The following is a 288,358-nucleotide window of genomic DNA, read 5'->3' as shown; positions in this document are numbered from 1 at the left end:
CATTAAAACACTGCAAGACAATCATATCCAAAGAAATTTTAAAATCACTTACTGTATCAAACCCAATCATCCCAAGATTGTACTGTCTTCCAAAAACACACAAACCTGGTAATAAAATGAGGCCCATAGTTTCGTGCATAAATTCTCCTTCTTATAAGATATCAAAATGGTTAGTGCAGGAGTTTCAAAAATTTCAATTTCCTCCCACTTTCTCCATTAAAGATAGGTATGATTTTATAAACTCCACACAAGATTTAAAGATCGAAGAAGATGAATATCTTGTATCATTTGATATTGAATCACTTTATCCAAACGTACCAATTAAAGATACTATCAAAATCATAGAGGACTGGCTGATTTCCTTAAATTTAGAAACAAGAAATCTGACAAACCTCAAACAAATACTGGATGCTCAAACTTGGGAAATTGTATTTCAAGCTGTTCATGCCCAAACTGCATATAAATACTTTAGCGAAATATTAGCAGATGCTTTAAATATAGCCTGTCCTCCTGTATCATCACGCAACAGACCTTTAAGAACTCCTAAACCAGAGAGGCACAATCTTGAAGCTGAAGAATTAAGAAAACAGTTTATTGAAGCTCAAGAACTGTATGTTTTAAATGGGAATGAGGCTGATCGGCTTGAGATGATACAACGAAAGAAGACCTATGACTTGAAACTTCGCAGCTTAAGAAGGCAAGCTAATGAGTATTTTGTAGCACAATCAACGAACAAAACCAAAGCTATATGGAAAGTTGTGAACAGTGAGAGAGTGTCAAGAAAAGATATTGGTGAAATGAAGTGGAAGATAAATACTGAAGGAGGGACAACTGAAGAGCCTAGAAAAGTGGCTGAGCTCTTTAATGAATATTTTACAAGTATAGCTGGAGACCTTAAAAGTGAATTGTCTTCATCAGTCTTCCTCTTATGCTCTACATCTAGCTCAACCTGACCACCCTCTTTCAACGTTTCAGCCTACTACTGGGGAAGAAATTCTCAAGATAATCAACTCAATGAAGACCTCATCTGCAGCTGGAATTGATGACATCACTTCACAACTTTTCAAATTCTGTGCTTCTGAATTAACTCATCCTCTAACAGACGTTGTAAATAAATCTCTATCTCAAGGAATTTTCCCAGACAAGCTCAAATTTTTCCAAAACATATCCACTACACAAACAAGGAAAGAAACATGAAATGAAAAACTTCAGGCCAATTTCCTTATTACCTACAGCCTCAAAAGTTATTGAGAAAGTTGTATTAATACGACTTTTTCATCACCTACAACTGAATAATCTTTTACCTGCTGGACAGCATGGCTTTTTACCAGAAAAATCAACATTGACTGCTCTTACAGAACTTGTAGAAAAAATTATTGACTGCATCGAAGCTGGAAACACAGTTAATAGCACATTTTTGGATCTTAGCAAAGCATTTGATTGCCTTGACCACAGTTTAATTTTAACAAAACTTGACAGGCTAGGAATCAAAGACACTGCACTTCAATGGTTTCACAGCTATCTAAGTGAACGAAGACAAATAGTAGAACTGAAACAGACTATTAATGGAAGAACAGTACATATAAAATCTGCTTCACGAGAAGTAAAATGAGGAGTCCCCCAAGGGTCTGTGTTGGGACCAGTCTTGTTCGTTCTGTTCACTTGCGACCTCTCCACATTCATGGAACCTTACAGTCAGACAATCATGTATGCTGATGACACTGTGCTGCTATCCAACAACAAATCAGCTGAGGCTTTAGAAATAGCCTCATACATATCTGTCAGCATGGCTCATGATTACTGTAGAGCAAACGACTTGGTCTTTAACGAAGAGAAGACAACACAGATGATTTTGGGTAAGCACAAGAACAAAGTCTCTGGAACACCCAAGATCGCAACTGTTGAACAAACGAAGCACCTTGGAATGATTCTTGACGACAAACTTTCATGAGACAGCCACATTGATTCTCTTTGCTTAAAACTCAACACCGCTTTGTATCTACTGAGAAGAACCACGGCAGTGAGTACAGAATTGACTACAAAGACAGTCTATCACTCGCTCTTTGAGTCTCATGTTAGATATGGAGTGATTCTATGGGGCAGCTTGTCCTCAAAGAACCTTCAGCAGATCCTACTCATTCAAAAGTGAGCAGTAAGAATCATGGCTTCCCTCCAACATCAAGATAGTTGTAGAGAGGTATTTAAAACACTAAGAATATTGACAGTTGTGGCTATTTATATAATTGAAGTCATTGTACATGCCTCCAAACAAGGACTTACTAGAAATGGTGATCTTCATGGCCTGCAAACAAGACATGCTCAAGACTTCAGCCTAACAATACACAGGAAATCTCTATTTTCCAAAAAACCATCATATGCAGGAGCGAAACTCTATAATCTACTCCCACCTAAGCTGAAAGAAGATAATCCTGAAATTCTAAAACGAAGCCTGAAGACCTGGTTGCTGAGAGAATCAATCTACAGCCTGGAAGAATTTGTGACATGCTGTAGAACATCCCAAGGAGAGACATGACCTTATGAATTACTTAGATTTAATTTTTTTATTTGTTTTATCGATTGTTGATCCTTATTCTGTACTTGATGTTCACGAATAAAGCCTACTGATTGATTGATTGATTCCTGTTGGTATTTTAAACATGCCCTATGTTCCTTAGCTCTCTGTTTTAACTTTCTTTTCGTTTGGCCAATGTATTTTAAATCACAATTGTCACAATTAATTTGATAAATTCTAGATTTGTCTTCTTCATTAATTTTATTCTTGGGATTTCCTAATATATTCTTTAATTTAATTTTGGAATTTGTAGATACATTAATATTGGCATGTTTCTTAAAACTTTTAGTAATATCTGTAGATAGATTGTTATAGGAAACAGATATCCATTTTTCAGGTTCTTTACTTTTGATTTGATATAAAGTTGTTCTAGAATTTCTTTCAATAATTTTTTTTTTCTTGTTTATCATATTGTCAATCATGTTACTTTTGTAGCCATTAAATAAAGCAGTTTCCTTTATTTTCTTAACTTCTTTTTTATAATTTTCTGTTGATAATGGAGTATGTAAAAGCCGATGGATAAAATTGTGAAAAGCTGCTCTTTTTTGTGAAGGGGGATGAAATGAATCAACTGGGATGAATCTGTCATTTTGTGTTGGTTTTCTGTATATATCGAATTCAAAATGGCCAGTCGTAATTTTTATAATTATTAAATCGAGAAATGGGAGTTGATTGTAATTTTCTATTTCACAAGTGAATTTGATAGAAGGATAAAAGGAGTTGAGAGAATCGATAAAATTTTGAAGATTTTGTTTCTTGTCGAAAACAGCAAAAACATCGTCAACATATCGCTTCCAGATTCTGGGAAAATAATCCATTGTTTCCTTTGCATGAGTTTCAAATTTACTTAAAAATATGTTTGCAATGAAACACGAAAGTGGATTTGCCATGGCAGTACCACAGTACCATCAAACTGTTTGTAATATTTTTCTTGAAATTGAAACACATTTTGGGACATACTAAGATTTACTAAATTAATGTATTCGTTAACAATAGTTGTTTCTAAATTTAAGGAAATCAGCCAGTCCTCTATGATTTTGATAGTATCTTTAATTGGTACGTTTGGATAAAGTGATTCAATATCAAACGATACAAGATATTCATCTTCTTCGATCTTTAAATCTCGTGTGGAGTTTATAAAATCATACCTATCTTTAATGGAGAAAGTGGGAGGAAATTGAAATTGTTGAAACTCCTGCACTAACCATTTTGATATCTTATAAGAAGGAGAATTTATGCACGAAACTATGGGCCTCATTTTATTACCAGGTTTGTGTGTTTTTGGAAGACAGTACAATCTTGGGATGATTGGGTTTGATACAGTAAGTGATTTTAAAATTTCTTTGGATATGATTGTCTTGCAGTGTTTTAATGAGGCTGTAACTGATGCAATATATTGATTTAAAGGATTCTTTTTGAATTCTTCATAAGGGCCGTCTTTAAGCATGTTTTGAACTCTTGAGTAATATTCACTTTTATCTAAGATAACGATTGTGTTACTTTTATCTGCTTTTAAGTAGAAAACTTCTTTGCTTTTTAATGATTTTATTATATTATTTTTATTTCTAAATGATTCTTGAGGTAGTTTTGAAATATTTTTTGTACATTGTTTCGTTTTAACTTTAATTCCTTGGTGCATATGAAACAATTTTTATAAAAAAGAACCAAAATAATCTGGTAAACAACGAACCTGGGCCTTTTCAAAATTTACTGTTACTTTATTTGATTTAACTAAATATAAACTTTATTTTTATATATACATATCACATACTGTGCTGTCATAGAATATTACCTCTTTGTATTTTTAATGACATATGTTTTTATTTAGTACAAAATTTGGGTTAATGAAACCCTATTTAAGATAAATTGTTATTTCACTCCGTTATGCCTCAAATGCAATGCAGGTTCCATAGAAAGTCTTCAACATTTAATCTTTGATTGTGTGCAATATAACGACTTCAGACATGAATTGCTCACTAAACTGAAAGCGAAGAAAATAGATCCACCTTATATATTGAAAGATCTTTTAACAAGCTTTGACATGGAAAAATAATACTGGAAATTGTAAGTTTTCTTAAATCTATAAATAAGGTAATATAAAAAATAAAAAAAAAAACATACTAACATAACTTAAGTCTTGAAAGTGACGTTACATACAAGAATGTTTATCGAGGTTCCATGCTCAAAGTAAGCAGAACCTGCTGAAATTCAGCAAACAAGAAGAAAGAAAGTTTATGTTACTATTGTTATTATTACTTTTATTCAGTTGTGTGAGTCCGAAGATGTACTCAATGAGTACGAAAGGCCTCACAAAAAAATAAAAACTTTATATTATTGGAGAGTTTGTTTAAATTAATATATGAAATAACTGTTTTTTTTTTTTTTTTTTTTTTTTTTTTTTTTTTTTTTTTTTTTACTAAAAGCTAATGTATGTTATTCTCTTTGTCTCAGTAAACTAGAAGTACAGCTACAAAATTTTAAGGGTCACTCAGAAACACAAGCTGCTAAATTCTGAATTGCAGCAATCATAAGTTGAGATTAAAAATTAAAATACATTTTTTTAAGAAGATTTTATTTCTTAACATTTAATATGGTTAAAAAAATGGTTTCTGGCATAAACACAGTTTATTATAATTTTTATATTACTGTTATTACTCAGCACAATAAAGGAATATTCTTATTTTTAATTAATCCTGGGGATAAAGGTACGGAAATTGGAAAGTACAAAGCTAAAGTAAAAGATATTAAAATGTATCAAATACATTTTTTTTTAATTTTTGTTTCATTGCAATGTTTGGTTACAAATTGGATTTTCCTTGACAAAACTACATTTCTGTAACAAAAATCTTAATTTCAGCCCGACAGTCTCTTTGTTATATACTAACCATACTAGATTTCAATTTTGAGTTTAGCTCCAATCTATCTTCAAAGCAGCGTCTGGATCTGATACAGTCCTGGAATCGAGTCATGTTCGTTTAAGGAGATCCAATAAAAGTCAGTGATGAAGAAACTTTTTATCTCGTTTTGACATCAGATACTGCAATATATAAATATAGGTAAATAGATATTCTCATTGCCACATCAGGCAAAAATCAGATTCCAAATGCTGCATTATGAGGAAGGTGAATTGGAGCTAAACTCAAAAATCCCATTGAATCAATCCTTCCCACCCATGTTTATAGCTACATTATATGGGTAGAAGACTTGGTTGTTCTACTGTCCTTAGAGATTGTGTCAGAAACATTGTAGTGTTATCAGTTGTGCACCTGATGAGACAATGAAAGTATCTATTCACCTAGATTACACGTTATTTTTAAATGTTGTAATCTAGGGGTCTCTAAACTCAAAGAGTTCATTTGAGCTTCTTCGTCACCAACCTTTTTCAATCTCTTCAGACAAACATGACTCCATATTCCAGGAATCAAGTCTCAGACAGCGTCAGATTCCAGGTGCTGCACTAAGAGGAAGGTGAACTGGAGCTAAACTCAAAATTCACATTGAATCAACCCTTCCCACCATAGCTACGTTATACTAGAGTTGACAAATTAACTGAAATACAATTTTAGGCATTGGTAAGATATGGTTTACCAGCATAGCGTAGCTTGTAAAGCACTTATATTCCCAAACTCGTTTTTTTTGTCAAAACCGAGTAATCCCATTACATGGTAGGATGTCTTATGTATTGTTGCCTGAGAAGTTGATTCCCTGAATACAGAAAAAGTAGGAAAGGTGTTTCTTATCACTCCTTTTGAAATTAAAAACATCTAAAGTAGGCAAATTAGGCCATTTTGTAATCAGGTCCAAATAAAAACTGCTGAAGATTAAAATGTGAAATTTTAACACACTACAGATTTTTAGCTTCAGGAAGTAACATGTATTTTATTTATTTTTGACTTTGAGAAATCTTTTTTTAATTTTTAGTTAAATATAATTTAAGAACATGCCATAGTTATATATTTTATCTTAACAAAATTAATGTTTATATAAAAAAAATCTTGTCACTGTTGTTATTGTTTTTATTATTTCCTTATCTTGTTATATCATCTACCCCAGATATTTTTTCTATGTCTTTGCAACAAACTGGTGTAACCTTTTCTGTGAGAAGAAATATATTCATATACAATACGAAAGCAAAGTTTACCAACACATAATGTAATCACATCATTGTACTGAAAAACTTGCTGGTTGCTTGGGACTTGGACAAAACTGTTCTATTACTAAGAAATCAGTCATCTTGGTCTCGCAGCTGACTTTACTCTAACAGCTGATACTCTATTTGTATTTAATAATCTGTGGCTAACTTAAACACTCCAGTATGCATTCTGTCTAAAGGAATTTAATTACCTGCCTTACCTTACTCTTATTCCCACAATAGTTAATTCAGTTGATATTTAACTATACAAACTTGCCCCCCAACTTGCCTGGTCCTCTGCATCTTCTTTAGCAGCTCCAGTTGTCTCCACACCAGCTTTTATCTAACTCCATCCCCTCTATCTCAGCCATCTCAACATTCTTATTCAACCAATATCCCTCTCTTCTCCTTAATATTTTCCATTATTAACATTTTGGCTCTCAAGGAGCACATTGTTTACTATTGAACTTACACTTGGTCACCTTCTGTAAGCTCTTAAAAGTGTTGTGTTTGAGATAAACAAGAAAAAGGAAAAACTAGTAGAGAAAGGGAACAATGGGACGGCTCTGAAAACCCATGGTTCCTAAAGTCCTTGCCAACTCACTTACAGCCTCAATGATTGGGGTGCCCTGGTTAATACCTTTACTACAACATACAAATCATGTTCTGACTTTGGACAGTCAGGGTAGTCGTGAAGTGTATCCACCACAGTCAATGTGTTAAACTATGATACATCTCTAGCAACAGAATACATAGTTAACATCTTCACTGTGACACAAGTCATATACCCACTTTGGACAGTCGGGGTAGTCGTGAAGTGTATCTACCACAGTCAATGTGTTACTATGATACATCTCTAGCTACAGAATACATAGTTAACATCTTCACTGTGACACAAGTCATATACCCACTTTGGACAGTCGGGGTAGTCGTGAAGTGTATCCACCACAGTCAATGTGTTAAACTATGATACATCTCTAGCAACAGAATACATAGTTAACATCTTCACTGTGACACAAGTCATATACCCACTTTGGACAGTCGGGGTAGTCGTGAAGTGTATCTACCACAGTCAATGTGTTACTATGATACATCTCTAGCAACAGAATACATAGTTAACATCTTCACTGTGACACAAGTCATATACCCACTTTGGACAGTCGGGGTAGTCGTGAAGTGTATCTACCACAGTCAATGTGTTACTATGATACATCTCTAGCTACAGAATACATAGTTAACATCTTCACTGTGACACAAGTCATATACCCACTTTGGACAGTCGGGGTAGTCGTGAAGTGTATCCACCACAGTCAATGTGTTACTATGATACATCTCTAGCTACAGAATACATAGTTAACATCTTCACTGTGACACAAGTCATATACCCACTTTGGACAGTCGGGGTAGTCGTGAAGTGTATCCACCACAGTCAATGTGTTAAACTATGATACATCTCTAGCTACAGAATACATAGTTAACATCTTCACTGTGACACAAGTCATATACCCACTTTGGACAGTCGGGGTAGTCGTGAAGTACCACCACTTTGTTACTATGATACAGTCGGCGTAGTCGTGAAGTGTATCCACCACAGTCAATGTGTTACTATGATACATCTTTAGCTACAGAATACATAGTTAACATCTTCACTGTGACACAAGTCATATACCCACTTTGGACAGTCGGGGTAGTCGTGAAGTGTATCCACCACAGTCAATGTGTTACTATGATACATCTCTAGCTACAGAATACATAGTTAACATCTTCACTGTGACACAAGTCATATACCCACTTTGGACAGTCGGGGTAGTCGTGAAGTGTATCCACCACAGTCAATGTATTACTATGATACATCTCTAGCTACAGAATACATAGTTAACATCTTCACTGTGACACAAGTCATATACCCACTTTGGACAGTCTGGGTAATCGTGAGGTGTGTCCACCACAGTCACTGTGTTCCATCAGCTCTGTTCCAAAGTGCATTGATTAGTTTTATTCATTTTCATTATAATCTTTTAATTTTATTATATATGTAATCTTCGTAAGAAATGAAATCCAAATATTGTTTATTAAGGAAATAGTGACATTTTAATTGTATTAGGACTCTTAATATTTCATTTATCATTTCACTATTAATGTGCCACACCATGTTTGGGCTCATTTTCTTTATTTTGTCATAGAAACCTATTTTATAATATTATTTCAATATATCAGCAAGTTGTGTGAGTTTAGTGGGAAAGGGTCTATACTCATGTGTGGACAATGAAGCTTTCAACAGTGTATCACAAGTACATAAATACAGTATTATGAATGGTAGTTAAGATATGGCAAATTTAAAACCAATGAATACCTTATGAACCCTTCAAGTAATAAATGCAGACTGCATGATCCCTGCTATTTATAATAGTCTAGGAGCCGAAAGCCAATTTTAATTATATAGGAAACAGGATTTTCCGGACATTTGCCATCGTTCAGTGAAACAAGAAATCAGTTCACACCATGTTTCGAGATCTGCAATCTGATCTCTTCTTCAGATAAATTTTTCAGATCTCGAAACGTAGTGTTACTGATTTCTTGTTTCACTGAACGATGACAAATGTCCGGAAAAATCCTGTTTCCTTCACAATCCTTCCATCGTCAAAAATAACCTTCAAACAAAGAATTGAATCGTATATGCATTCAACTTGGTTTTTCTTGAAATCAATAGGAATATTTCCTATGAAAGAACGTAATCATCAGCTATACTAGCATTGGTGGTCAAAATGGGAAAGTATAAAAAGGATTAATAACATTAAACAGTACTTTTTCTAGATCAAATTTTTTGAGCTTTATACACTTGCTCACTTTATAAACTGACTACCAGACACATCATCATAAAGAGTCTAAAAATCATTACTTTCAGGGTGTTTATGAGTAACTGGCGCTGATTTTACATTTATGTACATGTCTGATGGTCAAAATCCATGTTAGTTTTGGAGATCAAATAGGAGGTTATAAAAAGGGTTAAAAGTATGAAACGGTAATTTATTCTCTGATTATATTTTTCCCAGCTTGTTACACTTAAAAACTGACCACCAGACACATAAATAAAGTTCTATCATCGTCAGAAAACTTGATGAAATCAACATTTCCAGGGTTTGTATATGATTAAATGATGCTGATTTAACATTATTTACATGTCTAATGGTTGGTTTTAAGTGTGAAGCTAGGAAAAATATGAACTGAGACAAAAGTATCGTTTCATATTTTAAACTTTTTTGACAACTTACATTTTGACTTCCACCAAAAATTGGTTGACTGACAATCAATGTCTTTCTTAGAGGAAACTCCTCTATTGATTTCAAGAAAAACAAAGGTGTGTGCTTATACAATGCACATTGGTTTTCAGTTCCTGGACCATAAGAGAAATTTATCAAAATTAATACCCACCATTTCACCAGACAGATTCTCAGTGTACTCCAATACTGAAGAGGAAGTACGCAGCAAGGAACTGCCAACTCCTGGAGCAACTAACAGCTGGTAAACTATCAGGAATGTACAAAGTAGTAAAACAATCAATTTCTCAAAATTAGTGATATCCATATCAAGTAATCTTTAAAAATTCTTACTTCTTTTTCCTCTTACATCTATATATATAAATGCGAATGTTTGTTTGTATGTTCCGTTATAACTCTGGAACCAATGCACGAAACATCATGAAATTTTGTACAGTGATTCTACACGTTCCTGGAAGTAACATAGGCATACATACTAGAGTAAATTTGGTCCAATTTAAATAGTTTATTTAATTAATTTTTTAATTATAAATCATTGTTGATGTTAGAGTGTTTTATATTGGATCCGACAGACTGCGCTACGACACATAATACAAAGCGAACTGATACTTAACAGCTGTTAATACTTTCAGCTGAAGTTCATCAAAGAGGCAGAAACATTTGTTTACATTTAAAATTTAGAAAATTTTTATTGTAAAGTGCTTGATCAGTAGTGTAATGCAGGTTGCATAGAAGACGTCATTGCTTAATTTTAAATTCAGATTGCACCAATGATCAATAATAATATATATAAATGAATGTTTGTGTGTTTGTCCTTTATAGACTCAGAAAATATTGGACCGATCACTATGAAAATTTTTTTATGTGTTTCTGAAGCGTTAATCCGTTATCGCCACTCTATCTTTTATGCAGTATACAATCCTCACTCTAATATAATTAACCTATTCGTTAAACTTTTCCAAAGCTGTAACAACCTTCGTATCTGAAAAATCTATTTATTCCCAATTGTAAAGATGCACAATTTGAACACGATTAAAAGTTTGTTGTTCTTTACAGTGATTGTAAAGTTCAATTTAATCATGTTTGCTAATTTCACAGCGCTCTCATGATTGAATATGCATTTTCTTAGACTTATAAATGAAGCATGTAGTCAAACTATGTTTGTAAACTGAAATTGGCTGCAATTTAACTATACCTGGTTTTCTGTTGTTTATATTTGGGGTGCTGAGAAACATAGTGGTGTAAGTCAAGATTTTGTCCCATTTGAGTTCATGACATATTCTGTTTCAAAAATGTACTATTTATTTAGGATCATAGTGAATCAAGTCATAACTCCTATAATTGCTACTAGGTGACAGCACCTACTGGTAGTATTTAACAAATATTGGAAACTGTTTAGAAACATAGTAAAGTAAGTTTGACTTACACCACTATGTTTTTAACAGCTGATTAATTTTGTTGTTGTGAGTAAAGATTGTTTAGTCAAATAAGATGAATAATAACAAAGAATTATTAGATTTGCTGAATGTTAGCGATGATAGTGATAACGATAAGGATTATGTTCCTTCCGAAGAGGAAGATAGCTCATCAGGTGAGTTAATTAATATAGCAATAAAATAATAATATTAGCAGTAGATATTGTATAAGTATAAGATATGTTTTTATAAGAGATTCGCTTGAATATAGTGAACTAGACCTAAGCAAATTTAATCTAGAGCAAAATTTAGAAATTTCAGGAATAAAATTGGCCAATTTAGAAGTAGCAATAGTTTCTCTGTATAGATCACCTTGTGGTAATATGGACTTATTTTTTGATAACTTTTAACAAGCTATTAAAAAGGTTTTGCAACATACCTCTAAGTTAGTCATTGGAGGTGACTTCAACATACCATTCCATAAAACCACTGACACAGTGACAACCACCTTTGTAAACATCTTACGCTCTCTTAACTTGGTAGCTATAAATAAGGCTCCTACAAGAAATGATTCGTGTCTCGATAACATCCTCGTAAATTTTTCAAGGGATTGTTATGAATTAAAAGTTTTGAATGACTGCATTTCCGATCATAATCCTCTTCTATTAAATCTAAAACTTGATAGATCATGTAGACCAAATGAGACAGTCACATCCTCAAAAAAATGTATGCGTAAGCAAAATGAGACACAAATTAAATTGTTTGCAGAAAGTTTGGAGAGTGAAAGGTGGGAAATAATTGATACCTATAAAAGAAAAGAGATTGACATTGAAACTTTATTTAACAGTTTTCTAAAAACATATAACAATATTTGGTATCTATCATCTCCATTAGTTAAAATTGGTGTTAAAAGCAAGCAGACAAAGAAACTTTTGTGGTACAATGAAGATTTAAAAAGAGGTAGAGAAATAATGCTAGGTTATTTTGATGTTTTTAAGAATCTTAGAAAAACTGGGTCTCAGCATATGGAAGCCGCACATAACCTTTATAAATTCTTCAAAAAAGAGTATAGAAAAAAGCTCAACCTAGCAAAAAGGGCTTGTTTTGAAAATCATATAGAGGGAGCTAGTAATAAATGTAAGGCTGCCTGGGAGGTAATTTCCTCAGAAACACAAAACAACACAGGTGTGACACCAACAACACTTGATCCACACCTAACTAACCAGTATTTCATACAGTCGGTGGCAGACATTCAAACTAACATTGATAACACTGACATATTGGCAACCAACCTACTGGCTAACACTTTAACTAACTGTGTACCTCAATTTACTTGGTCATTAATCACCCCAACTGATGTAACTAAGGTAGCTGCTAAATTGTCAAACTCTAAAACTTCCGACTTTTATGGTATATCTAATTATATTGTCAAGAACACAATAAAACACATCAGTTCACCATTAGCTTTCATCTTCAATCAATGCTTATTACATGGATATTTTCCTGATCTTCTAAAAATTTCCAAGGTATTGCCAGTCTACAAAAAAGGGGACAGATCTCTGCCCCAAAGCTATCGCCCAATTTCTATAGTCCCCATCTTATCAAAAGTTTTTGAATCTATAATGTATCATCAACTTAATCAACATTTTGAGTCCAATAATATAATCAGTAATAACCAACATGGCTTTCGTACCAATAAATCTACAACTTCTGCCGTTACAGAAATAGTCGTTAAAGCACTTCATGCTTTTGAACAAAAGGAGTCAGTTGCTTTAACACTCATTGATTTAAGTAAGGCGTTCGATTGCGTGAATCATGGCATCCTCCTCGACAAACTTAAGATCTATGGTATATCAGAAAATTCCATTAATATATTGCAGTCATATCTATCGAATAGAGTACAATATGTTTCTGTTCAAGCTCAGCAGTCTACCACTCTCTCTGTGGCCACAGGTGTACCACAGGGTTCAGTTTTAGGACCATTCTTATTCATCATTTTTATAAATGATCTGCCCTCTAATGTGTTGTCTAACATTGTTATTTATGCTGATGACACCACTCTTTTTTCATCTAATAAGCAGTTGAATACTCTGAAAGAAAACATGGATGCATCTCACAGCTTGGCTTTAAATTGGTTCACTTCTAATAGACTGATATGTAATCAGGAGAAAACGCAAAATCTGCTTCTCAGCTTATCTGAAAATTATGAAGATCAATCTGTAAAATTGTTGGGTTTTCATCTTGACAGCAAGCTTAATTGGAAATCACACATTGACCATGTATGTAGAAAAATATCTAGAGTCTTGTATCTAATGTGGAAACTGAGGGATTTTGTTAGCTGTGAATATTTGAGAGTGGCATATTTTGCCTTTTTTCAATCACACATTTCCTATGGCATTGTTTTGTGGGGTCACTCCAATGCTGTGAATGATATTCTTCTCATTCAAAAAAAAGTAGTTAGAACCATCAGTGGAAGCAGCTCTCTAGAACATTGCAAACCACTTTTTATCAATCTCAAATTCATGACAGTTATTAACCTTTACATTTTTCATATACTAGTCTATACAAAATTACAAATTACAGATTTCAATACCAGACAAGATTTTCATCAACACAATACCAGGGGTAAAAACAAATTAGATCTCCCTCAGCACAGGCTAGTCAAAACCGGCAACTCTTTTAAATTCAATTGCATAACTTTTTATAATAAGCTGCCTGCATCTGCTACAATGACTCCTTTCAATATTTTTAAACTAAAGATAAGTAACTGGCTCATATGCAATCCATTCTACTCTTTAAAAGAATTTTTAGATTCTGACATAAATATCATTTTTTGATTAGTTTGATTTGTAGATTTCTGATTTTTCTATACTGTATTAGCTATAACGTAATTAACAAACCATGTGCACACTCTTCATAGATTATATTAAACCTGTTACTTGGTCATAAAATTAGTATAATTATAGTACAATATTGTAATAACTAATTTTGTTGTTGTAAATATCAGTGCTGTATACTTTGACGATGCCTATTTCATATTGTTGTGACCAATGGCTAATAAACTTCTTGATAAACTCTCTCTTCTTCTTCTTGTAACAAAAAGTTAGGTTAGGTTTTATTTGGATAATGATATTAGTAATAAAACTTAAATGTTTGGTAAATAAATAAAAGTTAATCTTATTTTTGTCAATTATAATCTTTATAAAGAATTTTGTAGTGAAAAACAACTGGACCCTGTAAAAGAACACGTTTACTGCTATATTTTTAATAATAACTTCAATTTGCAATTCCATCCTCCTCGCAAGGACACTTGCAAAAATTGTGATAAATACAAACAGTTAATCAACGTGGAAAGTGATTCTGATAAAAAGGCTCAATTGGAAAGAGACCACATATTGCATCTGGCAAAAGCAGATAAAGCTCGTGATTCTTTGAAGGCTGATGGTGAATTGGCAAAAAAAAATGATAATGTATACACTATAACGGAAGATTTACAGAAATAACTTCCATTTCCAGTACTAACCGTCAGCGAAGCATATTACAGGAGAAACATGTACTGCTATTATTTAAGAGTACATGATGTAGCAAAAAATGTGGGGTATATGTATGTATGGGATGAGACCATTGTGTCTAGAGGTTCGCAAGAAATTTCTTCCTGTCTAGTAAAGCCCATTAAGCAGAAGCTCCACAAACATGTGATTGTATATAGCGACACATGTACAGGACAGAATAGAAATATGAAGATGTCTTTGTCATTGTTGAAACTAACTCAAGGAACGAGTGTAGAGATCATAGACCAAAAGTTTATGATTTCAGGATTCCTACCTCCCCAATGACTCTGACTTTGGTTTAATAGAACAAGCAGCTCGTAACAAAATTATTTACACACCTGATGATTGGTATAATGTGATTAAGTCATCAAGAAAGCAAAACAAATTTATGGTAGTTAAGATGCATGAAGAAGATTTCTTGAGTGTTCATGGTCTTGAAAAGGCAACCATTAAACACAAAAATGGATGTGGACGGTGAACCAGTAAACTGGTTGAAAGTACAATGGTTTAGATACGAAAAGGGTAAACCCTATTCTATCTTACACAAGTACACTTTGAATGAGAACATTCCATTTAATGTGATCAATGTTAAGCCAATAAGAACAGGAAGCCCTCTTGACTTGAGAGCTATTAATCAAGAAAAACTCTACAATGGGCCACGTGTTATAAATTATTTAAAGAAAAGGGATATGTTTGTTGTTTCTCCTTAAATACATTCCACCTGTACACCACAACTTCTTCAGAGGTATCACAGGCTCCCAGGATGTTGAAGACGTGGGCCCTCACAACCCTAGCGAAGAAGATGAAATGGATGCTGATGAAGTGGAGGAAGAAGAGAGTTGAAAAGTATGATACTGAGTGGATAAAAACAGTAGACTGACATGAAAAGAATTTTCTGAGAGTTTTATTTTAATCTGTTATGTCTTTTTTGGAAATAAAAGTATATTACTATTAATATAATAATTGTTTTATTACAAACAGTGAATACATTTTGAAACATAGTGGTGTAAGTCAGTTAGTTAAAAATAAAAACCTCATAAGAGGTGATTTTTCTAGACTATACTTGCAAACTTCTTATCTATAATAAATATAAAGTATTTCTGATGCTACAAATTTACTAGAAAAGTTATACTTAAATTACTGAATTTTTAATAGCTTCAAACGTAGAACTATGTGTCCTGAAAAATATCATTAGACTGACATACACCACTATGTTTCTCAGCACCCCATTTGTTTGTTACTATTAGTGATTATATCAGTTGGTAATCAAATCAATAAAACATCTTGAATATATATTTCCATGTTTCCATGCTGCAAAACAACGTACAGATTGGTAACGCCTTGAGTCAGCGCACACAACCTTCTCAACAGTAAAAAACATGGTAATTTACATCTCTACTGCATAATCTATATCACAATAATAAATAAATCACACTGCTGTTAAAAATCGTTAACATTTGAACATCTTAGGATAATCTTGGACAATGAGCTACCTCGGGGTTACCACATCAACTATTTGTTGGTAGACTCAGCGTAACTAATTAAGGATACCTTTTTGACTTTTTATCGTGGTCATTTTTGTGGTATAGGAGCTGTTAAATAGTAGAATATGTAAGGAAGCCTTCAGACTACGGACATGTACTTGCAGGACTATTTGGTAGGAAGGAGGAGGTAGGATGGAGTATCTCTTTCATGAATATATAAACATGGCAGGTGGTAGAACTTCATCAAGAACACTATGGCTCATAGCAAGGCACAAAAAAAGAAACAACATTGCTACCAATAGTCATGGCATAAAAACTTACACAACTAACTCTTCTTCTATAATATTTGGTATAGATAAACCGCTTACAAAAAGTTACTGGGAATTTTAGTTCACGCAGGGTGGGGTAACTACCCCTCCACTGCTGTGACGCCACCCTCTCCCAGTATCCCCACCACTGCTCAGCACTCGCCCGCTTGCTCTATCCCCTGACCTGGCCACTGCCACTTAGTGGCTATTCTCACACCAAAACGCAAGCTCCCTGGATACGTCTATGACTAAATTAGACTGTTCAATTAATATTTTATTGTTGTACATTCCTACACACAAAAATACAATATATTTATAGAATAGGTAAGTAGCTGCAGTGTAAATAAAATGGCACGAGCTAAATATGAACCACACAGCTGATAATACAGACGAGAAGATGCTTGTCCCACCACTGGAGGGGGCCCCTCCTGCGCGAGGTTGCTCAGACATTTGCTTCTTCACAGATTTCTTTGCAAGCGGTTTATCTGTAGTAAATGTTCTAAATTGGTTTTTCCATGATCTCCAAAAGGAGAAGGTGTTTACTGTAAATAAACGCAGGAGTTTCTTATAAATGTTTATATTATTTTATCTTCCTTGAGAGTAAAATTAAATCTAGTCTACATATAAAAGTTTGTTTTATAATCAACTTTTTTGTTTGAAATATGTGTTCAACTTTTTTACTGTAGCTCTACATAGAACGAAAAAGAGATTGATTAATTATTTAGATCAAAGTCTAATTTAAACGTGTAATTTAACATGTGCTGTTATAAAAATCTTGTATCACAAAGTGTACCTGGTAGACCTTGTTAATATGTATGAAAACAGATTTTTTTATTATACAGTAATTTATTATATTTTATAGTGTTATATATAACTTCCACAGATTTGGTTTCTTCGTCAAGTTAATTTTACATTCAGCCTTTAAAATTAATAGGCTATCCACTATAATAACATATCCACTGCTAACATCTCACGATTGGAGACACCCCAAACACTCTGGGTGCTGCCGTCCACGATTGGAGACCTTCGGCCGTTGTTACAATATACACTTAGTACGCCTCCAACACTGGAACGTTGACCTTTTCGTAACATGTTTTTAGTAACCTAATATTTTGATATATCAATCAAGAGCTAAATAGCTTCATTAATATATAGCTTAAGTATTTTCAGTACATTTGTTTTGTGAAACATTATACTATGTACGTTCCGTGTGGTTTGCGGTGGCGGATACAATTTCGTATAACATGGCCCTTTATTTGTCAGTGATTATAGGCTATATATGTATATGTGTGTGTGTGTGTGTGTGTGTGTCTGCACGCGCGTGTGCGTGTGTAGTGTTTTAACTCTTTAGAAAGGAACCATTCCAACATTAAAGAGTGCATAAAGATTTCATTTTGTCTTTCTCTTACATATATAGCAGTATCACAATTTTAAAGAACTATTTAAAAATTAATATATGTATTATTCTAAATTGATATTTGAATAGAATTTTGAGTTTTATTTTCAATAAAAAGATTATATCCCTAAGATTAATAGATTCGCTGCTAAAAAAAAAATATTAAAAGTCAATAAAATTGAAATTTTAACATTGGACATATTAAAATTTTCAGACACCAAATTTCTCAGAAATGTCATGTTATTGGTTGTATCTCCGATCAGAGAAGGCAGCATATTGTGGTAGAAATAGATTTGAAACAGCCACAAAGTTTTTACTACCCTAAAAGTCCCATTTTACTACATTAAATCTTCACAGAATTTTCATTTACACTTTTTACAACTAAATCCCACTACCCCTTGAATTTTCATATGGGCATGCCACTTGTCAAAGTAGGCAAGTGTACACTTGTATCACTCGGTTATAATCACTGGCAAATAAAAGACCATGTAATTAGTTAAACGAAATTTTATCCGCCACCGCAAACCACACGGAACATACACAGTATAATGTTTCACACAACAAATGCACTTAAAATACTTAAAGTTACTGAAAATGAAGCTATTTAGCTCCTGATTGATATATCAAGATATTAGGTTACTAAAAACACGTTAAGAAAAGGTCAACATTCCAGCGTTGGAGGCATACTAAGTGTATATTGTAACAACGGCCAAAGGTCTCCAATCGTCAACGGCAGCACCCAGAATATTTCCCGTGTTTCCAATCGGAGATGTTAGCAGTGGATATGTTAATAAATGGATTTTATGGTAATCATATAGACAAAAAATATATAAAAAAACATACCAAAACTCTTTAAAAACCTATTTAAGTAAAAAATATGTCACAAATTATTTAATTGCTTTTTATATCTGAAATATAAAAATATTTGTCCAATAACTTGCTTATTCGTATCTGTATTGAGAATTTTAATTTCCAACTACATGAAAACAAATCAAATTTACTGTATAAAATGGGTTAGTCACTCTTAAGGGGAGCGGGAAGGCCCTATCCCGACAATGTTAAATTACCAATTTTCAGGTACATTTTTCTCAAGAACTAATTGGACTACGTACATGAAATTTTTACACCGTATTATATACACTATATTGAGTAAACACATGCTGTTTTAACATTTCTTAACAAAGTTTACTATAGTTTTTGAATTTTTGAAAAATATGATTTTAAAAGTTTTAATTTTCACATTACTTAATTTTTTTATAAAGGGTTAATGTAATGTTAAGACCTTGATTTAGCATGTATTTGTTGAATATAGCCATCTTCAAAAGCACAAAAAATTTCAACTCTCTACCTCCAATAGTTTTTGAGAAAAATGTACCTAAGTATTAAAATATTAAAGTTACGGAGAATGAGCATTAAAGTCAAAACTCACCAATAAGCTCAAAACATCCCTCCACCATAGGCTGGATCATCTGCTTTCTCTTCTTCCTCTTCCAACTCAATTTTTCTTTTTCTTCTGTTAATTCTAGCTTCCTTTGTCATATTTTCAGCCGCTTTGTCCGCTTTTTTCATATACTATATGAATGTAAGCTTAGTTCATAAGCGCCCACCCACTCGCAAAGGGTAAAAAATCTGACGTGACATGGCTTACAAAAATATTTATAGTAAGCTAAATAATCATCCCACGACATTGAACCTTATATTTTCTTAAAGAAGACATTCCAAGGAACAATAAAAAAAATTAAAGTGAATTTGTAAAAATAAAAAAAAAATGGCCTTCCCGCTCCCCGACTCTTGTACTATATTGATTATTAAGTGTTTGAATTAAATATAACTCCTTTGGTAAACATTAGCTTTCAAGTTTTCCGTTCCGATAATATTGGTAAGGCTTTACTGGAAAATCATTACACTACAAAGTACATTTGACATGATGAGTTTATTTACATTTTACACCATTCCAACAATAACTACAAGATGTTTGTTATATTCTCAATGAAAATATATTAATACTTTGACTAACTATTGTTATAATGAATTGTTAACACTGATAAATCTAATTAATAAACTAGGCCTATGTACATTTATAACTTTACAGTAAATCTCTTGACTGCCTACGACATGTAAGCCCTATACAGAAATACAGTAGCAAAAAACCACATAATCAAAAACTTTCTTTGATATATGTACGTCTTTTACATTTATTTACATTTAACCTGTATAAATTCTTGAATTTTAACAGAAAAAAGGTTATTGCCTAAATATTAGCACTTCAAATCTCTAATTCAGACATAAATAAACAATGTATGATCATATTCCCAGACTATTTAAATGTAATAATAAATTCAGATGAAATGCTAACATTTCTTCAGAATAATATTAAACATTGTCCCTAAACTAGTGAATAATTATAATAATTTATAATAACAGAACTGTGCCAATTAAGAATATTATTTCAACTTTCAATATATTATTATGGAATAAATTTCGCATTTGGTTAAAATATTGTAAATCCAATATATTAGTTAAACTAACTCTTTAGACAAAATATTAGATATGTTCCACTGAAAGTCTATAAATTTTGGAAGTTGTACCAAATTGTAAAACAAAAGTCCGGTAAATTTTAAGTAGTTTGAAAAGTTATATTATTTATTGACAGTTTAGCAAAACATATTTTTTACAATTCATAATATTCTTATAATACATGTATGTTCGTTTAAACAGTCTTTGACTTTTACTCCAAATATGCGTCGTAAAATGTTTTAGTCCACGGCACTCCCATCCAATCCTGAATTGATACCTAGTTTTAGCAATGATTTGAGGTCAATCCCTCATTTGGCATTATTTTGCTCATCATTAGCCAAAGGCCTGTGAGGATTTAATCAAAAAGCATAAGGACTAAAATTATTTATATTACTCAAATTCAAAGTTCGACGCCTTAGATTGTGAAGCGACTAGCTCTCCTGTTAATAACAATATAATTTAATAAATAAAATTAGAGTGACAAGAAAAGGTAACATAACAATCTTTTTATAGATTTTAATTTGGACTGAAAGTATATATATATATATGAAAACTGGTAAATGTTGCTCATTTTAATTTAACAAATTCCAGGATCACAATCCTGCTCCCTTTTAACTAAGTTTCCACGTTAAACAGAAACTAATCTCATTTTTTCCTACATAAACAAACAGTATTGGCCAGCATCTCCAAATCATCTCTTAACAAACAAACGGCCTTGATCTGTGACCCATGCCACTCCAAAATTTATAAACGAATATAACTATTAAATTGTTACCACTGATTTATACCTAAACAACAAACTAGTGCTATGTACACTGTGTTAACTTTACATTTATCTCACAATAGCCTATACCATGTAAGCCATAGGCTGAATATAATATAAAACCATAAACAACAATCACCTTGCAATATAAACATTTTAACATTGGTTACATTAGAGGGGCTTGTATTACGAACATTCTTAACCTGATGACGAGTGTAGACGGGATATGCTGTGCATTAAGGCAGCTACACGCAAGTAACAGATTTACGGGGAGTCAAAACAAGTCAGGCTTTGTACAGCAACACTATAGGAATAACTGGAAACGTTATTAAAACAACCTCTGCTAGATAAAACAATACATCAGCAAAGTAGTTCTCAGTATTCACTCTGGTAAAATTGTAATGCCTCCTCACATTGCTATGTACATTTATTTCTGCTGTCTTTCAGTACACTCGTAAAAAGGTTAATTATGTTTTGTCTTCCAAAAAGGTGTTGCTCACTTTTTAATAATGTTAACCTTCACCTAAATTTATTTGTGCACAAATACTACTTAAAATAAATATAAATTAAATTTAATGGAATGTTCAAATAAATTAGATGGTGATAATCATACTTTTAACAAAACAATTATCTTTACTCAATGAATTTTGTGGTGTTTAAAGCATTTGTTTATTTTCACGCCAATGGACGAGTGTATTTCATTTTTTAAACACAATAAAGTTCGTAGAAACATATACCGTACTGTATTTTTCTTCTAATTTTCTGAGTGAACTCGAAAACCATAACATTATCATACACTGGTCAAAAAATATTTCCTAATGGTCATCTTATACTTACAAATCTTACTAAAACCCATGATTGTATTAGTTACAAAAGAGGTAACTCATTCAATACTATAAAATGAGGCATATGAAAAGTGGGCACTCAAATTGCCATCTGTAGGGTGAATCTCAAGTACCTCAGGTAGAAAAAATATTTGAACGGTACTAATCAAAGTTATGTAGCGCAGCCACAGATGTAACTGTAATAATCCCTTAGGCTTTAGTACACCTTATGTGTATGAATGATTCGTCTCCCGAGTAACTAATACAATCAAAGCTAAAACTCTTATTAGATTTTCTTTTTCCTGAGAGGTTTAAACCAATAAAACATAGGTTCAAAAATGTATTACAATAACTATGTATTTTTATACTTGAGGCTGTCATCTTGGTAAGTATTAGTATAATACCTTACTAAAGGATTTTTAGGACTAACTGCCAAATGTTTCAAAGTGTTTGGTTCCCATGTAGATTAAAAATGATATTTTGCTGTGGTCAACACGTTTAGAACCTAGACAACTCTTACAAAAACTTTGCAAACACAGTAATGGTCCACGAATTCTAGAGTAAATTATAACAAGTTCACTAACTCTCTATAATCTTAGACGTGAGCCTCTATTTTAGATTATTTATAAAATTTCTACTTAGAATGTGACATGAATTTATGGGTTTTTTTAACTTCAGCAGTGGAGACTGGTGTATTTGTATCAATGACATAAACTAAGAAGCAAGTTGGAATAAGGCATAAGTTGGAAAAATATGATGAAAACATGCTCGAGTGGACAAACATAATGTTTGATCAACTTTAGCACATCTTCTTAACCTAAAAATTACACAACACTTCTGTACTTGTCCTCATTCCTTTCTAATTAAAGTTAGTTTCCACAACTATGTTACATTTAGCCTGTGTTTCTTATATTTACAAGCTACTAGATATTTTATTCATAACATTTTAGGAAATTTAATTTTGGTGGTAGAAGTAATTATCCTATTTTATACTTATATTTGTTTTAATCAACAAGTATCTAATCATATCATGACAATTGTGCCTAATGTCATCAACTTATGTTGTGAGTCACTGAAAAACAGTCATTCCATAATACCTTTTATTTTTACTTAGTAAGCTGTACGATGTTTTATAAAATTTAATTAAACAAGACAAACATATAATCAAACCGTTGACAGCCTTATCAGCAAACCAAGTGAATTATGAATGTTGTTTGTTTCAATTAACAACATCTGAACACTTGTCATACGTTTTGGTACCAGCCTACATTGATTTATTTCACTTTAGGCCGCTTTAGATTTAACATTTATCAGGCTAATTGTACATGTTATAACACTCTAAGAATGTTTTTGATCATTAGACCTATACATGCATTTTAAGGAGATGCTACAGTATAAAAAGCTGCCACCACGTCAATCGAATCAATATTCATGATTATCAAATTCTCAATATTCATAACTATCTTAAAACTACTGAAACCAAAATGTCAAACCAAATTACGTAATAGGTATTTCAAATTACAATATAGTTTGACTGTTTTTATATCTTAAAAAGTAATAATTCAATGATGAATAAAAAATGATCGAAGACTATAAATATTTAGAAAATGTAACAAACAAAAGTGTAATATTTAGTTACTTTTTATTAATTTGAAGGATAAACTTGTCCGCCACCTTATGACACAAATAACAAATGCACATCGCTATTGTACTTGCGGCCATTATTCAAATACCATACACATAATTTTACTTTGTTTGAATTAATTTGGAACAGTAATGTCAAACTGAATTACGTTATAGACTTTTATGATTGTATTATAGTGAAGCTATATTTTTATATGTCAAAGAAATATAGGTATTTAAGATAATAGAAAATAATAATACTTAAGTTACTTTTTTATAATTCCATACAAAACAAACCTCTCTACAAAATGATAACCTATCTGAAACGGTATTTTTGCACATACTGCTGACATTAAAACAATGTTCATTTATTAGAAAGTCATAGTTGGTTTGGTTCCATAAAAATTAGTACACGATTATATATTCATTAAACCAAATTTATAGTGATAAGTCTTCTAATGTGCGTTTTTATGTACAGTAATCGATCTAATTTTATGTAATACAGTTATTCTGTCAAATAAAAACAGCTGGGAATTATTAATTATGAATATCTATTGGTTAAATGTTGTTATATTCGATAGTTTCAATATTTCTAATCGATAGTGATTCGATTGTACTGGTGGCCACTTATTATACTGCAGCCATCTAGATAACACCTATTAATTGACTTGATCCAAATAATAACTATTAATTATTAGCTCTAAACATGAGTAATGCATGAGTAATGTAAATACTCAGCTTGTTAGGAGAAAGAACAGGATCACATTGTGGCCCACTCGAGCTCAAAACACTGTGCTGCCAATACTAGTATATAGCCTAAACTGACAAATCACAGATGTGGCATTTTAAGAATTAAGTTTACAACATTTGAATTTTTCCAACATGCTAGTTTAAGATGCATGTAAGTAAGTTTAATTATGATATAAGTTCCTACAATAGACAAAGTATTGTACCAGAAAATTGTTCATATCTCTGATAAAAGGGGATGGCAATAAAAAAACAAAACTTAACTCTTTTAAACATACTTCTTTTTATTTTCCGTTACTATTTATTCTTAATTTGAACAACTTAAGAGTCCAGATGGGGTAAAATAATTACTTTATATTACTGTATGGATTGGCTCACACGCAAGTTCTCAAATAACTTATTACACAACAATTTGATTCATTGTCCATACTGCACCAGTTAGCCCTGATCAGTACGGTAGGCTACTTAATTGGGTAGGCTTAGTTGATCTATTACTTTTATTCCAAAAGCCAACTTCATAAAATATATTTGAAAATCACAACTTAGGCTAAATAATATTACTATATATATATTTAATGCACTTGTACGCTGAGAACCCAACTGTATCCGTCTTTACAGTTAGTAATACAATAGAACTTGTAAATCATTTAAAAAATGTCAATACTGTACAATTTGTTTTGGAAGAAATGGTAGGTATTGCATTAATTTTTGAATACAAGCACACCAGAGCACTGCGCATTACCGATTGTACACTAGTACTACTTACAACTTGGGTCTTTAAAATGTTTAAGATTTGTCTCCCATTTTGGCTTTTGAAACCATGTAGATACCAACGATGAGGCCAAACAAACCAATAGCACTTCCGAAGATCTCGATGATTAAAATCTTCACAAATAAAGCAGAATTTGCAGCATCGGCAAGTGCGGCTCCGGAACCAACAACTCCTACAGCCATTCCACAGAATAGATTTACCAGGCCGACGCTAACTCCAGCACCAAATAATATGTGTCCAGCCATCCAATTCATAGCCTTCAGTTCGGGATTCATTTCTGCATTGGCATAAGAAAATTCTTCAATGAGACCAGAGAGAACAATGGCAGTGATGAGCCCATAGATAGCTACAGCTTCACAGAAAATAACAGAAATTAAATTCTTGGTCTTGATTCTTGGAGCCTTTACACCTCCACCAATAATACTCACTCCAGTCGTGTGAATTCCAAGAGCAGCTCCAACAACAGACAATGATACTGCCAAACCAACTCCTAAGCTAGCCCACATAAATGGGGAAGTTGAAGTGAGGAACCACCCAATACTGAGTCTTTCACCTTTTCCAGTGAGTACGTAGAAAAGTATTATCCCAGTGACGAGTAGAGATAGCCCTCCGGTGAGAATGTATCCTAAAGTGTATCGTAAACTGTATGCCATGATTTTACACTGTATTTACAAAAATTTATATAACTAACTACACTCACTAAACCAGCAGACGGCAACAAAGTTGTACGTAAAGAGCAGGTGATCGATCTGTCATGTGATGTTGAGCAGGTTATCAGGGTGTCCACCCTCAATAGTTATCGTAACTACATAATAAAGTTGTATGTATAATATAACATTCTGTAAAAAAGATTGGTAACTACTCAATATTGATATTTAATTGTAACATTAAAGTATTAGGTTTTAGGTTGCATTATAATTATAAAAACTAAAGTGTAATTATATGTAAATATAAAATATAAGAATGTTATTTTTATACTTTGTCGGTGTCAGAGCAATAAAATATTATGATATAGACAAATTTAAGCACACATAATAATTAGATTCCTGATAGTGAGATAATAAAAATTGTATACTTATTAGTATACTAACCTCCATTTGTTTAAATCAATACATTTGTCTGTAATCACCAAAGATCTATCAATAATTAGTACGCCTGAAAATATTTCAGTAAATTTGTGTATGTTAAAAGTCCCATGATTTAAAACACCAATTTCACTAAATGAATGTGATAACATGAATTTTATTAGAAAATTGGAACGCCTGAAAACAAAAACCCTAGTTGTTTTTAGAACTTTTATTTCACTTAATCATTTACAAATTTTTGTTTATTGAAGATGCCAATTTAAATTGACCTTTAATTATGGCTATAAAATTTAACTTAAATTCAAACTGTTTGCTTATTTTATTTAGTGGGATTTTAGGAAAAGCCTTTTCACCTTTTGGGAATTTGTTCTATGCGTAAAATCATCTAACAATGTAGTTTAATTAACTGTAAATCGATACAAATTATTTTACTGTCTGTATATACTACTACCTAAACAAATATGTAATTCGCAAATGTTTAAGTTGCCGTATGGTGTTATTTTGCACAACTATTGGTCAAATAAAAACTAACGTAGAACTTAAGAATTTTTATGATAGTTGACGTAAAACTTGTAATATTAAAATATTACTTAAAAAATTTAAGAGCTTAGTGTCTGTTAGGGAAGATGTTTTAGTGATTAAGTTACTTGAAACAAATTTAGATTAAATTTAAATCGGATTTACTACGAGTGTGTTTGTACTTAAACATTGAAAATATATTGTCTCTTCTATTTTTCGAGTACCTAATTCTAATTAACTATGTATAAAATATTTTGTATTCTTAATTTTATGATTTTAACTTTGTAATCTCATTTCCGTCAAATTTTACATTACAAACTGGAAGGAACCACAATTTGGAACCAGAAGGAATAACATATCCCATACAGTTATATATATATACTTTGCGTCCGGCGGAGCAAGTTTTTTTGTGATTCAATATTAAATTGAGATTTATATATATATATATATATATATATATATATATATATATATATATATATATATATATATATATATATATATATATATATTGTGTAACTGACTGACTCACTCACTCACTGATATATAGATACAAATTCTAACATACTTCTGGAAGTGCTGGAAACTTGGAATTTGGTATGCGGGTTCCTTTTGCAAATATGACCCACAAGAAAAGTCTGAACAGGGAATTTTGACTTTACAATTCCTCAAAAAATTCGTGAAAGTTTGCGCATTTTTCTACCTTGCAGGTCTTTTTTGTAAGCCGGATAGCAGGCGAATTGTTGGAGCTACCTCGAATCTGACGGAAAGTTGTTAGTTTTTGCCCTATCTCCATCGGTTTGGCCACAACACGTGATTATGTGCAAATTATTAGTAATTTTCTTGTGAGAATGTAGGTTCCGAGCCCGATAGCGGCGAAAATATTTGCCGTAGTTCAAAAAATATTGCATACAGGATTTAAGAAATAAAGTGGTCTACAACACAGTCTCGTAACGTTTTGCCCTATCAACAATGGTTCACCGTAAACCGCGTTTAAATTAGATTTTTACGTGAAAATCTTGTTTCTGGGATCGATAACGACCGAACCGTCGATCGTAGCCTAAATATTAAATTTGTATTAACTAGATAAATTATGAGATCTAAAAATATATAGTTGCTTTTTTATGCATATCCTTCCGTAAGCCTGAAAGACCCTCTAATTGGTAAAATCTTTGCTTTGAATTGGTAATTTTTTTAGTTTTAAAAATTTTCGACTACAATTTGTGTAATTCGATCCATCTCAGTTATTAGGCTATGTCTGCCGCCATCTTGAAATCTTAAAAAAGTAAAGAATTAAAGTTTTTTATAACTACTTCATATTTCCAGATAAATGGTTATTTTTGTTCTATATTGGGAAATACCTGAGTTAAAACTTTGCACAAATGCTTCAATCTTCAAATGCTTTATTGGATGCGCTGATTAACCAACATATCCAAGGTATGTGCAAATACCGTCACTGTAAAACGTTTAGTCTGGATGTAGTATTACGGCAATTATCGTGCTAAAGAGCCTGTTTTACATTGCATAAGTTCATTCGTACATATAGTATACATATACGTTTTAGTATGATTGTAGTTTTGGGTTCTAGAGATCATGATTGGATAAAATTAAAACAATATCCTGAACATTGCCGTCATTCCTGTGATTTACATATGTACATTGAAATTAAATTTGTCTAGAATTATAAGTATAATTTGTAATTAAAAATTTACTAGGGTGGTGAAATTATATTTTTATTATGATAACAACCTAACTTTGTTATTCAGCCAGACATATTTCCTACATATAAAAGTGTTTAAGATTAGGTTAGTTTGGATTATAATAAACTTCAGTACTCGATATTGCCATAATTTACGGTACTGACAAGATACTTATTTTCTTTATTTTTCATATATACATTTTTGTTCATTCAATTATGTTTCATGACATCGTGTTTAAATAATAGTTCTGGTGAGCTGGGTAGGGGACTTGTCATCGATTTTAACAGTACAATATTGCCATCGACTTTAACATTAACTTTCCACTCTTTCTTTTCATGCTATGAATAAAGTCACATGTTGCAATCTCGTGTGTAGTTCAATCGAACGTTATAAATAACGGTGGTCCACATTTTAGGTTATCAAAAGGTTCAAAATATCAAATTATGCATTTTAAGTCTTACGTTTTATACACGATTATTTGTTCTACTATTCTCTCGTTGTCATCGTGGTTACCCATAAGACAATTGTAAATTTATTTGCTATCGCTTAGCCACATGCTACAGAGTGACATGCAATATTAACGAACTCGGTGTTACCTTTATAGAAATGAAGCTTCATGCAAAATTTCAAGTCTGCAGTTCTCATGAGTGCTGAGGATTTGGTGGCCTGAGGACACAACAACACAGCCCGGTCTACAGTACCTGCTGTCACTTTTGTTTCGATGACGCACATACTAGGCTTTAGTCTGCAAACTGTTAATTTTCATTTTTAAAGTTATAATTCTTGTACGGTTTTAATTCTTAATTGTATTTAATAAAACTAGAATCCAAACACAAAATGACTACGAAATTCCTAACATATCTTAGAAGTAAATTGATCATTAACTTTATATCTCTAAAATACGCCATTGATGTCGTAGTTATTTTGTGTTTGGACACTATTAATATGAAAACATTTAAGTGGAGATTTCAACTAAAATATTAACCTAACATAAAAATGATAAACAATAGCAGTTTTACAAAGTAAGGCCTACTAAATGAGTCATCGGTACAAAGACGGAGGAAGGCCGGGCTGCGCGTGTGACAGTGTATGCGCGTTCGGGTGCAAGGGTCCCGCTGTAATTTTCTGCGGTTCTTTAAATATCGGATAAACTATAAAGGACCGTTTGTTTGCGAGATCGTACGGAAAGAGAGATGGATAGACAGCCAGACATGGTATTTTTCGAGGCCCTCGAATGACAGGCTTCGCTAACGTTCAGCCAAGTATAATTACTGTATTAAGGTAAACGGTAGTGAAGAAACATTTTTATTTAATCAGTAAAATAATTTAAATTCGTGATGTGGTGAAGAACGTGTTTAAAATGTGAAAAATCATATCTTTAAGAATTGGTGGTCTCTGGAATACCGCACAGAATCAATTATAGTGTGTATAATAAAGTTGTTCTGAAGAAAACGGCTGATTTAAATAAATATTATTAATTTTAATATATAAAAATAAAATAGTTAGTCTCACTAAACCTCGAGAATGGTTGGAGTCATTTGGCTAATTTTGGTTTTGAAATATTTGTGTAAGTCGAAGGACTTTCTTCTTCTTCTTCTTCTTCTTCTTCTTCTCTAATTGTTAGCTCTAGGCTAGTAGGCTTCGGAAAATCCCATGCCGCCTCAATGTACTATTTGTTTCTTGACGTAGGATTCTTGTAAGGATCTAGATTATCTTCTCGCTAAGGGTCCATCAGGATTCCTAGGTTGAAGCACCTTATCCAGGTTACATTTAAGTTACCAATATGCAGATAGTTACTTTGTTTTAAATAAATTTCTTAATTGAGTTCAGAAATTGAAGTAATTCTTTAAAAATCTCTAAATCGTTTGACTGGAGAATTTTAGTTAAGTTTTGAACATTCATCCCATACTTATTCTTTATTAATTTTAAACCTTGGCTTCTAGCATGGTCATATGCAGGGCACGTAAAAAAGATATTTATGTTCCAAAGTTTCACTATGACCTAAAGTACATCTCAGACATAGTGGAGTGAAATACTGACCAATAGGTTAACTGACAAAGATAACTGACACTAAACAGCTGTTAACACTGACTAACAGCTGAATTTCACCGAAGTGGCAGAAACAATTGTTTACATTTAAAGTTTAGAAAATACTGATTAATTATACAGTGATTGATCAGTACTGCTATGTAGATTGCACAAAGAAAAAGTTAATATCTAACTAGTATTTTAGGTTGTACCATTGACGAATAAACTATCTAATGCATTGAAAAAAAAATATTTAAGCGGTGTTCTAAAACCCACCAAGGGATGCAAAGGGATGACACACACACTTTCCCTTATATCAGAAGCAGAATACAAGCGACGGATGTAAATTCATTTTGATTAAAGTAGTCTTTTTAAGTTTACGTATGAACATTCTTGATAGGGGTGAAAATCAATATTTCTTATAGCACCAGAAACATCAGAGACCGCAAATATACTGTTTAGTCTAAGTTGGATTCAACCTACATTTACCTTCATTTGTGTTTATTTTTTATGAGTGCAACTACATAAACTCCACTGTGGAATCGTAAATAAATTGGAGCGTAAGATAATTAAATCGGTCGTCTTTTGGACTGTAGTAACTTTTCAGTCGTTATATTACATAACGTAGTACGTGAGTAATATATTTTCTTTATCCAGACAAAAAAGCAAACTATCACTAAGGTACTTGAAAAATCATAGAAAATAAATAAAAAGAGTCGAAAGTATACGTTTTTTTAATCGCATTTGCTTTTTGTTGGTATTTATTTTCTTGATCGGAGCACAAATCAAACTCAACCATAGCTCTTGAAATACCTTAGACGGAAAATTAATCTTAACAGACGGAAGTTGACGATTTTTGTCCAAATTAAGTTTTTGAGGCTTACGTAAATATATTTCTTATGCAAAACCTAAAAAAGCAAGATATTATTTATGTAATATTTCGAATCCCTCAAACATGGATACTGAAATAATATGACCTGATATTTCTACTTTATATGTTTCAAAACAAATTGTAGGTCTCCATCATATTACATCATAAATGCTTTCACTAAGAAAGCTATGGCCTTAAATTTTGAAAAAATGCGGATGAAGCCGCGGGTAACTGCAAGCGTTATCTAAATTGTACTTCGCATAATGCAACTTGAATACATAATTGAAAGTACATTTCGAATTAATATGAAAGAAATAATATCAATCACAATGTTTCAAATTGTTTAACATAGGCTACAGTTAAAAGACAATTAATTTAATACGATTTAAAATTTGGAAAGATATATACCAACATTCTTATTTAAAACTCTTAGACTGATTAATGTTCTTTAGAACACCATAAAAATGCATAATTAAGTTCACATCACAATGAAAATTAAATACAAATATTATGTAGATGCAATGCCGAAAATATTCATTGTATTTCTACACATTTGAAAACATATTCAACCAAACATTTATAAACAAAATTTGTTCAATTAATAAGTATGATAGTAAATTTAAATTATTTATTATTTTAAAATTGATTATGTTAATACAAAACTAACATTTTCAAACAAAAAAAAATAAAAAATAATTGGCCAAAATAATTTATAATCCTTAAATGAATACGGAAGAACAAATACTAAACAAACAAATCCACTCATGACCTATCCTTCATTGCGTTTGTGAAGGGAATAGCCTACATCTATTATGTGCAAATCCTTAAAATTATAAAATAAAATGTTTGATAAGTCTAATGAAGACGAGCTTAAACAAAATTATAAATAACAGTGGTTGATTTTTTTCTACATAATTGAAATCATAACGGATTAATTGAAAACGTACAAAGGATTGAATGGCATAAATTTCAGAATTTTGCAAAACTAATTTTTATGGCCATGCATTTTTATGTTAATATTGTATAATACATACCATTATTAAACAAATATACGATATAATTACAAAATAAATTCGCAAACACGATTGTAAGAGAATGAACGTGATCGTGAGAGAATTACCCATTATTTAAATTGTTCCTGTAACAACAACAGTACGTAATTACAGTACTCTATTGTGGTACGTAATTACGTATTACAATAAAAAGGTTTCTTTAACTATTCGTCATGCTTAAAACTACAATAGAAGTTCCAAGTTTTGTAGTGCCCCAAAATAATTATATATTTTCTTTAATTACAATAGTGTTATTTATTGGCATTATTAATATTTAATTACAACTTAATTTCTGAGCATGATGTTCTGTAAATGAGTTTCGGAAACTCCGAATAAAAACACTGAGTTTTATGTTCTGTTTTGAACTTAATCTCGTTGGAAAATTACGTATAGGCTAATAAAATTATATTGCTTATTGAGGCAAACAAAACAATGCCAAATGATTTCTCATTGAGACAATACTTCTTTGGTTGGGTGAAAATGAAAATGTTGAACATGTTATAACACTTTTCCTCTCCACAAAAGAGATAAGTCGAAGAACATTAACTATGAGCCTGTTGTATTGAAACCACCTTGACTTTTGCTCCATGAAAACAATTTTAAATCTAATATGACTTTATGCCCTTTTCGGGAGAGTCTCATTTTAAAGATACAAATTGTTATCAAAATGTATTTGAGTTTTTCTTGTAAAGTTTATATTTTTTATAACAGTCTAGCGATTCAATTAGTACGTGTTATAATTAATTATCATAGAGAAATAAGTTGAGTTGATTACTGAATTAAGAACTCTTCCTGAGAAACTCGTATGCTTTAGTAATCAGCTGTTTGAAACTACTAAACAAAAACACTCTCATAAGACTTTGGAAGCTCGTGGGACAGATCCCTGCGGTCGGTTGAATTTAAAATTAACTAAAGGCACATCTTGAATGTTAAAAGACCTTTGGAATGATAACAAACTTGTATATAAAATAATATTTTTAAAGCGGAACCAAAAATCGCCCTGCAAAAATAATTACATTATTTTTACAATTTAAATAAATAAAACAAAATCATGAATATGTTTTCTGAATAACAATAGTTTTACAAATCCAAAACGCGTTTTAATTTACAAATATTACAAAATATTAACAACACCTTTAAAATTACAACTCTTTGATTTTACCAACTGGATATAATAAGTGCGTAAAAAGGTTTGAAATTTTAAATTGCAGGTCTGAAGCTAAAATCAAGATGGCAACCAGAACAGCCGGTTCGGAAACTGTTCCATTATTTGGCTCATATAATAGGCTACCCTTATTTTGTCTCGCTTGCTCCAAATTCTCAGACAATTCTGATATAAATGAATGGCTTTGCGGTAATGTAGATAAAATATTAGTGAGAAGTAGGAACACCCTTATTTTTTAAGTAAATTTACCACATAATTATAACACCGACATTAATTGGAGTATCATTGGGAAAATTAAAGACTAAGATGAAAATTAAATTTGGAACCTAATTTGTTTAGTATAATGTATTATTTAGACTATTTCGAGTAAGGACGAGGGTTCAAACTTTAGATAAGGGTTTCTACATCTGCCTCCTAACCTCAAATAATTCGTTAATGTACAATTAAATTAAGACATTGTGAAATTATAAATCAGTATTACACTTCGTACGTTACTCCATGTATTTATCACATGTGCATTTGTCATATCAAATCTAAAAAAGAAGTTCTACTACTCAGAACTAACTCTGTATTCTTATGTGGATAGATAACTAAATACTTTACTGAATCACTCAACACTCCGCTCCCAACCGTTGTCAGTTTTACGTGAATGAAAAATTGCTGATCTTCTTAACATCATCAGCTGTTACCGTAAACATATATACGTACATGTGATTATATTCATTCACTTTGCAGACAACATGTAAATCAAGACGGCATAAATGGTAACAGCCAAGTTTGACAGTGTGGTTATCATCAGCGATATGGCAACTCCGCCTAAACTGTCATCGTTTGGTGCGGGTTGATTTAGCAATTGTTAAACCAGCTGTTACCATAAACAAATATAATATGTACATATGATTATATTCCTTCACTTTGCAGACAACATGTAAATCAAGACGGCATGTGGTAACAGCCAAGTTTGACAGTGTGGTTATCATCAGTAATATGGCAACTCCGCCTCAACTATCATCATTTGGTGCGGGTTGATTTAGCAATTGTTAAACCAGCTGTTACCATAAACAAATATACGTACATGTGATTATATTCATTCACTTTGCAGACAACATGTAAATCAAGACGGCATATGGTAACAGCCAAGTTTGACAAAGCTGGTTATCATCAGCGATATGGCAACTCCGCCTAAACTGTCATCTTTTGGTATCGCTGTTGTAACAGCTGACGTTAAAGAAACACATGACAACATAAACCAACAAATCTTATCACACCATTGCTTTAGACGTTTGTATCTAATTACTGGAACCTATGTGAAACTGCTAATTGATTTCTTATTGAACACCACATACGATTAGTATATGCAATAAATGAAAGTCTGTAAGGTTTAAGATGGTGTAATAGTTAGTTGGGTTAATATTCTTAAAATTCCAAAGTGAGTATTTTAAAATTATTTCCCTGAAGACAAAAAAATAGATACAGTTTATATCACTCCATAAAAAAGTATAAACCTTTCAAATAAGGAATTTGGGCAATTTTTTAATTAGGCCGAAATAAAAACTACTGAAGATAACATTGTCACTTTTTACTTACAGTATGTAAGTAATTGCTCAGTGATTGCCATATTTTAGGTAGATTTATGGAATTATTTAAAAAATTATATTTTTCCTGTCGCCAAAATAATTTTAAATTAAAAGGATGTGACTTAAAACTGTTAAAAATATAAAAATAAACAAATACTGCCCAAACTGAACACTTTCCTGTTTTACCTCAAAAATCTATTTATTTTACGAATTAAGTAATTAATATTGTTTCTATTTTTACTTCTACAGATAGTTAAGAAATTACGTTTATCATTGAAATAACGATGCTAATTATTACTATAAACGTGGTTTATTGAAATTTGTTATAATCTACTTTGTACAATTGTTTCAAATTTATTTACACTGAAAAATTACAAGCGATGAATTTACATTTTATTTCCCATTTTTGCCTTGGCAGCCATGTAAATTCCCACGATTAGTCCGAACAGACCGATGGCACTTCCAAAGATTTCGATGATCAAAATCTTCACAAACAGCATCGAGTTGGCAGCATCCGCCAGGGCCGCCCCAGAGCCGACGACTCCGACAGCGATCCCACAGAACAGGTTTACCAACCCCACAGCCAGTCCGGAGCTAAAAAGTAGATGTCCGCCTCCTATGTTCATCTTTCTCAGGTTTTCATCGTTCAGCACCGAGACCGAAACGTCCTCCATCGTGCCGCAGAATACTATGGCCGTGATGAGTCCGTAGATGGCCACAGCTTCGCAGAAAATGACAGAAATCAAGTTCTTCGTTCTGATTCTCGGCGCTTTCACTCCACCGCCGACGATACTTACCCCGACAGTGGCGATCCCCATGGCAGCGCCCACGACTGACAAGGAGACCGCTAGGCCGATCCCGATGTTGGCCCAGAGGAACGGGGAAGTCTCCGCGAGGAACCACCCCACGCTGAGCTGCGTCCCTCGGCCCGTCAAGGTGTAGAAGAGTGCTACACAAGTCACAATGAAACTGATCATTCCTGCGAATGTGTAATAGACGACATAACGCACCTGAGACGACATGATGTTACACAACTACCACTACACCACGGACAGTATGTAAGAGAAGGTAAGAACACCAGCGACTAGCAGGTGACACGTCTTGTTATCAGACCCACTCGATGTCTCAAGTGCCGTCATGTGACGTTTGGCGATAAAGGTGACAGATAGTATAATTATCACTCATTGCTAGGTTGGTCCATTACTCAATCGCTACTTCGTTTACGGTTTCTTTCGTCAGTCTAAAATCACGTTGTTATATAAACTTACCTTAATCACATCACCGCTCTTCTGTGGCACTAGAAACATGCTACTTGAATGCGCTACTGACCAATGCTACGGGTTTTTATCATTCTCAGTTTTAATAAAACATATTGAGTACGTTCCTGGGTTTTTACTAGGCCTCAATACATAGAAATTATGTTTTATAGAATGACTTATGGTCATATCTCAGAAGCGTTGACTGATTGGAGCGGATTCAAAAAAGATGTATGCTTTACTAAACCCGAGTGCAGAGAAGAAGTGAGGACGTGGCCGGCAACTTGGCCACTGCCAACCAGATATGCTGCGTTGCCTAAACTATACACTCGCCGAAATCTAGCATAACTATGAGACGTTATAGCCTGAAAAACTACGTTTTGGTTTATAAATAAGTTTCCCTATCCCGACGTAATTGACCACTTTATATGTTTACATATTTACGTGTTCGTCTTTTCTCTCTGTAACATTTTTCATTTCGTATTACCAGATTAGAATCGTAAAAAAATGAAAGTTTCATATTTGTTGTTCATTCATAATATCATCGGAAACCCGCGGATAAATGTTTAACTGAATTAAAACAACCACGAGAGCGATCATGCTATCCGCCAACCTTCTTTGCAGCACTCGGGTGTAATCTTTACTATATCTTGTATTTCTCTTCAATATAGGCAGTCTCCTTTTAAATGGCACCTCAAGCATTCCAGAGATAAGATAAACTGAAAAGCTTTTGGGCAGAGCCCTGAAGTTAAGTTATGAAATAAGCTAAGTAAAACAATGACATATGGATTTAAATACCAAGCAAGGGATGTTAATGACTTTCTAAGCAGTGTTTACTTTCAATTTTCAACCCCTTGCCAGAATTATTTACTTTTATTTTGGAAACTGTGCAATTTCTGATCTTCTTGCAACACGCCAAGATCATTCCATATTTAGGAAGATAGGTGATTCCAAATCCTTAAACAACTACAGACAAGCATATTGCGTGTTGCTCTCCCAACAATCAGTAAAGTATTTGAGAAGTAGTTTCTCTCCACAAAGGTTTCCTTTTTGGATGAACATTATATCCTTTGTAAATAATAGTTTGAATTTCGATGATTATGAACCTTAAATGCAGTCACCCAACTTATCGACATCGTGATGGGCGGTCTTAACGATCAAACGTCTTCCTTTAGCATGTTTGTTGACATGTCAAAGACGTTCGAATGTTTCAATCACGCATTCTCGTTTAAAAACTGCATTACAGTGAGGTATGAGTCATGGCTGTATAACACACCATTTGCGACGGTCAGGATTTAATTAGGGTAGTTTTATTGCCGACCAAACCAATACAGGAATGAGCACCGATGGCCAGTTTCTACTGTCGTCATAATATACTCAGGACCCGCTTCTCCCGAACTGGTCATGACACGCCAGGGTAGATACAGCTCTGAGAAAATATTATTATTGAAACTTTTTAGACCTCTTTAGTTTGTTTTAATTGATAAATCTTATGGGCGTAAATCAAAGGCTGCCCCGCAAGTGAAACTCATACTCTATAATAAGGTTCTAAAAATATATAAACGGGAAAGTATTAAAGCCAGTAAATTTTCCTGTGCAACGTTATATTTAGGGACGTCAAATTTTAAAGTTTTTAACATAAAGTTGTATATTTTCTATTACATTTAGTTTTTACTAATATTAAGTTTGGCATCTGCTCACCTTAGATTGTATTAAGGACAAACATGTTTGGATGGGGTGAGCTGAACGACTTTTGCCAAATTCAACATGGAATGACTCTCAACTGTTTGTAGTCCGACCAGAAGATAAGTCAAATTACGCCATAAGTTGGGAAGAAAACAGCGATCAGGCTCCATGTAGTTTTCAACAATGTAGTCCGCAAAGACCAATACTGTAGGTGGCAACTTACAAGGTTAGGTAATAGTAAATAAATGCGATGGGAAACGGACGAAGTAGACTTCGGTTTTGGGTAGCAAAAAGGTCGGAATGAAAAGTGATCACAGGCGCTCATTTACTTATCTGTGAAAAGTGACAATCTGCGCAATTTGAACGTTATTAGGCAAGGGGCTCTGACCATAGGCGCACATTGACTATTCCCGCAAGGCACACCACTCTTGTGACTGGAATCGTACCTCAGCAGCCTCTTACAAGATTGCCTAAATGGCGCATTATCGAGTAACGCATAGGTAAAATATGGAGTGCCACAGGGATCAACTCTTGGCCCGCGTCTTTTTTAATTTACGTCAATAACTGGCCGAACGACGAGTAACTTAGTAGTTCTTCGATCGACGATCTCTAGGAGAGCTAACATAAGATCAAGAGTAGAAACTTATTTTGCACACAACAAAAAACAATCATGCATAAACGAAAATTCAATGTATTTTTAACTACAATTTTTATGGAAAACTTACAACTAAAACAACCAAGGAAATCAAGTTATACTCTAATAATACTATACTTATACATTGTCCGAAAGAATACTTGGTTTTACGTAAGTAAATGTTTAACAATTTATCATTAACATAGCGTAGTATTTTAAATTATATTAAACTGAGTTTTATATATTATATATTCTAATTTTATATAGCTATAATATTATAGAGTTTTATATACTCTAACCGCTTAGCATCGATAGAGTTTGCTCCTTCTGTTGTAATTGCCGTTTTACGTGACGAAACTTTTCAATCATTTTCTTATAGCTTTTAGAAGATTTCTCCTTTTCTTCGTAACTATTTAAAATTTTCTGCAATCTCTTCAGTTCTTCTTGTGCCTCATGTAAAGATATCTGCAACTCTTCCCCCAATTTGTCTACAGCCTTAGTATACACTCCATCTTTGAACAGACGTTGTTGCATCTTGAGCTTTAAAGCACTGAAATTAGACGTTGCCAATTAACTTTCACAAAACACAACTATTTTATTGCTTATTAGATCGAATTTTATGTCCATCTTATTACTACAACTCTAACGACTTCAGCTACTTCGAGTAATTCAATTAGCAATTAAAAGTGGTCAGAGCAAAAGTTATTTTAATCTTAATCAAAATTGATCTAAACCACAGTTACATTTAAAATAAAAATACAATGGCTGCTTAACTGTCATTTCTTAGAATATGGTAAGCTCAGATGTGTTTAAATATTTATTTAACCAGCAACAATATATATGTGTGTGAGTGTGTGTGTGTGTGTGTGTGTGTGTGTGTGTGTGTGTGTGTGTGTGTGTGTGTGTGTGTGTGTGTGTGTGTGTGTGTGTGTGTGTGTGTGTGTGTGTGTGTGTGTGTGTGTGTGTGTGTGTGTGTGTGTGTGTGTGTGTGTGTGTGTGTGTGTGTGTGTGTGTGTGTGTGTGTGTATATATATATATATATATATATATATATATATATATATATGTGTGTAATATATATATATATATATATATATATATATAAAACTGTGTATGTATTATAGAGTTTGACACACGGAATTGGAAATATTTCACTTTCCAAGATTCAAAAATAATATTTTTTATTCTTTTCCAAAGTTTTAGCTTATATTTAGAATTATTTAAATCATTTATTTTGAACACTGTTCTCCTCTCCAAAATAACCCTCTTAAATGGAATATTAAGATTAATATTAATATATCTCCTTAATCTAAGATTAAGACTATGCTAATAGATTTACCAGATGCATTAATAGTATCCACCTATTAAATAGTATCCACCTATTAAATGTTGCATTAATGTATAAACACTCTGGAAATAACATATCACTCTAGCTAATATTAAATACATTCTTGGATTGCCTGTACATGTACGAATATCTATATGTCGGACAATCCACTGATTTAGTTTATTGAGAAACTTAGAATATGTAGATTGTTTTATCAGCATAGGGAGTGTTTCAGAACTCTTTTCGGGTAGTTTAGGGATCTTAAGAAACTCATTAATAACTATATTTTGACTTTGATGTTCTCTATGTGTGTTTTTGTTTGTTTTTTTTTTTAAATTCAACCGCATTTTCTTTAAAACCCATAAATACAAATTAACCGTATATACCAAGTCTCGCATGGATGTTAACGTTAATAATGGTAATGTCTATTTAAAAGATTTTACAGAATATTTAACATTTGTTCATTTAAAGATGATGCCCATTTAAAATGTTCGACTTAAAATAACTCCAAACACAAGCATTTTATTACTATTTCAAAAGAATCCATTATTTTAGAAAATTTAATTCGAAATCGAGCGACATGTCGTTTAATTACAATTAATTGAAAATTACTTAATTATTGCAACTTAAGTAAAGGCTACGCGCGCTCCACAATTAAAATTAGACTAATGGCAGTACCCATATTTTATAAAGAATGAAAATTAATTTAAAACCCACTTGAGCACATTTGTTGGCATACAAAAATATGTTGAATTCAATTCATTATCTGTTATTATTATATAACGAACCCTTTGTTGATAATACTAAGCTGAGCCTTGTTTCAGTGGCATTGCCGTCAGCTAACACACGAAACAAAATTATACATAGGTGACGAATATTCCATAACAGCTACAAAAAACGTATCAATAACATAACAAGCAAATACATAAACAAGTCAATAAATTATAAGTAAACGTCTGTTTACTGCATTGCTGCGATGACAACGACAACAACGGTAAAATAAAATAAATATATAACTGTTACTAGCTAACTGATTACACACAAGTTCCAAATAATTAACTGTTTATTCACAGTTATATATAACTGAAGACGAATTCAAGATATTTTGTATGCCAATAAACGTGCTCAAGTGGGTTTTAAATAATTATACTTATCCCTTTTATAATATGAATACTGCCGATAGCCTACTTTTGATAGTTAATAAATTAATGTGTTCTTACATAAATAATTTTAGTTGTTACCCTGAAACTCTGGCTCGACTACAGTTTGCCGGGACTCTTAAGAGCTCCAGAGTGGTATAACCCTCGCGCCCCAACGTGCACACACCGTCACACGCGCAGCTCAGACTACCTGTTGTCACTTTGTTTAGATGACGCACATTCTAGGCTTAAGTCTGCACACTGCTAATTTTGACAGGTTTTATTTAGGACCATATCCTTGTAACTTGTTAATTCTGCTTTTATTTAATGGAAATAAAAGCAGTCCAATCCGAAATGGCTACGACAGTCTTGACGTATCTTCGAAATAAATGGGTCAATTATCAACTAAACTTTGTAATACCAGGTATGAGAGACTTTATTTTAATAAATACTTGTTTATAAAGCAAATTTGTAATATTATGCATACATTTAACGTGTCTGTGAGTTCGCGCTCGCGCGCGTGTCTGTGTGTATGCGCGCGCGCGCGTGTGGTGTGTGTACTCAATCTCGTTAAATTACTTGACAGATTTATAAAATTACCGGGTCTTGATATGTTCCAAATTACTAATTAAACGTCTCTTGGTAATTATAAAATGTGTTTTTCTATTTTTGTTTTCAGGGAAGGTATCTCAAAAGCTTGTGGCAATGAAATGTTACAAAGATAACCTAATCGAACCTCTATGCGCCCTCTTAAAAAAAATATTAAATTTACATTTCTACATTCCTTCTGGTTAGCAGGAATTGGTGGAGAAAAACAGCTGAAACTTTCATATTCTTAACAACACGGGTTCAAATCCAGGTGAGGTCCAATCTTGAGAGGAATAATAGCCACAGTGACCAAAAACAAGCCAGCATAGCCTGAGAGCGGTTGCTTAAAAGAGAATAAAAAATAACAAAATACAATATTAAAACAAAAATGTAGTTTTAATTTCATTTTGCAAATTCAAAAAGTTAAACGGTACTTTGGGATTATACCGACCACACCAGTATGAAGAACACGAAAATATAAATTTATAGAAACAAACATGATAGAATGAAAAAACAACTCTTTAATTACAAAATTACAAACTTACAAGCATTTCCAGGTATTGTGATCGGTATTGTTATCGCTGTTATCTTATCTTTCTCGAGAATCCCGATTACGGCAGGCCGCGCGGCATCACATGATTTACACGGTACATAATTGCCTTTCCATTACAATTCAATTTATATTTCTGATCAGCCCCTCTAGAATTTGATATTTTACTGATAGGTACTATCTCGAGGGATGTTTTTCTTTCGTCGACATCAGCGCGGGGCAGCACCTTCCTTCGGTGCTGCCCCGCGCTGATGGCCGGAAGCACTCGCATTTTGGGTGGCGGAGTGTGATCAAGAATAAAAACAAGTTTTGAGTGTTTTTTAATAAAGAGTTTAGTTTTAGTTTGGTAATGTTTGTTTTTATTGAAGTTTTGTGTTTGGAGAAATGTAGAGCTAAAACACGGAAGTACAACAAAGCGACGCACCAGCTGAACGGGCGGCGAGACTCTGCAATCACGTTATCTACTAGACCGCTCGACTTTGACCTCTGTCTGAGGATGGGGAGGGGTTTGCGATAAGACAATTCCTGTTTTATATTGACGAAATATTGTTCTACACTAATCTAGTAATCAGTAGAAGCAAAATGTCAAATAACGATTCATGTCTGGGTGTGGTCGGTATAATCCCAAAGTACCAGTTAAACTTTAGGCCTAATAATTTGAGTAGAATTTAGACCATCCTAAATGACCCTAAATAAACGGCTAAAGATAAAGATATGAATTGTTACAGAATTTATTTGAATTGTGACTCAAAGGAATGCCATGTTTTATAATGAAATATGACAACAAACTTGTAAAAGATTACACCCTTATTTCGTGGGCTTGATTTCAACATGGGGCAAAAGTACTCCAAAATGCTTACAATTTCTCTTAGGAATTATCGCTATGTAGTTTAATATTTTATTTTCCCTTTCAAGGAAAGTTTCTTAAGAGCATGTGTCTATTCATTGTTAAAAGATAACCTAATCAAAAGCCGATTGCACCTCCTAAAACAAATATAAACTTCACATTTTAACTCTGACTAATGATGGATAACAAACCAGGCGAAAACGTAATAACATCAATAACAATTACAGTATGAAAACAAATATATAATAATGAAAGGTGGTATCTGAATTTTAAAGAAAAGCTTAGCATTTTGCTTTGCTTTTAAATGTCTTAAACAAGCACTCAGAATAAATGTTATGATCATAGTTCAACCAAATTATAAAAACTAGATTTTTAAAATGTTTATGTTTCCTTCAGAGGTTTATTTTGTTTGCTTATGTGTAGCATACTGAAAACAATACAATCATTTGAAGATAGCAATCCTTCTATAGTGATTTTTTTTGTTTCATTAAAGTATACCTGGTGGCCACAAAAGTCTACGTCCTTCAATTTTATGTTTAGGATTATTATCTTCAGGATTATTATCTTAAGAATACCATATCGGTTATCTTCTGGATGATTAAAAGCGCATGCAGCGTTGGCTCATAAAGATAAAGTGTCGCAGGAAGGCCTTTCACACACGTGTTATAGCATCAGAACTCATTAATGCCACGCTATGCTCACTTGATTTACATTTTAAGGAATACAAGTACCACAATAAACAAACCTTATCTTATTATGAAGATACTTAGCCTTTTCCAAGATTTGGGTGTGTTGGGACAATTGTACTTCCTTCTGTGATTTCTGCAGGTCTGGCTGTGTTAAGTCTCGCAACAACTGTGTGTTGACCTCCAGGAGTCGGCAGATCTGCTCCAGACCTTCCCCCAATGCTCGGAACTCTTTGAGTAGTTCATCTCGTTCTTCTGAGAGCACGGAGTCCCTAGAGGTCACTTTTACGCAGTGCTTGCCAAAGGTATCTGTATCAAATTCACAATTTAAACAACCAAAGTGCATCTTCAAATAAATTCATGTATTGTGGGTTACATTATGTAATTCGAATAATGAAGTCTTAGTAATTACCCAACCTTTAACTAAAATTGACAAAGCCAAATTAACAATGATGTAGGATTTTCTGTTTATTCCTTTATGATCAGTTAGTAGAGAATGATATTCCAATAATTTTCATACTACACCTTTGGTCTTAAAATCATCCTGAAAGATCAACTTCAGGTAATTGGACTTCTGAATATGTTACCAGCCCTGTTGTCACAAGGTAGGAGTACACCACAAAGTTTCGCGTAACAGGCTTCCATGAGGTTCAATGCTAAATACAACATTTCAAGTCTATAGCTCATTTCATTATTGATGGATAGAACGATAGACAATAATATGGAAAATGAAATGTTTACATCCTCCGGCAGACAAAAGAGAGATTGTACAAGGCCTGTGCATAAGCTCGTCACAAGCCTACTGACTAATAGGCTTCAATGACGCTCAACCAAAGACCATGGTTGATTATGCACCACCATAGAACTCATTTCAGTCTACAGATAAAATCCTTATCTTCCACAGACTTCCTGATTCCAGGAGTCAACTGCAGTCATATTCCTCTGAAGAGAACCAAAAGTTTATTTTTTGTGGACGAGGCCTTTCGAAACCAAAGGTTACATCTTCAGGAAACTCCACAAATAAATATTTACATATTGTTTGTTACAATTAATATTAAAATAATATATGGTATAAATATACAAATACAAACATTTTGGAAATGTTTCAGCCAGTATTTAAAAATTACATTTTACTACAGTTTTAATTTTTGAATAAATTGAGAAGATAGAAGAATGAACTTCTTGCATCGTTTCGACATCAGAGAGATCTAAACTTAACTGTGCACCTGATGAGACAATTAGAATATCTCTTCATCTAGATTACACGATAGTCAAGTTGTCTCTGATGTCGAAGCGATGTAAGAAATCCATTTTGATCTTCTTCGTTGACGACTTTTTCTCTTAAGAGATACATTACTGCGGATTTCACGAGCTGCACTAAAAGGAAGGTGAACTGAAGCTAAACTCAACATTCACGCGATTAAATTCTTGAAATACACCAACCTCGCTGTGGAGAATCATTTTCGTTCAACAGAACATTTCAACTAAAACAAAACTTAGATGTAAGTAATGGTACTATGCGCGTTAGCGTAGGAACTGATACAAATGTCTTGTTCAATAATGTAAGCTTGCCCACGAACAGATTTTTGTGTTGCCTCTTATTTAACCCTTACAGGGCTACTGGATGAACAAGTTAGAAGTACGCAACACCACGTGTCGCGTAACAGGCTTCGCTGAAGTTCAATGCAAAATTTAAGACCTAAAACTCATTTCATTCTCAAGATGTCCTGCGAGCAGATAGGCAGACATGCAATCATGCTGAACAGAAATTGACACAAAAATTACGCTCAGACAAATTCAATGTTTGTACAGGCTCCATCAGAATGAAAGAAGTTTCTTAAAGAAGGTAATATAAGTCTGACATTTTTCTTGTTAGACAATCAAACCAAAAATAATCTTCTTGAAAATATTCTTTTAAATGTAAACAAAATACAAAAACAAAGATGTTAAAAACAAAATAGAATATAACGAAGCCTTTCTCGTGCTCAGTCTGACCTTAAGACAAAACAAACACATAACAATATTTAAAATATACCATATTATGTTGTAACAAATATTAAACAATAATAGCATTTAATAACATAAACTTTAACTTTCTTTAAGAAAGATACAGGGCCTCCAAAGCAGAGCTTGTAATGAGGTCACATCCTTGAATTTAAAATGAATATTTTTGATCGGTTTTATTATTGTATTTTCTTGGTGGACTCCCTATACTTAAATTCTAAATAAAAATGTTTATATAAAATTTACAAAAAACAAAATATAATGGTCAAAGGTGTGCTACATTAATAAAAGAAAAGAAAAATAAATAGGCTATAACATACATATATACATACAAATCACATACATACTCTAAGACGACACGCATACCTACATCTGCATTTTTGTACTTAAACTTAAGGGCACTGTACATTTCTAGGATAAAAATGGAATACTAACATATGCATATATTATACCAAAATAATTTTAAATCGAATAACATAATTTAAGATCATAAAAATTAAGTAAGGAAGTATGCGACAAAATAAAATAATTTATGTAATAGTTACAAGTAAATTTCAATATTATATAAACTAAAAAGCCAAACTTCAATTTAAAAAGAAATCATAGACCACATTTTTGTCTACGTAGAAATGAAATTCACGAAAATTTAAAGTCTACTGCTGAACTCTTTCTCTGGGTATCTTGCCACATGATACATTCACGTTTTTGTTCATTAACTCAGATCTGCTTGAGACTATTGCGACCATGATGACTGAAGACTGAAGGTAGTTATTATACACCGTACCGGGATGTTGTATATATAGATACCGGCAAGATAATGTGGGTTAAGTTAGGTTTTATGGCAGTGTCCAATAATACAAGTTCCAGTGAACTATGGAGGGTACACGCAAGAGTGCGCTAAAATCAAATTTGTTTCTGACTTTTGATTTGAAAGAAGCTTTATGCAAACTGTTAAATCCATAAATCATTTCTTTTTCGAGATATCAGACAGACAGACAAACAGAAAATTCGTCCAGCCTCTGGAGTGATAGGCTTGGCTAAAGCTCAGCATATTTACTAATAAAGCTCATTGTAAACTAGATTTCAGAGACATATTAAAATATTGTAAGAGTTCCCAATAAAGTAATGTCAAAGTCATTGTTCACACATATGCATTACAACTAATTAGGTTTGTAATTGTGAATACCTAATCATGACATCACAGATCTCTACTTAAACTGAAAATCTACTGTTAGGCCTATACATTGATTTATTAAATAACCATTATCTACCAAATGCAACATCTATTAAAGTGTTTTATTCTTGTTACATAAAAATATTAAATCAACATCAGTTCATCAAATAATAAAAATGCTGTTCATAGATTACGGAGAGTGAAATCAGTAAATCTCTGGACACAGGTCAAGTTACAGTGGATGATCGGTGATCATCCACAAAAGTTCTCTTTGACGCTGGCAGATTAAATTGATTTTTTCACATCCTGGTAAAGTTTGTAATGCCTAAATTTCAAGAATTTGGTGAAATGCTGAAAAAATCGTCCAATTGTTAGTAAAATTACACACATTTTAAAAAACGTTAGTGTATTAAGGAAATTTTTAAATCAAAGTAATAGGTATTTACGAAGGAAGCCTTTCTTATTAAACAGTAGGTTATGTAAAAATGGGCTTATTAAGAATTATGTACTTTTTGGAAATAATTTGCCCCATTGAAATAAAATAAAATTATATAATTAAAATAATTTGTAAGGCAAATTGCCGGTGTGTCAGAAATAACAATACAAACTGGATTTTTGAGTTATCTCAGAACTTTCTGGCAATTCTACACGTTTAACTGACCAATATGACCACAAATATTGATCTATGGTACCTTTGCAATCTTGTAACTCATTTTCTTACCCAGCAGGGATCACTTCTGTGTGGTATATACCTTCCAGTAGAACCAACCACTAGGCACAGCAAATACCGATGTGCCACTTCAATCTGGGCAACCTTATGGATGTCCATTAGCGGCACATCACTAACCGCAAATGTTTGAGATTCTGGGGTTCATGGGCAATCCGATAGGTCTAGTCTACTGTGGAAGATGACTGTTGGAGTTGGTGGGGTTTGTTCCCTTACCTCAGAGGTTCTTGTTAACCTCAACAAGGGTGTGCCACCCCCTGCCTACTTTGACTGGAGAGGCTGGTTCAGAGCTGGCCTCCCCTCTTCCGGGATGACTTTGAGATGTAGTGCCCTAATTCTTCCTCATGGATCTCGATAGGAGGCGGCCCATACTCCCTAACCTTACCCATCCTGCATATACTATCACTCTGGAAGCAGCGCAAAGGTTCTTACAGGACTAAGTGCAACTTATAAGCTTCTTGTCCTAAGAGAAAAAAAGGCAAATTGCCGGTATCAGAAATAACAATACAAACTGGATTTTTGAGGTATCTCAGAACTTTCTGGCAATTATACACGTTTAACTGACCAATATGACCACAAATATTGATCTATGGTACCTTTACTTTTAGCAGACGTTGTAAATGGTTTTAAATAATAACAAGGCATTAGTACGTCACACCTAGTGTCGTAACAAGCTTTGCTGGGTAGCATTTCAATTACAAATCTACAACTCATCATTTTCTCGAGGTGTCAAGACAGGTAGCCAGATAGCAATCACACATCACAAAGAGTTGACTGGAAAATTACCAATCATAGAACTTATTCTTCTGGAAATGAAATTTCGTGCAAAATCTAGTCTACATACTGTAATTATGAAATCTCTTTTGACATATCTTGCCATATGATACATTCAAACTTTTTTTCATTCAACTGAGTTTCATATTAGCGTTTAAATCGTCAAAGTCTACACACTCTAAGACCTAAGTCACTATAAAATGATGTTGTATGTGTTGGGATAGTTGGGCTACATGTTAATGTCATATGTTTTTTTTTAATTTTTTATTATACATATATATATATTTTTTTTATTAAAAAAGAGACAAAACGTCTCTTCGACGACGAGACGTCTTTTTTGTGTATGGAATTTTATTAAAAATGTAATTATTTTGATATTTTCTCGTTGCCATCATCATCATGGTTACCCATAAGAATATTCGCTACGTTCAGCCAAATCTCAAGGAGTGACATGCACCATCGTCGAATTTAGTGCTCCTAATATAAAAATGAAGCTTCATTCAGTATTTCAAAAATGAAAATCACGATAGAGAGCACACAACTAAATAGCTTGATTTTTACAAAATTTCACATGAAAGTAACAGATTGAATTTTAATGTTGGTTAATCCAATTTCGTCATGTAGGCTATTATAAAAAATATAGAGAATCCGGTTATGAAGTTATTTTTAAAACTAAAACACGTTTTGTAAAAAAGCAAATTTTCATGCAGAAGACTCGATTTTTATAAAGAATTCCAAAATTACAGTAGAACTCCACATTTCCGACCGTGAAGGAATCGGACTAGTGCGTGGTCGGAACGGCAAACATTCAGATTAAAAAAATAACAACAAAATCTCCTTTACCAAGCAAAAAGTCTATATATTTAATGAAGAACACTAAAAAGTATATTATAAGTGTATTAATGAAATAGGTATTAGATAAAAATGTAAATAAGAACCTTTGAAATGAAGTATGGTTCGACCTTTACTTTCGAAAACCTTTCAAAAATGATCCCTTTGGGGTATTTTTGGGGGTTAAAAATTATTCTCCCCAATTCTTTGGGGTCGAATTATGGGGATTTCTGCTAAACCAAGGAAGACAGATTTTTCTGTTCAGCTGCTATATATGGTGGTCAGTTGGTCTGTCTTACTCACCTCGTATAAAAATGAACCTTAGGGCAGGATTTGGATAGTAAGAAAATACCTTTACATAAAAATGAAGCTCCATACAAACTTTCAAGTGTATAGGTCATTTCATTTACGAGATATCATGTGGACAGAGAGAGACAGAAAGAAATGAACATTTCCAGCCTATTAAGTGATAGGCTCCGCTAAGCTCAGCCAATTAAGTAACTAATACAACTCACTTACCTTTAAGTGTTTGTTTCTCCTTTTTAGACTGTTTTATTTTTTCTTTCACCACATGTAATACTCGAGACTTTACAATACTTTTTTCATCACTTGAAAGTGACACATCGGTTGTTCTCATGTCAACATCTTCCAAACCGAACAAATTGTATACTTTCCCGTCTTTGCTTCTCATTGCAGCCAATTTTGGAACTTTGTGTTCATTTTCAATTTTATTCAACTTTGCTTGAATATTCACAGGTAAAGATGTTTTAGCCTTGTTATAAGCTTGCACCAGAGTTTCACTAGTCTTGTAGACCACATAAGCATTGTTTGCTTCGGTTACCGCTTGTTTGAGTTGGGCAAGTTTGGTCTCCGATATCAATTTTTTATTAGCCATATCTTGAAGAAACTTCAATTTTCCAATAAGCGAATTATCTGAAAACATACAATATGTGCTGTAATGTAAAATGAAGTGAGAATGACTTACTGGTACATAATTGTATATGCATGTTGCATTAGCGTGCACTGCGCAGATCTGGTCTAACATCTCCGCTCGCGTTTTGTTCAAGACTGACTGGGCACACCGACTACTCAGCGTGTCAGACAGGGTCTACTTTTGGATGAATAACCAATCTCAGTTTTTCTACACATCAAAGGTACATTATAAGCACAAGCTTAAACGCCCATTTGACTTCAGGTCAGAGTGCAAGTCTTCGTATTCACCCCAGAGTGAACAACATCCTAACCGGAGAACTGCTCCAACAACAACATATTAAATGCAACAAGGAACATAAGTGGATCTAATATTGAGCCTTGCGGACAACCGTTGTGACTTGTGTCCCACTCAGAGTCAAAAACGTGTCCTGAATTTGGTGATTGTAGGTATTTGTTGAGATTGATTGCTTGAGCAACCTTATAAGATTTAATTCATTATTTGGGTCTGGTTAGATTACTCCACCGATCTTTGGCCCAACGACCCATACATTATTTTAGTTTTAAATAAGAGGGTCGTTGGCCCAACGATCAGTGGAGTAATCGAACCGTCCCCATCTAAATAATATGATCAGACGCAACATGATAAGCGTTACTCTATAGTTTGTATTATCTATCTTATATATACACGTAATCGGTAGAACAATGTACAAACAAATCCTAGCAAGAACTCACAATCGCATACAATTTTGTTATTGCGGAGACATTCTGCAAAATAACCAATTTTTTTGTTTCACCTTCCCCTACTGTGCATATGGGCATATCGATGGTATGGTTTAGACTAGTTTTAAACTAGATCCCTTATATGTACAGATATGTGTCAGTATTCGTACATTTAAACTGTATTGCACATTTTAAAGAACATTATATATGAATATATGTGACATTTAATCTAAAATGTAGGTGAAAAATAAATGGATGCTGTTTATTTGTTGCAGAATTTAATGTTTTTAATTACTTTCTGAAAAATATACGCTAGGTACCTTTATAGTTTTTAATCGGGTTTTTATTTAGGATTTTCATACCTTGAAAATGAAATAATCATACCACCTACCTTCATAATCATGATGTCCTAAGCCATTTTCAAGAAAATAATTGTCACTATTTTGGGACTGTGATGAGTTTGTAGGCAATTCCAAAGAGGTTTCAAGTCCCGAAATACTGTCAGACGATGAAACCAATTCTGAAAAAGCATAATACAGTACTGTTATGAGACTTAGTCTTTTTTAAATTTAACTTTATCAATAATTTAAAAAAACTAGCTTTAGCAGTTTCAAAATGACAAATGTTAGAGCTTTTCCTACCAAAAAATTCTCTTTTCAATTACAGTGTTTGTACTACCCTTGGTCCCATTAATGTTTCACGTGTTTTAATACGAATTAAAAATACATAACTATTGTCATATATAAAAATTCTACAAATTTGTGCAGTTTTTATAAGTGAAAATAGCCTAATTAATATCGTTGTGTAAATCTTTCTACACATGTAAAATACGAGAAGTTTTATTTATTTTTTATATAGAATCTCGGTTATTTTTCAGGTTTTGAATATCATTCTGGTCCGTTTATGAGGTTAAAATTATTAGTATTTCTTACAATATTTTATAACATCTCACAAATGGTGCGTATAAAGAAATAATGCCATAATTTAGCAAAACATCTTTTCATAATGAATTTTAGTAGGCCTACAATTGAATCGTAGTTTTCATACAACCAATGAGCCTTGTAAAGCCTATACTGGCTGGAGGGATAATTTATAACACAGTGGAAACAAATTCATTTAAATAAAAATTATAAATATTGACGAAAAAGAGTATTTAGTATTTTAGGATCCCTCGTATCTGACCTCGACATAACCAACACCTCCCGATATCCGACCTCCTGCGTGTTCTCGTATTAGGCGATAACGTCAAGCGTGTTCAAAATTTTCGGATTATCGTCATTTATGTAGTTAGTGTATACAACTTATACCGTCTACGGTATATAATTATAAAGAAAAATTCATAGTTTACTCGGTTTTAAAAACTGTGAATTTATTTGAGAAATGATAAATTAGAACTTAATTATAATAATATCAAAATCAAATGCTTTGGATTGTAACATACAGGCTATAACGAGTTGCATTAAACCAAAGTTAAAACTCAATCTTTTACATTCATGCCAAATTTTGTAAAGATCAGCAAGCTACTTAAGTGTATGTTCTCTATAACTATTTTGGTTTTCATACCCTAAATTAAAACTTTTGTCATTAAAAAAATTGCGTTACATAAAAGTAAAACAAAATATCATAGATGTTGTTAGAAAATTAATAACACATAGAAATTTAGTCCAAGCTTTTAAATGGAAATTTAGATAAGTAACTACAATATTTAGATTCTAAAGGATGTTGAAACTGAAACTCGATCTTTCCTAATTAATTTCACATTACTCTGCGGCTTAACTACGGGTGGGGATGAGGAGAGAACCGCCTTAAAATCCTAAAAATAATTATTCATAAGATCAATTCAACTTTTTTATAATTTAGCAGTTTAATGTTTTACTTTGAATTATGAATAATGAATATTTATACCAGGTATTCATACCTGAGTAATGAATATGAATTAAGATTTATTCCATACCACCTGTGATGTTCTCATTAATTAAATTCATTCCCACCAAAACGATATCGTGGTTACGCAACTGAAATACTTACTACAATTTTAAATAATAGTGCACTGTAATAGAATTAAAAGAAATCTTTAACTCACCTATAAATTCATCAGATATCCACTCTGATGACTTTGCCATGCTGTGATTTTGCTAAAGCCTCCTTACTGTACTGTAGTGAAATAATTAACTGCCAATTTCTTTTCCACCATGAAGATTTCAACCAAATGTTATCTCTAGTAACCTTAGTCCTGTCTGCAAAACAGTGACCATGCACATTACAAAATCATGACTAAGCATGAAGAACTGGCAGTTGGCAGTACAAGTTTTATCTAAGCACAAACAAACAAACAAGTCAGTTCCAGGCATGCATTTCTGCAATTATTTGAAGGAAAAAATATTAAAGGAGGAACTCGTTCATGTTTTAGAGATGTTCAAAAGTAAATATTTCCAGTTTAAATAGTACTTCCGATTTGGTTGGTCAGAATAATGTTGATTATTCATTTCTTATGGATTTACATGAAATCAATATTTCGAGGTACCAAAACTTTGTTCTTTACAAAACTTTACGAAATGTTATAAGCATTCCAGAATACATTTTAATTTCTATCTAGGTCCATAAATAATAGAGTTATTTTTTTACAGCATATTAAAATGAAGGGTCGTATCAAAGTTGGATAATGAATGTGGTTGAGATATTTATAAAAAAAATTTTGGATCGAGTTCGAATTCTGACTGTCTGTCAACTGTTAATTACACCGATATTGAAAAATGGACACAATTAAAATGAAGAATAATAAAATAGTTAAATGTGTTGCTGAGAGAGTCAGGATGGTGTTATTTCTGTTTATTTCTGTGGTGTTGTTATAGTTGTATATTTGTCTGTTATTGTCCTTGGCCCTCTTCTTTTTTCAATTTACATCGACGATTTGACTGCTATGATCAAACACTCATTTTTTCACCTGTATGCCGACGATTTACAAATTTACAACCACTTTTCCATTTCGAACTATCTAAACATTGTTGCTGACATGAACACTGACATTGACGCTATTGCAACGTGGGCCTTCAAACACGGACTGAAACTTAACGAAAGCAAGACTCAAACTATTCTTATTGGAACTTCCAGACTTCTGAGCGGTATCGACTTGAACAACACTCCTACACTCATTTTGAACGGTCATCCTCTTTCATACAGTGATAAGGTCAAAAATCTTGGACTGACTATTACAAAAACTCTTAGTTGGGCCAATAATGTTACTGAGACTTGTGGCAGGGTGTTTGCTGGTATTCATAGTCTTAAGCAATTTGCTATTTATTTACCTTTGAATTTGAAAGTAATGCTAGTGAAGACCCTGATTTTCTGCCATTTCAATTACTGTAGCGAAGTTATAAATGACATGACGGTTGAGCTTTCGGACAGATTACAACGTGCTCAAAATTATTGTGTTCGCTTTATCTTCAACCTCAGACGATATGACCATATAACACCCTTCATCAATCAGTTTACATCTGTTAAAGTTGAATCTACTCCGTCAGTTCCACATTCTCAGCATGTTACATTCTATTTTGTATAACGATCATTCCCCTTCCTATCTGTCTGAACGCTTTTCTTTCATTTCTGAAACAAGCAATTGGAATACTCGACGTGGAGCCTCTCTGTTATCTATTCCTGTTCATAGATCCTCTATTTACAGTAAATCATTCACAGTCTCTGCTTGTCGACTTTGGAATAATCTCCCGGATCATATTAGAGGTATTCGTAGTCGGGAACGGTTTCGGGGGGTGCTTAGGGACCATCTGTTTTGGGCCTCTTCGGGTTGACGATATCGTGGCATAGGGTATGGGACGATGGCTTTGTATGAATGGTGATGGATGAATGTCTGTTAAATTCCTTGTAAGTTTTATTCTATGTATTTATTTTTAGTTTCATAGAAAACCTTTGTTTCATTTTATTACTTTATATAAATAGATATTATAATTTTCGATTGTAAAATAATAATGTAAACTGTATTGTGGCTCTTGTTTTACACTAATAGTAGAGTTTATTAATTTATGGTTAGGTGTAAGAGAGGACTTAATAGTCCTAACCTCGCCAATTGAATATGTTTTACGTTGTATTCAATAAAGTCATTTTTCATTTCATTTCATTTCATTTGATTTGCCATCAAATTAGATGGCAATTAGAGCTCAAAATATCACAGAATTCAATACTGGTCAAGATAAGACAACTTGTACCTGTTCTGCAAGCATTATGTGCTTGGTATTTCACACACTTTCCACCAAAGTCTGCCATGGCTTTAAAATTCACAGCTCACAGTTTTCATTATACTCGAGTTTTTAATTTGTCCTTTTGCTTACGAATACTTGAAATTTAACAGAATGTTAACAATATGATTAGATTTACAATAAAAAATTAGTTAACATGTAATGTTTTCTGAATATGAGACGTGCAGCAAATAATGCAGGTTTTAAATCAAAACAGAAGAAAAGTCTTTTTATCAAAATTTTATTTTATGTGCGAGAATTCTTCAAAATTTGATTCAGAAACTCGCTACTTTCGTAAATGTACTGGAAAAAGCAATGCCAATCAATGTTTTATACAAATCTCTGACCATTTTCGAAACCCAGCAGGAATACAATTTTTTAGATAACCTAATGGTTGGTTACCATAATGTGCCAAACATGTAGAAATTCATAATTATGAAGTTATTCATGTTGTTAACTGTCTGTTCTCATTAATTTTGCCATTCGCCTGTAAACTAATTTATTATTCACAACAGAATGGATCATGGATTTTGGCTGTATTAACATTTTCTACATTCAAAAACACAAAACAAGACTGATTAACTGTAATGTCATATGTCTTGTAATAACACTGATGTGTGGTTTTGAAGAACTAAAGAAACAAATATAGTTTTTTATTTAAAGTTTAATATTGATAAGGATGATTATAACAGATTTATGGATACATGCCAACGTTATGTGGTAGTTTTTGGTGTAACAACGGCATCATATAACAATGTAAAATTTCCAAAAATGTGTTTTCCTTTCAAATGCTTAAACAGCGAAACAGAGCTTCCTTTCCGGATTTGCCTTTATAGTTGATTATATCAAACATATGTCTAGAATCCACATACAATTTACTTGAATTAAGTGATTTGGATGTCAAGATTTTTTGACAATAAAATAAAATATATAATTAGGAACAAATATCCATGTTAGTGGCACTTTTGGGGATTTCCTCATTTTTAGATGCAGTTTCCAAAAAAGTACAATTTTATGACCTCAGCAAGGACGAAGCCAGCAAAGGAGTTCAAGGGGTTCGGACTCCCCCCAAATTTTCAAATACTTTTTTAGTAAACGATTTAAATAATTCAGTATTACTGACATGTACAGCTGAAAGATCGTTTTCAACAAAGAAACAGGTCAAGAACTTTTTAAGAAACAAAGAGAGGTGTTACTCTCTGCCCACTATGGGAAAATATTAGTTGTCTGAACCTCCCAATTTTTTTTCCTAGCTATGTTCTTGGATCTCGGTTGATAACTATCGCTTTTGTATAGTAAAATAAATCACATTTTTATAATCAGGTGTATGCATGATTGTATTTTCATCTATTACATGAACCATCTCATATATCTGTATATAGGAAATTATTTCGGGGAGGGAGTTGACATACTGGGAAGTTTAGGAAGTACAAAATACCCTCCAAAAATGGGGCTCAAGAATCTCTCCCAGGAAATTTGTTCAGCTTTAAAATCTCATAAGTGTGTTCTACCTTAAAACAAACTAGAGGTGCAATTTTAATATTCATCTTTCAAAATTTCGGGAGCGGAGAATTGAGCCTCCCTTATATACATACGTACATGATCTGCACATATTCTATTGGATACTAGGAGAGCAGGAGTGATTGCAAAGTGTAGTTAGAGTTTGTTTTTGAGACAACACTTACTAGTCTAGCAAAATATATGTGCCTGCCTTTAACACAGCATGTTTATCAGTGCTCTATTTACCTCTTCTCATTATCTCTTAGATAAGATCCTCATACTAGCTATGTAGCTGATAAGAACAAGCAGAATATGCAGAAAAGAGATCAGCATCTTATAAAAATACTCAGTCATTTTATGATTCTTCCAAAAAATTCTGCATTAACAATATCATATTTGATTAATAGAATATGCACACTATTATAAGAAAGTACGCATTATGAGTAGAAAATCTGTATTTTATTTACACTTTGTACAATATGCTTACAAAAATATATATATAAAGCACAATATTTAATACTAATTTACATAGTTACAAATTACATTTTTAATAGTTATACATTTACAATAAATAATCTTATATGTATGAAAACTTTTTCCTCTTAATTTATACCCTAATTAATTGTCATTTTCACTTGCGGCTCATAATAAAATATAATAAAAATTGTTATAGTGCTTTGTGATGAAATAATGTTAAACATAATGTTTCATTGAAATAAAAATCATTTATATCTAAAAACAATCACATTTACTATCAAACACAACAAAGATGGAAAAATTTGAGCAAATTGGTCCAACTTTTTGGCCTGCAAATGTTATACACTGGCAGACGCCAAAACTCCAAACAACTTGTGTTATCAGTCAACCAAATGGCTCCTAATCTAAAATGTTAACACTACTAGTAAAATATATTTTACACAAAAATATTTTGTGTATAAAGAAGAGTGATAAAAAGAAAATTACAAACAGATACTTTATGTATTTTAACACAATAAAAATACAACCAATAATTAAATTTAAATAATATTTTACATAGGTAGTATAGTGAATGCTGTAAAAATTAGTTTACATCTACTTTTACAATGGGAAAATTCTATACAATATAGTAATAATTTGATGGCATATACACTTATAATAAAATGTATCATTTATGTGGTTTAAATAACAGTTCAAGCACCACAGTTTTCTACTTTTATATTGTCATATTATACATGTTACAACATGTCTCTTGAGTCTCTCATATTTATGGAATGTAAATCTGGAATGAAGCTGAATTTAACAAATTTACATTTTGTTCTCAGTATAAAATAAATGCATTTTTAATTTAATGACATTTTAATTTTATTATTTTGAAAACAACAATTAATACTTCAAGTATACAGTTAAAACATAAAGTAAATACGATCAAACAAACTCCAAGTACAAACATAGTGTTAAAATATATGTTGCTCTCAACAATATTAAATGGGTTTCACTGAGTACATTGGCATTAACAAATTTCATACAGCACACTTCTACATATAACAAAATTATTTAAAAAAAAACTATCAAAGTTTTAAAAACAATTTCTTTCTTAATTTACTTGAGGTAAAGACTCCAATAAAGACACTACCATCAGATTTAAACCTCACTTTAACCTCAAAAATTCATTTGTTCCATTTTTATTAACATGGTAATTTAAGAGACAGATTCTATAACAATCAAACGTTTTAGTGAATACAACACATAAGTTTTTTTTCTTAAACACACATACATACAGATATGAGTTTTCAATGGCCATTCTTAAGTGTATTGGAACAGAGAAACTAAAGAAGTTAGAGTTCTCCAGTAAAACTCTAAAATTTTGAAATATAAAAATAGTAGCGCAAACAAGACACAGTCTTAAAAGATTTTAGTACTTGTTCAGTGCTTATCAATGTTGCTGATTAATCACTTTGCACCAAGGACAAGGGTTTTGAATGTGTAGTGACTACAATATTTTTCTAATTATATCTTACAATAATTTTAAAACTTTTAATGTTTTCTCAATAAAGACATTATTTACTTTAATTTTAAAAAAGTACTAAATATCGACATTACCTATAATAACAAAATTACACGTGACCCCAACTCATTCCAATCCCTTCCTCACAATTAGAAAACTTTGGTTGTGTACATTTGTTACCACATTTTACCAATTTAAAGTGAAAAGTGCATGTACAAACAAGGACAAATTGAAAAATAAAATAAAATTTTTGCTCTCAAATACAAGTCACATTACCGTACAAGTTAAAAACTTTTATCTTTTGAGAAAGACAATTCGAGGCTGGTAACTTTTAAATAACCTACTTAATTTAGTTAAAACAACCTACTAAACGAGGAAAAACTCAGGTCCTACCCAACTGCCGCAGGTTGGGAAGTCTTTTGGCACTGGAGGTATATCGTCTGGACCCCCAACATGCAGGATCACGCCCAACCCTCGGGCCCAGTATGCTGGTCTCTCATCATGCAGCAGCCAGTAACCTAGGCATAGCAGAGGTGTCATGAAATTGAACAGGAACTTAAACATAAGTACAGTTAATATTTTGTATTAGAACTTGGTGCTTAAAAGACCATAAATCATACAGAGTGATCTTTTCCAATTTTAGAGCTCCTCCTCTTGAGATTCTATAATATTTCTTTATGTCCTTCGAGAGTTGGGTAGAAAAGAGAGAAAGATTTTGCCGATAAGTAATGTCGTTATCTAATTGTAATGTTTTGAAGATACTGTTTGAAATTCACTGGTAGATTTGTTATCTATTGTTTTACAGATAATTGGTGAATCTCCAAAAGAAAAACTGAGGTATTGTTGTAACTATCATAGTAACCCTAAACCTGGATAAATAAAATGTGTGCAAATAGTTTGATTTGACGTAGTTGGAACTGTGGGCATTGGTCGCTATTTCAAAACAAAAACTACAATAGAATAAGATATTACATTCGATTTTGACTCACTGCTCCTATTTCACAGTCCAATAAATCTTAGATGCCAATTGCATCTTATTATATTTATGGAAATTCATTCTAATCATATAATTTTTTTTCCATTTCAATAAAAATCACTGTTTGTGAATTGGAAATGCTGTTCTGTATGTTTTCTAGGGAGGAAAGCTGATAGGAGTTAAGTTTGTATTTCTATTATCAATTGATGTACTTATATTAAAATAAATATTAGATACTCGTTATTAATTTAAGATATTTTTACATTAATAAGACTGTTTTGTGAAATTTGATCAAGCTAATATCTCTTTATAATACTCTTCCCTTTATCTATTTTTGAACACTTACAGACAGAATAAGGCAACTTTTGTACTACAATTTCGGATCAGTAGGGTGTAGTTATTGGCACATTCACAATTTTGAGGTTATGCTCTAAAAGGGTGGGTTACCCAATTTATAATTTTGAAATAATTACTTACCTTTTTTGTGATAAAACATACGAAATAAAATAGAAGATACTTATTTGTCTTCGCTAGGTTTTACGTAGGAAACTATATATAAATTTGGAGTAGAGATTTAAATTTTAAGCATTATAAAATTAAAAGTTTCTATTTAAACATTAAGAAAAAGATAAACTACAAATCCATTATGCTCAGTTTTGCCAGAACGTTTTTGGATAAAAGCTTAGGAGAAAACTACCACTCAGTGTTTTAACTCTATGGCATTATACATCTATAGTTTTTTCTTTCTGACTGTTTAAATAGGATTTATCAGTTTTTGAATGTACTGAATTGAAATTTTGACCTTGAATAACTGTGAAATAAATAACTACAGCATGTGCCAAAATTCTTCGCAGGACATTTTTTTGCTCCCTTTTCAATGACAAACTAATGAACTACCGAAAGAATGGCAATTCACTTCAATATTTGATCACCCTGTTCTCCAGTCTACAATTCTATACAACCAATACTGATTGTAATAATACTTCTACAAATCAGTTTTACCTTTGTAAAAACATGTTCTGTACAACAAAATACTGAAAAAAACATTTTTCTTTAAAGTGTTTTCTTACGATGGAATTTTTTTACATATATACCAAAACAAACCATAATGTTTAAAAGCCTTAATTATAATAGCTGATAATTTTGAAGACTAGACTTTGCCATAATATAGAATAAAAGAGTTAAGCCAAATCAGGGTTAAAAGTTTAGATCTGTGATTTTACTATCTGATTGGCTACAGAAGTAAATTTTATGAGACTGAAGTTGTATTAAAACATTGTCTCAGATGTAAAGACAAATCATGCCATTTTTGTTTGATTCAGTGATTAAAAATTACTTTCTAAACTTTAAAAAATTATTTATATCTGTAAAAAGTATTCTTCTTTGAATTGAAAATAATAATTACTTTTTGCTAATGAAGCGTTTTATGCAGTGTTTCATTGTAATGATATTCCAACAATGTTTTATTGTTAAATCGAATGAAGAAACATGACTCTGACTCACCAGGGTTGTCTGCTGTAAATCGGACAGCCACGATGCCACCAGCTGGCACAGACACTGTATCCTTAACCACAGGGTCAAGCAAATTGCGAGATAACAAATGGCCCTGGCGGTCCAGCTGCCTGATCTCTGCAAGATTCCGGCGGCCTACACCCTTCGCTGCCGTCCCCACCACGTGAACACTATAACCATGGATGTGGAATACGTGCTCACCAGCGCTCCCTTGAAAAAAAAAACATTGTAACAACAACACATTATAACATTGTAACACAATTTCGATATATTTTTCAAGAAGCTTTGCAATCATAGCCTTATGGAATGTTTTTGAAGTGAATAAGTATGAAACAACTTGATCTGCAGGAAATTACAATATAGATAAATATATTTTTTATATAAAAACATTTCTAGGTTAGACATTGAAAGGATTGAATTTTTATGCATTTGTTATTGCCAGCTTAAAAACAGTTTTTAATTGCAAACTTTTAAGTAAAAATTAAAACTTTATTTCCTTAAATATATTGCTATTATTTTATTGAAATATTTAGAAACCTTTCACCAACGTTATATGCATAATTAAGAGGTATATTCCATATTTAGTAGCTTTGAAATATTTTTATCTCGCTATTTCAAAATTTGTCATAGTAAAACAAATTTGAAAATTAAATAATATAGGCTATTATTTTTTATATAGGAAATATCCTTAAGCAAATAAAGTTATTTCAAAATTTATACTGAAATTGTAGACTGTGAATTTTGCCGTATGTATGTGGGGTAGTCACACACATAGGTCATTATTAATTTTTAAATGAGATGTATAAATAGTTTTACCGTTATAAACATTTAATATGAGTCGGACATTTTTTTAGAATTACTGATCTGCATTACAAATCTCAGATAAGCTACGTATATAATAGTTATGCATGTAAAACTGTTCCCAAATTCACCTGTACAAACCATTTTGTTTTAATCTGTTAAGACTTGATTTCAAATATTGAGAAGTAAACATAAAGAGAATTTAAATTTTAATAACCTATACAGTATACAGTGACAAAACATTCTTATATTTTTAAAATTACGAGGCAAAGCGGTCTATAAAGAAACTTGTGCCAATAAAAAGGCCTTTAAAAAACCCACAATGGGTCTATTGTCAGTTACAGATTTTTTTAATGAAAATCATGATTAACAATTAAATCTTTGCAATTATATAGGTACTTTAAAACAAAACTGAATTGATAGTTTGTGTAAAATAAATTTTATAATTGGCTGAGTTTTAGTGAACCATATCACTGATGGGGCTAGAAAAAATTTGTTTTAGTCTGAAACGAACCTATATACTTGAAATTGTGCATGAAGCCTTATTTCCATATGAAGAACATTGAGTAGATGATGGTGCATGTCACTCCAGACACCAATAAGAGACACAAATATGTGACATATAAACACATGTAACCCAACTATCCCACAAATACATCCTTTTATAGTGACTTGGAGTGTAGACTTTTATTATTTAAACACTGATATGAAATCCAATGTAAAGAAAAAAACTCTAAATGTATCATGTGACAAGATATTGAGAAATATTTCATATGTAGACAAGTTCTATGATGCGTAATTTTGGTATAAACTTCTTTCTTGTATGATTGTCTGCCTGGCTGTCTGTCCGCAGGATATCTTGAGAATGAAATGAGCTATAGATATGAAATTTTGTATGCAACCTCAGCGAAGCTTGCTATATAACACATGGTAACATAAGATTGTATTACTAGAGTCACCTCTAAGCTCAAATTGGACATTAAGAGGGAAAATGAACCATGATTTTGAGATCACAGCAATATGATAATTACTTAATTAATTAATCTTGGATCATACTCAGACTGTGAAAGGAATTTTCAATTGGAAATAAATAAGCTTCTCTCCTAACTTTGAGAGGTTGACAGAAAATTTCCCAACACTATTAGGTGTAGGTAGATAAAATGTCTCCAAACGATTAAAATATTGTGCAAATAAATTATTATCTGTCCCTCTGAAAAAGTCAGTATACAAATATTTGTCTCTAATAGAATTCAAATAAAAAATTATATGAAGATTACCTGAACTAAAAAATAACAACATGTTAGAAATTTTATACTATTTTTGTTATGTCTAAAGTACCTGAACAATAGTTGGAGTAACTGAAATTATTGACAGGTCGGTACCTGAGCGATATTCAGACTAACTGAAATTATTGACAAGTCAGTATCAGAGCAATAGTCAGACTAACTGAAATTATTGACAAGTCTGTACCTGAGCGATAGTCAGACTAACTGAAATCATTAGCAAGTTGGTATCTGAACTCTGAAATCAGTTGACTAATTGAAATCATTGACAAGTCGGTGCCTGAGTTAAAATAATTATTAAGTTTAATAAAATTTGAATTATTTTTACAATTTAATCGATACTAGAGTTAGAGTTGTAACAGGTCAAATTACGACATTTGAATATTCGCAGGGAATTGGCAGACTGTGACGTCAATGAATCGGCAGACTGTGACGTCAGTGAATCACATGTTGTCGGAATTGAAATTTATTTAACTAATAACGAAGAAATTTATTGAACTTTATACGGGAAAAGATTTGATTAATTAAAATGAAGTAAACATAACCAAAATTCGTGTTTTACAAAAGCACTAAATAGAATTACGCAGAAAAGCCAATTGTGGGATGAATGAATTGTATATTGATGACGTCATAAAGCACATGTTGCTAAAAATTTAAATAAAAAGCTTTGAAAAAATAATAAAAAGAAAATAGAAAGACTTAAATTGATTAATTATAGTAAACGTGATAAATTTCGACAATTATAAGAAAAGAATCAAATTATATTTATTCGTGAAGACGCTGATTTGAACGAGAGAGGGGATGAGTATTGTTTTGAGTCGGTATCCTTAGTTATATACGGAGATTCGGTCTTCTCTCACCAGACTTGAAGCAAGGAGGTTGTGTTGATTCTCCTGGGATAGTAGTGATCTGTTATATAGTGTATTGAAATTTTAATGAAGGATGGGATATTATTTTAGACTTTTAAATTATCAAAGCATTGCAAGGTGAGTGAAATAATAATATGTATTGAGAGTGTGACATGGAATAAATTAATCTCATGGTCACTTGGTTTGACTTTCTTTGAATATCCCCTTTATAAAAAGTGTGATGGAGTGATATTAAATTTTTTAATCATTACTTAACATATTTTAAAACCTGAGATACACACAGACTTGTTGTTGGTGATAACACCACAGACATTCAAATTTAATAAGTTTTAAGCAGTATCAAGGGAATACAGCTAGCATTGGGCAAGATGGCGACCGATACCATGATGAGCAACATGGTACAACAACGTGCCACTGGTGACAAAAAGGCATACAACTACATGGTGAGTCAACAACTCTAAAGAATCGACTCACAATAAATTGACACAACCATGTGGAGGGGATCCGCAGCAAATTGACGCAGTCAAGGTAAAGGGCTTTCAGCAAATTACAGCAGCCAACGTGGGGACTTGCAACAAAATACCGCAGCCAACGTGGGGCTGACACACATCAAATTGGCGCTATAACCTGGGACACTCATCAAATTGACGCTGCCAAAGTGGGGCTCGCATCAGAGTATTTGAAAAACAAATCTTTTCATTCAAAATAGACTGACAAGAACAATTATAAAACTATTAGAACAAATAAATGATAATCTAAAAGTAACACCAGTATTTTTTTATACCCGAGTAAGACATAATGCTGTCTCAAACACAGGCTAATAATTTGAAAAAAAGCCCATACAAATAAAAGGAGCAGAAAATAAATGGTTTAAAGATTACTTTAGCGAAAGAACTTAAGTTGTAAAGACCATGCAATTTCAAAATTATTCACAAAAAAATATCGTCACCATCAAAATAACGTGCAGGCTTTCCTGGACTCCAAGTAGAAAGTAAACCTTTTGTAGATGATTGGGTAACACTCTAGATTATGGTCTCTATACTGTAAACTGGTACAAAATTGATCCACAGCATACTTTTTTATATTCAGGGTTATTCCCTGTAAGTTTTAGAATAATCGTGGGTGAAAAATTAAAATTGAGAGACGTTTTAAGAAAATGAGTTTGTTTTAGTGGTCAAAGGAATTCAGTTGTAAAGTTCTCCCTTTGTGATTCATCCGCAGAAAAGGAACAAAAACTATTTTAGTACAAGCTATTATAGCCACGTTCAATGCTCATATTTTAAGTTAAAATAAGACAAAAATCTAAAGCAATGCCAAAGAGGAGTTATACAAAACAATATGTCACGATTGAGATATATGAAACTTCAATAGAAGGACCAAAATTTGTGGGGCAGGGTTCAATCCACTCAACCTACATAAGAAAATTGGATGAGTTAAAAGGGCTCTGTCCATCCATCCTACATCTAGGAATTGTACAAATTAAAAGAAGTCAGTAATGTGGTTACTGACATTTTAATAACTCATTTTTTTAATACCTTTGCCGATATTTCTTTTTAGTGCAAAAAATACAATATTATGTATTTGCAACATGTTATAATACATCTAGCGCTTTGTATTTATTTAAAATTTAAGAGGTAATAATTTTATTTTATGTATACTCTGTGAAGAATCTTCAAATTATTGAGTTATTGTTGACACCCTTTAAGAACTACTGGTTGTACTGAAGTACATCTTTGATTTTACCCCATAAGAATAATAATTATAAGAAAGTTTAAAATTATTTTAAACTTTCAACTCTTTTTGATGACTTTGTTTTAGGCAAAGAGTCTTTGATCATTCATAGAAATAGATGTAATCTACAAAGGTCAAAATTAAAATATTTAAAACTATATTAGCCTAATTATAATGTAATCTCACAGCCAAAGAATTCTTTTGTAGTGTAAAATGTTGTTTTAAGCAACCAGCTGTATATTCTAAACCTAATCACACTTATAGGCACAGTTCTGGCAGACAGTGTGGTAATTCATTCATTCATTGATTTGGCAGTGTTTCTTAATCTATGCATTGGGATATCAATTTTGCTTTTTCTATGTGTATTATCACTATGAATATTTTCTCTGCTGACAAATTCATCTAAGTTGTTTTTTATATACATCGATGTACTGAAAATATGTAAGTTCACCACAGTTGACACTTTACATTATTTTCATTACGAATTACCTTTTTTTAATCAATAAAATGTCACTGGCTAAAGAGTAATATCTCCACAAAAGCAAACCATAGCTCAAATGTAACTCATTAAGCCCAAAATATGCTATTCTAAGGTATTCACTAAAAACAATATCTTATTTTCAAAATCAGTTATAAGATACAGTCATATAATTATGAAAGATGTCTCATTTTAAAGATGCAGTTAATATGCATCCAAATTATTTTTATTTTTTTCTGTGTATTTATTGATTATTCCAATTTAAATTTCCACACTTTTGGATGCATATTAATCATAGCTCAAAAATTACACACTTCCCGTAATTCTGTGATGATTATGAGTGACTAAAAGTGTTCAACATTGCTCTTGTGGGTTAAAATTCAGGTTGGCTTATTAGACTTCAAAAATCTCTTCAACATATAAATAATATGAGAAGGAAGAAGTGTTTTTACCTTGGTCGATGAGCACCAGCTCTACGGGAGTGTGTAGGGGGATGTTTATGACGTGCACACACTCGCAGACCTGTGTGTTGTCGCAGTGTGCCAGACGTGATTCTGCACTGCACACCATCTCGGGTTCTACGTTGTCTGGCTGACTCAGTAGGGGCGATGAGGGGAACATGAATGTCAGGTTGTTGAAGCGAGGGACTACCATTGGATCTAAAAGTAATTTTAGTATGAATAAAAATTCGTTAACTTTGGTGATTTCAACATTTTCTGTAGTAAAAATATAGAAGAAGGAATATGATTTAAGAACAGTGATTTATGATTATATTTCAACTGTATTCAGTTGGAGTCTGTAAAAGTTGTGAAACAATGTCATGTAAAAATAGTAATAATATGAGGGTTTATTAAATTTAAACAGGACTGATTAAAAAATAGAACATAATATTTTTTTGTTCATAATCTCACACACTTGTAATAGTTTCCAACACACCGAGGAATAAGTTTTCCCTCGAATTGGGAGCTTTTTTATTCCATCATCGTAAAAATTCCTTATATGTTTTATACACCATTGGAGCACAAATGCTTCCATTGCTTCGTTGTAATTGAAACACTGGCCTCCAAACATTTCTTCCAGAAGGGGTCCAGAAAGATGAATCACAAGTTAAAAAGTTTGAGCTAAAGGGTAGATCTTCCAGTGTTTACCATCGTAATGCAACCAATTTTTCCTTTGACCAGTTGTTACATGAATGACATTTCTGGCCGGTTCTGCTTTCTTTTCCTTTGAAGAGAGAATTTTGCAGCATTCAATACTTCAGAATAATATTGTGCATTAGTCGTGGAGAAAATCAAAACGAAAAGCACCTTGCCAATCCAAAAAAATTTTGTCCTTACCTTTTTAGCAGACAAACATATCCTTGCTCTCACCTGTTGCACCCTCACTAATCTTTCATCACTCCATACTCGCCTTTTTTTATTCATGGGTGTAATGGTGCACCCAAGTTTCATCACAAGCAAAAAATCTGATTCAAAAAGATCTCACCTTTATGGAATCTATTTAAAAGCTGCTGTGAAACCTCCAATCGATGTCACTTGTAATCCTTTGATAACAGACGTGGAACCCACCTACCAGACAATTTGTGATATGAGGGCTGTCCAGAAAGTAACAGACGTTTTGATATGGCACGGCAATAGGCAGGACTTGTGCTGCCATCTTAAGTGTTCCTACACTCAGTACGCAACCAACCATGGTAGATTGTGCATTGTGCCTATCGTACTTCGAATACAGTGGACAGTGGAATGTTGAAATGAGTGTTACAAATGAAAATCCCTTCAGTTGTGAAATGCCATCTGTGATAAGGTTTCGAAAACAAAACTTTCTTGATGACTTTTCCACGATCTCAAGTCAATACCTCTGAAAACTTTGGCCATATTCAAGAAAATCAACAAGCATAACTCCATAAGCGTTCCAAAACAAAGTAACTTTAGTGTTTCTTGCCGACAACGTTTGCAAACACTTCCTCAATTTCCTGGTGACAAATCTGGTGATAAATTTAATTTGGTTTGTAACTTTTTGCCAATAATAACCTTATCACAGATCACACTTCACACGGCACTCATCTCAACACTCCACTGTATTCAAAATATGATGAGCACTATGCAAAATCTATCACGGTTGTTTGCGTACTGAGTCTAGAAACACTATGATGCCAAGATGACGGTGCCAGTCCCACCCACAGCTGTGCATTGACAAAATATCTGTTACTTTCTGAACAGTCCTCGCATCTTAAACGTTCTGTCATGTTTTATTTTTGGTCTCTTAGGACAAATAGCATAGAAATTGCATTTAGTCCTATAAGGACCTTTGCACTGCTTCTGGAGTGACAGAATATTCTGAATGGGTCAGGTTACAGGTAGGGGCCGCCTCCTGTCGAGATCCATGAGGAAGAATTTAGTGCACTAATCTCAAGTCATGTCCCCTCGGAAGAAGGGGAAGCCAGCTCTGAACCAGCCTATCCACAAGGCATACCCTTGACAAGGGGTGGCACACCCTTATTTGAAGGCTAGCTAAAACCTTTGACTCTTAGGGAATGAACTCCGCCAAATCCAACAATCATCTCCCACAGTAGACTATACCTATCGAATTACTCCAAGAATCTCGACAATTGTGGTTAGTGATGTGCCGCTTCTGGACATCCATAAGGTTCAAGTGGAAGGTATAAACCAGCCAGATATGAATCCTCCTGGGTATCTGCCACGAAGTTGCACACTCCCGTAATGATATTGAGTTCCTCAACGATTTCAAAGAGATTCATGCATTGACTTTCCTCAATGAGATAGATTTGAACTGCCGCAATGTTGACCTCAGTTACAAAGGCAATCATCGTTGCTTTCATACTCAACATTCTCACGCTCTTCAGAAAATTCTTTGTGCAAAGTAAACACTCAGGTACTTGACATGGCACTGTCTCTGAACTACGGCCGTAATCACCACAAAATTTGGTTGGGCTCACTCCTTCTTTGACCAAAAACTTTATTCATTTTCATTTTTTATTTATTGTCATTTGTCAATTTTACTTTGCTATAGACAACGTCAAGAAATAAAATGTATAATACATTACACTATACAAAACTATATTATACTGTACATTATGTTAATTTAAAATACATAATAATATAATTAGTCTAAACATGATCATGAGACTAAGGTAAAGTCCACACTGCCCAAAGGCCTGTACCATCCAGACACATTTAAGTGCTTATACAAAACACAGAAAGAATACTATAATAGATTCAGGTCAGCGCAAACAGAAAAAGCCATCTTCAGAGGTAAATCCACCTATTCTAAATTAAATTAATATTTGTTGTAAAAAATTCCTCAAGTGAATAGAAGGCCTTACTTATAAGCCAACGTGACAATTTACATGAATTATATGGTTGAAGTTCTAAACTTCTGAACTCTTGTGGTAGTTTGTTAAAACACTTAATTTGCAAATGTCTATGACTAGCAGGTATAATAATATCCTGTGCCCTTCGAGTATAATAGTCATGGACCTCGTTAAAATAAACAAATTCATTTTGTTTTTTCTTTACATGTATTAAATTTTGAAATATAAAAATGGAAGGAACTGTCATTATATTAAAATCAATAAAACATTGCTTACAATCATCCTGATAAGCTAAATTGGCCAAAATTCTCACTGCCTTTCTTTGCCATGTGAAAACCTGGCTAGCACCCTTACTATTTCCCCACAGCATTGCAGCATGATTATGATCCACTGCTCTACAGAGACATGCACTTCCTGTTCACTCATAACTTATTTTGATAGTAAGGGGACCTGAGAGATTTGTGGTCAGTTCTCTTCTAATCCTCATAATCATACTCTTTTAGTAAATACAGAACCCATAAACCGTTTTAAAACTCAATGTTGAATGTCAAGAGATGAAATCGGAAAGGTCGTAATAATCACAATAACATATTTAATTAGTAAACAATTAAAGGAAAAAATTAACAATGCACAAGGAATGGGCTATTTTTATACAGCCATGGCAACTTAAAAGTGCCCCTTGTCAACTTAAATGGTATTAGTAATGCTTGTATGTATAGATATTTTAATAAAATGCATGTGTCCTTTTGTCAGATGGCTCTCTTACAAAACTAATTTAAATTATCAAAATCTGCAAGTCAGCTTAACACAAAATATTCAGCACTTGCTACTCAAAGGGTTAATCAAAATTTTAGTTTCTGAAAACACTTATTACCGTCAAATGCAGAGCGAGGTGTTGGCTTGACAAAATCAAATGGTAGATAAAGCGTGTAGTCAAGTCTATCAGCCGTTAATTCCGGAGGAAGCTTGGTGAGAGACCGAATCTTGGGCAGGCAGACAAGTGCAGTGCTACCAACACCACCACACTCTAAGTCCCCAACTGTGCTGAGACCCTGCGGACATGAAAGCAAGTTACTTTATTGTCTTTCACAGTAGAGATTAACGTGAATAGAATAATTACTAGCACTTATGTACAGTAATGAATTTTTTCACAATATTGTGACATTAGATGGGCAGCAAGGCTATCTGTACTATTGTGCCATTCATCTGTCCTCAATCATTTATAGATAATAAATTATTTTTTTTTCCATTTTCAGTATTGTACTTTTAAATGTGTATTTAAAAATGAGCTCTAAATTTTATCTGTATGGAATCGAAAATTCTATTTTTTTTTTAGATCTGTACATGAATAATTTGAGCCATTGAAGATGGAAATACAAAACCGTTGTCTTTATTAATGTTGCTACCATGGAAATAAAACATCTTCCAAGAAAAAATTAAAAAATTATTATAAGCTTAAAGTCAAGTAGCAATAAGCAAAACTTAATTTTAAAAATATATTCTTGTATTAAAAATAAAATTATTCTGATTTTTTAAGTTTTAAAGTCAGCATTGTTCAGACTTCTTGAAGTTCAACAATGTTTGAGATCATTTTAATAAAACGATCACTATTTTCAATGCACATGTTTGTGTAAGCATCCTTAATATTTTGGTTTGATTGTAAATTAGGTTTAAATAATTATTTCTGTCTGCAGCCATACACTTGCCTTGTATTTCTAGAATAACTTTCATATCATTGATACATAGTTCAGTTTTTAATTTTAAAATCACAAAAGTCTTATTATTAAGCAGGAAATGTTCAAATGGTATAGTGTGTGTTTTATCTGCACAGGTATCAACACTGACTACAATACAATACAATGTTAAATCTCCCGAGATGGTTTGGCTGATTGGAAATATCTGCACTGTCTTAGTTGAAGTAAAATAATCAGTGGTATAGAAAATAATTAAGCACAAAAGTCTTCCAGGAACAACACTGTTCCGAGCATGATTTTATAGGCAGACCTAGTAGTAACATTTACTCGATAACACAGCTATGGTGGGAAGGGCTGATTCAATGCGAATGCTGAGTTTAGCTCCAGTTAACATTCCTCCCACTTGTAGCACCTGAAATCTAACACTGTTGCAGACCTAACTCCCTAAATCCGGAGTCCCACTCGTTTGAGGGGATCCAAAAATAATCACAGACGAAGAACGAAAAAGCTCAAAACAAATCCCCCCCCCCCCGCATTACCTTGAGATCAGAGGCACCCAGACTACAAAAAGTAGTGTAATCTAGGTATAGAGGTATCAGGTGCATAATTGGGATGAGACAGCGAGAATGCCTCTTCACCTAGATTGCACTCCTTTTTGTAGTCTGGGTGCCTCTGATGTCGAGGCGATGCGGGAGGTTCGTTTTGACATCAGAGATTCGCATTTAGCGAATTCTGTTGACTTTCTGTGATTAACCTCACTGTAACATCTAGGCTAGGATTGTCTTTGCCCAGTGAGCTTGAAGCATGGCTAATACAGCTGGCTAGGCTTCTTTGATAACCCTGACCTGTACTTTTGGAGTTATCGTAATAACAAAAGTCCTTTCTATAATACATAAATTCTTTTACACATTATCTGGGAGAACTAGTGGCAAATATAGGAAACTATTTGGGGGGCCAAAAACTGGTTAGGCTGAAATACTCTTCAGGTAGGGGTTTTTAAGTTTTAAATTAAGCTAAGTTTTTTTTTATCTTAAGAATCGATCTCTAGATTTCATGTTTTAAGCTATTTTGAGACTATTTTATTAATTCTGTTATTTATTTAGGTGAGTTATGACAACACCTAATAAGCAAGAGTTATGAGTAAAAAATATATTTTTTCAACATATACATTACATATATATATAGTTTTTTACATAACTGGTGGTAAAATGTATATATTAATCACCATAAAAGGCATTGTATCTATTTATGGAAACCACTCACTTCAAAATTTAGTGTTAACTTTTATTTATTTAACTTCATCAAGCATTTTTTATTTATTCATTTGTATTTGGGAGGGGGGCCGAAGAGGTCTTCGGCCCCCCTTATATTTGCCCTTGGGGAGCACAATGTGGAGAACAAAGTGGAATTGAAACCAAACAACAAGAATCGTTAAAAAACTGTTCTTTCCAATCAGAATATGACGCCTAGTTGGGTCTCCTAATGCGCTGCTTAATGTCTAAGAGCTTAATAATGAAAAGAAACGGTAGATATTATTCATGAATTCATTTAGATATACTTGTTATATAGTTCCAACCTTGAGACATATTGTATTCTTTTGAATTTCCTTTATCAAATTTGTGACAGTTTGAAATTTGTTGTATCCAAAATATCATTTTTAATGACTGTAACACTTAAATTCACCTACTTAAAAATTCTTGTTTCAGTTCTTTGTTATTTTTGCTAAATTATAATTATCATTTGAAGATAAGTTAGTTAACCTACTAATGTAAAAGTAAATATATATGAAAGGACTAATGAAATAGTTAGGGCAGAATATATTTTTGTTTTGACTTCTGTACTCAATAAGAGAAGGATGCCTGGTTACAAATTTTACACAATAAGAAACTAAAAATGTACAGCAACTCTAAGGAAAGTACTCAATTCTTCTTATTATAATCTTGTATGGATAATTATTTTGGGCACAGCATTAACAATGGTTTTGATAGTTACACGCTTAATGGAAAGAAATTATCATACAATGTAAAGTATAAACTTTGATCCACTCAAATACCTTGACCTGATGAGGCTGATGGTGTGTGAGCGGAAGTGGAGACAGAGGCTGTTGGGACTGATATGAGAGTAGAGCGGAGGCGTCGGCTCTCACAGTACAACTGATTCCAGTGTGAGCAGTCAGTTGGTAGTCTCCTGCCTCCTGATCAGCCGTCAGTACAGCGTCAACTCTCTCCCCTGCACATTACTAATACATTTAATTCTTAGACTCAATAAAAAGTAATACTCTAACTCTTGTATTGCTAAAAGAGTAAGAGAAACAAGCACTTGTAAAATATGTAGAAGGCTAACTGAATAACAGCTACTACTTTAAAATAACAAGCTGTCAACATGAATTGGTTTATATATACATATTACAACTCATGATAAGAAAAAAGGTGTTAATTTCGCATTAATTTTTTAAACAGATCGTACATTCGGAATTGTCATAATAATACAATTATTGTTTAATATAAATAATGTTACAAATTAAAGAGATACAGGAATCATCCATACAGGAATGCATCATCTATATCATTCTCCTATTTCCATTACTAAAAGATGTGTGGCTGTTTTAAAATATTCCTCCAATGAGTAAAATGTATGGCTTACAAGGTACTATTTAAAATGTTTATTAAGAAATAAGTTATTAAATACTACATTTGTTCTCAATTTATACAGTTTGTTGATAATTTTGCATGTTATACAGTTAGCTGATTGTTTCCAGTTTACGAGACAAATGAAAAGGTTTTGAAACAAAATTGTGTTTCGGTTTATAGGAGCTCTGGCCATTATTTATACATTACTTTTTATTTCAAAATTTCAAAAACATATCAACTTGGAAAAGTCATTATTTATGCTAAAGTGAATAACAATTTACAATGGAAATTAGTAATTTTTTTTAAATATTATTCATAAAGCTTCCTTATGTACAATAAATACTCTATTAAAATTTGTTGATTTGTGCTACTCCATACAAGTAAACCATAGTTCATAACATTTTGAAAATTACTAAAAATATACTGTTCTTATCATTTATAATGATACAAAATTGACCATAATTCTAAGCGTAAAGCAAATGATATTCAACTTTTTGTTAAGTATTCAATATGTTTCAGGTGGAGAAAGATTACACAGATTGGTGCTCTCACAATAGGTAGATTACACTAATTGAAAAAAACTAATACAGATATTGTTTCATTGAGCTCCAAACCATTGCAGAATGCAGAGATTGCTAATCCCTCCCCACGACTACAGCTGATGTGTCATCTGCATATTGGTACAAGTATCAGTTTACTGTTTTAACATTGAAGGTAAAATCAACACAAAGATTAGGAATAGAATTGGACCCAGAATAGAGCCAACTAAAGACAATGAATCTCACTAATTCTCTAGATTGTAGACCAATAATTGTTTTGAATGAGGTAAAATCAGATTATTTACTATTGTCAAACAGTTCATTGTATCTAATGGTGACATGTTTCAATATGGATTTACAAAAATAATTAACTCTCCACTATTTTGCCTGTGTTGCTGTAATAATTATTAAATGGCTTTGTCAATTAACACTCATGATGATGGCTGATTTCCCAACATTTTTATATGCTGTCAAATTTGTCAAACATAAACTGTAATCTATTTTTTACATTAAACATCGAAGTATAACAAGAAAAGTATGTAGACTTTGCAATATTGAAAAAAAATTTCATTATGTGTATTCAGTGTTTTTCTATTTATTTCTTAACTTACCTTAAAAATTAAGCAATCATGAGCTCGACTGGGTACACAATAGTCTGAGTTATTTATTTGAGCACGGGATCAAATTTAACAAACCATCTAATACAGGCAAACAATAAAAATGCAGTTGTAAGGAAATATACAGCAACGTGTACCCCATTGGGTTTAAAACACACTTTACAAAAGCCTGGTGTGTATCGATTGGGTACACGACAGCAGTGTGAGAGATCGCGTGTACCAGATGGGTTACATGTCGTGAAAGTGTTTAGTTAAAATTAAAAAAAAAAATACATAAATACCTATAACAAATTTAAAATACAATTGCAGGTGATAGTACACCATGTGTTTACCACATCACCATGTGATAAAATATGTTCATCAGTAAAATAATAATAAAAAAAATTTTTTTAGAAAGTGTTACTGTTAACAGTTTTAATTTATTTTAAACAAGTTTGGCAGTCTTCAATGTTGTGAATTGGCAACTTTGTTCACCTGGTGCAAGTCGGATGGACTCAGCTGCTACTGGCTGTATCGGATGGCCATCGAGAGCGATGATGAGAAGAGAGTGACTCTCTACTGCCACTGATATTGGACAGCTGAGAGATGTTACTACTGCGTACGCAATACGCAATCGATGTCTTCTATTTGCTGTCACGTTCAGGTGGGAAACCACATTTTGTGAGTCCTGCAAAACATTGTTACATTAAATACATAGAATATTATCAGTTCTTCTAAAGCATAAATCCATGGTTTTTGCTTCAATGAATTGGAAAAACACACAATGAAATTCATTTTTTTATACTGACAGTGGATGATTTATAAGGACAACAAGATTGAAACAAACATTTGCCAATGTTAAGAGAAAGAATTATTGTACACATCTGCAACAATCCTGTCACCTATTCACCAAAACATGTTTTGAAAATTACATATTGACCAAAAATAAAACCAATAAACTAAAAAAAACTCAATTCTCAGCCGCAATCAAACACCCATGACAACACCCATGACGAAGATTAAAAAAACTAATTTGATTCATACTTTGATCCAAAAGTCTGATAAAAACATGGAACCCCTGATTCAAATTTGACTGGATTGAAACAGGAATTTTGTCCCGATCCAAATTTAATCAGGATTTTATTAAAAGTAGATCTAAGTTTGACAAACTTGTCTTAAATTTACTTTGTAATGTAATTTAATATTGTATTTAATTAATTTCCAATATTTGGCTTAGCATTGAAATACAGATTTGAAAAGTAGAGCATACTCAATGTTACATTTTCCAGCACAGAGAATCAAAATGTACTGCTACTTTTAAACCCAAAAATATCAGTAAAATTGCTGACCTGTCCGAATGGTTTTCCGTTTATGAGAAGTGATGCAGATCCCAAGCTTACATCAGCTGTTGGCAGCTCACTGATGAGTACAAAGTGCTCATCTTCGTCGTAAAGATCATGGTGTGGATCCTGTTTCGCTGATTGACGGACGATTAAGGCACCAAACAAGGCGTCCAACCCATCATTGCCTCAACATATACACAAACTGTTCATGTTACTCTCACCAGTACAAGAATCACTCCACTTATTAAGGCACCAAACAAGGCGTCCAACCCATCATTGCCTCAACATATACACAAACTGTTCATGTTACTCTCACCAGTACAAGAATCACTCCACTTATTAAGGAACAAATAAGGAGTCAATGCATGTTTGAGTCAACAACTGCAATAATGTGAGACTTAAGAGCTCGCACTCCTAATAATTAAATAGATCAATAATGCATAAATTCGATGATCATGTGAAATTACAGATCTGTAAATCCACTGTGCTATAAATTATTGGGCTATTGAGACTGATGTTAACATTATTTTAAAAGTCTTTGATGATAAACTAGTTACTGATTGTAATCTAATTGACCTACATAGGAGTTTAGACCTGGTATCTCATTCAATTTTGTCGTGTAACAAATTAAAATGGTTTTGGTATTAGGAATAAGGAACTGTAACTGGTTGAAAGTTACCTAAATCTTATAAGAAAAAGGTTGTGTAAGTAATGTTTCTTCAAATTTGGTAAGTGTAAAATAAGGTATTCCCCAAGGCTCTGTCTTGGGGCCCTTTAGAACTAAAAGCCACTTACAAATAAACACAAAAATAATTTTCAAAGTTCAATTTATAAATTTCAGATAAATCAAATTTTGGTGAAATATTGATACCATAATGAACTAAATTGCAACAAGTTTCTGAAAAACTTAAAGCTAAGTAAATTATTTTCTTTTGAACAGATGATACATTAGGTACTATTATGGCTCATGATCTCCTTAATATAATTGAGATGTTTAATACAGAGGTGTTCACTGTCCATTTTAACCTTCCCAACATTGGTATCTCAATCAAAATAAAAAGCAGTTCTCATTTTACTTTTTTGTTGGCTATAGTGATCATTATTTTTGTAATATCAAATTTTTATAATCGTGTTGACAATTAATTATACTAAGATTTTATTACTAAACCTGAACACAATACTATTATATTAGTCCATTTAATAATTATTATTTTTAAATTACGTTTAAATTACTCTCACAACAGTTCTTAAACAGGCCGTTGAAATAAATAAATGTCAAAATGTGTCCTTCATAAAACTTTAGTACGCCATAACTTCTAAATAAGTAAGTTGAAAAAAATTTCTAGAAAAATGTTTTTATACATGCAAAATAGTAAGAAAACACATGGGTGTTCTATAGGAAATTTAAAAAGTGGGCCACTATATTTAAAAACGGTGGTCAAATTTTCAAATTCTTAATATGATAGGTTTAATTGTCACAAAAAGTAGGACTATAATTTAAACTTTCCTGCAAGTTTAGTTTATTTTTGAGATACCAATGATGGTGGCATAGATAAAATGGACAATTGTATGTTAATAAAAAAGGTTCATTTGGGTTTAATGTATAATCACTATGCAGACATCATAAATGTTATGATCTTGAAGTATTTTTAAAAAGAACTTCTTAAATGCAATATTCTAAGAATTTCCGACAGTGCTTTCACTAACATAGACTGTTTTGTATTTTGGTGTTTAAAAATCATGTTATGACGTAATTAGTGTCTATTTTGATGAAATTTTAGGAATGTGATAACATTTGTTCTAATATGCTCGTAGTACTTTCAATTTTTTTATATTTAAATGATCATAAGTGGTAAACAGGATTCCTAAATGATACATATGAACATCTCCTGATAAATCCTGAAAAGCTTGAACACCAACCTGTTTGCACCTGCCAGAGGTGGGTGCCCGGGTTGTCAGCCCTGAATTTGTACTGGAAGGTGGTAAAACTGTTGACAGGACACTGTGTTACCATCGCCGCCCCGTCCATGTACGGCGTCTCCTTCTGTGTCTGACCACGCCAGTGTACAGTCACTGCCGAGCCTGCCACTCTGTTTACAACGTCCACCACTAGGATGTCCTTCTCACAAACCTGCCATTTCAGTGTCTTATCAGTGCTTGCAAAGTTTCAACATTTTACACAGAAAACATATGATGTAAATAAAATAATATGGTTTGGGGTAATGCTTTGGAACATTCTAGCTCACAATGTTGTGTGATGATATCGTTCAGGTAGAAATTATAGCAAAAAGTAAATTTTATGTCAACCACCTGAGTGAACGGTTTTGATAGTGTTCAGCCAAAAACCCATTACCTGTAAAGAAGGTCCTGGAAGCAGCCCATTTGCTGTGAGGACTTTGATGCGAGAAGCCCCACTCAGGACGCAAGCTCCGCCACCGGTCCCCGCCAAGCCACAGTCTGTCCCCGTAGCATTATGGAGACATGCTGTCCTCCCCCTATAACAACACAAATGAATGAATTAAATATTACAATTGACCCATCCACGATTAAATATGAATATGTTTTGAAAATGTCTAAGGAATGATGTTTATAGTTTGTAATGGTCTTAAACTATGTTGTTTTAGGAGTGAATATTAGATATAGATGATATTAGCGTGGTGGAGAATGTTAAAAAATTTTGTCATCGCAAAAGTACATTGTACAGTACAAGTACTTTTTTTAATGTATTGTAATGTAGTAAATAGATTGAATCAAAATATGTAAATAGATTCTCAAAGTCAATAGCTATAGATTTCTTCTGCGTGATAATAAAAAACATTAACATTGTATAAGACTAACAAAAACAACCCCAGTAATGAGCCAAATCAAAGACTTCCCACCACTAGTATATCTTTTTTCTTCTTTATTATTCTTTTTTTTATCTCATTTAAGCCTCAGTGTCAGCTATGCCGGCTTCGAAGTGCACTGGTCTTTATTATTATTATTATATTTTTGGATCTCCCCGGGATTTGAACCTGTGATCTCTCGGTTAGAGAGCCGAGACTATAACCATTAGTCTACGGAGGAGGACTTAGTATATCTTGCAAGACAACAAAATAATTTCTCTGGTATCACAAAGTACTCTGACTTAAATCTGTAAACATTGTGCCCGAATACTTTAAGTAGTTAATTTAATGTTGAAATAAAAATTGTGTCTGCTGGGAGAGGACACTCAAAAAAATATGACATGATCTCTGAGAAATGATCAAATGTATTTTTGACTTGTTTTTATTACACCTACATGAGCCAAGGGCAAATCCAGTCCTAATTTCAGAGGTTTTAATTTTAATCTACCATTATTAAACACAACTAATAATAACACATTTAAAAACAAATTTACACTCAAAGTTTAATTAATAAAGTTAAGTTTATTTTAGTGGTTACAATACTAGAATGATTTAGTTTTTTCCATAAAAATGTCATTTCTCAAAATGTCGGTGGAGTTAAGGCCCTCATGACCTCTCCCTTGGATCCGCCATTGATATGAGTTAAGAATGACCTTAAGAGATACACTATGTCCATTCAAAAAGTATTCGGATTGGTATCATATTTCCACGGACAAGCATCACAGGACAATAAAACTTGGACAATAATATTAAAAGAAAAAAACAAGTGCATTACAAAAAAAAGCAATAGAGAACACACAAAATTAATTTAAAAGAAATGATCTGGCACTAAACTGAAATCAGTTAGTGTCCATTGCTTTGTCAAAAATTCACTTACGTACACTGTAAAGAGGATGGTTTAAAAAAACTTATAGATCTTATATTTTTTATAATGTATATTTACAATTAATTAACTATACAGTATGCATAACTACACAACATATATATTACTATATATAATTATATATATATATATATATATATATATATATAATCATTAATAGTAATAACTCAAAGTTGAAATAATGTAAACAGATGATTGTATTTGTAGGAATGTTTTGTAAATATATTTATATACACATATGTAGATTATAAAGTATATATATATTTAAATAAAACATACATTTTTAAATTGCAGTTGCAAACATTTCATTGTGACTATACACAGGTATAATTGTACAATACACCACATGTCACATAACAGGCTTCACTGAGATTGCATGCAAACTTTCAAATCTACAGCTCATTTCATTTTTGAGATGTTCTGCGGAGAAACACCAGATGGACTATCACACATAAAAGGAATTTTTTACATCACCCGGCAAACAAAAGATTATGTTAAATTATTATGTTAGCCTAATAAGTGTAAGCCTAAGACTTCAATGACGCTTAGCCAAATCACATGACTGACATGCACCATCATAGAACTCATTCTTGTCAATAAAGAAATGATGTTTTTTTTTCCAAAATTTTAAAGTCTAGATGAAATCTTTCTAGATTTCAATATCTTGCCATATGATACATTTACATTTTTGTTCATTAAATTAGGTTTGATAGCTGTGTTAAAATACGAAAAGTTCCTGTAAGTTTGGGAGGGAAGTACAATGCAAGAGTGCGCTGAAATGAAATCTTGTCACGGAATTTTAAAAGTGACACTCCACTCTATTATATGTTCTTTTTACTCTATGAATGAAAATGTGTCATTTAAAATCTCATATGATTATATTCAGTTCTGTTTAACCCATTGGCCTTGTATCACAGAACGGTTCCGTGACAACTAGGAGGTCTTGTCAAGATATAGGTGTGTCAATAGGTGTTTTAACTAGTTCATTTGAAAGTGTTTAAACTTTTTATTTAAAGTGAATTCTGTCAAGATTTTTGGTAAAATTGTATATCAAGACAGTGTTAAAGTGGTTAACAAATAGTTTCTGTTTTTAAGTTAAAATTATTTAAATCATCAAATATTTAAAGTTACAACCTAAAACTAACCTTTCTGCAGCACATTTTGGTAGCAGGTATTTTAAGTAAAGTCATACTTTATACAGTAAAAGCCCGCTAATTCGGCACTTTCGGGGATTGAAGTGTTCCGGATTATTGAAAATTCCGGATTACCGAGCGTCATATTAAAATGCCGGAAAAATCGGGTTTTAGCCGCTAAAATCGTATCACACTAAAGTAAAAGGAGTGAAATCAAGTGATATTAACTCAGAAAAGCTGAAAACCCAGCCAAAATACAATCATTCTTTAAAAATAGTGGCTGGGTTTTCAGTCCCAAAGAGATAATGTACAGTAGCTTGATTTTACTTTTTCTACTTTAGCGATGATAGCGGGCTAAAAATCGTCGTCTAAGTTTCAGAGTGTGGCTTTAAAAAAAAATCACTCTTTACGTGTAAACAATTAAAGAATTACTAAGGAGATAAATAAAATTAAACAAAAATTAGTTTGAACACAAAATGAACATTTAATGCCTAGAAAAACATTTCTAAACTTAGGTTAACTTAGATGTAGGCTAACTAGTGCGTACATTATGTAATAAATATTATGGTAAACATAATTTTTGTGTACAGTATTTTATTTGAAAAAAGACCTAATGTCTGTTTGTTTTTTTGTATCATGTTTCTTCTTTAAAAAGACATTTCTCAGAACATATAAATTTACAAGCTCTGAAGCATTGTAGGAGCTGCTGCGTTCGGCAAATCGTATAAACGTGTCGATAGTGGCACTTGCTTCACTCCACGTAGGCACGGGTGTTGGATCATCTGCTCCCTCTTCATCATCTGATTCGCACTCCACAGGATGAGGCTCTGACTGAGGTCCTAGTACACTTTTGATGAGCGGTTCATCCGTAATTTCTTCTTCAACTGGCTCGTCGCAATCAATGTGTATCCACTCCAATATTTCTTCTTGTGGCACTTTCCTTATTTCGTCTTGGGAACTGTGGGCCACTAAGTCCAGTATTGCTTCATTGTCGACTGAAACAGCAATGTCCTCTTCTTGGTAGGCAGCTGGCCATAGTTTTCGCCAAGATTTCTGTAGAGTGGTGGGCTTGACCTTTTTCCATGCCAAGGCGATTCCGAAAATTGCATCTTTTATGTTGAATTTTTTCTGAAAATCAACCACCGTACACTCTGAGTTTATCAGGCCTTGAAGAAAGGACGCTCTGTAAAACCATTTAAAGTTCTGAATCACTCCTTGATCCATTGGCTGAATCAAGGACGTGACATTTGCCGGGAGGTATGCAGTAAAAATATTTCCCGATATCAACTCAGACGCTGCAGGGTGAGCTCTGCAATTGTCTAGGATGAGCACAACCTTGCTGTCTTCAGGTAAGCCACGGTTTTTCAGATTGTCTTTTACAGATGGGACGAAGTGGTGGAAAAACCAATTTCTAAATAAATCGGAGTTCATCCACGCATTGGATTGGGCATCGTATATTACGGGTAGGTGGGTAATGCCTTTCAGAGGTATTGGCTTTTTTTTTTGCTTTTCCGATGACGAAAGGCCCTGAACCCCCTCACACACAGCTGCTGCGTCACATACGATCCCTTCCGACTGAGCACGACCTTTCCGAGCGCTCTTGCGAACTGTACGTTTTCACAGTGCGGTTAAAATATCTCATTTACGCGATTTTTTTTAAGACGGTGCCGGATGAATGAAAGTGCCGAACCATTGGATGCCGGATTAGCGGGCTTTTACTGTAGTTCAATTTTGGCTATTTGATTATATTTGAAGGAAGAAACCCTATTTAACAACAACCAACAACTGATTCTGACTTTTTCATTTTTCATAAGATAGGACTGGGGGTTTTCCAGTGTAAGCAGGTTATCTGGACACCAAACAGCTGGTACTGATACAGCTTATCTGGCTTTATCTGTTGCCCTGATAACAACTACTATAGCTCAGAAGGTTAAGTGCTGTACTTCTAATTGGGAGATACCTGGTTCAATTCCCTCTAGGAGTGTAATCTTTTTGCTCCACTGAAAAATAAATTTGCTTTAATTTAAAGCTTTATTTTGTTGTTGTAAACAAATTTGACTATTTGTACAAAAGTTTTTAAGACACACATTAGGCACACAGAAATAATATGGCAAAATTTCCTTGTGGAATTTGTGAAATTAATGTAAGGTCATCAGCAATCTTATGTACTGGCCTATGCAGCAAATGGTTTCATTTTAAATGCGTAAGTTTGACCTTATCCAATGTGAAAACTATGGAAAAGGAGGATTTCGTGGGAGAGTGGAAATGTATAACTTGTCAAGATAACATGCAAACAAATGAAATCCCTAAAGGTGTATTAATTAAAAATAATGAAGAAAATTTTGATCAAGTAAATTCTCCCTCTCTTGCCGATGAGATTAACAAATCTATCATACATGAAAATGAGGAACTTAAACAAGAACTACATATAGCGAAGAACAATAGCTCTCTCTATGTACTAGAACTCGAAGATAAGATACGACATGATGAAGAAACTATTGAATCACAAAAAAAATCATTTGATAAAAGAGAAAAAGAACTAATAAGCCAAATACAATCTTTAGAAAAAAAACTTAAAAATGAAAAAGAAGATAACGAGAACCTCATCTCAATTATTGAAGAGGAAACAGAAAACGAATTAAGAAAAGAAAATAAACAGCTAAAAAAAATAAATGGGGAATTGCGAAACAAGTTAAAAGAATTAAATGAACAGAAAAAAAAGCATCCCACGACACAACAGGACTATCAGACGCAGATTATTCTGGAGGAATTAAAAAAGGAAAAGCTGGAAAGTGAAAATTTAAGAACAGCATCTAAAATCCTACAGGAAGAAATCAGGTGTTTGGAAAATAAAATTCAAGAAATACAAACATCTAAGAGAACCTGCTTGAGTTGCTTCCCAGCCATACAACAATCACATTCCAATATGGACCTTTCAGGTTCATCATCCCCCTGGATAACACAATCTAGAAGAGGAGCTGGCTGGCCCAAGCATCCACAGTCACCTCAAGGTTTACAGTGCACAAATGGGTTTTTCACCCTTGGCTGTGGCTGACGAGGAGGGGGAAGAAGATGATGTGGGCAATAAAGAAGTTTCACAATCCGAATACTACATCTATGGCGACAGCCATGGGCGTGACCTGGCATATCATATTAACCAAAAGCGCAAGTCGAATAATGCATGTGGTTTTGTTAGGCCTAGAGGTCGAACCAAGGATATATTAAATGATACAAACTTAGAGACAATAAATTTGAAAAAGAATGATGTCTTAATCCTAATATGTGGTACAAACGATGTGGCCAGAAATGAGGCTAGCGAAGCCCTTGAGGGGTTAACTCGTACGTTAAACAAATATAAACATACAAATATTGTACTTGTGGACTTACCAAATAGGTACGATCTGAAATCATGGTCGTGTGTAAATAAAGAGGTTAGGAAAACAAATATTTCTTTGGAAGAACTTTGTCGACAGCATCCAAACGTCACGCTGGTAAAAGCAAGTGAGGCAGAAAGGCATTTTCACACCCGACAGGGTATGCACTACAACTACAGGGGGAAAGTTTGGCTAGCAGAAAAAATATCAAAAGCAATAAACAAGATGGGCAGTAATGCACAAAGCCAAGCTCTGGTCAATATGGAGCTGAGCCTTAATGAAGAGGAACTATCTGAGAAGTACACTGAACAGGGCGGTGCAGAACTTCAGGGTTCTTCACTGAAGAGGCATGAAGGCATGAAGCACCCTGAACAGGGCAACGTTGAACTGCAGCAGCCCTCGTCGCTTGGCGTGGAATTGGCAGGAAACTTGGAGGCCTCTATGGGAAACTACCGGGAAGCATCAACAACCCAGATAATGTAGCAAACTTACAAACATCACCTCTTAGTATTTTACATTTAAACACCCAGTCAATTAGAAATAAATTAAACTTAATAAACCTATTTTTGAATGATTTTTATTGTGACATTTTCATGGTGAATGAACATTGGCTGTTTGACGAGGAAGTTTCTTTGTATATTCCAAATAATTTTATTTTAGCTAATTCCTTTACTAGGAATAATCTATCTAAAAGAGGTGGTGGATGTTCTATTTATATTAAGCCAGAGATTGAATTTAAAACAATTGATTTAAGACCTTTTTGTGTAACAGGCCTTTTTGAGGTAGCAGGTATTCTCTTGCCTAAACTTAAGTTAATAACTGTCACTCTATATCGTACGCCAGACTCTAATGTACCACAGTTTTTAAATACTCTTGATTTATTTTTATTATTTTTACATGACAAATACAATAATTTACAGTATATAATTTCTTCAGACTTCAATATTAATGTACGACAAAATAAACCAGAAGTGAAGTGGTTTTTAAATATTTTAAGATCACATAACATGTATTTGTTAAACAATGAGCCAACTAGGGGAGAGGCTTGCCTAGACAACATTGTAACATCAATCAGTAGAAATAAAACTAATTGTAATGTTATAGAACCACATTTATCTGATCATTCTGGTGTATTTGCTCAATTTTTCGACATGTATGTATGTAAAAAAAGCCTAAATTTGAAAAAAAATGTATTAGAGATATGAGTGATAGAGCAATTTTTAATTTTAAGTATGACTTACTTCAAACAAACTGGAGTATTTTAAACTGTTTTAATGATGTAGAACAAGCCTTTGATTATTTTATGGAGTTGTTGACGATTTCTTTTGAGAAAAATTGTAAAGTTAAAGATGTTAAGGTTAAGGATAAGCAAAAGAAGGTAAAATTAAAATGGCTCACACCTGAGCTGAAACAAATCAATGAGTACAAATTAGCCCTCTACGATAGATATAAAATTAGCAAAGGTACAGCCCAGGAACCAGACTACAAAAAAGATTATATCAAAGCAAAAAGATTGTTTAAAATACGAATAGATCAAGCCAAACGGTTGGAGAATGAATGTTACATAGAAAACTCTAGTAATAAGTGTAAAGCTGCTTGGGAGATAATTAAAAAAGAGTCTAATTCAACAGCCCAGAGTTCAGAGTGTATTATAGATTCTAGTACCTTTAATGATTATTTTGTTAATATTGTGAGTAGTTTAAATCTTAATAAGAGTAAAAGTGTACCTGATAATAAAGCTTTAAACCTAGTTAATAAGTATATTATACATAAAAATATTGATACAAACCTAACTTTTAATTGGCATGAGATTAAAGCAGAAGAAGTTTTAAACTGTGTCTCTAGATTAAGTAATTCAAGTACCGTAAATCGGGGTGAATAGCAACAGTTTTCAACTTTGGAGCTAAAAAACAGTTATTAAATTTAATGCTAAACCAGTGAAAATTACCTCAGTTTTCCGGTCTTGCCTTCTTCTATTAAGCAGTATTAATTATTTTTAAATATCCTTCACCAAAAAAATTAAAATGTTACTGTTAATGTGTGTGTGTGATGTTTCTATTCACCCCTTCCCGTGGGGTGAATAGAAACATCTGTTGTTTTTGCTAGATATTTCTATTTCCCAGTGTTGGGATGAATTGAAACACACTTTTTTATGACCTTTTACATGTTACAATATAAAAAAACATGGGAACAGATTTTTAAATGCACTTTTTCATGTAAACAATTTATTAATACAAAAAATAGTTACCGGAACAAAAGAAACAAGCAGCAAACATTAGCTAGGTTTTTGGTTGACTTCTACTACTTAATATAATGTCAGTCCACTGAGATCATCATCAAAACTAATGGTATTATTAAAACGTGATGTGCTTGGGGCAACAATTGGAACACCAAGTTTACGGACAACATCGATTTTGCTTTCGAAGGAGTCTTCATCTGTAACAGCAAATTTTCTCGCAAAAGGTTGTTTTTTGTAGGACTGGCAGATGTAACCGCCTTCTTCATAATCTTTGACTTGGCAAACATATAGTCTGAAGTGGGCTTTAGTTTTCCCATAGACCTTTACCACAGCGAAATCTCCGGGAAGAAATGACAATTGCGTATTTAAGGGCTCCTCTACACCTGACCCTTCGTCTGGAGATGACAAGATTAATTCTTTGTCTGTGTCTTGGACAGAATAGTCTGACATGTCACTGTCAGACGATGATGGTTGGGTTGCCTTCTTTTTTGTTTTTTTTGTAATCATGGTGCCTGCCTTCCTAACTCCGGTACTGGTATCGGTACTAGTCCCAGCTTGGTCAACTATTTCGGGATTATCTTCAGACATCTCAACAAAATCTTGGACACCGACACTCTTTCCAGCTGCTACCGAAACCTTCACTCTTTTCTTCCTCGGTTTTGGGGAGTCACCTTGCCTCAATTGTTGCAAAAGCTCTTTGAAACAAGAATCAATTGCTTCAATAGGTGTTTCACATACAGTACCAGGTGTATTGGCAGCCGACGACTGGGCTGAACTCACGGCAGCGCTATCGGAAACGCCATAACCTGGAAGCATTGCCAACACTGGTTTGCGGTTTATAGGGATTATTCCACACTTTTTGAAACCTGATATAATGTTATCAGGTTTGCAAGTCTCAAAAACTTTTTTTAAGAGGCTGGGGAACTTATCTTTCGGGACAGTAGCCTCGTACCTACCTGGCCCATTTTTCCAATCTTTGAGGATAGCGCGCCATGATATTTTAAGCGGTCGAAAAAATGCGACGTCTAGTGGTTGGGTTATGTGAGTTGAGTTGCTCGGTAGAAAGATAAACTTAACTTTGCTCTCGTTGCATTTTTTTATAACGTCTAGTGACAGGTGGCTGGACAAGTTGTCCCCAATGAGATACTTCACACCATCAAACCGTATAAAGTAAGGTAAAGCCACAGTTTCAACCCAATCTGAAAAACAGAAGGAATCGAACCATCCACTTTTAGTACGATTATACCGGGAGTTGGCTGGACCTCCTTCCCTCCAGCTGTCGTAAAGATGCTGAGCTTTATATACCACATATGGTGGTAATATGGTTCCATCACCTGACGCAGCAAACATCACAGAAGTTGACGCTTTGGCCGAGTTCATTACTCTTTCAGGATATTTGCAGCCCCTCCTTGTTATTACTTTTGTTCGGCCAGGGTCGTCACACAGGTTAATTTCATCGTAGTTTAACAATGTGTGATTTAGGGACATCCTTTAACTCGACTTCCAAGTTATCAAAATACTCATTGATGAGTTCAGGTGTTACGGCTGCCCTAGACTGTTTGATGTTTTGGCACATTCGGAAAGATAATTGAGCTTTGTAGCGTTGTAGAAACGAATACACAAAATCTTTTCCTGGAAGATTGTCTTTAAACTTGATCACTGTCTTTCCACGCCTATCGAGATATTCTTTCACCAACAGCCGTAGAGTGATCGAATCAATCGGGTAACCCCATTCACCGACTGTTTTTAGTCTGTCAACAATAATTTTTTCTTCGTCTTCTGACAATACAGTTTGTCCCCCCTTCTACTTCATCTCGCTACCTTTCTTCATGTGTCTATAAAGCACACTGTAATGAATGTCAGAGCAATCTGCCGCTACTCTTAAGCTCATACCATCATTTATTAAACTCAGAGCTCTTTTTAAGTCTTCAGCCGAGTGTTTTTTTTTTATGTTTGTTGAGAGATATATAGTTTCTCGGCATGCTGGAAAACAACATTTGTATTAGACCTAATTGTTTTTAAAATGTGCTTGAAACATATGTTTCATATCGAACATAAAAATGTTTCTTAAGTTACCGTACATATGTTAAACATACACACATGGGTATGTTATATGTACAGTACGATACGTAATATATGTTAAACATTACTACACAGTTGTTAAAACGAGAAAGAAAGATATGTACCGTAGGTACTGAGATTTAATTTAGGTTACCTGGGCCTAGACCTGTTGAAAATTGGTTACTTTTAGTAACATTCATAGTAGCCTAAATTTTAAGCATACTATAGCCTATAACTCCATACTAACTGAGACAGTAAACAAGCACTAAAATAACACCAAAATATTGTATATATATAATTTTATAACCTTACTATCTAATTTTGTAATCCGTGGGGTGAAAAGAAACACAACAATTCTCTGTTTCTATTCACCCCGTGATTTAAAAATATCCGACATGATAACCTAAAAATTATTGAACAACATGTTTCAGAATAGATAGATTTGTTAACTCCTGTAATTGATCTCATAGATGTTTTAGCACAATAAAAAAACCTACTTGGTTGTATGAAAGAACTTAGTTTGGTACTTACATGAGAAGTTTAGAAAGATTCAATTGTTGAAGTTATTAAAAGCACAAGTGTCGTCTTCAATACACAGCAGTACAGTGATGCCAACACAACAACGTTATTTTTCCCTTTAACTTTCAAGGTTTGCAGCTTCAAAAAAATATCCCGCGGTGGATTATCAGTTTTGTGCTTTCCTACCATTTTGTAAAAGATTTTTGGAAGTTTTGTTGCTATTCACCCCAGTGTTGCTATTCACCCCATTTTACGGTAGTGTAGATATATATGGATTATCGAATAAAACCATAAAAAATGTTATTGAAGGAATAGTAACACCTCTTACATGGTTATTTAATAAGATGTTGGAGCAAGGGATTTTTCCAAAGGCATTAAAGCTAACTAGAGTGTGTCCAATATTCAAGAAAGGGGACAAATCAAATCCCTCAAGTTACCGCCCAATCTCCTTAATACCTATACTTGGTAAAATATTTGAATTAAACATTAAACAGCAACTTCATTTTTACTTTGTCCAAAATAATGTATACTGTCAAGAACAATTTGGGTTTATTCCAGGGGGAAGTACAATCAAAGCAGTAGAGACTGTAATTGATAATATTCTAATGAGTTTTGAAGAGCGTATGACAACATCTGCTATGTTAATTGACTTAACTAAAGCCTTTGATTGTATAGATCACAAAATTTTAGTGGATAAGTTTCACAGTTATGGAATTAGAAATAATGAGCTTAATTTACTAAGGTCATATCTGAATGACAGAAAACAGATGGTTGTACAACGTAATGATAAATCTAGCTTTAAGAATATTACCAAAGGTGTGCCTCAAGGCTCGATCTTAGGTCCTTTTTTATTTGTAATGGCAGTCAATGATTTCTCATTCAATGTGACATGTAAGTCAGTATTATATGCTGACGATACTACTCTGATTAACAGCACAAAACATTTAGATGAATTAATGGACAAAGAAAATCAAACATTAAAAATGGCATTAGAATGGTTTGAAGCAAACTCACTTGTTGTAAATAGTAATAAGACGGAGAAAATAGTTTTTTCTCTTTAAACAATCTATTATTAGAAGAGAGTACTTCAACTGCTAAGTTATTAGGTATTTGTTTGGACAGTAAGTTGGATTGGGCCTATCATATTGATTACCTTTGTAAAAAACTATCTAGAATAGTTTATCTTCTAAGAAAGTTAAGAAATTATGTATCTATTGAAACATTGTTATTAGTTTTATAATGCTCTTTTTCAATCGCAATTAAGATATGGTGTAACTTTTATGGGGAAACAGTACTAGTGCACAAAGAGCATTCATATGGCAAAAAAAAAGCGATTAGGTCAATAAAAAATGTATCAGACAGAGAAACTTGTGTTCCTCTATTTAGAGAGTATAAAATTATGACACTGCCAAATCTTTATATTTACTGTTGTTTAGTAAGTGTAAAAGAAGTCCTCCCCAGCTTTACAATTAGGGAACAAGTACATGGGTATAATACGAGGAGGAAGTATTTTTTAGATCTTCCTCAAGTAAGATTAGAAAAAAAAACTAGAGGTAGCCATATTTTTATGAAAATTAAACTGTTTAACAAATTACCACAAAATGCATGGATTGTACCTTTAAACAATTTTAAGAGAGTATTAGAGAACTGGTTCAAGAATAATATTTATTACTCAGTCTCAGATTTCTTAAGCAGCGATATTACATGTTTATGCTTTTAAAATTAATATTCGTTGTGTTGTCCCATTGATTTGTTAAAATTATAAACCGTAATTGTTTGTTTGTATTTGTTTTATTTATTCATGATATAGTATGTATTTTAATTTATTAACTTATCTGTATATACATAAATGAATAATTTTTTAAATTTTGTCTCTCAATGTATTTATTTATTCAGTTATTTATTATTTATTTAGTTTTAATATTGTTGACTTTTAAAATTTTATCCATGTTAAATGTGTTAATAGTTATTTATTATTGTTAATTTATATAGATCTGTTGGTTGTTTGGTTATTATTGTTATTAATTGTATAGATCTATATATTTGCTGGTAGGCTGGATTGAGTAGGTAGAATCTGAGTAGTTTGTTTTGTTTTAGTTTAGTGTTTTAGTTTAGAATATTTTAGTAACTTGACGAAGTCCATTGCACTATTGAATGTGTTTAAAGACCAATAAAGATCTTGAATCTTGAATCTTGAATCTTGAATCTTGAACTACAGCGCCATCTAAATAATTTTTTTTTTAACTCCTTTTTCAACCAAATGTTAGTATAAATTAGACTAATAATACTGTTGTACCACATAAGAAAAACTGCAATACTACAGTTAATTGAAATTTAAATTAATAATAAGTTACTATAAGAGTATTAATGTACTACAAGAGAAAAAAATCAATATTCTTGGAATTTTCAGTATTTAGAAAAAACATTTATTCTGACAAACTATGCATATACATACTCATATTCTAGTATTGCTAGGTAGAGAAATACATTTAAAATAAATAAAAGCAACAATGCGGTATTTTATTATTATATTATTTGAGTAAGAAAACATTACAAACATTTAAAAAATTCCAAAATTTTTTTAGTTTGTACAGCATTATTATTTTTAAATTATGACCAAATATATCACTACCGGTATCTTTTTATTATTAAAGCCCATTTCATGTTAATCCAAAAAGATATAAAATATAACCAAATAACTTGAAAAATAAATTCTTTATAAACATATAACAAAACTCTTACGTTTTTAGCATTTTTAATAGGATAACTCCAGTTCTCATTGATATCATGGTTACCAGTAGGACCAATATAAAAATGTTCACTAACGCTCAGCCGGATCCCATGGAGTGATATGCACCATCAATGAACAGAGTGTTGCCTATACCAGGTGTCTTAAAACTCCCCCCCCCTTATTAACTTTATTATGAATAGAGATGGAGTGATTTACTTTGGGGCATGTTTATACAACCAACTGAGAAAGGTTGTTTTACCAATAGCTAGTTTTGCCATGTTATCTCTTATCGTTTACCAGTTTGTATGTGAAACACATTCAGTCCAGTTATTGTGCCAAAGTGGTCTGAATGTGTCTAACTGGTAAACAATAAGAGATGATATGGCAAAATCGGCTATTGGTTTTCCCGGGACTTCCTAATGGGCTTCGGTCAGACAAAACGAAACCTAATAAATGCTATGTTAATCATGGTTGTTGATGTTTTTGATGTTTTGTAATGACTTGTTTTACAATTTTTTGTCCCAAGTTCTCAAAATAATTACTGAGTGAATGTTTTATCTGCCTTACAATAACTTGAAATGTAATTTAAACTGTGGGGGTTTTATAAAGAATTCAAACTTTAATTGGCCACTAAATTTTATATAGTAACATTAGAGACCTCTAGTTTGTGCCATTCTTCTTTTTATAATACCTTTAAAATAAGGTCTCACTTGCTAGGAATTCCTATTTAAACATTTTTATTTACCCCCAAAATACCCCTTTCTGAGGGGAGGGGAGTAAAAAATGTTTTTATGTTGAAAACCTCTTCCGTTGGTCATGTAATCATCCCCCAAAGTAAATCATTTAATCTCTAGTCATAAGAAAGTTAATAGGGGGGGGGGGGGGAGGTGGAAGTTTTAAGACACCCGGTATAGATATGAAGCTTCATTCAATTTTCAAGTCTATAAGTCAGTTTTCGTTTGAGATATCATGCAAACAGACATACAGATAGACAGGCAAAGAGACAGACAGAAATGAAATTTTTCTACTCTCTCCGATAATAGGCTTCGATAAATATCAGCTAATGAGGAGAATACTTATATATACTCTGATATTTATAATTATATATGTATGTATATTGGGAGTCAATATTTGAATTTTACTCTATTCACTTCTGAGTATTTCTGAAATGGTATTCCTTCATTATACATCTGACCAACAAAATAGACAGTGAAATTAGTTAATTATAGCTATTATGTCTTTACCAGGAATCTCATCTTATTTTCCTTGCCAATTTGTCCTTGTGTGAAACTGTGAAAATACTGAATGCAAAGGCCACAATACATGCTAGAGACTGCCTGTGTGTTTGAATAAGGGGCTTCAAAACTCAGTAGGGAGGGTATTCATTAATCAGTATACAAATATTACTGGAAGACTGACCCAAATACACATGATTTTCTATATATTGTAGTGATATCATTTTTTCTTCCTATCGTCCATCCTACTTATCACAATTTATGACAATATGCTAATTTACTACCCAAGAACGTAGCCAGGAAAAAGTTTGGGGGGGTCCAGACAACTGATATTTTCCCGTAGTGGACAGAGAGTAAGACCCCATTTTGTTCCTTAAAAAGTTCTTGATCCGTTTCTTTATTGAGAACGATCTTTCGGCAGTACATGTCAGTAATATTGAATTATTTAAATAATAATAATTGTTTACTACAAAAGTTATTGAAAAAATGGAAAATTTTGGGGTGTTCGGACCTCTTGGAACCCCTCGCTGGCTACGTCCTTGTGATAATGATTTATGAAATAATTACCTGGAGACCACTGTCGACATTTCCAGGACTATCTTCACTCTACAGATCATCGGCCAATCGAGCTCGTGACATGCCCTCTGGCACGACGCATGTTGTAGTTCTGCAACAACAGTAACAAAACCTAATTATTATACTGTTAAATTAATTTTATATATTTACTAGTACTAAAAAAGTAAACTGTAATAAGAAACGCTGAAATGAAACATAAAATAATGATTGAATGACTGTTATTTGATTTGTTCAGTAATATTAAGTGTTATGAGAATGTTCCAGACAGAGGGGCCAACCCCCGATACAAAGGGATAATAGATGAATGGGGGGGAGCGGTCAGTGGGTCCGGCTGTCCCCGCCTCTCCTTATCGCTGTGACCCTTTTCCACTCGTCTAGTGGGTTCTGGACTTCTCCACTTGAATGTCCTGGAAGCGCCAGTGGCTTTATAAGGAGCTGCAGTAGAGCTGAGCTCCATAAGTGAACTTGTAAAGTGACAGAACTAGTCATAATACTCGTGACAGCTGAATTTGTGTTAATAATTATTGACTGTGTTAGTGTTAAATAGATTAGTGTGTAATTAGATAGTCAATTTAGTCAATAGTGGATTGTAACATAATAAATTAGTGACAGTTAGTCAGTTTTGTAAATAGTAGTTTATTCAAAGCCAGCTTAGTCTAAAGTAGATATTAGTTTAGATTTATTTGTAAGATTAATAAATATTTAGTGGAGCAATATTCGCCGAGTGTTTTCATTCAAAGCAAACCCCTCACAATAGTCTTCAATTAGAGAACGAGATACCGACATGACAACAGCTGCAAGAGAAACTCAAATTTGGACAATCTCCCAAATAAGTTTACTTGTATCACAGAGAATCGAACCGACCTTTTCTCTGTGCTTGTGTTATAATATGGAATTGCAATAACATACGATCCTTAATGAGTTTTATAACGTCATAATGTAACTAAATGTAGAGATGACGATATTCTCGTTAAGGAATTGATAAAGTAATTATACTTATCATTATTATTCAATTACACAAATTTTGATGTTTGGTGAGTAAGCCGGATTACGACGTGAGTGCTCGTCTGCATTTAACCACGGCTAGACGAATGACGATTGATGTATGAGACGGCATGTATTTATTATATTTATGTTGGTGGGGGGAGGACTACGCATGCCCCGGGCGCCACCAGCCCTAGGTTCGGCCCTGTCCAGACGGATGTACAGTGTTATCTCTGTGGAAAGGATAGTCAATGCAACAAACAAAACAAATGAGTTTCGCTTTGCAGCGTCGCGCGCCACTGTCGTGTCGTGCCCGGCCGTGCATCATCCACCATGCACGACGACAGGATCGTGATAGAAAGCTCCCGCAATCACCAAGGACCGTTTTGATCCTCCCTTTATGTATGGTTGACAACTGAGTCACGCCGCGTTGTGTCCCTTTCCTGACCAACAACTTCTGTCGAAAGTCACAATTGAATTAACCTCCATACAGATTCACTTATTTGCAATAGCCACACACACTGTGTACCGTAGCGTTGAATTGCTAACAATAAACATTTGAAACGTCATACTGCATTTAAAAAAAATTATGAATCTTTCTTCTCTTTTGATGAAATTTTTTTTCTTGCTTTCCGTTATTTAAATAAGGCTATAAACCACAATAGCTTGCCTCATCAAACTTGAAAAATGCGGTGTGCGGAGGCCATGCTCTCAATCTTAAGAATCTTAATTCTCTGGCAGATCCGTCAGAGTCAAGATGATGGCCATATTATCCACTCTTCTCCTAAACGTGTTGCTCGCGGTGTACCCCAAGGACCAATCCTTGGCCCTATTTTAATTTTAATGTACGTAATTATCCCCCGAAAAGAACACCGGATTTGAAGATTGTCAGGTTTTTTAAATGATTGTTTCTGTCTTTTTACTAAATGAATGACTGTCTTCATAACCTTAAGGATCTATTGACATAAAAATATAGTACATATTATAAACTAAACTATAGATGAATGTAAATAAAATATGTGTTTTATTGTTTTGGTATTGGTAATAGTGTACTATTACTGGTAACAACAGTAAACTGTTGACAAAATAAAATTGAATGGTATGAACTTCATTTCGCACTTGTCAGGAACGTTTGAATCCGTGTCCTTCAGTGAGAAAGGCGTGGAGTATCCGCCATATGACTATTCTCGACGTCCTTCACTATTCAAGGAGAAAGGAATCGATCCTGCTGCTATTAGTCCTACTAGCCTGAAAATAAACATTGGCTTATCGTATGAGATCCCAAAGTGTGAGCATCGGTATCCATGGGTTTGTGAGACGTCTCACCAAAACGAAATCAACAATACATTTTATAAAACCACATTTCAATCCCTTACCAGCCAATTTGAAATACATTAAACTACTGTATTATTTACACAAAATAAATTGTACTTTGATTTTTTTGTAAATGAACTCGTTAGGTTGTGCATTTGGCACCACCAGGAACACAGTAAGGGAGCTGCGGGGCTTAAACATTTGAGAACTCCAATAGCAAATGTCTTGTTGGGGGGGGGGGTGGGGGGGGGGGGGGGTGGGGGGGGGGGGGGGTGGGGGGGGGGGGGGGTGGGGGGGGGGGGGGGTGGGGGGGGGGGGGGGTGGGGGGGGGTATCTAGAGAATGAATTGAGCTATAGAATTGAAATTTTTTATACTTTGCTATTACTAAGAGGACCGGCAACGTTTTTATTCTGTCTGTCTGATTTCACAAAATATGTTGAGAACAAATTCAGTTATGAACTTAAAATTTTGCATGTATCTTGGGTTTCTAACACAGGCAACTTGAGTTTCATACAGTGAAGGTTCATCTATGGGATTTGGCTGAGCATTTGCAAAGACCAGTTTTTTGCAGGATATCTCGTTGAGCCTATGGAATTGAAATTTTGTATATTTTAACTATCACTCGAGAGTAGGTTGACAAATTTCTTTTTTTTACGACTGTCTGTCTGTTTTTCTGCAGGATATCTAGTAAATAAAAATGAGATATGGACTTGACATTTATAATGTTAACATCTGCCTTCTTGAGATTTGGCTGAGCGCCATTGAGGCTTATCATTCAGGAGGCTGACAGAATTTTTTTCTGTCTCCCCAGGATAACTTGAGAATTTTAAATGAGCTATAGACTTGAATTGTGCATGTAACGAACAGTGAAGTCTGTTATGTGGCATTAATCTTAACTTCCTTCTTTATTAATAATTATTTCTGCATATGTGACCTACTATTAGACCTTGAGTACTAGCAGATTTTATTTAAAAAGTTTAGGGAAAACATAATAATTTTTATAGAGCATTTTTTTTAAATATTTGCTTTGTAATACAGATGAACAAATGGCAAATTGGGGAATAAAAAATCTATACATTATAAAATTGAGTATATTTCCCAAATGTAAAAATATAATAGTAACAAACAAAAAGAGAAAATGTATGAAAATTATTCCATAAAACGTTTTGAATTTGATGAAAAATACTGTTAAATACACTACTTTTAATTTTTTTATGTCTGAATTACAATTAAGAAAATAAATTAATGAATGCACCACAAACCAGTTTCAAAAATATAATCAAGAATATAAATGTTTACAAAAACAGACACAAATGTTTCAACTAACTAACGTAATATGTAACAAAAAACAAATAACAGAAAACTAAAACGCCATCTCACAATACAAAACCTCAACAATCTAGTTGAACTTAATTACTTTTTTTCACTTAAGAGATAATTAGGACAATCCATTGGACAAAGTGTAAAAAAATCTTTGAATATATATTGTAATAAGAAGATACTGTTAGCAGTCAGTACCATTGAAAACTGAGGCTATTCCACAGAAAGATTTTTCCTCATTGATATAAAAACAGCGAAAACGTAATCAGTATATAGCAAACACTAAAAAGGTATAGCATAATAAAATATCACTAAAAGGAGTAATTAAATTACCAAAACCATTGGAGTGACATGCTGGATAAATGATTTACATAGTGTACGATATATATACAAAAATTTTTCGTTCAGCCGCTATCCACCATTTTTATTTTTTATTCAAAATTAATATCTCTGAAACTAATTAAGCTAAAGAAGTCAAATGTGGCACATAGGCGTTTGAAAAGATAAGAGACTGGAACAGACTTTAATGTGCCGGCCCATCGTTTAAAGCTTTTCAAAGCAAAACTCTCCTACACAGGAACAAAGTTTTCAATGTCTTGCCTGCATCCGTCTTGGAGCTGAAAGTGTTAAGGAAGAAAAATTAAAATCTTGGCTTAGCTTTTTTGCTTGCTTAATATCATACCTTAAATTTTTTGACACTTGAAGAAGAGTATGGATCCCAATCATTGAAATGTAGTGTTTTCTTTTGCAATATACAATGACGGCAAATGTCCAAAAGTCCTGTTATTCTTTAAAAATCGTATATAGTAATAAACATTAAAAAGAAGTTTTCGTTATCTTTCCTTACGCTGATTTTAAAAGTTATAGTACCTGACAATCTGTGGAAGGCTTCTTCTGGTTCGAGGTTGTAAGACGCAGCGAGGGAGAGTACAGGTTGTATAGAGACTGATACCACTATCAGTTTCGCCTCACTACTCCCTTCCTACAACATTATTATTCCATAACAGACGTTATGCAGGTACAACTATGCCAAAGCTATTGACAATGATGATATCATCAATGACATTGAAACCCGCAACATTGATGGGTGATAAAAGACAACAGTATTCAAAATTGAAATTTGTATGCAATATTCTTTTATAAGCCCCTGCCTAATAGTTTCACCTCATAAGAGGTGAGATGCTTGGGCAATGGATTTCAATAACACTGGAACTGGCAAGGTCATAATTTACGACATATTTTTTCCTGTGTCACTATAGACTTTTGCATATTGCAGTTTGGGTGTTATTGTAGTATAAATAGTTTTTAAACTCTTAAAAGTTATTATTATTGTCATAATTCAATAATAAATGTCTAGTAGACCATAAAATAACATACATCTAGTGGCTTTTTTTAGTAATAAAGATACAAAAATGTGAAACAGGAGTTTTTGATCTGGTACACTTATGTAAGAGAATCACTGCTCCCATAAACTTCCACCCAAGTCAACCACCGTTCACAGGGGTTCAAGTTGGGGCCCTTCCACCGGCTTTACCACGGACCAGAGGTTCTCATAAGTGTACACCAGACTGCAAAAATCCCTAAAGTCAGGCACAGGAATCGAACCCGTGACTTCAAGGCTAACTCCCGCGTCCAAGATTACCACCTTAGACCACACAGCCATCCTGACTTGATGCCTTGAATGTGCAAATAGCTTACTTAGCATACACACTGTTGCTGTTCGAGTCAACTGGATTGATTCCATGCCAGTTCTAGGGTTAACTGATAATTGTGAAAGGACAGCAGAAAATATGTTATAAAAAACAACCCAACAGCTGACTTCTGCATATTAAGTATTTATGAAAAAAAAACTCATTGTTTGCTTTAGTGCCTCCAATTATTTCACGGTACAGTTTAAAATGATTTTTACAGAAAGAGGGAGAAATGATTTTTACTCCCTGCTCATTATACATTATAAGGGAGTCTTCTACACATAACGTAGCTATGGTGGGAAGGGCTAGTTCAATGTGAATGTTGAGTTTGACTCCAGTTTCACCTGCTGCTCATTATACATTATAAGGGAGTCTTCTACACATAACGTAGCTATGGGCTAGTTCAATAGTTGAGTTTTGACTCCAGTTCACTTATACATTATAAAGGGAGTCTTCTACATATAACGTAAGCTATGGTGGGAAGGGCTAGTTCAATGTGAATGTTGAGTTTGACTCCAGTTCACCTGCTGCTCATTATACATTATAAGGGAGTCTTCTACACATAACGTAGCTATGGTGGGAAGGGCTAGTTCAATGTGAATGTTGAGTTTGACTCCAGTTTCACCTGCTGCTCATTATACATTATAAGGGAGTCTTCTACACATAACGTAGCTATGGTGGGAAGGGCTAGTTCAATGCGAATGTTGAGTTTGACTCCAGTTCACCTTCTGCTCAATGTAACATCTGAAATGTAACACTGTCACAGACTCGTGACTCCTAGAGTAAGAACACACTTTATCTAGATTACACTGGATGGCTGCTGGGCAAACCAGACAGTTGTCTTTGTAGTCTAGGTGCTCTGATGTTGACATAATACAGAATTCGTACAGAATTTGAATGTCTTTGGTGCCGACTTTCTTCTACAGTCTTTGATGCTACCTTCTACAGATGGTTGTAGAGTCCACATTCCAGGATTCAAGTCTATGACAGTGTCTAATTTCAGATGCTGCACTGAGCAGAAGGTGAATTGGGGCTAACTCAACATTCACAAAAGGGAGTCATTACATAATGTCAAGTCAAACGACCCTCCATGTTAGTCATATTTGAGAAGTTAAATTATGGATACATACCTATGCAAACATAATATGATTATAAATTGGCATGCCCTTTTAAAATTTTAAGGCTTGGATTTAAACTAATGTGTGGGTTGAAACAGCCCTTATTCCACCTCAAATAAAGACATTTTTCATTTTAATTCATGTTTCTTTGCATATTCCTATTCAACCAGCCAATACTTTTAAAGCATTATCCTTAGTTCAGAAAGTCAAGTTACCTGTTTGAGCCGTTTGTTCTCATTGAAAACTCGCAGCATTTCATCTTGTGACTGCTGGGTAACCAGGACACTCTCGGCTGACGTAATACAGCCACTGCAGGCCAGACAGTCAGTCAGCGAAAATATCCACTCTCTGTAGCCGCTGGGCGTAACCATCCTGGCAAAAATATTTAATAGAGCATTAACAAAATGAAGTGAAAAACTACTTTAGTAAATATGTAAGATAATACAATAACTTATCAGCCATTGGTCTATGAACTAAAGTGTAAAAACATGCAATATATATCTAAATATTTATTTATCTTTTAAAACTACTAGTAGGTATGTGTCTACTAATATATTTTCTATTAAAATACAAAGAATAGCTCTGTAATTGTAAATTGGCAAACTTGTTGAACTAAAAGAAATATGTCATCACAATGGTAAAATTGATAATTTACCTATTTTGCTAAACACTCAACAAGTTAATACATTTAACACAGATAACACAAATCAAAATAAGTAAGAGTGAATTTCAATTAACCGCTCATGGATGGATGAGGATATATCCACTAATGACAAGTTTTGTACTTGACTGTTTACAGATATATCTACTTAAGATTACACTGTTCATAGATGGTTTGTAGATTTAGCTGCAAAAATCAGAGCAAAATGATATAAATGTGCTTTTTTTTATATAAACTGTGTGTTGGAAAAACCGCTGTTGAATATATTACTATGTATTTTTTTTACCATAAAAACGTCAAAAATATTAAGACAAATGTGCTCCCATAGAACATTTTTTTTGTCACAAGAAAAGAACAATATAACTGGCATTCAAAACTTGCGATATGTAGTTATTGTAAGCAAAGCACTCTTTAATTAATTGTAGGTGTACCAACACCTTGCAAGTAACAATACAAAAGGACTATTTAGCAATAAATAAAAACTACATAAAATACAATATTTTACGCTTATAAGTTAGTACAAATGTATAAATCAGAACTTAAAAGGTTGCTGCAAAAAGCATATTGGCACACAATCTGCCAGGATAAATTTGAACTACTGTGAGTCCAGGTTCTACCACTCTAAAGTATACAAATTATGAGATTGGGTAATGGGTTTAACACTTTTAATCCCCTCTCCTCCAAAAATACCGATTTCTGGATTCAAGTAATGGATTTCTAACCGTAACACTATCATGTAACAATTAATTATAAAAGGCTCAATAAAAATATATGGTGAAACTTAGACAGCTTTAAGTTGACTGCTATTGTTAGTTTTGTATCATTAGACCTTTAATTTGGGGTATTACTTTATGGGTAATTTGAGGGTATAGGAATGAATTTTGGCTGATGAAGGGCAGGTGTTAAGGGACATTATTTAACTAATAAGATATGACAGTTTAACATGTAGGTAAACAATAAACATACCTCACCTCTTTGATCTGCATGTAGGAACCATCATCATCAATTTTGATCTTTGCTCCAGTCCCTGTTTTCTTCTTGTCTATCTTGATTGGTTTTATACATTCCTGCAATTTGATAGATGAAGGTAATTATAATCCTCAAAATATAACAGATCAGAGGGTTTTACGTATCTATTTATACACTGGTCATATCTGAAAGTGGTCATTAATTGATGTGACAGTATTTTCAGCCTGTTGCCAGAAATGATAGTGAAAAAATACAAGACACCAGATATGCCTTACTAAAAAACATTGATTTCTGATTTTAAAATTATAACATTCTTCTTGTGGAAAACACACAAAAATGGAATATTTTAAACATTATTAGATTATTACATTCTATCTTCTCAAACCTTCCAATACATTGCTATAGGAATAATGCCTAGTGCGCTTATCACAAATAACAATGATTTTAATCCTGGAACCGGTAGTCAAATTTCTCTAAGTGGTGGATTGTTTTGGTTCTTTGTACTTTGCTTTCATCTGTATTTTAATAGATTCAATGGTTCAGAAGTAGATGATTCCTTCTTGTTATAATATAAAATAAATACAAAGTTACCTAGAATATTATTTTGTAATATTACTTTTTTCTTCTCTCAAGTTCTTTTTGATTTTAAGTTTCTATAGAAAATTTTCCTTAACCGTTACTAATGACATGAAGCATTCGATCAGAAGCTGGGGAATTAAGATCTACTATGTGATAACTACATTAATATATCTCAAGTGAAATTTTCTGTTTATCACCAGTAATGCAGGGCAGCATCAGATACAGCCAACACTGATGGCCGGAGATAATTGTGTTGGCCTTATCAACTAATCTCTGGATGTTTGAATAATCAAAAAGGTTGTTCCTTTAAGATGCCTGATGGCTGACAATAGCAACAGCCTGTAGGTAGAGTAGCTATAAACCAAAACTATTTTTGGCAAAACATAGGTAAGGGACTGTTTCTTAATTACATGTAATGGGCATGCACTTACAAACCATCTGTCTACTTGCTTGTCCCACCAGTCGTTCCTAACATGACAGACCACTGAATCATTCTTTTTTTACCAACTTGCATATTTTAATTTATGACAGAGACAATGTTTTCCCTGCAATATTATACTAACTTTAAAATCTTCAAGAAGAACCAGGAAAATTTTTGTGAACGTATCCAGGCAATTAATTGCTAAGGTTTTAATAGTTACATAATGCTGCCCCACACTCCGGGCCGTAACATTGTATAACAACTGCTAAAAAACTTCCCTTTCCCCCTGGGGCATTATGTAATTTAGGGACACCTCCAATTTAAAAACTGTTGGGTCACTAACACCATTTGAGTTCTTATACTGTATATGTTAAGTTTTTTCAAAATGAGATTAATAAAAAGAAACTAATAGTTGAACAGGATCACAATAACACCAAAACAATTCAGGGTGTGTTATCCTATCCCATCCAGAAACCCTGATTACCTCTTGTCCCCTAGATAGATGCACTAACTTAAAATTAAAACATTTACATAATTGTTGTGTAAAATATGGTTTACGTCCGCCTAAACATTCTTTTTGGAAATGAAAGCATAGACAAAAACTTAAGAAATTACAATGAGGTTTTAGACAACGTGGCTAGTGCCTGGAATAAACGGGTAGGGTACGATACGCGGGCCCGGTTTTTTATATTGAAAAAATTTAATCATTGATACCTAATATTCGTATCTCAAATCCTAGACTATCAATCGATATAAAAGTATCTATAGTCCTCAATATGTTTTAAAATTAAAATATGAATTTAATATTTTCAGTGATTAATCAAATTATTGTAGGTATATAACCAAAAATTAGGAAAACTGAAGACGACCATATTTGCTCCACTCACAGTTACAGTTGTTTCTTTCCCACAAATTTCACATACCGGTAATGGGTTTTTTTGATACGAGTTCTACATGTTGAACCCACGAAAAACATATCTTATCATCTTTCAAAGCAATGCTGTGTAGTCTTTTTGGGTAGGGTACGGATAAGCGGACCCGGTTTTTTTATATCGAAGAATGTAATCATCGATACCTAATATTCGCATCTCAAATTCTAGACTATCAATCGATATAAAAGTATCTCTAGTCCTCAATAACAATCATATGTTTTAAATTAAAATATGGATTTAATATTTACAGTGATGAAAAAAAATTATTATAAGCAAAATTAGGAAAACTGAAGACGACCATATTTGCTCCTCTCAGAGTTACAGTTTGTTCTTACCCACAAATTTCCATAATGGATTTTTCGGTTACGAGTCCAACATGTTCAAGCCACGTTAAAACATGTCTTATCATCTTTCAAAGCAATTTCGTCGTGTAGTTTTCTAAAATTGACTGTCATTTTTAATAATCAAATGTTACTTATATGTTAAATTGAAATATTACCTTACGTATAGCCTATTTATTTGAAAGTGTTTCCAGCTGTTGATAGGCCTATAGATTATTTAAGTTATTTGTTCAAAATAATTAATCAGTATCGATTGATTATATCGGTGGTTATGATTAAGTAATATCGTTAAGTAATTTCGATATAAAAAACCAGGTCCCGCTTATCGTACCCTACCCGTTTTTTCTTTAATTGACTGCTATTTTTAATAATCAAATGTTACTTACTATGTAAAATTGAAATATTACCCTACATGTATTATTTGAAAGTGTTTACAGCTGATAATGTAGATTATTTAAGTTAATTGTTCAAAATAATAAATCAGTATCGATTGATTATATCGATGGTTATGATTAAATAATATCGTTTGCCAATTTCGATATAAAAAACCCGGGTCCGCTTTTCGTACCCTACCCAGAATGCAATGCAATTTAATAACATTAGAAGTAATGAATTTGCAACTTTAGCAGTTACTTTCATAAGTAAAAATGGTAAAATAGGGCCTAATTGATCTTATATCCTTGAACATGCCTAGTTACATATTTAGGCCCTAAATTGGCCTCTATAATAAAGTTGTTAAAGAACAGGTGCCAATTTCCTGATTATTGACACTCAAATTTTAATCGACCAGCTACTCATTTTATTGTTTTTAAGTGAATTTGTATTGTTAGGCCTATATTTAACAGCTTTATAAAATGTGTACCTGAGAGGGAGTGATGAAATCGTCCAGATCAGTTAACTGTAAAACACCACTAAATCCTGAAGCCATGATGAAAATAATTTATAAATCTGCCTGTCAGCAGATAAGTTATTTTTTAGAGTTTCTTTCTCCACATTTGAGTGAATCTGTAGGCCTACTAAAACACACACAAGTACCGTATTTTCAATATAATAGTCGGCCTACTAATTAAATAATCTCATGGCCTTTTTTTCTTTAACCTCTCCTTCGCTGAATAGTGGATAAATAATAGCCTACTGTATACTGTTGAGGTAAAATAAAAATAGAAAATACGAAAGAGGCAATAGACAAGCACTCGTCGTCCAGTTCAAATAAATACAACAGAGAGATAATATCCTACGAATATGGCGTTTGTGTGGTGTAATAATGAATATAATGTGAACATTTTTACCAATAGTAGTAATTTTGCAATACTCAAAAACCAGCTGTTAATTTTTTTTTTGTACAAGCAAAAAGCAGGGACGAATCACTCAAGGTTTTTGATGTCAAAACGTGGTTCAGGAGCCTGTACCTTTCTGTACGCAAATTATTGTATGTAATCTTTTTATTTCGGGCTTTTATTACAAAAACCCAACCGCACACAAATCAAAGGACATATAATTAAATATACATTACCAAGGCAGATTACGTTTTTTTAAAACTATTGTAAGAGCACACCGATACAATAACATTAATTATTATTTAACACCTAAATTGTTTTTGCTTTCAATGTTTAGTAATACTTTTTTTATTAAACATACAAAAGTGTACTGAATCTTCAACAGTAAATTATATTACAGTTCAAACAATGATAGTACAACAATACAAACATTTAATTTTCATTATTTAATCTTTTGTAGATAAAATAAAAAATGTAAATAACAATTAATGAGATATAAACCGAAATAAATTACGCTTTTTGCCTAGTCATGTACATTGTTTAAGAAAAGCCACAACCCAAGCTTGTAAAACACAAAAGTTAAATATACGTATCAGAGAGCACTCCCAAGTATTGCACTGTACAATCGGGACCTGTAATGTCCGGTTGTTTTGCAAGATCACACAACCTAGTTCGGACATTATCTTTTTGTCCTCCGGCTAGCCTACTACTGGTAGAGTATGGAGACTCCAGTTTCATGGCTGTTTACTGAATGTTGCCCCGCCTTGCGCCTTCTGGGCTGAACATTGCGCGCGCACCTGCTGCTAAACTGTCAGATTGATGGAGATTGATGGGGGGGGGTGGGGGGGGGGGGGGGTGGGGGGGGGGGGGGGTGGGGGGGGGGGGGGGTGGGGGGGGGGGGGGGTGGGGGGGGGGGGGGGTGGGGGGGGGGTGACTATTCAAATGCATTAGACAATTTACCTTTAACGTTATCTGCATTGTACCCGAACAGAGTAATGTTGTGTCATCAGCGTATAATACAGAAAAGGTAGGTATATTAAAACTAAAATCATTCACAAAGAATAGAAATAGGAAAGGTCCAAATACTGAGCCCTGAGTTATACCAGCAGAGACATTTAGAAATTCAGATTTACATTTATTTACTACTACCATCCGTTTTCTATTGGAGAGGTAGGTCTGGGTTAGATCCAGTTCTAAGCCCTTAACTCCATCAAATAAAATAGTATGGTTGACTAGATCAAAGGCTTTACTTAAATCTAATAAACTAGATCCAATAGTTTTTATCTTCTAACTCACTTAAAATATACTCGACAATAGTTTCTAGAGCAAGAGAGGTGGAATACTTAGGCCTAAAACCAAACTAATGTCTGTACATTAGATTATTGGTAATGAAATAATCATACAATTGAGTCATTAAACATGATTCTATTATTTTACTAAACACAGGAATGGTGGCAATGGGGCGATATACATATACATATACGAGAAATAGAATTGGTCTGAGAATTGATCACTGAGTGACCCCGTAGCTCGACTAGAGGGTTGACCACGGTTGGCTAGAAGTAGAAAGCAGAGAGAGATCTCATTTGGAAAGAAGTAAAATGAAAAACCCATGGAATCTGCATGTTATATGTAAATGGAAGTACTGATATACTCAACTCGGACACGTCGTGGTTAAATTATGAGCCCCTAGGAACTAGCTAACTGCGATGTAATATATACGAACTAAATCAAATCAAATCAAATCACTTTATTTCCACACACAAAGAAATGAAATACAAAATTAATAAATCTTTACATTGAAATGATAACAAATGTAGCATTTGTATATTATCTAACTCATATGAACATACAATAGTATTCTAGTAATACAATTCAAAATCTAAAATTAAATAATTAACATTAAATAATATAAAAAAAGACTTATGTTACATAAATAAATCAATATAATGAATTAATAGATGAAACATACATATACATATATATACATATACATGTATATACATACACATACATATACACATCCATAGACGCATACCTAGTAAAAACAGCATTAAATTTGCTACATAATTTCTAGATAAATTCAAATAATGGGAAAAGAGCCTACATGGGCCTTAATGGCCTGTGCGTAGACTCGAGTTGAAATTGTTAAGATTCGAATTTTATCTCGAGCAGAGTGTAGATTAATTTTATAAAATTTGATAATTAAAAGAAGACATCTAAAGCAGAATAAACGACGGATATGACCTCGAATTCCGATAATCAGCAATATAGAGGAGAAAGTAGACAAAAACAAATGAAAAATATTGAGCGAACAAAGTTACAAAAAATAGGCTAATTACTTAAGTGAATGGATTTTATTATCTATAGTTTGAAGTGGAGAGGAGAGGGGACAGTGCCGTCAGTCAGTTGTCAGACAGTCTAGGTCCGTCTGTAGTCAACAGAGATAAGTAAACTGGGCCCTCTCACTGCTTATGAGAATCAAAAAACTCCTTGACATGTTTCTTAAAAACCTCAAGAGAGGGAGAGTCGAACAGCTTGAAATTTCTAAAACTATTAGAATAATTTCGATATAAAATGTGTGCTAGATAAAAACTGTTTGTTGTCGCAAATGATTTGTGTTGGTGAATAGTGTTAATTCCGACTATATTTGCATATCTTGTGTTATAAAAATGTGGGATTGTAGAAAAAATTGAGCCGAAATGTTTGTAAATATGAATAAATAAGACTTTAATAAAAATTTTTTTAATTGGCAGAATTCCTGTTTCTCGAAACAATAAATCAGAGGGATATCGTCTACACTTCCCAAAACCGGCTTTCAGAATAGATTTCTGAACTATATCTAAACTTTCAATATGTGAAGGAAAAGCACCTCCCCAAGCTAGAATGCCATAAGAAAAAAGGGATTGCACATAAGCAAAATAAACGATTTTAGTTTCATCAAAAACTCAAAATGCTATTTAACTGCCTAAAAGCAAATATATACTTTCTTGCTTTATTTTTTAAGAAATTAATATGATCTATCCATTTCATTCGAGAATCAAACAACACACCCAAATATTTGTATGACGACACTTTCTCGATTTTATTACATCCACAGGCATTGTTATAGTGATTGTTACAATTATGAATAATTAAATCGTGTAAGTTGTAATCTGAATTTGATGTAAGAGAAAGGGGCATAAATTTAGTTTTTGAGACGTTAAGTGATAAAACATTTTGGTCCATCCATTTTTTAATTGTAATGAGGTCATTTAAAGATTTATTTTGAACATCCTGCCAAGATTTACCTTTGATAATAATTAGCGTGTCGTCAGCAAAAAAGAAATAGTTTACCATGAATCTGCAGTTTTGAAATGTTGTTAATGTATATCAAAAATAATACAGGGCCCAGAGTGCTTCCTTGAACTACACCATAATCCACAGGAAGCTCATCGCCATTCACACCGCAGACAGACACAAACTGCCGTCTGTCCGCAAGGTAGCTCCTAAAACCATGCGAGAGCATTACCCGTTACACCTATAGCTGATAATTTGTAAATTAATTTGTTTCTATATACACTATCAAATGCTTTCTTTAGGTCAAGGAAAATTAAAAAGCTCCTCATACCATCTGACAAAGTATGATAGATTTCTTTGTTTACATCAAAGAGAACGTCTGAAATGTTTTTATCAGCCCTAAACCCGTATTGACACTCCGCTAAAATATGGTTGTGTTGAAGGTAATTTACAAACTGCTCTTTGACGATTCTCTCCAGCACCTTAGAGAACACACTTAACAAAGAAATGGGACGACAATTATTTTTCTCCGTAAATGTGCTAGCCTTGTGAAGTGGGATTACTTTAGCTAACTTAAAACTATCAGGAAATATACCGTACGCCAAGCTAAGATTTAAAATATGTAGAAAAGGTTTAGAGAAAATATGAATATTATCTTTGAGTGCAGAAGCTGTGACGCCGTCATAACCAGGAGCGGACCCGCCACGTAGTGCAGTAATGTGTCTGAATAGGTCCAGTTCAGTGACAGTCCGAAGCGTGAACAGTGAGTCTCGCCCGTAATCTGCATCATCGATAATTAATGCACCCCCGGTGTTACTTGAACTTGCCAAGTTATGTCCAACGCTAGCAAAAAACATGTTGAAATCGTTAGCGACTTCTTTACATACACCGTGAGTAACACTTGGTACATTAGGCAGATACCTTTCAACCGGAAATAACCCCTTATTATTTTTTTTACCTGCCAATTCGTTAATTACAGTCCAAAACAATTTAGGATTATTTTGATATTCGTTTAATTTAGCCCTGTAGTAAATACGCTTAGACGTTTTGATAGAATTGGCAATAAATTGCCTTAACGTTCGATAATTATTTTTAAGAATTATATTAAAAGGCTGTTTTTTAATTTTTTTGCTCTATTTATCTCTATCGCGAATTAATTTAATTAGATCATTTGTAATCCAAGGCTTTAGCCTCTTGAATCTAGATGACTTTTTAATTGGTTTCCTAGAATTATCGATCGCTTGGCCTACCATTTTACAAAATTCGTATGCAGCACCGTTTACATTTTCGTTCTGAAAAATCGTCTTCCAGTCAATATGAGCAAGATTACGGGACAAGAGTGCAGAGTCTATAATCGTCTGTGAAGCTGTATTTTGTCATAACCGATGGTGCTGTAACGGGAAAAGTAATGGTAAGACCAGTGCTATAGTGATCAGTAATCTCAGTCTGTAACACAGCTGCCTGTACGTTGTTCATGTCGTTATATCGTATAATAAAGTGATCCAGGCATGACTTTCTAGTTTTTGTTACCCTTGTTGGTTTATCTATACAATGAATGAGACCAGCACCTACTATACAGTTCAAGTATCTGTCAGTATAAGGGGAGTTTGTTTCAAGCAAGTCAAAGTTGAAATCTCCAGCTAAGATAATTATTTCGTCCTTATTCAAACTGTCAAGATAATGTTCTAAAGAATCCAAAAAAAGTAGGATAATATGGTTAAAAGGCAAAAACAACACGTTATGATAAATTTAAATGTAGTATTAATTTTTCAATTTCAATACATATTTTTTATCTTGGCTAAAATATCGTGTTCATTCATGTCATAGATACCATTTTACATAAGTTATAGTATAATAATTCGATGTTATTAAAGTCGATGTTCACGGGATTGTTTATTATTGGTCACATAACGACCAATGGCAATGGTACAAGTTACTACAGCTGTTATGTTGTCTGAAACCACAAAACTTAGGGATTCGCAAATTGCAGTAGCGAATCGTGTTTGTTTCTGTTTGTAAGTAGGAACTTTGTTCAACATTTAGTTGCTGACGTTTATAATTTTATTGTGATATTCCGCAAGAATCTTAAATTAGGTATGTAGTTATATTATATTATGTGTAAATTATAAATGTTTTTCCCTTCCTAATTACTAAACTTTCATTTGTATGTTTTTGTTATTGACAGTTAAGTTTATTTACATTTTAAGCCAGTTTTATTTGCAAACAAGTCGCTTTAAAGTTAATCCTGTATAGTTTATGGATTGGAAAGAACGTAATAGAATAAAATAGTCAATCTATCACTTTAAAAATAACTATCATGATCAATTTGTTTACATTATGGTTTTAGATTATTGCAATTATTGGGGTTTATCCTAATTCAAATACAAAGTAGGCTAGACATTAATAATATATGTTTAGGACATATAGAGAAGTACAAAGAATTGGAGCAGACCTATCACTAAGTTTATACCTGTTTAACTTCTGAAAGCATTGCCTAGTTAATTTATCCTCTATATACCATTAGAAAGACTGTAGAAACCTATTATAACCAAGAACAAAGGTCACTTAAGCTTAATATTTAATATAAATGGATTCTCTATTAAATTTAAAGCTAAGATTTATGATTTGTCATAAAAAATTAAACATTCTTCCAAGCATGTATTTCATCTACAGCAGCTGATGTTTTTTCAGAAGTCAATATGTTTTTGTTGCTTCCTAATGAAATGGTGGCATGTACTCTTTTGTAATGTATGAGGACTGCAATATAATAAGCGGCCACCACCACAATCAAATGATCAAAATTCATGATTATCTAAACCATAGAAACTAAAATATGTCGAACTGAATTACATTGTAGGCATTTCAACTTACAGTATAGTTTAGCTGTTTTATATATAAAAAGTTATAATTTAATTTTATAAATAAAATTGATTTGCTAAATTTGCCACTGATCTTGAAAAGAGCTTAACCAATTCTGTTATTTTTTTTGTAAAATATTCTTTCAAATTCAAGGTAGGTTTATAAGAAAAGAAAGATAATTCACCAGGAATATTTTGGAATTCTGCAAAAGTGGTAGTACACATGTTTTATAATCTAAATTTTAACGTACACCAAACAGCTGTTGACACTTTCAGACGAAGTTCAATAAATAGGCTGAAACATCTGTTTACAATTAAATTTTACAAAATATGAATTGTACTGTGCTTGATTAGTGGTGAATGCAGATAGCAAATAAATTATAGCAAATATCTAACTTTTGCCCCATATTAAGAGTGGCTTAGTGAAAGACAGAAATGAATTGAAAGAAATTTCTAGTGATTCATGATTATTATGTGGGTAAATATTAAGATCAGCGACTACCGCTCCGATCGCCGTAAGGTTTTTCGTACTAACACAGGTTAACGTAATTTCACCGAAAAAAATAGTCCCGATTATCGCTAACATATAAAAAACCAGTTTTACGGCAGTACAATGTTGGCAATACAAAACATATAAATAACAAGATTTTCGACTATCAAACTAAAAACAATGGCCGACCATGGACGTTTTGATGAATTGACAGTTGCCACGTGACAAACAGGAAGGTTTCCGATTGGCCGGACGGGTCACGTGACCTATAGGACGGCTTCGATTGACCGCCAGACGTACACAAACAAACCCACATGGACAAGGAATAATTAGTGAAGTTATTGACATGGCTTGCGATGGTTCTTGTCACACGCTAAAAAGACCCTAGCTTGCCTATTCAAAATTCAGATCACGCGATGCTTGCCCGCTGCGCAGCGCTTCGCGCTGCTTGCTCTTTTAGAAAAAAAATTAACTCGAGCTTGCAAAGTCCAAGCCCAGACCACGCATGACTGCTTACACACACAACACTCAGACAGAACTAACGCAGGTTTCATTACAGGCAAAAGATAAGCGGCGCGCGTTTATTACTGATAAGATAAGACGAGTTTATACTAGAATTAGTACATGGACTACTACCCTACGAACTAATAACACCAAAAAAAACGAATAAATGCATTGTCAGTCAGGTTTTTCAAATTTTATTTTTTCCAAATTTTTTTTGGGGGGGGGGAGGAGTAAACGGCTACGGCGATAATCGGGACTATTTTTTTCGGTGAAATTACGTTAACCTGTGTTAGAATGCAAAAAATTACGGCGATCGGAGCGGTAGTCGCTGAGCTTAAGATTTACCATTATGTGTTAGGTCATCTGCTGTACCTGCAATCATCATTAAAAGACCTAGGAGATTTTGTTTACGATGATTTAAGTCCCATTGAGCATGTACATAGTGTGTGCAGCAAGGCTTTGAGAATATTAGGAATGCTTTCACGCTTCTTTTGCCATCTAAATGATCCAATGTCATTAAGATGTGGCACACATCTGCGCTCTTTTGGAATATTCTTCCACCATATGGTTCCCTCATCTGCTTTGTCTAAGGCAAAAACTCCAGCAAGTCCAGAGAAAATTCTTTATAATTGTAGGCTACAGGTTAGGATACAACTATAATGAAGTACCAGTGTCCGACTTGGAAAAATGACCTAAACTTGAACTCCCTGGAGGCCAGAAGAGACGTTTTAGATGCTGTTCTGTTACAAGTTTGTTCAAAATATGATAGATTCTTCATTTCTTTTGGAAAGTGTGAACTTTGTCATTGGTGCACAAGATCCCTGGAGTTATTTGAGAAAAGGCACCACTCATCTTCCCTGGAGTCCAACAGCAGATTTGAGCGGATACAACGGATGAGCAATCGTATCTCTAGTCACCTGGACTTTTCTCCTGTTCATCTAGCCAGTCTAAAGCATGTGTTATGTACACTCTGTTGTAGCTGGAGTGTCCACTTAGTAAATGGGTTATCTTGTTTTTGGTATTTGACATGTTCACGACGACATGTACCCCCTTAGGTACGCAATCTATCACAACTGCCGCTGTGTACCCGATCGGGTACACACAGGGCTTTTTGTAAAGTGTGTCATGCACCCAGTGGGGTACACATTACTATGCATTTCATTATTGTGATTTTATTATTTGCCTGTCATGGTGGTTTGTTAAATTTGATCCCGTGCTTAAATAAATACCAGAGATACTATCGTGTGCCCCATTGGGCGCACAATTGCTTAATTTTTAGGTAAATTAACTTTTTTAGGTACCCCTTAGGGTACACAGAGAAAACTTGAAAGAAAAACATAATGAAATAATTTATATCTAATATTTATATGAATTTTTCTAGACGTTTCTACAACAGACGTCATGGCAGACGGAGGAATGGACCCATGTGAATGTTTCTGGAGCCACGAGCTTGCCATGCGCCGCTTGTTGTCCCTAGTAAGTCACCTGACCTTATTAAACCTCTGTGTAAAACTGGTATTCTCCATAGTTTTATTTATAAATAGGCTTTAAATAATTAAAGAAAAAATTCGGTACTTTGGGATTATACCGACCACACCCAGACATGAATCGTTATTTCACATTTCGTTTCTACTGATTACTAGATTAGCGTAGAACAATATTTCGTCAATATAAAACAGGAATTGTCTTATCGCAAACACCTCCCCATCCTCAGACAGAGGTCAAAGTCGAGCGTCTAGTAGATAACGTGATTGCAGAGTCTCGCCGCCCGTTCAGCTGGTGCATCGCTTTGTTGTACTTCCGTGTTTTACCTCTACATTTCTCCAAACACAAAAATTCAACAAAAACAAACATTTACCAAACTAAACTTTTTATTAAAAAAACACTCAAAACTTGTTTTTATTCTTGATCACATTCCGCCACCCAAAATGCGAGTGCCTCCGGCCATCAGCGCGGGCTTCGGCAGCACCTTCGGTGCTGCCCCGCGCTGATGTCGACGAAAGAAAAACATCCCTCGAGATAGTACCTATCAGTAAAATATCAAATTCTAGAGGGGCTAATCAGAAATATAAATTGAATTGTAATGGAAAGGCAATGATGTACCGTGCAAATCACGTGATGCCGCGCGGCCTGCCGTAATCAGGATTCTCGAGAAAGATAAGATAACAGCGACAACAATACCGATCACAATACCTGGAAATGCTTGTAAGTTTGTAATTTTGTAATTGAAGAGTTGTTTTTTCGTTCTATCATGTTTGTTTCTATAAATTTCTATTTTTGTGTTCTTCATACTGGTGTGGTCGGTATAATCCCAAAGTACCAAAAATTCAATTTGTTGCGTAATTCAACTATTAAAAAAATGTATTATTTAACATAAAATGATTAAAATTAAAAAATTACACTATCATTAAATTAAGTTGCAAACAGTAGACTATATTTTGCTTACTTTAAACACAATTTTGAGATATAGGCCTCCATTATTGGATGAAGTAGTATTCACAAAAATTTAAAATTACTTAGCTACTGATAGAATCATAAAAATCTGGTTATTTTAGCATTACGAGTTTTTTTAACTCGAGATATTGATGATTATTAATTTTTAGTTGTTTGACTATTGACCATCCATCTTTATAATTAATTAACAAGTACCCAATTTATGTCAAAAGTGAAAAATTCATCTGCAGAATAATATATGTAAAAATTCAGCGGTAAAAATTGTTAAAATTATTTTTGGAATTGTTTGGAAATTACATTTTTCAACATTCTAAATTTGTAAAGGCACTATGATGTTAAGTATTCAGTGTAAAATTCAGCAATTCTACACATGCATTTATTTATAGCAATTTTTATTTATAGTGTTGTTGTATATTGTCTTTTTCTATGGTAAAAAATCATGCAATTTTCTAATTAATAAGTCCCATAAATTGTAATTAGCCTTGCTCACCCCCACCAATATTCTTGAAAGGTGTTTACATGAAAGTGATCAAAAGTGACAATTTTATAGTAATAGGCTGCCTATAGTTTTAATTAATTGCTGAGAAAAAATGAATCAGCAGTTCCTTTACCAACTCTAAAGTCATTATATTGCAGTTATTCTTTTTCCACTTCAGATTGCAGATGACCCGGTGGAAATGCAGATAAAAAAAAGGACTTTCCAAAAATTAATGTTTGCTACATATAGTTCGATAGCATTTTTCTGAAAAATGAGTTTTGTACAATTTATGGAGGTTGAAGGTTAGACTTGATGACGTGGAATGTACGAGGGTAGGCTGAAAAGTAGTGTACACATGCTTGTAGGACACTAACAAAAAGAAATAGCGAGATCGTGTTTAAAGTAAAGTAAAGTACAATTCTTAATCTTCACAATCAATCATTTATTTTTCAACATAGTCACCATTAAGACTAACACGTTTCTCCCAACGTGTAAAAAGTTTTTTATTCTATCACTGAAAAACTCTTCAGATTTTTCTCATATCAAGGACCCAATAGTTGTTTTTGCCACATCGTCTGAAGTGTAATGAGTAGCCTTGAATCTCTTTTGAGTAGAGAGCAAAAAATAAAAATCGCAGGGGGCTAGATCGGGGTAATAGGGAGGGTTTGGAATTGGTTCAAACTTCAGCTTTCTCATTGCCTCTTCAGTTGTGCGTACGAGCGTTGTCGTGTTGCAAGATTATTGGCTTGAGGCTGCCTCTAACACGACAAACTCGATGTCAGAGGTGTTTCAGAGTTTCTATGTATTGAGACGAATTTACCATTATGCCTTATTCCAGATAATTGGTCACATAAAGTCGATGAGCATCCCTAAACATGATAAAATGATTTTTTGTGGATTGTTGTGTTTTATTACTTTTTCGTCACAGGAGAACCCAAATGTCGATAATCAGTGCTTTGTGTTTTTCTTCTGGATCATAATGATGCACCCATGTCTCGTCACGATATTCAAAAGAAAGTCGTCTCCTTCGTCATGGTAGTATTGCAAAAGATGCTGACAATATTCCATTCAATGCTGTTTATTCTCGTCTGTTTAAACGGCATGTCATTCATCGTGCACAGATTTTCCGGTATACTAATTGTTGCATAATACAAAAAAACACGTTCCTTACATATTCCAATATGGTTTGCGATATGCTGTTCGGTGATTCGCCGATTACTTTGAATCATCAACGAGTTTGTGATGCTTGTCGTCTGTGGGAGTGATCGGACATCCACTGCTTGTTCCATCAACAATTATGGCATTTCCAGGCTCACAACCATGAAATTTTATCACCCATTGATTGACAGTCGATTTATCAATCGTCACCTTAAACACTCTTTAAACGACGATAGATTTTAGTAGAATTAACTTTTTCAGCAGTCAAAAATTCAATAACAGCACATTGTTCAAATCTGACATAGCATTTGAATCCGTCTGCATGGTTACACTGCTAAAAATACAATGGATTAACATTAGGTTTTCAGACTGCACATGCGTTGTAGAGGAGGAATGGTACTTACGAATGCAACCAGGCGCGCTTCTATAGCTCATTTCAATCGTGTTTTACAAGCATGTGTGCATTAATTTTCAGCCTACCCTTGTATAAAAAATAAGTATGTTGGGTTTTTCAGTTGAAATAATACACTTCAGCAGCGGTCGAGATAAGTTTAAGCCAAGTTAGCTTATCTGATTGATGTTTTAGATAACTAATAGGGTATGAATGAATATTTCTGGGGGAAATATGTGAGAAAAGCTTATTATTGTGGTCAATGGGCTGATGTTACCCAGTAATTAAAAATACCAGAATAAATTTAAAATTAGTTGTCTAAAGGGCACTTAGTTCTTTATAAATCTGGCTTAACCATCAAAAGCAGTCTTTTACAATTTTTCAATACTTTAGTTATATTTCAGTTATTTAAACAATAAAAATACACATAATATTGTATAATTTATGCATACATCTAAATAAATTTTTTTATGATATTCGCACCAATCTTGTATGTCCAAGTTCTAAAGTAAAATACTATCTTTTAGTGAAATTTGTCTCCCGCGTTTAGTAATTGGTTAGCATATTTGGGTAGTCCTTCAGTAATGCCCAGGAAAGGTGCCTTGCCGTGAGACATATCGGGAAAAAATTGCAGGTGTAATATTGAGACACATACATCAATACAAATTTTATTCTAAATATGAAATGAGATCATATTTTTGTTTTAAATAATCAAAGATTGAGGAAATGATCGTAGCAAAGTGAGAATTTCAATTGGCAATAGCACTTGATTGCCAAAAGATATTTAATAAAAGACATACTATAAAACATTTAAATACTTCTATCTCGCACAAAATTAAATTAATTTTTTATATTAGTTATGAAACTAAAGTAACTACTTTCAAAAAAAAAGTCTCATAGCAAATATTATATTTGCAAACTTTGCATCTTTATATAAAAAATTTTCATACAGGCTTTCGGCTTTAAAATAATTAAAATAAAAAAGTTATAAATGATTACTACAAAATGTATTTTCTATGTGAATATTATTTCTTGTTATCATCTCTGAGAAACTGTTCGTTTGTTCCTGTTTTATGTTCTGTAATGTCTTATTCCAGTTACGGCAGTCACAGACAGTCTGCACGGATTCAGAATGCTTAGATCAGAGTAAGTTATTATTCATAATCAGTACAAAAAAGGTATTTCATATTAAAATATAAAAACTTTTAAACTGGCTAAGCTTACTTATTAGTTAAATTTGATCTGTTTTGAAAGGGTTTTGGATAAATAAGTTATGTACTTAACAAATAATACTACTGAAAGAATAAATACAGAGTTAAGAGATTGTATTTGTACCAAGAAAATAAATGTTAAGTTTACAAAATATTTTTCTTGGTATTTTTGTCTTCGGCTCTCTTGTAGCCTACATGTCTCCAGTGACAAATCCTTTATATGGTCATGGTTTCCAGATTTCAATAGTCAAGTCTGTGACATTGCAAATATCATATGCTACACGAAGCAAGAGGTGAAATGATGTTAAGCTTAATATTCATATTGAATGAACCCTTCTCATCACATACAGTGTTATGTGTGTAATATATTGAAAAATATGAAAAGTATGAGATTAGTTCGGCGGGTTCTACTGGCTCTGTTAGAAACAAAATGCAGCGGTTTTTTTCGTAGTACATTTACTGGTTTGTTGACAAGCAATAAAAGTTCCAGCTAAGTGAATAGTCTTCTGATGTAAACAAACTTGTTGAGCCACTGTGAATCCGGGTTCTTTGTACTTTTATTGTTGTTTTCCTCTTAGTACAACTTTGTTTTAGTTTTTAATCTATATGTGGGTAAAGTGCAATTAAATAATGTAATCAGTTTTAGGCCTCGTTTCTATGTGAAAGCATGTAACTTTTGCTACATTAGAATGAGTTGCTTGGTTATAGTATTGAAACAAAGCGTGAATTCTTTGTTTGGTACTATTTATTTTTCTGATGGTTGCAAGTTCAAGTGGATTACAAATTAACATTAGTGATATACTAGATGACGATTTAACATCCAGTGATGAAGAGACCCATTTGTCTCCTTCAATTGATCTAAGCCTAGATGTCCCTAACAGTAGCGATTTGTATAAATTTTATTTTTACAGTTAATTTGAGTAGAAATAATATTACAATACAAAATAAATAAAGTAAGATACACATATTCAATAAAACAAATATTATTTGATGCACCAACAGCTTTAAAATATACATTTAACTTGGGATTTTTGTTTAAAAACAACAACAAAATATTTGTTTAATTATTAAATTATGGAGCAAAAATCTAATGGTGTAATAAAAACCATAGTTTTATACCTTTTATGATTCTAAATTTAAAGCTTAATCACTAAAAAATCATGCATTACCTAATACCATTGCTTAATAAAAAGTTTTAAAAGTGCAACGCTGTATTTGAACTGAACATTTAAATACAACTAGATATATAAATTAGCACCAACCTGTAAGGGTCAATATATACATTTTTTTTTTAACTTAAAAATGGTGTTTTGCGATATAGGCATTATTTCTTATATAGGCATGGTAAAACATTCATCAGTATTATAGAATCGATTCACAGTTTTCATCTATGTAATTTATATTTAAAAAGCAATTATTTGGTTGAGACCATGTCAGCTTATTATATCTGTAAACTAATACATGTTATGGTATTCACATTAGTATGACAAGATCCAAATTTCTCCAGTCTCGTAAGAGTTTACCGTACCTTGTGGATATTTTATGAATTCGATTTCATATATGAATGTAATTATGAATTTACAGAGCGGACCAGAAGTACAGCATACACTAGAGCATTTCCACTGGAACAAACTATAGAGAAAAAAGTTCCAAATAAGATTTGTATGGTTTGAAAAACTTTTGTGTTATGGGATCATTATTCGTGTGAGGTCACTTGTTTTAGATACATTTTGAATACAAAATCAGCCTACATAAATAAAACAAACACTTGCAATTGGCATATTATTTTGTAGTCTGCGAGTTTATTTGCCAGTGTCGGGCATCAGTCAACGGCAGCTTTGACTCGCTCTTGGCTGTGTTCAGTTATAACGTCTTTGATTTTTTGTAATTGAAAGCTGTTTTTTATTGCTTGATTTATAGTTTTATTAATGAAAAATGAGTAAACATAGGTGAGACAAATCACCAGTGAGTGACAACACTTTGATAAACGATACTGTTAGTGCTGAAGATGTTCATGATGTTTGTTATGGACATCAGAAGTATTACTTCACACAAAAATGTTGTTGACATTAAAAAGTAAATATTGTAAATATTTTATTACTCCACTATCTTTTTCCAATGATATTTGTTGGTCAAGTTTATATAAATTCAAGAGAGTATGTAGACCACAGTTTGAAAATTTGTCAAACAGTGTTTACACAGCAATACAATAAATTAATTAGCTGTACCTCTTGTATTCATAAAGGTAAGTTCTTTAAATTTTGTGTATACAATAAGAAATATTTGCTCACAAAATGTATGTATTTTTAGGGGCAGTTATTATTTTCTACCCGTCATAAGCGTTGCAATAAAAAAGATTTATTTTAAATTTTACATACATTGTTTAATTGATACTTATGTTAAATAGCTTTTTCAATTACTTTACAAAAAAAACTATTTGTGAACATTTATTTTAAGGTTAAAATTCTTTTTAAAAATAAGAAAATTGTTTTTACTCAACTCTTCATTAAGGACGATTTTCATCTTGGGCTTTATGGCAAGCCCATGGAAATAAAAGAATATCTTTTAGATTACTGAAGTTACCCCAGAAAATCAACCCATTGCTAATTATCGACTGAAATGAGCCATAGTATGTAGTAACAGCTTAATGTTAAGGAACACCATCCAAAAGTGAAAGTTAGTTGAACTCCAAGTTTACCTTCTGCTTAGTGCAGTATCTGAAATCTGACACTGTCATAAACTTAACTCCTGGGATCATGTGCATATGAAGAAACCCCAAAAAATCGGCTATGAAGAAGCTTAGGGGAGAGGGGGGTACCTTTGAACTGGGGGCACATTTGAACAAGTTTAAATTTTCCCGCCATTTGATGAGCTAACTGCCTGATTTTTTTTCTACTTCTCCTTCTCATCTGTATGACCTAGTACACCTGTTTCCCTCCATTTCTTTTAACCTTTGTATTCAGTGCCAGATAGGTTAGGTTTTAGCCACATTTTTGTAAAACTTTTGAGTTTTGAGTTGTAAGACTGTCAGCGGAAGAAAGAATTGAAGAATTGACCAACCTTATATTCTAAGGTAAGTACATTTATTGAGCAATTTTTTGAATATAATAACATAAGATAATCTGTTCAACTAACTAAGAAAAAAATCAGTTTCTTCTACTGTGACATGTGGGGTACATTTGAACAAACATTGGGGGGTACATTTAAACATTCTAAAATTATTTCATAAAAGTTACTGGTTTTGTAAAAAAAGGTAAAATATAAGAAAGCCGAATTTTTGTAGGTTATTTATTAGCATTTGTACAAGTTAAACAATTTATTTATTTTATTTTTTACTGGAAAATTATAAATATTAAGAGAATTGTTTTAAACCTAGAACATATAATGGTAGGCTATCATCAAGATAGAATAAGCATGAGGCCTATTTTTTGTATTAGTTTCCATGTTTATATTTTTAAATCTAGTACTTTTCTTACATTTAAAACACACAAGTTGTCTTACGTCTTAAATCTCTTCATTAAAAAAAATTTGATATCAGCAGCCTAATATTGAAACAAACCTAATTTGATCTTACATTGTAGGCCTTGGCCTACTAAAACAATAAAATTACTAACTTTACATTATGTTTAGGTAATAACTTCACTTTGTATTGTTTCAGGTTACAATGGTTAGAAACTACATCAAGAAAAAAAGTGGGCCCAGAGATAAATGAGCGAGATGTGGGAGGAAGCTGTTAATCTTGTTTTGGAAAAAAACGTCCCAATACGTCAAGCAGCAGAATCGTTTGGCTTGGTTCATACCATGTTATTCTATCGAATAAAAAAAGCAAAGGCTCTTCTAAAGACAAATTTACCATCTGAGCACACTGATATCCGAGTCCCTTCAGCACCCGCACCCCTTTTAACATTTAATAGCAAGTACACTTCTAACCAAGTATTTTCAGCTCAAGAAGAAAAAATGCTAGAAGAATATATTATTACATGTTCTGCGATGAACTATGGTCTCACGTACAAAATCATTAGAGCTCTTGCATTTCAGTATGCAGAAAAATTGGGCCGATGTCCAAAAAAATGGGAAGATAATAAAAACAGCTGGTTTAGATTGGTTGAAAGGTTTTTATGAAAAGACATAAAGATTTATCACTGAGAAAAACCTGAAAACACAAGCTTAGCTAGAACATTAGGTTTCAATCGGAAAAACATTGAAGAATTTCAAAAAAACTTAGATGATGTTTACAAAAAACACAAATTTTCTCCGAGTGACATTTACAATCTTGATGAAACTGGGATTAAAACTGTCGTGCAAGCCCCAAAATGTTGTAGCTAAAAAAAGGCACTAAACAAGTAGGCCAAGTTGTGTCTGGAGAAAGAGGCAGCCTTATTACAATGGTTGCTACTGTTAATGCGGCAGGCAATACCATTCCTCCAGTTTTCATATTTCCCCGAGCTAGACTACATGACAGTTTTAATGGTAGGTGCTATCAGTGGAAGCTTAGGACTTGTTTAACTCCCCTACTAGTGGGTGGATCACTAATGCTTTGTTCCTCAAAGTGCTGGAGCCACTTTGTGAAGTACAGCCACTGCTCAAAAGAATCACCAGTTTTGTTGATTCTCGACAACCACGAATCCCATTGCACTCTGGATGCAATATTATACGCAAGAGAAAATGGTATTTGTATTGTGACAATACCTCCTCATTGTAGGCATCGTGTCCAACCTCTAGATGTTTCAATTTTAGGACCATTTAAACAAAACTTAGCCACAGTTCAAAATAACTGGCTAACAAACAACCCCGGATCTAAACTCTCAATTCATGATTTAGCTGGGTTGGCATCAAAAGCTTTTTAATTTAGCATTTACAAGGAAGAATATCTTAAAAGGATTTGAGAGGAGTGTGGAATATGGCCATATTCTACAACTGTGTTTACTGATGAAGATTTCCCATTTTCTGAAGCGATGATAACCTCTAGTACCCTACACCTGACACTACGAAATCTTCTAATCTAGGACGCGAAAATGAAAATTACAGCCAAGGTACATCTAATGCTAGACCTACAGGTTCAACATCAATTGAAAATGAAAGCCTAAATGATGGGATTTTAAACAAAACCGTAGCAGTGTCTCCTAGTCCAGAGGTTGTTAGGCCTTATCCCCAGCTGCAGGCAAAATCTTCAGTAGAATGTAAAAAAAGGAAGAGAACCAGGAAAATCGAAAATAATTACGGCCACTCCAGAAAAAATTCGGTTGGAAGAAGAAATCAAAAGAAAGCTTTTAGAAAAACAGAAAAAAGAAGAACTAAGGATAGCACGTGACATAAGGCAAAAAGAAAATTAGATTTACCAGAAAAAAACAAAAAAAAATCAGGACATAACAAAAGAAGAAAAACAAATAAGCATAAATCTATTTCATACGAGTCTGACTGTGACGATCCTGACCCAATTTATATGGAAAGTGGAGAATCAGACTGGGTGGAGAGCTCTGAAGAAGATGACAACTTCGATAGGCCTAACCTGTCCTAAACAAGTAAAAAATATGTCCGATGCTTGAAAAATACTATGCTGTATTTTATGATATAAGTTGGTATTTAGGAAGGGTGGTTTGATTTCCCGGATGAAGGATTTTCTAAAATTAAGTTTTTGAAAGAAGGACTTGGAGATTCATATGAGTGGCCAAAACATGATGATGTTCAAGTGATAGAAAATAAATATCTTTTTTTACGGGCCAGTACCTTTGATTGGAAATGACCCTTTCTCATCGACGACAAGTGTAAAAGGAGAATTCGATCAAAATACTCAATGTTAAAAAAGTAGAAGTTGAAACCTAAATTTTGTTTACACAATCTGTAATGTACCTTTGATTAGTGCACACTATGAATAAAATGTTTTTGTGTATTTCCTTAGTTTTTCTTTACTAATTATCCAATGTTCAAATGCACCCCGTCCTTGTTCAAACCTACCCCAGGCTTGTTCAAATGTAACCCCTTAGTGGGGGTACATTTGAACAACATGCAGTGAACTTTAATTTTTTTTTTTTTTAGCCTAGATATTTTTGAAGATTATTAACATTAATTTAAGTAATTTGTTGCATAATAGTCTAAAGATCAATGTCCCCATGCTTGTTTATCAAAATAATTAATTTAAAAAAATACAAAAATTTTTTTTCAAAAAGTGTTTCAAAGGTACCCCCCTTTCCCCTAGAACGAACTCTTTGCATCGTTTCGACATCTACAGACATCCACTCAATTGTGCACCTGATTAGACAACCAGAACACCTCTTCACCTAGATTACACCTGATTGTGTAGTCTAATTTATTGTCGCTGATGTCGAAATGATGCAGTGTTTTGAGCTTCTTCGCTGCCAATGTTTTTCTCTGACAGCACTTATAACAAGCATTTGTAGTGCACATTACAGTTTTTGTAATGTGCATTAAAACTTGTAAATGTAACAAATTGTTTTATGCAGTTTTCATGAATTTGTAACTGTTTTATCTTCAAATAAATTAACCTTATTTTTGCACTATTCTTTTTGAATAATCCCTTACAGTTTTTAGAAAATCGTCCAGATTGTCACCTAAACTGATGTTCAGTAATGACCTTTGATAACTGAATGAATTAGCGTAGCAAAATTGGTCATTACTCTTAATAGTTTGTTTAACATAAATCATTGATGAACACTGGAGGTTTACATGCAAGCTAATTGGTGTGGCTTTATATTACCTAATAGTCCACTTGGGATTAGTTGGTGTATATATTGATTAGATAATCCGGAATCTTTTTTTTAATTTCAGTCTTAACATATGTAAATTGCGTTTTCAAGAAAGATTAATCTCAAGCGGCAAAAATTAGTAATTTTGCCCTTACTGTTTTAAACAGTATATTTTATTTGCCTAATTCTTTGTTTTTTCAACGATGATTGTTCTTACTCTTAATATAATTGATCTAACCTTGACTTAAAAGTGAGACTGTTTTGCAACTGCTGAGTTGATAACGAGGAATGTTTTAGTGCTCATTTAACGATCTCCATTGTTCTGTTCTGTATGAAACCATTAATCAGTTATTGTCTCTTCTAAGAACGGGAACAATTTAAATAAATGTTTATATGTATATACAGGTGTGTTTCAGAACTCTTCTAAGATATTTTAGAGCATTGTTTCTGTGGTATAGTAAACTCATTTTTAACTATAGTTTGGTTTTATATTTTTTTATATTCTGTCTGTATACATGTATATTTTTTTTATTAAAACATATTTTTATTTAAAATCTGATACATACAATTATCAAATTTTGTAAAGATGTTAATATTAGTAATTTTGATTAAAAGATGTATAATACTAATCATAATTAATTTAAATAATCATAATTTAATTTTAAACGGTGGCCATTTGAAGTTGTTAAATTAAAATAAAGTAAAATTTAATATTTTCAATAAAATATAATTATAGACAAATAATTTATAAGAATAATTTTATTCAACCAATTTGATTAGAAATACAATGTGTTGTTTATGGAAGTCAAGTGAAAAATAGCTTAAATATTTCAACTTAAGTAAATGTATTAGACTCCATAGTTTCTTGAGCTAGTTCTCTGCACAATTAAAATTATTATGTAATAAAAACATTTATTAACTATCAAATCCAGGCAGTATCTGTATTGCAAAATGAATAAAAGTGTATTTAAATCCCATGTAAGCATATATACTACCATAACAAATATCTTGAATTCTCATCATTTATAACATAACATGCCCTTTGTTTGAATTAATACTATTAATTTGCACAGTGCAATACATATTTTTTCCAGTTTCACAGGAGAAATAGCACTTTGAACAAGTATTTCACTATGACATATCTCTTGAAAAAGAAAATAAAACTACAAACAAGCATAAAAAGTTTTGATTAACACATTCAAAACTGAGAAAGTAATAAGTTTTTGGAAAGGTAGATTTTGAATTTTTCTCTTGTTTTACAATAAATTTAAAACTAAATAGCAAATTGATTTATTTTACACCATTACTAAAAACATATTTTTCGTCTTATTTGGTTTATTGTGACTGTTTATATAAAAACAAATTAATACAGTACACTTTAATAATGATTGCGGTACAATTTTTCCATGAACATCCGTACTAATAGGGTTAAAAGTACTGGTAGGATGCATAATAAATGTTTGATATTTACTAATAAAAGCAGCTTTTGCTTCCATAATCCACACTTAGTTTAAGAAAAACTGTTTATATTATTCAATGGTGATATATATTTAAAAAGCAATATTAGATCAGCTGTTGTTGGAATTTTACACCATTTCGTGTGAATATTGTTTATATTTTATTACTCTACTATCTTTTTAGATCATTCAATTTACTATCAAACAACAATTGATTTATTTATTTCTATAAATGGATGTACAATGAGTTTTCTAAACAAAATCAAGCAAAAGTCACCAATTTGACCTTTTATTCTTAGTAGACCACAGCATCAAGTGGCTGGCATTCAGAAAGTTAAAATAAAAGGCGTGTTTAGAAAGTAAATACCGTTTTTTTTTTTTTTAACAATTGAAATAATATTTTTTAACACAACTTTATTTCTACATGAAAGCTCAAACCTTTAACTATTTTTGGACATAGTTTCCACTGATGTTCAAACACTTGTCGTAGTGGGTGGTCAATTTGTCTATACCCTCTTCGTAGAAGGTTCCCGCCAACCAATGTAGCTACGACTCCACAGCAGTTTTCACTTCATCATCGGTTTCAAAGCATTGTTCCGCCTAGCCTGCGCTTCATGTGCAGGAACGAGTGGTGGAGTCAAGACGGTGCCAAGTCCGGGTTGTAGGGTGGGTGATTGAACTGCTCCCAACGAAATTGGCAAACCAATGTTTGAGTTCACCAGCGGTATGGGGCCGAGCATTGTCATGGAGCAACACAATTCCGTTACTGAGCATTTCTCTCCGTTTGTTTTGAATTGCACGCCTTAGTTTTCTTAAGGTTTCTCAATACCTTGCTGCATTAATGGTTTCACCTCTTGGGAGAAAAATCAATCAGCAAAACACCTTTCCGATCCCAAAAGACAGTGCACATGATTATTTGTGCTGACATTGTCGTCTTGAACTTTTGTTTCTTCAGGGATCGCTTGTGTCGCCACTCCATTGACTGCTGTTTGGATTCCGGTGTGACATGATGGACCCAAGTTTCATCACTTGTCACAATTTTGTTTAAAAAATCCTCACCATCATCACTGTACCGTGTGAGAAAAGTCAAAGCACTTCCTCCACTTTGTGCAAGTCAGTGAGCATTTTTGGAACCAATCGGGAACACAACTTGCGATAACCTAAGCAGTCCGTAGCAATTTTGTACAAAAGAGTGTATGAAATTTATTGGAAACCGTCAGATAGTGTTGTCATAGTGAAACGTCTGTTCTCTTGGTTTTTTTTTTTTCGTCAACTGCCCTTACCAGATCATCGGTGACAAGAAGACCAACTGCTCCGATTCTCATCATGCACATTTGTTTGACCGCCATTCTACCCCACTTTCTCACCATTCCTTTACTCATCACGTCTTCCCCTTGATCTCGAAGTTGACGATAAATTTCAGCCGGATTCACATTCCTTGTGTTCATAAATCTTATTACACAACGAATCTCACAATTGGCGAGATCACTAATTGTCTTAAACATTTTAAACGTTCAGAGAAAACTGAAAATGCAAAATAGAATAACTAAAATGGCACGAGTCGATAGCCAGTGAACAAGGACTACTAGTGTGCATGTGGGGAACACCGATCGCAGTACTACGGCGGCAGTAGAATGAAACGATATTTACATTCTGAACACGCCTCGTATTTAACTACAATGGCATCAAGTGGTTGGCATTTAGAAAGTTAAAGTATGTAACTGTACCTGTTGTATGCATTGTATGCAAACTGCATACTTAAAGATTTTAGGAATAATAGCAAGTTCCTTCTCAATTCTTCAGCATATCCTTAAGAAACGTCTTATTAAACCTGTATATACTCATAGGGTCAGTAAACTTAATTTGGCAGAAACCTTTGTAGCCCAGTGGCGCACCCAGGGGGGGGCTTTGGGGGCTTAAGCCCCCCCCAAGGACCTGATATATCCGACTAATAAATACTGTATGTGACTAATCATTCGTTATGTATCATCATATATGTTTTATCGTACTTTTATAAACTATAATGAATGGTAACGTTAAACCTATTTATTAAAGTAACACAGATTAAATCATAGAAATCAAGAGTTGTGAAACAAATATTTAGACGTATGTATTCACAGTATAACTGCCTGCGCTGCTGTGTTAGCTCCCTCCATTCCATCCTGCTCTATGGCGATGACTACGTGCCGTTGCCATGGGCGACCAGCTCTAGTTTCCACAACTCTCACCAGACGCGCCCGTGCCCGCCCCGGCAGTGAATTTGTCTTTTGTCCAGTTGACAGTCGTAGTTTTATCGAATTGCAGTATAGTGTGTGTTATGGGTTGTCTGGCTGTCAAGTTCAAGCTGTGTTTGTGGTCTAGGTCTGACAAATTGGTTGGACAGTAGTCTAGTAAGTTATGGGTGATAAAAGAAAAGCTAGTATACAAAACTATTTTAAACCGTTGAAATGCCACAAAAATATTTCGGCAAGTAAGGAGCTGCCTACATGTGCTGAACAGCCTGAGTTTGTGTTGGAGGATGTCTCGGGAGCTAACGTAAGAACTCTGCAGTCCGATGTAAGTCAAAATAACTTAGACATTGCTTTGTTTAAAACAAAAAAATTGACAGACAGTGAAAAGTTAAAAGTGTTGAATGACAGATGGGTCCCTCAAAGTAGTTTTAACTTTCCTTACAGAACGTACGGGACTCAACAACGAAAATTTTTGTTTTCATGGCTAAATAAATATACTTGGCTGTCTTATTCTGGAATTGAAGACTCTGCATACTGTGTTCATTGTATGCTTTTTTCCAAAAAAGAAGTAGGCAAGAGTAACGCTCAACATACTGGCCAACTTGTTGAGGAAGGTTTTTCTAACTGGAAAAAAGCATTAGAAAAATTTGAAAAGCATGCAGCCTCACAGTACCACAAGGACTCTTGTGTAAGCGCAGCTAACTTTAAAAGAGTAATGGATAGTGAAATCAAATCAATCGACAAATCCCTTGATAAAGGGAAAGACCTTCAAGCCCAAAACAACGTGAAAAGAATCCTTCCGATAATAGACACTATTATTTTGTGTGGAAGGCAAAATATTGCTCTTAGGGGCCATAGAGATTATGGCGAGTTTGATATAAATCGTAGACCTGCCGAGAATGAGGGTAACTTTAGAGCACTGCTTAGAGCCAGAATTGAAGCGGGGGATCAAGATTTAAAAAAACACTTTGAATCATGTGGAAAAAATGCTACGTACATAAGTTGGAACTTCCAAAACCAAATAATTGATGCTTGTAACCAGATCATAACTGAAAAAATAGCAACTAAAGTTAAAGAGGCTAAGTTTTTTAGTATTCTCGCAGATGAAACGTCCGATGTTTCAACAATTGAACAGTTTTCGTTGTGTCTACGATACGTAGATTCTGATGCATCAAATAATTACCAAATATGTGAGCAATTTCTCAAGTTCATGCCACTAACCTCCACAACCGGTAGGGAGTTGGCAAAAACTGTAATAAAAGGACTTGAAGATAGTAACATTGACGTCAATAACCTACGTGGCCAGGGGTACGATGGAGCGGCTGCCATGAGTGGGAAGTTTAATGGGACCCAAGCCTGTATCCAAGAAGCTCACCCCACAGCAATATTTGTGCATTGCGCTTCTCATAGCCTTAATCTGGCATTATCAAACGCTTCTGAAGTTGCACCTATCAGAAACTGTTTCGGAATAGTAGAGAGGTGTAACGGATACGTTACATTATAATAAATAGTAAAAAGATAGGTTTTTTGTGAAAAATATATTAGCTTTAGACTCTTTGTCTTTACAGGGTCGTTTTACAATGGGTGCGGCGTAGGGCAGCTATGTGTGGTAAAATGAAAATAAAAATTTTGATAGAAACAAATTTTTTTATTTATTTAATAAAAAACTAATACTAATGAACATTGATTTTGATGAAATGAAATTATGGCTATGCTTAAAATAACATCCTACAACACAAAAATCCAATTAGCTTGAAATAATTAATTAGAAAATATCCCTACTCCCTAGCAGTTAAAATTTAGAGTCTGATTAGTTAAAAAATGTTGATCAAAAAGGTTTAAATACTCTTAAACATATTCACCAAATCCCATGATGGCGACACGGCGGTCCTCACAGATAATTGAAAAATTTAAATTTGGATCACATTGAAAAAAGACTGATTATAATTGAAAAAATTTTGTGAAAACTGTTTCACAACGTACTACATCATCAAGAGGTCGAGGAAGAAGACTCTCTCTTTCCCAAACTCCGAGTCAGTAGCGCAGAGAGGGAAAAGTGATACCCTTCAAAACGGAAATTTTCCGTTTTTTATGGTCGAAAAAAATGATCCGCTTTTACTTCTGGCTAACAACCCACTCGAATTCGGTGCGCAGAGAACGAGTTTGCGTTCCCGCGGGGTCGCTACCCTCCAATGAGAGTAATCGTTACGTTAGCCAATCGTGGCACGCGTTTTGCCGTGTTTACCTTTGTTCTTTGATGTTGATGAGCAACTATCGAGTTTTATTAAATATGGCCACTTTACCATTCGAGATTTATGTTTGAGGTTACAAAACTGTCAGTGACGGACTATGTCACCATGCACAACTAACCTTCATAATAAATTGAAATTTGATTATTCTCAAATATGAGAATGATAACTTTAACTAAGCAATTAAAATTGTCGGTTTGGATTCCTATTCATTTAGATTTATTATTAATAGAAAAATATTATTCATTGTATTATATTATTCTCGAATTTATTATTAATTGTAAAAGTTGATTTAGGTTACAGGCTAGGCCTATACCCGTTTACAGATACCCCCCAAATTTTTGTGGTAAAATTGAAAATTTTCATTACAAAATTTTACTCATTAAAACTTTTTACAGTGAATGATTTAAAATAACAAAGATATACATATTAAACAATCCGAACAACAAAACAAATAAATTGAAGAACAAAGAACAAACAACTGTTAATTTAAATCTAATATTACAAATTTTTTCTTCATGCTTCTTGACGAACAAATTTTTTACTTAAAGTTAAAATTTTGTGAAGTTTCAAGTTTTGCTATTGTCTACAGGCTAAGTTTTCACAGTTTACTTTCTTTAATTCATAGACTTACAGTCATGGTGTGTTTATCACAGCTTCTATACTTATTGGCCCAGCGCTTTATCTGTCTGACTTCATTTAACATCACCTTGGAAGTTGAATTTGATTAAAAGTTCTTGCCTTTCCATATTTACTTCATTTAACATCACCTTTGGAAGTTGAATTTGATTAAAAGTTCTTGCCTTTCCACATTTACTTCATTTAACATCACCTTTGGAAGTTGAATTTTGATTAAAAGTTCTTGCCTTTCCACATTTTCTATTTCCTTCTGTGAGAACAGTTTTTATTTCATCACTTGTTTCCAAAGTGAATTGTATTATTGCAGTGAATTGATCCAAACGTTTTTGACTTTTCTCACATCCAATGCTTTTAAAATGTTCCATTTTAAACACTATTCTCATCTTCACTGACAGAAACTTCTTCAAACTTATGTATGTGTCCTTAGACTTATTTTCAGACATAAGAAAAGCACACCATGACTTCAAAGTGTCCATACTTGTGGTAGATTCATAAAAACACACCATGACTTTAAGTGTCCTAGTCCAGTTGCTTTGGTGATTTAATTTGTTGTGATTTGCCTGTGATATTCGCGCACTCACTTTCACATCTTACACTAAACATTTCCTAATATTTTAAAAATTAAAGTTTTTCACAAATAGTACTTACATTATTTATTAAACATTCTTACAACTAAGTCAAAAACAATCAACATAACATAAATATGAACCATTATTTTTTCAAATAAATTATTACTACTATTGTTACTAGATAAAAATTCATTCTCAGCATTTTTCATCTTACAAATTCATTCATAATTAACTAACAATCTCTCCACACAGTATATAAAATTTGTTTCTCCCTTTTTTTTTTTTTTTTTTTTTTTAGAAATTATACACAATAAATGGTAAAAAATTTATTTAATTATTTATCCTTTGTAATAATTCTTGCATAATTTAAATATTTTTGTTTTGTTTATTTTAATCGAGGTTATAATAATAATTATAACCTGTCTATTTTGTAGTTTATTTTATTTTTATTTACCCTCCTTGTTACCTATTTGTTGTACTATTTTACTTCAACGCACTATCTAATAGTTATCACCTTTTATTAATTAATTACCAATTTTTTTAACTAATGAAATTCCTTTGCAACCCCCAAGTCATAATAATTACAATTTTGTCCCTTTGTTTTGAGTTTTATTTTTTTTTTTTTTTATATTAGCTGAATTCTTTTCTTCTTACTCATTTATTTGTATTCATTTAATACAATATTCTCCTAACTTCCTCATACCATAAAATACCCATTTCGCACAGTAAAATCCCTTTTAAGTGTCATTGCACTTCATTATATAAGTTGATTAAATGATTATTAAACCAAATATTTACTAGCCTAATATATTTCCTTTTTATTCATCCCCCCTCTGAATTAATTAATTTAGTACTGACTTTTGAATTTATTTTATTGGCTCAATTCTATTTCATACATTATCCTGTAACTCCTACTTTCCATTCCACTTTTAAATTGTTCCCAACCTCTCAATTTCCACTCCTATTCTCTACTATTATTTATCCCACTCCATTCACAATATATCCTTCACCTTTAGCCTTTTGTTCAGTGTATTTTACACTACCCCTCTATCTATCATTATCATATTAACTATTAAACAGGCCTACTTGACCTACCTCTAACATTTTACTTTAAGAATAATTACTTTTTTATACCAGTATACCCCCCAGTTTGCTTTATTATTATTATCATCTCAGTATCCCCCATGTTACTTCATTATTATTATTATTTTATCCGTACAACAAAATAAACTAACTCATCAGAAAAACAATACATTATTTCAATAATGAATATCTAATTAGTCTTTTTGTGCTTTTGCTTTTTTCTCTTCTTCTTTCTTTTCTTTAGAATTTACTGTAGTTTCAATTTAAATAAACTGTGTTTCCTTACTTGAATGTCATTCTCCTATTCAATCCAACCATATTTAATAATTTGTTATGAATCTTACACTTTTAACTATTTACAAACCCAGAAACAATAAACTGTGTGTGATCGTGTACCTTGTACTGTTGTCTTGAAAATCATATTTCAAAGTATGTTTTTTGTGTTAACCACCCAGAAACCTAACTGTGTGTGATATGTGGTTTTTGACATTTATTTGTCCCATGGCCGTCAAATCGTTACAAAATCCAGCCATGCCATTTTATTCTGTTTTGTAAGACTTTTTTATCTTTCGAAGGGAAAAAAGCTACAAAGGAATAATAAAAATCACGAAAACCCATATTGTTTTAACCCTCCATCTTTGTTTGAACTAAACCCAAATTTCGATAAAACTTTTTTAATTGTGTTACATTAAATGTTCCTATCACACCACCATCTTCGTTGACCACAACATATGCGTTTTTCCAATTTTATTTGTGACAACCCTATACGGGCCCTCATAAAGCAGAAAGAACTTCTTAATTTTCTTGTCAAGTTTGGTTCAGACAGATAATGTGTTTTTACTAGAACTTTCATCTCCTATACTAAATCTAATTGGTTTGACCTTATTATCAAATTTTCTTTTCCTTTTTTCCCACTTTTGAAACTAGTCTATCTTTGACTAATCTTATTTTACCTGGATTAATCAGCTAACATTCTTTTCTCTTTGGGAAATTGAACCATATCCTGTAAAAAATTCCTATCTTTCCTACCAAACATTAGTTCAAAACGGGATTTCTTCCGTGGTCTCATGCACGGAATGATTTTAAACACTTTTCAATGAAATTTAGTACTAATGGCCATTTTAGTATGTTTCTCATGGCAGTATATCCTGCATATTTTAGTAATTTCCTTATTAGCCCTTTCAACTGGATTTGAGGCCTGGATGCCAAACAGAACTATGAATAGTTTTAATGTTTAAGTCTCTAAGGGTATTATAACCATAAATTACTAGTGAACTGCGAGCCATGATCGGACAAAACACTACCTATCTCACCTACCTCAGGTATGTATTCATTGATCAATTTATTTAGTAATACTCGGCTAGCAGCTCTTTTGACCGGATACAACTTCACAAATTTAGAAAACAAATCCAAACACAACAAATATGTATTTTACACCTCCTCTTCCTACAGGCAATTCTCCTATCAAGTCAACTGAGATTATATCTTTCAATTTTTTAGGAATTATTGGTTGTAAAAATCCTATTGATTTAACAGTGGTGTGTTTGGCACATTGACACAATTGACAACATTTTAACTGATTCTTTACTGAAAGTTCCATCTTAGGAAAAACACAATATTCCCTTAGTATTAAATAGATTTTATGTCCCCCCAAATGACCATATTTCAAATGTGTAAATTGAATTAATTCTGATTGAATTGCTTTTGGTATACAGACTTTAAAACTATCACAATCATTTAAATCTTTCTTAAAAAGTATTCCATTATGAATAACAAATTGATCTTTTATTTGTTGATCATTACCCTCCAATTTTAGTAAAAATAGGCCCAAATTTATCATCACTCCTTTGTTTTTTTCTTCTATTTCTGAACATTGGTTTAATCTTCCTATCGCTAACTTCAATTTCAATTTTATTTTGTAAAAACCATTAACCGAATTCCTTTCAACTGGATTTTTATAATTTTCGTCCGTTACTCTTGAAAGAATGTCAGCGGGAATATTTTGCCTTCCGCTGATGTACTCAATAGTGAGATTGTATTCTTGTAATGCCAAACTCCACCTCAAAATTCTACCATGAGATAGTCTACAGGTTGTAAGGAAAGATAATGCCTTGTGGTGCTGAAACGAACAATTACTTGAAAATGTCCAATAATATAAGATCGGAATTTTTTTTACAAGCAAAGACCACAGCCAATAATTCTTTTTCTGTTATGCTATAATTTTTTCTCTGTTGCTAAAAGAGTCCTACTTGCAAAAACTTATCACTTCATGTTCCCCCTGATCATTTACTTGATAAAGAATGGCTGACACACTGATGTCTGATGCATCTGTACTTAAATAGAATGCCCTACTCCAATTTGGATGATGTAACATAACTGAGTCTAAAAATGTTTCTTTTATTTTCTCAAACAGATTTTTGTTTTGTCTTATCCCAAAACCATTTACTTTTAGAACTCAAAATGTCACCAAACTGACCCGTCAAATCTGAATAGTTCTTCTGAAATTTTCTGTAATAATTACATAAACCTAAAAACGATTGCAGTTCTTTTAAGTTCTTTGGGGTTGGAAAATTTTTTTATCTTTTCAACTTTATCCTCATCCATCTTTATCCCATCTTTACTAAGAACAAAACCCAAAAACTTTACTTCCTGTTTCAAAAAATCTGATTTTTTAAGTTTAACAGTCACTCCACACTCATACAGTCTTTTCAGTACTCTATCGATATGATCTAAATGTTCCAAAAAAGTTCTGGACGTAATTAGAATGTCATCAACGTAACAAGTTACGAAATTACTAAACTCATGGCCCAAAATTTTATTCATCATCGCTTTAGTAAAATGAGCCGTGCTTACATTCAAACCAAATGGTAATCGCTTAAATTGCAAATTTTTTCCGTTGAATGTGAAAAGCTACAAAATTTTCTAGATTCTTTATCGAGTTTGATCTGGAAAAAACCTTGCGTTAAATCTAATGTTGTAAAATATTTAACTCCCATAAATTTTTGAAATATATCATCAGTTGTTTCTGTACTTTGTCTATCCGGAACAAGATACGAATTTAATTTCCTACTGTCTAAGCACAATCTTATACTCAAATCTTTCTTTACTACACAGACTAAGGGATTAGAAAAAGGACTATTTGACTCTTCTATAATATCTTGTTGTTTCAGTCTTTTCTAATTCTTCCTCTACAGATTTTCTTTTACTAAACGGAACCGGATAAGACTTGCCAATATATGGGACTTCACTTTTAACATTCAGCTTTGCTGTGTATCCTTTGACACCTCCCTGGTTGATCCGAAAAAAAAACTTTCTTTATTTTCAAAAGAGTACTACTCTTAATAATTCTAGTTCCTCATCCTTAATACTCACATTATCTGCCTCTAATTCACTTATTCTGTCTACTAACCTCTGTTCAATTGCTTCTGATTCAGATTCATGTTTGATCTTAGTAATTTTTTGGTTCTAGGCCTACTTGATTTGATCTGTGTTCAAAAAATGGCTTTAAATTTGCTAAAAGTATTGTCTATTTCATTTTCATCTTTATACACGTTTAATTCTGTTAATATGTATTATTCTTAACCCCCCCACAAATTCTTCACCATTTCTATACACTAATTTAGTCTCTAGATATTTCCCGTCATGTCTATAGCATAAAGTATTGGTATCAAAGTTTAGTACAGCCTTATGATTGCTGAAAAAAGTCACAACCAAGTATCAACTCAATTTTTAGTCCTTGAACAATTAAAAATGTTATTGGGACAACCTGTTCTCCAATATTTACCTCTAGTCTTATTTGAACATTTATTCTTTTGGACCTGACTCCTGTAACACCTACAATTGACAGATTACTAACAGGTAGTTCTGGAATGTTGTACCCCACTTGATTTTTTATTTTCTTATAGAATTCATCTGACATTTATACATGCTTGACTACCTGAATCTACTAAACACTTGTATTTTACCCCTCCAATACCAATATCAATTTCTGGTAAAGACTGAACCCTATCACGCATTTACTCCATCATTGTAGTTGCTTTCATCTAAAAAATCATCCGCCATATTTTGATCCATAATGATTTGATTTCTGGTTACTTTGCACAACCCCTTTCAACTTCTTCATTAGTTTGATTGAAAAACTCATCAATGCTTTCTTTTAAAAGTTTTCAAACCCATCAATATTCAGATGAACCAAATCAGCAAATGTTTTTCCCCCAAAGTTGATGTTTTGTTCAAAATATTTTAAATTACACCCTAACTCATTGTGATCAACAAAAGTGTGGTGTGACATGATTAATCTTGATTGTATCCCCATTGTCTAATGCCGTATGAACCTGTTAAAATCTTTAACCTTTCCTCTGATATCAATGTCTTTAGCAACTTTCGGAATTGGAGGAGGTAGAGTCAAAATGATTAATTTCTTATTACAATTTATTAGGTATTCAACTAAATCTTTCATGTCAGTTTTCATTTGCTCAAGTGAATTATTTTTTAGAATGTCATTTGTACCAATAAAAATCATTAGGTTTTCAGATAAACTTGATGAATGTATTTTTACCTGCTCATATAATTGTTTAATCGTTTGACCCCCCACACAAAGTCCTATTGATGTTCTACCACCAGGGGTTTTAACTGTATCCATTTGCAAAATTTTGTTTGATAGTCTACAAAAACTGACTATCGCCTATCAATTCAAAGTTGTTTATTTTTGGTCTTTCGTCAAAAATTTAAGTTCCGAGTTATTTCCCCTGGAATTGTTGGTTGTCAATCTTGACCATTTTCAATTTCCCTAGGCCCATCAAAGTTTTCTGAATTGTTCCTATAGTTGTGTCCCCCCCGGTAATTTGGTCCACCCCTGTAATTTCCCCTACCTCGAAATGTTCTGAAACCCTCGGGTCTGTTGTATCCCCTATTATTTTCCCGATTCCTTTCAAAATGATTCCCATTAGTGTGATTGGCCCTACCATTGTTGGTATGAGAAAATTGTGTTGTGGTATTTACTGCCTGTTCTCATGATTTGGCCTATACTGCTGTCCTTGGGTACTGTCATGAAAGTTTTGTGTTGGCCTTCCTGTGTATGTTTTTTTTGTCTATTTCCATTTTTCATGATTAGTGTTGTATGTATCCCTGAAACTTTCTTTTTGAAAGGCTTTACATAACTGAGCTGATTTAATACTACTTCTAGTTCTTCCCTACCAGCAAGGGATTGTAGAATTGCCAGACTGGGCACTTATGTGTGGCGGCAAAATGTCGACAAATAAAGCCAACAAACGTTAAGGTTATCCATCTGGTTGTCCAATTTCTTTGCTATGTCAAAATACCCAAGCACATAGTTTGTCAAATCGGTTTTACCTTCACAAAAATTCCCATTACCCATCAATTTGTTTTCAAAATCTTTTTGTTTAGTAATGCCCCAGAATCTCTTTTTGAAATCATTTTTAAATTGTTCAAAAATCTCTCCCATTTGTCAATGTTTCTCCGAGCCCACTCAGATGCTTCCCCCTTCAAGTATTTTACAATATACAAAAGTTTTGTTTCCCAGTGTTCTTGATTACTATTAGTAAATTTTTCAGCCAAATTTCAAAAAATTCATAGGGTGAGTCCTATCATTACCCTCATCAAACTCGGTCAAATAGAGTTCCGCCATAATATTACAAGCCGGTTGTTGATTAAGACCGCTACCCTCCATTTTTTACGCTTTTCACAGTGGTCTGAACTTTGTTCGACTCAACTAGTAGGTCTGATTCCTCTTTTAAATTTGATTTAGATTCTTCCTCGTTTAAGCTTACCTTAGTACTTTCACTCATCCCTACATAATCTTTTATTCTCAGTATCTCCGTTGCATGTGTATCGATTTTATTTACTATCTCATCAACCCGAGAACTAATCTGTGAAACTCTTGATCGAATTTTTGATTGACTTTAGCAATTTTAGTTTTCAACTTCTTCCCCCACAACTTTAATCTCTCCCTTCAATTTCACTTTGAACGTTCTCAAATTTTTGTGTTTAATTTTTGTTCAATTTTGTGTCATGCCCGTTTGAACGTCATCCATTTTGCTATAAATATCGGTTTTTAGGTCATCCATCTTGTTATAAATATCGGTTTTTATCTCATCCATCTTGTTATTTAATCCATCAAAATTTGTCATTAAGTTGTGTCATCAAAAACAACAATTGCTGATATGCATCAGTTCTATCTAGGCCTACCACCGTTTCAACATTATTCGCATTAGCCAAAGAGCTGTCTGATCTAGGCCTATTAGCTAGCTCCGCGAGTGTCATCTCACTACTACTGTCCGAATTGTCAATATTCTCCAAGTTCTGATCCATCATTTTTAAATTTTGATTTAGTCTATTTCAAATTAGAAAACCCCTACACAATTATTAAGCTACACCACTTTTAGCTGCCCCACGTTGCTGGGTGCCATTTGTAACGATACGTTACATTATAATAAATAGTAAAAAGATAGGTTTTGTGAAAAATATATTAGCTTTAGACTCTTTGTCTTTACAGGGTCGTTTTACAATGGGTGCGGCGTAGGGCAGCTATGTGTGGTAAAATGAAAATAAAATTTTGATAGAAACAAATTTTATATTTATTTAATAAAAAACTAATACTAATTGAAACATGATTTTGATGAAATGAAATTATGGCTATGCTTAAAATAACATCCTACAACACAAAATCCAATTAGCTTGAAATAATTAATTAGAAATATTCCCTACTCCCTAGCAGTTTAAAATTTAGAGTCTGATTAGTTAAAAATGTTGATCAAAAAAGGTTTAAATACTCTTAAAAACATATTCACCAAATCCCATGATGGCGACACGGCGGTCCTCACAGATAATTGAAAAATTTAAATTTGGATCACATTGAAAAAAAGACTGATTATAATTGAAAAATTTTGAAAACTGTTTCACAACGTACTACATCATCAAGAGGTCGAGGAAGAAGACTCTCTCTTTCCCAAACTCCGAGTCAGTAGCGCAGAGAGGGAAAAGTGATACCCTTCAAAACGGAAATTTTTCCGTTTTTCTGGTCGAAAAATGATCCGCTTTTACTTCTGGCTAACAACCCACTCGAATTCGGTGCGCAGAGAACGAGTTTTGCGTTCCCGCGGGGGTCGCTACCCTCCAATGAGAGTAATCGTTACGTTAGCCAATCGTGGCACGCGTTTTTGCCGTGTTTACCTTTGTTCTTTGATGTTGATGAGCAACTATCGAGTTTTATTAAAATATGGCACTTTACCATTCGAGATTTATGTTTGAGGTTACAAAACTGTCAGTGACGGACTATGTCACCATGCACAACTAAACCTTCATAATAAATTGAAATTTGATTATTCTCAAATATGAGAATGATAACTTTAACTAAGCAATTAAATTGTCGGTTTGGATTCCTATTCATTTAGATTTATTATTAATAGAAAAATATTATTCATTGTATTATATTATTCTCGAATTTATTATTAATTGTAAAAGTTGATTTAGGTTACAGGCTAGGCCTATACCCGTTACAGAGGGTGTATAATTTTTTCAACACTCCTAAAAGACAAGCCGTTTTACAACAGTGTATTGCATCGGAGATAAATGTTGAAACCAACAGGAAAAAACTGCTACAACTTTGTCCAACAAGATGGGTGCAAAGGCATGATGCCGTCTTTGTCATGAAGGAGCTTCTTCAACCAGTTGAAGTAGCGTTGGAGGAAATAAAAAACTGGAGTGATAGAGACTCTTCTTCTGGAACTCTTATTTTACTCAGCTCTTTACGTCAAGGCGAATTCATCATTTCTCTCTTGGCATCAGACAAGCTCCTTGGTTACACTGTAAACCTAAGCAAAAAGCTGCAAGGAAGTGATTTGGAACTATCTTCTGCAATCACACATGCTGAAACTGTACTTGAAAGCCTAAAATCCATAAGAACAAATGCGGATGAAGAGTTTCACTCCTTGTTTGAAGAGGCTACCCATATGGCCAACAACTTTGGATGTAAAATCTCCATGCCCCGAACAGTTGGCAGACAACAAAATAGAAACAACACACCAGCAGATACGCCTGAAGTGTACTACCGGCGATCTATTTTCATCCCTTGGATTGAATCTTTGATAAGTTCTTTGGAATCCCGATTCATGAAACATAAAGACATATTGAAGGGGTTTGAGTGTCTGATGCCTACAGCCGATGGATCACGTGGAAAGGAAGAAACCTCAAAACTTAATTATCTGCAGCTGTGTTGTTTTTATAAAAATGACATAATTGAAAGTGGTGGGAACAACGAAAGCCTGCTCAAAGCCGAGTTTGAGTTGTGGCACAACAGCTTTAAGACCCACACCAACACACCAAGAAATGTAATTGATTTGTTGAACTTGTGTGATAAGGACATGTTTCCTAACATCCACATATTGTTGAAAATATTGTGCACTATCCCTGTAACTACGAGTACAGCAGAAAGGTCGTTCTCAACATTACGTAGACTCAAGACCTATCTAAGGAATACCATGGGTGCTAACAGACTGAGTGGACTGGCGGCTTTGAATATTCACCGTGAAATAGAAGTGACCAATACAGAGGTAGTTTCTGTTCTCAAAAAATCGACCAGACGTCTAGATTTTGTCTTGTAAATATTTTAACTTTAACTTACATCTCATTTTGTAATCATTAAATTTACATTTGTAATTTAAATGTATTATTTCTTTCCTTGAAAACTTAAAACTAATTAATGACAGTCCAACTTATTCCAGGATGACATTTCATAATAAAAATCAATATAAAGCTTTAACTTGTAATTTTAATAAGGTTTTAATTGAGCTAAAAGCTGGTTTAATGTAATAGTAGCCTATTAACTTAAATTTTTCTCTAATAAGATTAACTTGTAGTTGATTATGAAACAGGCCACAGACAGTTGGTTTTAGCTTACTCAATTATCTAATGATCATGTAATACAGTGATGTACCAAATGTTACATTATTGTAGTTCGATATGTTATAGGCCAACTAATTATATATTACTGGTCATTGAAGGTCATGTAATGGAAAACTATAGGCGTACATTTTATACTTGGGAAGCCGAAGCCCCCCCCAAACCAAAATTCTGGGTGCGCCCCTGAGCCCTTGTAACCTTCAGGTATCCCAGAAATCATTCAATCGTTAATGTTTTATTCGTTTAATCAATACTCTTTAATCAGTACTCATTATTTTTAAACATTTGAATATTTTTTTTAACTGTAGTTAAAAATGTTTAAATTCTTCAGGCTTTAAAACCTTAATGTCTTTATCTCAGATGTTTATGAAACTTTAAAATAAAAATTACACAATGCCAAAAATGGGCGGAAAAGAGAGTTTAGTAATGCAAAAAAAAATGTGAAGTATATGAGCAAGTGTGTCTCCTACCAGCTACTAAACACAACCAACCAAGATGTGTCACTGGTTACTTAACACACAAGACGTTTATTTCCCATTTTTTTAGTGGTATATAAGCGTACAAATGGTGTATAGTTAAGATTGATCCAATAAAAAATGTATAAAATAAATTGAAGCTAAGCCTTATATAAATTTGGAAGCTTTATCTGTGGATCAATTTGTTTATAATTTAGTTTAGGAAGGTCAACAAATAAGGAAAAATGAAATTTATGTCACGAAGAGAATAATGGAGGATTGTGAAAGAGAAAAGTCTAAAATTCACAGGATGTTTGTAAAGTCCAAATTTCATTTTACAGTTTCAATTACAGGGTTTATAACAGCATGTTGTATACAATGCCTTTGCTTTGGCACTTTGTAATTTCCAACTGGTCTCCTTCACTGCTAATATGCTGCCTTTAACTAGTATGTTTCTCTCTACTTGGCAGTACATAGCGTCATTACAAACACACAACTAGTTACCCACAATCATGATCATGTATCTAAATGGATACATGCTATGTTAAGGTTTAAAGTGTTTTATAATATACTCTTACTGGTTAAAACATGTTCATGGAAAGACAGGTAAGACAACTGTCTTATATGCACTGTTAAATGCAAAACCTAGTTTTGTTCATACCAATAATTGATGACGTGTCTTTTTATTGAAAAGAGAAGTAATTGGTTTGTGTGCACACGAGAGATAGTATTGTGTAGAGCACAATGAGATAAGAATGTCAACACAATAAATGGATTGTAATACTGTTCAGTATTCTTGAATGATACAAGGAATTAAATTTTATTGAATACACACTATCCTTGTATTGTATAAATTACTTGCTTCAATGAAAATGGCATAGTACTGTTTTGTATTACACTGTGCTTTGTGGAAATGCCTCTTTTATGAAATAGTAGATTTTAAGGAAAGCTAGATTTCCTCATACAAGTTGTAGGGAGTTCAAATGTCAAACTTTTAGGATGCATTATAAAGATTAAAAGAAATGTTGTCCTATAAAATGTTACAAAAAATATAACCTTTCAAAGCTAGAATCGTTTGTTTAACCTTTTTGATGCTGGTAATTATTTGTAAAACACATGATTCTGAGAAAACTTGCTCTAATTTTTTAAATTTTTGTTCTACATTCAAGTCTTTCTCTTTTCTATTAACAAAATTGTTATCAAAAATTCATTATTGTATACAATTTTGTATTTTTAATCAATTAATTTTATTTAAATTTAAGTTTTATGTTATTGTTTGCACTTACCTTAGTGTTAACAAAAGAATTATTAGTAGTACATTTTTAAAATTTGCATAACAATGTTAAACTTGCCAGCAACATATACTTAAAATTATATGGTCTTACACCAAAAATACCTAAGTTATAGACAATTTTCTCCGTACATGTTACATGGCTTTTCACCAACTTTTGTCATTTTATACAAAATCCAAAGATGTGTAAAGCTAATTTTATAATTTCAAATATGTTTATAACTATTTTCTCAGTAGTAAGCCAGTATTGTTCTGTATCCTTTGATATTTTCATGGTGATTGGATAACATTAAAAAAATGTATTTTATGCATTTGATATGTATACTAGAATATCCTATATAATTTAAACCCAAAAAAGGGTTAAACTTCAAAGTCTGAAATTTGAAAATTTAATTTGTTAAGTATTATCTAAGCTGCTTTAGTAAACTTTTTTGAATCATGATTACAGATTTTAAGAGAGAAAAGAAAACTCTTTAAGAATTTTGTATATCTTTTGTGAACAAAAACAAATCTGCTCTCTTAAAAGCCGAGAAACCCTACATTGAATTTTTTTCTGAACATAGTTTTATCGTGAGTTATTTATTCAAACTTTGGATAGCCCAAAAACTTAAATGGGCTCATTTTTATCAAATTTATGTAAAACATACCGTTCTTATTTTGTGTGACCTCTAGAACATCTCATAGAAGTTGCTTTCCCTCGCCCTGTATTTATTGTGATGGAAAGCGCAGATGTACTGATAGGTCTTGAGTACGAAATACCCTCAAAGCATATTTTGTATTGATACATTTTCATTAACACAAATAATTTCTTATGATCAATGTTAGAATCTGACATTTGTTTTGGTTTCGTTCAATGAACAATGGTCGTTGCAAGTCGGTTTCAGCTTTTGGCTATTAATTATTATAACTATATGGAATTGTTACATTTTGTTTTAGTTCCTGGCTTAAGTAACAAAAGAAATAGTGATCATTGTGGCATTAAAAACTTGTGAAATAATACACCAGCCTGAGGAAACATTTTGCATAATTTTAACCTGTATCTTTGTAGATTTATTATTTCAACATAAAAACTAAATAAAGAGTTCACTAGATAAAACTTAGTAGAATCTTTCTAATGTGTTTTTTGCTCTTATCTGCTCTGCTCCAAAACTGTTCCTAATATAAATCACTCCTCTTGTCTCTGATCAGTAATAAAATCAGAGAAAAATTTTAATCCTGATAACCAACATAAAACTGATTATCAATTTTCATCATCTAGAGCATAAATTTAGAAATGGTAATGCAGCTTAAAATTATAATTTGGGCATTTTTAATATATTGAAAACTTTGTTTTATTTATAACTGAAATTCTCTTGTTAATTTTAAGAGCTCCAATATTGGCACTATTCATGGAGATATAGTGGAGGAGAAAACCAATTACTGAAAATGTTTTATTCATACAACATGTGTGGTATTTGCCCCAAAAGTTATCTCGAGTTGAAAATGTATTAAACCTCTGTATGTGCCAAATCTGTGTTCCAAACAGGGTGTACAAATTATTATTAAATATCAAATTTTTGCCTGGATGAAGTTTGCATGATTTTGTTGTGTCTGTACAGTGCCCTCCTTACCTGGACTTCAGCAAGTTCCAGGGGACAACTTGATATTATTGATGATGGCTTGGGTGGCGTTCGCCATCGTAATGTTCATGATGCGCCCTCGCAGTCTACGCAACAAGAGTGATACCGACTATCGCAACAATGAGGTAAAGTCCTGTTAGAGCCTTGTGTATACTGATGACACTTCTATAGTAGCCACTGTAAATATTAAAACTGTCTTCTCACACACTTAGTAAGAGTAGAAGATTGCATACTGAGTCAAATTGAATATATCAATCCTCATCTAAACCGTTACAAGACTCCTGAAGATGATGCATTATTTATATTAAATTTTATTTCTAGTTTTTATCCATTTTCTAGTGTTGTTTCTCAATAATACTGATAAAAAGGACCACTACTACTCTTTGTTTGCTTTGTTAATGGCTCCTTACTTTCAAAGTCTTCTAGTTCACTTTCAACCTAATGGTGTATGTGACTGGAGAAGTGAGAGGGGTACGAGGGGGTGTTTTTTGTGCATATATTTTTATTTACTCATTATTTATATTTATTTTTAAATTTGGAAGGAAAACTGAATATGTACAAATTATTAAAAAAACAAATATTGCACTTTTTTGATGTTTCATAAGTAATTTATTTATTGATTTACAAACACTGGACATATACAGTAATCTATAATAACATTTTACGATTATTAAGTTACAAATACAACATACTTGAACACTTGGAAAACATTTTACATTAACAAAAATAATAAAAACATAAATAATAATAACAATAACATAATAATAATAAATAATAACAGGCCTATTGAACATTTGATTTTACTTTCGCCACAGTTTATTAGAAAATTAAAATGTAACACTATTTGACTACTTTATACCAGCTAACTATTTCCAAATCCTTTACCATATGTTACTTTAATATCTATTACTTTTTTAAACACGTAAATATTTATTTATTGAGTCACTGGAGATAAAACCTTTGATTTTGACAGGCCGAGCACAAAATATAAATTTACTTTTGAAAATTGTGTACTTATTATTAGTTGCATTAAATATTCAATAATATATATATATATATATATATATAATATATATATATATATATATTATTTAAAGTTTGGTACGTTTATTTGTTTGTTGTTTGTCTAGGGTGATGATGGGAGACCACCGATGCCTCCTGCTGTGAACTAACGGAACTACTGCTGTGATAATGGCTTAGTGATCTGTACCTTCTTCAAACTTTCCTGTTATTTTTTTTCTAACTGTAATGAAGCTTTTGTACTGTAGATTTTAATACTGAACTTATGGAAACATCACAACAACAGTTTTAATTGTTAAACACATGATCAGCTGCATTCATTCCAACAATTTGGCATCCTAACAGGTGATTCCAGGAATAAGTATTTTGTCCAATGTTCCTTCAAGTGCATTATAAATCCTGGTATAACTTGATATTTTCAGACGATTAACATCTACACTATCGTAATTTCTGCATTACTTATTCTGCACCAAACAACACAATGTTATTGTTTATTTTTCATTTTATTAATCAAACCCATTTTACCTATCAGTTTTATCACAATATAGTACAAATAAAAATTAAACTCATTTTGTGTTAATGGCTTTTACAAGGTAAAATTGACACAAAAAGATAGCTTACACTCTTGTCACTCGATAGGCTGTTTTTTTTTATTCTTCTCGCTAATTTAAATAAGCTATTGCAAAAATACATTGACATTTAAGTTGGATTTTTATTCTTTGTGGGACTATATTTTTAATGTATGTGTGTCTTTTGCAAAAATCTGTAAACAGTTCTATAATTGAAAAGTTTGAACGAATTTGAAAGAAAGAATGTAATAATTACATTATTCAATGTTGAAATATTGTTAAGTGATTGAAAATGTTGAGATATGAAAGACAACAATAAAGAATATGTAAAATTACAGTGTAATTTGAATGTGTGTCTATGTTGTACATGGTACAACAGTGTAGTACGGTAGTTTAAACTTATGATAGCCAGAACGCCTGGTGTATACCTGAACTATGCTTCAAGGTTTATGAAATGTACTAAATCTAAACAAGGAAGATTCCGTTGCATAGCATCGTTGTTGTGCTAAATATTGAAATCTATAAGTGATTTTTTTAAAACTACAAAATATTTCTAAGGGCCTTGCTGGTATGTCATAATACCAGTAGTTTGATTGAATGCAGTGGATATTAGTAACTAGTGTATTAAGTGGAATCCATGCATGTTTAAAAATGTTCAACACAGAGCGTACTGCAAGACCTTACCAAAACAGACACCGCTACACAAGCAATGTCATTAAATGATGTCTGGGATTAGTAAAATTTAAATAATCACCAACGTGATTTTTATGTTTAGGTTACCTGTTTTCCTTTAGTAGAGGTTAAAACGTAAGGTAATGTTGCCTCTGTAAAGAAAAACCCCTGTGTAGTTGGATTTTAGTAATTAATCTGTTAAACTCCACAAATGCTTTCTTTAATATTATGAATAGTTTGTATTGTCGCTCTCAGCTTTCACTTTATTTTAGAAGTACTGAAGAAAGTACCCGACTATTCAGTTTTTATATCACTTGTGTACAAGGAAGGGTTGTAGTACAAGTTTCTGAAAATCGTACATGTCATGATAGCATGTCCTCTACATTTTTTCCACATTTCTCTACATGTCATGTGAATCAATCGTGCTTGGTACAACATTTACAAATGGCAACAAAAATTACATGCAAAAAATTACCTTAGTGAAATGCCCTAATAGAAAGTGCATACAACATGAAAGTAAGTGAGTGACAGACAATCTACAATTAACTATTTAATATTATCTTCTAAAGCGCACACAATTATTTTAGAACCAAAACAGCCTGTTTGGAGTAGGAATACCATTTGGCAAGCTAGACATTTACATTGATAATACAAGCTTTCAAATTGCACTTTTACTGACATTGGTGTTTTATGTCCCTATTATTTTCACAACACTTAAAGTTAAGTTGATTCAAACTGTTAGCCAGATCTACAGAAGCCAATTCAAAATGAAGTACAAATTATTCTACTCTTATTGTACTCATTTTCTTTCATAGATTAACTTCAATTGTTGCTATGTAGTGTAACATGTTAAAACTAGAGAAAAAGCTGACAGCATATTTACAAAATTGTAAAGTAGTAATTGTTTTTAACTGTTATTTTTCATTTCTCGGTTCTGATATTGAATTTGAACACTGTTATTTCTACTTAATAATTTCAAGCTGATTAAAGTGTGTCTGTAGCTGAACATTCATATTAATAACACTATACAAATAAATGTATAATAAACTAGTGTGTCTGAATGTTACCATTACATAATGGCCATTGTCACTATTTGAAGATGGATAATGTTAAATGTATTTAATTAAATCAAAACCCATAAATATTCTATAGCCAATATGTACACCACATTTTTGCCCTTAAAGTTGTAGGCATTCATTATATTATTCTTTGATTTTGTGTGTTGTTTTGTTTTTATTATAATGAAGTATTATAATTTTGGTATTGTTATACTGTGTGAAGTGCTTAAAATATCGATTTTGATAGCTAAAATTGAATTTGTTTTGTTGGTTTTCATTTAGTAATTAAGATTAAAACGTTTTAATTCTTCTATTACATGATTGAAAAAATATTTTATTACAAACAGAATTTTGATTATTTGCTACTGTACATAGAGGCTGTTAATTTGTAATAGTTTTGAAGATGATATTGTGAACTCTAAAAATTCTATTTATAGTAATAATTTAATTGGTCTATAGTTGAGACTGTGTATAATTATCTCATTGGCTTTTTGAAGAAATGTATCTTTATTAAATTTATTACAAATTTGAAAACAGTCGTACAATAATGCGCTAACTAAAAATGTAATTCAATCTCATTTTTAGTATATGTACATATTTTACATAGATATATAAAATATAAATCATATGTGTACAAAAAAGGTTAGTTTCTCAATATTTGTAATATATGTACAAATAAATGCTCAGTGTTTTAGTTGTTACTGAAATATTTCTTTGAAAAGTGTATTTTTCTAAATAATATGAGTGAACATCGATCAAGCTATGCTAAAGATTGCAGAAGGAAAAAAACAATTCAGTAACAACTTAAACATCCACTTATATTCTTAAGCGGTTTATTTATTGACTCTAGTTGCCAGGATTCGCTTATTATTTGTTCCATATAAATATTAATTTTGATGTTGAATTTGTACAAACAATTAAGCCTATCTGTAAATGGAATAGATAGTTTCTATCAGGTTACATTATTTGGCTGAAAATAGTCCTTTAAAAATTTCCCTAATTTGTCTTTGTTTCTTTTATTTAAAAACAATTATTTGTGATTTATTATGTATTTTGGTTTGTTTGGGATTAGTTTTTTTTTTTTAACTCCAGTTTGTTAAGAACTAATTTACATTTTATTTTTGTGTTTGTCTGTGGCCTTCTCTCTGTTAACTTAAATAGAAGCTCATTCCATTTTTTACTATTGTTTAAAATATAACATTACAAATTAATTATTTTGTAATAATAGACTTGTGTGTCTTATTATAGGAAAAGTGCATGAGATTCTACTCTGCCGTCATATCATAGTTAAATGGTTAAAGGAACTTTTGCACTTTTTGTGATTTGAATGATGTAAGGGAATAATAAATATTATAAAGTACTATAACTTGCTTTTCTTATTTTCCTTTCATAATAACAACATATGAAATTCAAGTATTACCCTTTGTTAGAGTTTTGCTAGAACAAACCTTACCATACAATCGCAAATTCTCTCATGTTTTATTACAAATATTTTTTTGAGCGATATTGAAACTACAACCAACTCTAAAATGACATATTTAGCAAGAAAATGGATACTATATGTGAGTCGCCAAATGCCAAAACAGGCTAAATCCAAAATTTAAAAAAGTTGAGATATTGATGAACATTGAGTTCTGTATTACCTAGGCTACAGATTTGTCACTTCAAAAATGTTCCAAAACCAGTTAAAAACTGTTTAAAATTAATATTTAAAAGTGAAGGTTGTTCCAAAATCAGTTATATCCTATAGCCATTCGGTTCCAAAAACAGTCGATATCTGCACAGATGACAATGTTCCAAAACCACTATAATCAAACTACAATAACTTACAATGTTTCATGTTTCTGTGTCAAAATAAGTTAAATCCCAAAAGACTTTTCCTATAGGGAACTGCTGATCATTTTCCTTCTGAATTAATTGTTTATTTTGTTGGCTAATTTTAAATTTCAAAGGCTAAAAATAGTGTTATAAGAAGCAATAGCACTCAATTATTTAACATTATTTTAAAAGCTCCTGATTTGTTGTGTGTCATAAAACATGGAGGCTGAACATACAGGAGGTATTTTTAGAAGGTAGTGAAGGCGTTGGTATTGATATTATAAATGCTGAAGTTGTAATTGATTCAACAAGAAAATGTCAATATAATGGACATAACAGTGGAAACTCCACAAAATGTGGAACAAGTAGAGTTGGTAGAAGAGATGCCTGGCCCTTTGGCAAAGAAAAGGAAGAAAAACGAAAGAGCATGGAAGAAAACTGTTGCAAAAGTTGCTAGGTAAGTTAACAACATTTGGTAAAGAAAACTAAACTAGCCTAATCTTAACACTCATTTGAACTAAAATAACCTAACCTCAACTAAGCTAACCTAACCTCAACTAAACTAACCTATAACCGCAACTAAAACTACTTAATTCTCAACCAGCCTAAAGTAATTCAGCTTAGGCCCTATCTTAACTACAACAGTTTTTGACAACGTTTGCGATCTATAATTTGTTTTTTATTACAGGTTAGTATTTTTTTAAAGGTATAGGAGAACTAATAATCCCTATTTTGTTTTAGACACCGCCCGAAGGGATTTCCACAGATGCCTAGTTGTAAACATTCGGCCAAAAAGTAAGTACCGCTGCGCAGAACTTTCCCTGCAGGATGTTAGAAAGATACATCAGCAATACTATAAAGACGCTGACCTTCAATCAAAGAAGAATTTTTATTCTTCAGCACGGTCATTGTTTCCTCAGCAAAAAGGACTCGTCTTCCAGAAGGTATCAAATCAAAAAGAAATGTAAGTACTGACTTTTTCTTACCTAAAATGAGAGGAACAACAAAACTGAGAATGTTAAAGTATGTCGGGCAGCACTACTTACAATTTTGCAAGAGAGAGTAAAAAACCGAGTGCAATTGATTTGCAAAAAAAAGTACCTGGAAACATGCGTCGTACCTTTGGAGACTCGTGGAGGAGCACGCCAAGTTGATAAATATAATATAAAGAAAGACAGCATCAAATCTTTTATTAAAACATTTATTCCAGTACAAAAACACTATTGCAGAGCGAAAAAAACAAGCATAGGCAATACCTTCCAAGTGAGCTTAACATTACAAAAAATGTGGAAAATGTATATTGAGCAGCATCCAACTGAAGAATTAAAGTGTGAGTATGACTTTTTCAGGCTGGTTTTTTCTGAGAACTTTAACATTGGTTTTTGACGCTCCGTACACTGATAAGTGTTCAACCTGCACAAGGCTTGAGTGTGAACTAGCCACAGAAAAAGATGCAGGCAAGCGTGAAACACTAAAGCTAAACCTTAAAAGCCCACAAAGTCCGTGCAGACAAATTCTACAAACTTTTGCAAGAAAATAATGATAAAGAGCTTATTCTGAGCTATGATTGTCAGAAAAATCTTGTCCTTCCTAAAATACCGGACCAAGCCGCATACTATAAGCGCCAGCTATATCTATATAATTTTGTGATTTGTGAGGGACATTCTAAAGGTCCTCTTGAATTCAGAAAACACCTTTTCTTACTCTGGACTGAAAACCAGTATGCAAAAGGGTCCAGTCAAATTGCATCTGCTGTTTACCACAGGTTAACAAGCGCTAACATGGAAAATGTCACCACAGTCAAACTTTTCTCTGACGGCTGTGGTGGCCAAAAACAAGAACACAACTGTTGTCGGTATGATTGCTCATTGGCTCCTGAAAGATGCACCTAAACATGTTACTAAAGTTGTACTACTCTTTCCGGTAGTCGGCCTTTCTTTCATTCCCCCTGATAGAGTGTTTGGAGTACTTGAAAGGAAATTTCAAGATCTGAGTGTAATCAACAATCCCAATGAGTACACTGAAATAATTGAAAAGCACTGTACTGTTGTGAAACTTGGGACGGATTGGCCCTGTGAGTGATTGGAAAACTCTAACCTGATGCTGTTCTAAAAAAACCAGGACAATGGCATTTTCAATTTCAAAAGGCCAAGAAATTTATCTTTTCAAGAAGTAAAAGTAATCCAAAACTCCATCCTGGTACAAGGAGAAGCAAACTATGTATTTGAAATCGGCGAGAGTAAGTCAGTAATGAAAAGGGGGAAAAATTTTGACAATGCAGTTTTGAGAGTGATACAAGAAGGACAACCCAGTGAAACAAGTAAAAATCAATGATGTGAAATGCTTGCTAAATCTCCACTATGGAAATGACTGGCAACGGGAGCCAAAGTTGAAGTTTTTCAAGGACTTATTCCAGCTACCTACCACCAATCAAGGCGAAGAAGATGATGATGATGATTTTGAAATAAATGAAGAGGATGAGCCTATGATTGAGTGAAAATATTTTTAATAAACGACACATTTATTTTAATAAACTCTGTAGATAAATAAATTCATGGTTTTGTATTGAAAATGAATACGTTTGTGTTCATTAATCCTAACCTAACTTTACCTAACAATATAGGCTACAATGTTTTGAGAAAAAAGGATTTAATAATATAAGGTTCTGTTTTTAACTTATTTTGGAATGGTAAACGCAATTTAACTGGTTTTGGAACCAAAGTTAAAAAGCAAATGGCGGAGAGTAAGTTTCCAAAAGCAGCTAAATCATAGTTACTGTTCCAAAACAAGCTATGCCATATATTTAATCGGCTGCAGTAAATTATAACTTTTGTACCATTTTTTAGCCAATTTTAAAACAATATAACTAATTTTTTAACCTTTTTTTTTAAACAAAAATCATAAAAAATGTAATGGATGTGAGAAAAGCAATCAGTTTTTGGCATTTATCTAAAAAAACTTGCAGAGTGGATTTAGCTTGTTTTGGCATTTGGCGACTCATGTTAAAAATGTCTTAATAATAACTAATATAAATGAAAACACAACACTACAAAATGTTGTCACATTTTCTTTATCTATCCAGAACAACAGGCTTTCCTTCATGGCAGCTAATTCAGGTGTGTACCAATCATTTTTGTTTTTGTGTCCTATTCTTTCTTTGGTAAATAAAGAAACAAAGTTGTTTCTTTATGTACCTTTGAAACAACTTTGTAATGATTCAAACTATTCAGAACAACATCAAAAATAATAGTAAATAGTAAACAGTGTTGCAGAATCTCTTTCATTATGCTCACCAAGCAAGGATGGTCATAAGACCCCAAAAGCAGAGAGAGGTCCAATATCCTTTTTAGGTAATTCCATGCTTTGAATGCTATTTACATGTTGTGAGATACTTCTTGAGTCAACAGATTTATCGTTTGGAAACATATTAACAAATATACCTTCATGGTCTTAGTAAAAAATTATAAAGTAATTACAGAAGAAACACATAAATTTTGACTAAAATAAAAACATTATCGAGGCAATTTTTCCCTCTAGTTCCATTTTTATTTAAAGGAATTAATCTTAGATTAGATTAGTAAACTGTCTTAAAATTTTAAGAAAACCTTTTAAAGTTTTGGTATTTTTGGTAATATTAAATTTGCAATTGAAATCACCCCATATTATAATATTGTAGTGTTTCCAACCAACAACAAAATTTAAAAAATGTTCTAGTGCAAATAAAAGGTCCTGTGGATTGCCATCTCATAAAAAAATACTGAAACTACAGAGTGATATACTGAAAGTACAACAGTTTTACATTCATCTAGAATTGTTGCTGATGCTTCAAAATAATGGGTAACAAAATTTTGTTAAATCACATTCACTTGTCTTTATTCCATCTCTTATGTGTTTCAGTCTTGCAGCACAGTAAAACCCAATGGGATAAGAACTAATAATTTCATCTTTTGACATCCAGTGTTCAGTTAAACAGACCACTGAAATGTTAAAATCTAGTAAGAAACTTTTCAAAACGGAAACTATTCTTTAATATTTGCTTTAATTATTGCTCCAGTGCCGTATTGAAAATCTACCAATATTTTTGCAAAATGTTCTACTGGAACATTGTCCCACTCACAGCCCATTGGGAAGCAAATGAGCTTTTTCAAATATTTTGATTTGAAATCCTACAGAGCTGTTCATCATAGTCCATCAAATTAGGTTTTTGATAATATTTAGTCACGATACCATAAATAGTTGCTCCTTCAGTTTTTTGACATGTCAAGTGATTATTGATATAATTATTAGGTTGTGGTCTATTAAACTTTTCCCTGGAGACTAATGCCACACGCTGACTTATTTGAACATCAGCTGAGATGTAGTGTGAGAAAGCTATAGTTACGGAGTTTTTAAATTCTTCTATGATATATAACGTATTTCTTTCAATTAAACTAATTGGAAAATCCCTTTGTGTTTTTCTTTTCATCTTGCTGGAAAATTGAACTTAGTATGTCCAGTGGCGTAGCAAAGGGGTAGCGGCGGGGGCAGGCCACACCGGGTGTCGCCTTTTTTGGGGTGACACCCACCCGGTTTCTCAACTTTAAGAACAATGTACAAACAAAAATCGCTAGCACCAAAATTTATTGCTTTTTACTTTCGATGCGGTGACACCCAAGGTAGCTACACCACTGAGTATGTCAGCAATAAACCACGCCAATTTAGTTTTTCTTTTGTTGTTTAGATGCAATCCATGTGGTGTAAAGTGAAAACGCTTGAGCACCAGATCTAGATCAACCAGATGTACAGAGTCAAGACGACTTACTAACTCTCTCAAGTAGTTATTAACATTGAAAATTTGATTATGGAAACTATCTGTAACATGTAAATAACACCTCATTGGGATTGTTGTTAAAAGTACAGGTGTATTTCTGGTTAGCTGAACCAATTCTGTTTCAAAGTTGAGTAAACTGGAAGAAAATCTTCACTTAGAGTGTCGTTAATTCCACTTATCACAAAGATAACATCATCCGTAGTATGTGAAGCAGTCTCAAATACTTGGAGGAGGCAATCATTTGGCATTACTGAACCTACTACTTAAGGTCGTTTTGATTGGTTCACTCAATAGTGAGATGAGAAGCAAGTGTAATAGCACAATACTTGAGAATGCCAAATGGAATCTTGTCAATACCAACTCCCTTGTTAGAGTCTAGGTTTGCAGTATATGTTGGAAGTCTAGCACAGAGAAAGTGCAACTGTTGATAAATTAGTTTATGCCAAAATCGTACTAAAGCAACTAGATATCTGCTACTCCAAGCAGAGAAGTATTACAAAAATAGCTTGCATTTGTCATTCTTATCTGCAGGACCTTTATGAGTTGTTGAAGTAAGATCAGAAGGATTTTAGATTTTAGGGAAATACTCTCATTGACTTTATTTAATTAGTTTCAATAACAATTTAGAGTTAGTCTTCAGCAGTCTATCTGTGATTGTCGAAAATTCTCAAAATTATATAATATTGGGGCATTTCTTCTCAATGACAAGCTTCTTAAACTTGCCTCTAAACCTGGGAAGTTGTTAGTCGGTCTCCATTAGGGAATATTAAACCTGATTATAGATCCAATTTAAATTAACATTGTTGAAGTATTCCTCTAAATTAAGAAGGTTCACTTCTGTGGAGTATAATTCTACAGATTATTCTGTACAGCATACTCATTAGACCGAAAGTCAAGAATGTGAATAGGACAAGATAAGATAAAGGCAGTGAAACGTCATAATGTAAGATGTTAGATTCTGTTTTCCTCCAGGACGGTTTCAGTATACTGTACCTCCAAAAGTATGGTATAAGCTCTTCAACCTCCAGGATTTGATCAGACTGATTCAAATTATAGATGAATATTCACACCTCGGATGTATGGTACACTATTAACCTGTTTTAAGTCATGAAAGGGTAAGGTTCATTTTGTATTAAGACAACGAAAGGGATTTGTAATTTTGGTACAGGAGGTGTTTGAAGGTAAGGTAAGGTTTTGAAATGCTATAATTCCTATACAAAAGTATATTTTTATTTAGTTTGGCGTATATATGTTGTTATTTTGTTTAATGGTGAGAAAACCAAAAACACATGGACTAATAGAGAGTAAAATTTAAATTTTGGTACATGTATTACTTGGGGAATACAGTGTGATTAATAAAAGTTTGATTTTACTTAACTAAGCAAAACCGTGACAAAATAATCCAAAACATCGACAAAAATGGCATAATGAGCCTAAAATAAGGCACGCGAGTCTCATAAGATCGATCCCATTTCGGCCTATACATTGAACAAAAGATCCTTAAATATACAAAGTAATAAGACTTATTTTCTTTGCAAGATGTGGTAACCCAGCAGGCTTGCGTAGGCACAATATCTTTTACCTTGATCTATTAGCTGCTTCTAGTCCAAGTTGCACATCGATACAACTGCTCAGTCGTGAGTTGTACTGTAATAAGTTAACACGTGTTTGTGTCTCTCGTCACGGAAATGGAACTGCATAATATTGCCGCGGTATGCCATTTCTTTTAGCGTTAAATTGAGTGAAAACGCAACGATAACTTACAGTTGTGTCAAGAGCTCAAGTTATTCGTTGGCATAAAATGTTTAGTGAAGGCAAAACGAATGCTGAAGATGAAGACCGCAGTGGATGACCATCATCCTCACAGACGGATGTCAACTTGGACAGGGTGCGTGCACTCGTATGATCTGATCAAAAAGAAAGATTTGAGCAAAATGGTCCCCAAAATCTCACACCAAAACAGCGAGAAACACGGGAAAAAGTGGCAGCCGATCTGTTACAACAAACTGAAATAAATACAGAACTGTTGAGCCATGTTATCACTAGTGATGAAAGTTAGTTCTTTCAGTACGACCCAGAGAAAAAAAACGCAAAATTTCCAATGATGCTCAAAGGGATAATCCAGGCCAAAAAAGCTCGCATGTCAAAAGTGAAATGTATGCTTGTGTCCTGCTTTTATTCTAATGGAATTGTTCATAAAGAGTGGGTGTCTCCTGGACAAACGGATAACCAATATTACTGGAAAGAAATTTTAGAAAGATTTCGTAAAAGAGTTCTTCTTGTCCGTGCCAACATTGCTGATAATGGGATTCTGCATCACAATAATGCGCCATTCCATACTGCTCTGTCTGTACAGCAATATTGTTAACCTCCAAACAAATTTCAGTACTACAAAGCCTCCTTATTCACCAGATATCTCTCCGTGCGACTTTTTTCAATTTCCAAGAGTCAAAACGGCGATCAAGGAACACCACTTTCAAACAACACAAGATGTCCAAAAAGCTGTGACGAGAGTCTTGGAGGATATTACAGAACATGAGTTCTAGAAATGTTGCAATCAATGGCAGAAGCGCTGGAAAAGTGTGTGTAATCAGAGGGGAACTACTTTGAAGAACATACTAAACTTGACTAAAACGGCAAGCAACATTTTTTCACATCAGTCTCATTACTTTATTGTCGCATCTTGTATATATGTATATACCAAAATAACGAACAATAATTTGTAAGAACTTTCTGTAACGCGTACGATAACGAATATTTAAAATATGGTAGATACCGTTGCCACCAATGGACAATTCCGTAATAGAAATTCATTTTGACACCAAAGTTTAAACTTTAAAAATAACTATTTATTCTACTGATTGATATTTAAAATGTAACAATTCTGAATGCTTTAAACAGGAGAATACTTCTGATTAAAGCCTCCAAAAAAGCTCGCATGTCAAAAGTGAAATGTATGCTTGTGTCCTGCTTTTATTCTAATGGAATTGTTCATTAAGAGTGGGTGTCTCCTGGACAAACGGATAACCAATATTACTGGAAAGAAATTTTAGAAAGATTTCGTAAAAGAGATTTCGTAATAGATTGAACTACATTGTCTAAGCAATTTAGAAAATATTTATGATTGAGCTACAGAGAATTACAGGTTACCGAATCCGAGACCTGATCTAGACTGATTTCCAGCATATTATGGAGGTACTGATTCTGCATTTTCAGCAATCTTTCTGCAGTCCTACTAACTTACTTTCAATACTGTTTTACAAATTACAATTAATAATTATTATGTCTTTGATAAAGACTTTTTACAAAGAGGATGAAATATTTATTAAAAAAATAAGGCATAATTTCTATATAAATTATTATATTGAAGTTTAATTTAATGGTTAATATTGTTTGAACCATTCATAAACATTTGAATATTATTTTTATTCATATTGGGTATTGGTCATTACAGTCCGAGTGGTAATTGACATAATCACGATATCCGAGCGAATAAGGCGTTGCTTTGAGTAGATATATTGTAACTGTGATTGTATTATTTATCAAAGATTGTAAGATTGTAACCTTGTAAAAGTGAATAGTTTGTTAATATCCTCTTTGGGGTAAAATTTATACCAATGTTTCCTTAATACTCTCTGTAGTCTAGGAAGTGGAAAAGTGTCTGGTCTGTTCGTCGCTTCTACGTCTTCCTACTGTCAGTTCGGTGTGTTTGTTTTCTTGTTGGTAGTTGATAAATTAACTTGACACTTCTTCTGCCGATTTGAACGTTTTTTCAAATACGACACACAGTATTTAAATAACCCATTTTAAGCAGTGAAATTTAATGTTTATTTTTTAGAGATTTTTGCTTCAGAATGGGTTCGCTAACAAGTAGGCAAAATGCAGGTGTAGAAGAAGTCGATATAGTATCAAATCATGCTTATAAATATCCACCTAAATCGGGTAAGCACAAGGCATATGTTTAGTAAGGCATAGTAATTAAAAGAAAGTTTTCATTTTATAATTAATATATTAATAATAACATATCTCTTTGAGTCTATCTAACAACAATGGAAGGGAGACCTGACTCATTCACATAGTTTATAAATTAATATTAGGTTGACCAAGGCTATGTGTTTCTATCACCTTACACATTTCTGAAACAAGATCCTTAGCCTATTTAAGTTATTGCATATTGTGATGTACTGTTTTAAATGCCATAACATTGTAATGAAAATCTGATGGGTGGATTTTTTTATGGTATAGCTTATTTGAGTGTTCTTTGGTTAGTACAGCATCAAGAAGCATCCTGTATATTAGTGCCCTTACTGTCTTCTGGCATCCGTTATTTACCTTCCGTTCTATTACGTTATTAACTCTAATAATGTCAATTAGTTAAAAAAATTATTTATATGTTTGAGACGTGAAACATTATTATGTAGGCTATATGTTTGAGACATGGCTTATGTGAGTGGTTAAAATTTGTAGGAATTCAATTAGGCTTGATTGATTTTTAAATTGATCATTGTGTTTTCAGAATGAGTTATTTGAGTTTGTCATGTAATGTTTTTAAATTAGGAAAAAAAGATTTGTAAGTAAATTGTACGTAAGTTGTGTAAGAAATTATAAAGTTTGTATAAGTTAGTCCAAGGTTTTATTTCTTTACATTATTTATTAGGTTTGTCGAAAGGTACGACTACATTTGTCTACATTATTTTCAGATTTATTGTTTACGTTATTTTCCAGAACTGATCCAAATAGTAGATGAAGATTTACATGAAGTATTTATTAAATTTAGCAAGCAAACCAGTGCTACATTTAGTTACTTTTTACTATTTTTAAGGGTAAACTTGTATGACAGCTTGTTACATAAATAACTTATAGGCTATACATCGCTGTTGTACTTGCGGCCATTACTTAAATATTATATGAAATGACTTCATCATTCAAATTAGTTTGGAGTAATATTGTTAGTCAATACATTAAAGGAAATAATTGGTTGTAAATATCTGTAGTAAGAATGTTGTTTTTTTATTCGATAATTAAGGTATTTCTAATCAATAATTTGATAAACTGATTCGATTGTGGTGGCACCTGCTTACACTGCATCCCATGTGTATTTCAAGATATTGAGTTTAAAAAACAACCACAATAAAGGTAATGAAATGTTGAAACGTTTTTGGTCCTTTGCTTTGTTAAGCCTAAATTAATGAAAATGTGTAAAAAAAGTTATTAAACTTTTATCTTTAAGGAATTAAAATCTTTATTTTAAAAATTATAATGGAAGCAAAAAACTATAAAATCTATTGTTAAGCTTATTATTGAGTAATACGTTTTTAGGTAACCTATAAAACAATTACTTGTGTTTATCCTGGAGAACCTTAATACCAAATGGCTAAAATGAGAAATAAATTCAGCAGGTAAAAAATCGAGGTAGCTGCTAGGACAGCAGTGATCGTGAATCACGGAATGGTAGGCATATACATATGAGTATTCTTGTGTGTTTACTGTATATTTTAATTTAAATAATTTTAACATTATAACTTTTGAATAAATCATATTTAAGATTTTATATATACATATAGTTATATATATATATATACAATTTTTTGTACCTTTTTGAAAACGACAATATAGTCGAAATATGAAAGGAGTTATGTGAAGTCTTTTTTTTATGTATATATATATATACAGGGTGTATATTATGTCTGGAAACACCCAAATATATCCTTTTAATAATTTAAATATAAATTTGAAACCTCTTACAATCGTGATAGAGATTGGGCATCTACTTTTTGGAACAATGTTTTGTTATGTCACACCAACGGGGGACGTCCTGCCGAGGGTATCGTGAATATTCTTAATGGAAGCCCTATACCTTGTGATACATAATTTTAAAGGTAATAGCTTACTGAATTGAATGCCACAAAACCGCATCTCAAAGGAATTATTCTATCAGAAAAATAGAGCATTTTTAGTAATGAAAATTTACTGATGTTCAACAATGTAATTTTAACATGGTTCTTGCCACAAAAATGTGTTACACTAATTTTTTAGCATTTTTTTAAAATGTTCAATTAAATAAAAACAAAAATTTCATTTTAAGCTGGTTCTATTAGCACAAATTTGCCAGTTTTTATTACAGTACAATTATGGAAATACTTATGTTATTGATTTCTTATTACAAATAAAAAATAAATGTATGCTGTTAGAAAAGTCTTACAACAAACGTTTTACCTGCATTTGGTGTCAAAGCAATTGTTCGAACTGTGTTCCTTCTACGGTTTGACAATGAGCCAATCTTGGTGTAAAATGATTCGACAGAGTTTGCCTAACATTTCTTCAGTTATCAAAAGCAATCTCCTCTATAATCCTGTTTCTTAGGTCTTCCAAATTATGAGGCTTTCTTCTATAAACATTGGATTTTAAATGACCCCATAGGAAATAATCGATTGGTGACAAATCCGGAGATCTTGGAGGCCATTCGATTTCTCCTCTTCGGCCAATCCATTTATGAGGAAACCTTAAATCCAAATACTCTCTTACCTGTCTCCCATAATGGGGTGGAGCACCATCCTGCTGAAACCATACATTATCAAAGTATTCTCCTGATGCAATTTGAATAGCTGGGATTATTTCATTTTGGAGCATATTTGTAGTAAAGTTCGGCATTTAAATTTCCATTGATGAAAAAGGGTCCAACAATTTTGTTACCTAAAATTCCACACCATACGTTCAGTTTTTTGTGGTTGCTGTGAATGGGACTCAGTAATCCAATGTGGGTTTTCACTAGCTAGCCCAGTAAACGGCAATTGTGCCTGTTAACATTGCCATTTAGGAAAAAAGTTGCCTCATCAGAAAATAGTATGTTGGTCAGAAAATCTCTATTGTCATCACATTTGCGCATCACAAGTTCACAAAACTCAACTCTTCTGTCGTAATCATCCTCACTTAACTGTTGGACTAAATGAACTTTAAATGGTTTGTATTTATTAATTTTCAAAATCTTACTCACAGACATAGGGTGCATATCATGTTGCTGTGCAGCTTTTCTGAGCGATGTATGTGGGTCTTCAATAAATGTTTGCAAAACATCTAGTGCATGTTCTTCATCTGTTGCAGATTGTATCCTACCCGACTTTGGCCGATTACGTAACACTCCCTGTCATTTCCAAAACGCTCAATAGTTTTTGATATTGTTGAAACACTTTATGGGATTCCTTTCTGGGAAAGTGTCATTAAACAAATTACAAACTTCCCGATAAGATCTTTGACGATCGCCATATCCTCGCATCATCAACAGAGTAATTCGTTCTCTTTCAGACAATTCCATTAAAATGCCAAATAAAAACTGAACTACTGTAATTAGATAACTTGTTGACAGCAATGCTTCAGAGACACTGATTAACTCGACAGGAATGATATGACCTTTGTCCATTTGTAAATTCCCAAGCTTAGACCTGTCTAGTGAAAAGCTCCATGCTCAACAAACTGAAAACCTGTAGACCAGATGATTAATAACACAATAATGTTTCTCATAGGCTAGTGACCTTTGTCTCTTTAAACCTTCCTGCTGACTGGAAAACACCAAGTACAGATTCATAAGTAATCAGAGAAAGTGACTCATAAGTTTTATTCATTGTAATAAAAACTGGTAAATTTGTACTAATGAAACCAGCTTAAAAATAAATTGTTTATTTTATTTTAATTGAACATTTAAAAAATGCTAAAAAATTAGTGTAACACATTTTGTGGCAAGAACCATGTTAAAATTACATTGTTGAACATCAGTAAATTTTCAATACTAAAAATGCTCTATTTTCTGATAGAATAATTCCTTTGAGATGCGGTTTGTGGCATTCAATTCAGTAAGCTATTACCTTTAAAATTATGTATCACAAGGTATAGGCTTCCATTAAGAATATTTCACGATACCCTCGGTAGGACGTCCCCCGTTGGTGTGACATATCAAAACATTGTTCCAAAAAGTAGATGCCCAATCTCTATCACGATTGTAAGAGGTTTCAAATTTATATTTAAATTATTAAAGGATATATTTGGGTGTTTCCAGACATAATATACACCCTGTATATATTATATATATATATATATATATATATATATATATATATATATACACAATCTTAAATATGATTTATTCAATTAAGTCATAATGGCTAAATTATTTAAATTAAAATAAACAGTAAAAACATACACACACACACACACACAAAACATATATATATATATATATATATATACACATAGCTTAGGAGTCATTCAGATTTGGAGTAGTTCTTGAATTAAGTTAGGAATCCGTTCTTTGTATGGACGGAATCTATGGGCAGTTTTACACTGCTAGTAATGGTCCATATACAACATTGATTCACATGTGTTTGCTCTCATACATTTGGGTAAAATGTAACTATGTAATATTTTACTGTAGATTGTAAAATTGTTGTGGCAGTATTGGCAGGAACATCCTTTCTCACTTAGGCAAATCTATTATTTTATTTTCAAGTGATGCATAAACAGTAGAACACCAACCTCTTCTTAACCAAGGAGAGATTTTGGTGCAAAAAAAAAAAAAAAAAAAACAACCAATAATCAATTAATGACTTAAAAATTCAAACACTGTGTATTGCATTTGTAAGCAGCATTTCTTTACTACTGCACTCATATATATACTTTGTTACAGCAATAGATACTTTCTTCATAAAATAACTATTATGAACTACAATGCTGTGCCCAAGAATTTTGCATTTCCATATTAAAACATTAAAGTTCTTTTATGGGTTCATTTTGAAAATCCGGATAGTTCAATAATCCAAAACGTTCTAGTCCCAATTAGGCCTAATGAGATTATTGACGCTGAATTGTTCTGTAATTAACAAAAAAATAAAATTATCTTCTCAAACAAAAATGTTTTATAATCTTTTCCCTAAACTACTAAATTTTGGGTAGAATTTTTTAGCATTCTTAGGTACGAGAATAGGTCAGGAACTGTAGCACTGAAAGGGTTAAAATGATTACTACATGTTTAAACTTTTACACCGTTCCTTCGGACACTGTAGGAAAGAATAAAATTAAACTAAGTCAAAACAAGGCCATCGGTTCTTAATAAATTAAAAAATTGTACAAAACTATAGTTAATCAAAGCACTTCATCAACTAAGTGTATTAAAAATTCCGAAATTAAATTACAACTACAATGGAACTAGGTTATAAACATTTTTGGTATTTAAACAACACTTGGATAGCTTCAAGGAGCGGGAACAACCTTTTTGTCACAGTCCTTACTTTGAAGTGAAAACACTGGTATATGGCAATTGAAATATGATTCGTCTCCTCTCTCCATAGTAATACTGCCCCATATACTACCTCTAGGGAAGAATAGCCGAACGTGGCTGCTGTACTGGAATGCTGGGAATGACTTGTTTAGGACAGGTATTTGTCCAACCACACCATTCCCTCGAATTTTCACTAAGGTGCCATTCACATTTAAAACTTTCCAGAGATGAGACTTCAATTTTAGAGTTGATTCCCCCAAGTTCTCAATGCGAACGGAAAATCTCCACCAGTAAACATTAGTTCTTCTTGCTTTGCGGTAGCCCACATACAAAGGAATCGCGGTGATACGGACATTCTCTGTGGTTTCTTTCTGAGCGTCAGCTAGTGCTAAGCAAGGTGTGTACTGTTTCTGCCACTCCTCAAGAGTCTTGGTCGCCTTGTAACGTGTCTCCTTGGAAGAATCGTGGATGAAGAACCTTTTAAAATGATCATGATCAAAGCTTTCAGTTTTCGTGGCAGTGTAGGGCAGCATGTCTTCGTGTAAAACTAGGTCCAGATCCGGTATCGAGTATCGGAATCCATAAATACTGTTCAGACCGTAGAAATATGTTGGTTCGTTCTTAACCGGTACGTGTGGAATATCACGAGAATCTATAAGTGCAAGATAGTAGTAATTGTGTGTGAAAAATTCAGCAAACTTTTCCTCTTGAGTAGAAACCTTAGAGGCTTTAATAAGGTCCCTGTCATAGATTTTGGTTAACCAACTGAACAGAACTATTCCTCTGTAACCGAAAAGTCTGTGAACAAACATTTGTCCCAATTCATAATTAGTGGTCTTAGGTGCATCAAGGCGCCCGATTTCCACAAGCTTGTGTGTATAACAGTGTTGAGTGTTAGTCAAAACATTCGGTTTGGACATGTAGTCAATCAGTTTAACCATTTTTGTTAAACTAAACATACTGAGAATTTAGGTTAAAATTTCAGATTTGTTTTGCCAATCAGCTACATGTTGTTGTTTGTAATCAGATTTGTTTATAAAATCTTGTCAATAAATATAATTTTCTACTTTTTAAACCAGCTGATGTCAATGTTTTTGTAATAGAATCTACAACAAAACTCTGTGTTAAACTGATCATACTCATATGAAAATGGTTGAGCTTTTTGTACAGTAATTAAAGATAATTAAATAGTATTAAACTTTCTGTTATAATAAGAAGATAAATTAGAGAAAAATTGGTAACCTCTATAATACAGACAGATACACAATTTTTAATCTATGAATTTAATAACCTGATTACAGTGTTGTGTTTAATAAATAGACCCTAGCGATTATAAATGTTATGTAAAAGCTTTAAAGAGTAAGGAATAATTTCGTTTTAATACAGTAGATCAATAACGAGATTATAATTTAGGTACACTTGTGTAGTCTCTACTAAGAGGAAGGTGAGCTGGAGCTAAACTCAACATTCACATAACCCTTCCCAGTTTAGTCATGTTATGTGTAGGAAACTTGGTTGCTCCACCGTGTTTAGAGATTGTGTCCAAAATATCGCAGTGCACACAATACTGCACCTGTTTAAACAACCTATGTTTTTAGATAATTGTCGAGACACCAGCCTTGTAAGCCTAAGAAATAAGAAATAGAATTAGTTATAAATATTTAACAATGTTTTCAGGTAACTATTTTGGAAGCCATTTTATAATGGGTGGTGAGCGTTTCGACACGCCTCAACCTGAGGCTTACTTGTTTGGAGAGAATGCTGACTTGAACTTCCTCGGTAGTAGACCTACTCCTGTAAGTATTGATCTCATTACTCATTATAAGTTATTTCATTTGGTATATGTTTGATAGTTCCATTAATACAATGCCATTTCAGTTCAATAGACGACTTGAAGGAGACAATCTCCTCCAATGGGAATGAGAGAGATGACTATGTTCTGGTGACCTGGATATGGCTTGCTGAGTATAAACTTTTCCTTCTTGTTGAAGTGCAGACTATAGTTGTTATAGAAATTTGGTGGCCCAATTAATCCAATAGCCACATCAAAATATGGTTGCAGTCATTAACCAAACTTTTGTTTTTGTTGTTTATGAAAGTAACATGACTATCTAGATTAATATTGTCATGTCATAGTGGCAATGAGGATTTGCAGTCAAGTCAATCAAATTGGCAGTGTCCTCTACAATCTTGATGCCACTTTTCTCCCAAGGACGGTTGTGCAACCAATGACTACCACAAATTATCTATAGTCGACATCCAAATCAGTTTCACTTACCGGCACATTGCTGTCAGCGTTGTCCTCAACATCACTATGTGTACATTTTCTTACAATCTGCGAATCACTCAGTTGCAGAACAAATAACAAACACTAAACTGCACAATAACCTCAATATATATGCATCACCTCCTGAAGAAAACAAAAGTTTGAACAACAACAATTGGCGATGCAAACGCAATAGAGTTGGCGGGAAACGAAACCTACCAAAAAGAACAACACAGTCAATGCTACCATGTGCACAAAAAAAATCCCTTTTACTGAGCCTGAGCTTGCAATACTGAAGTGCACACAATGGTGAATTGCCGGGCGTCCACACACAGAGAACATATTAAAACAAAAGTTCAAAAATGCACATTTCTTCCTTAAAAATTAAATTCCTTGAATCTTTCTTTGTAATAAGGAATATTCCGAACCTCACAAATCTTTTGGAAATCATTTCCCCCTCCAAAATATGCTCTGGACCTGCCACTTCCCTCAAAAATAGTCAACTAAAGATCACCATTAATATGAGTAGAATATTTTGTTGGTCATCATTAATTTTTTTGAGAATTGAGGAGAAAATAGCTGTGAAATAGATTAAAAATTGACCATGCAATTCTTTTAATATAAAAAACATTTTTGTTTCTTCCACAATTGTAATTTATTTTAATAGAACTTTTGCCGGTGAAAGTACTTTTAAAATAAATTAAAATTGTGGAAGAAATTAAAATGTCTTTTATATTAAAACCTGGTGACTTCCATCAAGCATACTGAGCAGAACATGTAATTCTTTCAGTTCCCGTACCCACCCCCTCAAGCCAACGAGCCCACTAAAACACTCAAGAGCCTGGTGAACATTCGCAAGGAGTCACTGAGACTGGTGCGGGCCATGGACAATGTCAAGGGTGACAATGACCTCATTAAACCTACCAACTTCAACATTGAGTTCACATTCGACTGTGATGCTCGCACGGCCATAACAATTTATTATTTTGCCACAGAGGAGTTCACACCTACAGGTGTTGTGTGAGTAACAGCAATTCATTTTATTCTGTAGGTTGGTTGATTTATTCTAACTATTCACAGATGACAATAAGTTTCCAACACAATAGAATTTGTTTTTACAAACACGTTTTCTTAGTGATCAAATTATGTTATTATCTATATACGCCTTTAATTTCTTAAAGCATGTGGTACATACAAAATAAACAGGCTTTTTTATTTATTTTGTTTATTTATATTTGTTAAACATTAAATATTTGTGTTTTATCATTATATATTAATTATTTTGTATGCCTTTTAGCTTCCTTAATATTTATTGGTAAACATTTTCTTTTTTATATGCTTTTCAACTTTCCTTACAATTTTTGATACTTATGTTTTGTTTTTTATTCCTTTGTCCAAACACTTGGAACATCTAAATCTCTTGGAACATTTTAAAAGGACGCTTTGAAATAAATAATTTCTCCCCGTTCTCAGATACTGTCCCCGAGACCCGACATTGACCTCTGAAACGTATTGCTACAACCGAGGCACCAATCAGCTGTTCAGCCAGCCTACCCACATATTTGATCCCAGTCGTTACTCAGACGAGGAGCTCTCTTATAACGCTGACAGGGAGGTCATTCCGGTAGCAATACACTGTGTCGCTTATGAAGGCCTTGAAGGTAAGCATAGGATTAGTCATAATCATAGAGCCTAGTGACATGTTTAACCCCTGTCATTATTCAGAGAGTAGCTTTCTTGCATTGCTGACAAGAGAGACCATTTCAGTGATAATACACGTTGACTCACCTGAGGAGTTTCCGTACAATGCTGGCACATATGATTCTGGTTGTGATATAGTGCGTAGCTCATGAAGGCATTGGAAGTAAGCATGGTCATAATCATGGAGACAAACCATATGTTTGACCCCAATCATTACCCACCTGAGGAGCTTCCGTACAATGCTGGCACAGATTATTCTGGTTGTGATATAGTGCGTAGCTCATGAAGGCATTGGAAGTAAGCATGGTCATAATCATGGAGACAAACCATATGTTTGACCCCAATCATTACCCACCTGAGGAGCTTCCGTGCAATGCTGGCACATATTATTCTGGTTGTGATATAGTGCGTAGCTCATGAAGGCATTGGAGGTAAGCATGGTCATAATCATGGAGACTAACCATATGTTTGACCCCAATCATTATCCACCTGAGGAGCTTCCATACAATGCTGGCACATATGATTCTGGTTGTGATATAGTGCGTAGCTCATGAAGGCATTGGAGGTAAGCATGGTCATAATCATGGAGACTAACCATATGTTTGACCCCAATCATTACCCACTTGAGGAGCTCTGCACAATGCTGGCATAGATTATTCTGGTTGTGATATAGTGCATAGCCCATGAAGGCATTGGAGGTAAGCATGGTCATAATCATGGAGACTAACCATATGTTTGACCCCAATCATTATCCACCTGAGGAGCTTCCGTACAATGCTGGCACATATGATTCTGGTTGTGATATAGTGCGTAGATCATGAAGGCATTGGAGGTAAGCATGGTCATAATCATGGAGACTAACCATATGTTTGACCCCAATCATTATCCACCTGAGGAGCTTCCGTACAATGCTGGCACATATGATTCTGGTTGTGATATAGTGCGTAGCTCATGAAGGCATTGGAGGTAAGCATGGTCATAATCATGGAGACAAACCATATGTTTGACCCCAATCATTACCCACCTGAGGAGCTTCCGTACAATGCTGGCACAGATTATTCTGGTTGTGATATAGTGCGTAGCTCATGAAGGCATTGGAAGTAAGCATGGTCATAATCATGGAGACAAACCATATGTTTGACCCCAATCATTACCCACCTGAGGAGCTTCCGTGCAATGCTGGCACATATTATTCTGGTTGTGATATAGTGCGTAGCTCATGAAGGCATTGGAGGTAAGCATGGTCATAATCATGGAGACTAACCATATGTTTGACCCCAATCATTATCCACCTGAGGAGCTTCCATACAATGCTGGCACATATGATTCTGGTTGTGATATAGTGCGTAGCTCATGAAGGAATTGGAGGTAAGCATGGTCATAATCATGGAGACTAACCATATGTTTGACCCCAATCATTACCCACTTGAGGAGCTCTGCACAATGCTGGCATAGATTATTCTGGTTGTGATATAGTGCATAGCCCATGAAGGCATTGGAGGTAAGCATGGTCATAATCATGGAGACTAACCATATGTTTGACCCCAATCATTATCCACCTGAGGAGCTTCCGTACAATGCTGGCACATATGATTCTGGTTGTGATATAGTGCGTAGATCATGAAGGCATTGGAGGTAAGCATGGTCATAATCATGTAGACTAACCATATGTTTGACCCCAATCATTATCCACCTGAGGAGCTTCCGTACAATGCTGGCACATATGATTCTGGTTGTGATATAGTGCGTAGCTCATGAAGACATTGGAGGTAAGCATGGTCATAATCATGGAGACTGGCCACATGTTTGACCCCAATCATTACCCACTTGAGGAGCTCTGCACAATGAGATAAGCATAGTTTTAATGTATTCAACTAACTTTTAATTTATGTTTAAATATATAATAAACCCTGTTATCCCCATTCCAATCGGCATATTCTCGCCTTCAACTAAATAATTAAGTTACTGTTCAATTTATGATACATAATACATTTAATTCTATGCAATAGTTTCAATGTGGCGTCACTTCTGTTTCTTTCATACTTATATATAATTGATATAGGGCATCCATTATCTTTAGCATCAACTTCTGGTTTATTAGTTTCATCTTTTAATAGGATAAATTTATGATTTGGCAACACCTTTGAGAGCTTATTGGTGACATTTCTTGTGTGAAAGATTTTTTAGAAACAGTTGTCTTAACCCTCTGAACCCAGCCAATGGACAAGAAAACTCGCATTGACTCTAATTTAAAACTGTCACCTGTAGTTCAGAAGATTTTTAGATCCCTATTTCTTATCTCACACATTTCCAAAAGGGAAGTTTATTTTGGACTACTGTCTCCATTGTTGGTGAAATAGAAGGGGAAATACTTTAATTTTGATCTAAAAGAAATTAAAATGAGATTAACGTTTGATTCTACAATAGTACACACAATAGTAGTGTATGATACACTTCTAATAGTAGACACTGCAGTGTTTGGTATCCAAAGTGTGGTAGTTCTATCATACTAAATGTAAGTAAAGTACCTAAGTATTGTTCTGCAAATAAGAGAGCCTTCATTGATAAGACAACACTTAATCTCAGTTTGCGGTTGTTGATTGATGTACATGTTTGTTTACAGACCAGAAGCAGAGTCACACGAGCATTGCAGTTGTGGAGAGACACTCAGACGGTACTTACGTGCTGAAGGCACTCAAACAGCGGCTGTACGTAGACGGTCTGTGCTATTTGCTGCAAGAGATATATGGAATCGAGAATAAAGGAAATGACACTGTTAAGGTATTTTTGATTCACTTATTTGGCTCTACTTCATTTTATAATATACTTGTAATGTAAAAATATTCCACAAATACTTCTGTCTTGCTTCAATTCATATTCACTTTTTTAAACAAGAACAGAAAATTGCTATTTCAAAGTTTGGCTTAAAGTCCCTAAAGTTTGAAGCACTGTATGAAGATTTAAAATATCTTGTTAGGTTTTTGTAAATAGCTATTTCTAAAACGTCTAGTTTTTTGTTATTTTTTTATCGTTAGGTTTTTAAGTGTTCAAAACAATTATGAAAATGGCCAGTTTAAATTATTTGTAGTGGTCAAATACTTTGCACCGATTCACCTTTGTCTATACTCTCTATTGCTTTCAGCCGTTATAACATTGTCACAAACATATACGCTTACATTTAGCACTCATAGCGAAAATGAATCCAAAACAGCAGCACACACACAACACAATACACACAAACGTTCACTCAAGAAAATAATACTACTGTACGTGTACTATATGTTTCCTCTCGATCAAATACAGAAGTCAACTGATCTATTTAAACAAAGGAATGAGTGTTGCTGTCGCTAGATAAACTTGTGACGACCTGTTGCCAGTCGCGGTGTTAGCGAACAACAGATGCGCATGTGAGTTATACTCAGGCAACCCTGAACGAGAGGGATTCTACTGTATTGCATTCAGTGTTTGAATATTGTGTAATCTGTGCTTTATTAAGTTTAAATCTCAATGATACCATTGTATTTTTCCAGGGCAACAGTGATGAAGAGACTGAGGACAATGGTTCAGAGTGTGTGATCTGCATGTGTGATGTGCGCGACACACTTATACTGCCGTGTCGTCACCTCTGCTTGTGCAACTCATGCGCGGACTCCCTGCGCTACCAGGCCAACAACTGTCCTATCTGTCGTGCTCCCTTCCGAGCTCTCCTGCAGATCCGGGCCTTGCAGAAATCCACTACACAGCTCCCCTCGATTCCCCAAGAGGTACCATTTAGACTTACTTGCCATCTAAAATTCAACTCTGTAATTAACAAGGGATTCAGTGATCATATGTCACACAGCTCCAGACTGATTTCTCAGTCTTCAATGTGGCAGTCGTCTGGTGAGCTAGCAGCACTATAGTAATTTCTCATGAATATCACGTTTTTGGACAGTCTGTATGGCTGTGCTGTCTACCAACTCAATTATTTCTAGTTAGGTTGTCACTTGGGAGAAACCATTTCATTCAATATTTAAGATTTTTTTCAAAATGGTTCTTGTTTTACACACAGCTATCCACCTCATCCAAACAGATTACTTAAATCAGCTGAGCATTTCAAATTCTACAACATATGTTTGCTGTTGTTTTTATTATGAAGCAGATTGTGGTCCTCTTCCGTAGACTAATGGTTATAGTCTCAGCTCTCTAACCGAGAGATCACGGGTTCAAATCCCGGAGAGGTTCAATCATGTACTTTGTACTTTAATAATAAAACCTGTGCACTTCAAAGCCAGCATAGCTGACGCTGAGGCTTAAATGAGATTTAAAAAAAAGAAGCAGATTGTGTTGCATGATATGTTTTTCATTGTATGCGTTAAATTATGGTTTTATCAGATTTAAAAGTACATCTCATACTACCAGTTATATATTATTTTACTTAACAATGAGCACAATATAGCCTGCCAAAAGTGGCTTAGATACAAAAGATACGACACAATTAAACTTGCCCTTAACCCTTTCCGGGCCAGGCAGCAATATATTGCCGCCATAGATCATGTCTGAAAAGTGCCCGGCAGCAAAATATTGCCATCGGTGACATATGCGAAAAACGCCAGGCAGCAATATATTGTCTCCTTGATATTCTTGATACGTCAAATGATTAAAGTTTTATGTTTTTTTATTCGCTGGTATATTTGTAGATAATTATTTGGGAGGTCTATGCATTTTTATTTCGTAATTGTCATGTGACATTATCAGCTGACTTGATCTTTCGTTGTTAATTCTTTAATATGCTTTAGTGTAATCGTACTATTGTATGCTGGATTCTTCTTCATTATTTTATTTTGTGGTTGTAAATATTAGTAGTGTTAGTTGTTAACGTGCTTAGCTTTTGTGTGTAGTAGTTGCAATGACTGACAATTTGCGATCACACGGGAGTGAAATTGTAAATAGCACATTTGTACATAGAAAAAGTGTAAATAAATTTCAAATAAAATTGTGTAAATATTTCTTGGTAAATAAAATTTTAAGAGTCCAAAGCAAAAAAAGATGATAGTCCATTTTTTTCAATTTTTCGTTTTCATTGGTAATATTGAGTTTATCTTGAGCAGAAGTTGTAGGTGTTGTGCTTTTAACAAGAAGACTGATAGTCCACAAGATACAGACACTTTTAGATTTGTAGTACTTTACAAAAAGGGTGGTAGTCACTTGCCTTTGATACAAGAAAGATGATAGTCAACAATGCAATATATTTATGTTGTTTACACATGTGACTGTTGTGCCTGTAACATAACCTCACTTTGCCCTCTTGTGTTGGTTAAATGAATACAGTTTATGTTAGTGTTTTTCTTTTACATATTGTATTATATATTTGTGTCATAACGAGTGATAGTGATGAACTTCAAAATTTAAAACATTTAAAACAGTTTTGTGGACTCAAAGCAAGGGAATTCTATGGTAGACTTTCACAAGAACATTAAGTACTGTGGGACATTGTTCTAAATTAGAAAGAAACCAGATTTACGTATTAGTTAAGTGGCTGAGTAAAGGACATTCATCTTTTTTGCTGTGTTTTTATTGTAATTTCCTTCTTTTTTTAGCTCTGTATATTTGTTTCTAATGAATATAGAATTTTAATTCATAAAATTCAACAAGAAATTAAATGCCCTTCAAACAAAAATGAGTAATTTAAACATTTTTCAATATATAAGGTAGTGAGGTGAAAGTAAAAGTCAAAATTCTCTGCTCTGAAAAATCGTCATAATGTGACTATCATCCTTTTTGCTTTGTGCTCTTCTAGTGTTTTTTAACTGTATTGAAACTGTTTATGAATCCTACAATCATCTGTTTACCAGTACATCCATAATGTGAATATTTATTTTTTTAAATGTGTCATAAAAAATTTATTTATGAGAGAAATAACACAAAATTTTGTATGGTTGTTCCTTTCTAAATGTATAATATAATAAAGTAGCTTGCCACTGCAAAATTATTTTTTTATGTAATCTATTAAAACATTTTCTTGTTGATAGCATAATATCTATATGAGTAATTTGGTGCAACTTTTAGGTCATTCTATAATTTTTATGAAAACTTATAAATTTTAATCTAAGAGACTGCAAAATCACCAATTTTTAGCCTGGCACTTTTGACTAGTGACAAGGGGATATGAGATGTGAAAAAATTTTGCAACATCTCATATTTGCTCCTGGCCCTGAAAGGGTTAATGACAAAAAGTTACTAACTGCCCTGTTTTGTAACAAACAATACAACAAGGTGGAGTCAAAGGACGAAGTTAGCGTGGCTTTTCAATATATCTAAAGATATAGTTCCTTATTTGAACATTATTATTTTATCATAAGATGAAAGTTTTCATATACATTTGTTTTTTGCACTATGCCCAGTTAGAAAAAAACTCAGAATATTCATCACATACTGTATTATTTTCCAGAGTGAAGTGGCTACATAGCATAATGTTTGTTTCCCATTGAAAATGAGGGTGAACTTTTGGCAACACCTTTTTTTGTAGAAGATGCCACCAACTTGAGAATTCCAACAAATTGACTGAGTTTTATTATTGGAATATTCAATCTCACTGTCACAAATATGCCTTGAATACACAAATTTTAATTAATTAGTTAGTTAATGAATCCATTAATATTTATATTGTAGGATTTCTACAGTTATACAATCAAAACAATTTGTGATAATGTACATATATTTTGTAAGTGATGATGGAAATGCTCTGCACAAATCTATTGTGATACATGATATCAATCTCTGTTGTAGACCAACTGTGAAAACATTCCCGCAGGCTACGAGGCTGTGTCACTCATAGAGGCTCTCAACGGGCCATCTCTTAGCCGCAGCCTGGCCCCAGCCTTGGTAGTGGCTCTGGAACCCATGGACCACGATGACACCGCAGCGCAGGCAGCCGAAGTGCTCAACAGGTGATACTCCTCAACCTCTTTCTCTTGCATACTTGATTACGTGGTCATCACACTTGCCTCCGCAACACTGCCACCCTTGCAGAGGTTGATGACATTAGTGAGGGGGAGGGGTGATGAAATCTGACTCTCCTGCTGTAGTCTAACATTCACTATCAGATGAATCTTGATCTAGTTCCAGATCAAATTTTGTTTCCAACAAAACAAAACTTAATGTAAATTAATTAGACATCAGAAAATGTAAAACTGCAGTTGGATCAAGATTAGTCAAAGTCCTTTCTTGAGTCGATTTCCTGATAGGTTTCTGATGTTTTCTGGGAGCATATTTTTGAGTTTTCTACCAATGTATGATGGTTTTTACCAAAAAGAGCAGTGCGGTGTTGAGGCAATATGTATCTGGAAGCATTACGGGTATGGTAAGTGTGGACGTTACTGTTTGTCTGGAGGTTTAGTCTGTCAACATGTATGATTATTTGAAATATGTAGAGAGCCGTTACTGTTAGTATACCCAGAGACTGGAAGGCTTGTCGGCAGCTTTGAAGTGGTTCCAGTCCATCCTAACTGATTTCTTTTGTAAAATGAGTACTCTATTAAGGTTTCCAGCAGAGCTGCCCCAGACAGGCAGTCCATATCTAATATGTGATTCCACTAATGTGTAATAGGCAGTTTTTGCAGCTTCTAAAGTTCCAATCCATTTGATTCGTTTTACTACATAGAGTCCTGTGCTCATTTTTTTGCAGGTGTTATTTACTTGTTCTGTCCATGAGAGCTTGTTATCTATTGTGATACCCAAAAACTTGACCTGATTACCTACTGATATATTGGGTAGACTTGGTGTTTGGTCTTTTTTCCTACTGAAATGCACTTGAGTTGTTTTGTCGGGGTTTAGTGCTAGGTCATTGAGTTTGCTATACATGAGAGCATTTTGCAGTGATGTTAAAGAGTTAACATAAAGTTCTTCTGCTGAGTCATCTTTTATTAAAAGGGTTGTGTCATCCACATACATTAGACAGTGAGTGCTGTTGTTTTGGAGAAATGACGGAAAGTCGTTAGTAAACAGGATGAACAATATAGGGCCTAGCACAGATCCCTGAGGAACTCCTCTGGTAATTGGTTGCAGATTAGATCTGACTGTGCTTGTGACACCGGATGTGGTAGATTGTAACTCCACAACTTGAGATCTTCCATTTAGGTAGCTTACAAACCATTTGTTGTAATGTGATTCTGTCAAGTTTCCATTGAGATGCTAAGAGGGTAATTGTTATTGTCAATGAAACCTTAGTAAACAGATTCTTGGTTGAATTGAAGCCACGTCATTTTCATCTTTCAGTTACAAATTTTGAGATCAATTTGGAGATGTACAGTACCATGGGTCTTGCATATTTTTAAACCAATGAATTGAAATAATTTTATTATTTCCAGTTATTTAATAAAGGCATCAATACCAATTCTTCATTTATACTGTACCATTGAACTTAAAGTAAGAACTAGATGTGTTGTGGATATATCCACAAAAATACTAAAACACTGTGCAGAAGAACTTATCTATCCCCTTACTGATATCTTCAATAAATCTTTCAACGAAGGACACTTTCCCTCAGCACTGAAAATATCAAAAATCTATCCTAAATTTAAGACTGGCAGTAAATCAGAATTAAGTAATTACAGACCCATTTCATTACTACCAACTGTCTCAAAACTTTGTGTGAAAATTGTTCTCGTCAGGCTATTAGAACATTGCAGGTTGAACAACCTGTTAAGCAGCTCTCAGCATGGCTTCGTCAATGGCAAGTCAACAACTACAGCAATGATTAGCTTGATAGAATCAGTGACTGACAGCATAGAAAAAGGCAACCTGACTACAGCTATCTTCTTGGATTTGAGTAAGGCTTTCGACTGCCTGGGTCATGACCTCATACAGAAGAAACTAAAAACACTTGGTGTAACAGAAACAGCTCTGAAATGGTTCGAAAGCTACCTCAAAGACAGAAGTCAAATAGTCGAACTAAAGTCTACTGAAAAAGGGGTGACTAAAGCATTCCGATCACAACCCCATCCTATACTTAGAGGTGTCCCACAGGGATCCGTGCTGGGTCCAGTGCTTTTTATTCTTTTTATTAATGACCTTCCAGGATACTTACATGAATATACTAAAACTTTGATGTACGCTGACGATACAACCTTAATCCTTGACAACAATACACCTGAAAACCTTAGTGTAAATGCTTTTATTGCGGTCAACATGGCATATCAATATTGTGATGGAAATGACTTAGTGGTTAACCCCTCTAAAACTACCCAATTAGGGTTTGGGAGAAGAACAGGACAAATTAATTGCTCACCAGAAGTTAACTTGGTTGAACAAACCAAATTCCTCGGAATTACAATTGACTCAAGCTTATCCTGGACACCCCATATTGACCAGCTATGCAATAGACTAAACTCAAGCCTATATGCACTTAAACAGGTTAAAGAAATTGGTGATCTGACTACAGCACGTACTGCCTATTTTGCTCTATTTGAGGCACATATAAGATACGGTCTAGCTGTATGGGGAGGGACATCAAATGCTAACATGACCAGAATTCTAATCCTTCAAAAAAAAGCAATAAGAATACTTGCAAACCTTCATTTCCGGGAAAGCTGCAGAGAGGTCTTTGCAACATTAAAGATCTTGACCGTGACCGCTCTCTACATACAAGAAGTTATTTTATATGTTGATAGAGAAAACCTATCAAGGCTTGAAGACCTGCACTACTACAACACCCGCAACTCAACTATGTATCCACTGCCCATTCACCACTTAGCACAGTATGAAAAAAAACCATCCTACATAGGAAGAAAGCTGAGCAACTGTCTACCGATAGAAATAAGAACGAAGAAGGGGAAACAGCTAAAGACTGAACTCCATAAACTGCTCTCACATCAGGCCATCTACACACTTGAAGAATTTTACCAAATGACCAACCCTGGACATTAATATTCTACTCTAAATGTTTTATGTCACCAATTAGGTTTATTAATTTTTGACACTATCTCTGTACTTGATGTATATGAATAAAGAACATTTTGACTTTGACTTTGACTTTGATGTTCTAAATGTGCACCAAACACTTGTATAAAAAGTGTTGCTTACAAAAAATATTTTTTTTACAGTTTTGAATTTCTCAAGGTTAAAAGTAGACATAAATATGTTCAAATCGAAAATAAAACGTCCAAAATATTTTATTACAACAGTAAAAAATAAATCACTACCCAAAGTTACTGTGATCATTATATAATTGCTGAAATACGTGTCAGGAAATATAAAGTTATGAAAGGGTACTATGTTGCATATTTTCTTATTTTATTATACATACATATATATGTATAATAAACACAACCACTCATCCACTGAGTAGAATGGATTGCTGATTAACCCATCAGTAAGGGCATACTTCAATCTTCTTCTGGAGAGACATCTTATTTCCTTTGGTAGTGTATTCTCTTTATCATATGGGGCTTAGATATCTGCATTAAATTGTAATAAATTTTCTATTTTAGTCAAATTTCCCCTCCATACCCTCTATACTTTTTATATGATTTTATATTTATAATTCATATGTTTATGATTTTCCTTTCTTTAAAATGTCTAATTTGGACAAAGTATAGAAAACTTTTATACCTAATTCCTTCTGTTTTCTTTGAAGACATGTATATATAAATTGTATTCCAAACATATTTGTCAACATCCTGAAAATAGTATGTTGCAATCATACAAAAATGTATACCACATATTCAAAATAGGATGTTGGGATCATAAGGGTTAATTTAACTTTTTAACTGATTAATACTTGTATCATCAAACAGTTAAGTTGTGTTGCCAATGTCTACTTTTTCAGGAATATTTTTTCAAGTAGGTATAATATTTTTACCCATTGCACTCTGTCTGTCCTATGGAAGGTCCTGTATTGAGCGGATTCCCACAACAGTGAAGTTGCCGCCAGAGGGAGAGGGGACACCAGAGGTGCGCATGTCCGTGCTACTGGCGCGCGAGGGTGAGGAGAAAACCAAGTCTCCGCTCCTTGCGTCTCGACGGCGCGACAAGGCTGCTGCTCGGCCCCGAGACACTGTGCGAGTCGTCAACGAGAAGATTCCTGTTCCAGACGAGGTCTGTAGTTAGGAGTGTCCAAATTTTTAATTTAGGTGAATAGAAGTATAATATTTGATTCAATGTTATTTAATCACCATTCAAATTCATTCAAACGTTGACATTAAATTATATTTCTTGGGTAAACAAATACCGGATGTAAAAATTAAAAAATGCCATTTTTTAAACTTTCACCTTGCCCATCCCGGTTAACTGGTAAGCAAATCATTAATTATAGAGAACAATTGAAGGTTTTTTTAGGTTCCAAAACCTGACACGTAAGATATTAGTTCTAGTACACACAAATTAAAATACATCAGTCCCATTGAAAAAGTCGTTTAGGTTATAAAAAAGTCGATCCAGTAACCATTGGTGAAGTTTTTTCTTTGTCACTTTTAATTCTTCACTCTTGAGTTCATATGGTAGACCATTGTAAAATTTTGCTCCCTTATACGAATGTTTCTTTTCAAGGAATTTTCTAGTGTGGTTAAGTTTTTCCATATCTTTTGTTATAGTGATGTAGATATTTGTTTCGTTGAGGCTGTCTTCCAATTACAGTAATAACTGTTTCTTTTATGTACAAGCTTACAACAGTCAAAATTTTCCATTCCTTGAGTATTTATAAAGCTGTCAAGAGGTTTTTAGCCAGCCATAATTCTTAATGCTCTTTTTTACACCCAAAAATTATTTTAATATATTTTTTCAATGTTTCTCTGTGTACCCAAAAAATTAGCAATCTTGCACCCGACGGGGTATACAATAGGTAGTTAAAGTTAAAGTAGTTACAATAGTTAATTTGGTGGACGTATTAAAGTTGAAATACACTCAGAGGTCATTACTGTTGGTAGGTAATAATCAAATAATAGCAACAAAAATACATGATGACATTGCTCTGTAACATTTCAGACACAGGACGAGGACAGCGAGGCCGAGAAGATGTCTCCGCTTTTGAACGGAGCAGCCAGCACCGACTCCCCCTCACCTTCCCCTCCCGTCATGGCTCAGGAAGAAGGGGAGGAGGAGGATCTGAAGACAGAACTTCCTCAGAGCGTGTGTGAGTAGCCCTTCTTTCCTGTTTATTGTGCGTAGTATTTAATGCTTAACGGCTTTAAATTCAGCAAAGAAGGAAGAATGGGCTGTTGCATGCTTGTAAACTAATGAAGTAACAGCAGAGTACGCTCACAGCACATGGTGACTTTTTTTATTTTAGAGAAGTTGTGTTGTACAGTTGGGATGGGAATAGATTAATGGCAATGTCTTGTTCCCTAAAGCAGCGTAAATTCAAAACAAGACTAAAACAAAAGAGCTATGTTCTTTTGCTAAATTAGTTAAGACTTATTCTTTAACAAAGTTTTTACATATGAATCAATCAATAAAATTTTACTCCCCATTTGATTCAGAACTATACATTTAGAAATGTAATTTTTATATTACTTTCTAATGTTATATAGTTAGGAGATAATTACTTGTCTTAGTTACTTAGATAAGTACTTGTCTTTTTTTGTAGATTTTACCCACAAAAGAGTTCGTTGGAGATAGGCAATATATTTTTGAATTCACTTCTATGAAGTGTATCTTTTATTATATATTAACAAACTTCTAAAATTTATTATATGTAATCCACTAAATGGTATATAAATACCCTGTGGTAGCACATTTTATTAGGTCAGCTGTTTATGCTATTATGTAAAGCTTATTTTTCAACCACAACTAATTTTTCAAATGTAACATGTTATAGATCATTTTAACATACATTACAAAAATATTAAATGAACTATTATAACTCTTACTTTATGATGCTTAAAAACTTGAAACAAAACTTCATTCTTCAATTCAGATATAAATATTGTTTGTATTTCTGTAAAATGCATATATAAATATCTTATAAATAAAAATATGTTAAGAATATTTAAATCCCGTTTTTTTTTTTTTTTTTAATTATTTGTAACTTTAAGGGTTAAAGAAACAAACCCATTATATACACTTTATCCAAATTTTATATTGATTACAGTTTATATGAACTGTCCATCTTAAGATGTTTTTGTTTTATTATTATTATTCTAATTATATAATATAATTGAGTTATGTAAACCATTATTCAATTGATATTCACTGAAATCAATCCTGACACAATTATTTCTAACAATTAAGATAACAAGACAACCATAGGGGAAACTAAAAATGACAGAAACCCTACAAATCTCTATATTAATGAGAAGATTTAGTTTTTCGTCTGGCAGCTATATTAATTTTATCACAATTATAGCAAGTAAGTACAGTAATCCGGTATTTTATAGTTCAGCACGTCTTTTGGGGAAAAAATGAAATTTTCTCGATCAGCGCAAAACGTCAATTATTTAATATGCACTGATGTCTTTTCCATTCCTGGTGGACATGGCATTTAGGTAGGCGTGGAGAAGAGGCTAGGCGTCATATTCAGCCAACTTCTGATGACATCGATTAGACTGGAGTCATGTAACTGGCCATTGCTGTTGGGTGTCAACCTGTGTAACCACTTGCACTTTCATAGTTAGTGTGCTCGGCACAGGTTTGTGATGGAAGAATGGGCGGCCACTATTGAGTTTTGAGGATTACTACTGTAATTTGTGCCATCATCTTACGTTACAAAATTGCAATGGCAAATCTCAATAACAATTTTTCAATCCTAAACCCACCATGATAATCCATACATTATCGTTTGGTACATACAGAAATACAAAATGTCCATCGTCAGTAGAAAAATGTTAATGGAGTCTACAACATAAAAAAAAAACAACAGATGAAGGTTGAGATATTAAAATTAATGTTTCAAGTAGAGGAGAAAAATTCTTTTGAAATGTTTTAATCTAAAATATTGCACTTAAACTACATGTGCGTTTGATTGCCATAAAATTCTAATCCCTTCATATGTTTTGGAATCTGTAAACGTTTTACATGAGTATAGTGAGCTATAACAAAGCCCTTCAAAACATCAAAATCAGATGTACGAAACTATGAGTGATAATAGTCACAATGCTTATCTTAGATCCATATATATTATTATGTAATAGCAAAGTAAAGCCAAAATTGACATAATAAAACAGAGTTTTATAATTATTAAATTGTAAGCGTTTAGTATTTTTAGGAATATTTTTTACTATTATTATTGATTAAATTTATATTTAGAAACATTCTCTTGGTAAATAAATTTTTGTAAACTATCTAAATGGCGTTGCTGGTTGTTTCCGTGATGAAAATGTTGAGTTCAGCTGTCATGAAACAATTTGACACAAGGTGAATGGGTTAACATATAATTCTGGTTTCATTGGTTCAAAAATAAACATGGTCAAATTATTGTTATAGGAATTAAAAATCAAAGATTAATTTATTATAATTAAATCTAAACATATGCCCAAGATGTCACTTGAAAGTAAGTACTGTTTTGGTTTATCACTTCCGCAGCATTCTGCATGTTAACTTATGTCACTGTTTATTGCCCTCTCATTAACAACTGATTATACATGTTCTCTGTTTCCTGTGATTGTTTACAGTGTTTAAAACTATTGATGGACCCTCCCAACAGTGAGAGTTATCCTGCAGTATGGTATTTGAGTGCAAGGAACTTGTTTTGCCAGTAGCTGTTTATCGTCAGAGACAAACGAAGTTGCTCAGTCAAGGAATTTCATTGGTCCATTACGTACTAAACTCTCTGCTGCCGGTGACATTAAAATGTGAACTCAGTACTTCACTTGGCGTGCAGGCCAGACTTGGCTTCATCTGTTTGTTGTTTATTCCTGCACCTGAGAGGCAAATATGGTAGTAAGCACTCTGGAAGTGACAACACTGTAGCTATTGACCTCACTGGAAGGTGTTGGATTACTCAGTGTCTGTTTTTACCATCACTTGTCAAGATCTGTTGGTGCTTAATTAAAATAAAATTTATGGTTGAAAAAACTATTTCTGATTGATGAAATCTGGTGTGACCCCTAACTGACCTTATTTAAAACAAATTAATTAGCCAGTTAACCATCAGGATCCTCAGACCTTGCTGCAATTACTGATAACTAGTGCCTGATTCCAACTCTCCTAGACAGGCATACCATCTCCACAATAGCTATCGGGATCCATCTCCTCCTGACGGGATGAAGTGATATTTCCACCCTTCGTTGCCTTTGATTGATGGCAAAAGAAATTCGTGTCACTGATATTATCAATTACTTTTATTCAGTGTATGATGTCATGTGATTGCTGCCAGTCACCCACTAAATGATTTGTCTTCTAAAAAATTTAAGGGATGCCTTTTCACTAAAGAAAATTTGCTTGAAAAGTGCTACATTTCTTTTTTTTTTCAAAACCGTACTTACTTTCCCAACTAACCTTGTACATATTTAATTGTAAAATAATGTAAAATCATTTATGAATGAGAAGTAAACTATGTTATATATAAAAAATGTTAAAATGCATGTGGTTGTGGTATGACTAATGCTGTGGTTGTAGCGGGGTGTGAGGGGGGCCTGTCAGTGGTCTCGGCGGGGGTGCCCGTGGCAGGGGAAGACTCGGATTATTATACACCAGAGGATCCTGCCACCACCATTCTCAGCCCCCTCCATTCCGATAAGGTAGTCCAGAAGTTCATCTTTATATTTCCTTTTGTTTTCTATGGGACAGAATGAAACAATGCCACATAGTTATTTAATGAATAGTTTAATTTATTTTCCCCTGTTTCTTAAAGTTTCTACTTACTTTTAGTTTTTTATTTTCTACTCTCTTTGTATCAGCTTATGTTGCAGCTTTATTGTTGTTATTTTAAGAATACACCTATTTTTTTAGTAGAGATTGGTAGTTGTCTGCTAACATAGAATTGAGAGGGAATTGCATTTTATTTCAGATATATTTAATTTTTTACAATGCTAAATGTTTAGAACATGTTGTGTTTGTAATTAATTTTTTTGAACTGTAAAATTTGATTTATCTGTGCTGTATTTTAGAAATAAACAGTTGGATTTGTTTTTAAAATTTGAACTTCAGTAGATCCAGTACAATTTATATAACCGTAGGCTTGTACTAACTTGCATGAGAAAGTCTGTCACCTTTATATATACTGCACTCATCACTCCTAATAGAAGATGAAAATGGGATTAAAACGTTACATATTTGCTATCTTTTACTATTTGAGTCTCAGAATTGTATTGTAAAAATTAGGAAATGTTTTTTGTAATGTTTTATCGTATTGTATATTTGAAACACTATTAATGAGGGCAAAAAAATAGCAAGTGAGGATTGTTTTTAGTATTTAGTCAGGTTAAATCTGTAAGCCCAAAAATTATCAGAAAAAGACAAATTTAATTTTTGTAAATAACTGTGATGTGGAAGATACACCTTTAAGGCTGAGTAAATCCAATGGGGAATTAAATTAAATTATTGCAAATACAGTGTAAATTATAATTAAAATTATTATATTTAAAAATGTTTAACCTGTAAATGCTACTAACTTAAATTATACTGCAATGGAGCTGCTAATATATATATATATATATATATATATATATATATATTAATCTTCAATAATTGTAATAAACATTTTCTATATTTCAGCTTAAGCCGTCTTCAGGAAATTACAAAAATTATATAAATAGGGCTATAAGAACAGAATAAACATAAAACATCAACACAGAAAATGAAAAATATATATATATTATATATATATAATATATATAATTTTAAATTAGTCTTTGGCTCTTCCCTGTTTTTCTATATTCGTCTCATCTGTTAAACTTTCCTTTTAATTATATTCATTTTCTTTTTGTTACATACTTTATCGACATGTAAACTGTTATTTCTTCTATTATGTCCTTATATAATCCATTGTATTGATCATCGATAGTTTTAATGTAAAATTAATTTTTTATTATTACTCAATTAATTTTGATTGAATACATGTGCATGCTGCCTCTTATATTGTTTTATACTTGAATGAAATCAAGTTATTAACATTGAGGATTCATATTCAATTCTATGTTAGTTCAGCCATTTTGTCATGTCAGTAATTTTAGTGTTGAGTCCAGGGCTTGAACATTGTGATATGGTGCATGGCAATAACAATGGTCGAGTTTGGTGGAAGATGGGGGATTGGCTGAATTCTGGTCCTAATAATGAAATTATAATGGTTTATTATATGCTATGGTAGCCATCCTTTTTAGTTGTGGTTTCCACATTAAACACGCATTGAAAATTATTGTCCGACACGTGTTTTGTCAATGCAAGTATCACAAAAAGGCTGGTGTGATAACACAGAGCAATCATAATACATAAATTAAATTAACATACACAATAAAACACACACATGTACCATATTAAAATAAACCATGTGAACTTTATAATACAAAATTAATCAATAAAAGTATAGTATTAATTAATAGATTGAACTCATACTTGCCTAATTCACACCGGAATCCAAACAGCAGTCAATGGAGTGTCGACACACAATCTCCGAAGAAACAAAAATGCAAGACAACAATGTCTGCACAAAAAATCATGTGCACTGTCTTTTGGGATAAGAAAGATGTTTTGCTGATTGATTTTCTCCCAAGAGGTGAAACCATTAATGTGGCATGGTATTGCGAAACCTTAAGAAAACTAAGGCGGGCAATTTAAAACAAACAGAGAGGAATGCTCAGTAACAGAATTGTGTTGCTCCATGACAATGCTTGGCCCAATACTGCTGGTGACACTCAAGCATTGGTTTGACAATTTCGTTGGGAGCAGTTCGATTACCCGTCCTGCAGCTTGGACTTGAGACCGTCTGACTACCACTTGTTCCTTCACATGAAGCGCGAGCTAGGCGGCCAATGATACTGACAATGAAGTGAAAACTGCCGTGGAGTCATGGCTACATTCGTTGGCAGGAATCTTCTATGAAGAGGGTATAGACAAATTGATCACCCGCTACAACAAGTGTTTGAACATCGGTGGAAACTATGTTGTAAAATAGTTTAAGGTTTGGACTTGTAGAAATATGTAAAAATAAAATTGTGTATGACTACTGCAAATGTGTCATCTGCAAACTGTATAACTTTACAGTGTTTTTTGCTAGCCCAATGTTAGATGGAAGCTCTGCTATTTGAACAAGAAAAAATTTAGGTCCTAATACTGAACCCTGTGGATGTCCAACATCACTCTTCCCCCAATGCGAAATATTAACATTACGTTGAACGACAATCTTTGTTCTTTGATGCCTGTCACTGAAGTACAAGTCTCATCCAGAAAAAAAGGTCCAATGTCTTATAAAAAGTAAACAACAACAAGTTAAAAAAAACTTGTCGCAGATGTCGTAGAAGTCTGCCACCTGTGTGGATAACCAATCTTAACTGCTTCTTTCCCTCGGCATCAGTTTTGAAGCTATTACCATTAAAAAACTCCTTTAGTTAGTGAAACAAGTCTGCGCTGTACGGCGGGTGGTCAATCTGTTCCCAACCAAATAATCTGTTGAGATTGTGGGTTTGGATGGCAGAGTGGGGTCTGGCATTGTCAAGCAACAAGACAATTATGTTGTTGTCAATAGGCCTTGTCACTTATTCTGTATTGCACGTCGAAGTTTAGTCAGAGTGTTACAATAAGCAGCTGGATTTATTATTCTTCCTCATTTCATAAACTTGACTAACAACACTATTCATTGTCTATCCCAAAACACGATCGCCAAAACCCTGTGTGTTGAAATTAATTGTTTGGTCTTGACTTTAACCAGTGACGTCGTTTTGAAATAATTGTTTGTTTGGTCCTGACTTTAACCAGTGACGTTGTTTTGAAATCTTTTGTTTGGTCTTGACTTTAACCATTTACATCGTGTGATGCAATTCCATTGAGTGGTGTTTTGTTTCTGCGGTAATGTGAGAAACTCATGTCTTGTCACCTGTGACAATGTTCGGTAATTCTAAGCAATATATGGGTCAACCTCGATTTTTCTCATATTACAATATAATGTTCCAATAGTCAATTAGAAAAGGAAATGACTAGAATTTCTTGCCGGAAAGCAGTTATAGGGAGCAGGCAACCGCGAGAAATATTGCTTAGAGTTACCTATTAGTGATCAGGGGCACTGACGTGATCTGGGCTTCAAATTTGGAACTACTCGAGTTAATTTTTTTTCTAAAAGAGCAAGCAGCGCAAAGCGCTGCGCAGCGGGCAGGCATCGTGCGTGATCCTTTTTTTTATTAAAAATTTCTGATAAATTGTTATTACATACTGTATTACAATATAATGTAGGTAATGTATGTAAAACAATTTTAAACACATAATTACATGCTGGAAAGCAAAGTAAACCAATATAATCCGCCCAATACAAAATCTCCGTAAAAATCTTGTAAAGGAATCTGTGTCATTCCTTTGGCCTGAATCAATTCGGTATATACGAAGATCACGCACGATGCTTGCCCGCTGCGCAGCGCTTCACGCTGCTTGCTCTTTTAGAAAAAAAATTAACTCGAGTAGTTCCAAATTTGAAGCCCAGATCATGTCAGTGCCCCTGATCACTAATAGGTAATTCTCGCGGTTGCCTGCTCCCTATAACTGCTTTCCAGCAAGAAATTCTAGTCATTTCCTTTTCTAATTGACTATTTGAACATTATATTGTAATATGAGTTGCCTGCTCCCTATAACTGCTTTCCGGCAAGAAATTCTAGTCATTTCTTTTTCTAATTGACTATTGGAACATTATATTGTAATATGAGAAAAATCTAGGTTGACCCATATATTGCTTAGAATTACCCAATGTTCTCTTAAAGTGTATAGCTTTCATCATGATATCGGACCAAAATTCAAGAGCACAACCCATTCTTCTCATTATGTGTTCCTCCACGCCTGGGAACCCAACGAATTTGTGAAATTTCAAATGTTCAGAGACAATTTTGTGCAATGTCATTTTACTCATGGTCGGAAATTCCAATGCTAATGATAAACTGGTAAATCGCAGATCTTTACAAATCTTTTCACCAACAACATTGAGCAAATCTTCAGTGGTCACGGTTCATCATGGACATTTTCCCGTCCATCTTTGAAAGCTCTCACTCACTTCCACTGTCACCATCACATTAGGGCCTTACACTTCACTTATCTGTCTATGAATATCCACTGATAAAACATTTCTTGCAGTCAAAAACCGGATAAGTAATCGTATTTCACAGTTGGAAAGGTGATCATTTTCTGAACATCTTAAACTAGTACTCCACAATGATTTCACTGCAAATAGCATGACTTCGCTCACTACTTAAATATTTACCGCAAAACAGACCTTACTTTCCAGATGACCTTCAGAGGTTCAAGTATCATCTTAATGGTAGGTGGTAAGGTTCAGGGGGGGGGGGAGTTCAGGGACATGTAATCCCATACAACTCTTAATTTTTTTTAAAGGTGGCTTATTGATTGTGTTGAATGCCTTTGACAGGTCACAAACAATGACAACAGTTGGACATTTCCCTCTAAAAACTGCCATACACATCAGTTAGGCGAAATTATTCCGGACTGATTATATAGCATTTTTTAATGGAAATAATCTACCTGAAAATCAATCTCTCTAGAACACCTGCAAAAACGGAAATTAATGAAACTGAATGGAAATTACCTGGTGAGGAAGTACATTTTTCTTTTAATCCAAACACTCGAATTGTCGTGATTTCTACCAGTCAGGTTATCAGTAGTGTTTTTGTTGCCGACAGGATCGATGTGAGAGGGAGAGAGAGCGTGTAGTGGAAGGAGTGGGCCGGTGGATGGCCAGAGAAGGCTTGTCACTACCCGGTACACCCTTGTCAACGGCAAGCCACCGTTCCAGTGGTGACAGTTACAGCTCTAGCGGCTCTACTCGGCTACTACTCTCCACCAATGACAAGACTACTATAGCATAATCATATACTGTATATTACATTATAGCCGAAGCTATTATAGCTAGTTGACTGATAAGAAAAGACAGTATTAACATATACATTTAATGTAAATGTTTTTTAAGATGTTATTAAGGTCTTGACATTTTATTCAATTTTTTATTGCTAAATATTTATATTGTATTTCTCTTAGTCAAGATGTCACTACATTGCGTTATAGTTTATCCAGTAGAATCATTATTTAAGTAATCTATTCAAATATTTTACTTTTATTTCTTTTTATTCTTCCATTTTTGTCAGAATAATTCATATTATATAATTTTCTCTGTCTGTGAATCTCAGTAGTACACATAACTGTCATTGTTCGAACTTATGGTGATGTCTAAATGTTGTTAAGTAGATAATAGTTTTTTTTATAATATTTCAATTTAAATCACTACTGAGAGTTAGTTAACAAAGATATAAATATCTAATTTTGTAGAAAAATATTAAATTCATTAATGTTTCATTTTTTTACTCTGATTCCAAAACTTGATTTTTGTTTACGATTCTTGAATTATACACCAATCTCTAAAAATAACAGTATATCATCTATCCAAATTTGTAATATGTATTTGCTCGATCTTATGTACTGTACTCTAAAACTAATTTGAACCATCTTATATGATCTTTATATATTAAAACAATATACATGTAAAGTATTTTAATATAATAAATATATATATATATATATATATATATATACATTTTGTCTTAATATGCTATCACAAAATGTTTGTAAATGCATTTTAACCAAAATACATAAAAAAAGTTTCTGCTCCATTATTGCCACAAAACTCTAGGAGATAATGTAACAGGGTTGGGATGATGTTAATGATCTACGGTCTCAAACAGCCTCTAGAAACATTTGGTGGAGGGGTTCTTCTGAGACTGGAGAACATCGGTGATCTGTGAGATGCTACATCATATTGCTACATCCAGACATCAGTGTAGTGAAACGATCTTGGGTTTTAATATATAAGATCATTTTAAACCTCAAAACACTTTACGGTCTTACTTTTGGTTGTAGGATTATTGTGATATCTCATTTTAAAGACGTAATTAATATGCATACAAACACATTTTCATTTTTCTTTTAAAGCGTGTAGTTTAAAAGATGTAAACAAATAAATACAAAAAGTTTGATTTTCAAAATATTTTAAAATATTAAAAAGCATTGACTTAAAAGTAAAACATCAAGGGTCTTTAATTCAAATTTGGAAAATAACTGAGTTTCTAGACATTGCCTTTATAGTGTTTTTCACTTAGATGTACAAATCTTATAAACCGACATTTTAGTTCAATTATTTCACCAGTTAAGAGCATTAGATCAATTATGTAAAAAAAGATTCATCCCTGCTTAAAAAAATTAACATAAATAACAAGAATATTATTTTTACTACATGCCACATTACTGAAGTTTCTCCAGAAAATTAAAGATCTTATATAGTCACAAAATGAACATTTTGAAAAAATTACATTATTATAGATTAAGAAATTGGTTCATAGTTTTATATTTAATAATTGACATGCTGCTTTTATCAAGATATTACTGATTTAAATAATCTTACTTAGTTTATCACTATCATAATGAAAGTTACATTTTATCATTAACTATTATAATGACATGTTGCAGGCAATTTCCATTATACAATTATTTTAAATACAGACAATTTTGTTCAGGTTTAAACTCTGATACTTTTAAACTGTCCCCACTCATTATTATTAGATCAATTATTTATGAAAATTGTCAGATATTGTGGTACCTTTAATATTTAGTTTTGTTATTTTGTAGTTTAGCACCTCAGTCTTTCTTAAAGGACAGTTTGTCTTAGGCTTGTCTAATATATTAATAATTGTTTCATATTTTGTAAAGAACTTTTTGCAATATTTTTGTTAGTGTTATTTTACAATATTATCTATATTTTATATATTATTACAATGTTTTAGCAAGGGTGTTATATTTGTTATAAGTTTAGTATATGTATATAATGTAAATAAAAAAATTATAATAACATGGGTGTTTTTATTTGTGTTTTAATGTGCTCAACAATGAATTATCTTTAATTCACTAAGTTTTAATTGTAGAAAAAGGCTGCATGAAATTATTGTAGAGTTTTGTTTTAGTTCTTTGAAAGCAAAAGGATAGTTTTTTAGTGTCTGCAAGTAACATGAACTTAAATCGTCTATATATAAACTACTAGACAATACTCTCAAACAGTGCTCAGCATTCAAACATGTTTTGTCATTCTCAAATGTCCTTACTTCTTTCAGGATCATTCACCAGTATCCCTATCCCCCAAGTATATAAGCTCATTTTCACTCATTCCATCTTTATTTTTAGTTAATGTGTGTAATCACTATGATTGAGTTAGATCATGATTAGATTTGCCACAATAATTAGTGAGAATTCTCTTAGGTTAATTACAATCTTCTAGTAAAAGTTGTAGATTTTAAACATCTTGAAGCAGAGAGTGCTCAAAGACTAAATGCTGTGGTAGGGATGCTCACATAGACCTGAAGACTGTAGAGCCATTGTAGTTTCAGGATGAGGAATTCAGAGAGGCTGAATGCTTCTAAATGTGGAAAATTTCAAATGACAGACAAAATCCTGAGGCAGGGAGCTCTTGGATATTGGGGACTTCCATTGACATTAATGTTAGAGGCTGGGTGGTTCTAACAACAGGGGGTTTCTAGAGTCTAGGCGGAAAGTGATCATAAGTAAGTAGTATATGCCATGAGCTTCCAGAAATCAGCTTGGTTGTGTTATAGTGTTCTGTAATCCCTACCAGGAGGTTCAGCAATGGTACTACTTTAAACTACTTTAAACGCTTTGTCTTTATTTAAACAATGGTCTGTTTTCTGTTGGAACTATAATAGAATTAAACATTGATCTTGAGGCTGGTAAGTTAAGATCATCTACTTCTTATGAAGATCAACAGCATATTCTGTTGTCACCAGGCCCCAATTTACAAACAGCCGAACTGATCATTTCCCTAGAGCAGTCACCAGATTTTTGCGGTGGCGGGCGGCAAATTGGCTAGTATGGCCTATGACAGGGTGCTGGGTGGGCAATTAAAGTTGGTGACTATGGCTATAGTGACAATCTATATTTTTGTCATTGGTCTGTCTGTCATTGTGTCAAGTGGTATTTGTTATTGTGTACGTCTGATCGTAAACCTCAACTACGCATCTCATTGTCTTGTGTAATTGTAGTCTTTTAGTACATTACCATGAGCAGAAAGTTAAGTAGCGCTGAATAAAAAAAACGCACTGCTAAAAGGCAGAGTGACAAACTTGAACTAGTAAAATAGGAACATTCTTTACTAATTCAACTCCTACCTGTTAATGCCAAGATGACTCAACAAGACCTCTGACTTCGTCATCAACCTCGTCTAACTTTACACAAGACTTACTAGGCCTGTGTATACAGACCGTTGAATTTAATCTGAATGATGTGAAGTTCTCCAGCAGCTGTTTAAGAGCTAGTTTACAATCACAGGTCGAAGTTACCAAATTCATTCAATTTTCTATATCTACTACCAGGATCCTGCTGCTTGGAATGTTAAGTTAAATTCAGTAGTTGAGAATGTTATTAAACATTGTCCAAAACAAAACATAATGGTGGATTTTTCTAAATCTCGGCAAACTTACAAAGAAACTTTTCTCAAAATATGTTTAAGGGCATTGTTTTTTAAAGTGATTGTTTATCATACTCACAGCCAACTAGGAAAGTATTTTATTATTCAATGCTGTTTATTTTAACCAGATAATGCAAAAAACCCATTTTTGTATCAATTTTAATTACAAACACAAGTCAGGAAAAGCACATTGTACATACATGTAATTTATTTTGTAATACTTCACCCATTCTGTATAATAAAATATGAACATATTTACTGTAACATAGCATTCTACAAATAAGCATTCAAATATTTACTTCATACAAATAAGCATTCATGAAGGATTTTTACGAAATTGTTTGGAGATTTTGCCAATGCAACTTGATATATAAATATCTTATTTTCTAATACTGTTCACATTATGTATTTCATATTTACTTTTTGTTTTAAATCAACATGTGAATAACCCTACATATGTATTTAGTTTTGATTCAGTTTATTAGCATCTTAATAACGTTAGTTCAATGTCAGTCATAGTCTCTTTTGCTTAAGAGATACTTAAAAATGTAATTAAATATAATTGTTTTAAAATTTAATATTTATTTTATTTCATAATTACTTTTAGAAATATATATTTTTGGCACAAAAATGAAGTTTGGGAATGAAAGTTGTAATTCCCTTATTAAAATAAATATTTACACGAAACTAGATTGTCGTATCAAACAAATATATATATATATATTTGTTTATATATATATATATATAAACAGTATTACTCGTATGAATCATCTATGCACGTGAACAACTATTTACATTTCACAAAAAAACCACAGAACTTTACTTACAAAAACATCTTGAGGTTACAGTCTTAATTACTGCTTACGTATAAACTGCCCTCTTATAGTTATGCCTAAATAATTTTTGATGCCAAATAGACTCATAGAAACGTCATCATTCTAATACAGTAACTGTATTCTGCTCCAAATTGGAATTCCAAATTAAATATCTTTGTCAAGATTCGAACTTTGCAACTTAAAACAGAAGTTTAAGATGTCACTATAAATAAGCAGCTTGAAGTAACAGAGCAATATCTTCTTAACTCTATTGAATGTTTAGAAGAAGAGAAACAAGAATTAAAAATTCAATTGTTCAGAACTAAATCTGAATTCAAATGCAGATGGGAAGAAGCGCACAGGAAAGAAAATATAATTTGAAAAATAATAGGGAGAGGCTCCGAGGAACGTTTGAGCTAACGCAAGAAAAAAGTCTACCAGGTCGGCCTTCTAAAAGTTTCACAGAATGCTGTGAATGCAGTAAACGACGCAAAACAGAGGGGCTGCGTCAACTAAATGAATCTGAACAAAATGTATTTTGCAGTGCAGACTGAATTGAATAGCGAAGGAAAAAGGCCAAAATTCGCAAAGAAATCGCAATGTCTCACAGGTGCGCAAACCAGTATGAAAAAGAGTTCCAAAAGATATAGACCATTCTCCCATAATGTCCCCTGAATAAGCAATAAGTATGTATGTAGAAACTGGATTTCCAAAAACCAATACTATATAATAAGGAAGACAAATAAAGGAACTGATCCTTGCAATTCAGTTTTACAGAATGCCAAAGCTCAATGCTATCCTCCAAAAAAGAAAAAGAGGCATATAATATTACAGAAACCAGCGCTGAGACGAATTTTCAGGAACTTGTAGACATAACAATCCAGTGGCTTTCAGTGTCTCTAAAAGAGGTTGTCGCAAATGTGACGACAGGGGGTCTAATCATGATTTATAAATGAGTGTGTGATGGTTTGCGTCAATCAACATTCAAACAAAAGTTTGGAAATGCCAGACACTGATACACACATTTTCCAGAGCTCTTTTGTATCACTAAAGTTGTCTTTCGGACCCAAAGAAAATCAGGTAGTTTGGTCAAACTCAACACAACACCTTGATACTTTTGACCCATCAAAATCAGGTTTGTAAAAGAATCGGTCGATGCAACAAATTAAGAGATTTTGTACATAAGTAGCGCCTAGGAAAATCTTCATATGACAGAGGTATCTATGGACGAGAAAATTTCAAGATTAAAGAGTGGTTCACCTTAACAATGGTAGATACTAAAGTGTGCAATGCCATCACTGAAACATGATCGACAATGCGTTGTTATGTATGCGGCGCAACATCAAAGGATTTTAATTATCTTCAAAGATCTCGAGAAATCATTGAAGGCTCTTTCAAATTTTATCTCTCGATACTACATGCAAGAATGTAGTGATTGTAGATGTTCAAACTTTATTACACCTTATACGAGTTGCCAGTAACAAAATAAGGAAAAAGATAAAGAGATTGTGTGGTGCACTTGTATATCTATTGAATTTGAGGAGCGATAAATACAAGTTCGTTTTACATAACGGGTTTATTTCCCATCATCAGAAAAACAATAGATGACTTGGAATAATCATGGAAGAAGTTGACAGTAATATTTATTAGGAAAACACGTGTTTGTTTACATTGAGGCAACATAAAAGAATAATTGGACAATATTTTAAACATCTGTTTAAGACACTATAATTCTCCCATGCTTATTAAAAAAAGGTAGAAATGGAAAAAATCAACAAAATGAAAAATTTAATTGTAACAAAGTCTTTTAGGTAAGCAGGCTGGTGATGTGTTCTACTGGATCGACGCAGCACTGGATTTTCATTTCCGGTTTCATGTTGAGGTTGCTCAATGACTTGAAAAGGTGGTTGCTGTTGTCGAGTTGATAACACGGTCATGTCTTATATGGGCAATTTTGGTCTTTAATCTTCTTGAGCATTATCTTGTACGTCAGGAGAGAAGGTGACTGTTTTCATTGGTGCTCCACCAAATCTCAATTGGTTGATATGTCGTTTAAAAGTGTAGCCACTGTCCAGCCTGATGAAGTAGTGTAGTAGTCCATATTTATGTAAGATTGTTCCTGGTTTCCAGAGATTCTTGTTGTTTGCATAGTGGCGGGCTTGGACTCTGTCTCCTACTTTGTACTGTCTTGCTGTAGTTTTTTTATTGTTGATTTTTGGATGCTTGGTGGCATTCTAGCATCAAGCTTGATTCTGATCTGTATGGTTTAGGAATAGATCTGAAGGTCTCTTTCCGCTGCTAAAGGCGTACCTCAATATCTGAAAAGTATTTTGCTGACCTTTTGTTTCATTGTTGGTGTCTTCAATCATTGCTGCCAATCTGTGTTTGGGGGGTTGGAAGTTCCTTTCCCATTGCCCGACACCATCACATCTGGGTATCTGTAACGAGCGAATACAAGTAGCAGCTAAAAAGTCGCGATCGCATATCTGTTTTTTTATATGTTACTGCCGGCAGATTTCGCAATTCGCGACTTAGTCGCCATTCCAAGGAGAATGAATAGTTGCACTCTCCGTCCCCGGTAGATATCAGCAGCTACTGGACAGAGTAACATTCAAGGAATTTTCTCGCTCTCTCACATCTTACAGTCTGATCATTACAAAACTAATCTCATTGCCACAATTTAGCAGCTTGTTATAGTTTAGCTTCTGAATCCATATATCAGTGTAGTGATTCAGTATGATTCAGTCTCATCAATGCAGGACAGAAATTTTACTGTTTGCAACATTTGCAAACACAGATTACTATGTAAAAAAATATAACAATAATTTAAAGAAGCATCTTTGAAGTAAAATCCTACAGTTTTAAATCCAAATAATGGAAAAGAATTGTTCATTATATAAATCATTTAATTTTTGTTATCTTACGAGAATATTTTAGCTTTAATTATAATATATAATTTAAATAGTTAAAATCTTGTTATAACCGTAATACCAAATGGTTAAAATAAGAAATAAATTCAGCAGACTAGATATCGTGGTCCTCCTCCGTAGACTAATGGTTATAGTCTCGGCTCTCTAACTGAGAGATCACGGGTTCAAATCCCGGGGAGGGGCCAATCATGTATAGACACGAAACAGTGTACTTTGAAAAATAATAATAAATCAGTGAACATCGCAGCCTACATAGCAGAAGCTGAGGCTTAAAAGAGATTAAAAAAAAAATAAAAAACAGTAGCAGTCGTGGGACTGCCGATAGAAGTGAAAACGGAACAATTAAGTTGAGAGTAATTAAAACTATATGCAAAAATTATATGAAATTTTTTATGTTTTATTTATTAGTTACATATGATGGGTTAAACAAATCATGAACAAAATATAAATACAAAGTGGTTGAAAAAATAATTAATATACAATTATCTTAACAATATCTTAATAAAAAGTTCAATGCAATCATTATATTTGTTGTAATTGCTCAATATTAATAGTTAGTTAAACATAGAATACAAGTGAGTAAACACCTAGGAACAACAGTGAGTTGAACACCGTTGTAAATAATACAGTTATCGCTACGGATAAAGTATATAATTGCAATAACAATTAAACCCACAATATTTTTAAAACTAATAAATTAGTTAAATTAACTTGGTTCTTTCGTAAAGGTATTTTTATTGCACAATAAACTAATTTATTGAGTTAATACAGTATCAGTGAGCCAATGCGCCAACTACAGTTCCGGCAGAAACGTTCACTCATCACTTCATACGCTACTATAGGCTAAACTAAACTTCCAATAAAAAAATTATAAATTACAAAAAAAATATTCATCTATTTTCACACAACTTTCTCGCTGACAAATTTTGTCTGACCAAAAAATAAAAAAAATCCTCGCTTACTACTTTTTTCTTGTCATTGTAAACGCTATGTAAAATGTAAACAATAATCAAAATTATTTCGACATTTTTTTAATATTTAAAAATGTAACCAATAGATTGCCAATATTAAGAGCTTTAATTTGACGCATCTTACAGAATTGTACGACATTGGCTTCACTTTTAAATCGCGAGAGGAAGCCGTAAAGGTCACTGATTTTCGCAGTCTGTTTTCATACTCCGCCGGGACAGTTTTAACACAGCGAGACTGACTTTTTCATGCAGGTTAGTAGTCCGCGGCCAAGTCTACGGTTAAAAAACACAGCGAGACTGACTTTTTCATGCAGGTTAGTATCATTAGCATGTCGGTGACGCGAACCGAGGATTTTACCCTCTACCAAAACGCTCAACGCGCCTAAAGAAGTTTTCACTTCAAAAAAATAGATATCGTGTTATCTGATAAAATAGCTGTACTCGCGAATCGCGACTGTGACTTCACCGCTTTTAGTTACAGAATGACAGTAGCAGGTAAGAAATCGCTGTATCTTGTGAACAAGTAGTGTTTGTGAGTTGTGACTGGTTATTAAAGCTTTATAATTTTATTGATTCTGATTGTACAATTAATACCTGTAAATAAAATGAGCTTGTATTTAAAAATCGTAATTTTGCACACACAAACTAGTTTATAGGCTTATAAGAGTGGGCTTCGTTGTTAATATATGACGTATACATAAACATACACATAAACTAGTATTATAACTTAAATATATTGTTCAATATGGTTTGAACGAAATGTATAATATATATGTACATTATTTATTTATACAGAAGCAAGAATGTCTTATTTATTTTTCACTTCAAAAGCTCATAACAGATCTAACAAACCAAATCGCGGAGAGATAAAAATCGCAGCTATTTTCAAGTAGCAATTATGCCCAGCAGCGCTAAAGTAACAATAGGTACTGATTGCGAGAGAAAAGAAGAGACCTGGATTCTGGCCTATCTGAAATTTGCAGGCGCTACTACTAGTATGTTGCCGCGCCTTGTTTCGTAATTCCAATATTGTTTCACTGTTCCGTTGCTAGGATAAACAATTCGCAGGGTTGGCTGTGGGGCGAAGCGCCTGAAATTACCGCGCGGCAAGACACTAGTACACAGCTGTGCGCCGGCACGGGCCAGGTCTCTTCTTTTCTCTCGCCACCAGTATTAGGTAACCAGCCACCGCTGCGTTCCGCATGGGCAAGCTGAGGTGCTGTTTTCACTTGGCAGTCTGCTGTCTAGTCAAGATAGTTGCCTTCAGGAATAGGTTAGATTGACTTGAGACACATATTTTACTCATTGCATTAATAACGGTCCAAAACCAAGCATTAGTGGCCATAATGTATTGAAACCGTACATCGCCGCTCGCACACCCACAGCAAACCATCAGGGAAGCGCGCGCCCATGGTGGCGAACGGGATGCCGGATCAAAACAAAACTAGGTAAAAAAGAACACCGTGGTCAGTATACTCAGGTTCATTTACTAAGACACAGCATAGGCCTATCCAGTCAATATAAATATATATATATATATATATATATATATATATATATATATATATATATATATATATATATATATATACTATAAATAAAAAAAAAAATAAAACAAAAATAAAAAGTGCCTGCAGTAGTATACCTCAAACAATCCTTGTCAGGTGCACCTGCATACAAAAATTAGAAACGCCATAATTTGAAACAAGAAATGCCAATTCCACCCGGTATCCTTCGGCTAAGGGCGGGCTCCTAATGAAATCCAAGAAATAACTAAATAATATCTAAAACTAACTTAAAATTAAATAACAAAATATAAACTATATAAATGGCAACAATAACAATAACAAATAAATAAAGAATATGAGCAGGGTATCACAGATGTTGACTAGTAGAAATGTCCATCATGGTGGCCGTCCTTCAGCAGAGCGCAAAAGCGAAGGTTCTCTGCGACCACGCATGATGGAGAGATGATAGCAGAAAATCAACTCATCTCCTGGACCTCATCAGTGAGGGGCCGTAAACTTAGCCGCACATGTCAGAAGGAAAACAGCTCAGCAAAACTAACAAACACTTAATTAAACAAAATATTAAACTGGAGCTACTCCTAACTTGTACACCACGGCTCGGAGTCTTGACGCCACTCTACCGGAAAGGCCAAACGCCTTCAAATGGTGTGGGCTCTGCAGCCAATAAACCACACACACAACACTATATAAAACACACATGAGCCGGGGAGATATAGGTATTGAACCGGCTCAGTATCTCTTGCAAGATATATCCATAGCCATGGAAATTTACACTGACGAGTACTTATTTAAACAATAAAAACCCGTACAACAATACACCTCAACCCGTCTCTGCAAAACGACTTTGCCAACCTCTCTGGATAGCGCCACTATACTAAAATATTTTGTTCAGAGTTTTAATCCATTTTTATCTTATAGTGAATACTTCAATTTTATGATTTCCATTTAAAATGTGGAGTATTTTTTTAAAATATTGTCAGAGTTTACTTGACATAACATGTGTTTGATAGTTTTCTGTAATACAATGTATACTCGCTGTTTCCTTCGCATGTCATTAGATAATTGCTATTTTAAACTTATACTGACTCATAAATAAATACCAAACTCTTGGAGGAAAAAATCGCTCAACAGTTTACAGTACTGTGATTGCCTTCTACAATCAAAAGTAGTAATGTAATGTCTGCTAGATCCAGAGTATAATCTGTGATATAAAACAAATAAACAACAAAACAGCTGATTACAAACTAGGCCAAAGGTTTTAACCTTCCCAAGGACAAAACAAAACAAAATTCAAATTTCAATTTATACTGTCGTGTTTAATCACGATATTGTAAGTTTTTTCTTAGTAGTTAGCATGTGTATTGCATGATTATTCATTCAGCTCAAGAAGTTAAATTTGTTTGTTAAGGTAAGATTGTGCTTTTCTAATCCTCAATTCTTGTAATAATGAAATAACTTGTGTAACACAAAATGTTTGACCTATATTAGGCCTAAGTACTTAACACTTTCTTCTGCATGTTTTGATTTCTTAATTATTTCGGCCTAATTTACCTTATGTACACTTCTAAAAGTATTTTAATAGCCTGGGGTAGAAACTCACACAGTATGTTGATTTCTACACCTATTAAATGTCAAACGGGATTATGACCAGAAATATTCAATACCATTCCTTGTGAAAATTCACATAACCTAGACTAATTGACTGTTTCTTTAATACTCTGGGTAGGGTATGATAAGCTGACCCGGTTTTAAATATCGAAATTGGCAAATGATATTACTTAATCATAACCATCGATATAATCAATCAATACTGATTAATTTTTTTGAACCATTAACTTAAATAATCTATACCAACAGCTGTAAACACTTTCAAATAATACACGTTTTTTAAGGTAATATTTCAATTTTACATAAGTAACATTTGATTATTAAAAATGGCCTGTCAATTTTAGAAAACTACACAACATTGTTTTGAAAGATGATAAGACATGTTTTCGTGGCTTCAACATGTTGGAATCGTACACATGTATTCTTCAATATAAAACACCGGGTCCGCTTATCGTACCCTACCCAATACTGTTAAACCATTCATTAGTTTATTACTGAAAAGTAATCTAATAACTTCAGTTTAGGGCTTAGGTCTATTAAAATTCAGTTCTATCAAAGTAAAACTGTATTTTTTTTTAAATAAATAGATTTTCTAGACTGACTAATTGGACATTTTAACTATTTTTTGCTACAACGAACCTGGTTTTTTGTATTTCGATTAATATAATCATCGGAACATAATGTTCGTGTATCGAATACAAGACTATCAATCGATATTAACATATCTATAGTCATAATAATAATCATCTTTGAAATTGAAATAATTAATATATATAGTTACAATTTCATAAATAATAAAGAAACTAAGCCTATAACGATCAAACAAACAATTCAAACAGGAAATAAGATATACAATAATAATAACGAAATGATGACAACATAACATACTTTAGAAACAGAAAATAGGGAATTTGCATTACTATTTATATGTTGTTTGACAGCGTCCTCTCCAGAAAATCGTACCTGGTATGGCACTTTTAAACTTCGTTTCACGGCCCTCCATGAACTTTCTACTGTCAGAGTATTAACACCAGTTGCTGGTTGTAATAAAGTTTTCACTACGGTTGACGGTAGAATGCACAGAACCACATTCACTCAACTCAAAATATACCTTCCACATCTATGTGACTACTGTTGTTTACATAATAAGGTTTTCGGCACCAAACTAACATCTTGAAGCTAAGAAAAACATTTTTTTAAAGCTATTTCATTAAGCTTTCTAAAGTTGATTGCCATTTTGAATATAATCGTCACTTATTTAAAAATCATATTATATGTTTCTTATCTGAAAAAATTGTTTATTTAATACAAGTTAGTTGTTGTTCAAATTACTTAATCAGTATTAATTGATTATACCAACAATTATGGTTATAATTAATTAAGTAATATTGTTTTGTCAATATTGATATAAAAAACCAGGTCTGCTTATCGTACTCTAATTTTTTTACTCATATTCTACATTAAAATAGGCCTAGAGTAAGATAAACTATAAAGCATATATGCAGTGAATAGTGGTTGAAACATTTCTCGATTGAAAACATGGGGAGACTTTAATAAGCGACCTACACTCGTTATTCTATTGCTATTATTGAACAATTCGATATACTATCCAGCTTCGATATGTAAATCATATACAATAAGAATTATAAATAGCCTTAACAAGAATAATCTTGTAACCTACAATTTAAAAACATAAATTTGACAACAACATTACAAAACAACAAAACCAACTATGGATCTTAGACTTAAATATCAAAGATACCTTGCAATATAACAATTTGCCCAGCTTGATATCAACGAGTAACCGCTTTTGTGAAGTGGAGGAAAGAATTCTCCCCACGGATTACCAGGAGCCAAATCCACAATGTTGAAGCCACTTATATAGTCACTTGTGAGAAATAAATACGTATTTTCCACATATTCATCACTATTTTCAAAGTTTAGAAATATTAGTTACTTCTTGTTGAAGTCAACTTCTTTAACTAATAAGTTGAAATCATATGCTAAAGTAAATAAATTGTAATATTGAATTATTCCTTTGGATAAAAACAATCGAACCATTTGATAATAGCAATCGAATAACAAGTTTAGGCCGTTTATCAAAGTCTACCCAGAAACATCAATATTTTATTCAAATTTATTGAAACAAAACCATTGATTGAATGGTTTGTCAACTAACTAGCGCAGATTTTGTGTAAGGTGTTTAAAAATTTTTTTGTTATCTATAATCAGATTATTGAATTTGTTTTCATAAAATACAACAATCACCAATTGTTTATTTTTAATGTAGACTCTAAGGCCAATTTACAATATGGTTGATGAAATAGAGTAGAGCCTTGACCCTTTTAACGTCTAGAAGTGTTAGTGTAATACCGCTAGAATGATAGGCATTTTTTTTTTTACTATCTGTAAAGGTTTTTAATTTATTATAATTACTGCCAGATACAAAGTCCGTTCATTAGAGTTGCAGTAGGTACTCCGTGATTAACTTATAGAGATAGTTCTTTCAGAGAATGAAAAATAAAAAGCAATTCAATTACATAGTTCATCCGAAATATACTTTTACTCTCAAACTGCATCAGATATACATATTTTCAATTATATTGTTTTGTAAGTTCCAACAGATTTGCATGCACCAGCACACATATACTTACTCAAATTATACTCACTTATACTTTTTTAGTCAACAAAATGGTGAAATGTTTAAACACTCAAGTTATACATACTCATACGCAATTGCTCTATACTAAATTTTGGTAAAGTATATTTCTAACAGAATAATTCTGTTCTAGTATACTTGTACTTAAAAATTAATCACTCACAGTCAGAATTCATAATTCTAAATATTTAAATGAATAATAAGGTGTAGCACAACATTAACAGTCACCATGTAACCCTTGTTTTAAAGCTCAAAAATGGATTTTTGTCCTAGGTAACTTGATTGAATGCCCAGAATTGTCTTGTTCAGAATCAGAATTGTCTATTTCTCATCATTAAGATTATAAATATCGTCAAGAAATTAAAAAAAAAAAAAAAACAAAACAATAATTGTGGTATTTTGTTAAAGTGTGTTCAGTAGGAATTATTTCAGGCTATACTAGGGTCGATCTAGAAGCTATCTCTGTAATGAAGTCTTCAAAGCTTTCCCGCTCTGACCTCACTGGTCCTGGGGAAGGTGATTGAACAGCTTTATACCCTTGTACAAAGAGTTTTTTTGTAATAAAACGATCTTTTCTTATGTTCTTGGTACTTCTAAAAGGTTATCAATTGTTGCTCCCATATTACAACTTACAACTTAATTTAAAATATACCCAGAAAGAACCTTATACGAATACTCACAAATATTTTAAAGGCAACACACCAAGCTTAGTAAAAAGTGACAATGATTCCATTTGTCTATTCTTATTATGAATAACTTGAATTTTTTATGTAACTTCTGTATCCGTTCTAACGATCTTAAATTTGTTTTATAAGTGATTCTCCATCATGAGATCCCATAGTTGGTCTTGAGTGAACATGATAGATTTGAGACAATATTGTTAGCGGAAGATTTTTCTGAGGAAAAACATCTTACATAAAAAATACAATAAGTATTTATTTACCTAATTAATGTGATTCTTCCAGCATTGAGATTCATTAATATAGTCAAACCAAGGTACTTCACAGTTTTAATTTGCTTGATTATGTCTGTGTATTATTTAAAAATTAATTTTACCTAATAAATATTCGATATTCCTGGTTCTAATTAATAAGCATTGATAATATAACTTACTATATTACTTTATGACATTGATTATTGGCTTAGCCTTAATGAAGCCTATTACTTTTGGGGCTGGAAAAATTGCATTTCTGTCTGTCTTATTTGTTTGTCTGTCTTTCTGTCTGCAAAATATCTCAAAGATGAAATGACCTATAAAATTGAAATTTTGCATTAGACTTTGATGTGGGTAACATAGTTCTATGATGGTGCATGGGTTTTGGCTGAGCGTTAATGAATATTTTTATATTGGTCTTACTGGTAACCATGATGGCAACGATAAATAAATTTGTCAACAAACCAAGTACAGTACAATCATATGAGATTTGAACATGGTACATTTTTATTCATAAAGTAAAATAAGAACTAACAGAATGGAAAGTCAACGTTAAAAATCAGTGACAATATTTGATTTCAGCCCACTCTTGCATTTAACTTAATTACATTTAAAACACATAAATCAATACTTAAAACTTTTACTTTTGTGAGACCTTTCGATAGCAAGTAATTAAGTTAATAGTAGCCAATACAAGCTCCATCTTCAACACTCTTGGATTTTAGTACCCTCGCCATCTCACTGGAAATTTTATTATTTGAACGCAGCTATGAAACCTAAGTTAATGAAAAAGACAATGTATCACATCATGTGACAAGATACCCTGAGAAAATACTTAATATCTATAGAAAATAATAGAAATATAGAAGAAAGATAGGTAGAAATGTAAGACTATCGTATTATATTTTACATTAAATATCATTTCTACATAGAAAATATTGTGTTCTACGATGGTGCATGTCCAACCAAGGAATTTGGCTGAGCATAATGTTCATGTAAATTTCTGTTCTGTATGGTTGTACGTTTGTGTACCTGCCCACAGGACATCTCGAGAATGAATTGAGTTTTATATATATTTTTTGTTTGTTTTTTTTTGCATGCAATCTCTGTGGAGCCTGTTACGCTACACATGGTGTGGCATACTCCTACCTTGTATTTTGTATCTTTATTGATTGTTTGGAATTAGGACTTATTGTTATTTTTATACTTTATGGTAAAACTACTGTGGACTGATGCAATTAAATACTTGTAATATGTGTCATATCTTGTAACTTATATTATTGGCATATGTGTATTATTTTTTGACCTATGCATATAGTTTTTATATGTATTTTTCTGTTCCATTGTTTGTCTTCTTGTGACTTGTAAACTGTTGAAAACTACCTTATTGTATGTACCTGTGATATTTATACACCTATTTGTATACAGTGATGGGTTCTGAGAAACAATAGTAAAGTTTGTAGTATATACATTATCTCTAATGTTTGTTACCTCTCCATTTCTCAATTAAACTTTTGAACAAATCAACATTTTTAAACACCACTTTAGGGGTTATTAAGAACATTATATTATGTAACTTAGCAGTGTTAAAGTGTATCTCTCCCACACATACATTTTTAATGGTGGTAGATACTTTTTAATTAAGCTTTGAATTGGAAAAATTCTAAAATATTAAAAACAATTGGATTTCCATTTGTTGACATAAATAAATAAATAAATAAAAATGCCTTTATTACAAGCGATACTCAGTTTACACTGTTTTTCAGTACAACTCAAGTCAAATTTTATTGTGTCACATTGTTAATAATAAAATAACGGAAAGGGTATTTTATACTATTTTCCATTAAGTAGTTTAACTTGAAATAAAAAATGTAAAAAATAAATTTAAAATGGTTAGTAAATAATGAACCTATAATAATTTGTTAAGCACAAAATGTGGTATATCCATTTACAAGTTATATTAAACGTTTTATTAAATGTGTTAATCAATTACATTTAATTATTAAAATCTGTAGAAGAATCAGAAAAATTAATTCCAACATCGCTGCTCAGTACTTATGAAAGCAAACCAATGTACAGGCATATTATATTATTAATTCAAAAGACATTTTTCATTCTTCCACATTAAATTTATTTTAAAAGCGCTTTCCTAAATTCATAAATGACAGCACTGAGAACAAATGTGTCATGTATGCTGACGATACCACTGTAATAGTGAAAAATAAACTATCTCAAGACCTTTCTGATGACATAAACACAACCCTTAACAAAGCAATTGAATATGCTGACAAAAATGACCTAAAAATAAATCCTAAAAAGTCCATACAATTAAATTTTTAGCCGTAGGACAGAACCTGTACCACATGTACCCAACATAAAAATTGGAACAGGAAGCACGACTATTAGGAATGACAATAGACTCTGATCTAGCTTGGACAAGTCACATCAACAAAACTTTGTAGCCAGATTGGACAGGGATATACGTAGTCAGACGTATGCAAATGTTGGGAGGCCTGAAACATCGCTAGAACAGCCTACTATGCACTAGTTGAAGCCCACATTCGATATGGTCTAGTCCTATGGGGAGGCACATCTGAAGGAAACCTCAAAAGGGTTTTAGTATTACAAAAAAGAGCCATACGAATCCTGGCTAATCTACAACCAAGGGAGAGCTGCCGTGAAGCATTTAAAGCTCTCAAAATACGGACAGTGGTGGCATTATACATTGAAGCTGTTACTCTTCATGTTGACAACCTTGATCTACCTAGATGTGATGCCATCCATAGCTACAGTACTCGACAAGCAAGAAACTACTATCTGCCCAACCCACCGCACCACATTCTATACAAAAAAACCATCTTACATTGGACGTCAACTATTCAACTCCCTACCAAGACAATTCGAAGGTCTTAGAGGAAGGACCCTGAAACACCAGCTTCAACAGTGGCTTGAACAAAATCCTTTCTACAACCTCAAGGAGTACTTTGAAGCTGCAAGAAGACAAAATACCGATGCTTGACTTGTATTTTATATGTTTATTCTCTGTACATTTGATTTGACACATATTCTGTTCTTAATGATCATGAATAAAGTATATCTGTATCTGTATCTGTAACTCGTTAAAACCACAAAACATCAAGAGGTGAGGATGAGATCTCCTCCAAACTAATTAAACAATGCAACACGAAATCATCATCCCACTGACAATAGTTGTCAATAAATCACTCTCCCAAGGAACATTTCCCAGTGATCTGAAACTCTCAAGAATTTACCCAAAGTATAAAAGCGGAGCAGCAAATGAAGCCACCAGTTATAGGCCAATCTCTCTCATATCAACATTTTCTAAAATTTTGGAACATGTAGAACGAAGTAGACTTCTGGGACATCTCAAACAGCATAATCTCCTTACATCTAGACAACATGGCTTTGTGAAAGACAGAGATCCACCTCAACAGCAATAGCCCAACTAATAGAAGCCATAATAGACAAACTGGAAAAAGGACAGATCGCCTCAAGTATATTGTTGGACTTCAGTAAGGCATTCGACTGTCTGGATCACAAACTTATCCTACAAAAGCTGCAGTATCTGGGAGTCACTAACAAGGAACTAGACTGGTTCAAGAGCTATTTAAGCAACAGGAAGCAGGTAGTCGAAAATCACTCATATGGAGAACAATACTGTGAAGAAAGTAAAATCCGAACAACAACTATCAGTGAGCAGAGGAGTACCTCAAGGCTCCGTACTCGGACCTGTTTTGTACATTCTAGTAACTAATGACTTCTCAGATTATCTTAAGGACTACTGCAAAATAGTAATGTACGCTGATGACACAGCTCTGATTTTTAGCAAATAAGGACAAGGACCAACTCGACATAGAACTCTTTTATTGCATATAAACCAGGCAAAGCAATACTGCTGTCTCAACGATCTGGTTTTAAATGACTCGAAGACACAGCAATTAATTTTCACAGCTAACCAAACAACTTCCATGGCGTCCCAGAAATAACAACAATAGAAACAGGAAAATACCTTGGAATAATCTTAGATCAAAATCTCTCTTGGGAACCCCATATAAACCAACTCTGTCACAAACTTAACAGCAGCCTATATGCAGTACGGAGAATGAAACAAATCAGCAGCACCCGAGTAGCTTTAACAGCTTACTTACTCTCTGTTAGAATCTCACCTGAGATATGGTCTGATCGTCTGGGGAGACACGACAATCGCAACCTTCAACGGGTACTTATTATCCAAAAAAGGGCTATTAGGATTCTAAAAGAACTAGGACCACTAGACTCGTGTCGAGCTGCCTTCAGGGAGTTGGGAATCTTGACTGTGGTAAACATTCTACATCCAAGAAAACAATCCTCTCTTATGCAATAAGAACAGGCCAAGCAAGAACTGGTGACAACCATCCCTACAGCACCAGAAACAGGAGCAACTTCCTCCTCAATCAGCACCATCTGAGCTTGTTTGAGAAAAAAACCGTCATACAGAGGAGCGCTGTTTTTCAACAAACTGCCCGAATCCTTGAGGAAGCTTCCAGAGAAGAACTTCAAATCTTCCTTAAAATGCTGGCTTCTGGAGCGTCCACACTACACCGAACAAGAGTTCACCCAATGGAGAACCAGCATCTTGTAATAACAGACACTGAATTGAACACAAATTGTAACACTAACACAAGTGACCTTTGCTCTGTTCTCTATGAATATGTGCAATAAAATAAATAAATAAAAAAAATAAATAAATATATTAAGGGAATCTATTTAATAACCCCTTAATATATGTAGACACCTTCTATCATAAAACCCTGTTTGTGATAGAAGGTGTCTACATATATTTAGTGTACGTTGTTGAGATGTGTAGATTTTGTTTATTTGTGTGTTGTGTTTGTGATAATCCTTTCCGCATATAAATTTTTGAATTTCTTATCATCTAAAATGTATAAACAGGAGAAGTTTTACTTCTTTAAAAACAGACTTATACTTCTTTTTTTAATGTAATTTTTATGTACTTTTTATACAAACATTTTCTATAAAATTCCATATAATGATTTAGAACTATAAATAAGGATTTAACTGTATATGGGTATAAAAAGCCATTTTTAATAGTTGCTTTTTTAAAATATAGGCCATTTAGATTTCACAAAATATGATGAATATACCAAAATACATAACATTTTGGACAGACATCGTTGGGATTTTCCTTAAAATATAATCATTTATCAATATAAATTTCCTAAAAGTTTTAGACTATTTTACTTCTTTAATTAAATATGGTTTCATTAATCATAACAGTAGTGCTAGTACTCATGGCAAGTAGAGAGTTTTATGTAATCATATCTTGTAATATTAGTTCTTAAAATTATATTCAAGAAGAGTTGTACATCATTTTAAGAATGTAAATGTTTATTGGTCAAAACCATTTATTGGTTTTTAACTTAAGCATATACTTGTATTGTTTGCATATTGAATCACATTTTCAAATGTTAAGACTGTATTACAATGGTTTACATATATAAGAAATAATAAAGGGTTTAGAATCAATCCATATTCTAATTTAGCGCTTTTAAAATAAATTTAATGTGGAAGAATGAAAAATGCCTTTTGAATTAAAACCTACTCTCTTCCATCAAGAATAATTCAAAGCAGAAAATATTATATTATATTTGTAAAAGTGTATTGTGCAAACATTGTCAGCTTTAATTTGAGATTACTTGATTACATGTTTGGAAATGTTTATAAAAATCTAATGCATTGTAAGGATGGGCTCCTGTGTGGTTTGTGTTCTTCCTGAACATACATTTCATTCACTTATTTAAAGCACATCATATCAAAGATTCAATTTGGGTTCAGGAAAGGAAAATCAATGGATTCATACTTTATTGTTAGTTAAGCGATTGGAAAAAGACGAACTTACCATTCATATTTTCCTAGATCTATCCATTGACTGTCAAATCATTAAGACAATTCTAAACATTGTCCAAAGCTCAATAGATAAAATGTGGAATACTACATGATTAACTACCAACAGAAATCAACTACCAGAAATTGGTGGAAAAGTATCACTTTCAATAAAATTAGAATATGGATTGATTCTAAACCCTTTATTATTTCTTATATATGTAAACCATTGTAATACAGTCTTAACATTTGAAAATGTGATTCAATATGCAAACAATACAAGTATATGCTTAAGTTAAAAACCAATAAATGGTTTTGACCAATAAACATTTACATTCTTAAAATGATGTACAACTCTTCTTGAATATAATTTTAAGAACTAATATTACAAGATATGATTACATAAAACTCTCTACTTGCCATGAGTACTAGCACTACTGTTATGATTAATGAAACCATATTTAATTAAAGAAGTAAATAGTCTAAAACTTTTAGGAATTTATATTGATAAATGATTAAATTTTAAGGAAAATCCCAACGATGTCTGTCCAAAATGTTATGTATTTTGGTATATTCATATTTTGTGAAATCTAAATGGCCTATATTTTAAAAAAGCAACTATTAAAAATGGCTTTTTATACCCATATACAGTTAAATCCTTATTTATAGTTCTAAATCATTATATGGAATTTTATAGAAAATGTTTGTATAAAAAGTACATAAAAATTACATTAAAAAAGAAGTATAAGTCTGTTTTTAAAGAAGTAAAACTTCTCCTGTTTATACATTTTAGATGATAAGAAATTCAAAATTTATATGCGGAAAGGATTATCACAAACACAACACACAAATAAACAAAATCTACACATCTCAACAACGTACACTAAATATATGTAGACACCTTCTATCACAAACAGGGTTTATGATAGAAGGTGTCTACATATATTAAGGGGTTATTAAATAGATTCCCTTAATATATTTATTTATTTTTTTATTTATTTATTTTATTGCACATATTCATAGAGAACAGAGCAAAGGTCACTTGTGTTAGTGTTACAATTTGTGTTCAATTCAGTGTCTGTTATTACAAGATGCTGGTTCTCCATTGGGTGAACTCTTGTTCGGTGTAGTGTGGACGCTCCAGAAGCCAGCATTTTAAGGAAGATTTGAAGTTCTTCTCTGGAAGCTTCCTCAAGGATTCGGGCAGTTTGTTGAAAAACAGCGCTCCTCTGTATGACGGTTTTTTCTCAAACAAGCTCAGATGGTGCTGATTGAGGAGGAAGTTGCTCCTGTTTCTGGTGCTGTAGGGATGGTTGTCACCAGTTCTTGCTTGGCCTGTTCTTATTGCAAAGAGGATTGTTTCTTGGATGTAGATGTTTACCACAGTCAAGATTCCCAACTCCCTGAAGGCAGCTCGACACGAGTCTAGTGGTCCTAGTTCTTTTAGAATCCTAATAGCCCTTTTTTGGATAATAAGTACCCGTTGAAGGTTTGCGATTGTCGTGCCTCCCCAGACGATCAGACCATATCTCAGGTGAGATTCTAACAGAGAGTAGTAAGCTGTTAAAGCTACTCGGGTGCTGCTGATTTGTTTCATTCTCCGTACTGCATATAGGCTGCTGTTAAGTTTGTGACAGAGTTGGTTTATATGGGGTTCCCAAGAGAGATTTTGATCTAAGATTATTCCAAGGTATTTTCCTGTTTCTATTGTTGTTATTTCTGGGACGCCATGGAAGTTGTTTGGTCTAGCTGTGAAAATTAATTGCTGTGTCTTCGAGTCATTTAAAACCAGATCGTTGAGACAGCAGTATTGCTTTGCCTGGTTATATGCAATAAAAGAGTCTATGTCGAGTTGGTCCTTGTCCTTATTTGCTAAAATCAGAGCTGTGTCATCAGCGTACATTACTATTTTGCAGTAGTCCTTAAGATAATCTGAGAAGTCATTAGTTACTAGAATGTACAAAACAGGTCCGAGTACGGAGCCTTGAGGTACTCCTCTGCTCACTGATAGTTGTTCGGATTTTACTTTCTTCACAGTATTGTTCTCCATATGAGTGATTTCGACTACCTGCTTCCTGTTGCTTAAATAGCTCTTGAACCAGTCTAGTTCCTTGTTAGTGACTCCCAGATACTGCAGCTTTTGTAGGATAAGTTTGTGATCCAGACAGTCGAATGCCTTACTGAAGTCCAACAATATACTTGAGGCGATCTGTCCTTTTTCCAGTTTGTCTATTATGGCTTCTATTAGTTGGGCTATTGCTGTTGAGGTGGATCTGTCTTTCACAAAGCCATGTTGTCTAGATGTAAGGAGATTATGCTGTTTGAGATGTCCCAGAAGTCTACTTCGTTCTACATGTTCCAAAATTTTAGAAAATGTTGATATGAGAGAGATTGGCCTGTAACTGGTGGCTTCATTTGCTGCTCCGCTTTTATACTTTGGGTAAATTCTTGAGAGTTTCAGATCACTGGGAAATGTTCCTTGGGAGAGTGATTTATTGACAACTATTGTCAGTGGGATGATGATTTCGTGTTGCATTGTTTAATTAGTTTGGAGGAGATCTCATCCTCACCTCTTGATGTTTTTGGTTTTAACGAGTTACAGATACAGATACAGATATACTTTATTCATGATCATTAAGAACAGAATATGTGTCAAATCAAATGTACAGAGAATAAACATATAAAATACAAGTCAAGCATCGGTATTTTGTCTTCTTGCAGCTTCAAAGTACTCCTTGAGGTTGTAGAAAGGATTTTGTTCAAGCCACTGTTGAAGCTGGTGTTTCAGGGTCCTTCCTCTAAGACCTTCGAATTGTCTTGGTAGGGAGTTGAATAGTTGACGTCCAATGTAAGATGGTTTTTTTGTATAGAATGTGGTGCGGTGGGTTGGCAGATAGTAGTTTCTTGCTTGTCGAGTACTGTAGCTATGGATGGCATCACATCTAGGTAGATCAAGGTTGTCAACATGAAGAGTAACAGCTTCAATGTATAATGCCACCACTGTCCGTATTTTGAGAGCTTTAAATGCTTCACGGCAGCTCTCCCTTGGTTGTAGATTAGCCAGGATTCGTATGGCTCTTTTTTGTAATACTAAAACCCTTTTGAGGTTTCCTTCAGATGTGCCTCCCCATAGGACTAGACCATATCGAATGTGGGCTTCAACTAGTGCATAGTAGGCTGTTCTAGCGATGTTCAGGCCTCCCAACATTTGCATACGTCTGACTACGTATATCCCTGTCCCAATCTGGCTACAAAGTTTGTTGATGTGACTTGTCCAAGCTAGATCAGAGTCTATTGTCATTCCTAATAGTCGTGCTTCCTGTTCCAATTTTATGTTGGGTACATGTGGTACAGGTTCTGTCCTACGGCTAAAATTTAATTGTATGGACTTTTTAGGATTTATTTTTAGGTCATTTTTGTCAGCATATTCAATTGCTTTGTTAAGGGTTGTGTTTATGTCATCAGAAAGGTCTTGAGATAGTTTATTTTTCACTATTACAGTGGTATCGTCAGCATACATGACACATTTGTTCTCAGTGCTGTCATTTATGAATTTAGGAAAGTCATTAGTTAAAAGGATGAACAAGACTGGACCAAGAATTGATCCTTGAGGTACACCCCTTTTGACTGGCAGTGGCTTTGATGTAACTGAGCTTTTTATGTTGTTTTGAATTTGCTGTACTTCCACTCTTTGAGTCCGGCCTATTAAATAGGTCTTAAACCAATCCAATTCTCTGTGTGCCACTCCAAGAGATTCGAGCTTCTGTAGTATTAACTCATGTCCAAGGCAGTCAAATGCTTTTGAATAGTCGAGGAGAATTGCTGATACATAATTTGAGTCTTCTAGCTGGTCAATAATATATTCAGTTATATCTGTTAAGGCAGTGATTGTAGACCTACCCTCAAGGAAACCGTGCTGATTGTTGGTAATGAGACTGTGGTTTTTAAGATGAGACATCAGCTGAGAAAGTACTATTTTTTCAAATATTTTTGCAAAAGTTGAGATGTTTGATATTGGTCTGAAGTTGGCAATATCTGTCTTGGATCCTGATTTATGCTTAGGAAAGATTCTTGATTGTTTTAGGGATGAAGGGAATTTTCCCTGTACTAAAGATTTATTTATTACGTAGGTCAGCGGCACAACAAGTTCCAGGGCACAGTGTTTTACAAATTTAGCTGGAATTTCATCTATTCCACAGGATAGTGATGGTTTCAAGGAATGTATTACATCTATAACTGTTGTAGGTGTGATTTCGGTAAAATGAAACATACAAGTATGTTGACTAGGAGGAGTTTTAGGTGATATGAGGTTTTTAGAGCTTTGAGGTTTTTGTAAGGTTTTGTCTGCTATTTCAGAAAAGAAGGTGTTGAAGTAGGATGCTAGTTTATCAGGTTGGTTTTCTGGTTTTCCGTTAATATCTATAGTCATCAATTCCATATCTGTTGTCTTCTTATTTTTCCTTTCTGAATTGATAACTTCCCACAGAGCTCGGGACTTGTTATGTGCAGAGTCAATGTATTCTGTAGTAGAATTTTGTCTAAGTTTCCTTAAATGTAAGTCATAATTTTGCTTTCTTTGAATCATGTCAAGTTTGTCTTCTGGTTTCCCTGAAATCCTAAACTTGTTTAATGCTTCTAGGTAGCTCTGTTTTAGTCGGTTTGCTAACTGATCGAATATAGTTTTGGGCTTGTGATTTGCTTTTGATCTTGATTTTTTCTTTGGGCATATTTCTTCAAGAGTACCTCTGATTATTCTTTGGAAGTTGTTATAAGAAATGTCAATATCAGCACTGCTGTATACAGTAATCCAATCTTCTTGTTGAAGGATTCGCTTTAGGGAGTTTAAGTTGTCCTGAGAGTAATTTCTCTTATATATTGAGGGCAGAGTTATCTTGTTTTCTGATATGTAAGTTAAGGTAAGTGTTTGCGCAGTATGGTCAGAGAGTCCTGTTTCAGAAACCGAGAATTGGATTAGCTGGTCATCTATATTAGTACAAATACAATCTATTGAAGTAGAAGTCATGGCCGTAATTGCAGGTAAGGGGAGTCTTCTTATATTATGGGTCAGCAATTCCTCTTCAAGTCTTCTGGTGTCCGCATGGTCTTCATCCAGTCTATCAATATTTATGTCCCCCATAACAATTACTGATTTTGATTGTGTTTGCGCATAGTCAAGAATATTAGATATTGATTCTATTGATGACTCTGCTGGACCTCCTGGTGATCTATAAATTCCTAGTAGGTAAAACAGGTGGTTACCACAATTTACAGAGATCATGGCTGCTTCACATACAAATTGTCTGCAGAGACTCGAAACATCTATATTCGTTGTTTTCATTTCTGTTAAAACATTCTTGAAGATGGCTACTCCTCCCAATTTCTGTTCTTCTCTACTGAAGTTTGCTAACAGTGAGTATCCAGTTATATTAGTATTTCTCAGTTTTGATGAATTTAATCCATGTTCAGTCAGAATTAAGAGAGATGGTTTAGTTTCTTGTAGGAGTTGGGTTAAATGTTCTGTTTTATTAGCCAAGCCTCTAATGTTTTGGTGAAGAACTGTTATGACCTTCTTAAGTTTGCCCGGTTTTGATTTTGAAATATTCTGCTTTTGTAACGGACATGGGGTGTTATGGTTTCTTCTAAAAAAGAATGTTGGTGTGAATTGATAAAAGGGATTTGAGAAAACTTCAATCAACTACTCCTCCCAATTTGTAAGCAAATTGTAAGTAAGTATTATCTTACTTTCATACGCACTTTGATCCTTTTCTGTTTGTTCCTCAAAATCTTCTAGCATTTGTTCTTTGTCTTTAATTTTTTTGAGAAGATGGGATTTTTCTATGCTGAAATCCTTTTTCAGGTTATTAAGTAGTTAATTATTGTTTCAATTTCTAGTTCATCTGTTTCAAAAAAATTTAATTTTGGAATTTGGAGCAGGTTATTTAGTTCTATTGTAGATGTTGGTGTTGGTCGATTTCCATTTTTGTTAAGTGTTCTGTCAGCGGTTGTAGCAAAGAAGTTATTCAAATGGTTGGCAATGACCTTTGGAGAATCCGAGATGTCTTCGTTTATTCTCAAACATTCCAGTTGATTTTTGGTTGATTTTTCTTTTCTTTCATTATTTATAACTCTCCACATGGCTTTTGATTTGTTGTCAGACCTGTCTATATAAGCTGAGTTGCACTGTTTTCGAAGTGTTTTGAGTTTTTGATCGTAAGTTTTTTTCCTTCGAGCTGTTTCTTTTTTATCATCAGGGTGACCAGTGATGAGTTCTCTGTTCAGGGCCTCCAAGTACAGCATTTTTAGAGTCTGACTTTCGCTGTCCCAAATATTTTTGGTGAAATTTCTTCTATTCTTTATTATCTTGAGAGGGCACGCTATGTTCATAGCAGATTGAAGGATTCCATTGAATGCTTTGTATGCAGCTTCCGCGTCCTCAGTAAGTATGACTTGTGACCAATCTTGTGCTTGAAGATTGAGCTTCAGTTCCTGCACTGTTCGTGTAGTGAATTGTCTTCTCTGTGATTGGTTCAGTGTTTGCTTTGTCATATCGGTGATGATAGTACATAGCTGTGCAGTGTGGTCCGAGAGACCTGTTTTTTGCACTCTAGTAGTTATTAGTGTTTCTCCGGTGTTTGTACAGACAAAATCTATAGAGGTCCGACTATGACTAGTTATTCTGGTTGGAGGTAGTTGAAGCCTTCTCAAGCCGTAGCTAAGGAGCATTTCATCCAGAGTTCTTTTGTCGCAACTGTCAACCAGGTTGTCAACATTTACATCTCCCATCACCAGTATCGGGTCATTTATGTTTACGATTTTGTCTAGTTCCGATGATAAAAAGTTTATTGCGTTTTCCAAGTTGCTGCAAGGTGGCTTGTATACGCTTAGTAGGTGAAGAAATTTTTGTTTAAGCTCAATTTTCAGAAGAATACTTTCGCATATAAGTTCTGATGTAGTTCTTGATATAGATGTTACTGCTATTTTGTTTTCCAGTTTTAAGTTCGCAAATACAGCCACTCCACCTTTTCGGTGCCGCTGTCTGGCAAAACCACCTATGAGACTGAAGCCAAGGATTCTCGTGTTTTCCAGTTTTTCTCTACTTAGACCATGTTCTGTGAGAATTATTAAGTCTGGGTTAGAGTTGTGCAAAAAATGAGTCAGTCTGTCGATTTTGTTTTGAAGGCCATCAATATTATGGTGAGCTATGGTGAGTTTTTGTAGTTTATTTTGATTCTGTGTGGACCTTATTGTTGATTCAACTATGACCTCGTGTCCTTCATCTTGAGTTTGGCTAAAAAAGATTGCTGGTTTGATGTATGTTGCCTGGATTGTGAGGGTGCCTGTGTGGGCGATATCACAAGAGCAGAGTTAGTGTCGGTCTTTGGGACAGTATAGTTTTCTCTCCTTGCTTTTACTAAGGGTAAGTGTTCTACTGTAGGTTGGGGTAATACTGAAGTGTCTATTGCTTTTGTGTTCTCTTGGTGTTCTGTACAGTCAACATCCACAGAAAGGAGAGGACACAAATTTAAAGCCTCATTAAAGTTTGTGTTAAAGAACTCTTCTAACGTTTCATTCTCTCCTAGCTGTTTAGCCGTGATTGGTGGGCATTTGCTGACTTTGAAAGTGTGGAGCTTTGGCTCTGTCTGTGAGCCACCTTTGCCTGCAGCCAAATACCTAGCATTTTGGAGGGAGACACTGAAGAAGTTTTTTCCCCTGCATTCTCTAAGCCTTTTGTTTCTAGTTGAGATGTTTACACTATTGGTGTTTGTGTTATTGCAGAGATTTTCAATTTTGGGAGGTGGTGGTGTAGCTTTTTGTAGTGGTTCTTCCAGAGTTTCCTCTTGTGCCTGGATAACTCCATATTTGTGAATTTGTTCACTGAAGCTCATAAGTTTGTTTTCCATTTGCTCCTGCCTTACTTTCAACTGTGCAATTTCTAGCAAGAGAGATGGGTTCGGTGGTGGAAGCGCGTAATTAGTTGGTGTTTGAGTTTCTATTTCTCTGGTTTCAGAAAGGACTGTTTCCCTAGCGGTAGTAAGCCTTTTGTTCATCTGTATATTTTTAATTTCCAATGATTTGATTCTATTTATGTGATTAGTTATAAGCTGTTCCTGTTCAATAGCGTGGTCTTGATAGATTTGTTGGATTTTGCTTTTTTCTTGCTTTTCCTTGTTAAGTTGAGCCTGTGTTTCATCCATTTTTGTTAGCAGGTCTTCAATTTTTCTCAAATAATTACATTCCTGTTCTTTTATCTCTTCTATCTGAGCATCTCTGCTATCTAACTTGCTCTTTAATATGGTGATCTGTCCTTTTAAACTTTTGTTTTCTTCTAGAAGTGCAGCGCCTATTGTAGCAGCCATTTTAAGCCTGTCCTCATTGTTAGTAGGATCGTTCTCTAATAGACTGTTTTCTAATTCCGTGATTGTTAAGCTGTTGTTTTTTGTGAGAGGGGAGTGGGAAGACTTGGAATCAACACCTCGGGCTGAATGTTCTGGGTTAGAAGTAAAATACTCTTCATTAACAGTATTTTGTTTGACTCTTACTGTGGTCTTGCTTGGTTGCTTGGATGCCATACATCCAGGACAAAGCCAGCTTGAGGTAGCCATTTTTGTAAGTTTTTTTTCATCCAAGTTGACGCATTTAGCATGAAACCAAGTTCCACAAGATTCTGTGCATTGAATGGCTGCATACTTGACACCTGTGGTGCAAATGCCACAGGGATACTTTGCAGGTTTTTTGTTGTTATTTTTGGACATTATTGGCTGTTATAATTATTATCTTGAGTTATAATATAAAGAATATACAGTCCACTTCCTAAACTCAAAATTTACTGAGCCAGTTGCCTTCGGATTCTTGGATGTGATTCAAGCAGTACACTGTTGTAGTCGTGTTGCATCGCTGAGATGCAGGCACCAGTGAGTGTTTGCTCTTTAGCTTAGAGTGGTAGTAGTCTGGTGCTCTGGTTGTGAAGGATGTCAAGTTATTGAAAATATTGAAGAGTTATTGAAATATTATTTGTATAATATTTCTGGCAGAAAAGAAATACTTGGGAATAGATATTAAGTTAGTTAGGAATAATAGTTAGGGATTGCAAGTAATCAAACTTGTTCGTTATCAGATAACACAAGATGTATTAAACAACCTCAGTCATGTTTCAAGGTCAACACAATCAAGATAATAGTCAAAGCTTTATCAATTGTCAATGTCAAAGTTCGGTTGTGCTGTGGTTGGGGATGGAATAGTCTCAGACAGGAAACTACCACAGTTATCAAATGCAGGTTATAACTTCTTGTCAAAAATAAAACTAAGAGATTGTTAATACTACTATTTCTTTATTGGAGACACTGGAAGAAGTGTTAGTTTTTAATAAAATCTTAACTACTTGCAGTGATTTTCACAACCCTAAGCTTTTTAAATAATAAACCACAGTTAATCCAACAGTCAAAAAACATGTGATTGAGTGAACTGTATAGGTGAGTTTTTTACAATGTTATTTATCCCTAATACTTAAATTTATGGAGTAAAATTTACTATCTCAAAATTATTTAAATACTTAGCCAAAACACCCTTTACACTTTTCTTTCTAAAACACTAATATGAACTTGGTTAACACAGTATATAATTGGCACTTGTCACACACATAAGCTCAGTCCAAGGATGTTAATGTTAATTACATTTATATAAATTTTTTATATTTATTTATTTATTTATTTATAATTTTTTATATATTTTTATATAAATTTAGAAAATAATAAAAGTCAAAGCAAAATAATACCTTTTGTTGTCCAAAAGCATTTTACATTGAGAACAACTATATGGGGCATAATACAGTATTAAAAATCACAACAGTTTGTAAAAAGAAGAACGTGTCTTAATTTTAAAAATTATTTGGTCTCCAACGTTATACTTAGTTTATATTTATTCTCTGTAATTTGTTTAGGAAATCGCTCCAAGACCAAATGAACTGTAAGATTATCTATGTATGAGTACTTCTGTATTTTTATTAAATGCAACAAGTAATATACTAGTTGTTACAGTTTAAAATTCATATATATTAAAATAACACCAGATGTATTTAATACTGTTTGTCCATTCAAGGGTTGTAAAGCATGAAAACACTTAAAATGTAATACAGGAATGTATTAGAATGTAATATTTACGAGGGTGAATAAAATATTAACCGGACTTTATTAAGTGAGTACCACAACGTCTTCATCTGTGTTGTGTGGTGATGTCAAGAAAGGGGGAGGGGGCGAAGTAGCTCAACAGACCAGACAGGCTATTAGTAGCGTAATGTTTAGGCAAGAGATGCGCAAGTCTGTGAAGCAATGCAACCGTTTATTATCAAATTTATGTTGTGGTAGGGGTATTATTTTGTTTTGACTAATTGCATAGTTCACGGAAAAAACGCTCTCTTGGATCCATGACTAACTGGAATGAACAATTTTCCAATGTCTTTTCACTGGAAAATGAAAGCCATACATATTTCCGGACTACAGAGACGTACTACTCATTGATTTTCTCCTTGAATGACGTACAATTTATATTGCGTACTGTTGCCAACTGCTTGATTCTGTGAAACTGGCCTTCTGCAAAAAAGATGATGTGCCTTTTCGAATTGTGGTTTTTCTCCATAACATGCTTGGCCTCACAAAGCTGAATTTACTCAAATAAAATTGGGTCAAAGTCATTGGGTTAATACTTGAACATGCATTTTACAGTCCCTGATCTGTCGTGCTGTGAATTATCCATGTTTGGGCCACTTAAAGAAGAATTACAATGATAAATGGGTGAAAACAATTGTGCACAATCCATTACAATCGTAACAGTTTCATTCTTTAGTGACAGAATTGAAGAACTTACGTTTTGGTGGGGAAAATCTATCTACAATAGAGGGGATTATAGAAATATAAGATGTGTTAAAACTGCATATATTGTATCTAAAGAAAATTCGGGTTAATATTGGATCCACCCTTGTATAATGAAGTGTGAATCACTCAAATTGGGAAAGAGTGATTCTTTTCAGTTGGACAAAATGTATTGAAATTATTTCAGGTTTTTAGTCTTGAAATAGTTATTATGTTGTATTAAACTAATTTAATTGTAGGAAGAAAATTATTTAAAATAATTTCTACAGACATTATTGATAAACTTGCCATTCCCTGAGTGAGTGGTGGACATAGGATAGGCTGCTGACACTAGGGTCAAGGAGCTGACTTTTATCACCAGGAGCCAACTTTTATCAATGTGTTATAATTAGTCTACAAATAGAGATTAAATTGATTATACAAATATGTTCTCAATGTGTCCTTCACCACTTGTCGGTACTCTTGTGTCTTTCTTTCAACCTTTGGATGTCTTTTTTTAAGGTAGGCTATTTAATTTGTATCAATTAACATTTAATCTGTATTTTGTGTGTTGTCATGTGATTGTTACCTGGAAAATATTGTTTAAAATGTCAATTTTACAATGAGAAAATTCTGAATCTAAAATTTATTTCACTAACTCATGTTTAATGTATAAAATGTTTATATAATATTGTTGTAATTCTGTGTCAAATTTTGTTCTAATTTCAGTATTATAAATGTTTTCTTTTAATTTTTACTATCACAATATTTTTATAGCTTAAGTAATGTGGCAGTTTATTATTAAATTCAGTACTGTGAAATAGTTGTGTCTTACATTGTCCACCCTTTTTTGAACACTACTGTAATGTGTATTGTCAGTTTACATGTATTTTGAGCCTGTAATTTTTTTCCAAGTTGGCACAGTGTCTGTTATAAAATTTGCTCATTGTTAATCTGGTGTGAAAAAATTGTATTCTATTTACTTGTATTGTTGTGGTACCTCAATAGCATGCAATAGCATGAAGAATGCAAAAGATGTTTAACAAATATTGATTTTATTTATGAATAAAGTATTTTATAATTGAATGGGTTCCTTCATCATAATTTTGCTGCAGTCGCGTTCCTAAATAATTGCAATGTAAATTATTATTCAATTGCATTAAAAAAAATATAATGTCTCCACTTTTGCGGTATAAGTTACGTTCATACTTCTGATTAAGATAATCAACTCTTTAATAAAGAAATGATTCTGACAAGGCAGCTGTTGTTTTAATTTAAACTCAGCTTGTTAATATTCCCTGTGCTATAGTTGATGACTATATCTAAACACTTAACTCATGACGTAGTGCTCCTCCCATGCTGTCTTTTCTAAAGCATGTAGTGTACAACCAGTGGCATCAAGGGAAGACTTTTCTTTATTTAAAAACTTCTTTGTAGTGTAATCCGCCATTTTTAGGATTGTATAAAAAGTGTAGACAATAGTGTAGACACGTACGTTTAATCTCAAAACCTATAACAGATAAATAAACAGCTTCTGCTTAGCCTTTTGGTGGCAAACTGGAAAAACAGGTGTAACACCAGTGGTATACAGTTGTGATTATATAAAAAGCACGTAGTGAGCCATTGGTGGTACATTTGTAATGTGCTAAAAAGCATAGAATGAGTTGTATTTTACAAAAAAATGTTGCACGTTCTGTATTAATAAGCCTATTTGACAACTATTTTAGTAAAAATATAATTACATTTTTCAGTAGGTTGTAACGTGTTAATAACAGTATAGTAAGCAAAGATATTTGCCATAATGAAAATACAAACCAAAGAAAAAGATGTAACCAAAGTAGAATATATAATAATGCTTGTGGTTTTGTGCAATTTGTAAAATTTGTTATGTATTAATTCCCAGAATAAACCTTTTTACCTGCCTACCCAACTCATTTCAATAAACTGATGTGTTTGAGGCAAACTGATTCCATTAATGATAATTCAATCTTTGGCCCAGAAACTATGGTTCTTTAATAGTTCTTTAGTTTCTATTGTTGCAACATTTTGGTGGTACCCATTCAACTATAAAGTTTTAAACTGTTAAAAATTTGTTTTAGAAATTAATTTGATGGTAAATTTTGTTTTGAAATTTTGACCATACCCAATGTTGTAAAAGAGTTGTAGAAGTGTAGTTTTGGTGTTCTGTGCAGCGGAAAGTAAGGGGGAGCTACGCCACGAGACTTGCACACCTTCTTCACCGAAATGGGAACAAGCACATCAAGATTGTTGAGAAGGTTTGACTTTAAAAAATATTGCACAAGTGTAACTAGAGGCTTACAATACCTGTTTTATCAGTTTGTATCATATTTTTGCTTCAAGAAAAAAACTGCAGAAGATAATATTAGGTAAGACTGTTCCACCAAACTCAGTTCAATAATTTGTTGCATACTGGTGTTCTTCTTCTGTTGTCTGTCCGAGTTCTTATTATTTTGTTTTGTGTCAGTTTTACTACCTGTTTGACAGTAAAATGTGCAATAGTTATGAAGTGTTGAATTTTCTGTTTTCTCTAGTGTATAAAAGTTATACAAAATAATTTATATTATTAAAATATTAAAAGTTACATAACTGTAATTATTTATGTTTTTGAGTTAATTAAATATCTCTAATACCTCGTTATATAGAATCGTATGATCTATATAATTGTCAACAATCATTCTCTTAATAAATCTGAATCAACTGAAAGTAAAAATTCATATCACTAATAAATTTTAAGCATTTCTGGAGATATTAGGTATCAGTAATGATTACTTAATGTATTAGTTTAAAAACAGCGGCATATTTATTTTTAGTTATCAGCACACAACCAACCAACTCAACAAATATATAAAGTGTTTACTTCTAATTCAAATAAAATAATGTGAAGTTTTACTAGCGAAAGGAACATTTCAAAGTTATTTTACTATTCAAAATTGTTAAGATCTTGCTAGTGGCTAAATGGTGTTAGTCTATCATAAAAAATGTGTGTGGTCTAGCATGTATTTTTATTTCTTTTATTGTATACTTATTTTTTAATAATTTATTGTAATGTACTGTTATGTCCTTATTGTGATATCTATGTTCTTCAGAGTGATCAGCTTTTGATGGCAATATAATGATAGCTTATTCAAACATATTTTAGACAAATAATCTGTACACAGTATGACACATATGCATTATTGCAAACAACTGTTTCGCCGGAAACGGGTGATGCCTTGTTGCAAAAGGCAGGAGGTCACGGTCCTTAGCCATAGGGGAGATAGGTTTCAGCAGACTTTGGGAGGGGGGGGATGTAACAAGATCAGGGAGTCAAGCACCGTGTCACTGTGACTCAGGTGTCACCATTGTCCGAGCCACAGTCTGCCGGTCACAGTGCTCCAGGTAGGTCGAGTGTATGGTCGTCGTGGCTGTCCATCTCCTGTACTTGTCACTGTTTGATTTGTGGTACTGTACTGTTGTAGTGCTTACACCTCCTTTTTACCATGTAAAACAATCATGTGTTCAGAAAATGTTATTCAAGTACGATAGATGTGGAAACTGAAAAATGTTACAGTTTACAATGATTTTTTTAGATATTTGGCTGGCTCAAAACTATCTAGTATTAAAACTTGTTATATATTTTATTACTATATGTAATACTTAACGAAAAAGGTTTTTAATTGTCCAAGAAAAGAAAAAAAATTTGAAGCGAAAAAGTAGTTGTAAAAAACGTCTGTCTGTCTGTGTGTGTGTCCTTGCTTGTATGCATTGCACATGCATGTGTGTGTGTGTGTAAATGACTTAAGCAATAAAATTAACTAAATTCAGTTTGTGGGTGTAGTCGGTAAATATCTTAAAAAAATATTATTTTTGAAAATTTTTAAATATTTGAAAAATGTGTTTTTAGTTGGAATTCATAATTTTAATGAATTTTATAAAATTGTCCATATTTATTTGTGGTCCATTATATATGCTTAAGATATTTAATGGAATACAATCTTTGATTCCATGTTCTGTAAAATAATTTACACTACATTTTTAAGAACTGTACATACTTACCATCCTTTTGCCTAGCTGACTTTTACAATTTCCTCCTCCACTACAATAGTTGAAAAGATAGTATTTTAATAAATCATCAGGACAGAGGATGTGTTATAAAATTTTCTAAGGCATTTTATTTATATATCTTCTTTAATTTTATTACTGATGAACTTTTTGAAGTTTATGTATATTTTCAATTGAAATTACTGTTTTAGTTTGTTGGTACTGATTAAGAATTATGTTTCAGCTACATGTTATTACAGCTAAAATTTTAAAAGTAGTTTTTTAAGATTCATAAAACAATTTTATACTTTTTACATCTTGAACAAATAAAATCATAATTTTATGTGTAATTCAGATTTTTCATTTTTACACAGAAATCGTAATCAGTAAAAATTAAAAATCTTGTTTAAAAGTTACAAAAGACTGAATTTTAAATGTGGGTTAAATTCTGTTGAAACTATGTTAGAGACCACTGGGATGGTCTGATGTTTTATGAATTTCCGCTTGCATGTGATCTTTAAAGACCTCTTAATTGTATTCAAAAAAATTAATTTATATTACATTTAAATTATATGTAATATAAATATACATATAATTTATTTATATTTCAATAAATTATAGTATTGATCTAAATCAATTCTTGGTCTAAGAAACAACTTTTAAAGCTCTGTCAATGTAAATATATTTATCATCATTTATAGGACATTAATTCGTTACAGCAGCACAACTCACAAACAATGGTCCATAAACAAATGATTTAATTTGTCTGTTATGTTCAGAGAGAAAGTGAATAAAAGCTGAGCATTATTTATTTCAAACAGTTGTTAAAACCAATAATTTGTTGTAGAATTATATGAAAACAAATCTGTCCAAGAACAGTCACGTAGCATTAAATTGGTGCATCAGTTGATAAAAATTTGTAAAACAATGGCATGTATACTGAGCGAAGAAAATTGTTTTTATTGATTGAATATTCCTTGATACCGAGTAGAATTGCTTAACAATGGGCACAAATAACATCAAAACAATATATTATATAATTTTTTTAGTGAAATGGTTTTGCTGAGGCCACAGAAGTGATCACAGCAAGGTTTATTTAACGGGACCTTTTACCATGTATGACTGCAGATTATAATGAACTATTCTTAAATAAAGTTAAAAAATAGTTATTTCCAGTTTGAAAGAAAAAGTGAACATAATTTTACTTTTTTTTGGAATTTTAGAGATAGTTTAATTGGCTCCACCATATAATTGTCTTAATCAAGACAAAACCAAACAAGAAGCTTAATGGCTTGTGATGTAAGTTGAAGGACAGAAGCTTCAGGCAGGTTTACTTTGGCACATGTAACCAACCGATGGCCGATGGTTTGATTTTAATGAAGAGGTCCTCCTCTGGCTAATGAACGTAATTGCGAATCGTGGAAACAATAAGAGTAATGACTGGAGTATCTGGCTTTTCATATTCTACTTTAAACAGTCTACTTTAAATATATTTGAATATTTACATTATATTTACTGTACATCTATCTATTGATATGGAGCTTGTGCATTTAGACAGTGCCAGCTCGCAAGTGTAAAAATGTTGGAGGAACTTCTCACTTAGGGATTATAGTCGTCAGGGAGGTTCTACAAAGTAGTGAAGGAGTTTTTTTAATTTGTTATTAAAAGTGATTTTTAGGGCATCTAGCTTTGAAGTTCACATAACTTCTATATGCTAACATATACAATATTCATAATTCAAGGCTTATTTTAAGTTGAATCTGAATTCAAGTTTAACAAATCAGAAAATATGTATTACTTAAAACAGTTCATGCATTACATCTTCCAATAATATTTTAATAATTTACAACATTTTTATGTAAAGTGAAACTTATATGGAAACCTAAATTTACAAGTGTAAATGTTCTCAATGCTTGTCTAAAAGAAAATGTATAAACTTGTAACAAAAGAACCAAGTGTTTAGAAAGAGCTGCTTTTTCAGTGATATAAATTTCATTCTTGCTCAATAAAAATTCCATTCAGTATGATATTAAAAAAAAGTAGTATTACCCTTCTCGCAACTTTCGGCTGGTGCTAACTATGCAACAACTTTATAAGTTGCAAAGTCGTGATGAGGTTTGTTAGAAATTCAAATACCTTTTTTGGTACAGTTTAGTTTAGTTGATTGGGAACATGTAGTCATTATTTTGGTAGAGTTAAAGTCTTTTTAGATGGTTAAATACGTCATAGTGGAGATGACACAACGACTCAAAATAAATCACTGGCTAGGAGTCACTCTTGAGTACAGAGTGAACCTTGAGGAACTCAAAATGAGTCGCTAGCAAGGAAGTGGGTTAAGATCAATTCTAGTCTAAGTACATACAAGGATCTCCCATAAATCTTCTTTATATTTGATCATCTGCCCTATTAATTAATTTGACTGACTCACAACAGGCTTCAAAAGTGAACCATTGTTATCTATTCAAAGTATTTTTACTGAATATATTAACTGATTAAATTGAACAGTTAGATCATAAGAATTTTAAACATTTTAAACAAAATTTACATAAAAATTATTTTTTTTACCATCATTTAAAAAAAGAAAATGGACATTCAGATTTGTAAATATAAAATTTGTATTTTTAACTAGTCTATGTATTTCTGTAGCATATTTTGTTAATAAATTTATTTTTTTGTAAAATATTTACCACTATTTTATACGAGTTTAGCTATGGAAGTTAGAATTTCTTATGTGATCACACAAATGAGCAAAAAGTGTTTTCTTCATAAATTTAATGTCAAAATAGCATTTTAGGGGATGAAGACTTTATTGAATACATAAAAACTTATTAATACATGTAAATGCCTTTAATGTTTCTCTATTTACTTGCAAGTATTAATATTCCACAACATTTTTACAACTACATACTAATGATAATGTCTAATTAATCCAGTGTTCAAAATTGTGAATAAAAATGTCATCCTTGTACAAAATAAAACGCTAGTTGAAATAAAATTATGGTGTGTATTGTTGAAACGGCATGACTGTGCACATAAGCAATTGTGAAACGGATTTATGATTTGAGTGTTTGCCGTTAATGTTTTGTTTTAACGATTACCGGCTAAATTGCTTGTATCACTCACTAGTATGAGTGCTATCAACAGGTGTACTCAGTGATAAGCCCAGCCCACACAGTGGTAACTGTCAGTCGTGTAGGTGTGTGTAGTGTGGCCACAATGCTGCCTGTACCAATGGGAATCATAAATGTCATCAATCCAAAATCCATGTTCGACACGGTTGAATTATTCGTTAAATGGCGGTAACTGTTTTTTTGTTGATTTTTTCTTGCTTTTTTTGTATTAAGTTTTGTACACCAAGTGGGTTTCAATATATTTTTCTGACTATATCTTATTTATTTTTATTAGAATTGATTACTTCATTGTTGCCTAAAATAACACACCATGATTTTTGTTAAGTGTCTGAGCTTAATTTTATTCTAATACAAGTTTTAATAAAATTATTATTTGGAAATCTCTTATTTTGTAACTGTGCACATTTGTTGTAATACTGTAGTGTAAGTTGTATTTTTTGGTGTTAAGTGAAATGCTATAGCGTATTCTAATTTCAGTACATCTAAACCCGAAATGGTGGAAACAACGACTCGGACGTTTCTTCTCAACGATGGGGAACACTTGGAGTCAAGCGTGTTCAAACTAAAGAAAGGTCAGTAATTCATGCATGGTCATGAGAACTTTCTATGTTTAATTTTTTTAAATTTCACACAGAAGAACTAAGTAATGTTTTTAATTGAAAAAATGTATGTATGTATGCCTAGTGTGTGCATGGGCAAAATTTATAATAATTTTATTAACCTCTTTAAGGAATAACACCCAAAAGTGTTTTGGTTAACATACAGGTTGCTTAAATTGAAATTTTACCAACATTTAATTTTATTTAAATTATTTGTGACATGCATGAGAAATATAGTTATGCCTTCATGGGCAGGAAGAATATTCATAAAACATGCCTAAAGGTATTGGCTATAATTTTAATTATTCTTACTTACTCTTCCCTTTAGTTCTTTCCAGGAGTAGTGTTCAATAAAACATTTTCAAATTGTATTTATTCTAATTTAATAGTTAATCTTCAAATTTTCGTCAATTTCCTTGTAAGTTTTCTCAGAGATTTAATATATCTTCAAAAGTTCATTACATCTCCAAACAATCAGACTGGTAACATATTATCATCTGTAGCTCCATCTAGAAAATTACTCAACAATATGTTTCCCTAAAAAGACACAGTTTTGGATGTTTGTAATGGTGATGTTATGGTGTTACATTGTGGTGTACCATTAAAACTTATAAACGTTTTTATAATTTAAATTTTCAGTGTTGTAGCCTCTGCATATTGTTTCAATTATTTTGGCAAAGTACTGATGTGACACAACTCCAAGATGTACTGATCAGTTTTAATTAAATTTGTTTGATATAAAAGAGTGTTGTTATCTTAATTAGCTGGGATTGTCTATTTATCTAGTGTATTTCTGGAGATATCAGCAAGTTAGTGTGCATTACTTATCAAGTCCTTGTGCATTCTTTGTGGAAAGAAACAAAATGAAATAATACTAGAAACAAATCAATCATATCATAAATGCAGCAAAGTAAATGAGAACCAAAAAATTCTGTTTTAGAACTAAAACAATCTGGTATTACATCGTTCAATTTGGTTACATATGGATATGTGAGGAATTATACAAACCTTACAACGTATCAGAAACACCTGAAAGCTGTGAATAAATTTGTAGACTTTTCTTTAACAATTAGGGTTGCTTCATTTGTATAGCAGTATACATGCAAACTAGGTTTATAGCTAAATTATTAAAGACCCAACACGTTCTTCTTAAAATCATATCGTCTATTTGTTTGCCTGTGCAACAACTTTTGGAAGAAAGAAAGGTTTTAGAGACTAGAAACTTTGTACATAGGTCTCTTCTAGTCCAAGGAAGTACACTATTGACTTTAGGGTGAAAAGATAAAAAATAAAGGTAAAAATACAATCATTTTGACTTTTTTTATTGGTATTATAGTCTAAGAGCTGAGAGCCAATTTTCAATGTATTAGAACACAACTTGGTCCTTGATATCAGTAGAGGAATTATTACTAAAAAAATTATAAATAGAAAGAAAAATATAAATATGAAAAGATAATTTTTTCCTCAGTTTGTAAATTTTCTTTTCTTGTCAACTTAAACTGACCGCCAGATTCTAAATAATAGTATAATAATAATGTAACTGTCAAACAGCTAGATAAAAAGACTGAATGTTGCCACTTTGTGGGTTTGAATTATCTAATGCTAATTTAATATTTATTCATGTGTCTGATGGTTCATCGTAAGTTTGTCAAGAGAAAAAAATATATGATCTAAGAAATAAATTATTATTTCATTTTTTAATTCCTTTTATAACCAACTTTCCATTTCAACCTCCACCGAACTAGCATGACTGAAGATCAATTTCTTTCTTAGTAGAAATTTCTCTATCACTTTCAATACAACTCAGTTTTTGTGCTTGTACAGTGTATATTGGCTCTAGTAGTCTCCTGGTCCATAAATCATATGACATTTTGTAGTAATGTGATGAACTTACTTTGTTGGAATGATTTGGTTTCATAAAAGATGGAACATTTTAACTTTATTACATTCTCTTGAGTTCTTCGATACCTCATTGTACAGGTTTATTAATGCTGGTAGTTTTAATTTATTAATAATGTTCATCTTTGGACATTGTTGATTCGATATGTCAACTTAGTTAATTTGCATATTCGTTATATTTTTGGATAATTTGTTAACAAAACATTTTTTAAATGTTCAATAAAAATAATATGTCATTTCTTTAATACTAGAAGTTCTGTTTTGAAAATTCAAATTTACCTTGGTTCTGGCCAAATATTAAAGGTATTAGTTACTCTACTGTACAAATAATTTTTAAATTACTCAAATGATTCTAAAGAGAAATTTACATAACTGAATGACACATTCAATATTTAAATAACTTTCCAACAAAATTTTACAATTATTAAGGACCATACAGATCCTTCTTAATAGGGTGTCATTTCCAGTCTGCCTGTGCAATAAATCTTGATAGAATAGATAGGTCCAAGAAACTTGAAACTTGGTGCAAATGTCCCTCTAAGTCCAAAGAACAACTCTATTGATTTGAATTCATTAAGCAGCTTAGATTTCTTATAACCGTTTTACTTCTGTTACATTCTGTTGGGTTCTTGGATACTCTTTTTTATCAGTTTAGTTCATAAATATGTCTCAGTGTGCAATATTTATAGGAGACATAAATATTTACGTTTGTATGTCCAAATCATAATGTTTAAAATTGATAAGTACAAAAAAAACACACATATATATATATATATATATATATATATATAATCGTCTTAAATTTTTTTTTATTTGATGCTAACGTCACTATCCATTTTTAGCTGAGCTGAATGATTTTGATTTGAAATTAGGATTGTAGCCAGTAAGTATAATGTACGCTTGGGAACAAGAGGGATAATCAGCTGATTTTGCATGTGTGGGCAGGAACAGTGGCGTCACCATTGACTCTGGGTAATAGGCTGTATTTACGGCAATGCCTCAAAATATTGCTAGTTTGACTGTTAGCTGTCAAAGATTTTGCTTTTCTTTAAAGTAAGTACATTTTTTAAATTACTTTAAAGACTATGTATGGGCGGTAATTCAGAATTAAAATGTGTTTTATTTTTATTCTTATATCTAAGAAATGTACATAATGTCACATATTTTAACCCAAATCTGTCCACTAAGTTTTTTGTGATTAAGTATGAAGCATCTTTACAAACTTCGGCATTTATAATATTAATTGGATGAGAAAGAGAGAAAACTATTTTTTATTATATTATTAAAAACACACTATTGAAAATGTAATGAGAAAGATGATTTTGCAAATTCACTCAACACATTTAACTAGAACTATTTTAGCCTTATAGCCAGACTGATGACATATAGAAACCGAAGGAACTATACTGGGGGGGGGGAGAGGGTCAGGTAATCCATTACCCCATCTCACGTACCGGAATATAGTGAATTAAAGGAAGGTCCTTGTAAATTTCTATCCCTCTGGCCTAAATGTTTTATATATGTTGCTAGCAGTGTATTAAAATGTCCCCGATTCTGCAGAAAAGTGAATTTGACCCTCATCAAGTAGTATTTGAGTGAAATAATTTACAAGTATTTATCATACTGATAACCCTTCTGTGGCGTCAGAGGAACTGACCTTTGCCAATACTAGGATGTTGAAAGTGCTTGCTATGCGATAACTATAATAAAAACTGCTTACTTCATATTAAAAAGTAGGTCAGTTTTAAATGAACAAGAAACACATGCAAGAAGTAATCAAATAACATTTTTTTAATGTTAGAGACCTGAAGAGGTTCTATCTTAGTTTCTCATAGATGGTTTTTTTATTCCTACTGAACTGACTGTTCGTAGAAACAGCTTACAAATAGTAGGTCAAATGAATAAAGTGAAATCAAATCATTCTTGTACCTGAGGACTAAGTAACCAGAACAAATTTTAAAATTACAACTGTATTTTGTATACATTCTACCTGTTTTATCTTATTGGAATATAATACCTAATTTATAAACAAACACTCCAATAATTATTAAATCGAGAAACACATCATCAGATCCACATAACTTAAATAAAACTTTAACCATGTGGATCTGATGATGTGTTAACAAAAATAAAATTTAATAATTATTGGAGTGTTTGTTTATAAATTAAGTATTTATTGTGTGTGTGTGTGTGTGTGTGTGTGTGTGTTTTGTATATATATATACAAAAACACACACACACACACAATAAATACTTAATTTACAAACAAACACTCCAATAATTATTAAATTTTATTTTAATATATATAATTATATATATATATATATATATATATATATATATATATATATATATATATATATATATATATATATATATATATATATATATATATCAGTACTATATTGAGTGGAAATTTTGTATGTGAAAATATTTTATTCTTAGTTAGACACAGTCTATTTTGTTTACTACTTTAATGTATCATTTATTTCACTAGTTCTAGTTTGAGTCTTTGAAATAGTCCAGAATCTCAAGAGAAAGGTGTTGGTTGTATATTTGTAAACAAAAGATTTTTTGTCAATGTTAAATTTGTTTTCTATATCTTTGAAGAAGAAATAACAAACATATTTGTTAAAAATGGTCTAGTAGTTTTACATATACGGTTATATCCGTATGCCGCACCTTGCATCGTAAGTTGAACATCAATAAAAAATAGCACTGGTTTTTTATTGATTTCTCCTGAGACATGCAATCCAGTTTGCTTCCCCATGTTTTTTAAGTCAATAAATTTACATATTCCTACACATTTGCAGCATTTTCATGAATTGTAATTTACAAAATAAACTAAAATAAGACAATACAGATATTTGTGTTTGCCATTTCCTAAAATTACGGACATATCTGTATGCCGCGCTTTAAGGGTTAACTGTATTAGAAGGTAGCAGGTTTTCAACATGACATGAATAAAAAAAACCTCAATGATTGTCATAACCAGTTGGGTAAGCCCTAGAATTAGTTAGATGCTTTCAGATGTCTAATGAATAGAGTGGCCAACCATTACTTCCAAAACTCTTAAAAAACAAATATAATACAATTTTACAGGATATAAGAGATAGAAAGGTTTACTATTTACTAAAATAGATATGCCATTATGCTAAATATATATTTTAGTCTTTCACTAGGGAAAAAACTTGAACCAAATTCAAAAATCTTTTCAGAATCAGAATCACTTTATTTACATTAAGAACAGTTATGCGTCAAAATATACATGTGATATATGGTAATAATACATGATTGTCATTTATAGTTGATCGAGTTTTATTGCAAAGTCTGGCTGATCTCTTCGGTGAATTCTTGAACAGTGTAGATAGGATGTTCCAATAACCACAAATCGAGTTTCCTCTTCATTTCCTTTCCAGTTAGTTGTGTTAAGGAAGCTGGGAGCTGATTGTAAAGTTGTGCTCCCATTATTGAGGGTTTCTTGTCATAAAGGGCAGTTCGATGTCTGACTGGCGGTATCAGAGATGCATTCCGGGTATTGTAGCAATGTGGTCGTGTCACCTTGGGAAGTCTAAGCTTGTCCACATGTAGAATGAGTTCTTGGATATATATCGCTGTGACTGTCTCTATTTTTAGTTGTTTGAATGCTAGTCTACAGCAGTCCCTGGAATCCAGATTGGCTAGAGATCTTACAGCCGATTTTTATATTTTCAGCACTCGCCTCAGGTTTGGTGCTGAAGTGCTGCCCCATATAATGACTACGTACCTCAAGTGGGTTTCCATAAGTGCATGTATGCACACAGCATGCACACAGCAATTTTCGCTGTTTCCCAACTGCTTACACTTTTTATTACATAGGTGGCGGTGTTTAGCTTCTTGCAGAGGCTGTCAATATGTGGATTCCAGGTTGGTTTAGAGTCCAAGGTTAGATCCAGAAGCTTGGTTTCCTCTTCGTTACTTATGTCAGGCAGCACAAGAACATGTCTCCCCCTTCCTCCAAAGTTAATCTGTTTCGTCTTGGATGGATTTGCGGCTAGGTCATTTGAAGAGCAGTAGTCATAAGTCATATGTAGTTTAAGAACTGATAAACTAAATCATTGAATGAGGATGGTCTTCTGCAAAGTAGATATTGTGTTTGCAACTGATTTTCAATTGTAAACATTTTACTTTTTAAAAGTTTGTTGACTCTTTTTATCTGGAAGTTGCAATCCTTTTGTTGGTGCAGATTATGTTGTACCTCCACCAATATTGTTTTGTAGAATTGGCAGGTCTGAAACACTTTGTACAGATAGTTTTATATCAAAAGTGCAACACTAATAAATTGTGTGATCTCTCTGCCAAATAATTAATGCTTCTAAATACTCTTTTTTTGTGTATCCTTAATTCAAGTTTGTGCATGTTGACAGGATGGTGGGTTGAACTGCGACTCGGGCCGACGCTGTTTGGGCGAAGGGTCACGGTCTACACGAATTTACCGGAAGAGGGAAAACCGTTTTCACGTAAGCAGTATCGTGCATTAACTTGGAGCACTTCATCTTCAGATGATACAGCCAAGTATTGTCGTCTACATCTCACAGCACCTGGTTCCTACCATTATTACTTCCACTATGATGATAGGTTGGTACAATTAGTATATTGTGTAACTTTGGTAATTGGTCCATTCTTTTCTTTGTACAAAGAACTAGCTGTTACAATTACTTTAATAGTGAGGAAACTGTTAGTTTTTGTGTGTATTCGAGTTTGACCAATCCACTATTTTGCAAATACCTGATTAAACCTGCTGAAGATGTATCATTTATGTTTGTTTAACTTTTTCAGAATTATGTTAGTTGTTGTTAATATCTGATAGAGTTGAACTAAACGTTGTAGTGATACGAAGAGAGGTTCCGGTTACATTCTGGTGGAGCCGACCTTGAGTGCTGGAGGGGAGGAGGTGACCTTGGACTGTGTGCAATGTGTGACATATATCGCCAAACTGCTGGGGCCCTTCGACACCTGGGAGAGCAAACTGAGGGTTGCCAAGGAAACTGGCTACAATATGATTCACTTTACACCTATACAGGTAATCTCAATCTCATGATTTTGCTATCCCAGAGAAATCAAGATTTCCAAATCTTATGTCACAAGCACAGTATCTAGTAGTAAATCAATCAATCAATGAATCAATCAACATTTTTTTATTTGCCATAAATTAAAGATCATTGACAAAGTCTCATTACAGCTTTCATTATAAATATAGCCAAGTCAGTTATAAAACTTAGATTAATTATATTTTAAGTTACACAAACATAAACCACTATACTCAAATACAGCCAGTGGCATTGGGGAATTTGAAATAAAATGTTTTTTAATTGGAAGAACTCATTCAGTGCATAAAATGGGTTATCTAACAGCCATAAGTAATATTTATTAAAAAAAAAAATTATTGTACTTTAGGACTAAGGGTAACAAATGGTTGTACACCCTCATTGCAATAACAGAATGGCTCTCAATAGTTTTGCTTAATCTATTAACATTAATAGATGCAGCATTTTTATTCCTGGTATTGTGGGAGTGTTTTATACTGCTAGGCTTTACTAATTGAGGATTTTGAAAGATATATTTCATAAGATCAAATGTATGATATTGCTGATTTTATGTTATAAGTACACCTATACTCTGGAACACATTACAGATTTATTGCTAGGAACGAATAAATATCCAGGTTACACTACTTATTTTAGCTTTTGGAGTAAATATGCTAATTTTATGATAATGGGTTTTTCTACTTACGGAAACCAGTTGAGTGTTAATTTCCAGTGAGATTATTAATTGATGTGATAGATGCCACCTTTAACTAATCAATGTGATAAAACATTTATAATTTCTTTAAATTCTTAACCAATTTTCAAACATATAACACATTCCATACTCAGTTAACAAATCTCTCAACTTAAGTTTCCAACTTATGGATTTCTAATAAAAGAGGTTATAGAGAGAAACAGTTAATATAACAATTAAACATTTATGGTAGTTTGACATTTTTTGCAAAGTTTAAAGATAAATATAAAATAAGTGAACAATTTAATTTATTTTTCATAAAAATAAAATAACAACTTAAAAAAAAGTTTGTTGAAAAATAATATTTTATAGTATATATTATTTTTTAATTAAAGGTATTAAAGGTATTGACCAGTAAAAATCAATCAAAATTTTGGGAAGATGTAAATATTTTTATCTGCTGTAGATGCGTCAACACATTTTTTTCTTTTTTAACACAGCCAGGCCCGTAACATGGCTGAATCAGATGTCCTCGGCTCACATTGTGCAAGTCAGTAGAAGACAGTATAAAAAACGAGGTAGAGATATTGGCAACTTGAGTGCTTTTGATGTGGCTTCAAAAAAAAACCACCAGACAGCAACGCATATCAGATTGGGTAATAGTCTTCACATTATAGGAAATAAACACAAAAAAGCATTTTGGGGAAGAATAGGTTAATTTTGAAACGTTTCCCAGTTATATAGTTACACATTGCCAAAGGAAATTTTAAAATTTTCAATCCTTAAAGGTTAATTAATGTAAGTTGTGGGATTTTTTGGGACGTCCAGTATGTATGTATAAGAGGAAACAAAAGTATTATGGAATTTTCCAATAAAATTAAGTAACTTTTAACACAATTTAATGTCATTAGTTTGAAATTTTACTTAGCGGATGACTTTCAGTGAGCTGTGAAGTAGTTTAAGATGAGGTAAAATAACATCACAAATTATGATATTTTTGGTTTTAGTGTTGTTTGTATTTTTAGTGTTTTTCGAATAGTTTGCTATTGTTATATTGAAATTCCAGGAGTTGGGTGCCTCCAACTCGGCGTACAGTTTGCAGAATCAGCTGGGCTTGAACCCGTCATTTGCTGTCAACGGGCACACCCCTGACATTCACGAGGTGGAACAGCTGACCAACAAACTCAGGAATGAATGGAAGGTACTGACAATCATATGTCTTATTATGGTACTAATTAGTAGTAGTCTACCAGTAGTTGATGTTTTATTAATCCATAGTGTTGACGAGTCTAAAACATTTCCTGTTAGCAATTGATAACTAATAGACAATGCTGTGCTTTTTCACTATTTAATTTGTTAAGTATATAAAATCAATGTATGCCTATTAGAGCATCTATAATTCAGATGTCAAAATATATTAATCTTACTTTCATTTTAAATGATCAAACTTTTTGTTTTGCTTGTCTAATTTTTTATATGTAGCTTTAGTTTTCTTCCACTGTTTTTGCACTATAAAAAAAATATTTTATATATTTTTAAACTCTATAAAACTAAGTGTATTTGATATATCTTAATAATTCGTTTTTAATTCTTGTAAAAAATGCTATATTTAAAACAGCTCCTTTTTTATACTATTATATTTTTATACTCGTTTAAATTAATTCAGAATAATTTTAATTATATATTGGAGTAAGTAAGAAGTGAATGAAGTCATTTTCTACGGAGTAACACTGTAATTCAATTACACTGTGGGTAATAGCCATTGGATTAGTTTTTGCTTCAGACTTCTTCATGATTTCATACTGTGCCAACAATCCGGGCTTGTTTACCATTCATTCACCTGATGAGAGTCAGAGGTGAAACTGATAATGAATTTTATATACACCCTTTCAAAAAGTGGCATTCAAATTATTTTGTTTGGTCATGGTGGCCCAACTTGCACTGTAGGACTAATTTTCTAATAATTCAGATTGAGTTTCAATGAGGATTACACTTTTCTCATTACACATACAAATTAGCAAAAAATGTAATAAAAACATATTATAAGTTTGTAAAATTTGATGTTGTATAAGATATTAAGACTTAAGTCTATATCTCATCTAATACTATGTATAACCTCTGGTCCTTCAGATATTATGGCGAGACGGTGAGCAAATAATGCAAAAGTGTTAAAACTGTTGATTATTATAATTATCCAGTCTATAAATTACCGAAAAAGTTGAGTATTGTATTACTTGGTGCTTAATGGTACGATGGTGTGTTTGCACATGTATTGTATAAAAGATAACTGTGTGTGACAGATGTTGACCATCTGTGACATCGTGCTGAACCATACGGCCAACGAGAGTCCATGGCTCAGAGAACACCCAGAATGCACCTACAACCTGGTTAACTGTCCTCACCTGAAGCCTGCCTACCTGCTGGACCTCACTCTCTACAAGTTCTCGCTGGAGGTGGCCAAAGGGATGTGGGAGTTTTCAGGCGTTCCACCGGCCGTCAATTCCGAGGAACATCTGCAGGTCAGGGGATATGCAATTTGAGATTGGATGTTTTAATTGTTCAATTAGTAATGATCATCCCATTTACAATGCAATTGGTTTTTCAAAATCATATTTATGTATGTGTGTTGTTGCATCAAACCACAATTTACAAAAATTCAATTTTACAATAATAGATTTCTACCAAAACTAAACATTTTTTGTCATAACATAAATTTATATAGAGTTAGATTTAGTTCTGTATATACATAATATGAGGGTCACTCTGAAATTTTTGAGATATATGAAGGGTTTTTGTAATAGACTTGCCAGATGTTGGGCATATTCATAATAATCTCCTCAATTTCACTTTTGAAGTTGAATTTTCCACTCACTTAATGCACTCTACCTCTCAATTTTTGGAATGGAATCAAGCTGTTTTAGAATCTCATAAATTTCGCCATCAGATGAAAAGTAACGACAGTGTAAATGTTTCTTCAGGCCGAAAATAACTAGAAGCCTCACATAGCGAGATTGGGTGAAAAGTTGGATGCTCCCATGGTTTTTTTATATTTTCAGCCGAAAACAACAAAGTTTGTGCAACATTGTGAGAAGAGGCATTGTTATGGTGCAAAAGTAAACCCTTGATGTTCAAGACATGAAGAACTTTTTGCAAGCATTCATTGTTCTGTGTACCAATGTAATGTGATGGTCATTTCGCCCTCTAGCTTAATAGCCCTCACCAGTCTTGTATTCCTGAAGAAAACAGTGTACATTACTTTCTTCACCAATCATTTTTTCTTGACCATTGGGAGGGGGATGGCTCATCTTCAAACACTCATACGACTTTCTCCTGGAACTAGAACTTTATAATGGTACATGTGTCATCATCAGTGACAATTTTGGAAATAATCGGATGATCATTATTATTTAGTAGTTGGAGGGTTTGATGGCTGATTTTTACATGCTTAGCTTTTTGCTCATGTGGTAAATTATCAAGGTACCGATTAAGAGACAATTTTTATAACTTTTAAAAAGTCATTCAAGATTATTCGGACTTCGCACTGCTGTGGATCCAATCTCTAGGTAAGCTTCAATTGTTAAATAAGTGCAGTGTCTGTCCTTTTGGGTCATAACATGCACCCGATGAACATTTCCTTCAGTGGTTTTCTCGAACTTTCGTCATCTTGAAGTGAACTACAGCCCCTTCAAAATTCTGAATACCACCTAAAACAGTAGTACGGGATGGTGCTTCAGAATCAAAGGCAATTATGAGATGTTCTACGCACTCCTCTTGAGACAAACTGATTAAAATAATAGAAAATCATGGCCAAAAATTCTCTTTTGATAACTTCTTGACTTCCTTGAAATTGATCTTTTTGAATAGACAACACAAGACACTGAAGAACCCAAGTTACTTTCAGATACTGACTAGTGTGTGGAATAAGAATGATGAGATTAATGCAAATGCAATGTCTGCCTGTACCTAAAAACTTGCAGAGTGACACTTGTATTAGCTTGCTTTCTGTTGGGTATTGATTACATTTTAAGGCTTTAGATAATAGCGAACACCCACTCTCAATGTAAATACGTATGATTGTGTGTTATTCCGCTGTTCAGTTTTATGTATCAATACGAAGTGAAAGTAAGTTTTTAATGGTAATCCTCTTTATCCAAAATTTGAACTATGCCAAATAGTCTTGATCCCACCCACTTCGGATAGTTCCATCCCTAGTGTAGTAACTTTTACATATACATTCTTTCATATATTTGTGTGCACAATTATCTCCAGTTCTCTACTCAAAATTCTTGTAAAGTTAATGTACATGACTGGAAACAATTGAAAGGACTTATTTATTTACTTTTAATAAATGAGGAGAAGGTAACACAATTGCTGCTACTCATACAGACTGATCTGTTTGTAGGCAATCCGTCACGCAATGTTTGGAACAATACTACCTCGAGTGCGCATCCCTGAGTTGTACCTGCTGAATGTGCACGCCATTGTAGATGAGTTCCAACGACTGGCACGCAACCGTGTGCCTCCCCTTCCCACCTCAAACCCCCCAGACTACTCCCAGCTCAAGCTTGTGCCAGATCCTCAGTTCCGTAGACTACACGCCACTGTAGACCTAGAACTGGCCCTGCGGCTCTTCAATGTCTATAGGTACACCAGTTAGCCCTACAATCATTTAGTTTATTCTGTTGCACCAAGCTTTTTATTTTCTCAGGCTTTTGTAAGTAAATTCTGTATATTAACCTGCAAAACCCTTGTTATAGTTATCAAATATGCAAACCTTTGTTATAGTTATCAAAGAATATTTGATAACTATAACAGGGTAGCCACCCAACCGGGAAACCGGGAATAAGCTGAGAATCTACCTGTAGAATAGGAAAAAATCTCAAAAAAATTTTTTCTCTAAGAATTTAAGAAATCATTTGACAGCTCCTTGAATAAGCTGTCCAAATAATGTATTCCCAAATATGTATTTTACAAGTCGTGATTTGTGAAATTGGGAACGAAGATCGACGATGCAAGCCGAAAGACTGCGACGACCTATGATGTTGCTGAATCGTTTACAGAGTCCGTGGACAGCACGTGGCTACTGGTAGAATAGAATAGAATAGAATAGAATATTCTTTATTGCACATATTCTTGGGAGAACAGGGCAAAAGTCATGTTTATGTTACAATTGGTGTATGAGTTATTGTTTGTCAAAAATTGTGTGTTCTACATTGAACAAATTCTTGGATTGTGTAAAATTGGTCGCTCCAGTAGCCAGTTTCTCAAGGAGGCTTTGAAGTTCTTTTCTGGCAGTCTTCTTAGGGATTCAGGTAGAATGTTGAAGAACATTGCTCCTCGATAAGAAGTTTCCCTCTCAAATAAGCTGAGATGATGTTGATTTAGGAGAAAGTTGCTCCTGTGTCTGGTTTTTATAGGAGTGTCTGTCTCCAGTCCTTGCTTGCCCTGATTTGATTGTATAGAGGATTGTCTCTTGGATGTAGAGTCCTACTACAGTCAGAATTCTCAGTTCTTTGAAGGCTGTTCGGCATGTGTCAAGTGGTCCTAGTCCTTTTAGAGCTCTAATTGTCCTTTTTTGTAGAACCAGCACCCTTGGGAGATTTGAGATTGTCGTGCCTCCCCAGGCTATCAGGCCGTATCTCAAGTGAGATTCAAACAACGAGTAGTATGCTGTCATAGCTACATCAGTGTTGCTGATTTGTGCAATTCTCCTTATTGCGTAAAGACTGCTATTTAGTTTTTGACAGAGCTGGTTGATGTGTGGTTCCCAAGATAAATTTCGGTCCAAGGTGAGTCCTAAATATTTTCCGAATTCTATTGTAGTTACTTCTGGGAGACCATGATAGTTATTTTGAGTAGCTGTAAAAATTAGTTGTTGGGTTTTTGATTCATTTAAAACCAAATCATTTAGGTTTGCAATATTGTTTAGCCATATTGAAAGCTACAAAGGAGTCAATGTCTAGTTGATCTTTGTTTTTGTTTGCTACAATAAGGGCTGTATCATCGGCGTACATTACCATTTCACAATAGTTTTGAAGGTATTCTGGAAAGTCGCTAGTTCAGAAGGATATACAAGACAGGTCCAAGAACAGAGCCTTGCGGCACTCCTCTGCTTACTGGTAGTGGTTCAGATTTTACTTTTTTGACTGTGTTGTGTGTAGTGTAAGTAATTTCCACAATCTGTGTCCTATTGCTGAGGTAGCTCTTGAACCAGTCTATTTCTTTGTCAATGATTCCCAGAGTTTGCAGTTTTTTTGTAATGAGCTTGTGGTCTAGACAATCGAAGGCCCTTGGTAAAGTCCAAAAGTATTACTTGTGGCTATATATCCTGCTTCCAATTTATCAATGATGGTTTCAATTAGTTGGAACCAGTGCTGTTGCTGTAGATCTGTCTTTTACAAAAACCATGTTGTCTCGGAGTAAGAAGGTGGTGCTGTTTGAGATGGTCCAGTAGTCTAGTTAGCAACTACTCGCTCCAGGATTTTGGAAAAAGTGGAGATAAGTGAGATTGGCCGATAACTGGTGGCTTCGTCAGTTGCTCCAGTCTTATATTTTGGATAAATTTTTGCGAGTTTCAACCCGCTGGGAAAAGTCCCTTGTAAAAGTGATTTGTTTATAATAGTTGTTAGTGGAGTGATAATTTCATGTTTGCATTGTTTGACCAATTTAGAAGATATTTCATCGTCTCCTGTTGATGTTTTTGATTTTAAGGGTGTCTATGATGTCTCCGACTTCTATTTCATTTGTCTCCTGGAAAATTAGTCTTGGTATTTGGGGTATGTAATTTGGTTCTATTGTGTGTGTTGTTCGTTGTTCATTTCCTTTGGTATCAAGTGTTCTGTCAGCAATTGTAGCAAAGAAGCTATTTAAGTAATTGGGCAATGTCTATTGGAGAGTCTGATGCGTAGTCCTGTATGTTTAAGCGTTCAAGTTGAGTTTTTTCTGATCTCTCTTTTCTTTCATTATTAATCACTTTCCACATGGCTTTTGATTTGTTGTCAGATCTTTCAATGTAGGAGGAGTTAAGCTGTTTTCTTAGTGTTTTTAGTTTTAAATCGTAGGATTTTTTCCTTTGGGCTGTTTCTTTTTTTGTCGTCAGGATGGCCCGTAATGTGTTCTCGATTTAGTGCTTCTAAGTATGCATTTTTTAGCGCCTGGCTTTCATCATCCCATATATTCTTGGTGGGATTTCTTTTATGTTTTACTATTTTGAGAGGGCAGGCTATGTTCATTGCAGATTGGAGGATCCCATGAAACGCTTTATAAGCAGCATCCACATTGTCTGTGAGCATAACTTGTGACCAGTCCTGTGCTTGTAGATTATACCTCAGTTCTTCTACGGTTCTTGTGTTTAAATTGTCTTTTGTATGATTGTGTCTGCGTGGGGCTTGTCATGTTTGTAGAGATAAAGCATAACTGGGCAGTGTGATCTGAGAGGCCTGTTTTTTTTAGCACTCTGGTTGATATTTCAGTTTCGTTAATGTTTGTGCTTATGAAATCTATAGAAGTCTTGCTGTGACTGGTTATTCTTGTAGGGGGTTAGGTGAAGTCTGCTCAGTCCATAGCTGTGAATCATATCGTCCCAAGTTTCTTCTGTCGTTGCTTGCCACCCAGGTTGTCTACATTGACATCCCTATTACGAGTACCGGGTTTTTAAAAGATGTTATTTTGTCCAATTCAGATGATAAAATATCTAATGCTTCTTCCAAGTTGCTACTAGGTGGCCTGTATAAACCTAAAAGGTGCAAGAATCCTTGTTTCATCTCAGTTTTTAGAAGGATGGTTTCACATATAAGTTCTGATGTGGTTCCTGATAAGGATATTACTGTAATTTTATTTTTAAGGTTTAAGTTTGCAAAGACAGCCACTCCACCTTTTCTGTGTTGTTGTCTATTAAAGCTGCCTATAAGTCTGTAGCCAAGGATTCTAGTGCTCTCCAGCTTTTCGTTGTTTAAGCCATGCTCAGTTCCATAAGTTGCGTTTGTTTGTTTTTCAATAGTGTACCACAAAAAGGTTGTTCTATAAAATTTTGAATTGGGAGGCATCTACTCCTTTTGTGCATTGTTTCTTCAAAACTCTGAACGTGCTAAAAGGTAGTTAACATTGGCCTAGAACTAATCAGTACCCAGTTCACTGATTAGCCCTTATATGAAGCTGGAGTTATTACACAGGTCTGAAACTGTCCCAGCAATCTTCATCTCAATATTCCCATAGCAAATTTCAAGTTTCACTAAAATACCATTTTCTAGACTAGGTTTACTACATGGTTGAGAATTTTTTAAAGAAGTAAAAGAGGAATTTAATTTAAAGTTTTTTCATTCACAGCCACATATATTTTAAATTAATATTGTTTTTTATATTTTGTTTTAAATTGTAAATAAATGAACTGCATAAAATTTGTTGACATTTCTCAGGTTGAAATAACTCAGTAATGTGAAGGAGAAATTAATAGCGATTTTTAAATTTACATTTGAGTTTAGAAACACTCATAAAATTGTTTTCTATTCTGAAACTATTAAAATTTTATCACAATCATTTCCCATCATGTATTGTATTGTACATCCAACAGCTACAGTTTGTCTCTGAACAACTAATTGTTCATGCTAAACTGTGAAAATTCACGTTAGTTTAAACAATTTTTGTGTGTTTTTAATAGCTGTTATACTCTGAACTGTACAGGAGTGACTGTTTTGATGAGGACACCCGATTGCGAAGATGTACGGAAGAGTTCAAGAGGAAGCTGGAGGAGCTGAACGAAGCTGTAAACCACAAGATACAAGGTCACCTGGTGGCAGCTGTGGAGAACTGTATTGCAGGCATGCGCTACTTCCGGGTACAAGGCGACGGGCCCAGGATACCTGAAGTGACGGCAAAAGATCCACTTGTTCCCAGGTATTGCCATTAGTCGACACAGTATTCTGGTAAAGGAACCTCATCGATCTGTGGATTATGGGTTACTAGTGTTAGGTTACAATTGTGAATGCAGTGGACCATGTTGATTACTAATGCTGGGTAATCAGTATGCTAACATTAGTAAATTCGATTTTAGTAATTTTTCTCCAATTTCTGTTTTTATTAAATCATTTTTATAAAATATGTTTGTATAAAACCTGGAATTATCCATCCTCGTAGCTGCCATTTGATCAACTGATCATAATGACGATATCCATTTCATATGTCGTAGGTCTAAAAAGAAATGAATAATCTTGATCCACCCATCGGCTTAACTTTTGCCATTCCAGGATATGAGCACATCCATTTTTAGCCGCATTCAGTGCAATAACAATGAGCAAGTCACTTTAAGTCCATCAAACTTTAAACTGTGATTTAAAGTTTAGGCAGTAAAATGTTACTAAAAGTTTGTTGTGAACATTTTTGTGATTATAGTGTATTGTATTTTCTACAGTTAATTCACACAATGAGCAAAGTGCAACATCAGCAACAAGTTTTATCGACTATAAAACAAACATTAATGAGCATAAATATTATTAGACTTAGTATGATATTTGATATAGTCTAGTGAGTGTGTAATAGTGATATTTTTCAACCAACTTTTCCATTATCCGATCAAACTTTAGCCGCACAGATAGTCGGTTGACAGGGTGTCTACTGTAGTATAATTTATCATAGCAAATTTCAATTTTTTCTTTGTATAGATTGATTTCTGAAAGTACAGTTAAATTTGAGAAACATTACATGAATAAAATGTAATGTATTTTGTAGTATTCTAATTACATTCATTTACAAACATACTTAATGTAAATTTCTATCTTAGGTAACAACCTAAACAGAGTCAAAACATTGGCTGCAGTAACAACTAAGATTGATTCCTGAGAAGATTTTTTCAGTTTATAGATTTATAGTAGTTTTTTTTTATTGTTTAAAACATGTTGCAACAAAGTGTACAACTGTTGTGGCCATTTCCAGATACTTCACTGACGCTGACGAGTCGCTAAGTGAAGATGTCATGTACTCTAGCAACGCTTGCTACGTGATGGCGCACAACGGCTGGGTCATGAACGCTGATCCTCTCGCTAACTTCGCTAGTCCCGAGTCCAACATTTATCTGCGGCGTGAGCTGATCGCTTGGGGTGACAGTGTGAAGCTTAGGTGAGTAACAACTTTTATAAAGTGACTTATTGAAAAATTAAGATTTACTGTTCAAATATTCACTCTCATTTGATTCCAAACTGTACAGTAATTACTGTTTTAATAAGAAACTGCATCCATTTACCAAAAAAAACATTTGCAGTAATATTTTTTCTACTTAACAATTTAGTAACCTGTCATTACAAATAGTATGCCACCGAAGATAATCCAAATCTTGCTGAAAGCACCACTAAATATTGTAGCAACAGCAACACTGCTTTTTGCTAGTTCCAATTTTGTCATTTAATGTTAGACAACATGAAACGTGCAATTCTTTTTGCCTCTTAAGTCCAGAGTTTCACGCTTCTGGTATATTTTCAACACAACAGTGATAACTATACTTTCCTTATATACCAGACGTTGCTAATGTTTATCTGCCAGATATGGAGAGAAGCCAGAAGACTGCCCATTCCTGTGGCAACACATGCAAGCGTATGTGGATCAAATGGCTCAGACGTTCGATGGAATCCGCTTGGACAACTGTCACTCCACACCTCTCGTTGTTGCCGAGGTTAGTGTATTGATAAATGGGAGTGATTTCATTGTCAGTGTGTAGTGTAAAACAAAGATCAGAACTTATGCATTATTATCTCCAAGATTCAATACTACAAAGAAGATAATAAGCAGTGTAGGTCTTGTTATAAAACTTATAAAATATGCTTTCAAATTAGTACAGTAAAACCAGTTATATCTGGCCTAACGGTCTATTGAGTATGGAATCATAATATAAAGGACAGAAGTATGCATTATTGATGTTTCTGGGACACTACATAACTATTAAATGGTTGTATTCAGCACTATTGTTCCTCATGAAATTTTATACATTTATGATATAGCAAATGTTTACTATTTGAAACTTTAAAACTAAGCACTGTGGTGGAATGTTTTAGTACATTTATGGTACACATTTAATACATTTTAAAATAGTATAAATACAATTTTATTTTAGAACGAAAAAGGAAACATTCTCTAATATATAGTATTTAAAATTCTGATCTTGACTTTTAAAGCACTAATGTCATGGTTTCATCAAGGTTTTTTAAAACAGCATGGAGGAAATCATTGGAAAGGGAAAGAAAGTAGTGATGAGTAAATTTAGAATTTTCAAATCTCAAATTTATCAACTTAATAAAGAGTTAAATCGTTACAATTCCAATAGAACAGTGAAGACCAAAGGGGTACTTCAGGAATTATACCTGATTAAATGGTTCTTTTCTACATATTATTTTACAATAGTGTGCCATTTGACTAATAATTATCTATTTAGGAATTTTAATTTTATTGTTTTCTAATAGGTATTTGTGAATCTTACGTGAGTAAAACAAAATCACAATAGCCTTGTCCTGTAGTATTCCATTCTCCTGTGTGACAAGCATTTTGCTTAATTTTGTATTTTTCGCCATGGCAATATTTTTAATTTTTTCTTCTTGATTGGGAAACATTGTAGAAACTGTAGTGACATTAAAAATAGCTTATATGGATAGTAGCTATATGTCATTTTCTTATTTAAAAGAAAGTAAAATTTCTCTTGATAAAAATCGTATTTTAGACTCTTTTCAACTTTTAGAATACTAATATACATGCTTTATTTCTATGACTAGTATGAATAGTATTGCTTTTGTAAATTTACACAAGTAATTTGACCAAGCACAAGCCATAAATGTAATTAAAATGTAATCAAGTTTACTGTAAGAATGTTTTTACTGTATTTTTGTATTATTACAAAAATGATTATTTCTAATGAGTAAGTAAATGTGATATAGACCTCTTGAGCTCTCAGGGTTCGTAAAAAATAATAGTTTATTAATTATGTGGTGAAAGAAATAAGTTTAGGATTGTTTATGATCTTTTATAGCAATAAAAAAAATCCATTGTATGGAAAGCATAACAACTCTTGTCTGTGATTGCAGTATTTGCTAGACTCAGCCCGGAGAGTAAGACCAAACTTGTTCGTGGCCGCCGAGTTGTTCACCAACTCTGATCAAACCGACAATATTTTTGTCAACCGACTTGGCATAACGTCTCTCATCAGAGGTACGTGCAGTTAATGTTAACCTGGGTAATGTTATATAGCTACGTTTATTATTCTCTACCTTTTTCTTTATATAAGCAAGAGCTGTCTGGAATGTATAAGAGGCATTCAATAATAAAAGAGACAAATTTGTATGGGAAAAAAAGTTTACAGAAATGTTATTATAAAACAGAAATTTTTCATCTTTTCAACACAATTCCCACCAATATTTATGCACTTGTCACAGTGGTTTACTAGCTTTTTTTGAACCTGCTGCAAAGAACTCTTCATCTCATTGTTTGAGCCACTTTCACCAAAAATTGTTTGATATTCGTGTTATTCTGAAGCTTCTTCCCATGTAATAATGCCTCATTCAATGGACCGAACAAATTCAATTCTGTAATGAATGTAGCCTATATTTACGTTTAAAATTGGTGTTTTAATACATTAAAAAATTTAAATTTAAATATATACAGTACATGTACGAATTTTAAAGATATTGCTGACATTAAATGTACAATATGTATATGAGTTTAATAAGGACTGATTTTACTGACATTTATGTTTTTGTTTATTTTGTACAATGCACTTGATAAAAGTGTCTTTCTACAGACATTTACCAGTAAAAAGTTTTTTCTACAATTCCGTGCATACAAGATAAAACATTTAACAAAAAAATGTATATTTAGTAATTTTATATGCTTAACTTCTTTAATTTAGTAAAAGTGAACTATAACGATACTGATGTACAGAGGCAATGTCTGCCTGGGACTCTCACGAACTGGGAAGGCTAGTGTATCGTTACGGTGGGGTGCCAGTGGGGGCCTTCCTGCCCCGCCCTGACCGACCCTTGGCTGGAGGCGTGGCCCACGCATTGTTCCTGGACCTGACCCATGACAATCCCTGCCCGCTGGACAAGCGCAGTGTGTTTGACAGCTTGCCAAGTGCTGCACTGGTCGCCATGGCCTGCTGCGCTTCCGGTAGCAACATGGGCTACGATATGCTTGTCCCACACCATGTGAGTTAAACATTACGTTTTCTCCTTAACCTCTTCATATGATTTCTTTCAACTTATTTTAAATTTACCTAATCTCTTGTATTATCAAAGGTAATAATAATATAATTGGTATTAATTATGAAAACCCGACATCTCCTATCCAAAATAAGAAAAAGGTATAGAGGATAAAGCTAATAATTAGTATGATACTGTCACTAAATTTAATTTGTTTATTAAGTCTGGAAGAATTTCTCCTCATAGATGACTATTGGACGAAAGAACAACAGAAAAAAACTGGAAACAGGAAACAATTCAAACTTACACTACTTCACTTTATATGCTACATTTGTTTGAAATAGGTATAAATACTCTGACAATTTTAGTTATATTTTGCCTCTTTTAAAACATAGAGATAAAAAATAAAGTTGTTGTTTAGATCCATGTGGTGGATGAGTCTAGAGAGTACTTGCCATGGGCAGACGACGCAGTAAACATCAACACAGGCATCGTCGCTGGAAAGAGAGCCCTCAACAACCTACACTATCAGCTGGGAAAGAATGGATTTGATCAGGTTTGTATATAACTAAAACATGGTTAGGATTGGACTCTTGATGATTGTTACTTAAGATCTTAAATGCTTTGTAACTACTATGGAATACTGAAGAATGCACGCATTATTCTGTATGTGAACTGTCAGTTGTAAATCAGGATTAAAATTGTAGTACCCGAGATTTTCGCTGCTTGATTTATAAACAATAATACAATAATAATAAATATATTGTAAACTTACAATTTAGTGCTTGAAAACATTATTTTACAATCTATATATGTTTTCATTCATATATATATACAGGGTGTATATTATGTCTGGAAACACCCTAAATATATCCTTTAATAATTTTAATATAAATTTGAAACCTTCTTACAATCGTGAATAGAGATTTGGGCATCTATTTTGGCAATGTTTGTTATGTCACACCAACGGTGGGACGGTCCTTGCCGAGAGGTAAGTCGAATATTCTTAATGGAAGCTATACCTTGTGATACATAATTTTAAAGGTAATAGCCTTACTGAATTGTATGCCACCAAAAACCGCATCTCAAAGGAAAATTATTCTATCAGGAAAATAGGCATTTTAGTATTGAAAAATTTATTGATGTTCAACATGTAATTTTATACATGGGTTCTTGCCAAAAAATGTGTTTACACTATTTTTTAGCATTTTTTAAATGTTCAATTAAATAAAATTAAAACAATTTATTTTTAAAGCTGGTTTCATTAGTACAAATTTACCAGTTTTTATTAAGATGAATTAAAAACTTATGAGTCACTTTCTCTGATTTCTTATGAATCTGTACTTGGTGTTTTTCCAGTCAGCAGGAAGGTTTAAAGAGACCAAAGGGTTCAATAGCCTATGAGAAACATTATTGTGTTATTAATCATCTGGTCTACAGGTTTCTGTTTGTTGAGCATGGCGCTTTCACTAGGACAGGTCTAAGCTTGGGAAATTAAGTAAATGGACAAGGTCATTTCATTCTGTCGAAGTTACTTCAGTTGTCTCTGAAGCCAGTTGACTGTCAACCAAGTTATCTAATTACAGTGAGTTCTAGGTTTTTATTTTGGCATTTTAATGGTTATTGTCTGATAGAGAAACAAATTTACTCTGTTGATGACGTGGAGGATATGGCGATCGTCAAGATCATTTATCGGGAAGTTTGTAATTGTTTAATGTCACTTTCCCAGAAAGGAATCCCATTATGTGTTTCAAACAATATCAAAAAACTATTGTGGTTTTGAAAGACTGGGTGCTGTACGTTAATCGGCAAAGTCGGGGTAGGATACAATCTGCAAAAAGATGAAGAGACATTGCACTAGATGTTTTTGCAAACATTTATTGAAGACCCACATACATCGCTCAGAATTGCTGCACAGGCAACATGTATGCAACCTTTGTCTGTGAGTAAGATTTTTGAAAATTAATAAAATACCAACATTTAAAGTCATTTAGTCCACAGTTAAGTGTGGAGATTTACGACAGAAAGAGTTGAGTTTTGTGAACTTGTGATGCGCAAATGTGATGACAAGTAGAGATTTTCTGACCAAACATTCTATTTTCTGTTGATGGCAACTTTTTTCCTAACATGGCATTGTTTAACAGGCACAATTGACCGTTACTGGGCTTGTGGAAAACTCAAATTGGATTACTGAGTGCCATTCACAGCAACCACAAAAACAGAAAGTATGGTGTGGAATTTTAGGTAACAAAATTGTTGAACCTTTTTAATCAATGGAAATGTAAATGCCGAACTTTTTACCAATATGCTCCAAAATGAAATCAATCCCAGCTATTCAAATTGCATCAGAGCGGATTACTTTGATAATGTATGGTTTCAGCAGGATGGTGCTCCACCCCATTTTGGGAGGACAGGTAAGTGAGAGTATTTGGATTTAAGGTTTTCATCATAAATGGATTGGGCCGAAGAGGAGAAATCGAATGGCTCCAAGTTCCGGGGATTTGTCACCCAATCGATTATTTTTCCTATGGGGTCATTTAAAAATCTCCAATGTTATTGAGAAAGCTCATATTTGGAAAGACTAAGAAAAGGAAAAAAAAAACAAAAAAAAAAAAAAAAAAAAAAAACAAAAATAAAAAGGAAAAAGGAAAAAAAAAAGAGAAAAAAAAAAAAAAAAAAAAAAAAAAAACAAGAAAATAAAAAAAAAAAAAAAAAAAAAAAAAAAAAAAAAAAAAAAAAAACAAAAAAAAAAAGAAAGAAAAAAAAAAAAAAAAAAAAAAAAATAATATAAAAAAACAAGAAAAAAAAAAAAAAAAAAAAAAAAAAAAAAAAAAAAAAAAAAAAAAAAAAAAAAAAAAACAACAATAATAATAAAAAAAATAAAAAAAAAAAAAAAAAAAAAGAAACAAAAAAAAAAAAAAAAGAAGGAAAAAAAAAAAAAAAAAAAAAAATAAAAAAAAACAGGATTATAGAGGAGATTGCTTTGATAACTGAAGAAAGAAATGTTAGGCATACACTATGTCGAATAATTTACTCAAGATTGGCTCATTGTCATACCGTAGAAGGATCACAGTTCGAAAATTTGCACTTTGACACCAATTGAAGGTAAATCGTTTGTTGTAAGGACTTTTCTTAACAGCATAACATTATTTTTTAGTTTGTAATAAGATATCAATAATGCATAAGTATTTCCTTGAATTGTACAGTAATAAAAACCTGAGCAAATTTGTGCTAATAGAGAACCGCTTAAAATGAAATTTTTGTTTTATTTTAATTGAAAATTAAAAAAATGCTAAAAAATTAGTGTAACTCATTTTGTGGCAAGAACCATGTTAAAATTTACCATTGTTGAACATCAGTAAATTTTATTACTATAAATGCTCTTTTTTCTGTAGAATAATTCCCTGAGAATGCGGTTTGTGGCATTCAATTCAGTAAGCTATTACCTTTAAAATTATGGTTCACCTAAGGTATAGGCCTTCATTAAGAATATTCACACGACACCTCGGCAGGACGTCCCCAGTTGGTTTAGTGACATAACAAATCATTGTTCCAAAAAGTAGATGCCCCCCAATCTCATATTACGATTGTAAGAGTTTCAAAATTTATATTTAAATTATTATAGGATATATTTGGGGTGTTTCCAGTCATCAACTATACACCACTGTATATATATATATATATATCATATATATATATATATATATATATATATATATATATATATATATATATATATATATAAATGAATGTTTATGAATGAATGTGTTTGTCCTTTATAGACTCAGAAATTATTTGACCTATCATTATGAAAATTGTATGTATATGTATTTTTCCATGTAGAAGGTTTATATGCTATGCCCATTGATGTAACTCACCACCAGGAGGTGCTGCATAATATATGTTATCAAAGGGCCTGCACATTGTAAACTACAATTACGAGGTAGTTGTGTATAATAACCACACACTATGTGAAGGCGCTAAGTTTTTATGGATATTTGTCTTTCAAATGAATTTCTGTTTGGCCTTATAGCTTGAATGTTAGACCACTGAATTATTAAGTACATGTACGTGTACAATGGCTATAAACATACACTTTTGGCAGATTTTCTTGATAGTGTCAACAAGGTAAACTCTACATCCGCGTTGACAATATAATTCACTTGAACCAGAAGTGCTCATACACGAGCAAAGCGTTCAAAAAGCGTGCGAAGCCGCGGGGAACAGCTAGTTATACATAAAGAAATGTACACTAACAGCAATTAACTCTAGAACTGGTATGGAATCCAGTTGATTTGAACAGGAACAGTAGATATCCTAAGTAAGCTATCTGCACATTCAAGACATCCAGTCAGGATAGCTGTGTGATCTAAGGCACTTTTCTTGGGCACGGGAATTAGCCTTGAAGTTGTGGGTTCAATTAGTGCACCTGACATTAGGGATTTTTGCAGTCTGGTGTACACTTAAGTGAGTCACTGGTCTGTGGTAAAGCCGGTGGAAGGGCCCACCTTAAATTAATATTGGTTGATTTTTATGGAACTTGAAAGGATTAGTGATTTTCTTATATAAGTGTACCAGACCCAAAGCACAAGTTTTGTATTTTTTGTTATTACTATTAAAAAAAACCACTTGATTTATGTTTCTTTTATATTTTACAATGTACTTATTGAATCATGACTATAATAATAGCTTTTAAGAGTTAAAAAACCATTTATACCACAATGACATCCAAATTGTAATATGCAAAAGTCCGTACTCACAGCAGAAAAAATACGTTGTCACTTACAACTTTGCGAGTTCCAGGATCAAAGTGAGCTGTGAGCTGTGTGTGTCTAACATGTATGACTCTCAAAGCAGGCATGCAAAAACAGTCTGTACATTTAGTTGCAACTCTATTTTGTGTGAAAACCTGCATTTTCTTTAACAGTTATATAATTTAAAGAATAGTTATCTCTTACTTGCTGGGCTATACTTGTGTATACAATTTAGCACTAAGTTTCTGATGTTGTGTATCTATAATTTAAAAAGTTTAATTTGAAAATGTCAGCACTGTAGTTTTGAATAAAATATAGCAATTTTATTTATTTATTTTTAATTTTGACCCTACTTCAAATTGCAATAAAATGATGTCCACCCCATCATGTTTGCTTGTGCTGCATCTTACAATGTCTAAATAACTGAGGGAAAAGATCAACTTTTGCACTCAGTTCCCCTGCTAAGAATTTGAAGAACTGATCCATCTCCTCTTGTTAAAGATTTATTGAGTAAAACACGGAAAGAAAGATGATATTTTGAACGACGCAGGTATTTGTGGACCAAGTAACAGAGGACGTGGTGTGTGTGACTCGACACTCTGCCACCTCCAGAGAGACTGTGGTGTTGGTGGCCTTCACAGCGTTTCAACACCCCCACCCTGACAAGAATGTGGTGGGTCGTGGTGTCACCGTCTCTGGCAACGTGGATTACATCATACTGGAGGCCTCTCTCGCACACAGGTAACTAACTAACCCATTGACCACTTATCACGGTACCGTCTCGTGACGGCTGACGCGGTACCAAAACACCGATAACGAGACGGTACTGTGATGACGACATACGTTATTAAATATTTTGTTTAAACATTAGTATGGGCTCAAATAATAACTTTTATGTATTAAAAACTAACGAAAGATCATATACTATACATATAAATATTTATTAACCCCAGAATGTGAATCAAGGTATAATACTCTACCCTTGCGCTTTTTTCGTGTTTGCTAGGATTTGTGTAAGACCACAAATGTCACATTTTACAAAACTCTACGTATATAGATCAATCAATGAAATAACATTTTTTTTAATTATTCTCGAAATTAAAAAAATCTTATATAATTTAGTACTTATAAATTACAGTATATTATAGCCTGTTTCATTATCTAAAAAACAATGGCTCAGTCAACCAAATAGCAATAAAAGTGAATATTTTGTGAGAGTTTACTAAACTCTTGTATTTTTTAAATATTTAATTGGATTTATACAAGGAGGTTGCACGCAAGAATATTGAGTGGCTAATGGGTTAAGTTTTCTTTTTCGTCTCAACGGCAGTGAGCATTTTGTTAAGAAAGAAAAATTCACCAGTTTGTATTAGTTAAATGGTAGGTGAGTGATATAAAAGTTCTTTAGAAAGAGAAGGTACTATTGAATTCATCTACAGTAGAATTTCTACAATAAAAATAGTTATAGTACAGATTGGTTTATAATCTGGCATTATTGAAAAAAACATTGTTCCGAGCTATGTAATTGGAAATCCTGTTATTTTCCGTAAATCCAACTGTGCCATCAGATAAATGAGATGTATTATCTAATTAGAGAGAATAAATGAAGCTGGAAATGAGGTTCTAATGTGATTACTGAATCAGACCGTGCCTATATATTAGAACCTCAATTACATGATAACTAAAGCTTCAATTATTCTCTCTAATTAAATAATAAATCTCATTTTACTGGCGGTTCATTTGTTTTTTAACTTGGAAAATTTCCAATGGCATAGCTGGGAACAACAATGTTTTGCCAATAATGCCAGTTTATAAACCATTCTGCACTGTACCTATTTTTATTTAGAAATTCTACTGTAGACGAATTCACAAACAATAGTAACTTCTCTTTCTAAAAAACTTTTTCCATAGAAAAGAAAGAAGGTAGTAAAAGAGTGTTTTATTAAAAAAAAATAATATTACAAACCATAGTAATTTCATAGCATTACAAAAGTTGATAACATACTACGAATTACACTTATGCATTGCCATGGCTACAATGAACCATCGGCTGGTTTGGCTACCATCCACAGATGACTGTAATATTTGCTTGTTTGACAAAGTCCCATCAGTACGTCTACACCTCTTTCAAGAATCCCTATCCCACACCAATCCTTTCCATTCATATATGAAAGATATGCCACTCTATGAAGAGTGTTCTTTGAAAAGAATTTTTTTTAATGGGGCTAGTATTGGACAATGTGCAAATGTGATAAGTTTCTTTGTTTTCCTGAAGGTTGTTTAGAGACCACAACAAATTTTGACCAGCCATCCAAAGCTTAAAATTTAAATTACAGTAATAAAATCAACATGTGCCTAAAAATCCAATATATAAGTATATTGAAAAGAATGAATTTTGGTTATGAGAACCGTGAAATAAGATTTTAGAGGCTCGATTAAGAAGGACCACTTCACACTAGGCAGTGAAGACGCCGAACACACTGATTTTAACAAGAGATCACCAGATTACACATAATGAGTTTATGAACAGTGCATATTCAAATAAAGTGCAGAAAATAAACAGTTACCTTTGTTTTCATGAGGGGTAACTGTAGTCTGCTGTTGTTGAGGGCCAGGTTGTGATCAGGAAGTGTGGAAGTAGGCTGCTGTCTTGTAGGCTGCTGTCTTGTAGGCAGGCGTGAAGACGGAAGATGTCCTTCACGGATTCACTCACGCACAATACGACCGCAAACGAATAGTTCATAACACTGTGGCCAGTCCTGTAGAGCACGGTAGATGCGGGTGTCCGGGAACAGAGACGTTCTGGTAGAGATTGCCAATCCAGAGCACTGACTTTAATGTTAATGTAAATGTGCAACAAATAGAGATAAAAACTAATATTTAAGTGAGAGAGTAACACATGGGGCATAAAGTCACGTGTTGAGTAAGTATGGTCAGCAGTGGCTAGAGTGCTAAGTGCCCCAGGCGGGACTGAGAGTGTACTGAGCAAGCGTGCCGTCGCTTGCAAGGTGGGCAACACGGAGCCTTGATAAGTCAACCGTTGTGATTGGTTGGTGAGTGTACAGTAAACAGCTGATTCGCGAAACAATGGTTCATTGGTCTGTCACTGTACGTGAATATTTTAATCCAGTAAGGAATGGTATTGTAGGCACTAGGCCGCAGAAAGAGATATAGAATTAATGCAGTATATACAGTTTAGTAAAATAAAGGCAAATATAGAGTATAAATTGCCCAAAAAATATATAAATAATTATTGTTCAATAAAAGTAGCCTTTTCATATTAGGCAATAAAAAACAAGTTATTTAACGCAATAATACTTAACAATATATTGTTATTTTTTTATAAATATGACGTGTGGTCAAGTTTAAGGTTTAATGAGGTGTACAGCCTGCATTATTGAGCAGCTCTAGCCCCCTGTAATCACCCCTCCTTCTATTCCATTTTTGCTGCCTTGCTAACTGATATCAGCTGATTATGAGTCCATTCTATTGTATTCACATCAAAATCATATATCAGTTATAATTCTATTTCATGCTGTTACCCGAACTCTGTCCATTCTATACTCCAATAAATATTATTGTTGATAACTAATTTTGAAGAAATATATTTAAACACATTTCATTAAGATTAAAGTATAACATTGTGTTCCTTTTGTAGGTCGGTTTCCAAATACAAAATGTAATTTGGTGTATTGTTAGGCAAATTAAATATTCTTTTATAAACAACTGCATAACCCCTTTGATATAAACGCAATCCAAACTTGACCTGTGTAACTCATTAGTAATCTACGCGTAATTAAAGCCTTAAATTCAAAACATTTTATTTTTTAGCTGAATTTTGTTATTGCCAAAAGATTATTCCGTATTAAATTTATTATCAGCTTAGCTGCCTTTGCGTTTTCCTGCAAGTGTTATTCCCATAATCATTTTATTATTAAATTCACACCTAAATATTTTTATCGATTCACTACTTCTATTCTTTCATTTTTATAAAACCACAGTTTATTCTCCAGAACTCCATTTTCATAAATCTTAATCTATCTTTTGAACTCAGTACATACCCATATTTTCAGAGATATTATTATTATTATATTATATTATTATATTCAAGCTCTAGATAGATGCAGTTTCTATTATTGTCTTATAAATAACATGTTTGTTTGTAATTTTATCATTCCACCATTAAGCCGTGTTATTGTCATTTTACCTTGAGCTATTTTATTGTTAGTATATGTCTTGCAAGTATCTTCAGAATTACACATTTTAATAATATCCCCAAACGTAATGTGTCATAAAGATGGCTATTCTACTAAAATGATGAGGTTAATCATTTGTGTGAGTTACGTTTAGTTCTGTGCTGAAGATGTTTACTGTTCTCTAGTTCGGCAGAGAAATTCAGCAGGCCAACTCAGTTTGAAAAGGATCCCAAGAAAATCAACGGTTTGACAGAATACGAGCTGAGCTTACGGGAGAACTTCAAGCCGTCCGAGACAACCATGCTGGAGATCATCCCCAGTGGTGACGGTGGGACGCGGCTAAACTTCACAAACAAGTTCAAGCCTGGATGTGTCGTTGCCGTCAAGTATGTTGGCTTAAACAGCACTAATTAGAGTGAACCTACTACTTGCAGATATGTTATATTCAAATATCTGTATAGTCAAACTGAATCTAAAATAATAATGATCTTTTACACGGAAAATTAGTAATATTCATATAGGTGCATTCAAAGATGTAGAGTAACAATTAATTTTCTACACACAACGTAGCGGTGGTGGTAAGGGTTGATTGAATATAAATATTGAGTTTAGCTCCAGTTCACCTTCCTCGTAATGTTGCATCTATAATTTGATGCTATTGCAGACTTCACTCTTGGAATCTGGAGCCATGCTCATCTGAAGAAATAAAAAAAAAATCGACGACAAAGGAGCTCAAAACTAATACTTTACATTGTTTCGATATCAGAGACACCTAGTTTACAATATATAAAATGTAGTGTAATTCAGGTGAATTGGCATTCTTATTGCCTCATCAGGTGCACAATTCTCTCTGATGTCAAAACTATGTTAATTGTTCTTTTTGAGCTTCTTTCTTGTCAACTTTTTTTAATCTCTTCAGGTGAACATGTCTCCAGATTTCAGGAGTCAAGTCTTTAACAGCACCGATTCCAGGTGCTGCCCAAGAGGAAGGTGAACTGGAGCCAAACTCAACATTCAAACATTAGTTAATAACTTTTTTAAGACTGTCAAACCTCAAATCTGCAGATCTTGCGTTAACAATCTAATTTCAATATAAAAGTATGTACAGGCACACCTCATTCATTCTTTCCATAATTGTAACCAGATTACTTGACTGTCACAAACTATACAAAGTGTATAAATTGAGCCAACGTAGTCAAAGTATGAGCTATCTATGTTATACTTGGCAAATTTGCTCACAAACACAAGTGTACAGACCACCATAGACAATGTTCTACGTACCAATATAGTAAAAGTAGGCACAACTGTTTTGTTTTGATGCCATCATGTACCTGCCTGGGAACTTCTTATCCTAATCTACTACTTTTAAAATTACAAGAGAACTTTGGTTAAGCTTATCCATACTTCACATACTAATTATAAAAAACCCTATTAAAACTATATTTAAATCTATATATTACACGTAGCAAACTGACAGACTAAAAGTAGTATTTGTGTATGTTTAGGATATTATTAAAGTAGATTGATAGAAGTCAACTCTGTGTACAGGGTGGTGCCACAGCCACAGGTGCGCCCGGCACTGCAGAAACTGAGTCTGGTGCCGGACATGCAGCACGTTGTGGCAAGCCTGTCCCTGGCCGACTGTAATCGAGTCCTGTTCAAGTGTGACAAGGAGGATGCTGCCTACGACATTCCTGGCTTCGGGCCCCTCGTTTACTGTGGTCTGCAAGGTGAGGTTGATTTTCATAGTACCTTTCTTATTCAAATTAGCAAAGTTTGAGATTAAGGAAAAATTTGTAGAGAAGTCCATGTACATTATTGAAGAATTTTGCTCTATTACTTATAAATTGTACAACCTCGACTTTTATATTAATAATTTACAATATTTTTTAATTACTTGTAACAAATATATATATATATATATATATATAAAATGACCCGAATTCATATCTCAAAGATATTGAATAAAGCATTCTGATATCTGATTTTTTAAATTATTACAATGACAATAAGCTTATGTTGAATATAGTAACCAGTAGAAATTCTTAGTTTTTAGTACAAGAAAACTTCAAACTTTGATAAATTTGGACTGATTTCATGAAACATCATTTTTACTATAACTTCAATGCCACTGGCGGAAAAAACAAAAGTAGATTTACTTATTGACCTAAAATCTAAAACTGGTAGAAATCGTTCATAATTTCAGCCAGTCATTCCCAACTAAAAAACATTCTCCCTCTTTGGCAAAAGTAATAAATAACCGACCGTGCTATTCCAGAAATAGTTGAGGTATCAAAAAGTAAAATTTGAATGACAATACTGGCAGTTTATAAATTAAACTTAATTCAGAAACTTGTTAATTTAATGTGTATTATGGAATGAGGAAAGTATTCATAAAATTGCAAGGGTATATGCAAAAAATGTAATGCTATGATAATTAATGTTCACAGACCAACAAAATAATTAATTGCCTGCTACAATTTATTGTGGCCCAACATGATGAATCTATCTAAAAAATATTTTAGAATGGTTCATTATTTTTTTATTTATAACAGAATCACAGACAATCTTTCAATCTATTTTTATAATTGTATGTAAATATTTAATCTTTCTCTTTGGGTTTTTTAGTTCAGACAGTCTTTACAAACTCTCCCCACAAGCTCTGGGATATTGTTAGTCTAATAAAAAAGAAGTAAAATCATGAGGATGTCATATGTCATTGTCTGTTTTTATGTGTCTTTCACTTAACAATAATTTATAAATCATGAATACCTTGTAACATAAAATGAAGTATGGTATGAAAATTAATAGTAATTTTTCTGGTATATAAATAGTGTCAGTTTAAAATCTGAAAACCATACACCACAATAAAATTCTTGATAAATATACATTAGCACAAAATTAGTAAAAAAATATTGTTAGTCATGAATTGTTCAAAATACAACTTTATTGGGTGTGAAGTTGAGACTATGAAGTGCTCTCTTCCATTTAACTTGAAATCATTCAAATAGTTAAAATTCGATAAAATGCATTATCACAACTATTTTAGTTTAACTGTTGAAATAAATTTTTATTTACAAAAATGTAATACTCATTCAATACAATCCAAACTTCTTTATTAATTAAGTAACACATGTTACATCAAGTATTTTCAAATATACAGTAGCATGTATATTAAAATATACATAGCATGTAAATAAAAATGTAAGTATATTTAAATGTAAAATTTTAGATATTTTGTTTTTAAAAGTTTACAATTTATTATACATCAAAATATTGTTCAGAAGAATATAAGGATGATTTAAACGTGTCTTTTATTTTTTAAATATTTATACTTGTTCCTACTTAATGAATTGTAGAATTGAAATAAAATGTTTCAAACCTACATACTTGGTTTATTTGCAATAAATTTGTAAATTATGAGCAAGTTACGCCAATACACTCTAGCAAGAAGTATTATAATTGTATGAATCTATTAGTAATTGTATATTGCTACAATTATTTTTGACACATAACTACAGTTTCGTAAATATACTTACAATAGAAATTCAGAATATTTAATGGGATAAAATTCTACGTGGGCAAAGATTTTTTACATGAAATTACGAGTATATCAATAGTCTTTTTTTTAGTTGAATTAAAAGATTGGTTTGTATTGAATGGTAATTACAAAACATATCAAAAGATCTGATGGAACGTAATGAAAGATTTATTACATGGACGGATGGATAAAGTGTCTAAGAGCTTTTGACCTCAAAATATCTACAATTCTTCCTTGAACTAAGAGGAATTCTAGAAATATACATAGTTTCAAATTTCTAGAATTTTTCTGCCAGTAGTTAATGCAAAAATGGACAGATAGACAGACTGCTCTTTGATCTTTTGACCCAAAAACAGTAGCGTTCTTCTTTGGAATGGTCTAAAACCATTCTATCTAGTTATCTCAAAGACAGACAGTCAATGAAACGATTTTGAGAACATGTTTAAGATTAAAGTCTATTTTATTTATTGAATAAACAATATATAAGTTAACAAGTAAAAATCTTCAATTATTGAATCCCATTGTATTGCAGGTATAGTGTCGCTGCTGTCAGAGATATCACCGAAGAATGACCTTGGCCACCCTCTGTGTGGTAACCTGCGCGGGGGGATGTGGCTGTGCGACTATACAGTGGGGCGACTACAGCTAGACCCAGGTACGCGACAGCTGGGTGACTGGCTGCAAGTGAGACTTGCGCCTCTCGCAGATGTTCCCCACTTTCTGCGGCCCTCGTATTTCGACCTGGTCATCACGCAAGTGTACGACGCTGTTGTTGATCACACCTACCACCTCATGAACAGGTACCAAACTTCTCCCTCCCACCTGGCATACCCTCAGGTTATACAGAAATTTAAAAGATATTAGTACTTAAAGTATGCAGATTATCGATCAAATATCCTTTTTATGGTTCTCAAAATATATAATAAATATTGCGCTTATTGTACTGCCAAATAACACAAAATGCAGACACCAAAAAAGTATTTTTGCTAAAAATAAACACAATACTATAACTATGAAAGTATCTATCCATGATGCGTAGTTAATGTTGAGTTGTGTTATGTAATTTGAAACATTTGGGTGGCTGAAAGGGTAAAACAATAATAAAGAAAGCATAAAGTTTTTGGATTTTGTTTCTAACTTATATTTAATTTTTTTAAGAAAATCTATTGTTATACAGAACACTCTGGCTTTATTGACAAGTTTTAGTAAAACAATGACTATTAAATCATTTGTTGGATCAGTTTTAAGAGATTAAAATGAATCAACCACTTCTTCTGTAAAAAAAACAGACAAATATTCGTTTTAGAGAGTGATAAATGAAACATCAGATACATTCAGAGGTGCCTCTAGGATCAGTTTTAGGGCCTTTCATTTTAATCATATTAATCATTGATTTTGTATCTCATGATGCCAACCTTTTAAACTCAAACAAAAATGTTGAATAGCTACTTATAGACATGAGCGTATTTCAGGGGACTCAAGCTCCCTCCCCCCAAATTTTGGAAGACAACCATTAAAATTGTACCCAGTAGTTTGTTTTAAGCTAGAACAAATTTATGAGGTCTTAAAGTTAAACAATTTCTGAGGAGAAAATTCCGGGGTCTCTATTATTGGAGGTATTGTATTTCTCTTAAGGCACCCAGCGTGTCAGTCCCTCCAAAATACACACCTCAAAACAATTAAAGGATCACTTTTATTGCGTCTTGTAAAACAAGTATTAATAACAGAAGAATGTTTGAACTTTGCACACTGATAAAGGAACCTCTCGGTAGCAAAGATAAATAATTCTTGTTTATTTCTGACTAATTCAGTAAAAGATAAGAGCGATTATTTCGATATCATGTCCAAACAAGAATGAGATAAGGAAAGGTTCAGGCTCAGTTTTGTCAGAAGTTGATCTCGTTCAGTCTGGATTAGACTTCTATAGTTAGGCCTGTGTGTTTTTATTGTTATGGCGGGTGTTAGACGGTTTTTGTCTGAGAGTGATGCCAGTAGAGCTGTTACTTTGATAGAGGTGGGAGTTTCCCAACGAGAAGTGGGTAGGCGCTTAGGTGTGAGTCAATCAGTAATTTCAAGATTATGGAACCGACATCAGGAGCTAGGAACTCTTCAAAGACGCCCAGGACAAGGCCGCTCGAGATCTACCACGCACATAGAAGATCGATTTTTACGAGTTAATGCACTTCGTAATCGATTTTTAACTGCTAGAGAACTTCAAAACGACCTAAGCCAGGCGACTGGAAATCGTGTGTCGGATCAGACTGTTAGAAATCGACTCCGGGAAGCTGGATTGAGATCTAGGAGACCTGCCCGAGTGCCGAGATTGACTGTGCGTCATAAGAGAGCCAGATTGCAGTTTGCAAGAGACCATAGGCGTTGGCAGCTGAGACAGTGGCGTAAGGTAATGTTCTCAGACGAGTCAAAATTTACAATTTTTGGTAATGACGGCCGCGTTCGAGTGTGGAGAAGAGGAAATGAACGGTTTATTAACTGTTGCCTAGCTCCCAGAGTTCCGTTTGGCGGGGGCTCAGTATTAGTGTGGGGTGGCATAACAATGGACGGTCGTACAGACCTTGTCATAATCCGAAACGGTACTTTGACAGCCCAGCGTTATGTGGACGAGGTGTTAGACGTTCATATTCGTCCGAGAGCAGAGCAAGCAGGTCAAAATTTTTTATTTATGCAAGACGGAGCTCGACCACATGCAGCAAGATTGGTCCGTGAGTACCTGGGCGAACACAACATACCACTGCTGGAGTGGCCAGCCTGCAGTCCGGACCTAAACCCGATTGAGCACGTCTGGGACCAACTAGGACGAAGTATCCGGGGCCGCCCAAACCAACCCAGGACTTTGGATGAGCTGGAAATGGCATTACGAGAAGAATGGGAGCGGTTACCTCAAGATAGCCTCAGACGACTCATCAGAACCATGCCACAGCGTGTTCTTGCGGTTATATCAGCTAGAGGTGGCAATACAAGGTATTGAAAGTGAGATTCAAAAGACCAGACCATTTCTTATTACATTTGTACTTTATTACGAGAGTTGTTTTCGTTTTCATTTTGCGGTTTTAAACTTTGTTTACTGTTCTAGCCTAAAATAAAATATCATATAAAAAAAAAACATATACGATGTATTTTACTTTCAACACCGACTTTGAAATAAAAAAAAATTATAGAAAATTTCGAACCGTTAACCGAGTGCATTCTGTTAAAAAAGTGATCCTTTAATTGTTTTGAGGAGTGTAATATACATATACATATACATAACCCACACTTCTTGTGCAGTAAAATAAAGGGCCTAGGTGACACAATGTGTAATATCAGATATAATCGTGTTTGGCATTTTTATCAAAGTGTACCATTCTAATATATCTGTCTATGGCGTGGGAAGGGTTAAAAATTTCAAACTGCATTATAAATAGGAACCTACATCAAGTCCATGAAGTTATCACATCAGAAACTTAGATTTCAGTGTCTCTAAGGCTAATGATGTATTTAAAGTTTTATTATCTGTTAATACTAATAGTTTATAATTTATATTGAAAATGGAGTTTCTCATGGAAAAATATGTTCTACTTATACAGAATTGTAATTGTTGTCACAGATTTGTCAGTGACGGTTCATCGTTTGTGAAGGCACTGTCACTGGGCAGTGTGCAGTGTGGGGGGGTGCAAGCAGATGCCCCCCTGCCTCCTCTCTCAGCAGCCCTGGCTCCCCCCCTGCCCCCCACACGTACACTACCTGGGGGAGAGACTAAACAGGCCTGCGTCACTCTGTCTGCTGGTACGTTATGATAAGTAATCTTTTATTGATTTATTGTCTTTTCAATATTATTATTGTCTGTTTGATTACACTTTCAAGATATCTGTCTCGAAAGTTATCCAAGTTGAATATAGAGTGACATTGGGTTAGAATAATAACAATCTCAGGAAAATTAGGTAAAACTTGAAACAACAAAAATTTGTACTTTGGCTTAGTATACAGTTTTGTAATTATTACCATTACACACTAGAAATGTGTGTAATATATTATAATAACAAGCTTTCATACTCTTTATAATATTGTTATAAAATTCAAGTGTTTTATTATTAGCCTTGAATTTGATTTTACAAGTCTTAATCAACTCAGTTACAATAATTTCCTATGAAATATGCTGTAAATAATGAAAAAGTAAAAATTTGTTTTTATGTACATAAATTAAATGTATGCCTGTTATACATTTGTTTCATTGCACAATCAAAAATATTATTTCCTGATTTCAATTATAAAACCTGGGAGAGGAGAAAACTGAAAATGCTTTTCTTTTTTCACTTAACCCCTTAATGGTTTACAACGGTTTTCTTTTTGTACCTTAAACTATGTTGTTTTAGTGTTATTTACATATACAGGTTTGTAGAGTTTGGGTATATACTTTTTATGTAAAAAAACTTATTTGTAGTGGTTTTTTTTTAATTTTTGCAATTTTTTATATATATATTGTCCCCTAAGTCATTTTCACTATTTGAGTCCGTGTCATCATCAGGCAAATGGACCCATTGTCTCTCTGTACATTGAATATTTCCATGTACAATAGGTACTCAAAGTAAAACCATAAAATACATCAAGATGGGTGAAATGCAACAACAACACTTGGTAACTGTCTGCACTGTGTGACTAAAGGTACAAACATACATGACACACGACCAAGGAAATGTTGTCATCTAGTAGAAAGTTCCATAACTATTTCTGCAACGTGTGATTGTCATGGAAATGTTTCTTAAACAATATTACGGTAGACAATATAATAAAACAGGAACGATATAATGATGCGTAATATTATGTCAGTAGCACACTTTAGGCAATAGCTATGAACGTAATATTACATAAAACCTTGTGAAGGGGCTAAGGCATGAAGTTGAGGAAACCTCTCACTGCACTCAGTTATGTAAGAATCTCTGCATGGCTCCTGGATAAGTAAGGTTAGGGGATTGGGGCCGCCTCCTGCCAAGATCCCATGTTATACTCTGGGGAGAGATAGTAAGTAAAGTAATGCCTGTAGAGAGAGGGATTTTTTTAATGTCTTTAAAGTGGGGTTTTTAAACTTATTTTTAAGGTGTGACAAGTGTATTAATAAAAGAGATTTAGAAAGATAGATATATGTAGAATTTGAAAATAAATATGTTTTTAAAACAATTAATTGGTTTTTGTAAAAAAGAACTGTCCTCACTCAAAAAGGTTTCTTGTAGAATTTTACTAAAATGTAAGCCAATATAAAATAGCTTTTGAACTTCAGTCTTTGTATTTGGATTCTGGTTTAATGTTCTGCAACTGAAACAAGATAATTTCAGTTATACTTTCAGAGAATCCGTGCTTTTATAGCAATAGTTTATCTTATTGTTGGGATAATGTGTGCTATTTGTCTTTCTCTCAAGGATATGCGGAAACAAAGAGTATTTTATTGGTAAGTGTGACTGGGATGAAAGTATGCGAGAAAGATGAGTAAAATATTGATAAAGTGGTTAATTGTTACAGGGTTGCCTCACTTTTCCAACGGCTACATGCGGAACTGGGGAAGAGACACGTTCATCATCGCTCTTCCTGGTCTTTTTCTGCTTACTGGGAGATATGATGAGGCCAGGTCTGACTTTCTCTATACAATATTTACTTTGTACTAATTGATATAATCAGATATATTAACCCATTGGCAACTTTACTCATGAAACAGCTGCAGTGCTCTTCAAACTTTGTGGTTTAAGTAGCAAAATGCAGGCTTTTATTAGAAAATGTTTCCTAAACTTATTTTTAAAGTGTTTTTATTGAAATTTTTACTAAATCATTTTTTATAATTTTGTTTTTTAAAACATGTTATATTAATTTAGTTTTTTACTTTATTTTTATTTTACATTATTGTGTTTTTTGTTGATAAAAAAATTTAAAAAATAGCATTTTTAAAGTAAAAGCTTTTACTGAAGAAAATAATTAAATTATGACTAAAACACATTTTTTATCAAATTTGCATGTAGTTCCCTACACAAAGATATTTAGACATATTATTTTAAAAAGAATCAAACTTTTGTATCACAATGTGTAGTTTTACAAGTAAATTTTATACTTGGCAGACTATTTGTAATAAGATGTGAATCATAGGTATTTATACAAATCTAATTTACTTTGTCATGAACCAAAACACACATTTTATTAAAACATTTTATTTTTGAATTTTTTTACTAACATGTAATAGAATTTTAAGGTTGTTGTGGAAACGACTGCTCCTAAACACTCAATACACTCATATTCACTTACATCAAACAGTAATGAGCCTATCCTTCTTCATCGCAACAACAAAAATAAAACATTGCAATACAATAACAGAAACACAAATCATACAAATAATAGGCCGGCTCGTGTGTAAACTGCGTAGTCATGGTCACAAACTGCAAATTGTCAGTGCTAAAGCCATCAGATGTTGGCTGAGAGAATAGCAGATAAAAGCAACATGTCAGTTACTAATGATATATTTTATGAATATTGCTATAATTGAATTTTGCTAAAAATGATATATTGATATAATTTATGGATATGCATATGTATAAAATAAACATATTTTATTATTACGTTATAATAATTTTAATTTGTTTAAAAAAATAACATTATTATTAAACCTTAGATTTTAGGTTTCGGGCCCGCAATTGGATTACGAGTATACTCATATTTCAGTACAAATGGGTTAATGTGCTAAATAAATTATGTCAAAATATGAAACAAATTCTATCCTTTATCTATACTATACATTGCGTTTTACAAATTTATTTCTATTTCTAGAAGCAGTGTGTGGATTTATATGGTTTCAATTAGGGTTGCATAAAATCAAAGTTAAGTCTTTTTTTAATAGATATTTAACAAATTTTATATTGTAAAATAAAGACCATTTAACGAAATTAAATATTAATTTTATTCAAAATGTCAAAATGGAGTAGGGATTGCTTTATTCTCACTTTGCATACTTATTAATTATAAGTTGTTTTAATTATAATTAAAACATTCTTTTTTTCTGAAATTTTAGTCATAGCAACAACCCAATTTGGATCATAATGACAGCGATAGAAAAGGCAATATCGCAATGGCTTAACCTTTTTTGTACCAAATCAAGTTTATCTTTTTTCCCATGAGTGCCAAGTTAACTTGCAAATTATTTGTTTAATTTTATTAAATCTAATTTTTTATTAAAAAGGAATATAAAATATTATAATTATTGTGTTTACTTTATATTTAATAGTTTGTTTGTTATCAGCCACACACACACACACACACACACACACACACACACACACACCATAGGCAAACAGATATGTTTAGTTTTGGTTCTGTAGAGGGCATATAGTAGGACATGATATTAAAGCCTCACACCTACACCCAGTGATTTAATGTAATTGTTTTAAAAAACATTATTGTCGGTGTAGATTCATCATCCTGGCTTATGCCGGTTGTCTCCGGCATGGCCTCATCCCAAATTTGCTGGACGGTGGGGTCAACGCTCGCTTCAACTGCCGAGATGCTGTTTGGTGGTGGCTGTACAGCATACAGTGCTACGTGCACAGTGCTCCTGGTGGCACGAACATCCTGCGTGACACAGTCAACAGGATCTATCCACGTGATGACTCCGAGCCCACGTTTGTTGTAAGTACGCTGAACATATTTATCTGGTGTGTACAACAAATACAAACCTTTTATGATCTGATATCACAATAATTGTAATCATATGGCCAAATATTTTTTTAAATCATTTTTTTACTTCTTTCCAAATTTTATCCAAAACTAATGTATAATTAATGTTAAACCAAAATAGCGCTTTAATGTTTTTTGAACTAAGTGTTTTGTCCGTTTATGGAATAGGACCAACCACTTTATGATGTGATACAAGAAGCGATGCAAGTTCACTTCCAAGGGCTTTGCTTCCGAGAGCGAAATGCCGGTACGAAGATTGACGCTCACATGACCAACCAGGGCTTCAACGTACAGATCGGAGTACATCCCAAGACAGGTCAGCAAAGTCGAGTTTCATTATGGTTGATTGATTTTAGTCCATCTAAATGAAAGTTAATTGAAAATTACTGTTACGGTGGTCTAAAATGTTTATTATTGGTTATATTTTTGAGCACTAGAGTATCACTTATCTAATATATTTCCAGTTGTGTATGTTGTATGGGATAAAATCAAGCCATTTAAGTCATTGTGTAAGAGAAAAGACTAAACATAAACGAATATCAGTAGTTTATGAAAAAATATAATGAAAATAAACTATTCCCTCCATCTTGGTCTGAACAAAGATAGATTTCATCGGTGGTTGCCATCTCGAAGTATCAAATCTAGGGTGCATGATTGACTTGGAAGGTTTAATTAAACAAACACTGATAATATGATTGGTATTTTAATGTAATACTTTCAAAAATGTAGGAATCATAATCTTTATTTGTTCAAATACATAATAATCGTAACCTAAAACCCTGATAACTTTATTATCTAAATTGTTACACTAAATTATTATCAATATCTACAACATGAGAAATAGAATAAAATAAAATCAATATCGGTCCAAACATGTGTCATTTGAAAACTCGTTTGTAGTACAATAAGCTTTCCTCAATAACGGTTTAATTTTTTCTCAAAGTGAATACTATTTTTTTAATTTTTTTGGTACATTATTATAGAATTTAGTGTCTAAGTAGGTTGGACTATTATAGATACAAATAGTTTATGATGAGGATATTGAAATATCTATTTCTAGTATTAGAATCATCTGAAAATGAAAAAATGTTATGTAAATCTGTCTTATTATTGAAATATATTAGTTTTTCTTAAATAAATGAAGATAGAGTTAATAAATTTAAATTTTGAAAAAGAAGTTTGCAAGATTTGCTATTATTCTTGTACATTTCTTTTGTAATTTAAAAACCTGATTTCATCCTAAAGCATATGCACACTAATTAGTGCATAGTGCAGAATTGACTGAATATATGCACAGTATACTGTTCTACAAACCTCTATTGAAGTACACTGTAATACACTAATAGGACAAAACAGGATGAGGATAGACTCTTATAAACATAATCTGTATGAAATTTCCATTTTGTTTTTCATAATGTAAACTCCAAGAAAAGGGTTTCCAATAATAATAAATAATAGGAACTAAATAATAATAATAAAAAGGAACTCCATCATCCTGAAAACTAATTTAATGTGGATCACGTTTGGTTATAACCTGTTTGTATTAACTTTTTTTTATTTTATTTTATTGTACAACTCTCCAAATTTTCTACCACAACCATTTTGAAAACCTCACAAGACATTAAAACATAGTATTAAAAAATGCTGTAAATTACCTGAGGTTCTAAAGCAATTTCTTGTATTGCTCTATATTGCTGATATGTAACTGTTCTTTTTCAAAATTTCAAATGGCTTCGAAACCTTAAGAGAAATGTAAAAAATGTATTATTACAAAACCTTTGTGAAATTGCTCAAAATTTCTATTAACAATTTTTGTAAATATTCAAGAAAACATAGGTAGAAATTCTACAAATTGAAATAAATGAAAAACATAAATACACATAAGAATTTGGTATTTGTTTTAAATTATGTATAAGACATAGAAAACAAAACAAATAAATTCTTTTGAGAGAGAAGAAATAAATAATTTTGTAGAAGTTTTAACATTATGGGATTCTACTCTTCAAGTGTTTGTACAAGTTTAATTTGATATAAAAGACTGTAATAAAGTTTGTAAATTTATTTCTTACTTTCATATTATTTTTCCGAACTAACAAACAATTTATAAGTTTGATTTGTCAAAATGAACAACAGTACCTTCTTATAAGTTCTTGGTTTTAAACACGTCAGAAATAGTCTTTTTTTAATATTAATTATTATATCTATTCTTATTAAATTGGAATTGAATCTAGGCTCAAAACATATAATTTTAAAATCTTTTCATAAATCCTCAAATACTATTATGTTATCAGCAAACTTTTTCGGTTTAATTGAACAAATTCTTGCAGTCTATAGCTACGTCATATATTAATATAATACTTAATATAGTTCAAATTGTCATGAAAACATTAATTTACTTAGTGGAGCATTTGTTTTTGCATTAATATTGAATGATTCGGATGCATAAGGGATAAAAAGAGAATAGGGCCTAAATTGGATCCTTGTGATACACTAAATCCTGACAATATTTTTATTGCATTGTTTTCCATGTAATAGAGTTTATAAGGATATAGTGCAGATCTGATTTGACTCGCTACTGTAATGTTGCTGCAGGGTTTGTGTTTGGCGGTAACGAGTGGAACTGCGGCACCTGGATGGATAAGATGGGTTCAAGTGATGCAGCTGGGACGCGAGGCAAGCCGGCTACACCGCGTGATGGTTCGGCTGTGGAGTTGGTCGGACTGTGCAAGGCAGCGGTACGCTTCTTGGCCCGCATGTACCGGGAGGGACACTTCCCCCATAGCGGTGTCACCAGAACCAACAAGGATGGTAAGGGCTCATTACCAAGATGTTTGCTGGCTTGATCATTATGCTTGTGATTTGGTGGTGCAGTTTTTATTCACGTTCCTTGTACCTTTTCTATGTACAATTATTATATTTGTATAATCTGAGCAGTTTAATTAGTAAGGTTGACAATTCCATAGAAAAGGTAATTTTTCTGTATTCTGAAGGATCAAGAAAAATATTGGGTGAGGTCTTCCTATAGACTTCTCTAACGGTCTCCATATATAATGAGACAAAATTTTAATAAAGTACTCAATTCCATTTACTTTTAAAAACATTTAAAAAAACTTTCGCACCAAAACCCAGAAAAACCCCTCTTGAATGTTAAGAAGTATGAATTTCAAAATTGATGGCACTCCAACACTTAGAGATTTATTGAAATGTTCTAATCTGACATTGCTTCACAAGTAGAATATCTTTTGCATACATTGTTTTCTTGGTCTGTTACACTCTTTTATTATGGATCTGAAAAGGATTTAATCTGAATTGAATTTATTCCACAGGTTAAAACTCTCATAGTTACTTTTATTAAGAATCAAATTAAATATTGGTTATGTAGGAATTTATTATTGCTCTATAATCTTTTCATTAATCTTCACTTGTTTTTCAATTATATTCGTACACCAACTTTGAAGAAAAATTAACTAGCTAATACTAATTTTTTCACAAATAATGTATTATTTTTAAACATTAAACACAGATGAAAAAATATATATTTAGATCTTCATGTGTTAGATGTGATAGAGACAAAATAAAACATAAATTTGGAGTGTGAGATTTTAAAATCTTTACAAATCATACCAGGTTTAATCATAATAAGCTGAAATTTAATTTGTCCATAGTTTGATTTCTAATGTTCTAATGGGGAGTTTATGGAAGGGAATCTTTGAAGAATGCTATACATTTAAAATATTATTCCTCATTACTCCCTAAATGTGGTCCATGTTTCATCTAGATTGGAAAGATAAATGCCAGAAAACAATGTGTGATTACATCTATATTCTGCAGGGAGCCAGACTTCATGGAGGTATGAGGAATGGGACGCTAGGATCGCCAACAACTTTGAGTCACAGTTTTGGGTCCCCTCGGCTCCGACGGCAAGCGAGGAGAGACCCGATCTGGTAAACCGGCGCGGCATCTACAAGGACTCAGTGGGAGCCACCCAGCCCTGGACGGATTACCAGCTGCGACCCAACTTCACCGTCGCCATGGTCGTGGTATGTACAAGTTTTATTTTCTTATTGTAAAGAAAAATAGATACCCAAATTGTGGGGTAAATTTTTATATTTACAAATTCCAAAACTTAATCACTTTTATTATAATAAGCTTTGTAAATCTAATGCTTTCCTCAGCTGTTTTTACATGAGTTACTAGTTTCCCATTTTACAGTATCATTTGTGTGTATTATCTGATCTGAAGCTAATCATTTTTTTTTTTTTTTTTTTTTTTATTTATTTTTTTTTTTTTATTTTATTATTTTTTTTGGAGAGGCAGGAAAATGCTTGTACGCACACAGGTGGCCAGCCTGAAGCTAATAATAATAATTAAACATTGTATGGGTCAATGCTGTGCAATATTACTCTCATGCTGCCCACATGCACCTTAGTTCGTACACATTGGCCAAACAATTTGATCTGAAATGGGTTAAATTAAACAATAAGGTTTTTGTACATTTTACATGGTTTTGTACTTGTTTAATTCAAATATGCAACTTTTATCATCCCACCACAATGATATTTTGCTAATAAAATTTGAGAACATACAAGGGAAGTCAACAATATTTGGGATATCGCATGGGTTAATATGCAAGTTTTCAACTTCATATTTAGAATGAGTTTGTAGTTTTTAAGTAAAATAAAATATCAAATGTTGCAAATGTGCATTGTAATACTTTGTGTATTTTGTATTTATTTTCAGTATTAGTGTTTAGCATTTTGTTCTTCAGACCTGTCTAATAAATATTAAATAATTATTGAATTAATCTACGTTATTTTTACAAGACCTGCAAAATATGTAATGGAGTATGTTATTGAATAAATATTTGACAGTTTTTACCGAATGGACGAAACACATGTGGTTGGATACCGCTGAGGTCATAGTAATGAATACTCGATTTTCAAAGTTTACTTATATGTTTAATTGTGGCAAATAAACGTAAAAGCACCACTTCTAGATGTTAAAAATAAAACAATGTATTACTAAGTTGCTGCCAAATAGAGTGATAATGAACTAAATTATATCATGGGTGTGGACCTAATGGTTCCAATGTTCTATGGGAATTTTGCATACGAACTTAATAATTATTAAAACTTTAAAATTGACTTCCCTTCACGTTGATGTCAACTCATAAACGCGGGTGTCTGCATCTTGGCTCGACATTGGAGATGTAGTTGGAAAAAGTGAAGATTATTAAACTAGAAGTCTAAAAGCACTCGAAGTTGTAATCAGAGACTCAAAGTTGAAATAAGAGACTCGGTTGAACTTGTGGACAAGGCGCACAAGGTGTTTCTCGGCAGCAAGGTGGTCAGCTACAAAGTTCTTGAAATAAAAAATTAATACCAATTTGGTTATTAATCCGCCAAAAATTTAGTTCCAAGAACATCAGATGTAATGTATATTTTTTCAGTAACGAGTAACAGGATTGCGAAAATATGTATTATATAAAATACAACTAAATAAAGGTACAAGTTTGATTTCACAGAAAAGAAATCCATATTTTAAATTACAGTGCAGTATGGTAGAAATAGATTCTAGATAAGGTTTATAATAATATACAAAAATAAGTAAAATAATTTATTTTGTTTAATCCTTTGCGCTTATCTCGACTGAGATCAATTATATTCAGTATTCCTATACAACTATTTTGTACTTTTATCCAGTTATGTGATTTCCACGGTCCAATCAATTCCACTGTGAATGCGATTTATTACTGTAAAATTAATTTTTGACAATCTAATGGAATAAGCTATACTATGCTATACTATGGGTGTTCCTGGACACTTGGATGTCGGTAACTTGACTGTGGTCCCCAGAGCATGGTGTCTCAAATGGATTGTTGCAGAAAATGTGTTTTGTTACAGGCGCCAGAGCTGTTTCTGACGAGCAACGCCTGGCAAGCACTGAAGGTGGCCGAGGAACACCTGCTGGGACCCCTGGGGATGAAGACATTGGACCCTAGCGACTGGGCATACTGTGGGGACTACAACAACGACAACCAGTCCTCTGATCCTAAGGTCGCTCATGGATTCAACTATCACCAAGGACCGGTTAGTATAATACACATTATTTAGTGCAATTAAAGCCAGCATGAAACCTCTCTGGCACTCTACCATATTTATTGTAAATTATTTTGTCTATTTAAAACTAAAAGTTTTTCTTTATAGTTAACATTGACTTAGCTTATTAGTGAAGTAAAAAATTTAAGAGTGTAAACACCACTGACTTTTAGTGGAAAAGAACTGATAGTAGAGTTGTGTCAACAAAATCCATTTTCATGTATCAAGGTAATATTTGTAGTACAGTCAGATGCTGAATTTAAACTTGGAATAGTTAAACTATTCGTAATTTAAAATTTTAGATAGTTCAAACTTTTCTCCTAGCCTTGTGGTGTCCCTAAAGAATAATAATAAAGTTTGCATAACTTGAAATCTTGGAAATTTTAATGTTGTATTGGTTGTTTGAGCTTCGAATTATCTAAGATCAACTGTACGAATTATTGTGAAAATAATACTTTAATACATAAATGATATTTTAAAACTTTATTGTAAGTTACTAATTACTAAAAAAGTTGTATAGTTGATAAGAATATTGTAGTAAATTGTTAGTTATTTGTCAAAATTAAATTAATACGTTTAATTTGATGTTCTTATTTAAAAATGATTACATTTATTTACTTTTAAGCTTTAAAATCATGTAGAAAATACATATTAGACATTTAGAAATGAAATCCCATCAATTTGTGTGTGAACTCCGTAATAAATAGGAGTGGAACGGACTTCTGCAGTTTGTCTAGGGGGATTAACGTAATTATGAAAAGTGGGAAATCAGTTTGCCTGCCACTTTTTCTCCATCAACTAATTTCTCAACTAATTAGTTAATTTCATTGTTAGCAATACAGGGTGGTATATTATGTCTGGAAACACCCAAATATAGACCTCTTTTAATAAATTTTAAATATAAATTTTGAAACCTCATACAATCGTGATAGAGATTGGGCATCTACGTTTTGGAACAATGATTTTTTTGTTTTATGTCACACCAACGGGGGACGTCCCTGCCGAGGTATCGTGAATATTCTTAATGGAAGCCTATACCTTGTGATTTACATAATTTTAAAGGTAATAGGCTTACAGAATTGAATGCCACAAAAACCACATCTCAAGGGAATTATTCTATCAGAAAATAGAGCATTTTTTATATTGAAAATTTACTGATGTTCAACAATGTAATATTTAACATGGGTCTTGCCACAAAGTGTGTTTAACAAACACAAATTTTTTAGCATTTTTTAAATTTCCAATTAAATAAAACGAAAATTTCATTTTAAGAAGCTGGTTCTATTAGCACAAATTTGCCAGTTTTTATAACAGTACAATATGGAAAACTTATGTTATTGATTTCTTATTACAAATAAAAAAATAATGTCTGCAGTTAAAAAGTCTTACAACAAACGTTTTTACCTGCATTTGTGTCAAAGCAATTGTTCGAACCACGTGTTCCTTCTAAAAAAACGGTTTGACATGACCAAATCTTTGGTGTAAAATGATTCGACAGAGTTTGCCTAACATTTCTTCAGTTATCAAAGCAGAATCCTCCTCTATAATCCTGCTTTTCTTAGGTCTTCCAAATTATAGAAGGCCTTACTTCTATAAACATATGGATTTTAAATTACCCCATAGGAAATAATCGATTTGGTGACAAATCCGGAGATCTTGGAGGCCATTCGATTTCTCCTCTTCGGCCCCCCCAATCCATTTATGAGGAAACCTTAAATCCAAACACTCTCTTTTTTACCATTTTTTTAATTTTTTTTTTTTTTTTAAATTTTTTTTTTTTTTTTTTTTTTTTTTTTTTTTTTTTTACCATTTTTTTATTTTTTTTTTTTTTTTGTTTTTTTTTTTTTTTTTTTTTTTTATTATTTTAATTTTTTTTTTTTTTTTTTTTTAATTTTTTTTTTTTTTTTGGGGGGTGTTTTTTTTTTTTTTTTTTTGTTAACTTTACCTTTTTTTTTTTTTTTTTTTTTTTTTTTTTTTTATTTTATTTTTATTTTTTTTTTTTTTTTTTTTTTTTTTTTTTGTTTTTTTGTTTTTTTTGTTTTTTTTTACCTTTTTTTTTTTTTTTTTTTTTTTTTTTTTTATTTTTTTTTTTTTTTTTTTTTTTTTCTTTTTTTTTTTAATTTTTTAAATACTCTCTTACCTTCCCTCCCATAATGGGTGGAGCACCATCCTGCTGAAACCATACATTATCAAAGTATTCTGTCCTGATGCCAAATATGGAATAGCTGGATTATTCATTTTGGAGCATATGTATAAAGTCTGGGCATTTAATTTTCCATTGATGAAAAAGGGTCCAACAATTTTGTTACCTAAAATTCCACACCATACTTCAGTTTTTTGTGGTTGCTGTGAATGGGACTCAGTAATCCAATGTGGGTTTTTCACTAGCCCAGTATCGGCAATTGTGCCTGTTAACATTTGCCATTTTAGGAAAAAAGTTGCACTCATCAGAAAATAGTAATTTTGGTCCATAAAATCCTCTATTGTCAATCACAATTGCGCATCACAAAGTTCACAAAACTCAAACTCTTCTGTCGGTAATCACCTCACTTAACTGTTTGGACTAAATGAACTTTAAATGGTTTGGTATTATAATTTTCAAAATCTTACTCACAGGACATAGGAGTGGCATATCATGTTGCTGTGCAGCTATTCTTGAGCGATGTATGTGGGTCTTCAATAATGTTTGCCGAACATTCTAGTGCATGTTCTTCATCTGTTTGCAGATTGTATCCTACCGACTTGGGCCGAATACGTACACTCCCTGACCCATTTCCAAAACTCTCAATAGTTTTTGAAATATTTGTTTTTGAAACACTTATTGGGATTCCTTTCTGGGAAAGTGTCATTAAACAAATTACAAACTTCCCGATAAGATCTTTGACGATCGCACATATCCTCGCATCATCAACAGAGTAATATTCGTTCTCTTTCAGACAATTCCATTAAAATGCCAAAATAAAAATCTGAAGCTACCCTAACTGTAATTAGATAACTTGTATGACCCGCAATTGCATCAGAGACACTGATTAACTCGAACAGGAATGATATGACCTTTGTCCCATTTGTAATTCCCAAGCTTAGACCAGTCTATTGAAAGCTCCATGCTCAACAAACTGAAACCTTAACGCAATGAATAATAACACAATAATTTTTCTCATAGGCTAGTGACCATAGTCTCTTTAAAAAAACATCCTGCAGACTGGAAACAACCAATCCAGATTCATAAGTAATCAGAGAAATGACCTCATAAGTTTTTAATTCCATTGAGTATAAAAACTTGTAAATTTGTAACTAATTGAAGACCAGCATAAAAATAAATTGTTTTTATTTATTTTAATTGAACATTTAAAAAATGCTAAAGAAATTAGTGTAACACATTTTGTTGGCAAGAACCATGTTTAATAAATTACATGGTTGAACATTCAGTAAATGTTTCAATACTGAAAAATGCCTCTATTTTTCTATAGAATAATTCCTTCCTTTGAGATGCGGTTTTTGTGGCATTCAAATCCAGTAAGCTAATACCTTAAAAATTATGTATCACAAGGTATAGCTTCCATTAAGAATATTCACGATACCCCGGCAGGACTCCCCCGTTGGTGTGACATGAATACAAACATTGTTCCAAAAAGTAATGCCTAATCTCATCAACGATTGTAAGGGAGGTTTCAAATTTATATTTAAATTATTAAAAAAGGGATACATATTTGGGTTTTTCCAGACATAATATACACCCTGTATAATAAACTATAAGCACTCACCTATACTGTATACTGTACTACATGTTGGTAGGAGTGGGTCTGGCCAATAGGGTTCTTCTTGCGAGCACGCCTTCACTTCGCTGAGCTGCAAGGAGGTGCAGGGTGTCTGGCACGTACTATTGCGCACACACATGCCATTCTTGCACGTCACTACAGCTACCTACAAAACTCCCCTTGGCGTGGACTACCAGAGTTGACTAACAGCAATGGTACATTCTGCGCAGGCAGTTGTGCTACGCAGGCATGGAGCATGGGCTGTGTACTAGAGGTGAGTACAATAGGTTAGCAGATACGTTTTTTCATAAAATCAATATATTGATTACTCCTGGTGTTCAATCATGAATAATTGAAGAACCTGACTAAAAACTGTAGAAGTGTCGCACAAGTCTGAATATTGTCATGAATAGTTACAAGTTTTAAGGTGATGTAGTTTGATTTTGGGTGGGTTAATTTTTAAATTTTCAAGTCATTTTTCAATAAAATATTTTTTTGGAACACCTTGTACAATTTATAAAATTGCGTAGGCCTAATTGTCTTAATATTTTTATAAATTTTGAACAAATAGCTTTTTAAATCCTATGTGATTTACACTTGAACTGACACTAACATACATAAGTTTATATCTGTAATCCAAATTTAATGTCCAAAACATTTACAAAAATAAAGTATTTCGTCATGATATGAATTTCCAATCTTGCATTGCTTCAATTCTTGGCTTCTATATGATGTACATGTAGGGAGCAGCCAACTAGAGGATTGTTGCAACAAAACTTTTTATTCTGGAACTGAGGCTATGAAGACAATAATTCTTTGATGAAGGTTTATCAATTATCTACTTTTAATTATAGAGCATAAAGATTGCTTAATAGTATATGCAAATGGATTTAACACTCTGATGAAACAGACATGCCACTAGGGATTAGTAATGGATGCAAAGAAAGCATATATAATGCACATGTTTGAGATATATGGGGTTATTTACATATGACTTTAGCTAGAAACGTCATAGAAATGTTTTATTCATGTCATTGTCTTTCTTTTGAATAGATTTATAAAAATTACATGTCACAAGATAGGGGTTGCTATTTGAAAATTTAAAATTAGCCCTTTCTACTCCCCTGTAAAAAGGGGGGGAATTGTTTTGTCATCCAAAAAAAGTATTTTAATAAGTATGGTAAAGATCTCATTCCATTTTTGGAGTATATATCGGTGTATCAGGACTTAATTTAAACCCTGTATATGTATATGAAGATTTTATGTAGCCTACTAACTCTTAGCCCTGGCTTTGCTTTGTAAAATCACTTATGATGTAATATGATTGAATCCTTATGTACGCATACAACAGGTACATATAATTGCAGTGTTCATGGTTAAGAGGATCATAGTTTAACCTAACTCTTATATCATGTTTGCACATGCACTAACATGATAGCGGGGTTTGCCTTGTTGCCCCGATCAAGAAAATACAAACACATAGATCTCAGGAACCTACTTCGATTTACTTCTAGCCCTTGTACTTACTTACAGTTTTGGAAATGTTCAGTGCCATAGTTGAGTTTGTCTTGTAGTGCAGATGAAGAAAATATAATACAGATTCATAAGACTGAGGAGTCTACAAAAGGTGTCTTCAGACACTTCAGACTTTTCAAATTCATTAAAATTGCCATAGCTGAGTTTTTCTTATTACCTTGATGAAGAAAAAAGATATTTCATTTAGCTCTGAGAAACCAACCCAGTCAAAAAGTATTGACTTCTGGTCTTAGATATTTTCAATTGCGTAGTAGGGTTTGCCTTGTTGTCTCAAGAAAAAAAAAATAAATACATATGTAAATATTTATTCAGAGTTAAAGAATATTCCAAGTAACTTTTCAGATCTTTTTCTTCATACAAACCTTCTTAGGATTTCAACGAACATTTTACAAAAATAATTAGCCGAATTAGTTCAGCTGTTGTTTAGATAGTGCCTAGCAACATATTTTGCGATTTATTTTTACATATTGTAGTGCTGCTGCCCAGTATCAAAAATTATTCATTCAAAATCCAAATAATAATTATAAATCTTTTCTAAAACAACGTAACATTTCTTTATAAATAATTTGTGAACTAGAGCAAATCTTCGTTCTCCTGCTCACCTGCGCCAGTCGAAACTTCCTGAGTGCCTGAGAATCTCCTTCTAATAAATCACCATTGCTTCAATCGTCTCCAAAACCATGAATGTATTCTTCAGCATACTCCCAACACCCACTGAGCAAACCACCACCAAAAACATAACCATAAAACACCTGGAATCCGATCAACTGGACGATTTCGAAGTCCACATGGTCTACTACATCATACTGGGGATCGTGATACTAACATCCTTACTGTCCCTGCTGCTCTCCATAGTCACTATACGAGACTTCTACTTTCGTCTGACTTCACGATACCACAATTCAGAATCCCATTATGCTCTACCGAGGAATCCAGTACACCAAGCAAACATCATTGAGCTACCCCATCTGGAAGGGCGCTACGAGGACCTGAACGAGACCCCCCCTTTCGTCGGGGCGAATGTAGTGCTGCTGCCCAGTATCAAAAATTATTCATTCCAAATCCAAATAATAATTATAAATCTTTTCTAAAACAACGTAACATTTCTTTATAAATAATTTGTGTACTAGAGCAAATCTTTGTTCCCATGAGAAATAAAAACTCAGTAGTTTTCCTCAAGGAAGCGGGTAGAAGATAATGCTAAAAGTAGAACAATAACCCAGTTAAAAACCGCGGACCAATCCCAGCCATCCAACTCTTTAGATCACCATTTATGGCTATTTAGCACAATTTAGATACAAAGTGACCAATAAGCATCAAGTAAATTAGCATGAGTGGGGCGGGCCCCAAGACCCACCAAGAACATAACTTTAGATCATTCCTTGGCGAGTCCCTGATGGAGCAGCACACACGTTGACCAAGTAAGTGAACCCTCCCAGATGGTAGACGAATAGCCGTCATTCACTTGTTGCACAAACATATCATGTTTTAAATTAAAAGTCCAAGTTCATTTCAAATCTTTTTCTAAATTAGCTCAAGTCTTTCTCTCAGACCCTACTTACTGTCAAGCGTGCCCAATATAAAATGTTTTCTCTTTTCATTTCAAAGGTTTTCGTGTTTGAAAAACTGTATTAGTATATTATAAACTTTAGAATCTTGAGTTTCATTTAGCGATTTGCTTGCTTTTGGTTTGAATGATTTAGTTGCTTACTGCCATTTATGACTTGATAAATACATTTTGTGTGATTTAACCATTCTTATTTATTTATTCATACCCTACGTCCAGTTGTGCCAGGTACGGCACGACATTATGGGTTACAACTTGACTTTTAAGGATCTGATGATGGGATACCATACCCCAAAACTTGGATAGTCTAGTATTACACGAAAAGAAATATGATGGACTAACACTCTATTCTTATTGAGTTATTATAAATAAATGTTATACATTACATCAATATGTGTCAATAGGTTTTGGAGAAACTACAATCGCTGGAACGTTCACTTGGTGATCACGGAAATTGACCGAGGCCCAGACCACGAGCCAGGGTAAGCTGGGGGCCGCGCGGACACGTCGCTCAGTCCGGTGCGCAAGGACACACCACTCAGTCCTGTGCACGTGTCTACTGGGCACCCCACTTCGATAGTCTGGAAGAGTTCCCTGTCGAGGTAGACCTGCGCCCGCTCAAACCCAAAGACCGTTTGCGCCGTGCAATCCGCCTCTTTCTTGCCTTCTGGCTAGTGAGTTTTCTGTTCATGACAGCCGCTTATTATGCGCTCTTCTTCTCGTAGCGTTATCGTTGTTTAGACAATTTAATAATTGAAACAGTATATAATTAACAACTGAAATAATATGTAAATCTAAAAATCTATTTTTAATATTGTTATAATTGTTGCTTAAAAAATTAAGCTTAAAATATTTATTTTATAAATTTGTTTAAATTATATTTTTGTAGGTATATATTTTTATATTAAGTGTTGTAGAAGTCCAGACAAATATTTAGTACAAAGTAATGTTTGAAAATCTCTCCAATATTTAAATGTATAATTTCCTAACGATAATATGGTATATAAAAATATGAATGCACAATCAGGCAATAATTTTAATTATCTTCATATTCTTAAAATTTGCAAATTTAATCTCTCCGGTAGAAGATTAGTTCTATGTTTATTTTTAAGTATTCTTAAGTTAGGTTAGGTCTTTATTTTAGTGCCAACATATAGGAGAAATAATTAAGTCTTTAATACTACTTAATTTTACATGTCATATATTGTTAAAAGTATTTAAATATGAATTTAAACGTGGTTATTTAATTATATTTAACCGAATGTCAATACTGGCTGTTTTTTAGTGTTTTTAGTTTATAAAATGTTGTTGATTTATCTGTTATTGTTTTGGTTTCTTTATGTTGAATTTTAGAATCTGTTTATTGATATTGGTTAGGATAGCAAATGTTGAAAGGATCTCCTACAAAAATGATTATGTTTTTTTAATTATTGTTGTCATTGAACATTATAATGTAAAATGTATATTTTTATATCAGTGTTTTATTGAAATATTTGAACTCAGTTAAATTAATTGATTTAACTTAATTGTGTATTTCTACTTATGAATGTTTTTTTTATTTTGAAGAGCTTGTTGCTTAGTAATTCTGTAACAGTTAATTTTTGTTCAACCTATGTTAATTTAAGCCAGATTGTAATAATATAAATATTCTTATTATAAATTATATAATAACATAAATAATAATACAAGAAACATTTTTAAAGTAAGGTTCATTTTTTTAAACAAATTTATTTTTAGGTTCTACTGGTTTTTTAATTTTTCCTACAGGTTGCCTTGTTTATTTAAGAATTTTTTATATCTTAAAACTAAATTTTTACAGAAGGATAATACTTTTAGTGATTTAAAAAAGTGATAATTGTATGTAGCAAGTCAGGACTGTATGGTGGATGATCCAAAACTTCCCACCCGAAAGTCAATCTTTTCTTGGATCTAGATATCAGTGTGAAGATTGCCATTATCATGGAGGAGCAAAATATTACATGGTAGGAGTTCTCACGGCCATCTAAAAACTATTTCTGATATTTACCTTAATTCACTACAGTATCTTCGTACACTTCACTAAGCTAACGGTGAATGTCAATAGCAAACATGTTTCTTTCAGTCAAAAAATATATATCACTGATTAAGTTTCACAGGTGGCGGCCATTCAGTAATATTAAACAAGTTAATTATGCACAGGGAAACTCTTAGGTTGGATACAGAGCTGCAACTGATACATGTGTTTGCAAGGAATGCCGGCAGATGACATGCACTCTCATTGCAAAATCTTTTATTAAATAGGTAAAAGTATCAATAAATTAATCTTTTGATTAAAAATACTTAACAGTATTTTTCTATATGAAGCAGCCGTTGGATTATATACTAAATTAGAATATATGAGTTCCAGTAGTACAAGATAACGTGGGCTACAGTATCTCATATAAATAAAATGGATTATAGAGAAATACTAAAATAAATTGTTTTCAACATTGTAATCTGAGATTCATGGCAGAAAGGCATCATATACTAAAACAAGTGACCGAGATTGGATAAAATAGTGTGTGAAATATTGGACACTCAATTTTAATTAACACATTAAAGAAGTTTTTCGTTTTTTTCATTGAAAATTTATAGAAGGATAATGTGTGCAAGTTTTGAAAGTGTTGTTATCAACGATTTAAACTTTATTATCTTTTATCAGTCATATACCCACTCTTTGAATATTTAAATCCACCTCTGATATCAGAGTGATAATTAAAGATTTATCTAAAAGGGCATTTCTTTCATGAAATAATATACTTTACTATACTTTTGAACGAAATTTGTAATATTATTCCCGGGTTCCTAATTGGGTTAATCCGTAGATTCTTTAATAAGAATTTCTGCTACTTTTTCAACCAGTGTAGTTTGTTAAAAAAGTTGATTTATTATCAACCATACAATAATACTGCTGTATGTAAACAGGGTGTCTCAAACAGGAAAATTTCAGGAATGGATTCCTCTTATGAGAAAAAAGATGACAACATGGGTCTCAAAATGCATATTTATTGTTATTCGACTTTTTAATGCAGAGTTAACTGTACATCTGGTATGGCAGCTAGCTCTTGTATTAGAAATGTTCATGGTGATTGCCTCCTGTCTAAATGTAGGCTTCTGCTTGTCGTCTCATTGGGTTGTGAAGAATCAATCTTCCAATTCTTTCATCGAGGAATCTGTTCCTTGAATTTCGCTGTTGAGTTTCAAATCACCCTCTATATGTCATGTTGTATTTGTTTTTCCTTTAATTCTTTCGTATTAATTTTCAGGTTTCTATACTAAACAAATTATACAAAGACCTCAAAATACCAGACTTGTTAATCCATATTCCTTGTGGAAATTGTATGGATACAAATTTAATGGACAAACCCCTTAGTGTAATTAATGTTAGTTCATTAATTATCTGAATTATAAATGGATTTAATAGAGAAAACTTCAAAAATCTATAGGGTTTGGTTTCATGGATTCAGATCAACTGAAGGTTTTACTATAAATGATACGCACAACTTTGTTTGCCTACACTGTCAATATTAACAATGTTGATGCACAGTATTACAACTTTAATTTCAAGCAATATTTAACTAGGAAGTAAATAGTTTTATTGTATCTTGTGATATAAAACGTTAAAATCGTCTTTAGAAAAAATATATAAATGTGTTGAAAGTGATTATTGTTTTCAATAAAAAGATTTGTTTTATAGTATTACAATGTGTTATTATTTCCAACTTCCTCTAAAATATTTGATACTGTAAATTTAAGAAAAAACATTTGAACCATTTTATAAGTGTATATACAAAATATTTATACAATAACAGAACCTCCCCCACCATGATATTAACTATGAAGAACTACAAGTAATTTTATAGAAGTGTACCATGATGAGAATATTTTTAATCTGTAGAGATACAGAGAGCTTTTAATGAAAAACTTCATTTATCTATTTCTCAATAATATAAATATGTATTTACAATATTTTTGCCACTTTTCAAAGGTTAGTTTTAGTTTTTTGTATGCGGCACTCTGTATTATATGATAATTTCAGATAGAAAATGTAACTTTAAGATTGTATGATGGGTGCTCAAATTGGACTTGTTCAAAATGAACTAAAACATTGCTTTAATTTGTTCTAAAAATTCCACAACTTAATGGTATGATTTTAGATTAATTGCCTATTGTTATTAATTAAGTAATTGTTGATATAACTATTTTAATATGCCAAAATGACCAATTTAAACTGTGTAAGACAAAAACAAATCATCCTTAAAAAGGATTTTATCTTTCAAACAATATTTTCAAGTAACACTGTAATGGATCCTTCTACCACAATTATTGTTAACAGATCTGACTGAACCCTCTTCCTCTATATCTCCTTTGAAGCATATTACACTTAGAGGTATTAACCCTTCACACGCTGTAGTCGGATATACGAGGGTCGTCCAGAAAGTAAAGAACGTTTTGTTATAAGTCAATAAAAACAAAAGATAAGAGCATGAAAATTTATGTATAAATACTTATAAACTTACTCTATTTTTCTACAAAATCGCCGGAACTGTCAAGGCACTTGTTGTAG

General features: G+C 33.0%; 9 protein-coding genes across 16 annotated transcripts; 4 read left to right on the top strand and 5 right to left on the bottom strand.

The window, feature by feature from the left end:
• Positions 1-20,050: 20,050 nt before the first annotated feature.
• LOC124367512 (V-type proton ATPase 21 kDa proteolipid subunit-like) lies at positions 20,051-26,148 on the bottom strand. Its single transcript, XM_046824387.1, has one exon. It carries the CDS (start codon positions 26,033-26,035, stop codon positions 25,397-25,399), a length of 639 nt encoding a protein of 212 aa, XP_046680343.1. The 5' UTR covers positions 26,036-26,148; the 3' UTR covers positions 20,051-25,396.
• Positions 26,149-35,670: 9,522 nt separating this feature from the next.
• LOC124367511 (V-type proton ATPase 21 kDa proteolipid subunit-like) lies at positions 35,671-36,481 on the bottom strand. Its single transcript, XM_046824386.1, has one exon. It carries the CDS (start codon positions 36,399-36,401, stop codon positions 35,766-35,768), a length of 636 nt encoding a protein of 211 aa, XP_046680342.1. The 5' UTR covers positions 36,402-36,481; the 3' UTR covers positions 35,671-35,765.
• A 2,515-nt stretch (positions 36,482-38,996) lies between these two features.
• LOC124367510 lies at positions 38,997-53,511 on the bottom strand. Its single transcript, XM_046824385.1, has 5 exons — positions 53,339-53,511; positions 51,647-51,775; positions 50,122-50,535; positions 44,152-44,401; positions 38,997-39,505 (listed from the first exon to the last, which is right to left on the bottom strand). The coding sequence occupies exons 1-5, from the start codon at positions 53,376-53,378 to the stop codon at positions 39,250-39,252; spliced, it is 1,089 nt and encodes a 362-aa protein (XP_046680341.1). The 5' UTR covers positions 53,379-53,511; the 3' UTR covers positions 38,997-39,249.
• A 5,033-nt stretch (positions 53,512-58,544) lies between these two features.
• Positions 58,545-99,690, bottom strand: LOC124368102 (laccase-2-like). The gene is made up of 12 exons (XM_046825376.1): positions 99,562-99,690; positions 98,898-99,009; positions 94,400-94,526; positions 79,126-79,267; positions 78,693-78,903; positions 76,779-76,957; positions 75,925-76,117; positions 73,718-73,893; positions 70,845-71,022; positions 67,092-67,298; positions 61,469-61,687; positions 58,545-59,507 (listed from the first exon to the last, which is right to left on the bottom strand). The coding sequence occupies exons 1-12, from the start codon at positions 99,688-99,690 to the stop codon at positions 59,356-59,358; spliced, it is 2,025 nt and encodes a 674-aa protein (XP_046681332.1). The 3' UTR covers positions 58,545-59,355.
• Positions 98,931-105,986, bottom strand: LOC124367509 (cytosolic Fe-S cluster assembly factor narfl-like). Its single transcript, XM_046824384.1, has 4 exons — positions 105,602-105,986; positions 102,469-102,564; positions 101,052-101,208; positions 98,931-99,009 (listed from the first exon to the last, which is right to left on the bottom strand). Exons 1-3 carry the CDS (start codon positions 105,665-105,667, stop codon positions 101,161-101,163), a joined length of 210 nt encoding a protein of 69 aa, XP_046680340.1. The 5' UTR covers positions 105,668-105,986; the 3' UTR covers positions 98,931-99,009; positions 101,052-101,160.
• A 5,243-nt stretch (positions 105,987-111,229) lies between these two features.
• LOC124367508 (small integral membrane protein 14) lies at positions 111,230-150,740 on the top strand. Its single transcript, XM_046824383.1, has 5 exons — positions 111,230-111,389; positions 114,529-114,623; positions 118,726-118,774; positions 146,035-146,180; positions 147,186-150,740. The coding sequence occupies exons 2-5, from the start codon at positions 114,549-114,551 to the stop codon at positions 147,225-147,227; spliced, it is 312 nt and encodes a 103-aa protein (XP_046680339.1). The 5' UTR covers positions 111,230-111,389; positions 114,529-114,548; the 3' UTR covers positions 147,228-150,740.
• On the top strand, positions 128,891-142,869 carry LOC124367507 (52 kDa repressor of the inhibitor of the protein kinase-like). The gene is made up of 2 exons (XM_046824382.1): positions 128,891-130,710; positions 141,294-142,869. Exons 1-2 carry the CDS (start codon positions 129,398-129,400, stop codon positions 142,390-142,392), a joined length of 2,412 nt encoding a protein of 803 aa, XP_046680338.1. The 5' UTR covers positions 128,891-129,397; the 3' UTR covers positions 142,393-142,869.
• Positions 150,741-159,657: 8,917 nt separating the features above from the next.
• LOC124367506 (E3 ubiquitin ligase RNF157) lies at positions 159,658-190,869 on the top strand. Of its 2 annotated transcripts, XM_046824379.1 has the most exons (11): positions 159,658-159,944; positions 166,948-167,066; positions 168,327-168,556; positions 169,010-169,197; positions 171,861-172,018; positions 172,768-173,001; positions 176,006-176,166; positions 180,106-180,313; positions 181,199-181,346; positions 184,769-184,890; positions 189,982-190,869. In XM_046824379.1, the coding sequence occupies exons 1-11, from the start codon at positions 159,857-159,859 to the stop codon at positions 190,165-190,167; spliced, it is 1,842 nt and encodes a 613-aa protein (XP_046680335.1). In that variant the 5' UTR covers positions 159,658-159,856; the 3' UTR covers positions 190,168-190,869. The 2 variants fall into 2 exon arrangements, with proteins under 2 accessions (XP_046680335.1, XP_046680336.1); XM_046824380.1 differs by lacking the exon at positions 184,769-184,890 and having other exon boundaries at positions 189,982-190,121.
• A 10,421-nt stretch (positions 190,870-201,290) lies between these two features.
• On the top strand, positions 201,291-287,490 carry LOC124367505 (glycogen debranching enzyme). 7 transcript variants are annotated; one of them, XM_046824372.1, is made up of 27 exons: positions 201,315-201,476; positions 224,210-224,404; positions 229,667-229,761; positions 236,094-236,304; positions 236,557-236,749; positions 238,514-238,648; positions 239,748-239,966; positions 241,850-242,091; positions 246,127-246,339; positions 247,375-247,557; positions 247,978-248,107; positions 249,507-249,630; positions 250,360-250,625; positions 251,041-251,175; positions 255,924-256,114; positions 259,755-259,955; positions 261,118-261,299; positions 263,643-263,910; positions 266,715-266,893; positions 268,622-268,727; positions 270,550-270,766; positions 270,983-271,130; positions 273,407-273,622; positions 274,646-274,854; positions 276,718-276,903; positions 280,708-280,944; positions 284,178-287,490. In XM_046824372.1, the coding sequence occupies exons 2-27, from the start codon at positions 224,262-224,264 to the stop codon at positions 284,229-284,231; spliced, it is 4,683 nt and encodes a 1,560-aa protein (XP_046680328.1). In that variant the 5' UTR covers positions 201,315-201,476; positions 224,210-224,261; the 3' UTR covers positions 284,232-287,490. The 7 variants fall into 7 exon arrangements, with proteins under 7 accessions (XP_046680333.1, XP_046680328.1, XP_046680332.1 ...); XM_046824373.1 differs by lacking the exon at positions 201,315-201,476 and adding an exon at positions 222,449-222,539; XM_046824377.1 differs by lacking the exon at positions 224,210-224,404 and having other exon boundaries at positions 201,291-201,398.
• The last annotated feature ends 868 nt before the right edge of the window (positions 287,491-288,358 follow it).

The sequence above is a fragment of the Homalodisca vitripennis genome, chromosome 8 (genome assembly GCF_021130785.1).
Source record: "Homalodisca vitripennis isolate AUS2020 chromosome 8, UT_GWSS_2.1, whole genome shotgun sequence".
NCBI classification, from domain to species: domain Eukaryota; kingdom Metazoa; phylum Arthropoda; class Insecta; order Hemiptera; family Cicadellidae; genus Homalodisca; species Homalodisca vitripennis.
Note: the sequence above shows the minus strand (reverse complement) of the source record. Positions and strands in the feature narration are given on the sequence as shown.

Excerpts from the sequence above, each read along its gene's own strand:
- LOC124367506 (XM_046824379.1), top strand. The coding sequence starts at position 159,857 with ATGGGTTCGCTAACAAGTAGGCAAAATGCAGGTGTAGAAGAAGTCGAT. Across the intron at positions 168,557-169,009 it reads TTCACACCTACAGGTGTTGT|ATACTGTCCCCGAGACCCGA; the intron begins GTGAGTAACAGC and ends CCCCGTTCTCAG. Across the intron at positions 172,019-172,767 it reads AAGGAAATGACACTGTTAAG|GGCAACAGTGATGAAGAGAC; the intron begins GTATTTTTGATT and ends GTATTTTTCCAG.
- LOC124367509 (XM_046824384.1), bottom strand. The coding sequence starts at position 105,667 with ATGGCTTCAGGATTTAGTGGTGTTTTACAGTTAACTGATCTGGACGAT. Across the intron at positions 102,565-105,601 it reads ATTTCATCACTCCCTCTCAG|GAATGTATAAAACCAATCAA; the intron begins GTACACATTTTA and ends ATCAAATTGCAG. Across the intron at positions 101,209-102,468 it reads CCTACATGCAGATCAAAGAG|GATGGTTACGCCCAGCGGCT; the intron begins GTGAGGTATGTT and ends TATTTTTGCCAG.
- LOC124368102 (XM_046825376.1), bottom strand. The coding sequence starts at position 99,690 with ATGGCTGTGTGGTCTAAGGTGGTAATCTTGGACGCGGGAGTTAGCCTT. Across the intron at positions 99,010-99,561 it reads ATGAGAACCTCTGGTCCGTG|GAAGGGAGTAGTGAGGCGAA; the intron begins GTAAAGCCGGTG and ends ATAATGTTGTAG. Across the intron at positions 67,299-70,844 it reads ACCTCGCTCTGCATTTGACG|ATCCAATGGTAGTCCCTCGC; the intron begins GTAATAAGTGTT and ends AATTACTTTTAG.
- LOC124367512 (XM_046824387.1), bottom strand. The coding sequence starts at position 26,035 with ATGGCATACAGTTTACGATACACTTTAGGATACATTCTCACCGGAGGG.
- LOC124367507 (XM_046824382.1), top strand. The coding sequence starts at position 129,398 with ATGGGTGATAAAAGAAAAGCTAGTATACAAAACTATTTTAAACCGTTG. Across the intron at positions 130,711-141,293 it reads TGTTTCGGAATAGTAGAGAG|GGTGTATAATTTTTTCAACA; the intron begins GTGTAACGGATA and ends CCCGTTACAGAG.
- LOC124367508 (XM_046824383.1), top strand. The coding sequence starts at position 114,549 with ATGGCAGACGGAGGAATGGACCCATGTGAATGTTTCTGGAGCCACGAG. Across the intron at positions 118,775-146,034 it reads TTCAGAATGCTTAGATCAGA|TGCCCTCCTTACCTGGACTT; the intron begins GTAAGTTATTAT and ends GTGTCTGTACAG. Across the intron at positions 146,181-147,185 it reads CCGACTATCGCAACAATGAG|GGTGATGATGGGAGACCACC; the intron begins GTAAAGTCCTGT and ends TTGTTTGTCTAG.
- LOC124367510 (XM_046824385.1), bottom strand. The coding sequence starts at position 53,378 with ATGGCAAAGTCATCAGAGTGGATATCTGATGAATTTATAG. Across the intron at positions 50,536-51,646 it reads AGGACATCATGATTATGAAG|ATAATTCGCTTATTGGAAAA; the intron begins GTAGGTGGTATG and ends GTATGTTTTCAG. Across the intron at positions 44,402-50,121 it reads GGAGAAACAAACACTTAAAG|ATACCTTTGGCAAGCACTGC; the intron begins GTAAGTGAGTTG and ends AATTTGATACAG.
- LOC124367511 (XM_046824386.1), bottom strand. The coding sequence starts at position 36,401 with ATGTCGTCTCAGGTGCGTTATGTCGTCTATTACACATTCGCAGGAATG.
- LOC124367505 (XM_046824372.1), top strand. The coding sequence starts at position 224,262 with ATGGGAACAAGCACATCAAGATTGTTGAGAAGGTTTGACTTTAAAAAA. Across the intron at positions 246,340-247,374 it reads AAAGATCCACTTGTTCCCAG|ATACTTCACTGACGCTGACG; the intron begins GTATTGCCATTA and ends GGCCATTTCCAG. Across the intron at positions 280,945-284,177 it reads GCATGGGCTGTGTACTAGAG|GTTTTGGAGAAACTACAATC; the intron begins GTGAGTACAATA and ends ATGTGTCAATAG.